The 246418-nt window shown below is 41.6% G+C and overlaps 15 protein-coding genes and 3 long non-coding RNA genes across 23 annotated transcripts in view; 4 read left to right on the forward strand and 14 right to left on the reverse strand.

The window, feature by feature from the left end:
* Window positions 1-4130: 4130 nt before the first annotated feature.
* On the reverse strand, window positions 4131-12698 carry LOC115781434 (kielin/chordin-like protein). Its single transcript, XM_030731074.1, has 17 exons — window positions 12264-12698; window positions 11886-11958; window positions 10768-10835; window positions 10059-10139; window positions 9884-9973; window positions 7646-7783; window positions 7414-7506; window positions 7220-7289; window positions 6588-6667; window positions 5676-5761; window positions 5476-5566; window positions 5268-5367; window positions 5095-5180; window positions 4792-4885; window positions 4558-4707; window positions 4312-4418; window positions 4131-4232 (listed from the first exon to the last, which is right to left on the reverse strand). The coding sequence occupies exons 1-17, from the start codon at window positions 12633-12635 to the stop codon at window positions 4131-4133; spliced, it is 1881 nt and encodes a 626-aa protein (XP_030586934.1). The 5' UTR covers window positions 12636-12698.
* Window positions 12699-15611: 2913 nt separating this feature from the next.
* LOC115781194 (uncharacterized) lies at window positions 15612-18954 on the reverse strand. The gene is made up of 5 exons (XM_030730703.1): window positions 18865-18954; window positions 18631-18780; window positions 18389-18495; window positions 18199-18309; window positions 15612-16234 (listed from the first exon to the last, which is right to left on the reverse strand). The coding sequence occupies exons 2-5, from the start codon at window positions 18766-18768 to the stop codon at window positions 15949-15951; spliced, it is 642 nt and encodes a 213-aa protein (XP_030586563.1). The 5' UTR covers window positions 18769-18780; window positions 18865-18954; the 3' UTR covers window positions 15612-15948.
* Window positions 18772-37987, reverse strand: LOC115781435 (kielin/chordin-like protein). The gene is made up of 17 exons (XM_030731076.1): window positions 37961-37987; window positions 36470-36550; window positions 36295-36384; window positions 36089-36163; window positions 35956-35995; window positions 25618-25643; window positions 25457-25489; window positions 25162-25284; window positions 24930-25022; window positions 24736-24805; window positions 24131-24210; window positions 19744-19829; window positions 19544-19634; window positions 19336-19435; window positions 19159-19248; window positions 18865-18953; window positions 18772-18780 (listed from the first exon to the last, which is right to left on the reverse strand). The coding sequence occupies exons 1-17, from the start codon at window positions 37985-37987 to the stop codon at window positions 18772-18774; spliced, it is 1203 nt and encodes a 400-aa protein (XP_030586936.1).
* Window positions 37988-74217: 36230 nt separating this feature from the next.
* LOC115781197 (kielin/chordin-like protein) lies at window positions 74218-105694 on the reverse strand. The gene is made up of 22 exons (XM_030730707.1): window positions 105563-105694; window positions 104186-104700; window positions 103808-103880; window positions 91108-91391; window positions 90933-91022; window positions 90729-90803; window positions 90596-90635; window positions 88438-88463; window positions 88279-88311; window positions 87897-88109; window positions 87665-87757; window positions 87471-87540; window positions 86878-86957; window positions 85968-86053; window positions 85768-85858; window positions 85560-85659; window positions 85387-85472; window positions 85081-85174; window positions 84847-84996; window positions 84605-84711; window positions 84415-84525; window positions 74218-74750 (listed from the first exon to the last, which is right to left on the reverse strand). Exons 1-21 carry the CDS (start codon window positions 105666-105668, stop codon window positions 84424-84426), a joined length of 2514 nt encoding a protein of 837 aa, XP_030586567.1. The 5' UTR covers window positions 105669-105694; the 3' UTR covers window positions 74218-74750; window positions 84415-84423.
* A 1819-nt stretch (window positions 105695-107513) lies between these two features.
* On the reverse strand, window positions 107514-110329 carry LOC115781195 (uncharacterized). Its single transcript, XM_030730704.1, has 5 exons — window positions 110286-110329; window positions 110052-110201; window positions 109810-109916; window positions 109620-109730; window positions 107514-108056 (listed from the first exon to the last, which is right to left on the reverse strand). Exons 2-5 carry the CDS (start codon window positions 110187-110189, stop codon window positions 107771-107773), a joined length of 642 nt encoding a protein of 213 aa, XP_030586564.1. The 5' UTR covers window positions 110190-110201; window positions 110286-110329; the 3' UTR covers window positions 107514-107770.
* LOC115781436 (kielin/chordin-like protein) lies at window positions 110193-120419 on the reverse strand. Its single transcript, XM_030731077.1, has 14 exons — window positions 120219-120419; window positions 115870-116153; window positions 115695-115784; window positions 115515-115601; window positions 113094-113306; window positions 112862-112954; window positions 112669-112738; window positions 112049-112128; window positions 111146-111231; window positions 110973-111063; window positions 110765-110864; window positions 110592-110677; window positions 110286-110402; window positions 110193-110201 (listed from the first exon to the last, which is right to left on the reverse strand). Exons 1-14 carry the CDS (start codon window positions 120286-120288, stop codon window positions 110193-110195), a joined length of 1476 nt encoding a protein of 491 aa, XP_030586937.1. The 5' UTR covers window positions 120289-120419.
* A 2755-nt stretch (window positions 120420-123174) lies between these two features.
* Window positions 123175-134057, forward strand: LOC115781384 (protocadherin-15-like). 2 transcript variants are annotated; one of them, XM_030731019.1, is made up of 17 exons: window positions 123175-123407; window positions 124142-124253; window positions 124361-124575; window positions 126576-126632; window positions 126721-126813; window positions 126918-127004; window positions 127093-127203; window positions 127411-127581; window positions 127943-128033; window positions 128122-128228; window positions 128332-128532; window positions 128627-128758; window positions 129153-129231; window positions 129323-129513; window positions 129604-129624; window positions 132427-133135; window positions 133716-134057. In XM_030731019.1, the coding sequence occupies exons 2-17, from the start codon at window positions 124178-124180 to the stop codon at window positions 133724-133726; spliced, it is 2352 nt and encodes a 783-aa protein (XP_030586879.1). In that variant the 5' UTR covers window positions 123175-123407; window positions 124142-124177; the 3' UTR covers window positions 133727-134057. The 2 variants fall into 2 exon arrangements, with proteins under 2 accessions (XP_030586879.1, XP_030586878.1); XM_030731018.1 differs by having other exon boundaries at window positions 123176-123407; window positions 132427-134057.
* Window positions 134037-136377, reverse strand: LOC115781385 (uncharacterized). Its single transcript, XR_004020080.1, has 3 exons — window positions 136205-136377; window positions 135801-136061; window positions 134037-135643 (listed from the first exon to the last, which is right to left on the reverse strand). It is a non-coding gene; the product is annotated as an uncharacterized LOC115781385 (long non-coding RNA).
* A 2146-nt stretch (window positions 136378-138523) lies between these two features.
* LOC115781582 (calumenin-B) lies at window positions 138524-144404 on the reverse strand. Of its 2 annotated transcripts, none has more exons than XM_030731319.1 (7): window positions 144311-144404; window positions 142927-143169; window positions 142483-142676; window positions 142207-142373; window positions 141743-141803; window positions 140125-140324; window positions 138524-139696 (listed from the first exon to the last, which is right to left on the reverse strand). In XM_030731319.1, the coding sequence occupies exons 2-7, from the start codon at window positions 143145-143147 to the stop codon at window positions 139592-139594; spliced, it is 948 nt and encodes a 315-aa protein (XP_030587179.1). In that variant the 5' UTR covers window positions 143148-143169; window positions 144311-144404; the 3' UTR covers window positions 138524-139591. The 2 variants fall into 2 exon arrangements, with proteins under 2 accessions (XP_030587179.1, XP_030587180.1); XM_030731320.1 differs by having other exon boundaries at window positions 142927-143148; window positions 144311-144367.
* A 245-nt stretch (window positions 144405-144649) lies between these two features.
* Window positions 144650-147216, reverse strand: gtf3c6 (general transcription factor IIIC, polypeptide 6, alpha). Of its 2 annotated transcripts, none has more exons than XM_030730583.1 (6): window positions 147054-147216; window positions 146636-146716; window positions 146475-146538; window positions 146147-146191; window positions 145941-146048; window positions 144650-145738 (listed from the first exon to the last, which is right to left on the reverse strand). In XM_030730583.1, the coding sequence occupies exons 1-6, from the start codon at window positions 147075-147077 to the stop codon at window positions 145611-145613; spliced, it is 450 nt and encodes a 149-aa protein (XP_030586443.1). In that variant the 5' UTR covers window positions 147078-147216; the 3' UTR covers window positions 144650-145610. The 2 variants fall into 2 exon arrangements, with proteins under 2 accessions (XP_030586443.1, XP_030586441.1); XM_030730581.1 differs by having other exon boundaries at window positions 144650-145741; window positions 147054-147215.
* Window positions 147217-149225: 2009 nt separating this feature from the next.
* Window positions 149226-170240, forward strand: LOC115781141 (zinc finger homeobox protein 3-like). The gene is made up of 11 exons (XM_030730579.1): window positions 149226-149307; window positions 155746-157447; window positions 157536-158074; window positions 158243-158456; window positions 159106-159213; window positions 159326-159462; window positions 159648-159758; window positions 161326-161488; window positions 161603-166332; window positions 166419-167090; window positions 167188-170240. The coding sequence occupies exons 2-11, from the start codon at window positions 155782-155784 to the stop codon at window positions 167302-167304; spliced, it is 8457 nt and encodes a 2818-aa protein (XP_030586439.1). The 5' UTR covers window positions 149226-149307; window positions 155746-155781; the 3' UTR covers window positions 167305-170240.
* Window positions 154171-180181, reverse strand: LOC115781144 (uncharacterized). Its single transcript, XR_004020057.1, has 3 exons — window positions 180022-180181; window positions 179539-179751; window positions 154171-154397 (listed from the first exon to the last, which is right to left on the reverse strand). It is a non-coding gene; the product is annotated as an uncharacterized LOC115781144 (long non-coding RNA).
* On the forward strand, window positions 179409-185453 carry LOC115781142 (deoxyribodipyrimidine photo-lyase). Its single transcript, XM_030730580.1, has 9 exons — window positions 179409-179773; window positions 182082-182649; window positions 182799-183110; window positions 183216-183388; window positions 183485-183569; window positions 183653-183885; window positions 184001-184195; window positions 184309-184534; window positions 184652-185453. The coding sequence occupies exons 1-9, from the start codon at window positions 179552-179554 to the stop codon at window positions 185191-185193; spliced, it is 2556 nt and encodes an 851-aa protein (XP_030586440.1). The 5' UTR covers window positions 179409-179551; the 3' UTR covers window positions 185194-185453.
* A 76-nt stretch (window positions 185454-185529) lies between these two features.
* On the reverse strand, window positions 185530-188659 carry LOC115781881 (glycine cleavage system H protein, mitochondrial-like). Its single transcript, XM_030731795.1, has 5 exons — window positions 188444-188659; window positions 188221-188300; window positions 187267-187330; window positions 186896-187027; window positions 185530-186049 (listed from the first exon to the last, which is right to left on the reverse strand). Exons 1-5 carry the CDS (start codon window positions 188592-188594, stop codon window positions 185952-185954), a joined length of 525 nt encoding a protein of 174 aa, XP_030587655.1. The 5' UTR covers window positions 188595-188659; the 3' UTR covers window positions 185530-185951.
* Window positions 188660-190084: 1425 nt separating this feature from the next.
* fam107b (family with sequence similarity 107 member B) lies at window positions 190085-206440 on the reverse strand. Of its 3 annotated transcripts, none has more exons than XM_030731396.1 (4): window positions 206272-206440; window positions 194041-194212; window positions 191269-191425; window positions 190085-191069 (listed from the first exon to the last, which is right to left on the reverse strand). In XM_030731396.1, the coding sequence occupies exons 2-4, from the start codon at window positions 194166-194168 to the stop codon at window positions 190950-190952; spliced, it is 405 nt and encodes a 134-aa protein (XP_030587256.1). In that variant the 5' UTR covers window positions 194169-194212; window positions 206272-206440; the 3' UTR covers window positions 190085-190949. The 3 variants fall into 3 exon arrangements, with proteins under 3 accessions (XP_030587256.1, XP_030587255.1, XP_030587257.1); XM_030731395.1 differs by lacking the exon at window positions 206272-206440 and adding an exon at window positions 195232-195431; XM_030731397.1 differs by lacking the exon at window positions 206272-206440 and adding an exon at window positions 194317-194364.
* A 12545-nt stretch (window positions 206441-218985) lies between these two features.
* LOC115781976 (UPF0577 protein KIAA1324-like) lies at window positions 218986-231396 on the forward strand. The gene is given in 43 exon segments (XM_030731937.1): window positions 218986-219140; window positions 220560-220680; window positions 222054-222138; window positions 222140-222173; window positions 222175-222250; window positions 222331-222430; window positions 222432-222477; window positions 222880-222969; window positions 223742-223828; window positions 223830-223848; window positions 223956-223976; window positions 223979-224074; window positions 224077-224106; window positions 224660-224748; window positions 224854-224883; window positions 224885-225035; window positions 225131-225259; window positions 225554-225619; window positions 225622-225658; window positions 225758-225807; window positions 225810-225868; window positions 225962-225980; window positions 225983-226024; window positions 226027-226085; window positions 228571-228636; window positions 228638-228697; window positions 228699-228836; window positions 228925-229032; window positions 229034-229099; window positions 229199-229300; window positions 229302-229339; window positions 229341-229385; window positions 229629-229663; window positions 229666-229723; window positions 229823-229871; window positions 229873-229925; window positions 230021-230088; window positions 230091-230149; window positions 230514-230652; window positions 230655-230688; window positions 231002-231123; window positions 231126-231169; window positions 231328-231396. Coding segments are annotated over 43 exon segments (2985 nt in total). The 5' UTR covers window positions 218986-219044.
* A 9387-nt stretch (window positions 231397-240783) lies between these two features.
* Window positions 240784-242743, reverse strand: LOC115781978 (uncharacterized). Its single transcript, XR_004020106.1, has 3 exons — window positions 242722-242743; window positions 241738-241809; window positions 240784-240836 (listed from the first exon to the last, which is right to left on the reverse strand). It is a non-coding gene; the product is annotated as an uncharacterized LOC115781978 (long non-coding RNA).
* A 2013-nt stretch (window positions 242744-244756) lies between these two features.
* Window positions 244757-246418, reverse strand: part of LOC115781437 (metabotropic glutamate receptor 3-like) — a 2197-nt gene continuing 535 nt past the window's right edge. The window contains exons 3-7 of the mRNA XM_030731078.1: window positions 246369-246414; window positions 246075-246264; window positions 245385-245694; window positions 245082-245275; window positions 244757-244901 (exon numbers count right to left, since the gene is read on the reverse strand). Coding sequence (XP_030586938.1) covers window positions 244757-244901; window positions 245082-245275; window positions 245385-245694; window positions 246075-246264; window positions 246369-246414 — 885 coding nt within the window. The remainder of the gene's footprint in view (window positions 244902-245081; window positions 245276-245384; window positions 245695-246074; window positions 246265-246368; window positions 246415-246418) is intronic.

Here is a 246418-nt window from a genome sequence, read left to right on the forward strand (position 1 = left end):
CAGAAAATTAACTCAAAACTAATCTAAACAATCCTTGTGCTCCCTGTGGCTCAAACATTTTGTTATCTTACCATTTTCCTGATTTGCACTAGATTGTCCATGCACGAGGAAAACAAAGACCCAGAGCAAATATATCTCCATCAGCACTATTGCTCTCAGTGTTCTCTCCATTCTCATCCAGCACAAGAAAACTCAAAATCCAAATACCCTCTTTTTAGCCGTGAACCATTGCTTCTCTGCAATGTCACTGATTCTCTGCAAGCAGACCTCTCCAAATAGGGAGGTAGGGAGGAAACAAAGGGAGGACCCTAATTGTGGTCACTCGACCACTAACGCAATCATGCTCATACCATGCATATTTTCTGAGTTAGGGATCTCTAATAACTAGCACACCTTGCTTGGGTTCCCCTGACACCTGACAGTCAAGTTTCAGATAGCCAGTGTAGGGAATATACAATCCATTAGCTGCATGTAACTGCACCCTATGAGATTACTTTTGTTTATCTGGACCCCAGGTCTTAAAATGTTGGCAAAAACCTTTATGTGATGGTAGTGACCATGGACTCAGCATGTGATACCTCTCTCATCTTGATGGTAAACCTTGGACAACTGTGTGGGAGGGACAGATTTAAGAGAATCGCAACCATTGGAGCAGTCATGTCTGATATACAAGTGGGTTTTAATTCACATGTGAGCTGACTAGTCTGAGTTTACTGTTATTTTAATATTTCCATATTTCCATGCATCTTAGCCTGCCCTGGATGCTGGATGCTGTAGACTACAGGGATGAAATAACTCCTCATCCGACCTACTCTGCCCTCATGCTCCCACCTAAGGACTTTGTCCCTGATAGCGTTAAGCTCATTGTCAGGATATATATATATATATATATATATATATATTTTTTTTTTTTAAGATTAGGCTTAAAACTTTCCTTTATGATAAAGCTTATAGTTAGGGCTGGATCAGGTGACCCTGAACCATCCCTTAGTTATGCTGCTATAGGCCTAGTCTGCTGGGGGGTTCACATAATGCATTGTTTCTTCTCATTCACCTTATTTACTTTGTTTATACTCCACTCTGCATTTAATCATTAATTGATATTAATCTCTGGCTCTCTTCCACAGCATGTCTTTCTCTCCCCTCAGCCCAACCGGTCGCGGCAGATGACTGCCCCTCCCTGAGCCTGGTTCTGCTGGAGGTTTCTTCCTGTTAAAAGGGAGTTTTTCCTTTCCACTCTCGCCAAGTGCTGCTCATAGGGGGTCGTTTTGACTGTTGGGTTTTCTCTGTATTATTGTAGGGTCTTTACCCACAATACAAAGCGCCTTGAGGCGACAGTTTGTCGTGATTTGGCGCTATATAAATAAAATTGAATTGAATTGAATTGAATTGAAATTGAATTTGACCTCTGTCACAACCTGGCTCATAAAGCCATGAAAAAAAAAGTGAATACACTGTTCACTAATTTAAACAAATTATTTATTAAACAAACTTAAACAGCTGAAATAGAGACCGGTGAGTTTTGATCACACCTCTGATCTCACTTACATTTCACATCTGCCTTTCTTTCAAGTTGACCTCAAATGTCATATATAAGACAGTATTGTAAAGAGAAACAGAATGAGCTGCCTAACTAGTTAAAAATATACTATAATATATTATGTGTAAACTCAAGTTATTCAAGTAACTAAATTTATTAGTAAACATATAAATGAATTTTACTAAACAATGAAATGTATAATGAACGATTATACTCAAATTATAAGCATATAAGCACAGAGGTGTCAGATTAGTTGCTACTTTTGTTTTCAATTGGGCCACTATCTCAAGTGGTAATTGCAATTTACTGTTAAAACTGTTTACCATAGAATCACAAGAAGAAGGTAAAATATCAGCAGGAAAGTCACATAAAAGCTTGATGATGAAGAAGGCATCTGGATGGTCTCTCCGTCGCTCACTGATGATTTTGCAGAGCTCTGACACCGCCTCCTTCATATCAGTGCTTAGTGGTACAGAGACATAACTAACTGCTGTTAGCTCTTGTGGCATGTAGAAGGGTCGGCTGTCATTAGCTCCATGTACAGGGAACAATCAGTGGAAAATTCCAGAGCATTTTGGCACCAGGATTTGTTAATGTACACACCCAAGCATCCTCCCCTTAATTTACTGACCACCAAGGCTACTCTGTCCACTGCAGCATTCGCCCTTCCAGATGGTTTTGTGAGACCATCTAGAAAGTTTATGAAACTCCATGCTGGTGTCCTTCTCTCCATGTTGGTATCCTCCTGTCTTGTGTGCCTGCGTGGCAAACCTATTGATTTGTATTCACACACATGGGACAAATTTTATTGTTGAAATTAAAATTAAACACAGCTTTAAATAAACCCAGGCACAAGCATCCAAAATGACATTCCAAAGCTGAACAACCCTTGCATCGGGCATTAAAGGGAGAAATTATGCTCCATTACCAAAGCGAGTCTGATATTTGGACTTTTTAAAAAAAATTCCCCTTGCTTATACCTCTGTGGCTTTTGCAGCGTAAATATGCTTAAATATCTTTTATATCACCTTGCAGTGTTCCAGGACAGAAATATCTAAACATAACATCTGGAGGAAATGTTTCGATGGACAACACAGTTTCAGTAATCAATATTTGTAAACATTTGCAAAGAGTAGGTTATAATGATAGACATGCTTAAGGACTGTGGGATGTGGTATATTGATTGGCTGCACAGCTCTGATGCCATTCACCCTCAAAAAACAGAGAAAACTTTGAGTTTCTCTACTGGGCAGTTCTCCCACTGGTTCCTTGTGGGAATCCCTTAGTATTTTTAATGCTAGACTAAGAGCTGTAGTCCAGTATTAGAAATCTAAAAAGGGAGGAAGGGAGGGGGGCTGTGTTGACATGACAACACTGAACAAAATCTCACAGAGAACCCACATACCCCCCATATTAGCTTCCCTGCACTGGCTGCCAGTCAGTTTTTGAATTGACTATAAGGTTTCTCTGATCTTTTCACTTTGCACATTCCCACTAGACCATTGAAGGCTGCTGATGGAATGCTCCTAACTGTCCCAAGGTGCAGATTAAAGCACAGAGGAGGCTGGGTCTAAAACTGTGGAGCAAACTGCTGCTTCACATCCTTACAGCTCCAACAGTAGACACTTTTAAAACTCAGTTGAAGACCTATTTTTATTCTCTAGCTTTTAAATCAGACTGAGTTCTGGGTAGCTTATTTGTCCATCCATCCATTCACTTCCCTTTATCCAGTTCAGGGTCACAGGGGGGGCCCAAGCCTATCCCAGCTAACATATGGCAAGAGGCAGGGTACACCCTGTACAGGTCGCCAGCCTGTCACAGGGCCAACACAGAAAGACAGACAGCCATCCACACTCATATTCACACCTATGGGCAATTTAGAGTGGCCAATTAACCTAACCCCAGTAAGTGCATGTCTTTGGACTGTGGGAGGAAACCCACACAGACACAGGGAGAAGATGCAAACTCCTCACAGAAAGAGAGGCCTGGGTTAAGGTGGAATTGAACCCAGGACTGGTGGCAGCAGTGCTAACCACCACGCCATCGTGCTGCCACCCAGCTTATTTGTGTTGTTTTTTTTAAATTATTTTATGTTTCCTGTCTTATCTGTCATGTTATCTTGTTTTGACACCTGTCTTGAGAGGTGCTATATAAATAGTTTTACTTACTTACTTACTTTTGTTATTTGATTATTTTAGATCTACAGCTCTTTGGTCATCTCCTTTTGTTTTTAAATCTGCTAAAGAAATAAAACTGACTTGAAATCAGCATAATTATAATGAGAAACATCAAATAAATTTAAACAGAGCCTCAGCTCCATAGCTCCTCAGCTGAGCAGTGCTGTGACCAAAACTACTTTACCTTCTCTAAACATTTTTTAGATCCACAATTAATTAAACACACACACACACACGCGCACGCGCGCGGGCGCTAGTGGTAGCTTTTAGTATTTCATTATGAGTAAAATAATTGAATTATACCTTCCTGTTACTACTATTAGGCCATTGTGTTTTATTCTTTCACTCACTTTCCTCATACAAACTCACACAGTTGGTAAAACCCACTCCACTCACAGACTCACAGTCCGAGTTTAGATGCCCGGGCATCTGGGGCAGCATTCTCCAGGTGGGGTGTATGAGCCCCTGCAGTTAAGTGGGGGACAAAGTTGTGTCTCACACTGAACAGTGCCATCCTGAGCAGAAGTTGAAAGGAATAAGTTGTGAGCAGGTACAGAGATGAAAATTGCTGTTTATGAATGGAAGTATTCTTACCTGACAAGTGCAGATGTAACAGGGATGGTCAGGGAGTGTAAACCTCTGGCCGTTACTATACACATGCTGGTTGTAAGTGCAGCTGTCACACACTGAACAACAGGAGCCTCAGGAAACAAAAGGGACAGAGTACTAAGTTTAATATTGCATGATTAAAGGTTTGTAATATTTCACTTCATAATGAATACAGAATACATGAAAGGTTACCTTTTTGAATTTGAAAAAATTTTTCTTTTTTTTTTTTACCAGTAATCGTGGTTGGATGGTGACAGTTGGTGGGGGGGCATGGTGTGGGTGTACATAAGGTCTCTCCATCCACACAAGTGCAGCTGGAACACAGACCCTCAGGCTGCCATTTGGAGCCCTCTTCGTATTCGACACCATCAATTATGCAACCTACAATGAGAAAGGAAGTTTTCATACAGGACACTCACTAATGAGCTGCACCTGCACTGTAAATGTGTGTGAGTCAGAAATTACTTTTGCAGACTGGACAGCAATGATGTGGGTCTCTAACAGGGTTGGAGCAGTGGACTGGAGGACACTTTTCTTCACTGCAAAGTACATTTCCACCCTAAACAGAGACACAGCAAAGAACTGTCAAAAGATATTAATGGGCATGAAAAGTGGGACTCAAAGTGTGCTATAATCCAGAAGAGAAGAAAAGCATTAAAAAGATGTAGAATTATGCCTCGTGTTGTGGGAAAAAATATAAATATGCACCTTGCCTGTTTTTTTTTTGTACTAGATAAAATGTTTGGGGTTTTATCTGCACAAACTTGCCTTACACCTGCACTGCAGGCAGGATCCACTCCCAGCAGAGGTGAACGCTGTCCCATCAGTATACACCCTCCGTTCATACTCACACTCTGGGGAACAAACACAAAAGACTGATTGAATGTTTCTGTAAAAGCTGAAACATATGAGGAAACTGGATACATATTTATGACACTGACTACTGCATGTGGGGCAACATTGTCTTCTGTGCTTAGCTGGATGAGTACACTGTGGTGTAGGACATGATGCAGCCATGTGTTCACATGACACTTGACCCGCCTAACAGACAGAAACAAGAAGAAGTTGAATGGAATTAAAACACAGCCTAGTTGTTTTAATTCTCTGAAATGTAAAGAGGTTTTCAGTCACATGAACCAAAAAACTCACAGAGCAGTGGCATTGGAGGCAGGGGTGTCTCTTGGATGTGAACGTCTCTCCATTTACATATACTTTGGACTGAAATTTACACTGCTCACATCTACAGGTTTACATAAACATTGAGTATACATATTTAAACTCCAAAGAAACAAAGTGTGGAATAATACAGGCTTAAAAGTGGCATTGATGGTGTTAGGCAGACTTCTTACTGTGGACAACACTCTCCAGTATGACGCACTGGGTTGTGACAAGACAACGCAGGACAGCGGACAGGTGAACATGCCATATTTCCATCCTTTGAGAGAAAGACCATAGATAAATTGATCTTCAATTGATTAACCCCCCCCCCCCCCCCCAAAAAAAAAACAAAAAACAAAAACAAAAAAAACAAAAAAGCGGTGTTGGACACAACAAAACGTGCCCCTGGCAGATGTTTTAGCTGGTTTGAATGTTGTTCATCTTACAAACATGTGATTCTCCAAACATTCAATCATTGAGAGAACACTATTGTCCATACCTACAATTTTTCAAGGTTGAAACTAAAATAACTGTTTTTATGAAAGTAAACGAAGTTTCCCATTTTAAATTCAAGTATCCTGCAAATCCTCAATCTCAATCAGATCAGTTTCACATTTAAACCAAATTTAAGAATGAAAAGATGCTTTTAATGCCTGAACAAAAATACTGTCAACTGCCAGTGCTGTCCCTCAGCCTCCTGGTAGTAGAAATTTTAGGTGGTGCAAATCCCCTGGAAGTCCTTGAACACATAATTAGCAGGTCTCAGTAGATCCTAATGGGTCATCACATTCTGTGATTGGAATTATTATAGTTAGAACTAAGTAATCTGAGATGCATCTATGGTGTGTATTTGAACGTTCTACCTCACATCATTTGATTTTTCATGTTCACAAGATTTTCATAAAAAACTTGACCTCTGGCTTTGAGCCTATTATAGCAAAATTGAATCAGGTGATCTAGAAGTCACTGGCCCCCTCATGAAAATTTGGTATGTATCAGAATGGTAGTTTTGCAGTAATATTCTTAACAAACAAACATACCAACAACAATACCCTGTCCCCCTCACCAGGGGTGGGGTAACTGATGGTAAGCTATAGACGTACCACACATCTACACTCTTGACAAGGGTCTCCACCAGGGATCACAGCTCCATTAGGGAAGTCATACCCATTCACAACACAGCCTACAAGACACACAAATAGACATACCATCTCTATTGTCTAACACATATGCTGAAATTTTAATTACATGTGATGAGAACAGCATGAACTGTTTCTTAACATAAAGAAATAATAATAATAATAATAATAATAATAATAATAATAATAATAATAATAATAATAATAATAATAATAATAATAATAATGTAAAGAGATCAGAATACTAATAATATTATTTTAAATGACAATTAAAATAAGCTGGATATGTCCCAGTTTAAGCTTACATATTTTGTACCATGGTGATCTAATAAATAGCATGGGTGTGGTGAAGGAGGACATGCAGAGGGTTGGTGTGAAAGAAGAGGATGCCAGGAATAGGATGAGACGGAGGGAGATGATCTGTTGTGGCGACACGAAAGAAGAAGAAAAAGTGATATAATGAATAGCCCAGACAGCGTTACCAGTGTGCATAAAATGAATTTTTATTTAAGTGACCGAATAAGGACTGCTGAATGTTTTTTTTAGTGTCTGTCAAAAGCATTTTTCAGTAGACTTTTTTTTTTCTCTTTCCTTACTTGTGGGTTGCTGTTCACAGACTTCAGGTACATTCTCTTCTGAACAGGCAGAGCACTCTCTGTTACCCCCCTATTCAAATGAAAAGAAACAAAAATGAGAGAAACAGTGAACAGGAAACAGGAACAGAGGACTTCTTTAAGCTCATTAAGTATTACTGATTGTCATTTATTGTGGCTGAAAATCATATACTCACATCGCATGCACGTCTTTGACAATCAGGTACATTCTCCTCTTTGCAGTTCTGAGTAGGGCACACCTGGGGAGGACGCGGCTGTGGAGGACATGGCTGGGGAGGGTCCCGGTTTCAATTGAAGAGAAACAAAAATGAGAAAAACAATGAACAGAAAAATGGGACCAACAGACTTCTTCTAGCATATTAAATATTTTAGATTGTAGCTTATTGTTGCTGAACATCAAATACTGACATTGCATGCTGGTGTTTGACAGTCAGGTACTTTTGCTTCTGTGCATCTTTGTGGAGGACATGGCTGAGGACAACATGGCTGAGGACAACATGGCTGAGGACAACATGGCTGAGGAGGACATGGCTGAGGACAACATGGCTGAGGAGGACATGGCTGAGGAGGACATGGCTGGGGAGGACATGGCTGGGGAGGACATGGCTGGGGACAACATGGCTGAGGACAACATGGCTGAGGAGGACATGGCTGAGGAGGACATGGCTGGGGAGGACCCCCCATTTCAATTGAAGAAAAACAAAAAGGTGTAAAAAAAATGAACAGAAAAATGTGACCTAAAGACTTTCAACTTGTTAAATATTAATTAACAAGTTGTATATTGTAGCTTAACATCCAATACTCATTACATGTTCGTGTTTGACAGTCATGTACCTTCGTTTCTGTGGAGTTTTGAGGAAGGCTCCCCTGTTTAAATGAAGAGAACCAAAAATAATAATAAAAAAAAAAGATTGAGCAGAAAAATAGTGCCACAAGACTTCTTCAGGCTTATTAAATATTTTTGATTGCTGCCTATTGACTGAACATCCAATACTCACATTACATGCAGGTGTTTGACAGCAATCTTCAGTACCATGGGATACATTGTGACCAGGACAATCCCATTAAGATAAAACAAGAGGTTTAACGCATAAAATCTTTTAGTTTCTGCAAGTCTTTTTGCATATAGGGCTGCAATGATTCATTGAGTAACTCAAATAATTTGATTACAAAAACTATTTTTTTTGTTTTGATATTTTGTTTAATGCATGACTCTGTAGAGCTCAAGCATTTCACCCACATTTGTAACTAATAGTATACCTGTAATACAAATGTAAATTAACAGCAATATAATTAAACTGCATTAAGATTTTAAAATATAAGAATATGTTTTTTCTTTGTCAGACCAATAAAAATATATATTCACCACTGTTCTTTCCTTAGACAACGTTTGATAGATGCAGACTGGAAACACCCCACAAAAAATGTAGTTTTGGAGATGCTCTGACCCAGTTGTTGAACACAGTTTGGTCCTTCTCAAACTCAGTCAAATCCTTATACTTTTTCTGCTTGTAACACATCAACTTTTAGGACAAAATATTCACTTGTTCTCTGATATATCCCATCCTGTAACAGGTGCCATGATGAAGAAACAATCAGTGTTATCCAATTCACTAGTCAGTGGTCATAATATTCTGCTTGATTGATGTAGATAGGCCAATAAAACACTGGCCCACTGATATTACTTATTATTAATATAATTATTAACAGCTACACATCATAACATCTGTTTTCTGCAGCAAGAAATGCTGCATCAAAGCACAGAGCAAACCACAGTTGTGAGAATGGTGATGTGCTCATTTTTCCCCATTGCCGCCACCACATGCTCCTTTAATGGCTTATAACAACACACACTCACTCATTCAATAGCACACTATTATTCAAACAAGGTTACAAAATCTATCCATCAACATCTCTTATAACAGTGGCACTAACGACACTAAAAGACCCTGAATACATTTTCACAACACAGAGGTTAGACAGCAATTGTGTGAAGCTACTCTAGTTGACTTCAGTGTGGTTCAAATATACCTGTCTCTGTTTGTGACACCCTGGTCTCCTGGAGAAACAGAAACTATGAAAGCCAACAGGGTTGGAGGTCAGGACAAAACATGTGCCTCCACTTTGACCGAGGTTAGGCAGAGGGACGGCCATCAGTAAAGACCTACTGAGTGTGTTAATGTTGCAGACAGTAGATATATTTTCATGCTTGTTTGCTTTTTTATGAGTGTAACAAGTTTAAAGATTGAAAGAAATAAAAACAAAAAATGATAGGACAGGATAGATGCGATAAACAGAAGATGAGTCACCTTTTTTGCACTCCTTCAGAAATGACTTCAGTTTTTCATTCTGTTATAGAACAAACAAAATATACCAGTATGTCCTGTAATGTTTCAAATTGCCATTATTTATGAAAAGTCATACACCAAGTATAATCTGTACCTCATCTTTGACCATTTTCAGCATACGAGACAGCTCCCTTGTTGTATTCTGGAGATCTTGCAGTCTATCATCTGTCTGTAGTTTGTCATTCGGTGATTACACAAACAATAAATAGATGAGTACTTTTTTAAAAATCCCAGTATGTCCTGTAATGTTACATCATGTCAATTTCATGAAAATGTATACACTAAGTGGAGTCTGTACCTCATCTTTGACTATGTCCAGCACACGAGCCACCTCCTCTGTCCTCTTCTCTAGCTTCTGCAGTCTATCATCTTTCTGCAGTTTGTCAATCTGTGAATAAATAAATCCAGTATGTCCTGTAATGTTTCATCGTGGCATTTTTCATGAGAACTTATACACTGAGTGCAAGCTCTACCTCATTTTGGACCATATCCAGCACACGAGCCAGCTCCCCCATCCTCCTCTCTAGCTTCTTCAGTCTATCATTTTCCTCTACCTGAGAAGCAGATTTTACATCTCGAGCAGATCTTGTAGAATGCAGCACCACAGCTGTCTGCAGCTGATCAGTCTGGATGTACCGAGGATGATGGTAAGTTTGGTCCTGTGATCTATTATTTGCTTTATTAGGTAAAGCATTGTGAAGGTGACAAGATTTGGTCCAGGAACCTGGGCTGTGTGTGTCTGAAGGAGCCAAGTCATCTAAAAGAAGAATCAGGCATTTTGTGGAATTCATGAGTAATGGGTATTAAAATGATTCCTGGATAATTTTTGAATGAATACAAAAAAATTAAAAAATGGATCCTTTATTATAATTGAGTCCTGGGTTTGAATACACCACTGGGACTTTTCTGTGTGAAGTCTCTCTGCATCTGCATGGGTTTTCTCTTCAGTTTCCTCCCACAGTCCAAAGACATGCAGTTAGTGGGGTTAGGTTAACTGGTAATTGTAAATTGGCTGTAGGTGTGAATGTGAGTACAAATGGTTGTCTGTCTCTCTGTGTTAGCCCTGCGACAGGCTGGCAACCTGTCCAGGGTGTACCCTGTCTCTCGCCCTATGACAGCTGGGATAGCTTCCTGCTCCCCCGTGACCCTGAAAAAGATAAGCAGTTTTCTGGGTGAAAATACCTTGTTGATGTCAGAGGAGAAGGGCCAGACTACTTTGATCTGATAGGAAGGCACCAGTGACTCAACCTCTCATTACAAAACAAGTTATGTAGAAGATCATCTCTGAAAGTCCAACACATTTGACTTGAAGTAGATGGGCTACAGTAATAAAAGACCACAACGGGGGCCACACCTGTCAGCTGACAGCAGGTTAATTGGTGATTGTAAATTGGCCGTAGGTGTAAATGTGAGTACGAATGGTTGTGTGTCTCTCTGTGTTAGCCCTGCAACAGGCTGGCAACCTGTCTAGGGTCTACCCTGCTTCCTGCCCAGTGGCAAATGGAATAGGCTAAATATTCTAAATATCACATTACTCTGGACCTTTGACCTCTTCTTAAAGGTCAAATAAGGTCAAACTTTCATAAAATGTGTTTTGGGTCATTCCATCGCAAATCAGCAAATTTTCAGAAGACTTTCTGCTCAACCATCTCCCATTTGCCTAAAAATTTGGGCACACAATTATTGTTGTGATATTTTAACTTCATATATCAAATAATTTTCAAGCTATACAGTACCAGTCAAAGGTTTGGAGACACACACACACACACACACACACACACACACGCACACACACACACACACACACACACACACACACACACACACACACACACACACACACACACACACACTACTGGATAGACTATCAGTAGATAGTCTAATCAAAATAGAACAAACGTTTTCATAGGGTTTGCTAGTTAAAATTGAAAAGAATTCACACAAATTATTCAGTTTTGATGAAGTTAAACCACGACACCCCACCTCAGCAAGAAGGTTCTAGACTCCATTTGTTTGTGTATAGAGTTTGTATGTTCTCGCCATGTCTGCATGGGTTCTCTCCAGGTACTCTAGTTTCCTTCTACAGTCCAAACATATACCTCTTAGGGTAACTGCATAATTGGCCATAATAGGAGTGAATGTAAGGGTGAACAGTTGTCTTTCTGTGTGTTATCACTGCGATGGACTCCACAGTGTACCCCACCTTTTTATAATTAAAGTTCTGATAAGCTCCACCTCCTCAATGAGCCTGAACTGGGTAAGCGGTTGATAAATGATGAGCAGATGGAATCTTCTCTTACCTGTAAGATTGTTGCAGATCCATGGACGCCTTGGATATGCTTTCAGTGAAAGTTTAGCTGTCTTCAGATATCCCTGCATTAAAATAAATAATGTAAAAATTTAGCTGTTATGCAGAATATGGTATGCCTTGTGGGTGGATTGCATTTAACTTTTAAAGACAGTAAAGTTGCTGTACTTTTTTAAATTCTTTCTGATGTTTGATTCAATTCTGATAGTGTTTTCAGAAAGAGTCAGACACCTGTCACACAAGGTTTATAGCATGGTATCTAATGTTGTCCACAAAACTAACTGTACTGTAAATCAAGATATTTAGGTGACGTCATGTTGTTCTGTGTGTGTGAGCATGCACAGATATGCAGTTTGCACAGGAAACTCACACTAAATTTACTGTCTCTCTTTCCTAATGTGCTGCCAAGAGTGATGAGAACATCTTGAGGAAGCTCCAGGTTGATCTTGTTCTCACTTTCTATCAGTAAAACTGCAGCTTCTTGACAGTCCACAAAAAATGTCAGTCTGTCAGGCTCCAGGCTCACAGCCAGCTGTACCCATGTTTCACTGGAGAAAGGGTTTGTCCCCGGAAAGTGAAAGCTGGCAAAACTGTGTGGTTTTCCTTCAGCCTGGTAGTCCAAACGCAGGGTGTTATCGAGGGTGGAGGAGATGATCTGGAGAATGGGTGAAGATGCAGAGGAAAGAGAAAAAACAGTGGCAGTGGATCGAGGTGCCTGGCGTGCCACTACATGAACACCCATGCTGCCCTGAAGGTTGGAGTACAGGAAGCGAGAATATTCAGCAGGGAGCGTCAGGTGGGGTGCTCTGGGACGTAGTTTATATATCATGCTGCTGGTCACATTTTTTCGGTGAAGAATGTTTAGGGCTTTCACAAGGTCAATCACTAGGAAAGAAATAAGAGACATACTGTGACATACACATCCATACAGCATGAGATCTGGAGGATGACTCTGTGGTTTCTGGGTTATGATGACTGTGAGGCTTTGTGAGAGAGATAATCACAATGAAGTCATTCACCTGCTAGTCACACACTGCTGCCAGGTCATCTTGGTTGACGGGTAAACCAAGATGATACAGTCAATCTGATCTGAACTCTGTTTACATTATACGCGTCCCTTAGGCAGTATTATTAGAAGGCTACCAAGATACCTACTCAGGATGGCATTACCTGGGCCTTGAGTAACACTGTGGAGCCTTGGGGTTGTTTTTGACCAGGATGTGTCATGTGTCATTGCACATATTAAGCCACTACATAAGACTGCTTTCCTGCATTTGCGCAATATTAGAAATTAGAAACATCCTGTCTCAGAGTGGTGTTGAAAAACTAGTTCAGTCTATCTAGTTCCTTCTGTATAATGATAATAAAGGCATTCTATTCTATAAAGCAACTTGAGGCATTTGTTGTTGTGATTTGATGCTGTAAAATTGAATTGTATCTGTTTGCCATCTGTTATGATGTCATGATGTTACATATATTAATATATATAAATATAATATTATATATATAAATATTATATATATAATATTTATATATATAATATTTATATTTTTTATATAATATTTTTATATAATATTTTTTATATAATATTTATATTAATATTTATATTTATAATATTTATATATATAATATTTATATATATTTATATATATAATATTTATATATATTTATTTATATATATATATATATATATAATATTTATATATATATATATATATATATATAGGAAGAAAGGAGATAGAAAAAAATAAAAAAATAAAAAAATAAAAGGGGTTGATATACTCACACACACACACACACACACACACACATCCATACACACACCCATATGCACCTACATATACACACACACACAAACACACACACACAAGTTTATTGTTTGTAGTAATGTGTGTGTATGCGCCTTTGTCATGCAATGTATTGGATAATGAGGGCGAGAAACTGCAACCATGCCCCCCGCGATCCAGAGGCAGATAGGGAAGGACCCAGGGGACCCAGGCCATCCACAGCACAGGAGCTCAGAAGACTTGGGGCCACACATCCCGATGGCAACCGCGTACACTCCCCAGAAGAGGAAGGAGGGAGGCTACAGACGGAACCCCCACAATCCAGGGGCTAGAGTCCAGAGAGCCAGAGACGACGGGCAGCCCACCCCCCCCCGGCAGGCCGGCACCCCCAGCACGAGCCAGGCATGCGGCCCCCGAGGCCCCAAGCGCCCGAGAGCAGCCCGACACCCGGCAGAGCCCCCCCACGCGCCAAAGAGGCCCAAGCCACCCCCAGGTCACGGCCGCCAAGGGAGCAGGCCAAAAACCATGCCGAGACATCCGGCCACACATCCCGGGACCCACGGGCACCCACACCCCAGGGGCGGCAGTGCCGCCCCTGAGTTAGGGATCTCTAATAACTAGCACGCCTTGCTTGGGTTCCCCTGACACCTGACAGTCAAGTTTCAGATAGCCAGTGTAGGGAATATACAATCCATTAGCTGCATGTAACTGCACCCTATGAGATTACTTTTGTTTATCTGGACCCCAGGTCTTAAAATGTTTGGCAAAAACCTTTATGTGATGGTAGTGACCATGGACTCAGCATGTGATACCTCTCTCATCTTGATGGTAAACCTTGGACAACTGTGTGGGAGGGACAGATTTAAGAGAATCGCAACCATTGGAGCAGTCATGTCTGATATACAAGTGGGTTTTAATTCACATGTGAGCTGACTAGTCTGAGTTTACTGTTATTTTAATATTTCCATATTTCCATGCACCTTAGCCTGCCCTGGATGCTGTAGACTACAGGGATGAAATAACTCCTCATCCGACCTACTCTGCCCTCATGCTCCCACCTAAGGACTTTGTCCCTGATAGCGTTAAGCTCATTGTCAGGATATATATATATATATATATATATATATATATATATATATATATATATTTTAAGATTAGGCTTAAAACTTTCCTTTATGATAAAGCTTATAGTTAGGGCTGGATCAGGTGACCCTGAACCATCCCTTAGTTATGCTGCTATAGGCCTAGTCTGCTGGGGGGTTCACATAATGCATTGTTTCTTCTCATTCACCTTATTTACTTTGTTTATACTCCACTCTGCATTTAATCATTAATTGATATTAATCTCTGGCTCTCTTCCACAGCATGTCTTTCTCTCCCCTCAGCCCAACCGGTCGCGGCAGATGACTGCCCCTCCCTGAGCCTGGTTCTGCTGGAGGTTTCTTCCTGTTAAAAGGGAGTTTTTCCTTTCCACTCTCGCCAAGTGCTGCTCATAGGGGGTCGTTTTGACTGTTGGGTTTTCTCTGTATTATTGTAGGGTCTTTAACCACAATACAAAGCGCCTTGAGGCGACAGTTTGTCGTGATTTGGCGCTATATAAATAAAATTGAATTGAATTGAATTGAAATTGAATTTGACCTCTGTCACAACCTGGCTCATAAAGCCATGAAAAAAAAAAGTGAATACACTGTTCACTAATTTAAACAAATTATTTATTAAACAAACTTAAACAGCTGAAATAGAGACCGGTGAGTTTTGATCACACCTCTGATCTCACTTACATTTCACATCTGCCTTTCTTTCAAGTTGACCTCAAATGTCATATATAAGACAGTATTGTAAAGAGAAACAGAATGAGCTGCCTAACTAGTTAAAAATATACTATAATATATTATGTGTAAACTCAAGTTATTCAAGTAACTAAATTTATTAGTAAACATATAAATGAATTTTACTAAACAATGAAATGTATAATGAACGATTATACTCAAAATTATAAGCATATAAGCACAGAGGTGTCAGATTAGTTGCTACTTTTTGTTTTCAATTGGGCCACTATCTCAAGTGGTAATTGCAATTTACTGTTAAAACTGTTTACCATAGAATCACAAGAAGAAGGTAAAATATCAGCAGGAAAGTCACATAAAAGCTTGATGATGAAGAAGGCATCTGGATGGTCTCTCCGTCGCTCACTGATGATTTTGCAGAGCTCTGACACCGCCTCCTTCATATCAGTGCTTAGTGGTACAGAGACATAACTAACTGCTGTTAGCTCTTGTGGCATGTAGAAGGGTCGGCTGTCATTAGCTCCATGTACAGGGAACAATCAGTGGAAAATTCCAGAGCATTTTGGCACCAGGATTTGTTAATGTACACACCCAAGCATCCTCCCCTTAATTTACTGACCACCAAGGCTACTCTGTCCACTGCAGCATTCGCCCTTCTAGATGGTTTTGTGAGACCATCTAGAAAGTTTATGAAACTCCATGCTGGTGTCCTTCTCTCCATGTTGGTATCCTCCTGTCTTGTGTGCCTGCGTGGCAAACCTATTGATCTGTATTCACACACATGGGACAAATTTTATTGTTGAAATTAAAATTAAACACAGCTTTAAATAAACCTGTGTGTTGACATGACAACACTGAACAAAATCTCACAGAGAACCCACATACCCCCCATATTAGCTTCCCTGCACTGGCTGCCAGTCAGTTTTTGAATTGACTATAAGTGTTCTGACTTGTGTAAATCATTTTATGTTTAAGAAAAAATATGTTAAGTTTCACAATTTTGTTTACTTATTTTAGATCTACCGTATTTTCATGATGCTATGGTGACGCCTAGTGTTCGTTTTGGGTACTGCACGTTATAAGCTTTTTCTGTCTGAGACGCCTTCAGTTCACTCAACTGTTAACAGAGTATTGTACAGCACGGTGGTTTCTCTCGCGCTGAACCTTGGAATAGATACGTCTGAAAGTGTTGTTAGTTACAGTTTGTCATATAATACGACACATGTGAACCGTTTTCTTTGAATCATTAAGTTTGATGAAGAATCTCTGTGTTAGACTTTTGCTACTAACCTGTGTTATACATTGTTGCCTAGCAACGATGTCCGTGTTTGTTAACGGCTTAATGTGATAGTGCTTATTTTGATAAGAAATGTGTAAATACATGTGAAAGTGTGACGAGACTTTTCTGACATGTTGTGTTTTATGTCTGTTGTAGTTTTACAATTTGAGTATATGTGGATGAAGTGGCAGTTCAATTAAACTTTCATGAAGGAAAGCCCCGCTCCTCATTTACTCTTGTTAGCTATCTGTCAGTGCTTTGTTTGGACACAACTGCCAGGACAGAATAATAAGGTTTCTCTGATCTTTTCAGTTTGCACATTCCCACTAGACCATTGAAGGCTGCTGATGGAATGCTCCTAACTGTCCCAAGGTGCAGATTAAAGCACAGAGGAGGCTGGGTCTAAAACTGTGGAGCAAACTGCTGCTTCACATCCTTACAGCTCCAACAGTAGACACTTTTAAAACTCAGTTGAAGACCTATTTTTATTCTCTAGCTTTTTAAATCAGACTGAGTTCTGGGTAGCTTATTTGTCCATCCATCCATTCACTTCCCTTTATCCAGTTCAGGGTCACAGGGGGGGCCCAAGCCTATCCCAGCTAACATATGGCAAGAGGCAGGGTACACCCTGTACAGGTCGCCAGCCTGTCACAGGGCCAACACAGAAAGACAGACAGCCATCCACACTCATATTCACACCTATGGGCAATTTAGAGTGGCCAATTAACCTAACCCCAGTAAGTGCATGTCTTTGGACTGTGGGAGGAAACCCACACAGACACAGGGAGAAGATGCAAACTCCTCACAGAAAGAGAGGCCTGGGTTAAGGTGGAATTGAACCCAGGACTGGTGGCAGCAGTGCTAACCACCACGCCATCGTGCTGCCACCAAGCTTATTTGTGTTGTTTTTTTTAAATTATTTTATGTTTCCTGTCTTATCTGTCATGTTATCTTGTTTTGACACCTGTCTTGAGAGGTGCTATATAAATAGTTTTACTTACTTACTTACTTTTGTTATTTGATTATTTTAGATCTACAGCTCTTTGGTCATCTCCTTTTGTTTTTAAATCTGCTAAAGAAATAAAACTGACTTGAAATCAGCATAATTATAATGAGAAACATCAAATAAATTTAAACAGAGCCTCAGCTCCATAGCTCCTCAGCTGAGCAGTGCTGTGACCAAAACTACTTTACCTTCTCTAAACATTTTTTAGATCCACAATTAATTAAACACACACACACACACACACACACACACACACACACACACACACACACACACACACACACGCGCACGCGCGCTAGTGGTAGCTTTTAGTATTTCATTATGAGTAAAATAATTGAATTATACCTTCCTGTTACTACTATTAGGCCATTGTGTTTTATTCTTTCACTCACTTTCCTCATACAAACTCACACAGTTGGTAAAACCCACTCCACTCACAGACTCACAGTCCGAGTTTAGATGCCCGGGCATCTGGGGCAGCATTCTCCAGGTGGGGTGTGTGAGCCCCTGCAGTTAAGTGGGGGACAAAGTTGTGTCTCACACTGAACAGTGCCATCCTGAGCAGAAGTTGAAAGGAATAAGTTGTGAGCAGGTACAGAGATGAAAATTGCTGTTTATGAATGGAAGCATTCTTACCTGACAAGTGCAGATGTAACAGGGATGGTCAGGGAGTGTAAACCTCTGGCCGCTACTATACACATGCTGGTTGTAAGTGCAGCTGTCACACACTGAACAACAGGAGCCTCAGGAAACAAAAGGGACAGAGTACTAAGTTTAATATTGCATGATTAAAGGTTTGTAATATTTCACTTCATAATGAATACAGAACACATGAAAGGTTACCTTTTTGAATTTGAAAAATTTATTTATTTTTTTACCAGTAATCCTGGTTGGATGGTGACAGTTGGTGGGGGGGCATGGTGTGGGTGTACATAAGGTCTCTCCATCCACACAAGTGCAGCTGGAACACAGACCCTCAGGCTGCCAGTTGGAGCCCTCTTCGTATTCGACACCATCAATTATGCAACCTACAATGAGAAAGGAAGTTTTCATACAGGACACTCACTAATGAGCTGCACCTGCACTGTAAATGTGTGTGAGTCAGAAATTACTTTTGCAGACTGGACAGCAATGATGTGGGTCTCTAACAGGGTTGGAGCAGTGGACTGGAGGGCACTTTTCTTCACTGCAAAGTACATTTCTAAACAGAGACACAGCGAGGAACTGTCAAAAGATATTAATGGGCATGAAAAGTGGGACTCAAAGTGTGCTATAATCCAGAAGAGAAGAAAAGCATTAAACAGATGTAGAATTATGCCTCGTGTTGTGGGAAAAAATATAAATATGCACCTTGCCTGTTTTTTTTTTGTACTAGATAAAATGTTTGGGGTTTTATCTGCACAAACTTGCCTTACACCTGCACTGCAGGCAGGATCCACTCCCAGCAGAGGTGAACGCTGTCCCATCAGTATACACCCTCCGTTCATACTCACACTCTGGGGAAAAAACACAAAAGACTGATTGAATGTTTCTGTAAAAGCTGAAACATATGAGGAAACTGGATACATATTTATGACACTGACTACTGCATGTGGGGCAACATTGTCTTCTGTGCTTAGCTGGATGAGTACACTGTGGTGTAGGACATGATGCAGCCATGTGTTCACATGACACTTGACCCGCCTAACAGACAGAAACAAGAAGAAGTTGAATGGAATTAAAACACAGCCTAGTTGTTTTAATTCTCTGAAATGTAAAGAGGTTTTCAGTCACATGAACCAAAAAACTCACAGAGCAGTGGCATTGGAGGCAGGGGTGTCTCTTGGATGTGAACGTCTCTTCATTCTCATATACTTTGGACTGAAATTTACACTGCTCACATCTACAGGTTTACATAAACATTGAGTATACATATTTAAACTCCAAAGAAACAAAGTGTGGAATAATACAGGCTTAAAAGTGGCATTGATGGTGTTAGGCAGACTTCTTACTGTGGACAACACTCTCCAGTATGACGCACTGGGTTGTGACAAGACAACGCAGGACAGCGGACAGGTGAACATGCCATATTTCCATCCTTTGAGAGAAAGACCATAGATAAATTGATCTTCAATTGATTAACCCCCCCCCCCCCCCCCCCCCAAAAAAAAACAAAAAAACAAAAACAAAAAAAAAACAAAGAAGCGGTGTTAGACACAACAAAACGTGCCCCTGGCAGATGTTTTATCTGGTTTGAATGTTGTTCATCTTACAAACATGTGATTCTCCAAACATTCAATCATTGAGAGAACACTATTGTCCATACCTACAATTTTTCAAGGTTTAAACTAAAATAACTGTTTTTATGAAAGTAAACGAAGTTTCCCATTTTAAATTCAAGTATCCTGCAAATCCTCAATCTCAATCAGATCAGTTTCACATTTAAACCAAATTTAAGAATGTCTGTGTAGATTCTCAGTTATCCAGGTCATAGTAGTCTCTGGAGCTTGAAAAAGGCGACTGGACTTCTTTTTGTTTCTTGAAGACGTTTCACCTCTCATCCGAAAGGCTTCTTCAGTTCTCAACCAAATGGTGGAGAGACCCAGGTATTTAAACCCCTGTGGGCGTAGTCCCCTGGAGGTGGTTATGACCCTCTATTGATCATGTGCATCTTATCACCGCTTGTTGGCATCACACCCCACCACATTGAAAACTCTACAGATTTTACTAACAAGGTCCAGAATCTTGTACTGGATCCAGATGAAACCATGGTGTCCTTTGATGTGGTTTCACTTTTCACTTGCATACCTACAACTGAGGCAGTGGAGACCGTCAGAAGACGACTACAGGAAGACGATTCCTTACTGAACAGAACCAGCTTCACCCCAGATCAGATTTGTGCACTTTTAGATCTCTGCCTTACCACAACATATTTTAAATACAATGATGGATTCTACAGACAGAAGCATGGATGTGCCATGGGCTCCCCAGTGTCTCCCATTGTAGCCAACCTTTACATGGAGGAAGTGGAAAGTAAAGCTCTTGGTTCTTTCAAAGGGAAGGCACCTAGCCACTGGTACAGATATGTAGATGACACCTGGGTCAAAATCAAAACCCAAGAAGTAGAAGCCTTCACTCGTCACATTAACTCAGTGGATAAATACATACGTTTTACCAGGGAGGACACCAGAGATAACAAGTTACCATTCCTGGACTGTGCGGTGCTTATCGAGGAAGATGGAAGCCTCAACATTGAAGTTTACCGGAAGCCCACACACACAGACCAGTATCTCCTCTTTGACTCCCACCACCCTCTGGAACACAAACTTGGGGTGATCAGGACCCTACAACACCGTGCGGAAAGTGTTCCCTCTAAGGCAGAAGGGAAGCATAAGGAACACACACACATTAAGAAAGCCCTCAAAACATGCGGTTACCCCAACTGGGCCTTCATCAAATCAGCTAAGATGCACAGGAATGAAGGCCAAACACAAACTACAGAGAATGGGAAGGACAAGAGGAACAACGTTGTCATCCCACATGTGTCAGGCTTGTCAGAGAAACTCAGAAGAATTTTCTCCAAGCATGACATCTCAGTATACTTCAAACCAAGTCACACCCTAAGACAAAAACTGGTTCATCCCAAGGACAAACCCGCCAAACACAAGATCAGCGATGTAGTGTATGCTGTTCAGTGCAGTGAAGAGTGCTCGGACCTCTACATTGGTGAAACCAAACAGCCTCTTCACAAACGAATGGCACAACATAGAAGAGCCACCTCGACAGGACAAGATTCAGCAGTACATCTGCATCTGAAGGAAAAAGGGCACTCTTTTGAGGATGCCAATGTCCACATTTTGGACAGGGAAAACAGATGGTTTGAAAGAGGAGTGAAAGAAGCCATCTATGTCCACTGTGAACAACCATCATTGAACAGAGGAGGTGGATTACGTCACCAACTTTCCCCCGCTTACAGTGCTGTCCTGAGCTCCCTTCCCAGACGTCTCAACCCCCATTCACACCTTTGTTCCAGTGACCTCAGTAGGCCACAGGAAACAATGGAGCGGAGTCCTAAATTGGTTTCAACTGAAACCACTGATTAAATATGACCCACGCCCCCTTCACACCTGGGCACATGTGTTCAGCACATGATCAATAGAGGGTCATAACCACCTCCAGGGGACTACGCCCACAGGGGTTTAAATACCTGGGTCTCTCCACCATTTGGTTGAGAACTGAAGAAGCCTTTCGGATGAGAGGTGAAACGTCTTCAAGAAACAAAAAGAAGTCCAGTCGCCTTTTTCAAGCTCCAGAGACCAAATTTAAGAATGAAAAGATGCTTTTAATGCCTGAACAAAAATACTGTCAACTGCCAGTGCTGTCCCTCAGCCTCCTGGTAGTAGAAATTTTAGGTGGTGCAAATCCCCTGGAAGTCCTTGAACACCAGAGGTGGCAAAAGTACTGACATTCTGTACTTAAGTAGAAGTACAAGTACTTATGTTAAAAAATACTTTAGTAAAAGTTGAAGTACTGGTTCAACTTCTCTACTTAAGTAAAAGTAAAAAAGTACAGGCTCTGAAATGTACTCAAAGTAAGAAAGTAAAAGTAGTTCTTTGGAGGATGTTTCTACAAGCTATTTTTGTGTAAAACTAACCGAACCTCATTATATATTATTGTAATAATATAAAATAATATTACATGAGAATACAAATGTTATTCCAATCTAAATTTTAATCCTAATGAATGCACTCAGCTTTAATCTGTTATGTAGGACACAAGCTGTGAAAGGGAATTTAAACACAGCTCTGTTCTCTGTGTCCTCCATAGCAGAGGGTGACTGTGCCTCCACCTAAACACCAACATGAGGATACTCAGGGGTTACAGTGGGATTCAGAAGGTGGAGGAACCCTAAGATCAGCTGTAGTGGCTCTGCATGGGGAGAAGAATCACAGCTTTCTATTGTGAGCTCCAGTAAATGATGTTGGTGTGCAGGCTGTGATCAGCTGACCTGCTGCTGCTGCTCTGAGGTTTACTGCTCTGTGTGGATGAACTGAACTCACAAAGATGTAACCCAGTATTTCAAAGCTCTCTGAGCTGATCTCCATCCCCTACACTGACAGCATACAGGCTGTAGAAATGTTGGATTCAGTGATCTCAGCATCAGCAGCTTTGATTCAAACTCATCTCTGCTGCACTGATGTAACCTGTAACTCTGACCATGAACACAGCCTCTGTGCACCAACACAGAGCTTTACTGTAAATACAGTACAACAAGCTAACCCGTTTATTATGTACTAAACTGCAGTATTTTCATACAATCTTTGAATTACACAAAGTTAGCATACTTCAGTTTATTTTCCAGTCCTTACCTTTAAATCTAACCTCTCTTCTTCCTCTCCTGTCCTCTTTCTCCATCTCTGAGTGAACTTCTCTCTCTTTGCTCTCCCTGAAATGCAGCAGCTCTTCTTTTAGCTAGCAGACACACTGTGTGACAAACTTCACACACTTTGTGTGTTTGCTGATATTTGTTGAGCATTTAGAAACGTTGCATTTACCTGCCACACGTTACTCCCTTTATGCTCGCTCCTCTTCAGTAGCGCTAGCTAAGCTGTTTATGTGCCGCAGCGCAACTTACGGACTCAGTCCGGCCCGCTGTAACCCCTGATTATAGCGCTATAAATGAGACATTAATTATATGGGTTTGCGTATTTAATCCCTTTGTACGAGATAAGCCGGTGATGAAGGATACACCACTACGATTGTCTCTTATCTGTTATTATTCCTCCGTTTAGGCTCAGATCGTTTGATGTTTGAAGGCGCACTGACCGGAAACGCAAACTTCTCTCTGACGTGTTAAAAAGTAATGAGTCTGTTTGAAAATGTAAGAAGTAGAAAGTACAGATACTTGTGTAAAAATGTAGGGAGTAAAAGTAAAAAGTAGTCCGAAAAATAAATACTCAAGTAAAGTACAGATACCTAAAAAATCTACTTAAGTACAGTAACGAAGTATTTGTACTTCGTTACTTCCCACCTCTGTTGAACACATAATTAGCAGGTCTCAGTAGATCCTAATGGGTCATCACATTCTGTGATTGGAATTATTATAGTTAGAACTAAGTAATCTGAGATGCATCTATGGTGTGTATTTGAACGTCCTACCTCACATCATTTGATTTTTCATGTTCACAAGATTTTCATAAAAAACTTGACCTCTGGCTTTGAGCCTATTATAGCAAAATTGAATCAGGTGATCTAGAAGTCACTGGCCCCCTCATGAAAATTTGGTATGTATCAGAATGGTAGTTTTGCAGTAATATTCTTAACAAACAAACATACCAACAACAATACCCTGTCCCCCTCACCAGGGGTGGGGTAACTGATGGTAAGCTATAGACGTACCACACATCTACACTCTTGACAGGGGTCTCCACCAGGGATCACAGCTCCATTAGGGAAGTCATACCCATTCACAACACAGCCTACAAGACACACAAATAGACATACCATCTCTATTGTCTAACACATATGCTGAAATTTTAATTACATGTGATGAGAACAGCATGAACTGTTTCTTAACATAAAGAAATAATAAAAATAATAATAATAATAATAATAATAATAATAATAATAATAATGTAAAGAGATCAGAATAGTAATAATATTATTTTAAATGACAATTAAAATAAGCTGGATATGTCCCAGTTTAAGCTTACATATTTTGTACCATGGTGATCTAATAAATAACATGGATGTGGTGAAGGAGGACATGCAGAGGGTTGGTGCGAAAGAAGAGGATGCCAGGAATAGGATGAGACGGAGGGAGATGATCTGTTGTGGCGACACGAAAGAAGAAGAAAAAGTGATATAATGAATAGCCCAGACAGCGTTACCAGTGTGCATAAAATGAATTTTTATTTAAGTGACCGAATAAGGACTGCTGAATGTTTTTTTTAGTGTCTGTCAAAAGCATTTTTCAGTAGACTTTTTTTTTTCTCTTTCCTTACTTGTGGGTTGCTGTTCACAGACTTCAGGTACATTCTCTTCTGAACAGGCAGAGCACTCTCTGTTACCCCCCTATTCAAATGAAAAGAAACAAAAATGAGAGAAACAGTGAACAGGAAACAGGAACAGAGGACTTCTTTAAGCTCATTAAGTATTACTGATTGTCATTTATTGTGGCTGAAAATCATATACTCACATCGCATGCACGTCTTTGACAATCAGGTACATTCTCCTCTTTGCAGTTCTGAGTAGGGCACACCTGGGGAGGACGCGGCTGTGGAGGACATGGCTGGGGAGGGTCCCGGTTTCAATTGAAGAGAAACAAAAATGAGAAAAACAATGAACAGAAAAATGGGACCAACAGACTTCTTCTAGCATATTAAATATTTTAGATTGTAGCTTATTGTTGCTGAACATCAAATACTGACATTGCATGCTGGTGTTTGACAGTCAGGTACTTTTGCTTCTGTGCAGCTTTGTGGAGGACATGGCTGAGGAGGACATGGCTGAGGAGGACATGGCTGAGGAGGACATGGCTGGGGAGGACATGGCTGGGGAGGAACCCCCATTTCAATTGAAGAAAAACAAAAAGGTGTAAAAAAAAAAAATGAACAGAAAAATGTGACCTAAAGACTTTCAACTTGTTAAATATTAATTAACAAGTTGTATATTGTAGCTGAACATCCAATACTCATTACATGTTCGTGTTTGACAGTCATGTACCTTCGTTTCTGTGGAGTTTTGAGGAAGGCTCCCCTGTTGAAATGAAGAGAACCAAAAATAATTAAAAAAAAAGATTGAGCAGAAAAATAGTGCCACAAGACTTCTTCAGGCTTATTAAATATTTTTGATTGCTGCCTATTGACTGAACATCCAATACTCACATTACATGCAGGTGTTTGACAGCAATCTTCAGTACCATGGGATACATTGTGACCAGGACAATCCCATTAAGATAAAACAAGAGGTTTAACGCATAAAATCTTTTAGTTTCTGCAAGTCTTTTTGCATATAGGGCTGCAATGATTCATTGAGTAACTCAAATAATTTGATTACAAAAACTATTTTTTTTGTTTTGATATTTTGTTTAATGCATGACTCTGTAGAGCTCAAGCATTTCACCCACATTTGTAACTAATAGTATACCTGTAATACAAATGTAAATTAACAGCAATATAATTAAACTGCATTAAGATTTTAAAATATAAGAATATGTTTTTTCTTTGTCAGACCAATAGAAATATATATTCACCACTGTTCTTTCCTTAGACAACTTTTGATAGATGCAGACTGGAAACACCCCACAAAAAATGTAGTTTTGGAGATGCTCTGACCCAGTTGTTGAACACAGTTTGGTCCTTCTCAAACTCAGTCAAATCCTTATACTTTTTCTGCTTGTAACACATCAACTTTTAGGACAAAATATTCACTTGTTCTCTGATATATCCCATCCTGTAACAGGTGCCATGATGAAGAAACAATCAGTGTTATCCAATTCACTAGTCAGTGGTCATAATATTCTGCTTGATTGGTGTAGATAGGCCAATAAAACACTGGCCCACTGATATTAATTATTATTAATATCAATTATTAACAGCTACACATCATAACATCTGTTTTCTGCAGCAAGAAATGCTGCATCAAAGCACAGAGCAAACCACAGTTGTGAGAATGGTGATGTGCTCACTTTTCCCCATTGCCGCCACCACATGCTCCTTTAATGGCTTATAACAACACACACTCACTCATTCAATAGCACACTATTATTCAAACAAGGTTACAAAAAGCAGAGGTAATCCTAAGGTTTTATTTGACACCTATTCCACCTGCTGTCCCAATTTTTGCAAATGAAGATTGTGAAAATTTTTACTTTTTCTGCAAGGAATACTATTTCTCAATCAGCATCATCATTGTCTGTTCCTGTTGTTTTAAAAACATTTTTCACCTGTTAGTAAAATAAGTTGACTCAATGAAAGCATCTTCCTGTTCTCTTGACATTTTACCTGCATCTTTCAGGCTATCATTTCATGTGTGCTTACTATAATTAACCTTACTGGTCTCTGGTCAAGTTCCTGCCTATTTTAAGAGTGCTGCCATCCACTGACTTTTATAAGCATTTATGATCCTCATAGAATATAATTTTGCTGAACTTGGCCATTTCACCCTAATCATTTTAGAGAAGGCACTAATTACAGATTATACAAAGGGCTAGTGAAACTGTAATAAGGTATTTCCTTTAGCAAGTCAAGCATGCATTTGTTGAAAGTGTAAGGGAAAACAAGTCCATGAGTGTTTGCCAACTGAGGGCCATTGCATCCTTTGGGCTATGTGAATTCAGTGGGGTGTAAGAAAGGGTTCAGTGGGGACCCTGCCTTGGTTTGCAGCATGCTCCTAAATCGCAAAGACAGCAAATGAGAGGAAATTATTGTTGTTTCTTGTGCAAAAGAGAAAGTATTCCCAGACAAACATCGCAATATACAGATGTCCCACCAGCTCTGTGCAGCAGTCAGTACTTCAGCAAGCATGTAAAGCTACACTGAGGTACTGGATAAATGTAAACCAATAGGAAAATTTAAGGAATTGCTGAAGTCATTCTCTAGGAATCATGAATTTAATGTCAATCTATCCATCAACATCTCTTATAACAGTGCCACTGTAGCAGCTCTGAATCGGTCGCTAATGAGACGAGGACACTTGCTCTGGTCACCACAGCTTTTATTTGAATCCCCCCTTTAAAATGGGGAACGAGGGGCATTAGTTTGGTGTACACAGCCAGGCTACACTCTCATCACGAGCTGCTTGTCTCCTCCGAGCGAGAAACGCAGCAGCCAACAGTGTACATAGAAAAACAAAACATGGGTAGTCCAATAAAAATATATACACTCAAAGAGAATTGACAACACAAAATTACTGAGTGACCAAATATGTTACAAAAATAAAATGAATAAAACAGATAATCAAAACGCACCTTTAAAATGGGGAACGAGGGGCATTAGTTTGGTGTACACAGCCAGGCTACACTCTCTGTAAGACGTGGATGAAAGAAACACAGATGATTTAAAATCTATTATTTCACAGGCTGGAAATAGATACAACCCTATTAACATCATCTTTATAATGCTTATTGCAGTAATTACATATTTTCAAAGTCTATTAACACAGTCTTTTCAGCTGCTAGCTTAGTTTACCAGCAGTGAGTGGAGGAACACATCTTACCATCACAAGCTGCTTGTCTCCTCTGAGCGAGAGACAGGGCAGCTGTGACACATGTAGCTGGGGTGTGTCACGCCATTTAATGTCCCCAAGCAACAGGTGGCGATAAGGAACCACAATAAGGAACAATAGTAAAAAGCCAAGACAACATTAACGGCTTGATACAAAGAAATATATTTACTTAAAAAAAACATATATATATATATAAACATGAACTGACTTTCACTGTGGAGTTTTGAGAACGTTCATCTAAATTAACTTGCTACATGCTTCCCCCTGAACTTCTCAAAACTGTACCAATGCACATCAAAATTGGACCTAGAGAAACATTATCACCACTAACCACAAACAATGACCTTCAATTGATTGCAACATCACTGTTTTCCTCTACAAAAGGAAAAGCAACACTGTAAAGTTGGCCAGACTCGACAATGTTTGCTTGCAACAAGATAGTGCCGTAAACACAACCTCACACAGGTAAGTCAGTGGCTGTTTCCCTCCAATAACCTCGTGCCGATTGGTAACATACAGAATTTACAGTGAGTCGTCAAAACTCAAACAGTCACAGGGACTAAAATCTCTTATCTACAAAAGTAAACTCCTGGTGAGATCAGTTACCATACAGCGTAGCTGCCTATTCTTTTGTGTCATGTTATGTATCAGTCTGTTGACTGGTCTCACTATCCTCCCTGCCCTAGTCCTGACAACACTTGCTGTGTGAGGTGGCAGCTCATCAGGCCCCGTGGCCGCTGCCACATCATCGATAATGGGCTGGTCACGAAAACGACTGAGACTTGGGGTTGGGCCTTTGACAGCGTCTCTGTCGTTCTTCACGAGACTCCCAACACTGCCTAATTCTACTCTGTGACCCTCTTCACAGCCCTCAACCTCATTAGAAGCTTCAAGGTCAGAATCAGAATGGGATTCAATGGCTGGGTCACAGGTCACCTGACAGGACGGTGGATGGGAAATGGGTTCTCCTGAAGACACTGTACTAGCTACCCACTCAGCTGTACGATCCACCCCATCATGTTCTGGATCTGCAACAGAAAGGTCCTGCTCAACACCAGGTACACTACTCGGATCAGGGCTGGTATCAAAAGAGGACACAGACCCTTGTTCTCGATCCAACTCGAGCGGCAGGAAGTTCGCTGGCAGGAGCAGGTTTCGGTGGACGACTCTCTCCTGTCCATTGGTCGTGTTTCTGATGCGGTAAGTATGACATTTAGGGTCTTTGGATACAACCATGTAGATGGTGGAGCACCATTTATCTGCAAGTTTCCTGCATCCACGTTCGCCCTTATTTGCCAAGAGAACCTGGTCGCCTTCATCAATATCCGTGCCTTTGGTCTTCAAATTGTACAAGCGGGCCTGACGCTGTTGGCTGGCGTTGGCATTGGCCTGAGCAGCAGCAAGGACCTCCTTGAGGTTATCCCTCACCTTTCTGATATAATCATTGTAGTCAGTGATTTCATTATCTCTCTCTACATTGTGAAACAAGACATCTACCGGAAGCCTAGGAATTCTACCGAACATCAGGTAGAAGGGTGCATAGCCGGTTGATTCATGGACCGTGCAGTTGTAAGCAAAGGTCAGTGTCTGTAGCATTTGGGCCCACTTAGTCTTATCACGGGGTGGTAAGGCTCTGATCATGTTTCCTAAGGTTCTGTTAAACCTTTCAGTTTGGCCGTTGCCCATGGGGTGGTAGCGCGTAGTCCTTGACTTTTTTACACCTGACACTTGCAGTAATTGTTGAAGCAACTTACTCTCAAAGTTTGCGCCTTGGTCTGCGTGAATTCTTTGTGGGAAGCCATAGACACAAAAATACCTGTCCCACAACTGGCGGGCTACTTGTTTAGCTGATTGATCTGGGCACTGGAAAGCATGGGCCATTTTGGTGAAATGATCAGTCACTACTAGTACATCTATGCTTCGACCCTTAGAGTCTTCTGCGGACCAGAAGTCAAGACACACTAGCTCCAGGGGACTTGTGGTCTTAATACTCTCAAGGGGAGCCCTACCCTCTGGCTCGGGGGTTTTACTCACAACACAGCGTTTGCAGCATTTGACATATTCACGGACACTGTGCTCCATATTGAGCCAGAAAAATCGCTGTCGTGCGAGATGTAGTGTCCGGCTCTGACCTTGATGCCCAGCATCATCATGTACTCCACGGAGTACTTGACCAACAAGGGACAGGGGTGTTACATACTGGTATCGTTTCTTGCCAGTGGTGAGGTCTCTACACACCCTGTACAGGATGCCATCGAGCATTTTCAGTTTCTCCCACTGCTTCAGGAGTTTCAAGACTCTTGGGGGCAAGTTGGATTTCTCCCTCCTTGATGGTCGCCTACCACGTGTGATAAATGGAATGGCTTGAGATATTGTGGCGTCATTTTGCTGTGCCTCCTGAAGCTCTTGGATGGAAAACGCAGGTAGGGTGACTTGGCCAGCCTGTACCAGCCCCTCCAGGTCATGAGCCAACCATGCCATTACTCTCTGTTCGGAGCTATACTCCCACTCGAGATGTCCTGATAGAACTGCAGACACTTCCTCACCACTGAATGACTGGTGTTCTAAGCCCTGTGCAGCTTGGAGCTGTTCAACTGTCTGATGATTGGCACTGACTCTAAAGACTTCTTGGACTGTATCTTCCCTTAGTTGTTGTGATTCTTTTAGCAAGCTTTCATAGGGCTCTGTTACCAGCCTTTGGGAGACACGGCTCTTGATGAATGGCTGTCGGCTGAGGGCGTCAGCAACTACATTCTTACTGCCAGGTATGTATTTAATGTCAAAATTGTATGGGGACAACTTTGCCACCCACCTTTGCTCACATGCGTCGAGTTTGGGTTTCGTGAGGATGTAGGTCAGGGGATTGTTATCCGTCCATACAGTGAATGCGTGTCCCTTTAGCCAATGGCTGAACTTGTCACAAACTGACCATTTAAGTGCCAAAAACTCTAAACGATGGGCTGGATATTTGCTCTGAGCACGAGTGAGTGCCTTACTGGCAAAGGCGACTGGGCGTGCTTTGGTTTCACCTTCCTGGACCTGGGATAACACAGCACCGAGTCCATCTGTCGAGGCATCTGTTGAGAGGACAAACGGGCGACTGAAGTCTGGGTGCGCCAGGACAACAGACTCCAAAAGGGCAAGTTTCAGCTGTTTGAATGAGTCACGGTGCTCTTGTTTCCAGTCACTTGGATGTAATTTTTTGAATGCGGCAACGCCACGGATATTACCCTTTCTCCCCTTAGGGGCAGCTGTGAGTGCAAAGAGGGGTTTGGCTATTCTGGAGCAATCTTGGATGAACTGCTGATAGTACATGACCATGCCTAAGAATGACTTGATTTTCTTTTGAGAAGGAGTCATGGCATCCTCCATCATAAGATCTGTCTCAGTCATTGATGCAATGGCTTTGATCTTGTCAGGGTCAGTTGAAACTCCGCTACTGTCCACAACATGTCCTAGAAACTTTACGCTCCTCCTGAGTAGCTGACATTTTTTAGGGGATAATTTCAATCCATGGACTCTCAGCCTGCTGAAAACCATTTCTAGTCTTTTCAGAGCTTCAGCCTCATCAGGTGCATAGACCAGAACGTCATCCAAGTAGCAGAGGAGAGTTAAGAAGTTCTGGTCGCCGAATATGCTCATCATGAGTCGCATGAAACTGGCTGGGCTATTACACAGCCCCTGCGGAAGTCGATTGAACTCGTAGAGTCCCATAGGTGTTGTAAAGGCTGTCAACCTCTTGTCCTCTTCTGCCACAGCAACATTGTAAAAGCCAGAAGTGAGATCCATTGCGCTGAATATGGCACTTTTTCCCAGAGCTGCGAGGCAATCTGCTTGGTGTGGCAGCGGATGAGCATCTTTGATTGTGCGAGCATTTAACAAGCGGTAATCCACGCAGCTTCTCAAGTCTCCATTCTTTTTCCACACCAGAACTAGTGGTGACGCCCACTCACTATTTGACTTGCGGATGATCTCAAGTTCTTCCATTTCTGAAAGTACTTGTCTGAGTTTGTGGTACTGGCCTGGTGGAACGCGGCGGTATGGGAGTCTGAAGGGCCGCGTGTCAGACAGATGGATCCGATGAACAAAATCTTTCGCTGACCCGCAGTCGAGCTTCGTCCTTGAAAAGACATCCTCGTACTTTTGGATAAGCTGCAGAAGCTGGCCCTTCCAATAATGCAATACTTCGCAAGCATCAATGTCTAGACTTTCAAGTCCAAGCTTGGTTAAAGTGTCTTTGTGATTGGGCTCGAGAGGGTTTTGAGACTGGTTGGCTGGTTCGCTGCACATCGTCTGGTTGGTTATTTCAACCGAGTCAATTACTCCTAACTCAGGGACCTCGTCCAGGTCCTCAACAGCAATGCAAGCTGACACTTCCGCAATTTTTGTGTTGCGCCGTAAGGTGACAGGTTTGTTGGAAGTGTTTAGCACTCTAACTGGGATCCACCTATCACCATTCATGTTTGCCACAGATCTGCAAACAATTACGTCCTTTTTGTGGGCAAGGACCTTTGCTGGCTCAACTAGGACAGCACTGCCTTCTGAAAGAGCTGAGGCTGCAGGCAACTTGCACCACACCAAGTGCTCCTGTTCTGGCAAGAGGGTCACAGCCTGGGTCAACTTAGCCACCCCAATGACATCAGGGATGCTGTCACCCCTCCACCTGTTAATGCCGGACAACATATTGAGAAATTGCACTATCTCAGGTGCGTCAGTCGACTCAGGTTTACTCAGAACTTGCCAAAACTGTGTGGACTGTTTGAACTGTTTAAGGAGGTGTTTGATGACGTTAGTCCCTAGGATCATCTGGTCTCTTTGTCCAGGAACTACTAAAGCAGGGACCCTGAATGTGTGACCATAGACTTCCATTTTCAAGTCATAGATACACTTGGGCCTAACTTTGACTCCCCCACAGCCAACAAGTACAATGTCAGGACAAGTATCATGGGGCATAGGTACCGAGTGCATGTTGGTTAACATCTGCTCAGCTTCTTCACTGATTGTACATGCCATTGAGCCAGAATCAAGTAAAGCTTGTAACGAGACCTGATCCTCCACTTGTGCATTAGTATAGAATAGGCTGTCAGCTTTATCAAGCCTAGCAATGTTCTGGAACAGTACAACAACATTAGGTGGAGAGGATTTAATGTATTCTGTGTATACAGACTGTGCATCATCATCGGCTTTGAGGGTTTCGTCTCTATCACTCACACGGCCCCCTCCCACGTGTGAGTACATTAGTTTCCCTGACGCAGTGGAGTGCTGTCTGACTGAGTAGTGGGAGGCTTAGGACAGTCCTTTCGTTGGTGCCCAATCTCCAAACAGTCCAAACATCTTTTCTCTCTCATACAGTGTGTTCGTGTTGAGTGTGAACTATGTCCACAGACTCGGCACGGTGACTGACGACTGAATGATGAGGGTTGTGGTCTACTGGTAGCAAATGTAGGCTGGTTTGTACGCTCTAGCACTCTCTCCAACATGCTAAGCACTCTCTCCAGTGCATTAGATTCAGCAGCTGCTGCCTCACCTGGCTTAGCAGGATTAGTTAGCTTGGCTGTGTTAACATTTGTGTACTCTGCGTCACACTGTTGGGGTTCGCTAACTGCTGCAGCAGTGGCAACACGGAGGGGATGTGCTTTGGTCATGTTGGCAGCTGACTTTTTAGCTTGGTGCTCCCTCTGGTGCTCATCAATAACTTCCTGCACGTCAGCTAGTGACCATTTGCTGATGGGTTTACATTTAAAAACACAGCTAAGGTTGGGATCTGAACAGTTCCTAATGAACATCATGGCAATCTCTGAGTCCATATTGTCCATTTTACCACCTTGGCGCTTTAAATGTCTGTCAGCTACTTCAGCAGCTGTGTTTAGTCTGACCCAGTAGTCTACTGATGTTTCCCCAACTACTGGCTGTGTGGCATAGAAATCGGCCAATGGTAAGCAAGAGCTAGGTGTCTCACTAAAGTAGCGTCTCAAGATGCGGTAAATTGTCTCTGGGGTTACAGCAGTGTTGGCTGAAGAGCTACTCTTAAGTCCCACTCTGACAATATTTTTTGCTCTGCCAAGCAGATGACTCAGGATTTCCTCCACTTGATCAGTAATCGACAGCCCTCTTTTGTTCAAATACATGTCCATAATGTCAATCCACTCCTGAATGGAGTACTTGTCTGCTCCATCACCACGGTACATGGGTGGATCTTTGATGTCAGGTCTGACTATCAAACTCACCTTGGACAGGTCAGCAACTGTGTTTAATGTCTCAGCTGCAGTTGGGTTAGCAAGAGAGGGTTGTGCAGTGAGAAATGGTTGGGAGGCCAAAAGGCGGCCAGCTATGGACTCACCAATTTGGCTTCCTAATTCGCCAATAAGTTCCCGTAACTGCCCTGTGCTGTTCTCATGGGTATTTGCAGGTGTAGAGCAGGGTGGGTTGTGCTCAGGATTGTGATTAACATCATCTAACCCAAACAGTTTTTCAGGGATAGGCCCTGGGGTGTCACTCACAAATGTAAATAAGCCCCTCCCTCTACCAGTAGGAGAAAACACATTAAACGTTTTGTCTGCCATGGTTTTAGGAAATTAAATCAATCAAGAAATATATGAACAAAAAAACAGATCACAAATTGAAAGTTATATACACAGTCCTATGCTCATTAATGACAATTTGCAGCCAACTCAGAGGCTAACAGGATCCATTTGTCCACCAACTTGAACTCCGGGTGTCACAAGCACACAGCAGAACCTCGGCGATCGGCGGCGGCTGATCTGGATATCCGGGTCACGGCACCAGTTTTATGTAGCAGCTCTGAATTGGTCGCTAATGAGACGAGGACACTTGCTCTGGTCACCACAGCTTTTATTTGAATCCCCCCTTTAAAATGGGGAACGAGGGGCATTAGTTTGGTGTACACAGCCAGGCTACACTCTCATCACGAGCTGCTTGTCTCCTCCGAGCGAGAAACGCAGCAGCCAACAGTGTACATAGAAAAACAAAACATGGGTAGTCCAATAAAAATATATACACTCAAAGAGAATTGACAACACAAAATTACTGAGTGACCAAATATGTTACAAAAATAAAATGAATAAAACAGATAATCAAAACGCACCTTTAAAATAGGGAACGAGGGGCATTAGTTTGGTGTACACAGCCAGGCTACACTCTCTGTAAGACGTGGATGAAAGAAACACAGATGATTTAAAATCTATTATTTCACAGGCTGGAAATAGATACAACCCTATTAACATCATCTTTATAATGCTTATTGCAGTAATTACATATTTTCAAAGTCTATTAACACAGTCTTTTCAGCTGCTAGCTTAGTTTACCAGCAGTGAGTGGAGGAACACATCTTACCATCACAAGCTGCTTGTCTCCTCTGAGCGAGAGACAGGGCAGCTGTGACACATGTAGCTGGGGTGTGTCACGCCATTTAATGTCCCCAAGCAACAGGTGGCGATAAGGAACCACAATAAGGAACAATAGTAAAAAGCCAAGACAACATTAACGGCTTGATACAAAGAAATATATTTACTTAAAAAAAACATATATATATATAAACATGAACTGACTTTCACTGTGGAGTTTTGAGAACGTTCATCTAAATTAACTTGCTACACCACTAACGACACTAAAAGACCCTGAATACATTTTCACAACACAGAGGTTAGACAGCAATTGTGTGAAGCTACTCTAGTTGACTTCAGTGTGGTTCAAATATACCTGTCTCTGTTTGTGACACCCTGGTCTCCTGGAGAAACAGAAACTATGAAAGCCAACAGGGTCGGAGGTCAGGACAAAACATGTGCCTCCACTTTGACCGAGGTTAGGCAGAGGGACGGCCATCAGTAAAGACCTACTGAGTGTGTTAATGTTGCAGACAGTAGATATATTTTCATGTTTGTTTGCTTTTTTATGAGTGTAACAAGTTTAAAGATTGAAAGAAATAAAAACAAAAAATGATAGGACAGGATAGATGCGATAAACAGAAGATGAGTCACCTTTTTTGCACTCCTTCAGAAATGACTTCAGTTTTTCATTCTGTTATAGAACAAACAAAATATACCAGTATGTCCTGTAATGTTTCAAATTGCCATTATTTATGAAAAGTCATACACCAAGTATAATCTGTACCTCATCTTTGACCATTTTCAGCATACGAGACAGCTCCCTTGTTGTATTCTGGAGATCTTGCAGTCTATCATCTGTCTGTAGTTTGTCATTCGGTGATTACACAAACAATAAATAGATGAGTACTTTTTTTAAAAAATCCCAGTATGTCCTGTAATGTTACATCATGTCAATTTCATGAAAATGTATACACTAAGTGGAGTCTGTACCTCATCTTTGACTATGTCCAGCACACGAGCCACCTCCTCTGTCCTCTTCTCTAGCTTCTGCAGTCTATCATCTCTCTGCAGTTTGTCAGTCTGTGAATAAATAAATCCAGTATGTCCTGTAATGTTTCATCGTGGCATTTTTCATGAGAACTTATACACTGAGTGCAAGCTCTACCTCATTTTGGACCATATCCAGCACACGAGCCAGCTCCCCCATCCTCCTCTCTAGCTTCTTCAGTCTACCATTTTCCTCTACCTGAGAAGCAGATTTTACATCTCGAGCAGATCTTGTAGAATGCAGCACCACAGCTGTCTGCAGCTGATCAGTCTGGATGTACCGAGGATGATGGTAAGTTTAGTCCTGTGATCTACTATTTGCTTTATTAGGTAAAGCATTGTGAAGGTGACAAGATTTGGTCCAGGAACCTGGGCTGTGTGTGTCTGGAGGAGCCAAGTCATCTAAAAGAAGAATCAGGCATTTTGTGGAATTCATGAGTAATGGGTATTAAAATGATTCCTGGATAATTTTTGAATGAATACAAAAAAATAAAAAAATGGATCCTTTATTATAATTGAGTCCTGGGTTTGAATATGTAACTGTTGTGAATGCTTCTGAGATTCTATGGTGGAGATTTCTCCTGGTGTCTATGGTGCAGAAGGATGGCACAGCAATACCGGACTTGCTCTTACTCAGCACTCGCTCTTTAATCTGGTACAAAAATCACAGCACACAGTCACAGACATCAGTGTGGTCATGCAACCGCAACATTCAGCTCTCCAGCTTGGGATCGTTTTCCTTTTGCTTTTGCTTTCAACAAAAGACATTACAACAAACATGTAATCGTATAGTGGCATTCATTTTTCATACAGTACTTGAGAGTAAGAGCCATTATTTTCACTTCTTTAGGCTAACAATAACAAATCAACATCTTACAATTTTGCTCATATAAAACAAACAAAGCCTACCTGGTACAAAAATCACAGCACACAGTCACAGACATCAGTGTGGTCATGCAACCGCAACATTCAGCTCTGTTAACAGAAATCAGAACAATCACAGTCTTGTACTGCTATACAGCTTTAGAGCCAGGGGCAGCCTGAAAGCTGCTGACTGGCTAACTGGTATTAGCTTAGCATGCTAACAAAAATGCAGATCGTGAATAAAGTTACTATTTGTTAACCAAAACACCTGTAACTTCCAGGTTACATGTCAGCAGTGCTTACGATAGAAATACATATTAACATTTACTGCTGAGAGAATGTTTTCACTATTAAACAAACAAAAATAACTATAGCATTGCTCACACGCACCCACCTCCAGCTTGGGATCGTTTTCCTTTGCTGAGGCACGTACACTGCAGCAATGAGGAACCTTGCAGTTGCATTATTTATCCACCAGGTGGCTCCAACTATTCACATGCAATAAGTACATCAATTTTGAAGAAATTCATAATATAGGTTATTTTAACTCTGTTACATCCACCCCCGCTGAATTTCGCTCAAAATTAAAGATGCACAACTCACAGTATTCACCATAACTCAAGAGAAAAAAAAAAAAAAAAAAAAAAAATCCAAAAGGAAAGTGACTTGACATGGTTATATAGACATACCAACTAGAAAAGTATCCCCAAAGGGATGAAGCAAATAGAGAGTGGCGCCAACTCACTACCGGCTTCTGGAAGCAGGATGCCATCTACACCCCACATAAACCATGCCCTACAGTAAAGACATGTCCCTTTTAACAAGACTGTAGCTCAGTTATGGTGATACAACCACAAAACAAAACAGACCAATGAACAAAGTGAACTTAAAACTGAAAAATAAACGCCTTATTGAAAAACTTCAAGGACTGACTTTGAGACTTTGCCAATGATCTGACTAGCATCATTAACAACCCCTTGGTTGGACATAACATGGAGCAACCGGTTAACCGGCTTGACAATGCGTCCAAAACGAGACCTGACTGGGTGTACATCACCAGTACAAGAGCTCAATAAAGGTTTGATATTCGTGCGCACGCTCTGAGTAACAGCTGAAGGCGTTTTTGAGTGGTCTAGCTCAGAGCTCGCCACATGGGATTGAGGGCATGAACCGTTCACGTGCTCAGGTTCATCTGCCATCCCCATAACATCATCAGAAGGACTGGTCTCCTCACAACTGTCTGTGCATGCAGTCGACAGACTGTCAACCCAGTGCTGAGTTCTGTTCACAGTATTATCTTGTCCTGCAACAGACAGCAACCCATCTACATCAGCAACATCATCAGATTCACCCACTGAAGAAGAGTGGTAAGTGTGATCCGGGAGACTGTTCACATCCACAGGCAGAAAGTTAACAGGCATCAACAGGTTACGGTGCACAACTCTCTGCTGTCCAGTCATAGGATTCTTGATCACATAAGTGTGAGTGGTGGGATTCACGCTAACAACAGTGTATACCGTTGACTCCCATCTGTCTGCTGTTTTGCGTTTCCCCCTCTCACGTCTGTTGGAGACCAGGACTCTATCACCTGTAGTGATCAAGTTCCCTTTTACACGCCGGTTATAGAGTTCAGCCTGCCGGCTCTGTTCCTTGTCAACATGTCCATGGGCAATAGCCATTGCCTCCTGAAGGTCCTTTGTCAGGGAAACTATATAATTGTCATAACAGCTGACCTCAGGATCCTTCAGTATGTTTTTGAAGAGGACGTCAACTGGAAGACGTGGAACTCTACCATACATGAGATAGAAAGGGGGGTAACCTGTCGTCTCGTGGACAGTACAGTTATACATGAATGTCAAGGTCTGGAGGCGCCGGGGCCAATCGCGTTTAGCGTCAGGAGGGAGGGCACGAATCATGTTGCCCAGTGTCCTGTTAAAACGTTCCACACTACCATTGCCCATTGGATGGTATGGCGTGGTCCGAGACTTCTTCACACCAGCGACCCTCAGCAATTCAGCAACCAGCTGACTCTCAAATGAGGCCCCCTGGTCTGAATGGACCCTCTCAGGAAAGCCATAAATACAAAAGTACTTGTCCCAAAGTTGCTTTGCAACTTGTTTAGCAGACTGATCTCGGCAAGGGAAGGCCTGAGCCAATCTGGTAAAGTGGTCTGTCACTACCAGCACATCAACAGGTTTTTTATTTGAATCCTCTGCAGTCCAAAAATCAATGCACACAATTTCTAGAGGTGCAGAAGTCTTTATACTCTCCAGAGGTGCCCTTCCCTCAGGATCGGCTGCTTTGCCAACAACACACCGTTGACAGTGCCGCACGTAATCCTTCACATCCCGGTCAATGTGAGGCCAAAAGAATCGCTGGCGGGCCAGGTACAAGCTCCTAAACTGTCCTTGGTGACCAGCATTGTCATGAATTCCTCGGAGAACCTCGGCTTTGAGGGAGTCAGGGACCACAAATTGGTACCTCTTCTTCTTAGAAACCTGATCCCGGGACACTCTGTAGAGGATACCATTACATATCGCCAGTCTGTCCCAGTGTTTAAGGAACCTAACGACCATGACATGCTCCTTAAACTTCTCTCTCCTAGAAGGTCGACGACCCCGTTCCACAAAATACAACACTCTTGAGAGAACAGGATCACTCATCTGCTCCTGACGGAGCTCACCCTCAGAAAACACAGGTTGGGGGTCAGTAGCGGGTGGGACCAACTGCGGCAGCTGTTGAAGAACATCAGCCGAACGAGTCCTGGCACTCGACTCCCAAAGAGTGTGCGTCTCAAAGATGGCAGAGACCTCCTCTTTAGTGAATGATTGATTCTTGGCAACCATGGACACATAAGGCTCTTCCTCTGCCTGGCTGATGCAGAGATGTTGACTGGAGTTTGACTGCCTAAAAGCGCCCTGGACCGAGCCAGCAGAGATGGGAAGAGCTTCTCCAAGGAGGTCACTGTAGGGGCAGCAAAGCAGCCGTTCGCCCACAGTGGATCTTACAAATGGCCGACGGCTCAGCGCATCTGCAACAACATTCTTAGAGCCGGGAACGTACTTAATGTCAAATACATAGGATGCCAATTTCGCCACCCACCGCTGCTCACAAGCGTCCAGGCGAGGTTTAGTCATGATGTGGGTGAGTGGGTTATTATCTGTCCACACAGTAAAGATGTGTCCCTTGAGCCAGTGGCTAAACTTATCGCACACCGACCATTTTAATGCAAGGAATTCAAGGCGATGAGCAGGATACTTCCTTTGGGCACGGGAGAGGGATTTGCTGGCAAAGGCTACTGGTCTAGCCACACAATCACCTTCCTGAACCTGTGAAAGAACTGCTCCCAGTTCATCCATGGACGCATCGGTGGATAAGACAAAGGGTCGATTGAAGTCAGGATGAGCCAAGACCACAGAGGACACCAAAGCTGCCTTCAAATCTTCAAAAGCCTGGTGATGTTCACTTGTCCAGTCACTGGGTGACAACTTCCGAAACTGAGCAGCATGTCCTGCACGTGGTCGTCCCTTGTGCCTCTGTTTCTGGCCGGACAGGAGGTCAAAGAGGGGCCTTGCTATGGCGGAGTAATTCGGCACAAAATGCTGGTAATAGTTTACCATCCCCAGAAAAGACCTCACACGAGACTGTGATGGGGTGGCCCCATCAGGCTCCATTAGGTCTCTAACTGTCATGCTGCTGACAGCCTCAACTTTGGCAGGGTCCGTGGACACACCAGATTCAGAAATGATGTGCCCAAGGAATTTCACGGATCTCCTGAGAAGCCAGCACTTTTTGGGGGCTAATTTCAAGTTGTGCATGCGAAGTCGGCAGAAAACCATTTCCAGCCGCTCCAGAGCAAGCTGTTCAGATGGTGCAAAAACCAGCACATCATCGAGGTAGCACAACAGGCTGAGAAAGTTTTGGTCACCAAAAATACAGGTCATCATTCTCATGAAGCTGGCTGGACTGTTGCACAGCCCCTGTGGAAGGCGGTTGTACTCATACAGACCCATGGGTGTCGTGAATGCAGAGTACTTGCGATCCTCCTCATGTAACGGCATATTATAGAAGCCAGATGTCAAGTCCATCGTGCTGAAAAACGCATTACCACCCAGGGCTGCCAAACAGTCAGCCTGATGTGGCAGGGGGTGAGCGTCTTTCAGTGTCCGCCTGTTGAGCCAGCGAAAATCAGTGCACACCCGCAATTCACCATTTTTCTTCCATACAAGGACAAGAGGCGAGGCAAACTCACTGGCTGACTTCCTGATTATTTCTCTCTCCTCCATCTCATTAAGAACTTGGCGGAGCTTTTGGTATTCAGCAGGTGGAACGCGTCTGTAGGGGAGACGAAATGGTCTCTCATCAGTCAGTCGAATCCGATGCACAAAGTCCTTAGCCTCACCACAGTCCAGGTGATGGCGGGAAAAGACATCTTCATACGTGACTACAAGGTCAGCCAACTTCTCACGCCAGTCTGATGACACATCACAAGACATGAGGTCTAGGTCCCCCAAGCCAACACGTTCCAACCTCTCCTGCACAGTGCCAGCATCCACTGTCGGAACAGATGTCCCAGTGGGCTTAGCATAAGTAGTCTGTTGCCCGAGCTCTGGAAATTCCAGATCCTCCAGTGCAAGGCAGGTGTAGACGTCGGCAAGCTTGGCATTTCGCCGCAGAACAACAGGGTTGTCTGTGATGTTAAGGATCTTGAGTGGAACCCACCTGTCACCCCAGAGAGGAGTCACCACTCTAGCAATCATGATACCTCTGGGTGCGGAGTGAGAAGAGGTTGGCTCAGTGATCACAGTAGAGCCAGGAGATATCCTAACATTTTTAGGTAGTCTGCCCCACACCAGATACTCACTATTAGCTGGCAGGGTGATGGCTCTGTTGCATCTGACTGTGCCTACTTTGTCTGGCACCTCATCACCAGGCCAGCGATCCAGGCCAGCAAGGAGAGACAGGAACTGTTCAAGTTCCTGATGCCCTGAACCAGATGTTGACACAGCCTCCCAGTAACTTGCATCTGCCTTGAACTGACGGACCAAATGTCTAATGACATTCGAGCCAATGATCAAGTCATCTTGCTGATTATCTACAACAAAAGTGGGAACAGAGATACGACATCCATAGACTTCCATCTCAAGTTCTACCACTGATTTAGGCTTAACACGTACACCGCCACAGCCAACAAAAATGACATTGGGTGCCTCCTCATTATTCAAATCAACAGCATTAGCATCAGCAAGCCTCTGTAGTGCTCCTACACTCAATGAACAGGCCATTGAACCGCTATCCAACATAGCGCCAAGGCTTGCCTTGCGTCCAACAGTAACAGGAGTGTAGAACAGACTGTCACTGCTTCTGATTCTTGTCGTGTTCTGAAAAATAACCGTCTCAGACTTGTCCAAGTCTCTTACACTGTTATACAGCTCTGCTGCGTCATGTATATGGGAGTGTCCATCATGACCTGTACAGCCTCCCTCAAAGCACAGGTCGACTAGTTTTCCTGGGCATTGTCAGCTGTAGAGGCTCTATTAGGACATGAGCGCCGCGTGTGACCAGGTTTGAAGCATGTGAAACAAAGTCGGGCAAAGCGGCAGTGAGACTCCGTAGTGTGGCCTCCAGCATTACAGACCTGACAGCTCCCTCCACGAATTAAAGGGTTCCGGTCTTGAACACGCCTACCTCCACGCCGGGAGGTGGAACTTCCATCCCCAACCTTCACTTTATTTAGCAGCTCCCTGAGCATTGACATCATCTCACCAAGCACAGCACTATTGTTTGGCTGCTGACTGGGAGGAACCTGGTCCCCCACTACAGGAAACCCAGATGACTGCTGGTAATGTGGGAGGGGGGTCTGACAAATATTCTGCGGCAAGGTTGTGAGGTTCCTCTCTCCATCCCGAGACAAGGGAGGGGGGCCTGTCAGACGGGGTGGAGGTAGAAAATGCTGCCGGGTCTGAGACAAGAGAGATGAGGGTGAGACAGAGGGCGCCACTCCGTGAGAGAGGGGCAAGTCAGCCACTGGAGACTCCTTGTCATCTCTAACCAAAAGCTCAGCCTGTGTATCATCACAGACCAGTGCTGCTGCTTGAGCCCCGACCAAGCGCACTCTCACAGGAGACACCCTCTCACGACGATGTTCATCTATCCTCTCCTGAATCTCTTTACATGTCCACTCATGTATCTGCTTGTACTTAAACACAGATGCAAGCTCTGGATCAGGGCAGTGCTTCACAAACATTTTAGCAATCTCACCACCAACATCCTCCATGCGTCTGCCCTGGCGCTCCAAACCTTCCTCAGCCATATCAGCAGCCTTGTTGAGGCGTATCCAGTAATCAACAGGATTTTCTCTGTGGGAGGGCAGGGTTGAATAGAAGTCTTGCAGGGGCAGGCATGAGGATGTGTTGCTGAAATACCTTATCAGTATGTTGAAAATCACATCTGGGTTGTGAGCATTGTTAAGTGAGGGGTCACTTCTCAAGCCAATCTTAACCACATCCCTTGCCTTCCCCATCAGTCTCCCCATAACCTCCTCTGTCTGTAATGAGGTATCAAGGCCTTGTTTCCTGATGTATGATTTCATCAGATCGACCCATTCAGTCACAGTGTATTTGTCTGTATTATTGCCCCTGAAAATAACAGGTTCCCTGTCAGATCTCACAGTAACACTGATGTGGGGGTTTTCGCTGAGTGTATTCACATTGCCACTGGGTTCAGAATGCTGGTTATGTGAATGAACACTATTTTGTTTAGTATCACCAACAGCCCCACCAGATATAATTCTGGCTGCAATAGACTCTCCTATCTGTGAACCCAGTCGACAGACAATGTCACTAAACTGGTGTAATGTGTCATTCCCATCACTGGGAGTTGAGTGATGAGCTCCCCCCCACAAGATTTGTCCCTCAGGAGACCCGTCCGGGACCACACCTGACTAGGGTTTAATATTTTTCCCGAAAATGACATGAATCAAATCCCGGGAAATGACGAGCCATTTCCCGGGAATCCCGGGAAAAAGTTTATTTATTTATTTATTTTAATTAGGCCTTCTGTAGCCTGTGTCGGCCTTAACCTATTGTGATATTGTAGAGGTAGCTTTCCAGCTATGTCCTGTTATGCCCAGTAGGGGGTAACGTCGGCTTGATTAACGCAATAAAACCTACATCTCGACATTCGAGTGCTCGAGCTATGCGGTGTTGTATCGTTCCTCAACACTCCCTTAACAAATATAATTTGAATATTCCTCCATTGTACATGGAATTATACCAAGATATTTTACAACTGCTGGTGCAAAACAATACGGTTCATCTCCACAGCATTGATAAAGGCTGAGCCACGCTGTCGTGGCGACATCTGTTGCACTATATCTCCACCAGTGGAACGCTGTAATAGTCATTGAAAAGTTAACTACCGTACTACACTATAATATGACATAACACAGGGCCTTGAGTAATGCTCCACGACTTGGTCATTGCCATTCTGGCAACAGCAAATTTATAACACCGTGTCTGAGGGTTAAAGTAGGTTCGCTGTGAATCGTCTTTTGAAAAACTGGCCAATCCTTATAGCCTAAAAAATATACATTTTACTCAACTCCATTTTAAAAGCGAAATATGTTAAAGCAATCTATTTCATGATAATTTCTTCACACATTAGGCCCGTATCCTAATTCATGATTGTTAGTAAGCGGCTGCAAACGAGGAAAAGAAACACTCGAAGTTAAACAGATATTTCTTTATTGTTTAGGGCAGGCATATTTTATAGGCTATATAATGCAATATAACAATATATAATAATATAAAATTATATAATACAAAATACCTTAGGGTAAACACATTGCCTACGATTTCAACAAAAAGAGGAAAAAAGCACAACTGTGTAATACCTCTATTAAAACGCTTGAGATGAAGGCTGAAGCCAGCCTTAAACGGAGGCTGAACGTGCCTGAAATGAAGAGTAATGCTTTTCGCATTAAACGAACCCTTCTCTCAATATTTCCTTAAATTTAACATTCTGAAGCTTTCTTTTCTTTCTGAAAGTCAAAACGACGCGCGCGACTTTTTTCCCGGTTTCCCGTCTAACGTTTCCCGGGAAACGGGAAATGGTTCTGATCGCATTTCCCGGGAATCCCGGATCCCGGGATTAAACCCTACACCTGACCCCATTTTTCTGTCTCTCCCAGGCAACACAGGTGAAGCACCCACATCCCTCCCAACTGACCTATTCGACAGTAAATGAATACCTGTTACACCTCTACCCCTCCCAACAGAGGAACGAACATTATCACATATATCACTCAGCTGTAATTTGCTAGCCATTGTACCATAAAACAGAGAAAAGAGAGAAGAAGAAAAAAAATATATATATATATATATATATGTGTAAAACAAATCACAACAAATGTTCAGAGTTGCAGGCGGCAATACAACCAGTTCAGAGAGTGATCCACCTAATCAAAAAAAGATAGCTGAGACAGTTCAGTACCTCAGCAGAAAGCAAGAGTCCAGGACCGGCAACATCCCACCATGAATTTTTAGGAATAGCAACCTCGGGAACGCGATCCGCATCAAGTGGATCTTGAATCACGGAGTCACGGCACCAGTGTAACTGTTGTGAATGCTTCTGAGATTCTATGGTGGAGATTTCTCCTGGTGTCTATGGTGCAGAAGGATGGCACAGCAATACCGGACTTGCTCTTACTCAGCACTCGCTCTTTAATCTGGTACAAAAATCACAGCACACAGTCACAGACATCAGTGTGGTCATGCAACCGCAACATTCAGCTCTCCAGCTTGGGATCGTTTTCCTTTTGCTTTTGCTTTCAACAAAAGACATTACAACAAACATGTAATCGTATAGTGGCATTCATTTTTCATACAGTACTTGAGAGTAAGAGCCATTATTTTCACTTCTTTAGGCTAACAATAACAAATCAACATCTTACAATTTTGCTCATATAAAACAAACAAAGCCTACCTGGTACAAAAATCACAGCACACAGTCACAGACATCAGTGTGGTCATGCAACCGCAACATTCAGCTCTGTTAACAGAAATCAGAACAATCACAGTCTTGTACTGCTATACAGCTTTAGAGCCAGGGGCAGCCTGAAAGCTGCTGACTGGCTAACTGGTATTAGCTTAGCATGCTAACAAAAATGCAGATCGTGAATAAAGTTACTATTTGTTAACCAAAACACCTGTAACTTCCAGGTTACATGTCAGCAGTGCTTACGATAGAAATACATATTAACATTTACTGCTGAGAGAATGTTTTCACTATTAAACAAACAAAAATAACTATAGCATTGCTCACACGCACCCACCTCCAGCTTGGGATCGTTTTCCTTTGCTGAGGCACGTACACTGCAGCAATGAGGAACCTTGCAGTTCCATTATTTATCCACCAGGTGGCTCCAACTATTCACATGCAATAAGTACATCAATTTTGAAGAAATTCATAATATAGGTTATTTTAACTCTGTTACAAATACACCACTGGGACTTTTCTGTGTGAAGTCTGCATGTTCTCTCTGCATCTGCATGGGTTTTCTCTTCAGTTTCCTCCCACAGTCCAAAGACATGCAGTTAGTGGGGTTAGGTTAACTGGTAATTGTAAATTGGCTGTAGGTGTGAATGTGAGTACAAATGGTTGTCTGTCTCTCTGTGTTAGCCCTGCGACAGGCTGGCAACCTGTCCAGGGTGTACCCTGTCTCTCGCCCTATGACAGCTGGGATAGCTTCCTGCTCCCCCGTGACCCTGAAAAAGATAAGCAGTTTTCTGGGTGAAAATACCTTGTTGATGTCAGAGGAGAAGGACCAGACTACTTTGATCTGATAGGAAGGCACCAGTGACTCAACCTCTCATTACAAAGAAGCAGGGTTATAATAGTTTTGGATTTTACATTATAGTTTAGTTTTAGTTAGTTTTTACTTTTTTCCCTCTAATTCAGTTAGTTTTAATTAGTTTTCAGAGCCTTTTTCAAGCTCCAGAGACTAGTTTTCAGAGTGGTTTTGCTCGTTTTTATTAGTTTTTATTTTTGGTTTTATGCTTAGTTTTAGTTAGTTTCAGTATTAGTTTTAGTATTTTCATACTTAATCAGGTACACTTTAAAGAAATATATTCAGCAACCAACTGTTCACAGACAGCAGAACTACATGCTAAATGTGTGTAATATTAAGGACACACATGAACATCAACAGGGAGAAACTGCTAACAATATTGTGATGATCAGATGTTATTGTAACTGATGCAATTTCATATCGTGCCACAAGGTGGTAGTATCTATTCCTAGAGACTGAGGTTGATAGATGGAGATAAAGAGAAGAAGAAGGTTAAGCTGGATGTAAGAGAACAACTAGAGACGTGTTGTGTGTTTATCTGCTTGCCTAGAAGTAAAAGTAATAAAGGCACGTTGCAGAAGTATAAATGATTCGTTCTTCCAGATGAGGAAATGAACAAAACATGGTACCAGGAGTATAAAATCTAACCTGAGGGGCATTCTGGACAACGATATGGATTCTATCAAACCGCCAGAGAGTTTGAAGCTAACGGGAAACGTCGATAGCAACTGGCGTGCCTTCAAGCAACGATTCCAGCTGTATATCGCAGCCCTGGGATTTGAAACCAAGCCAGATGCAAGAAAGGTAGCGTTACTGCTTACGATAGCAGGGCCTCAAGCTATTGAAGTGTACAACACGTTCGTATATGACGATCCCAGTGATAAAGAGAAGTTTAACACGGTTATTGAAAAGTTTGATGCCCATTGTTCTCCTAAGAAGAATGAGACATATGAGAGATACATTTTTCGCTCGCGAATTCAGCAGCGAGGCGAGTCTTTTGACAGCTTTCTGACAGACCTGAAGCTCAAAGCACAGACTTGCAACTTTGCTATATTACGTGACTCCATGATCCGTGACCAGATCGTGTTTGGCGTGGTGGACAAAAAAGTCAGAGAACGGCTTCTGAGGGAATCTGAGCTGACGTTGGAAGGAGGCATAAGGATCTGTCAAGCGTGTGAGTTATCACAACAGCATGTCAAGACATTCAGTGAGATGGGCGCGACGGCAGTCAGTGACAGCGTTACTGTGGGAGCAGTTTCCAGCCAGAGCGGGAGGCGCACACAGCCGTGGTCCGACAACAGGAGCTTTGACTGCAAACGGTGTGGCTCAAAGCACATGCCCAAACAATGTCCAGCTTATGGTAAGACCTGCTCTTTATGCAGGAGGAAGAACCATTATACCAGGCAGTGCTTCTCAAAAAGTGAGAAAGAAAAGAAAAGCCGTTCAATAAACACAGTTGAAGACACTGATCTCAGTGAAACTTTTTTTGTTGGTCTTGTTAATCGTGAAGATGAGCCAGACACAGACAGAAATACCATGATAGAAGACAAATGGACAGTACCACTGATAGTAAATGGGACACTTGTCACATTAAAGCTAGACACTGGTGCCAAAGCAAATCTGATCAGTTTATCTGACATCAAAGGCCTGAGAGAAAAGCCCAGAATACAGCGAACAAAATCTGCTCTAAAAGACTACAATGGACAAAGGATTGAAAGTTTTGGCACATGCAGACTAAAAGTGAGAGTGAAAAACAAAGTGCACCACTTATTCTTTTCTGTTGTTGCTGAGGAGTGTGAATCCCTGCTCGGTGACAAAGCCTGTGAAGATCTTGGACTGGTAAGACGAGTGTATCTCATCAACAAAGAAGTGAATACACCAAATGACTCTGTTGACAGCATAGTTCACAGTTTTGCAGATGTGTTTAAAGGACTTGGCACCTTGCCTTAAAGAAAATGCTAAGCCAATAGTGCATGCTGCTAGAAGAGTACCTGTACCTCTGAAAGACAAGTTAAAGAAGGAACTGGACAAAATGACCACACTGGGGGTGATAAGAAAGGTTGAAGAACCTACTGACTGGGTAAACTCCATGGTGTGTGCAAAGAAAAAGAATGGTGAATTGCGAATATGCATGGACCCAAAAGATCTAAACAAGAACATCAAACGTGAACACTACCAAATACCTAAGCGTGAAGAAATAACCAGTGAAATGACAGGTGCCAGATATTTCACAAAACTTAATGCTTCACAAGGTTTTTGGCAGTTAAAGCTAGATGAAAGCAGCACCAAGTACTGCACCTTCAATACGCCATTTGGCAGGTACTGCTTCCTAAGAATGCCTTTTGGAATAATCTCAGCATCTGAGATATTTCACAGAGCAATGGAGCACATAATTGAAGGACTGGAAGGTGTCCGAGTTTATGTGGACAACATAATCATCTGGGGCTCTACAATGCAAGAACACAAGGAGAGACTGACAAGAGTACTTGAGCGAGTACGACAGTATGGACTCAAGCTCAACAAGAGCAAATGTCAGTTTGGAGTACAAGAAATTGTTTTTCTGGGAGACAAGCTTTCTGCACAAGGTATTCAGCCTGACCACGAAAAAATCAATGCAATACAGGACATGCCAAGGCCCACAGACAAGACAGGAGTGCTACGCATAATGGGAATGGTGAATTTCATCAGTAAATTCATTCCCAATCTGTCTGCAAAAACATCCTGCATTCGTGAGCTCCTGCATAAGGAGCACAAGTTCAAATGGACAGCACAGCATGAAGAGGAGTGGGAAAATCTCAAAAGAACGCTGACAACTGCACCTGTGTTGGCATTTTATGACTCAACGAAGGGGATCAAAGTGTCAACGGATGCCTCCAAAGATGGAATTGGTGCGGTACTCCTGCAAGCTGAAGGTGAGCATTGGAAACCTATAGCCTACGCATCCAGGTCCATGACGGAGAGTGAGCGTCGCTATGCTCAAATTGAAAAAGAATGCCTAGGATTAGTTTTCGGCTTAGGTTCCACAGCTACATATATGGCTTACCATCCTTCACTGTAGAAACAGATCATCGCCCACTAGTTTCTATCATCAAGAAGAATCTGAATGAAATGTCACCAAGAATTCAGCGTCTAATGATGAGAATGCTGAGATATGACTTTGAATTGGTGTACACACCAGGAAAACACCTGATAATTGCAGATGCACTCTCACGAGCACCCACAGGGAGAAATGTGAGTACAACAGAAGACGACATTCAAACTCATATAAACATGGTCTCTGCTCTGCTTCCTGTGTCAGACATGAAATCGAAGCAAATTGTAGATGAGACTGCACAAGACACAGAACTGCAACATGTCATCAGAAACATGTCAGATGGCTGGCCCGCTGGTTCATGTCCACTCTTCTACCACATCAGAGGAGAACTGAGTGTGGTTAATGGGCTGCTGCTGAAACAGGACAAAATCGTCATTCCGCAAAAGATGAGACAAGAGATACTTACCAGAGTACATGAAGGTCATCTCGGGATTGAAAAATGCAAAAGAAGGGCAAGAGAGACAGTCTTTTGGCCAGGAATAAACAGAGACATTGAGAGTCTGATAAGCAGATGTGTAACATGTCAAAAGTATTGCAACAGGCAGATCAAAGAGCCTATGGTGATAGCAGAAACACCAACAGCACCATGGCACCAAGTAGGAATGGATCTATTTCATGCCAAAGGCAAAGACTACTTAGTGGTCATTGACTACTATTCAAACTTCCCTGAAATGGCATTGCTCTCAAACTTATCATCATCATGTGTCATAACACGTAAAATCCATCTTTGCCAGACATGGTATCCCATACATGGTGATGAGTGATAATGGACCATGTTTCAGTAGCAGAGAATGGCAGAAGTTTGCAGAGCAGTATGACTTCAAGCATGTGACATCCAGCCCGTTATACCCACAGTCAAACGGTAAGGCAGAAAAAGGTGTCCACATTCTCAAACAGCTTCTGAAGAAAGCTGCAGACAGTGACTCAGATCCATACCTTGCCTTACTCAGCTACAGAACATCACCGCTTGAGTGTGGATTATCACCTGCTGAGCTACTGATGAACAGAAAGCTGCGTACCACACTACCAAGCTATACCAAGCCTGAAAAGTATCCAAAGATACATCAGAAACTGCAGCGACAAAAGGTAAAGCAAAAGCTGTTTTATGACAGAACAGCCAAGCAACTTCCACCTCTGGTGACTGATGACACAGTCAGGATTGAGGATCATGATGGATGGAAAACCAAAGCCATTGTTCTGGAGGAAGTGGCTCCAAAGTCATTTAATGTGATGACTGAAAACGGACAAGTCGTTCGTCGGAATCGACGTAGTCTTCTGAAAACATCAGAGCCTGATCCAAAAGTCACTGACACTCAAAGTGACAGGGAAACCATATCTCCAAATGACACAGACTGTATCAAAATGAACACTGAGAGTGAGCCTGCACTCAGAAGATCTGCAAGAGAGATCAAGAAACCTCAAAGACTGGATTTGTAAAAAAAAAAAAAAAAATGCTGAGGTTATTGTTTAGTATTTGTAGTTATGGCTTAAGGCACAAATGTTTAATGTTATAGAAGTTAAAAAAAAAAAAAAAAAATTAAAAAAGGAGGCTGTGATGATCAGATGTTATTGTGACTGATGCAATTTCATATCGTGCCACAAGGTGGTAGTATCTATTCCTAGAGACTGAGGTGGATAGGTGGAGATAAGGAGAAGAAGAAGGTTAAGCTGGATGTAAGAGAACAACTAGAGACGTGTTGTGTGTTTATCTGCTTGCCTAGAAGTAAAAGTAATAAAGGCACGTTGCAGAAGTATAAATGATTCGTTCTTCCAGATGAGGAAATGAACAAAACAGTTTGTAGGACGGAACCAAATAAACAACACTGTGGTCCGATGAGCCGAGCGGGGCTCTGCTTAAGGATTTATAAGCGTCTTTCACCGTCCCATAACACAAATCCAAGGACTTCGTAAGTCGAGTGGGGCACGTCACATACTGATAAAAGTTGCCGAGTGACTTCCCGAGCCTGCAATGATTAAAATCCCCCATAAGAAAGTTCGGAGCGTCTGGGGAAATACCCTGAAGGCGATGCACGGTCTTCCCAATAGCCTGAGAAGCTAAATCCACATTGGCCTTAGGATGAATGTAAACAAGAGTAATAAAAAGCTGTGGAAATTCCCTGGGCAGATAAAAAGGGCGCAATGACACAGCAAGAAGTTCAATATCGGGAGTACAGTGCGTCTCCCTGATGACAATTGTGCTGCACCATTTTTTATTCACATAAAGGCACAAGCCTCCACCGAGTGATTTACCTGTCACCGTGGAGTCTCTGTCAAACCGAATGGGCTCTCCGAACCCCTCAATCTCTAAGTCCGACTGCAAGTCATGATCCTTTATCCATGTTTCTGTCAGTGCCAAGACACAAGCACTTTTGTATTCTGCCAGATACCTGACATTTGCCTGAAGCTCCTCAATTTTCCCACGGAGTGACTGGACATTTGCCAACATGATAGTGGGACGTGGCATCCGACGGTGGCCCTGCCGCTTCAGCCTCTGACGCACACCACCGCGTCTCCCCCGTTTTCTGACCCCAGACAACCTGTGCTCCCAACGTCGATTCTCCGTGGAGTTTCCAATCTGGAGAATATCCGTGGGAAAAACTGCAGAGGGTTCCACAAAGCCCACACCTGAGTCCCGCAGGAAGAGGAGGAAATCCCGACTATAATGCCGACGTTCTTGGTTTACAGAGTCCGCCCAAAAAGTGACACAAAAGTGTCAAAACGATTAAAAAAAAAAGTGCACTAAGCAAGCATAAGTCATCATGATTGTTGCTTTTCTAACATTTGCCCTATAACAAAAATAAGAAATAGTATAAAATACGAATACACAACGCGCTCAACTACTGCTGCCTGTCGCCATTACCTGCAGCTTTTTCACCAGGGCCTCCATTTCCTCTGAGAAACTCATCATCTTGTTGATATTTTCAGGGATGTTTCTCATAGGTTTAAGGCAATAGAAGACGTTTGGAAATCCAAACTTCGAGCTCTGACTTTCGCTGTGCACTCACAATAGAAAGACAGTGAAATGACTTCTGCTTTGGAAGTGTCAGCTTTATAATGAGAAAAGTCCTGTGATCTTTAGAATGTTCTTTCCTTTCATACATTATCATTCTATGGAACTCTCAGCATGCAGATTGATGAGGTCATAATGAAACACAGTTTGTTTTCTTTTGCTTTTGTTACTTTTGTTACAAAATACTCGTGTATTGTATTAAACTTGTAGCACCAAGACTGAAAGGGACAATTCCAGGGCTTTTTCTATTACAAAAAATGTTGCCACAATACAAAGAAATTCAGCAAAAGAATAAATATAGTCAAGCAGTATTTAGGTATTGTGATTCTAAATTGCCCATAGGTGTGAATGTGAGTGTAAATGGTTCTCTCTCTCTCTCTCTCTCTCTCTCTGTGTGTTAGCCATTCTTTTTGCCAGACATCCAGGATATGTATAAAAACACAACATTAGTTATGCTGCTATAGGCCTAGGCTGCTGGGGGGGGGGGGGGTTCTTGTAATGCACTGTTTCTTTTCATTGACCTTATATACTTTGTTATACTCCACTCTGCATTTAATCATAAATTACTTTTAATCTCTGGCTCTCTTCCACAGCATGTCTTTTTTCTCTCACCTCAGCCCAACCCGTCGCGGCAGATGACTGCCCCTCCCTGAGCCTGGTTCTGCTGGAGGTTTCTTCCTGTTTAAAGGGAGTTATTCCTTTCCACTGTCACCAAGTGCTGCTCATAGGGGGTCGTTTTGACTGTTGGATTTTCTCTGTTTCTCTATTGCAGGGTCTTTACCAACAATTCAAAAGCACCTTGACGCGACTGTGATTTGGCGCTATATAAATAAAACTGAATTGAATTAAATATGAGACAAGCTTAAATATGTCAAAGGCTTTTTTTTTTTTTTACATCTTTTTTTGTAGCCTTGATTATGTGTACAGCCAGGTTGCCTCTCTTTGTGGTCAGTTTGCAACATATTAGGATCATTTCAGGTCTCATATTTGGATTGACATCTCGTTATCAAGCACGTCACAGGGACCACGTGATAGCATTGCTTACTGTAGTCTAACAGATAACTAGAATATTGTCTTGTCTGGTCAGGCACTTAATAAACTGTCTATATTTGGGCACTTCCAGGCTGAGGTTTCCTCTGTTACAGTCACCAAGTACAATAACTAAGGAGTGCCACTTTATCTGCTCCAACCTGGCAAGGGTTTTTGTGCCCTCCAGATGTCTTAAAATCATGTTTAAAAGGGTTCCCGTTGCATCCTCCACTCCCCTGCCTGTCGTGTAAGCAAATTGAAGTGGGTCCAGATGTTCTCTAACTCTAGATAAAAGAATTCCCTTAATAATCTTTTCAAATGTCTTCATTGCTAATGAGGTGAGGGCAACAGGCCTAAAATCATTCAAGGACAGAGTGTCCTTACTTTTGGGAACAGGAACAATGGTTGAGGTTTTCCAAAGCTGAGGGACCCTGTGAGTATTAAGAGACATGTTAAAAAGAAAACTAACGATATCTGCCAGCTGCAGGGCACAGTTTTTAAGAATACGGCCTCCAATGCCATCAGGACCTGAGCTTTTTCTCTCCTTAGTCTTCCGAAAGAGATTACAAACAGTTCCACTATCAATGTGTACTGTGTTTGTGACATCTGAGGGCACACTCCTAAAACCAGAAAGCTCCTCGGTAAAATCATAAATATTAAAACGATTGTAAAAACCATTAAAATCATTAGACAACTTAAAAGCAGGCAAAGAATTAAAACTAATCCAAGTCCTTTTGGTTGGCATCCCCATCAAAGATTTAACCCCATCCCAAGCCAGTCGAGAATTATTGGACCTAAACATATTCTCCACCCTCTCCTTATAATTCACCCTGGCTATTTTCAGTTCCTTCCTCACTTGTTTTTTGAGTAACTGATATCGAGCCATATGCCCATTATTAAAACTTATATTTCGCAAGTTAATTAAACTTTTTACTGATTTGGAAATCCATGGTTTATTATTGGGAAATATAGTGATGGATTTCCTGGGGATGACTGATTCTTCGCAGAAGGAGACATAAGATGAGACGGTGTCTGTGAGCTCATCAAGGTCAGTGCATGCAGTTTTAAACATTTCCCAGTCAGTGCAGCTGAAACAGTCCTGAAGACAGCGGATAGACTCCTCCGACCACACCGGAAACAAACGTCGCTCCGGCTTGTGTTTCTTCAGGGCAGGTTTGTAGGACGGAACCAAATAAACAACACTGTGGTCCGATGAGCCGAGCGGGGCTCTGCTTAAGGATTTATAAGCGTCTTTCACCGTCCCATAACACAAATCCAAGGACTTCGTAAGTCGAGTGGGGCACGTCACATACTGATAAAAGTTGCCGAGTGACTTCCCGAGCCTGCAATGATTAAAATCCCCCATAAGAAAGTTCGGAGCGTCTGGGGAAATACCCTGAAGGCAATGCACGGTCTTCCCAATAGCCTGAGAAGCTAAATCCACATTGGCCTTAGGATGAATGTAAACAAGAGTAATAAAAAACTGTGGAAATTCCCTGGGCAGATAAAAAGGGCGCAACGACACAGCAAGAAGTTCAATATCGGGAGTACAGTGCGTCTCCCTGATGACAATTGTGCTGCACCATTTTTTATTCACATAAAGGCACAAGCCTCCACCGAGTGATTTACCTGTCACCGTGGAGTCTCTGTCCAACCGAATGGGCTCTCCGAACCCCTCAATCTCTAAGTCCGACTGCAAGTCATGATCCTTTAGCCATGTTTCTGTCAGTGCCAAGACACAAGCACTTTTGTATTCTGCCAGATACCTGACATTTGCCTGAAGCTCCTCAATTTTCCCACGGAGTGACTGGACATTTGCCAACATGATAGTGGGACGTGGCATCCGACGGTGGCCCTGCCGCTTCAGCCTCTGACGCACACCACCGCGTCTCCCCCGTTTTCTGACCCGAGACAACCTGTGCTCCCAACGTCGATTCTCCGTGGAGTTTCCAATCTGGAGAATATCCGTGGGAAAAACTGCAGAGGGTTCCACAAAGCCCACACCTGAGTCCCGCAGGAAGAGGAGGAAATCCCGACTATAATGCCGACGTTCTTGGTTCACAGAGTCCGCCCAAAAAGTGACACAAAAGTGTCAAAACGATAAAAAAAAAATAGCACTAAGCAAGCGTAAGTCATCATGATTGTTGCTTTTCTAACATTTGCCCTATAACAAAAATAAGAAATAGTATAAAATACAAATACACAACGCGCTCAACTACTGCTGCCTGTCGCCATTACCTGCAGCTTTATCACCAGGGCCTCCATTTCCTCTGAGAAACTCATCATCTTGTTGATATTTTCAGGGATGTTTCTCATAGGTTTAAGGCAATAGAAGACGTTTGGAAATCCAAACTTCGAGCTCTGACTTTCGCTGTGCACTCACAATAGAAAGACAGTGAAATGACTTCTGCTTTGGAAGTGTCATTGTAAGAAGCTAAAGTAAGAGAAACTCCATGTTTGTGAACACTAGTGTTCTGTGATGGGTTCAAAGAGATATGAGAAATATATGGTTGAGTTGTAGCCGATCAGGGTTTTATTGTAAGGATTGTTAAAGCTTTTTGTGTTAAAACAACGGAGTTGAACTTAAAAAAATGCTTAATTGATTTGTTTATTTCATTATTTATTGTTAAAAACTATGTTTAAAAAGCATTATCAGTTATCTACAAAAGGGGTCTGAATCTGGTCATCTGTGATCGATTGCTTTTGTCTCCACCCACTAGCCTAGCGGAAATCGCGGTGTTTTCCTCATTCGAGTAAACGTTCTCAGTGAGGAAACATCGGATCATCACTTTTGGGATTATTTCTCCCCTTCAGGTATGTTGATGTGATCAATGCTACTAAGATAAGTTGTATAAATAAGTATGCTAATACTGTCCTAAGCATTCGTAAAAGTATGCATATTGGTTCGAAAGTTTTGCATAGTGTGTGTTTGTGTGAGCGAGGTCCCGCTCGAGAGTTATGCTGAGCCTATGGCAGCGCCAAGTCCTGCCGCCATTTTCTGAACATGCCTGTAAATGTATTTTAATCAGTTCTGGATTGTGTATGTCTTTGAAATACTTTATTCGAGTAAACGTTCTCAGTGAGGAAACATCGGATCATCACTTTTGTGATTATTTCTCCGCTTCAGGGGCGTAACATTTTGGAGGCACCGCTGGGATTGTTCCTCAGATGTCCAGCTCCCACAAAACTGGCGGCTGAATTCTGAGGTAACAGAATCCCCCCACACAATTCAACTCAGGCAGGCGAGGAAGGTGTTGCTGTGAGGAGAGCTGGAAGCTGGTGGTTGAGTAGCTGTTACCTGAGGCCAGTCAGAGATCATCAGGGACATTAAAGACCATCCCCTTCAGAACGAAGTCCTGCACAGTAAAGTTTTTCTGCGTCCTGTTAACATGACGACTGTTTTGGAAGAGCTACAGGAAGAGGTAGTAGCAGAGCTACACACCCTGAGTAGAGACAATTTACGCCGAGTTTGTGATTTCCTGAACATAGCAGGTGAGCGGAAAATAAATGTGGAAGGAAAATCCCGCCTATCACTAGTGACTCATATACTGAAACATCTTGAAAGAGATGAAGTGGCAGAGTTAGAAGATGGTGGTGTGTCAGAATTGTTGCTACTGAAAGACAAAATGGCTGATTTAGTTGCAAGTACAGCTAACGGAGCTGCACAAACTGTTGAAGCTGCGGAACGAGCAGGGATTCAGAGGGAAGCAGCGAAAAAAAGGACTGCAATGCAACATGAAGTTTATGAAAGAGAACAATTTACTCCTGCTGATGGTATTCCTTATGAGCCCCAGCACCATCCCCAGTCTTATGCTAGTCAGCAAGTCAGCACACAGCCCTCAGCCACTGCCCCACCCCAGCAGCTGAGTCCATGCTGGCGCAAAGATTTCAAAATCTCAGGTCAAATTGGTGAACCAGGCCAGAAAGATACATTAACATTTTCCAGCCTTGCTCATCAAATCGAGAATGGACTAAAAAGAGGTTATCTTGAAATAGAAATAGTAGAGGCTGTGATTCGAGCTATTTCTCCAGGCTCACAGCTACGCAGCTATTTAGAAGGGAAACCCCACCTCACTCTTCCCACACTTCGGCGCATTCTGCGCTCCCACTTTCAAGAAAAGAGTGCCACAGAGCTTTACAAGCAGCTAGCCTCTGAAGCGCAGAACAGCAAAGAAACCCCTCAGAGTTTTCTCATGCGAGTTTTAGATTTGAGGCAGAAAGTATTGTTCGCTTCCCAAGAGTCAGAATCAGGGCTTAAGTATGATCCCGCTGTAGTCCAGCGCATGTGTTTGCACACATTACTTACTGGTCTTCACAATGACAGTATTCGAATAGACATGCAGCCGCTCCTGTTAGATGCTGAGACCTCAGATGAGCTTCTTCTAGAGAGGTTGAATGTAGCCTGTGCTACTGAGAATGAGAGAAGAAACAAAAAGAAACTTAGCAACACACAGTCATCCACAAGTGTAAGTGTAGTGCAGTCAGAAGAAAGACTACCTGTAAAGAACCCAGTAAAAGAAGCCCAAATAAGGGTTCCACCTGAATTATTGTCAGAAATACAAGAGCTTAAGTCGGGAGTAGCTTCCTTAAAAGGCCTCAGTGCAGAGATAGCCCAAATTCAAGAAACCTTACAGAAGACTAGAGCTCAGCCACAGCCCTGGGGTCCACAGACAGTGAGCTCAGAGAGAGACTCCCAGTCACCTGTTTCACAACAGCAGCCCTACAACAGCTACAGTCAGTCTCAAGTACCCCCAATACAGCATCAGTATGGACCTAATCAGTACACAAATTACCCTGTTCGTGCTTCACGAAAATGCTTTGTTTGCCAGCAGGCAGGATTGAATGAGCGCTGCATACACTGCTTCCGGTGTGGAAGTGGAGAACATTTCCAAGCTGGGTGTAAAATCAGAACAATCAGACCGCCTAGAGAGAATCCTTTAAACCAAAAGTGGTTACCACCGCGGCACAGGTGTTAACCATAGGCAATAGAGAGTCCCAGAAATGCGCAAACTGTGGCAGTGCTGATTTACCTGACAAACTGAAGCAATGCATTTTACTGTTCGAAAGCATGTCAAAGACAAAACTGGACTGATCACAAGGGGAAATGTACTCTCCTGTCAAGTACCAGGGTGGCACCTTCTTACAAGGGAACAAGAGCTAATAGTCAACCCCCCTTAACTCAAGTTAACCACCCCCACAAAGTCACCTCATTAGTGGGCAGGCAGTGCCTTGTTCAATGTCACCTGAATGGTCACCGACTGCAAGCATTATGGGACACAGGTTCCCAAGTTTCAATAATTGATGAATGGTGGAAAGAGGAATACTTACCAGCCACAAAACTGAGGGATGTTTCAGAGCTCCTTGACTCACCTGATAATTTGACACTGACTGCTGCAAACGGGACTGAAATACCATATTTGGGGTGGGCTGAAACCACTTTCCGATTAGCCTCTGAAACAGACCAAGCAGATGAACTGATCATCCCAGTGCTTGTGATGAAAGGCTGGCGCCTTTCTCACCCGATCATAGGCTTCAATGTTATTGAGTACATCTTGACAAAGACTGAGAAAGCTAAGCAGTATAAAGCAATAAAGAAAGCCTTCCCAAGTCTCAGAAGAAACAAGGTAAGGGCTTTTATACAAGCTGTCAGTACAGAAAAAGTAAATGAATATGCAGTGAAAACAAAGAAAAATGGAGTTGTGATTCCAAAGCATAGCAGCACTCAGATTGACTGCCGTATAGCCGCACAACCCTTTAAAGAGAATGTGACCTTGCTGTTTGAACCAGATCTGAACCCACAGTGGCCAGATGGTCTTGAGTTTTATGAGACGCTACTCAGCATTAGAAAGGGTGTATTCCCAGTCATCACAGTTGATGTTTCCAACCCAACTGATCATGACATTCTGTTACCAGGGCGTACTTCCATTGGCACTGTAGAAACCATTGCGACAGTTTTGCCCGCCCAGATTTTTGAGAAAGCTCCGGCCCAAGCCTCAGTAAACCATGTCGGCGTGGGGCTCACAAGTAGCAACAGTTAGCAGTGGGATCCTCCTGTGAACCTAGACCATCTTAGTGAGGATCAGAGACAGAACCCTCCTAAAAACTGACTACCCAGGGTTGAGACCAGGAAGCAGAGTTGCAGTCTTACACGCCTCTCTGCAGCTTCTCTCCTCCTGCCATCCCCCCAAAACCCCATCCCCATAGAGTCGGTGCCTGCTCCCAGACCACCAAAAACCAAAGCTAAAATCAGCAAAAAGCTATTTAAGCATAAAAATTCAAAAACAATAAATAATACAGCTTCATCAACTGCACCAAAAAATAAAACAATTAAATGTGGATTATTAAACATTAGGTCTCTCTCTTCCAAGTCCCTGTTAATAAATGATTTAATAATTGATCAATGTATTGATTTATTCTGCCTTACAGAAACCTGGTTACAGCAGGATGAATATGTTAGTTTAAATGAATCAACACCCCGAGTCACAGTAACTGTCAGAATGCTCGAAGCACAGGTCGAGGAGGAGGATTAGCTGCAATCTTCAATTCCAGCTTATTATATAATCACAGACCCAGACAAAGTTTTCATTCTTTTGAAAGCCTGACTCTTAGTCTTGTCGATCCTAATTGGGAAAATCAAAAACCTGTTTTATTTGTTATTATCTATCGTCCACCTGGTCCCTACTCAGAGTTTCTGTCTGATTTCTCAGACTTTTTATCTGATTTAGTGCTCAGTTCAGATAAAATAATTATAGTGGGTGATTTTAACATCCATGTAGATGCTGAGAATGACAGCCTCAACACTGCATTTAACCTATTGTTAGATTCAATTGGCTTCTCTCAAAATGTAAAGGAGCCCACCCACCACTTTAATCATACTCTGGATCTTGTCCTAACATATGGCATAGAAACTGAAGACTTAACAGTATTCCCTGAAAGCCCCCTCCTGTCTGATCATTTCTTAGTAACATTTACATTTACTTTAATGGATTACACAGCAGTGGGGAATAAGTTTTATTACAGTAGAAGTCTTTCTGAAAGTGCTGTAACTAAGTTTAAGGATCTAATTCCTTCATTGTTATGCTCTTCAGTGCCATGTGCCAACACAGTGCAGAGCAGCTACCTAAACTCTGCTCCCAGTGAGGTCGATTATCTCGTCAATAGTTTTACATCCTCACTGCGTATAACTTTGGATACTGTGGCTCCTCTGAAAAGGAAAGCTTCAAATCAGAAGTGCCTGACTCAGTGGTATAATTCACAAACGCACAGCTTAAAGCAGTTAACCCGAAAGCTGGAGAGGGAATGGCGTCTCACTAAATTAGAAGATGCTCATTTAGCCTGGAAAAAGAGTTTGTTGCTCTATAAAAAAGCCCTCCGTGAAACTAGGACATCTTACTATTCATCATTAATTGAAGAGAATAAGAACAACCCCAGGTTTCTTTTCAGCATTGTAGCCAGGCTGACAAAGAGTCAGAGCTCTGTAGAGCCGAGTATTCCTTTCACGTTAACTAGTAGTGACTTCATGGATTTCTTTACAAATAAAATTTTAGACATTAGAGAAAAAATTATTCATAACCATCTCAAAGATTATTCTTCATGTTCGGCTGCTTTCAGCACTGCTGGTATTTGTTTAGACTCTTTTGCTCCAGTTGATCTTTCAGAGTTAACTTCAATAGTTACTTCCTCCAAACCAGCAACATGTTTGTTAGATCCCATTCCTACTAGACTGTTCAAAGAAGTCTTTCCAATTATTGATGCTTCAATCTTAAAAATGATCAATCTGTCTTTATTGGTTGGCTATGTACCACAGACCTTCAAGGTGGCTGTAATTAAACCTCTGCTTAAAAAGCCATCACTTGACCCAGCTGTCTTAGCTAATTATAGGCCAATCTCCAACCTTCCTTTTCTCTCAAAGATTCTTGAAAGAGTAGTTGTAAAACAGCTAACTGATCATCTGCAGAGGAACGGTTTATTTGAAGAGTTTCAGTCAGGTTTCAGAATTCATCACAGTACAGAAACAGCATTAGTGAAGGTTACCAATGATCTTCTTAGAGCCTCTGACAGTGGACTCATCTCTGTTCTTGTCCTGTTGGACCTCAGTGCAGCTTTTGATACTGTTGACCATAACATTTTATTACAGAGATTAGAGCTTGCTATAGGTATTAAAGGTACTGCACTGCAGTGGTTTGAATCATATTTATCTCATAGACTCCAATTTGTTCATGTAAATGGGGAGTCTTCTTCACACACTAAGGTTAATTATGGAGTTCCACAGGGTTCTGTGCTAGGACCAATTTTATTTACATTATACATGCTTCCCTTAGGCAGTATTATTAGAAAGCACTGCATCAATTTTCATTGTTATGCAGATGATACTCAGCTTTACCTATCAATGAAGCCAGATGACACACATCAATTAATTAAACTGCAGGAATGTCTAAGACATTAAGGCCTGGATGACCTCTAATTTCCTGCTTCTAAATTCAGATAAAACTGAAATTCTTGTTCTCGGCCCCACAAATCTTAGAAACATGGTGTCTAACCAGATACTTACTCTGGATGGCATTACTTTGGCCTCCAGTAACACTGTGAGAAATCTTGGAGTCATTTTTGACCAGGATATGTCCTTCAATGCACATATTAAACGAATATGTAGGACCGCTTTTTTGCATTTGCGCAATATTTCTAAAATTAGAAACATCCTTTCTCAGAGTGATGCTGAAAAGCTCATTCATGCATTTATTACTTCTAGGCTGGACTATTGTAATTCATTATTATCAGGCTGTCCTAAAAGCTTTCTGAAAAGCCTTCAGCTGATCCAAAATGCTGCAGCTAGAGTACTGACAGGGACTAGAAAGAGAGAGCATATTTCCCCCATATTGGCTTCTCTTCATTGGCTCCCTGTTAAATCTAGAATAGAATTTAAAATTCTTCTCCTCACATACAAGGTCTTGAATAATCAGGCACCATCTTATCTCAAAGACCTCATAGTACCATATCACCCCAACAGAGCACTTCGCTCTCAGACTGCTGGCTTACTTGTGGTTCCTAGGATACTTAAGAGTAGAATGGGAGGCAGAGCCTTCAGCTTTCAGGCGCCTCTTCTGTGGAACCAGCTTCCAGCTTGGATTCGGGAGACAGACACCCTCTCTATTTTTAAGATTAGGCTTAAAACTTTCCTTTATGATAAAGCTTATAGTTAGGGCTGGATCAGGTGACCCTGAACCATCCCTAGTTATGCTGCTATAGGCCTAGTCTGCTGGGGGGTTCACATAATGCACTGTTTCTTCTCATTCACCTTATTTACTTTGTTTATACTCCACTCTGCATTTAATCATTAATTGATATTAATCTCTGGCTCTCTTCCACAGCATGTCTTTCTCTCCCCTCAGCCCAACCGGTCGCGGCAGATGACTGCCCCTCCCTGAGCCTGGTTCTGCTGGAGGTTTCTTCCTGTTAAAAGGGAGTTTTTCCTTTCCACTGTCGCCAAGTGCTTGCTCATAGGGGGTCGTTTTGACTGTTGGGTTTTCTCTGTATTATTGTCGGGTCTTTACCCACAATACAAAGCGCCTTGAGGCGACAGTTTGTTGTGATTTGGCGCTATATAAATAAAAATTGAATTGAATTGAATTGAATTGAATTGAATAGATAGTGAAGCAGATGCTTAGAGAAGAGTGTAATTCCATCTCAAGATCAGAGAATGATATTGGCTGCATTGAAAAGTTACAGATGGCCATCTCTCTTAAAGATGCTGAGCCAATTAAACGCACATATGTCTCGGTTCCCAGTCCCCTGTACCAGGAAATGAAGGACTACCTTCATGATCTAATAGCACAGGGCTGGGTCAGGAAGTCAAACTCCTCGTACTCCTCACCTGTTGTGTGTGTACGAAAAAAGGACGGTTCTCTTAGGCTGTGCATTGATTACAGAGGCCTAAATAGAAAAACATATCCTGACCGCCAGCTGACTTTGAAGCTGTTAGGAAACTAGAAGACACCAGACGTCAGACTGTGGGCCAACTCAGAAAAATCCTGGGTCTCCTCACTTATTACAGACAGTACATCAAAGACTTTTCAAAGAAAGCTAGCTGTCTTTATGAGCTCCTAAAAGCAGATGCAAAAGAAGCTCCTAACAGTAGCAGGGAAACAAAGGCAAAAATGGGGAAAGTGAGCTATGTTGTACCCTCAAACAAGCCAATCCTGTGTGCGGACCATCACCAGCAGGTACTTGAACAACTGATTGACTGTTTGCTCCATCCACCAGTATTAGGCTTCCCTGATTTCACTCAGCCATTCATTGTACATACCGATGCATCACATCAAGGTCTAGGAGCGGTACTGTATCAAAAGCAAGATGGCAAGCTCAGAGTTATTGCTTATGGCTCTCGTACGTTGACACCTGCTGAAAAGAACTACCACCTTCATGCAGGCAAGCTAGAATTTTTGGCTTTAAAATGGGCAATTACTGATAAGTTTCGTGACTATCTGTACTATGCCCCAAGTTTCACTGTGTATAGTGATAACAACCCACTTACCTACATCCTTTCGACTGCAAAACTGAATGCAACCACCTCCAGGTGGGTTGCGGAGTTGGCTGCCTTCCACTTCACTATAAAATACAGACCCGGGAGGGAGAACAGTGATGCTGATGCTTTGTCAAGAATGCCATTTGATCCAGAGTCACTAATGAGAGAGTGTTCTGAGGAACTGTCACCTACCACCATTGCTGCTGCTGCCCAAGCTGTTGCGGTACAAGAAGGGTCCCCTGCAACTTGGTCGCTCTTAGCTGCATCTGTGTCGGTCTTGGCTGAAAACGAGTCAGCCACTGCAGCATTAGCACCTATCCCAAAAGATCAGTTAAGAGAGGCACAAAGAGCAGACTCTGTAATCTATCCTGTGTTAGAGAACAAACTTTCAGGCTCCAAGCCACCAGTTAAAGAGCTGAGGACATTTAGCCCAAAGACAAAGTGCCTGTTCAGGGAATTGGACAAATTGTCACTAGACAGTGATGGCCTTCTGTTTAGAACCACCAGTGCTCGTAAGCAATTGGTGCTGCCAGAAAGGTACAAGAGCAGAGTATTAAGAGAGTTGCACGATAACATGGGCCACCAAGGCACCGACCGCACAGTGTCACTGATTCGTGACCGCTTCTTCTGGCCATATATGCAATCCGACATAGAACACTATGTGACTAGAGCCTGCACCTGCCTAAAACAAAAAAAGCCCTGCCACGACATCAGAGTTCCGTTGACAAATATTGTAGCAACACAACCCTTTGAATTAGTGTGTATTGATTTTCTCCATCTTGAGCGATGCAAGGGAGGATACGAATACATCCTCGTTATTGTTGATCATTTCACACGTTTTGCTCAAGCATACGCCACCACATCAAAGTCAGGAAAAACTGCTGCAAACTTGATCTTCAATGACTTTGCTTTAAAGTTTGGCTTCCCCTCTCGCATCCATCATGACCAAGGGGGAGAGTTTGAGAATCAGCTGTTCAGCCAGTTAAAGAAGTTAAGTGGAGTGGCTGGATCTAGGACAACGCCTTATCACCCAATGGGGAATGGTCAAGTGGAACGCATGAACAGGACATTGTTGCAAATGCTTAAGACACTGACTGAGACACAGAAATCAAACTGGAAGGAGTCTCTGAACAAGCTGGTGTATGCCTACAACTGTACCCGTTGTGAAGTGACTGGTTATTCACCATTCTATCTTCTGTATGGGAGATCACCCAGGCTCCCAGTTGACATGCCGTTTGGGCTGCACACACAGTCAAGTTCCAGTGACCAGCGTGAGTATGTGAAAAAATGGAAGCATGGTATGGAGGAAGCCTCTGCCAATTCAAATCAAAATGCTCAAAAAGCTGCTGAAAGGAGTAAAAGGTACTATGACAAGGGCGTAAGAAGCTCGGTGCTACAACCGGGTGAACGTGTCCTGGTTAAGAATCTGACACCCAGAGGGGGTCCAGGCAAACTCCGTAGCTACTGGGAGGACTTAGTTCATGTAGTAGTGAGACAGATGCAGCCTGACTTGCCAATTTATGAAGTGAAACCTGAAAGAGGAGGAGGACGCTCTAGGGTCCTGCACAGAAACCTGTTAATGCCCTGTGATCACTTGCCTTTTCAAACACAACCAGAGCCCTCTGAGAAGGAGCAAAAGAAGCAGAAAAGAGGGGCCCGGCCTGATATACAAACGCAGGAGTCGGATGAAGAGAGTGGGGATGAGTATGAGCTTCACTATGTACCACTCCCAGCGCACACAGTGCCAACAGAGAGAAACCAGGTTCTGGATGAATCAGAGATGGCAGGAGAGCAAGCTAGAGTGCCAGCTTGTGTCTCACCACCAGCACAGCTTCCTCAGGAAGAGCACCTGGAGCAGTTCATTGAGCTTAATGACAATCAGCTTCGGAGGAAATTGACTTACCTGCTGAAAATCTACATGACGGGAACTCACTGCATGCTTCCCCATTTTCAAGTGCAGCCATTGAACCTGAAAAGACACCTTACCAGCTGCCACAGAGAGAGAGACATCCACCGAAACGCACGACTTATGATCAGCTGGGCATCCCTTCCTGTTACAGCATCCAGCCAGCATCTCAGTTACCACCTGTCTGTCACGTACCAGGACTGGTCCCATGGTTGCCACCCCTGCAGCCATACTACTTCCAGCCTCCCATCATGTATGGACTGAGTCCACAGACTGTTGGTGGGCAACATATGGACTGTTAACACAGACTGTTGCCATGAACAACTAACACACTGTTGCCATTGTCATCTGATGGACTGTTTACATTGTTGTCATGGACAATTCAAACATCACACAGACTATTGCCACTGACAATTCATGGACTGTCTAAGCAATGCTGTCTAATGCACTTGTCAAATTGTGACCCTTGAACTTTGTTGATCCATTATGTTGGGGAAGGAGCGGTTCAATGTCAAGTTTGTGTGTGATTGCAGTTGTAGAAAAAAAAAGAGAATATTTGTAAGTAGATTTTTGTAATTGTTTAATGTCGGGACGACATTTATTTTGTAGGGGAGTGTGTAACAAGCTAAAGTAAGAGAAACTCCATGTTTGTGAACACTAGTGTTCTGTGATGGGTTCAAAGAGATATATATGGTTGAGTTGTAGCCGATCAGGGTTTTATTGTAAGGATTGTTAAAGCTTTTACAACAGAGTCAGGATACTATGCTGTAGTCAGGATACTATGCTGTAGTCACGCGAGACTTTGTGAATCTCGGCAGTATCGTCAATGGCGGCGTGACTCTATCTGCAAACATTTGAGTGATTAGCTTTTTTTTTTTCACCAATTTATAACTAGACAGGCTTAAAACTATAAAATATAGGTAGTTTCTTAGCCTAACTTTTATTTTTTATAAATTTTTTTTTATAAATTTTTTTCAACAATCTGGAGGACGGTAAAGAGGACCTGGATAGTTTGCTGCGGTACATCGACGGGTGTTTTGAGCGAGTCGTCATGGGGAAAACCGACAAGACGCCGACTCCCTCCACCAGCAAGGGAACTCCGTCCACAAAAAGAAGCCGCCCCGAAGATTCCCCAGAGGCAACTTCGCCACCCACCACCAATATTTTGGGCATTCTGGAGTCCATTAACAACAAGCTGTCAAGCTTTGACGCCCGCTTGGCCCTGGTTGAAATCCTCCACAAGGAGTTTCAGGCCCTGCGGGAGTCAGTCAAGTTCAGCCAGCAGCAGGTGGAAACACTCGCTGCTGAAAACGCTGTCCTCAGAGAGTCGGTGAATTCCCTCACCGAGGAAACGACCCGGCTCTCAGAAGAAAATAAGAAAATTAAAGAATCGATTATCGAGCTTCAGGCCCGCAGCATGGTATCCCGGAGAAGGCAGAGGAGGACCCGGAGGCTACAGTGATGGAGTTTATCCAAACTCACCTGAAGCTCCCGGAGGACGCCGTGAAGACCATCGCCTTCCATAGAGTCCACTGCTTGGGAGGGAAGCGACCCGGAGCACGCAGACCCAGACCGATCGTAGCCAAATTCGAACACTTCAAAGAAAAAGAGCTGGTGAAGAGCCGCGGCCGGGAGCTGAGAGGGACGGACTTCAGCGTCAACGATCAGTTTCCAAAGGAGATCCTGGAGCGACGCAAGGTCCTGTTCCCCATCTGGAAGAAGTTCATGCAGGGAGGCTCCCGGGCTGTCATCGCCGTGGACAAACTATATGTAAACGGACAGCTTTACCGCGACAAAAACACCACGCCATGGCTCTACTGATCGATCAGGTGATCTATGTCCACATTAACGCTCTTTTCTGAGTTTTTTTTTTTTCTTCTCTTCTGTCCTCTTCTTTCTCTACTTTCTCTGCAGTTTTCGAAATGTATATTCAACTATCTAAATAGTACCATTAAATAGTTTAAATCTGTCTAAATAGTACCATTAACGCCGACAAGTCAGCATAGTGCCGTGATCGTTTGTTTGTTTGTTTGTTCTGTTTTGTTTTCCCCTCATCTAATTTAATTCTGTCACTTAGGTCACTTTTTACACGTCTTTTTTCTTTCTGCACTCAGCAATATGTTTACGTCACTTACAATGCTACAGTTTACTACACTAACATACAGCGCAGACGCACACACACCAACATACAGCGCACATACACACGCACACATCAACATAAAGCGCACACACACGCCAACATACAGAACATATGTACACACACACACACACATCTTTAGTGAGCACACAACAGTCCATCAGTTAGTTTAAACATGAGCACACTCAGATTTGTCTCATGGAATGTGCACGGAGCTGGTTCGAGGGAAAAGAGACTAAAAATTTTTAATCGGTTAAAAGACTTAAAAGCAGATGTTGTTTTTCTGCAGGAGACACATGTGTCCAAAACATCTGTGCACACTCTCTCCTCTCCACAGTTCCCTCACACGTACTCAGCCTGCTATAACTCCAAACAAAGAGGTGTAGCTATACTGATTAACAAGAAGATAAACTTTAACATTAGCAACAGTACAATAGACCCTGAAGGTAGATTTATAATACTTAATTTATCTATACAGAATACAGATTTATGTATTGCTAGTATATATGGGCCAAATGTTGATGACCCCTCCTTCTTTCATGCTTTGTTCACTTCACTCTCAGATCACTCTGACACCACACTTGTAATAGGAGGAGACTTCAACCTGGTACTTAATGCAGATACTGACAGGCTCAGTACAGCAGTGAGTCAGAGGAACTGGCAGTCTGCAGACATTCTTAAACAGTACATGAAGGATTTTGGTCTTTGTGATGCTTGGCGTTCACATCACCCCACTCTGAGAGATTATAGTTTTTTCTCCCCAGTACATCACTCTCACTCCCGCTTAGATTACTTTTTAGTTAGCAGCTCCATGATGATGGATATCACAGACACTCAGATTCACCCTGTCACTATCAGTGATCATGCACCGGTGTCTATGTCTCTGACACAGAAAAGAGTCACACCACCAATCAGGAACTGGAGATTTAATACATCATTACTTAAAGAAGAAGGTTTTATTAATTATTTCAAAAAGGAGTGGTCAGCATACTTAGAATATAATGATATTCCAGGAATATCACCATGTGTTCTTTGGGAAGCAGGAAAGGCAGTAATGCGGGGCAAAATATTATCTTACTGCTCACATAAGAAAAATAAAGAAAAAACACTTGTGTTACAATTAGAACAAAAAATTAAATCTTTAGAAACTGCCTATGCCGCTTCACCACAAGAACATATAATTATCAGCCTGAGGAAACTGAAACTGGAGCTAAATGAAATAATTGATAAAAGGACACAATTTATGTTGCAGAGGCTGCATTTGGAAAACTTTGAGCATGGAAATAAATCTGGAAAATTCCTGGCCAACCAATTAAAACTGAATAAAGAAAAAACAGCTATTTTTTCTATTAAAGACTCGACTGGTATTATTACTCATGACCCACAACAAATAAATAACTCTTTCAAAGACTTCTATGAAGCCTTATATTCACCACAGATTAACCCATCTGATACTGAAATTGAAGAATTTCTTAATAATATAAATCTACCAAAACTAAATGACGGCCAGGCTGCAGCTCTGGATTCACCTCTTTCATTGTCTGAACTTAGTGAAGCCCTACTGCATCTCCCAAATAATAAAGCCCCAGGCCCAGATGGTTTTCCAGCCGAGATTTATAAAGAATTTTGGTCTGAGCTAGCTCCCATTTTTTTCAGAATGGTGACTCAGATTCAGAATGATCACACATTATCTCCAACCATGAACTCTGCTAACATTAGCCTGCTTCTTAACTACTCACCCCAAGAAGATACAAGTAAAATGCTCAAATTTAAATGGAAAACAAAGATCCTGAAATACCTAGGCATTAACATTACATTAAATCTAAACAAAATATATAAAACAAATTATGGTACGATGACTAATAAAATTAAAAATGATCTGGACAGGTGGGCCCCTTTGAATCTTGGCTTATATAACCGCATAGAAATTATAAAGATGATTGTATTACCCCAACTATTATTTCTTTTTCAATCCTTATCAGTGGAAATCCTTACCAAGCAGTTTAGTAAGTGGAACCAATCCATCTCTAGGTTTATATGGCAGAACAAGAAACCGAGGGTACGCTACAAAACTTTACAGTTACCAAAAGATAAAGGAGGAATGTCACTCCCATGTCTGGAAAATTACTACAAAGCAGCACAACTGCAGTATGCTGCTTGTGAAGAGGGGTATGATGCAAAATGGAAAGAACTAGAAGTAAATCAAACAGACATCCCCCTTCAAGCCCTGCTGGGAGATAAGCACCTCAAGAATACATATTCAGAAAAGTTGTGTGTTTTTACAAAAGCCCCTCTCAACACCTGGTTTAGAGAATTCCGCAACCCCCTCACAGAGAGGAGAACATGGCTATTTAGATGGATTTTAGACCCGCACAGCTTGATTCCAGATTCAAGGAATTGACCAGAAAAGGTATTACGTCATACTGTGTGATCTCTTCTGGAACCGACTTGGAAAGCTTCCAACATTTACAAGAAAAATTTGACCTTGACAAGTGTGACTTTTTCAGATACTTACAGCTCAGGCATCACTTTAATAAAAATGTTAAAATACTAGAAAGAAACGATCAGGATTTAGCTAATATTTCTATTGACGCTTATAAGGGTAAATCCAATAAGAAGAGACTATCCAGAATATATGCATGCCTAGAAGCATACAATAAAACATCAACACTACACATTAAAAATAAGTGGGAGAAGGAGGCCAAAATAACATTGACAGACAATGAGTGGCTAAACATATGCCAAATTAATTCCACCACCACCAGCTCAGGGCTATGGAGGGAATATTCATGGAAAAATATCATTAGGTTTTTTATAACCCCCAAAATAACATACTCTCAGACTGGCAGAACTGATTCTGGGCATTGTTGGAGACAATGTAACAATGTGATGGCAGACCATTTTCATGTTTTCTGGGGATGCCCACTGATTCATTCCTACTGGTAAAAGATAGCCAAAGAGATAAGAATAATTCTTGGATTTGGAATTGACTTTAACTTTCAAACTATATATTTATGTAATTTACCAACTGAACTCAACTCTCCAGATAAATACCTTCTGAAAATACTACTGATAGCAGGGAAAAAAGCAATAACAAGGAAATGGCTTAGTGGGAGCCCACCAACACTGAAAGAATGGTCTGCCACTGTAAAAGAAATATGTGATATGGAGATGCTCACCTACTCCCTGAGACTTCAAAGCAACAAGGCCGAAAAATACTGGTCAAAATGGTTAATATATGCAAATGTAAAAATACTGTGAAGTAATTATTTTTATTTTTTTATTTTTTTTTCTCTCACCTCTCTCTCTCTCTCTCTCTCTATTTTCCCTCTGCTATACTTTGTGATAAAGGTGACTTGATATCAGATAATAAGACATTACTGAAATTTTCACAAAGGGGTCTCCACGTTCTTAGCAGGTGCGTCCAACCTACAACCCCATTCATTCCCCTTGGGACCTCAATAAGTTTTACTGTAACCCGGTGCTATTTGGAACATTATTTGCCCTTTTTTTTTTTTCTTCTTTTTTTGTGATACACCACTGCCTCTCTCCCTCAGTGACCCATTTGTTCAATGTTCTATATGTTATTCAATTCCTATGTTGTGTTCACCTTTGTAAGACTATAAAACTGTTTAAAAACAAAGTTTAAAAAAAAAAAATCCACCTTACACAAAAAGCATAGGATTTATGGTCATTGACTGAGTTTAACATTCAATATGTTACCTGACTGCACACAATATCTAAAAGAGTGAGAGAGAGCAAGAGAGGGAAGAGAGGGAGGGTGGGGATTGGGGGGGCATCATTGCCAGTGATGATAGGCGGACGCTCACCCGATCTGGCAACACTGCTGGGTCGATGCTCTGAAGACGCAATCTTACATTTTCCCCTGGGGCAGTAATCCAAAGGTAGATAGTAGTGAAAGCTTGTTTATTCATTTTGTCAAGATATAACATTTTTCAGATGAAAGGGAGAGACCACAGATATTCACACAAGATGAAAAGTACTTTCTATTCCCAAAAGGATATGACTGCCTTTTCTTGCCTTGTCTTTTGTTTGTTTTTTTGCTTGAAAAAATATCTCCACCCTGTGGCGGACCCGTGTTCTGGTATTCAGCTACCCAAAGCAAGAGAATAAAGGTCTATTCTTAACTGAATCCACAGCAACAAATTCAAGTAAGACTGAAAAAAAAGGAAATGTTCACACTGGCAAGCTTACATTAGGAAGACTCAATGCTGAGACACAGGAACACAGAGTTTATGGCAAAACCTCTTTCGGGAGCAGAACATGTAGAATTAGTTTAGCAAAGTGAGCATGTTGAACTTGTTTTATTGCTTTATTGTAAATGGTCATCATTTCTAGAAAAATCTGACCGTTCATTACCTCTGTTTGTGTGTGTATCATTCTGTCTGTAAACACAATAAACATTTTTAATGAATTCTGATAAAACTTTGTACGTGTGTAGAGTGGGGTCATGTTAACAATCCATTAAAATTTGGCTTTACTTCCACCAAGGTCTTCAAGGTCAACTTAATTATGTATTGGTCTAAAATTGACAAAAAGACTTACAACTTAGAAACTATGATTCTTACAAGTGGGTGTGTATTAGATTAGATTAAACTTTATTAATCCCTTATCGGGGAAATTAAAGAGTTCCAGAACACCCATCCAAAGACAATACAAGACATGGGGAGACAGGTGACTATATGTGTCCTTAGTATTACACACATTTAGCACATAACGCTGTTATCTAAAACTATTGAAAACTAAAAGTAAGCATTAAACTGATATAAAAACTAATTAAAAAAAGCAAAATCACCCTAAAAATCTAATTAAAACTAAAGTAGTGAAAACAATTACAACAAAATAAAACTAAACTATAATGTAAAATCCTAAACTATTTTAACCCTGCTTCAAAAAAGGTCAAACTTTCATGAAATGTCATTCATCTTGAAAACTATGCTCAACATTAAACAACCTTTGTATTGGCAACATTTAGGAATTGATATTGCTCTACGGGGATTCTAAATGTCACATTATATTCTGCATCCAAATATGTCATCACATTTGACCTCTGTCACAACCTGGCTCATAAAGCCATGAAAAAAAAAAGTGAACACACTGTTCACTAATTTAAACAAATTATTTATTAAACAAACTTAAACAGCTGAAATGGAGACGAGTGAGTTTTGATCACACCTCTGATCTCACTTACATTTCACATCTGCCTTTCTTTCAAGTTGACCTCAAATGTCTTATATAAAAGACAGTATTGTAAAGAGAAACAGAATGAGCTGCCTAACTATTTAAAAATATACTATAATATATTATGTGTAAACGCAAGTTATTCAAGTAACTAAATTTATTAGTAAACATATAAATGAATTTTACTAAACAATGAAATGTATAATGAACGATTATACTCAAAATTATAAGCATATAAGCACAGAGGTGTCAGATTAGTTGCTACTTTTTGTTTTCAATTGGGCCACTATCTCAAGTGGTAATTGCAATTTACTGTTAAAACTGTTTACCATAGAATCACAAGAAGAAGGTAAAATATCAGCAGGAAAGTCACATAAAAGCTTGATGATGAAGAAGGCATCTGGATGGTCTCTCCGTCGCTCACTGATGATTTTGCAGAGCTCTGACACCGCCTCCTTCATATCAGTGCTTAGTGGTACAGAGACATAACTAACTGCTGTTAGCTCTTGTGGCATGTAGAAGGGTCGGCTGTCATTAGCTCCATGTACAGGGAACAATCAGTGGAAAATTCCAGAGCATTTTGGCACCAGGATTTGTTTATGTACACACCCAAGCATCCTCCCCTTAATTTACTGACCACCAAGGCTACTCTGTCCACTGCAGCATTCGCCCTTCTAGATGGTTTTGTGAGACCATCTAGAAAGTTTATGAAACTCCATGCTGGTGTCCTTCTCTCCATGTTGGTATCCTCCTGTCTTGTGTGCCTGCGTGGCAAACCTATTGATCTGTATTCACACACATGGGACAAATTTTATTGTTGAAATTAAAATTAAACACAGCTTTAAATAAACCCAGGCACAAGCATCCAAAATGACATTCCAAAGCTGAACAACCCTTGCATCGGGCATTAAAGGGAGAAATTATGCTCCATTACCAAAGCGAGTCTGATATTTGGACTTTTTAAAACAAATTCCCCTTGCTTATACCTCTGTGGCTTTTGCAGCGTAAATATGCTTAAATATCTTTTATATCACCTTGCAGTGTTCCAGGACAGAAATATCTAAACATAACATCTGGAGGAAATGTTTCGATGGACAACACAGTTTCAGTAATCAATATCTGTAAACATTTGCAAAGAGTAGGTTATAATGATAGACATGCTTAAGGACTGTGGGATGTGGTATATTGATTGGCTGCACAGCTCTGATGCCATTCACCCTCAAAAAACAGAGAAAACTTTGAGTTTCTCTACTGGGCAGTTCTCCCACTGGTTCCTTGTGGGAATCCCTTAGTATTTTTAATGCTAGACTAAGAGCTGTAGTCCAGTATTAGAAATCTAAAAAGGGAGGAAGGGAGGGGGGGGCTGTGTTGACATGACAACACTGAACAAAATCTCACAGAGAACCCACATACCCTCCATATTAGCTTCCCTGCACTGGCTGCCAGTCAGTTTTTGAATTGACTATAAGTGTTCTCTGATCTTTTCAGTTTGCACATTCCCACTAGACCATTGAAGGCTGCTGATGAAATGCTCCTAACTGTCCCAAGGTGCAGATTAAAGCACAGAGGAGGCTGGGTCTAAAACTGTGGAGCAAACTGCTGCTTCACATCCTTACAGCTCCAACAGTAGACACTTTTAAAACTCAGTTGAAGACCTATTTTTATTCTCTAGCTTTTTAAATCAGACTGAGTTCTGGGTAGCTTATTTGTCCATCCATCCATTCACTTCCCTTTATCCAGTTCAGGGTCACAGGGGGGGCCCAAGCCTATCCCAGCTAACATATGGCAAGAGGCAGGGTACACCCTGTACAGGTCGCCAGCCTGTCACAGGGCCAACACAGAAAGACAGACAGCCATCCACACTCATATTCACACCTATGGGCAATTTAGAGTGGCCAATTAACCTAACCCCAGTAAGTGCATGTCTTTGGACTGTGGGAGGAAACCCACACAGACACAGGGAGAAGATGCAAACTCCTCACAGAAAGAGAGGCCTGGGTTAAGGTGGAATTGAACCCAGGACTGGTGGCAGCAGTGCTGACCACCACGCCATCGTGCTGCCACCAAGCTTATTTGTGTTGTTTTTTTTAATTATTTTATGTTTCCTGTCTTATGAGTGTAGCCCTGTAGGAAATGGACATAAATAAGTTGATTGAATGTGGTTAAATGCATTTATGTGAATGTTAAAATTTCAAATGTTAAGGTGTTAAGATAATTAATTTGCCATAAATATTCCATTTTATTTGTTTATTTCATTTGTTGTGAAGGAAAGCCAATCTAGTGTTTCATTTTAGTCACCTGTTTCTGTACTGGCTGCTGATTGGAGGTGGTGTGAGTGTGCGCGAGGGAGAAGGAAAAAGAGAGACCCGAGAAGAGAGGTGCGCTAGACTTTGACTGAAAAAGTGAAAGTTTTATGGAGAGTTAAACTGGTACTCCGTGTTCGGACATCGGCCAGGTGGACGGAAGGAGGACAGTTTAATTTGGCGCAGCCTACGCCTCTAAGTGTTTGGACTTGAAAGTCGTGGTTTGCTCGCTGGATAATCGAGCGGAAATTAGCCGCGCTGATCGTCTGAAAGCTGCGGTTGGCTAGCCCGGCTAATCGCTACAGGACTCAGCTGACTCTTACCGCACACAGACAAAAGAGGATCCCAGATAGCGCTCTGAGCTACCTATAGTTCAGAGTTCCTCTGGCCACGCGGGAAACGGCGACCAGACGGGTATTCCCTGTGCTTCTTGCCTGTGTGGGACAACGTGGACTGAACGTTTGCACCGCCATATTGGAAAAAGGTACTGTTGGCTTATTATTTTATTTTGGCTCTAATTGAGTGAAAGGACCGCAAAATTTCTGGTCTCACCGTACCCGAGCTCCGAATCAGGCCTGCAACGGGTTTGTTTTGTTTAATAACATTATTTGGGACTGTTGTGTGTGGGGATACATGTATATTTGAACCGTTAATTGACCTGAAAGAACTGAAATATTGATTTAAGTGTGTTTTTGGTGGTTTTCTAATTAAAGTGTGGTATTGTTAATTCCAATTGTAGAGTGTGTGATGTTATAGTGGTTAAGTAATTAATGTCGTTGAATACGAACTCAGGGCCCATTCATACCGATCAGTAGTATGTGGGTTACATAAATGGAGGCACCGCTGGGATTGTGTTATATTTGATGTGTATAAAAACAAAAAAAAAAATGTATTGAGTCTCTAACTGTATTACATGAGGGAATGTTAATAGAGGATCTTTGACATGGATACCAACCTAGTGACCAGATTGAAGAACTGGTGTAGTGGAGAGACATTAGATGAAAATCATGCTTTACTGACTGTAGTTCCAGAGCACACAGAGATTGCGCAGATAGAAGATGCACTACAGACTATCAAGTGTCTTGGGCGCGTAAGAGTCAGAGGACGAATGCTAAGTGACAGAGACAATCAAGTGTTAGTGCTTTGTGAGTGTCGACAAAAAGTGACTGACTCAGCAGTCCCAAAAGAAGTTCGCTCTCCCGATGGATTGACAGCATGGCCAATTTGTGTAGTAGCTGAAACTCCTGGGGTTGAGGAAGATTTTGCTGGTAAACTGAAAGCTCTGTTGGAGGCTGAAGGAAAGTCTGCCGAGGATGTGCAAGCTTTATTGGCTGGATCACAGCCAGTGTCTCCTACTGAGTCCATCTTGCGTGCTGTTGGTGACCTGCTGGACAAAACAGTTAAACCGTCCCCAGAGAATGCAGGACACCGACGCCTGAGAATTTTTTCAGGTAACATCCCCACCCCAGCGGGTGAGGAACAATTTGACCACTGGTTAGAGCAAGCATACCTGCTGGTCGAAGAGTGTCCTGGCTCTCCAAAAGAAAAAAGGAGGAGACTCATAGAGAGTTTAAAGGGGCCAGCGTTAGATGTGATAAAAGCAGTGCGTTTATCTGATCCGGATGTGACCCCTGAAGGATGTTTAGAGGCGTTAGAGAGTGCCTTTGGACTGGCAGAGTCCGGAGATGACTTGTATTTTGCCTTTAGACTGTTGCAGCAACAACCTGGGGAAAAGTTGTCTGATTTTCTCCGCAGGTTAGAGCGTGCTTTGACAAAAGTTGTACAAAGAGGTGGTATCCCAGTTAACAGTATGGACACCGCACGTGTTGAGCAGCTACTTAAAGGTGCAGTAGATGCTGACTTAATGCTAATTAACCTCCGTCTTAGAGAGAGGAGGACCAAACCCCCAACCTTCCTTGAACTACTGCGAGAAATTCGCATAGAGGAAGAATATGAAGCTTCCAGAGTTAAGCTGAACCGCTCAGTGAGCTCGGTTCAAGTTAAGCCACAAGCTGACAACAGGCAATCTGAGATACAGAGCCTGAAAGCAGAACTCAAAGAAGTAAAAGCCATGTTTGCAGCACTTGCTACCCATTCTCCTGCAGAAACAGAGAAGGGTGAAAAGCAGTTGGATAGCAGAGAGCTAGCTTCAGAGAATAATGTGGACCCTGAAGTGGTTGCCCTAAAGAAACAAGTGAAGCAGTTGCAAAAGAAAGTAGGTACACGGCTGTCCTGTCAGGCAGGAGCTTCTCCAACTGTGATGGCGGTGGGGACTCCATCAGCCAGGCAGTCACCTGACTCAGAAGAACGCTTTTGTTACCGCTGTGGGGAAAATGGCCACATAGCGCCAAAGTGTAACAAGCCTGAGAACCAGAGCAAGGTTATTCAGAGACTCCTTGGAGTTCTCAAGAAAACCAGGGGTAAACCCCAACCAGCTACAGGTAAAACCATCCCCGAAGAAGTGGCTGGTACAGTTAGGAAAAGTGCAGTGGACGTGTTGGAGTCCCATGGGCTTCCAGAAGGCCTGATTGGGCCACCATCTTTAGAGCCACTGAAAGTCAATGGGCACCTGTGTAAGGCATTATTAGACAGCGGCTCAAGAGTCAGCATAATCTTTGAGTCTTGGTACCAGAGATACCTATCAGATATCCCTATTCACCCTGTGAGTCGGCTAAACATTTGGGGATTGAGTGATTCAAGCTACCCATATCGTGGCTATGTGGTGGTGGACATAGAGTTTCCAAAGAAAGTAGTGGGAGCACCAACCACTATGTCAGTCCTAGCACTGATATGTCCTGACCCCCCAGGCCCTGACCAGACTCCAGTGATTTTAGGAACCAATGCCAGTGCCAACCTTCCCAAGAGGCTAGCCCAGCTCTGTGAGGGTACCTCAGGTGAGTCTGTTTCACCCTTGATGGTGCACAGTGCTTGCCCTGAGGAAGAAGATGATGATGAAGTAGGGTGTGTCAAGTGGCAGGGTCCTGGTTCTCTTGTGCTACCTGCAGGGAGCAGCTGTAAAGCAACCTGTAAAGTTGAGCTAAAACAGCCCTTGCCTCATGAGATCTTGATGGTAGAAGCTTCTTCTACCAACCCTCTTCCCGCTGGTGTATTGTTACAGTCCATGACAATCCCAAGCAATGCTGTGGATGCTAACCAGTTCACAGTTCTTCTGCAAAACGAGTCACTTAAAGACATAAAGATTCCAGTTGGCACCACCTTAGGCTGTCTGTGCACGACTGATGTTGTTACAACCGTGTCAGAACAACAGCTGGTGTCTGAGGGATTTGACATCAGTCTTATCAACTTTGGCTCATCTCCTGTTCCAGAGGAGTGGAAAGCCAGGCTCCGTCAGAAATTGTCTGAAAGGGCCGATGTATTCTCTTCTCATGAACTCGATGTGGGGTTAGCCAGAGATGTAGAGCATACAATTCGTCTGTCAGACCCGCGACCATTTCGTGAGCGGTCCAGACGCATTGCTCCAGCTGATATTGATGATGTGCGTCGTCACATACAGAGGTTATTGGCAGCAGGCATAATTAAGGAGTCTAGGAGTCCTTATGCCTCTCCAATTGTCATTGTTCGAAAGAAAAACGGAGAAGTCAGAATGTGCATTGATTACCGCACACTCAACAGCCGCACTGTGCCTGATCAATACACAACCCCCCGGATTGATGAAGTTCTGGATTGTCTATCTGGAAGCAAATGGTTTTCAGTCCTGGACTTAAGGAGTGGCTACTACCAGATAGCCATGAAGGAGGAGGACAAAGAGAAAACCGCTTTCATATGTCCGCTAGGTTTCTATCAGTTTGAGCGGATGCCTCAAGGCATCACTGGAGCTCCTGCGACCTTCCAAAGGTTGATGGAGAGGGTCGTCGGTGACATGAACTTGCTCCAGGTACTAGTTTACCTGGACGACTTAATAGTGTTTGGGAAAACACTAGAGGAGCACGAAGAGAGACTCCTGAAAGTGTTGGACAGACTCAACGAGGCAGGACTCAAGGTTTCACTTGACAAATGTCAGTTCTGTCAGACGCAAGTCAAGTATGTGGGTCACATAGTGTCAGCAGAAGGTGTCGCAGCCGACCCCGGCAAAGTGGAGGCTGTCGTGAACTGGCCCAGGCCACACAACCTTAAGACCTTGCGATCATTTCTAGGGTTTTGTGGATACTATCGGAGGTTTATCCACAATTACTCAGCTATTGTCCGCCCTTTGACAGACCTCACTAAAGGGTACGCCCCAACTCAGAGGGGAAGGAGACCCAAGACAGGGCAGAATCATGCCTATTTGGATGAGAGGGATCCCTTTGGAGACAGATGGGATCAAGTGTGCACCGAGGCATTTGAAGCTATTAAAACCTGCCTCACGAATGCACCAGTTCTAGCCTTTGCCGACCCTAGTAAGCCATATGTGCTGCATGTGGATGCTAGCCTGTCAGGTCTTGGTGCAGTTTTGTATCAAGAGCATCCTGAAGGGCTTCGGCCGGTTGCATTTGCCAGCCGTAAACTCAGTTCATCAGAAAAGAATTATCCCATCCATCAGCTGGAATTTCTCTCTCTTAAGTGGGCCGTGGTTGAGAAATTCCACGATTATCTCTATGGAGTCCGCTTTACAGTGTACACTGATAACAACCCGCTAACCTATGTCCTTACGTCAGCAAAACTCAATGCGACAGGACATAGATGGTTGTCAGATTTGTCAGTGTATGACTTTGACATTGTTTACCGACCTGGCAGAAACAACATTGATGCTGATCTGTTGTCCCGGATGGAGCCAGGAGAAAGGAAGACAGAAATGCGAAACATCTCTCAGGAGAGTGTTAAGTCTATTTGCCAGAGAGTTGGTGGCCTTAATTCTCCTGAGGACTCACCAAGATACGCGCAGCAGCTTGGAGCCCATCCAGATTGTGTGCCTGATGCTTACACCTTTTCTACAAACTTGGAGTTGAACAATCTGAGGCAATTGTCCAAGCCTGAGCTAATGGCAGCACAGGAACAAGATCCTGTAATAAGACCAACCATTGAGGCCATAAAGAGTGGCAGATGGCCAGATGAGATCAAGACAAACCCAGACTTACTTGCCATGAAACGAGAAATGGGAAAGTTGATTATGAAAGACAGACTCCTTCACCGACTGAGTATAAGTCGTGCAGGAGAAAAGACTTACCAACTGGTGCTACCTGCTGAATTCAGAGCTGTGGTGCTGAAATCCATGCATGATGACTTAGGTCATATGGGCGTGGAAAGGACAGTTGATATGCTCCGAAGCAGATTCTTCTGGCCCAAGATGTCTGTCGAGGCAGAACACTACATAAAAAACTGTGGAGAGTGCCTCTTGAGGAAAACTCCATGCCAAAGAGTGGCACCACTGCACCAAATAGTCAGCACAGGGCCGATGGAGTTGGTCTGTATTGATTTCCTGTCCATGGAGCCTGACTCCAAAGGAATAAGTAATGTGCTAGTGATCACAGACCATTTCACAAGATATGCCCAAGCATTTCCAACCAAAAACCAGAAGGCTCTCACAGTCGCCAAGGTTTTGGTGGAGAAGTATTTTGTGCACTACGGTTTGCCAGCCCGGATTCATTCGGATCAGGGACGAGACTTTGAGTCGAGACTCATTAAGGAAATGCTGAAAATCCTTGGCATACGGAAGTCGCGGACTACTCCGTACCATCCTCAGGGTGATCCTCAGCCCGAACGATTTAACAGGACCTTGTTGTCAATGCTAGGGACTCTGAAGCAGGAAAAGAAGCGGCAATGGAGTCAGTATGTTACACATCTTGTGCACGCTTATAACAGCACTAAATGTGATGCTACCGGATATTCGCCGTACTTCTTGATGTTTGGAAGAGAAGCTAGACTTCCAGTGGATGTGTGTTTTGGGACACATCTAAATGAAAGGGCAGAACATCAGCACTCTTCCTATGTCACCAAACTGAAGGAGGATTTGCAGAAGGCTTATGAGCTGGCTGCAGAAGCCTCTGGCAAGTCGCACTTGAGAAACAAGAGGACTTATGACAAGAGACTTGTGGCCCAGACTCTAGAGCCAGGTGACAGAGTGTTGGTGAGAAATCTTGGAATAAAAGGGAAACACAAGCTTGAGAATCGCTGGTGTGACGTTCCCTATGTTGTTGTGGCCCGAATGCCAAACTTGCCGGTCTACAAAGTAAAATCCCAGAATGGCAAGGACAGAGTCAGGACATTACATAGGGATAATCTTCTTCCTATAGGAGACTTAGTGCGAATCCCAATGATGGAGTACTCGCAGGATGCATCCAATAAGCGAGCAAAGAGATTAGACAGCCAGAAGCGGCCTGAGAGGGTTAGCACCCATCATTCCATACAAAGTGAAGGGGTGAGTTCAAGTGAGTCATCTGATTTTGAGGGTGGTTTGCCATCTAGACCCTATAGGACTTATTTTGAGAAAATGGTTCAGAGGAGGGATGACACTGTGAGTAGAGGGGAACAGGTGGGAGACTGCATTCCACTGAGTGACAACTACTCTGACCGACCAGATCATTCTCCTGTAGACTCTGACCGTGACACTGACCATGAAGCCAGCACTGAGCCTGACGATGGTTCGAACAGTGATGAAGGTGTAAGACAGTCTAGTAGCCCTGGCTCAAGACTACCTACAAAGAGGACTAGGCCCAAAAGGTCAGTGAAACCAGTAGTAAGGTTGACCTACGATAAACCAGGAAAATCTCGAGATCAACCATTGACTATTGTACACAGAGGTATTGTGATACAGATTGGAAAGGGCTAAAAAGACAGCTAATGTTAAACACTTTATCCATTTCCTGTTACCATGCAGTTCATTAAGTTACTTAAGATGTTAGTCTGCTGAGGACATCAGACGTGTTGATGGGGGAGGGTGTAGCCCTGTAGGAAATGGACATAAATAAGTTGATTGAATGTGGTTAAATGCATTTATGTGAATGTTAAAATTTCAAATGTTAAGGTGTTAAGATAATTAATTTGCCATAAATATTCTATTTTATTTGTTTATTTCATTTGTTGTGAAGGAAAGCCAATCTAGTGTTTCATTTTAGTCACCTGTTTCTGTACTGGCTGCTGATTGGAGGTGGTGTGAGTGTGCGCGAGGGAGAAGGAAAAAGAGAGACCCGAGAAGAGAGGTGCGCTAGACTTTGACTGAAAAAGTGAAAGTTTTATGGAGAGTTAAACTGGTACTCCGTGTTCGGACATCGGCCAGGTGGACGGAAGGAGGACAGTTTAATTTGGCGCAGCCTACGCCTCTAAGTGTTTGGACTTGAAAGTCGTGGTTTGCTCGCTGGATAATCGAGCGGAAATTAGCCGCGCTGATCGTCTGAAAGCTGCGGTTGGCTAGCCCGGCTAATCGCTACAGGACTCAGCTGACTCTTACCGCACACAGACAAAAGAGGATCCCAGATAGCGCTCTGAGCTACCTATAGTTCAGAGTTCCTCTGGCCACGCGGGAAACGGCGACCAGACGGGTATTCCCTGTGCTTCTTGCCTGTGTGGGACAACGTGGACTGAACGTTTGCACCGCCATATTGGAAAAAGGTACTGTTGGCTTATTATTTTATTTTGGCTCTAATTGAGTGAAAGGACCGCAAAATTTCTGGTCTCACCGTACCCGAGCTCCGAATCAGGCCTGCAACGGGTTTGTTTTGTTTAATAACATTATTTGGGACTGTTGTGTGTGGGGATGTATATTTGAACCGTTAATTGACCTGAAAGAACTGAAATATTGATTTAAGTGTGTTTTTGGTGGTTTTCTAATTAAAGTGTGGTATTGTTAATTCCAATTGTAGAGTGTGTGATGTTATAGTGGTTAAGTAATTAATGTCGTTGAATACGAACTCAGGGCCCATTCATACCGATCAGTAGTATGTGGGTTACATGAGAAACATCAAATAAATTTAAACAGAGCCTCAGCTCCATAGCTCCTCAGCTGAGCAGTGCTGTGACCAAAACTACTTTACCTTCTCGAAACATTTTTTAGAGCCACAATTAATTAAACACACACACACACACACACACACACACACACACACACACACCTTCCTTTTACTACTATTAGGCCATTGTGTTTTATTCTTTCACTCACTTTCCTCATACAAACTCACACAGTTGGTAAAACCCACTCCACTCACAGACTCACAGTCCGAGTTTAGATGCCCGGGCATCTGGGGCAGCATTCTCCAGGTGGGGTGTATGAGCCCCTGCAGTTAAGTGGGGGACAAAGTTGTGTCTCACACTGAACGGTGCCATCCTGAGCAGAAGTTGAAAGGAATAAGTTGTGAGCAGGTACAGAGATGAAAATTGCTGTTTATGAATGGAAGCATTCTTACCTGACAAGTGCAGATGTAACAGGGATGGTCAGGGAGTGTAAACCTCTGGCCGTTACTATACACATGCTGGTTGTAAGTGCAGCTGTCACACACTGAACAACAGGAGCCTCAGGAAACAAAAGGGACAGAGTACTAAGTTTAATATTGCATGATTAAAGGTTTGTAATATTTCACTTCATAATGAATACAGAATACATGAAAGGTTACCTTTTTGAACTTGAAAAATTTATTTATTTTTTTACCAGTAATCGTGGTTGGATGGTGACAGTTGGTGGGGGGGCATGGTGTGGGTGTACATAAGGTCTCTCCATCCACACAAGTGCAGCTGGAACACAGACCCTCAGGCTGCCATTTGGAGCCCTCTTCGTATTCGACACCATCAATTATGCAACCTACAATGAGAAAGGAAGTTTTCATACAGGACACTCACTAATGAGCTGCACCTGCACTGTAAATGTGTGTGAGTCAGAAATTACTTTTGCAGACTGGACAGCAATGATGTGGGTCTCTAACAGGGTTGGAGCAGTGGACAGGAGGACACTGCTTTTCTTGGCAAAGTACATTTCCACCCTAAACAGAGACACAGCAAAAGAACTGTCAAAGATATTAATGGGCATGAAAAGTGTGGACTCAAAGTGTGCTATAATCCAGAAGAGAAGAAAAGCATTAAACAGATGTAGAATTATGCCTCGTGTTGTGGGAAAAAATATAAATATGCACCTTGCCTGTTTTTTTTTTTTGTACTAGATAAAATGTTTGGGGTTTTATCTGCACAAACTTGCCTTACACCTGCACTGCAGGCAGGATCCACTCCCAGCAGAGGTGAACGATGTCCCATCAGTATACACCCTCCGTTCATACTCACACTCTGGGGAACAAACACAAAAGACTGATTGAATGTTTCTGTAAAAGCTGAAACATATGAGGAAACTGGATACATATTTATGACACTGACTACTGCATGTGGGGCAACATTGTCTTCTGTGCTTAGCTGGATGAGTACACTGTGGTGTAGGACATGATGCAGCCATGTGTTCACATGACACTTGACCCGCCTAACAGACAGAAACAAGAAGAAGTTGAATGGAATTAAAACACAGCCTAGTTGTTTTAATTCTCTGAAATGTAAAGAGGTTTTCAGTCACATGAACCAAAAAACTCACAGAGCAGTGGCATTGGAGGCAGGGGTGTCTCTTGGATGTGAACGTCTCTCCATTCTCATATACTTTGGACTGAAATTTACACTGCTCACATCTACAGGTTTACATAAACATTGAGTATACATATTTAAACTCCAAAGAAACAAAGTGTGGAATAATACAGGCTTAAAAGTGGCATTGATGGTGTTAGGCAGACGTCTTACTGTGGACAACACTCTCCAGTATGACGCACTGGGTTGTGACAAGACAACGCAGGACAGCGGACAGGTGAACATGCCATATTTCCATCCTTTGAGAGAAAGACCATAGATAAATTGATCTTCAATTGATTAACCCCCCCCCCCCCCCCCCCCCAAAAAAAAAAACAAAAACAAAAAAAACAAAGAAGCGGTGTTGGACACAACAAAACGTGCCCCTGGCAGATGTTTTAGCTGGTTTGAATGTTGTTCATCTTACAAACATGTGATTCTCCAAACATTCAATAATTGAGAGAACACTATTGTCCATACCTACAAATTTTCAAGGTTGAAACTAAAATAACTGTTTTTATGAAAGTAAACAAAGTTTCCCATTTTAAATTCAAGTATCCTGCAAATCCTCAATCTCAATCAGATCAGTTTCACATTTAAACCAAATTTAAGAATGAAAAGATGCTTTTAATGACTGAACAAAAATACTGTCAACTGCCAGTGCTGTCCCTCAGCCTCCTGGTAGTAGAAATTTTAGGTGGTGCAAATCCCCTGGAAGTCCTTGAACACATAATTAGCAGGTCTCAGTAGATCCTAATGGGTCATCACATTCTGTGATTGGAATTATTATAGTTAGAACTAAGTAATCTGAGATGCATCTATGGTGTGTATTTGAACGTCCTACCTCACATCATTTGATTTTTCATGTTCACAAGATTTTCATAAAAAACTTGACCTCTGGCTTTGAGCCTATTATAGCAAAATTGAATCAGGTGATCTAGAAGTCACTGGCCCCCTCATGAAAATTTGGTATGTATCAGAATGGTAGTTTTGCAGTAATATTCTTAACAAACAAACATACCAACAACAATACCCTGTCCCCCTCACCAGGGGTGGGGTAACTGATGGTAAGCTATAGACGTACCACACATCTACACTCTTGACAGGGGTCTCCACCAGGGATCACAGCTCCATTAGGGAAGTCATACCCATTCACAACACAGCCTACAAGACACACAAATAGACATACAATCTCTATTGTCTAACACATATGCACATGCTGAAATTTTAATTACATGTGATGAGAACAGCACGAACTGTTTCTTAACGTAAAGAAATAATAATAATAATAATAATAATAATAATAATGTAAAGAGATCATAATAGTAATAATATTATTTTAAATGACAATTAAAATAAGCTGGATATGTCCCAGTTTAAGCTTACATATTTTGTACCATGGTGATCTAATAAATAGCATGGATGTGGTGAAGGAGGACATGCAGAGGGTTGGTGTGAAAGAAGAGGATGCCAGGAATAGGATGAGACGGAGGGAGATGATCTGTTGTGGCGACACGAAAGAAGAAGAAAAAGTGATATAATGAATAGCCCAGACAGCGTTACCAGTGTGCATAAAATGAATTTTTATTTAAGTGACCGAATAAGGACTGCTGAATGTTTTTTTTAGTGTCTGTCAAAAGCATTTTTCAGTAGACTTTTTTTTTTCTCTTTCCTTACTTGTGGGTTGCTGTTCACAGACTTCAGGTACATTCTCTTCTGAACAGGCAGAGCACTCTCTGTTACCCCCCTATTCAAATGAAAAGAAACAAAAATGAGAGAAACAGTGAACAGGAAACAGGAACAGAGGACTTCTTTAAGCTCATTAAGTATTACTGATTGTCATTTATTGTGGCTGAAAATCATATACTCACATCGCATGCACGTCTTTGACAATCAGGTACATTCTCCTCTTTGCAGTTCTGAGTAGGGCACACCTGGGGAGGACGCGGCTGTGGAGGACATGGCTGGGGAGGGTCCCGGTTTCAATTGAAGAGAAACAAAAATGAGAAAAACAATGAACAGAAAAATGGGACCAACAGACTTCTTCTAGCATATTAAATATTTTAGATTGTAGCTTATTGTTGCTGAACATCAAATACTGACATTGCATGCTGGTGTTTGACAGTCAGGTACTTTTGCTTCTGTGCATCTTTGTGGAGGACATGGCTGAGGAGGACATGGCTGAGGAGGACATGGCTGGGGAGGACATGGCTGAGGAGGACATGGCTGGGGAGGACATGGCTGGGGACAACATGGCTGAGGAGGACATGGCTGAGGAGGACATGGCTGAGGAGGACATGGCTGGGGAGGACATGGCTGGGGAGGACCCCCCATTTCAATTGAAGAAAAACAAAAAGGTGTAAAAAAAAATGAACAGAAAAATGTGACCTAAAGACTTTCAACTTGTTAAATATTAATTAACAAGTTGTATATTGTAGCTGAACATCCAATACTCATTACATGTTCGTGTTTGACAGTCATGTACCTTCGTTTCTGTAGAGTTTTGAGGAAGGCTCCCCTGTTTAAATGAAGAGAACCAAAAAAAAAAAAAAAAAGATTGAGCAGAAAAATAGTGCCACAAGACTTCTTCAGGCTTATTAAATATTTTTGATTGCTGCCTATTGACTGAACATCCAATACTCACATTACATGCAGGTGTTTGACAGCAATCTTCAGTACCATGGGATACATTGTGACCAGGACAATCCCATTAAGATAAAACAAGAGGTTTAACACATAAAATCTTTTAGTTTCTGCAAGTCTTTTTGCATATAGGGCTGCAATGATTCATTGAGTAACTCAAATAATTTGATTACAAAAACTATTTTTTTTGTTTTGATATTTTGTTTAATGCATGACTCTGTAGAGCTCAAGCATTTCACCCACATTTGTAACTAATAATATACCTGTAATACAAATGTAAATTAACAGCAATATAATTAAACTGCATTAAGATTTTAAAATATAAGAATATGTTTTTTCTTTGTCAGACCAATAGAAATATATATTCACCACTGTTTTTTTCTTAGACAACTTTTGATAGATGCAGACTGGAAACACCCCACAAAAAATGTAGTTTTGGAGATGCTCTGACCCAGTTGTTGAACACAGTTTGGTCCTTCTCAAACTCAGTCAAATCCTTATACTTTTTCTGCTTGTAACACATCAACTTTTAGAACAAAATATTCACTTGTTCTCTGATATATCCCATCCTGTAACAGGTGCCATGATGAAGAAACAATCAGTGTTATCCAATTCACTAGTCAGTGGTCGTAATATTCTGCTTGATTGATGTAGATAGGCCAATAAAACACTGGCCCACTGATATTAATTATTATTAATATCAATTATTAACAGCTACACATCATAACATCTGTTTTCTGCAGCAAGAAATGCTGCATCAAAGCACAGAGCAAACCACAGTTGTGAGAATGGTGATGTGCTCACTTTTCCCCATTGCCGCCACCACATGCTCCTTTAATGGCTTATAACAACACACACTCACTCATTCAATAGCACACTATTATTCAAACAAGGTTACAAAAAGCAGAGGTAATCCTAAGGTTTTATTTGACACCTATTCCACCTGCTGTCCCAATTTTTTCAAATGAAGATTGTGAAAATTTTTACTTTTTCTGCAAGGAATACTATTTCTCAATCAGCATCATCATTGTCTGTTCCTGTTGTTTTAAAAACATTTTTCACCTGTTAGTAAAATAAGTTGACTCAATGAAAGCATCTTCCTGTTCTCTTGACATTTTACCTGCATCTTTCAGGCTATCATTTCATGTGTGCTTACTATAATTAACCTTACTGGTCTCTGGTCAAGTTCCTGCCTATTTTAAGAGTGCTGCCATCCACTGACTTTTATAAGCATTTATGATCCTCATAGAATATAATTTTGCTGAACTTGGCCATTTCACCCTAATCATTTTAGAGAAGGCACTAATTACAGATTATACAAAGGGCTAGTAAAACTGTAATAAGGTATTTCCTTTAGCAAGCCAAGCATGCATTTGATGAAAGTGTAAGGGAAAACAAGTCCATGAGTGTTTGCCAACTGAGGGCCATTGCATCCTTTGGACTATGTGAATTCAGTGGGGTGTAAGAAAGGGTTCAGTGGGGACCCTGCCTTGGTTTGCAGCATGCTCCTAAATCGCAAAGACAGCAAATGAGAGGAAATTATTGTTGTTTCTTGTGCAAAAGAGAAAGTATTCCCAGAAGAAGGATGACAAACATCGCAATATACAGATGTCCCACCAGCTCTGTGCAGCAGTCAGTACTTCAGCAAGCATGTAAAGCTACACTGAGGTACTGGATAAATCTAACCCAATAGGAAAAGTTAAGGAATTGCTGAAGTCATTCTCTAGGAATCATGAATTTAATGTCAATCTATCCATCAACATCTCTTATAACAGTGGCACTAACGTCACTAAAAGACCCTGAATACATTTTCACAACACAGAGGTTAGACAGCAATTGTGTGAAGCTACTCTAGTTGACTTCAGTGTGGTTCAAATATACCTGTCTCTGTTTGTGACACCCTGGTCTCCTGGAGAAACAGAAACTATGAAAGCCAACAGGGTCGGAGGTCAGGACAAAACATGTGCCTCCACTTTGACCGAGGTTAGGCAGAGGGACAGCCATCAGTAAAGACCTACTGAGTGTGTTAATGTTGCAGACAGTAGATATATTTTCATGTTTGTTTGCTTTTTTATGAGTGTAACAAGTTTAAAGATTGAAAGAAATAAAAACAAAAAATGATAGGATAGGATAGATGCGATAAACAGAAGATGAGTCACCTTTTTTGCACTCCTTCAGAAATGACTTCAGTTTTTTATTCTGTTATAGAACAAACAAAATATACCAGTATGTCCTGTAATGTTTCAAATTGCCATTATTTATAAAAAGTCATACACCAAGTATAATCTGTACCTCATCTTTGACCATTTTCAGCATACGAGACAGCTCCCTTGTTGTATTCTGGAGATCTTGCAGTCTATCATCTGTCTGTAGTTTGTCATTCGGTGATTACACAAACAATAAATAGATGAGTACTTTTTTAAAAATCCCAGTATGTCCTGTAATGTTACATCATGTCAATTTCATGAAAATGTATACACTAAGTGGAGTCTGTACCTCATCTTTGACTATGTCCAGCACACGAGCCACCTCCTCTGTCCTCTTCTCTAGCTTCTGCAGTCTATCATCTCTCTGCAGTTTGTCAATCTGTGAATAAATAAATCCAGTATGTCCTGTAATGTTTCATCGTGGCATTTTTCATGAGAACTTATACACTGAGTGCAAGCTCTACCTCATTTTGGACCATATCCAGCACACGAGCCAGCTCCCCCATCCTCCTCTCTAGCTTCTTCAGTCTATCATTTTCCTCTACCTGAGAAGCAGATTTTACATCTCGAGCAGATCTTGTAGAATGCAGCACCACAGCTGTCTGCAGCTGATCAGTCTGGATGTACCGAGGATGATGGTAAGTTTGGTCCTGTGATCTATTATTTGCTTTATTAGGTAAAGCATTGTGAAGGTGACAAGATTTGGTCCAGGAACCTGGGCTGTGTGTGTCTGGAGGAGCCAAGTCATCTAAAAGAAGAATCAGGCATTTTGTGGAATTCATGAGTAATGGGTATTAAAATGATTCCTGGATAATTTTTGAATGAATACAAAAAAATAAAAAAATGGATCCTTTATTATAATTGAGTCCTGGGTTTGAATACACCACTGGGACTTTTCTGTGTGAATTCTCTCTGCATCTGCATGGGTTTTCTCTTCAGTTTCCTCCCACAGTCCAAAGACATGCAGTTAGTGGGGTTAGTGTAACCCAGTGTTAAAAACACATGCGAGAATGAATGAATATTGATTTAATAGCTTATTCTACAATGAGGTTAAAAAGTTATAAGTTAATATTTAAAACCAAGTTCTTAAATAAGTTCATAAATATATGTAAAAAGTGTTAAAAATCTTTACAAATTGTGCCATACACCTTTAATAGTAGTTTTAGTGATGGCTTGACCAACCAATAGCTGGCATGATCTGGTATCACATCAGCCAATGAGGTTGGTTGTCCCGCCCTCCCGCTGCGCGGTGCAGGGAGTCTGCTCGGATTGCGTCAGACACAGACACAGCTCCATGCTACTGTTGCTTCTGTGGTTAGCCTGAAGAAAAAACTTGGAAAATAGCGAATAAACTTGGAAACTGGTTAGAAAGAGACATCCTAAATAATCGCTTTGCCAATGAGGAGGTTCCGAATGGTAATGTCATGCTTGCCAAACTTTAGAGACTCCCGGTGCGAGCGGATTGGAGTTTGGAAAACCCCAGTAGCCTCGTGCGGCATCGGTGAGTGATCGCACGCGCTTGGTTAGCACACTAGCCACAAAACTTTCACCGAAAGAGGTTAAAACTTTTAGCCACCGTTACGGTTCAGTGAGAGTAAAGTAGTGTTAAAGAGCTGTGCACTTATCGTTGTGTGTTGCATTTATTTTTCTAAATGTATTACATTTATTTGCTTGTTTGCACGTTAGCCTGTTCATTCGGTGCTAATGCAGCTATGGTGCTAATGGCTATGTGAAGTGCCTTCTTATTAGCACTAGCTGGTATCTTGATACACTTTTCTATCTTTTTAATGGAGCTAGAGCTAATGTGTTTGTCCAATTCACATATTGATGGAAAATCACTGTCTGTATGGAAATGGTTGTTAGCACTTTAAAAAAAAAGGGGATTTAAATGATCTATATTCTCACCTACAAGCTAAATAATTTAGTTTGTGATGTGTTAATGATGTGAGGGAATAATTTGAATTTTATCGTTGTTTAACTGGGAAAAAGGAAGCTAGAAAAATGTTTGGAAACCTTTTTGAATAGTAGTTGAGTTAATGGACAATTACAGAGTGTTAAGCTATTTTCTTCTGACCTTGTCTTAGGTCAGGTTTTTTGTATGTGTGTTTGGTGCCCTCTTGGACCCAGAGTGTTTTGGCGCAGAGTGGATTGTATCTCCCGAGTTTGATGGCGAGCCCAGCCCAAGGATCAACTAAACGGTAGACAGTGACCCGACTGGTCACTGTGACTGGAACATTACATACACCGTTGACAGACATTGTAACAAAGAACTGAACAAAGAGACTTTCCCCTTTGGTCTGTTAATTTTATTTTGTTTTATTTTCCTTGTGTTGTTTTCCATGTTGTGGGTTTCAAAAGAAAAAGAGAACGTGTGCAGTTCATATATTGTATGTATTTTGGTTTCATAATCTTTTGTTATTAAATGTTGTTTCCCACAACCTGTGCCTGCTTCCACAGTTGTTCACACCTAGGCTCCTTCACGAATTCTAGCTCTTCTGATCGGCCCAACTTACCTGCATTGGTGCGGGATCTCGGGGTAACTTACCCTGTGAGTTGTCAAGGTGGTTACACGAGGGTTACATAAACAAAAAGTGGCGAGCCAGCCAGGAGCCTAGAGTTGTGTAACAACAGTGGAATAACAATTTGAAACGAGCTTGTAAACGCATTGCTGCAATGGATTTCATCTCAAAGTTAGGTATTAAGATACCAAATGCAGTCATTGTTAGCGATGTAACAGGATCAGAAAAAGACAATGAGGTTTTTGAGTACTTACGGCAATGTGGCTCGATAAATAGGACACTAACCGTTGAGGATAGCTCATCTGAGTTTTACCAGAATCAGATTGTGGAATTTACCTCTGGTTTAGCTGTTCAACAGTTAGCACCTGCGTTGCCTTACCTCTACCCATCAGCTGATGATCCGGATGTCAAATATTGTATCCGTGCCTTAACAGATGTTTACACAACAACTGTAGGGGGCAGTGTTACCGATACTTACCTCGCTGAACTAAAGGGTTTAGCCAAACTAAGTGGGAAGGATTTTGAAGAGGTGTTACGGGAGGTGATGTCAAAATTTGAAGAGTCCATGGGGTCTGTTGAGGCAGCCGCAAACCCATGTCCAAATAGTGACACAGAACCCACACAAAGTGCTGGTTTCCCTACACACCACATTGACACCCCCCACTCACCTAAGCTCTTTCAGAGCCCTGATCCAAGTGCCTTGAAACCCAACCAGACGCCTCACATGTTAAGTCAAACTGATCTAATCTCACCTGAGGTGCAGAGAATCGTGGTTGAACATGTTGTCAAAACTACAGAGAAGACACCTAATAATCATTCCACCCTTAGGTTGAGAGCTTTCTCTGGAAAGAATCCTAGACCATACACTGAAGTTGACTATGAGACATGGCGTTCCCATGTTGATTTGATGATGGGAGATTCATCGCTTTCCAACTTGGAAAAAACTCGAAAAATTCTTGAGAGCCTTCTTGCTCCAGCTTCAGATGTTGTTCGGCCTCTTGGGCCGGACGCATCACATGCTGACTATCTTAGGCTGCTTGAGTCAGCGTTTGGCACCGTTGAGGATGGTGAGGAACTGCTAGTGCGATTCATGAGCACCCTGCAGGATCCTGGGGAGAAACCATCTGCTTACTTACATCGCCTGCAGGTGGCGCTGAGTCTTGCAGTGCGCAGGGGTGGTGTAGACCCCAAAGAAACAGACCGACAACTCCTAAAGCAGTTCCAGAGAGGCTGTTGGGATGATAACCTGCTGACTGAACTGCAGTTAGACTTAAAAGATAAAAATCTGCCCACATTTGCAGAACTGTTACTCCTTCTCCGTACTGCAGAGAACAGACAAGAAGTTAAAAACGCAAGAATGAGAAAACACTTTAGTGCTGCAAAACAAAAAGCAGTCTCCCATGAACAAACAGCCACTGAAACAAAAATTAACTCTTCTGAAACAGTTTCAAGTACCCTAAATGATCTAAAGAAACAAGTTGCTGATTTAAAAAGCCAATTAGCAGCAGTTGTAAAACAAAAGAAACTGACAGTACCTAAGAAAATGCAAACAACAAAACCTGACCATGCAAAACCTGAACCCAACTCCCCTTCCCACAGCCGCTCTAGTACAAGGCCCAAGCCCTGGTATTGCTTTCGCTGTGGGGAGGATAGACATATTGTTGCCAACTGTGACTCTGAGCCAAACCCTGCCTTGGTGGGAGCTAAAAGAAGAGAGCTAAAAGTGAAAAGACAAATATGGGACAGTCAGCATAGCGGCTCCCCCTCTTTAAACTGAAGTCTGCCTCTGTTGTGGGACAAACAGAGGCTGACACGGAGTCAAACCGTCCCTTTGAAACCAAACCAAATGTGCCAACTAAACAGCGTGCCACTTTAAAGTCGCATACTAAAACTGACAGATTCAAACTGCCTCGAGGCTTAATCGGCAGTAGATGCACAGCCCAAGTGAAGATTAATGGTAATACTGTTAACAGTTTACTAGATTCTGGCTCCCAGGTGACTACGGTCCCTCAGTCATATTATGAACAACATTTGTCCAGTCATGAGATCAAACCACTTTTTGACTTGCTCGAAGTCGAAGGAGCAAATGGCCAGTCAGTACCTTACTTAGGTTACATTGAAATGAACGTCACCTTTCCAAAAGAGTTCCTTGGCATTGAAGCTGATGTGTCAACACTCGCCCTCGTTGTACCAGATATTCGAGCTACTTCCCAGTCCTCAGTGTTAATTGGGACCAACACCTTAGATGTGCTTTATGAGTTGTATAGTGAAGCATGTCCCGGACTGCAGCCCCCCACTTCAAATGGTTATAAGGCAGTGCTAAAAGTCCTGGAGTTAAGACACAAACAGACCCAAGACAGTAGCCTTGGCCTAGCAACCCTGTACAACAGAGGCCCTCAGCTGGTCCCAGCAGGCCAGACAGTTGTCCTAGAAGGCTCAGTAACTATGTCAAACAATACCACTGAGAAATCAGTGCTGCTAGAGCACCCATCCTTTTCAACCTTGCCTAGTGGCGTCTTAGTAAAACCAAGTCTCATCAGCTTACCTGAGTGAGCACCTTACCTGATACCAGTTGTTCTCACCAACGAATCTGAACACGACGTGACAATCCCTCAAAAGTGTGTGATTGGAGAGATCCATGCATTCCAGAGAGTCCTCTCTCACGAACATTCAGTGAAGCCTCCCCAGTCTGAGGTCAGTCACAAAAACAACTTGGCCTTTAACTTTGAGTCTTCCCCTATCAGCGCTGAGTGGAGAGAGCGCATATTGCAAAAACTCAATAACATGCCAGACGTTTTCGCACAAAATGATCTCGATTTCGGTCGGACTGATCAAGTCAAGCACACCATTAAACTGATAGACGAAACTCCATTCAAACGCAAAGCACGACCCATACACCCCAATGACCTGGAAGCTGTTCGTAAACACTTGCAAGAGCTGCAACAAGCAGGTGTGATTCGAGAATCCACTTCACCATTCTCTTCGCCCATTGTCGTGGTGCGGAAGAAGAACGGCGAAGTCCGCCTCTGTATTGATTACAGAAAGCTCAACCTGCAGACTGTAAAGGACGCTTATGCGCTCCCAAACTTGGAGGAAACATTCTCTACTTTGACTGGATCCAAGTGGTTTTCAGTCCTTGATTTAAAATCTGGCTACTACCAGATCGAAGTAGAGGAAGCTGACAAACCAAAAACCGCATTTGTATGTCCTAGTGGTTTTTGGGAGTTCAATCGAATGCCACAGGGCATTACAAATGCTCCAAGCACCTTCCAGCGCCTTATGGAGCGATGCATGGGTGATATGAATTTGAAAGAAGTGCTGGTGTTTCTTGATGACATTATAGTCTTCTCTAAGACACCAGAGGAGCATGAGACTCGCTTGATGAAGGTTCTTAACCGCCTCAAGGAGTACGGGCTTAAACTCTCCCCCGAGAAGTGCAAGTTCTTTCAAACTTCTGTGCGATACCTTGGACACATAGTATCCCAGAAAGGGGTAGAGACCGACCCTGAGAAAGTGAGGGCTCTGAGTACCTGGCCTGTGCCCAAAGACCTTAAGCAACTCCGTTCATTCTTAGGCTTTTCAGGGTACTATAGGTGCTTTATCAAGGACTATTCAAGCCTTGTTAAGCCCCTCACTGACCTAACATCAGGATACCCACCGATGCGTAAGAGCACGAAAACCAAAGCTAAGCCTAGGGAGTACTATGACCCTAAAAAACCCTTTGGTGAACGGTGGACTCCTTCTTGTGACCTAGCTTTCAAAGGCATCATTGAGAAGCTCACTTCTGCTCCTATCTTGGCTTTTGCTGACCCTAAACTGCCGTACTCACTCCACACAGATGCCAGCACTACAGGTCTTGGCGCTGCCCTTTATCAGGAACAGGACGGCCAAACGAGGGTCATTGCTTATGCGAGCAGGGGGTTGTCCAGAAGTGAAGCTCGTTACCCCGCCCACAAATTGGAGTTTTTGGCCCTAAAGTGGGCTGTAACAGAAAAGTTTGCAGATTATCTTTATGGAAACCAGTTCACTGTCATCACTGACAGTAACCCCCTCACTTATGTTCTGACAAAGGCTAAGCTTGATGCAATGAGCTACCGTTGGTTAGCTTCCCTGTCTACTTTTGACTTTAAGCTCCAATATAGAGCAGGCAAACTCAACTCTGATGCAGACGGCCTTTCGAGGCGACCGCATGGTGAGTTGTTAAACGATGCTGTGTCACAAAAAGAGTTTGACAGAATACAGCAGTTCACCCAAACTCATTTGGCACAGCAAGAGACCAGTTTAAGTCCAGAGGTGGTGTCGGCCATCTGTGAGAGACCTTTGTGTTGTAGTTTCTCCGATGAACCTACCCCTCTAGTGCACTCATTAGCTATCTCTGTAACTGCATTACCAGATGACTTTGTCAATGAAGATAACTGTGGTGGTCTTCCAGTTGTACCTTATCTGTCAGCTGGGCAACTTAAAAAAGAGCAAAGAGCTGACCCCTGCTTGCGCGAGGTCATTGTCCAAATGGAGACTGGAGAAAAGGTTCCACCTACAGTCAGAACCGAACTCCCTGATATAAACCTGTTGCTCCGAGAACTTAATCGTCTTGAACTGCACAACCAAGTACTGTACCGAAGACGCCAAGATGGCGGCAATGTCACTTATCAGCTTGTCTTACCTGAAGGGCTCCGTGAGACAGTTTTCCACAGTCTCCATAATGATATGGGCCATTTAGGCATTGAGCGTACTCTTGATCTTGCCCGAACAAGGTTTTATTGGCCTCGTATGGCAGCTGACATTGAGAACAGGATCAAAACATGCAACCGCTGTGTACGGAGAAAGACCCCTCCGGAAAAAGCTGCAGAGCTTGTGAACATAAAGTCCGCCAGACCACTCGAACTGGTTTGTATGGATTTCTTATCCATTGAGCCTGATCAAAGCAACACCAAGGATGTGCTTGTGCTAACAGATCATTTTACCAAGTACGCAATAGCCATTCCTACTCCTAACCAAAAAGCCCAGACCGTGGCAAAATGCCTTTGGGATCACTTCATAGTTCATTATGGCATCCCTGAACGTTTACATAGTGACCAAGGGCCAGATTTTGAGTCACACATAATAAGGGAACTTTGTAAGATCATGGGCATTCACAAGATTCGAACAACCCCTTATCACCCCAGGGGAAATCCTGTAGAACGCTTTAACCGCACATTGTTAAGTATGCTTGGGACTTTGGAACAGAAAGACAAAACGCAGTGGCGCAACTTTGTAAAGCCATTGGTCCATGCGTACAATTGTACGAAGAATGACACAACCGGATTTGCACCTTATGAATTGATGTTTGGTCGCCAACCAAGGTTATCCGTTGACCTCGCGTTCAACCTACCTTTCCGAACCAAAAGTTTTAAGTCCCACTCGCAATATCTGGAGAAGCTGAAAACAACCCTTCAAGAAAGCTACAAACTAGCAACGGAGAATGCTAACAAAATGGCAGACAGGAATAAAGCCAGATTTGACATGCGTGTAAAACCTTCCAAACTAGAACCAGGGGACCGAGTTTTGGTGCGAGCTGTTCGCCTTAGGGGCAAGCATAAACTAGCCGATAGGTGGGAGACAGACATTTATGTTGTGGTCAAACAAGCTGGTGATCTACCAGTCTACACCATCAAGCCTGAAACCAAAAATGGGCCAGTGCGCACAGTCCATCGTGACCTTCTCTTACCTTGCGGGTTCCTTGCTCCCACAGAAGAGAATCCCGCTCCACCAAATCGCGTCTGCAAACCTAAAACACGACAGTCCCCTGAGCAAACTGAAGAATGTGATCTTTCTGAACCTGAAAATGAGGATGTCTACTGGCTTAGAGAACAACCTGTCCCAGAGCCAATCAAATTTATGCAAGTCTATGAGTTCCCACGACAGATATACCCTGACAACTTACCTGAAAGCGACAATGTACCTGGATGTGAAAACTTATCTGAAAATGACAATGTACCTGGATGTGACAACTTACCTGAATGTGACGATGTACCTGGATGTGAAAACTCACCTGGAAGTGACAATACGCCTGGATGTGAAAGTGTATCAGAATGCAAGAATCTACCTGATTGTGATGGCACACCTGGCAGTGACCCAGTAGTCCCTACTGAAGAGGAGCTTGAAACAGTAGCAGATACAGAACCTGTAGTCCAGGACAATGATCGTGAGAGTGAAACTAATGTACCCAGTGAAAAGGGATGTAACAAACAGGTATCAGAGGATACTCCAATGCACCCAAGTCATGACACCACAAATCCTGTGAGACGCTCAGAGAGACCGTCTAATCAACCAAACAGGCTCCAGTATAACCAGTTAGGAAACCCACTCTTAACTATTGCTCAGTCCCTATTTCATGGTTTAAGCCTTGCTTTTACCAGTGCCTTGACAGAGACTGACCTTGGAGCTACTTGGAAGGAATCTAGTTTTCCTGTTATTTCAATGCAACCCACCCCATGCAAAGAGACTTGCATGTTCCAAGGGGGGAATGTGTAACCCAGTGTTAAAAACACATGCGAGAATGAATGAATATTGATTTAATAGCTTATTCTACAATGAGGTTAAAAAGTTATAAGTTAATATTTAAAACCAAGTTCTTAAATAAGTTCATAAATATATGTAAAAAGTGTTAAAAATCTTTACAAATTGTGCCATACACCTTTAATAGTAGTTTTAGTGATGGCTTGACCAACCAATAGCTGGCATGATCTGGTATCACATCAGATGACAGATCCACAGATGACGCCATATCCTTCCTCCTCCACAAGACCCTTTCACACATAGACACTGGTAAGGGGAACTATGTGAGAGTGCTGTTTGTAGATTACAGCTCAGCATTCAACACCATAGTTCCCTCCAGGCTGGTCTCTAAGCTGCTGGACCTGGGCCTGGGCCCATCCCTGTGCAGGTGGGTTCACAGCTTCCTGACCAGCAGACCACAGGTGGTACGAGTGGGTCACCTCACCTCATCCTCCCTCACCCTCAACACTGGATCCCCCCAAGGCTGTGTGCTCAGCCCTCTGCTGTACTCACTGTACACCCATGACTGCGAGGCCACGTCAGAGTCCAACGTCATCATCAAGTTTGCTGACGACACTGCTGTTGTGGGACTAATCTCTCACAATGAGGAGACAGCCTACAGGAGAGAGGTCTCCCGCCTGGAGAACTGGTGCCAGGAGAACCACCTCCTGCTCAACGTCAGCAAAACGAAGGAACTGATCGTGGACTTCAGCAGGAAGCAGCAGAGGGACTACCATCCACTTGTCATCAGTGGTGCTGAGGTGGAAAGAGTGGACACTTTCAAATACCTGGGAGTGACCATCTCACAGGACCTGTCCTGGACTCATCACATAAACATCACTGTGAAGAAGGCCAGACAGCGTCTCTACCTCCTTAGGCGGCTGAGAGACTTCAAGCTCCCACTCAAGGTGCTCAGGAACTTTTACACCTGCACCATCGAGAGCATCATGCGTGGGAGCATCACCACCTGGATGGGAAACTGCACCAAGCAGGACTTCATGGCCCTAAAAAGGGTGGTTCGTTCAGCTGAACGGACCATCAGAACCACCCTCCCCAACCTGCAGGACATTTACACCAAGCAGTGCAGGCTGAGGGCCATGAAGATCCTAAAACAGCCCAGCCACCCCGGACACTCTCTCTTCTCCCTGCTCCCATCAGGCCGGCGTTACCGCTGCCTGAGGGCTAAGACTGAAAGGTTGAAGAAGAGTTTTTACCCACAAGCCATCCGTCTGCTCAACTCTGAGCCCTAACTGGACCATTATTGCACAATGTAAATATTATAATTTATAAAAGTGTGTATAGTGTATAGTATATAGAGTATAGTGTATAGTGTGAATTACTTTTTTTTTTTTTTTTTTTTTATTCTTCTTATTTATATGTGTGTGTATATATGGTTGCAGGTACAAAATACATTTCACTGTGCATTGTACTGTGTATAACTGTGCATGTGACAAATAAACACTATCTTAATCTTAATCTTAATCTCATCAGCCAATGAGGTTGGTTGTCCCGCCCTCCCGCTGCGCGGTGCAGGGAGTCTGCTCGGATTGCGTCAGACACAGACACAGCTCCATGCTACTGTTGCTTCTGTGGTTAGCCTGAAGAAAAAACTTGGAAAATAGCGAATAAACTTGGAAACTGGTTAGAAAGAGACATCCTAAATAATCGCTTTGCCAATGAGGAGGTTCCGAATGGTAATGTCATGCTTGCCAAACTTTAGAGACTCCCGGTGCGAGCGGATTGGAGTTTGGAAAACCCCAGTAGCCTCGTGCGGCATCGGTGAGTGATCGCACGCGCTTGGTTAGCACACTAGCCACAAAACTTTCACCGAAAGAGGTTAAAACTTTTAGCCACCGTTACGGTTCAGTGAGAGTAAAGTAGTGTTAAAGAGCTGTGCACTTATCGTTGTGTGTTGCATTTATTTTTCTAAATGTATTACATTTATTTGCTTGTTTGCACGTTAGCCTGTTCATTCGGTGCTAATGCAGCTATGGTGCTAATGGCTATGTGAAGTGCCTTCTTATTAGCACTAGCTGGTATCTTGATACACTTTTCTATCTTTTTAATGGAGCTAGAGCTAATGTGTTTGTCCAATTCACATATTGATGGGAAATCACTGTCTGTATGGAAATGGTTGTTAGCACTTTAAAAAAAAGGGGATTTAAATGATCTATATTCTCACCTACAAGCTAAATAATTTAGTTTGTGATGTGTTAATGATGTGAGGGAATAATTTGAATTTTATCGTTGTTTAACTGGGAAAAAGGAAGCTAGAAAAATGTTTGGAAACCTTTTTGAATAGTAGTTGAGTTAATGGACAATTAGAGAGTGTTAAGCTATTTTCTTCTGACCTTGTCTTAGGTCAGGTTTTTTGTATGTGTGTTTGGTGCCCTCTTGGACCCAGAGTGTTTCGGCGCAGAGTGGATTGTATCTCCCGAGTTTGATGGCGAGCCCAGCCCAAGGATCAACTAAACGGTAGACAGTGACCCGACTGGTCACTGTGACTGGAACATTACATACACCGTTGACAGACATTGTAACAAAGAACTGAACAAAGAGACTTTCCCCTTTGGTCTGTTAATTTTATTTTGTTTTATTTTCCTTGTGTTGTTTTCCATGTTGTGGGTTTCAAAAGAAAAAGAGAACGTGTGCAGTTCATATATTGTATGTATTTTGGTTTCATAATCTTTTGTTATTAAATGTTGTTTCCCACAACCTGTGCCTGCTTCCACAGTTGTTCACACCTAGGCTCCTTCACGAATTCTAGCTCTTCTGATCGGCCCAACTTACCTGCATTGGTGCGGGATCTCGGGGTAACTTACCCTGTGAGTTGTCAAGGTGGTTACACGAGGGTTACATTAGGTTAACTGGTAATTTTAAATTGGCTGTAGGTGTGAATGTGAGTACAAATGGTTGTCTGTCTCTCTGTGTTAGCCCTGCGACAGGCTGGCAACCTGTCCAGGGTGTACCCTGTCTCTCGCCCTATGACAGCTGGGATAGCTTCCTGCTCCCCCGTGACCCTGAAAAAGATAAGCAGTTTTCTGGGTGAAAATACCTTGTTGATGTCAGAGGAGAAGGACCAGACTACTTTGATCTGATAGGAAGGCACCAGTGACTCAACCTCTCATTACAAACAAGTTATGTAGAAGATCATCTCTGAAAGTCCAACACATTTGACTTGAAGTAGATGGGCTACAGTAATAAAAGACCACAACGGGGGCCACACCTGTCAGCTGACAGCAGGTTAATTGGTGATTGTAAATTGGCCGTAGGTGTAAATGTGAGTACGAATGGTTGTGTGTCTCTCTGTGTTAGCCCTGCAACAGGCTGGCAACCTGTCTAGGGTCTACCCTGCTTCCTGCCCAGTGGCAAATGGAATAGGCTAAATATTCTAAATATCACATTACTCTGGACCTTTGACCTCTTCTTAAAGGTCAAATAAGGTCAAACTTTCATAAAATGTGTTTTGGGTCATTCCATCGCAAATCAGCAAATTTTCAGAAGACTTTCTGCTCAACCATCTCCCATTTGCCTAAAAATTTGGGCACACAATTATTGTTGTGATATTTTAACTTCATATATCAAATAATTTTCAAGCTATACAGTACCAGTCAAAAGTTTGGAGACACACACACACACACACACACACACACACACACACTACTGGATAGACTATCAGTAGATAGTCTAATCAAAATAGAACAAACGTTTTCATAGGGTTTGCTAGTTAAAATTGAAAAGAATTCACACAAATTATTCAGTTTTGATGAAGTTAAACCACGACACCCCACCTCAGCAAGAAGGTTCTAGACTCCATTTGTTTGTGTATAGAGTTTGTATGTTCTCGCCATGTCTGCGTGGGTTCTCTCCAGGTACTCTAGTTTCCTTCTACAGTCCAAACATATACCTCTTAGGTTAACTGGATAATTGGCCATAATAGGAGTGAATGTAAGGGTGAACAGTTGTCTTTCTGTGTGTTATCACTGCGATGGACTCCACAGTGTACCCCACCTTTTTATAATTAAAGTTCTGATAAGCTCCACCTCCTCAATGAGCCTGAACTGGGTAAGCGGTTGATAAATGATGAGCAGATGGAATCTTCTCTTACCTGTAAGATTGTTGCAGATCCATGGACGCCTTGGATATGCTTTCAGTGAAAGTTCAGCTGTCTTCAGATATCCCTGCATTAAAATAAATAATGTAAAAATTTAGCTGTTATGCAGAATATGGTATGCCTTGTGGGTGGATTGCATTTAACTTCTAAAGACAGTAAAGTTGCTGTACTTTTTAAAAATCTTTCTGATGTTTGATTCAATTCTGATAGTGTTTTCAGAAAGAGTCAGACACCTGTCACACAAGGTTTATAGCATGGTATCTAATGTTGTCCACAAAACTAACTTTACTGTAAATCAAGATATTTAGGTGACGTCATGTTGTTCTGTGTGTGTGAGCATGCACAGATATGCAGTTTGTACAGGAAACTCACACTAAATTTACTGTTTCTCTTTCCTAATGTGCTGCCAAGAGTGATGAGAACATCTTGAGGAAGCTCCAGGTTGATCTTGTTCTCACTTTCTATCAGTAAAACTGCAGCTTCTTGACAGTCCACAAAAAATGTCAGTCTGTCAGGCTCCAGGCTCACAGCCAGCTCTACCCATGTTTCACTGGAGAAAGGGTTTGTCCCCGGAAAGTGAAAGCTGGCAAAACTGTGTGGTTTTCCTTCAGCCTGGTAGTCCAAACGCAGGGTGTTATCGAGGGTGGAGGAGATGATCTGGAGAATGGGTGAAGATGCAGAGGAAAGAGAAAAAACAGTGGCAGTGGATCGAAGTGCCTGGCGTGCCACTACATGAACACCCATGCTGCCCTGAAGGTTGGAGTACAGGAAGCGAGAATATTCAGCAGGGAGCGTCAGGTGGGGTGCTCTGGGACGTAGTTTATATATCATGCAGCTGGTCACATTTTTTCGGTGAAGAATGTTTAGGGCTTTCACAAGGTCAATCACTAGGAAAGAGATAAGAGACATACTGTGACATACACATCCATACAGCATGAGATCTGGAGGATGACTCTGTGGTTTCTGGGTTATGATGATTGTGAGGCTTTGTGAGAGAGATAATCACAATGAAGTCATTCACCTGCTAGTCACACACTGCTGCCAGGTCATCTTGGTTGACGGGCAAACCAAGATGATACAGTCAATCTGATCTGAACTCTGTTTACACTATACGCGTCCCTTAGGCAGTATTATTAGAAAGCTACCAAGATACCTACTCAGGATGGCATTACCTGGGCCTTGAGTAACACTGTGGAGCCTTGGGGTTGTTTTTGACCAGGATGTGTCATGTGTCATTGCACATATTAAGCCACTACATAAGACTGCTTTCCTGCATTTGCGCAATATTAGAAATTAGAAACATCCTGTCTCAGAGTGGTGTTGAAAAACTAGTTCAGTCTATCTAGTTCCTTCTGTATAATGATAATAAAGGCATTCTATTCTATAAAGCAACTTGAGGCATTTGTTGTTGTGATTTGATGCTGTAAAATTGAATTGAATCTGTTTGCCATCTCTTATGATGTCATGATGTTACATATATAAATATATATAAATATTATATTATATATATGAATATTATATGTATAATATTTATATATATTATATATTTATTTATATATATATATATATATATATATATATATATATATATATATATATATATATATATATATATATATATATATATATATACACACACACACACATACATACAGAAAATTTGAAATGATAATTTAAGAAAATTAACTCAAAACTAATCTAAACAATCCTTGTGCTCCCTGTGGCTCAAACATTGTTTTGTTATCTTACCATTTTCCTGATTTGCACTAGATTGTCCATGCACGAGGAAAACAAAGACCCAGAGCAAATGTATCTCCATCAGCACTATTGCTCTCAGTTTTCTCTCCATTCTCATCCAGCAAAAGAAAACTCAAAATCCAAATACCCTCTTTTTAGCCATGAACCATTGCTTCTCTGCAATGTCACTGATTCTCTGCAAGCAGACCTCTCCAAATAGGGAGGTAGGGAGGAAACAAAGGGAGGACCCTAATTGTGGTCACTCGACCACTAACACAATCACGCTCATACCATGCATATTTTCTGAGTTAGGGATCTCTAATAACTAGCACACCTTGCTTGGGTTCCCCTGACACCTGACAGTCAAGTTTCAGATAGCCAGTGTAGGGAATATACAATCCATTAGCTGCATGTAACTGCACCCTATGAGATTACTTTTGTTTATCTGGACCCCAGGTCTTAAAATGTTTGACAAAAACCTTTATGTGATGGTAGTGACCATGGACTCAGCATGTGATACCTCTCTCATCTTGATGGTAAACCTTGGACAACTGTGTGGGCGGGACAGATTTAAGAGAATCGCAACCATTGGAGCAATCATGTCTACATCTGAACATGGCTCAGCATTACACAGGGAGTTAGTTTCCCAACTGTGAAGGTAAGGTGTCCTGACTAGATGAACTCAGGCTAGGAACCACACACCCAAAAACTACTACCCTCTAAGTATCGCAGTTTTTAAGCTGTCCTCCCCACTGTGTAAACCTGGGTTTAAATGATATACAAGTGGGTTTTAATTCACATGTGAGCTGACTAGTCTGAGTTTGCTGTTATTTTAATATTTCCATATTTCCATGCACCTTAGCCTGCCCTGGATGCTGGATGCTGTAGACTACAGGGATGAAATAACTCCTCATCCGACCTACTCTGCCCTCATGCTCCCACCTAAGGACTTTGTCCCTGATAGCGTTAAGCTCATTGTCAGGATATATATATATATATATATATATATATATATATATATATATATATATATATATATATATATATATATATATATATATATATATATATATATATATATTTATTTTTTTTTTTTTTTTAATATTAGGCGTAAAACTTTCCTTTATGATAAAGCTTATAGTTAGGGCTGGATCAGGTGACCCTGAACCATCCCTTAGTTATGCTGCTATAGGCCTAGTCTGCTGGGGGGTTCACATAATGCATTGTTTCTTCTCATTCACCTTATTTACTTTGTTTATACTCCACTCTGCATTTAATCATTAATTGATATTAATCTCTGGCTCTCTTCCACAGCATGTCTTTCTCTCCCCTCAGCCCAACCGGTCGCAGCAGATGACTGCCCCTCCCTGAGCCTGGTTCTGCTGGAGGTTTCTTCCTGTTAAAAGGGAGTTTTTCCTTTCCACTGTCGCCAAGTGCTGCTCATAGGGGGTCGTTTTGACTGTTGGGTTTTCTCTGTATTATTGTAGGGTCTTTACCCACAATACAAAGCGCCTTGAGGCGACAGTTTGTCGTGATTTGGCGCTATATAAATAAAATTGAATTGAATTGAATTGAAATTGAATTTGACCTCTGTCACAACCTGGCTCATAAAGCCATGAAAAAAAAAAGTGAATACACTGTTCACTAATTTAAACAAATTATTTATTAAACAAACTTAAACAGCTGAAATAGAGACCGGTGAGTTTTGATCACACCTCTGATCTCACTTACATTTCACATCTGCCTTTCTTTCAAGTTGACCTCAAATGTCATATATATAAGACAGTATTGTAAAGAGAAACAGAATGAGCTGCCTAACTAGTTAAAAATACACTATAATATATTATGTGTAAACTCAAGTTATTCAAGTAACTAAATTTATTAGTAAACATATAAATGAATTTTACTAAACAATGAAATGTATAATGAACGATTATACTCAAAATTATAAGCATATAAGCACAGAGGTGTCAGATTAGTTGCTACTTTTTGTTTTCAATTGGGCCACTATCTCAAGTGGTAATTGCAATTTACTGTTAAAACTGTTTACCATAGAATCACAAGAAGAAGGTAAAATATCAGCAGGAAAGTCACATAAAAGCTTGATGATGAAGAAGGCATCTGGATGGTCTCTCCGTCGCTCACTGATGATTTTGCAGAGCTCTGACACCGCCTCCTTCATATCAGTGCTTAGTGGTACAGAGACATAACTAACTGCTGTTAGCTCTTGTGGCATGTAGAAGGGTCGGCTGTCATTAGCTCCATGTACAGGGAACAATCAGTGGAAAATTCCAGAGCATTTTGGCACCAGGATTTGTTTATGTACACACCCAAGCATCCTCCCCTTAATTTACTGACCACCAAGGCTACTCTGTCCACTGCAGCATTCGCCCTTCTAGATGGTTTTGTGAGACCATCTAGAAAGTTTATGAAACTCCATGCTGGTGTCCTTCTCTCCATGTTGGTATCCTCCTGTCTTGTGTGCCTGCGTGGCAAACCTATTGATCTGTATTCACACACATGGGACAAATTTTATTGTTGAAATTAAAATTAAACACAGCTTTAAATAAACCCAGGCACAAGCATCCAAAATGACATTCCAAAGCTGAACAACCCTTGCATCGGGCATTAAAGGGAGAAATTATGCTCCATTACCAAAGCGAGTCTGATATTTGGACTTTTTAAAAAAAATTCCCCTTGCTTATACCTCTGTGGCTTTTGCAGCGTAAATATGCTTAAATATCTTTTATATCACCTTGCAGTGTTCCAGGACAGAAATATCTAAACATAACATCTGGAGGAAATGTTTCGATGGACAACACAGTTTCAGTAATCAATATTTGTAAACATTTGCAAAGAGTAGGTTATAATGATAGACATGCTTAAGGACTGTGGGATGTGGTATATTGATTGGCTGCACAGCTCTGATGCCATTCACCCTCAAAAAACAGAGAAAATTTTGAGTTTCTCTACTGGGCAGTTCTCCCACTGGTTCCTTGTGGGAATCCCTTAGTATTTTTAATGCTAGACTAAGAGCTGTAGTCCAGTATTAGAAATCTAAAAAGGGAGGAAGGGAGGGGGGGCTGTGTTGACATGACAACACTGAACAAAATCTCACAGAGAACCCACATACCCCCCATATTAGCTTCCCTGCACTGGCTGCCAGTCAGTTTTTGAATTGACTATAAGGTTTCTCTGATCTTTTCAGTTTGCACATTCCCACTAGACCATTGAAGGCTGCTGATGGAATGCTCCTAACTGTCCCAAGGTGCAGATTAAAGCACAGAGGAGGCTGGGTCTAAAACTGTGGAGCAAACTGCTGCTTCACATCCTTACAGCTCCAACAGTAGACACTTTTAAAACTCAGTTGAAGACCTATTTTTATTCTCTAGCTTTTTAAATCAGACTGAGTTCTGGGTAGCTTATTTGTCCATCCATCCATTCACTTCCCTTTATCCAGTTCAGGGTCACAGGGGGGGCCCAAGCCTATCCCAGCTAACATATGGCAAGAGGCAGGGTACACCCTGTACAGGTCGCCAGCCTGTCACAGGGCCAACACAGAAAGACAGACAGCCATCCACACTCATATTCACACCTATGGGCAATTTAGAGTGGCCAATTAACCTAACCCCAGTAAGTGCATGTCTTTGGACTGTGGGAGGAAACCCACACAGACACAGGGAGAAGATGCAAACTCCTCACAGAAAGAGAGGCCTGGGTTAAGGTGGAATTGAACCCAGGACTGGTGGCAGCAGTGCTAACCACCACGCCATTGTGCTGCCACCAAGCTTATTTGTGTTGTTTTTTTAAAATTATTTTATGTTTCCTGTCTTATCTGTCATGTTATCTTGTTTTGACACCTGTCTTGAGAGGTGCTATATAAATAGTTTTACTTACTTACTTACTTACTTACTTTTGCTAGTGGTAGCTTTCAGTATTTCATTATGACTAAAATAATTGAATTATACCTTCCTGTTACTACTATTAGGCCATTGTGTTTTATTCTTTCACTCACTTTCCTCATACAAACTCACACAGTTGGTAAAACCCACTCCACTCACAGACTCACAGTCCGAGTTTAGATGCCCGGGCATCTGGGGCAGCATTCTCCAGGTGGGGTGTATGAGCCCCTGCAGTTAAGTGGGGGACAAAGTTGTGTCTCACACTGAACGGTGCCATCCTGAGCAGAAGTTGAAAGGAATAAGTTGTGAGCAGGTACAGAGATGAAAATTGCTGTTTATGAATGGAAGCATTCTTACCTGACAAGTGCAGATGTAACAGGGATGGTCAGGGAGTGTAAACCTCTGGCCGTTACTATACACATGCTGGTTGTAAGTGCAGCTGTCACACACTGAACAACAGGAGCCTCAGGAAACAAAAGGGACAGAGTACTAAGTTTAATATTGCATGATTAAAGGTTTGTAATATTTCACTTCATAATGAATACAGAATACATGAAAGGTTACCTTTTTGAACTTGAAAAATTTATTTATTTTTTTACCAGTAATCGTGGTTGGATGGTGACAGTTGGTGGGGGGGCATGGTGTGGGTGTACATAAGGTCTCTCCATCCACACAAGTGCAGCTGGAACACAGACCCTCAGGCTGCCAGTTGGAGCCCTCTTCGTATTCGACACCATCAATTATGCAACCTACAATGAGAAAGGAAGTTTTCATACAGGACACTCACTAATGAGTTGCACCTGCACTGTAAATGTGTGTGAGTCAGAAATTACCTTTGCAGACTGGACAGCAATGATGTGGGTCTCTAACAGGGTTGGAGCAGTGGACAGGAGGACACTGCTTTTCTTGGCAAAGTACATTTCCACCCTAAACAGAGACACAGCAAAGAACTGTCAAAAGATATTAATGGGCATGAAAAGTGGGACTCAAAGTGTGCTATAATCCAGAAGAGAAGAAAAGCATTAAACAGATGTAGAATTATGCCTCGTTTTGTGGGAAAAAATATAAATATGCACCTTGCCTGTTTTTTTTTTTTTGTACTAGATAAAATGTTTGGGGTTTTATCTGCACAAACTTGCCTTACACCTGCACTGCAGGCAGGGTCCACTCCCAGCAGAGGTGAATGCTGTCCCATCAGTATACACCCTCCGTTCATACTCACACTCTGGGGAACAAACACAAAAGACTGATTGAATGTTTCTGTAAAAGCTGAAACATATGAGGAAACTGGATACATATTTATGACACTGACTACTGCATGTGGGGCAACATTGTCTTCTGTGCTTAGCTGGATGAGTACACTGTGGTGTAGGACATGATGCAGCCATGTGTTCACATGACACTTGACCCGCCTAACAGACAGAAACAAGAAGAAGTTGAATGGAATTAAAACACAGCCTAGTTGTTTTAATTCTCTGAAATGTAAAGAGGTTTTCAGTCACATGAACCAAAAAACTCACAGAGCAGTGGCATTGGAGGCAGGGGTGTCTCTTGGATGTGAACGTCTCTCCATTCTCATATACTTTGGACTGAAATTTACACTGCTCACATCTACAGGTTTACATAAACATTGAGTATACATATTTAAACTCCAAAGAAACGTGGCATTGATGGTGTTAGGCAGACTTCTTACTGTGGACAACACTCTCCAGTATGACGCACTGGGTTGTGACAAGACAACGCAGGACAGCGGACAGGTGAACATGCCATATTTCCATCCTTTGAGAGAAAGACCATAGATAAATTGATCTTCAATTGATTAACCCCCCCCCAAAAAAAAAAACAAAACAAAAACAAAAAAAACAAAGAAGCGGTGTTGGACACAACAAAACGTGCCCCTGGCAGATGTTTTAGCTGGTTTGAATGTTGTTCATCTTACAAACATGTGATTCTCCAAACATTCAATCATTGAGAGAACACTATTGTCCATACCTACAATTTTTCAAGGTTTAAACTAAAATAACTGTTTTTATGAAAGTAAACAAAGTTTCCCATTTTAAATTCAAGTATCCTGCAAATCCTCAATCTCAATCAGATCAGTTTCACATTTAAACCAAATTTAAGAATGAAAAGATGCTTTTAATGACTGAACAAAAATACTGTCAACTGCCAGTGCTGTCCCTCAGCCTCCTGGTAGTAGAAATTTTAGGTGGTGCAAATCCCCTGGAAGTCCTTGAACACATAATTAGCAGGTCTCAGTAGATCCTAATGGGTCATCACATTCTGTGATTGGAATTATTATAGTTAGAACTAAGTAATCTGAGATGCATCTATGGTGTGTATTTGAACGTCCTACCTCACATCATTTGATTTTTCATGTTCACAAGATTTTCATAAAAAACTTGACCTCTGGCTTTGAGCCTATTATAGCAAAATTGAATCAGGTGATCTAGAAGTCACTGGCCCTCTCATGAAAATTTGGTATGTATCAGAATGGTAGTTTTGCTGTAATATTCTTAACAAACAAACATACCAACAACAATACCCTGTCCCCCTCACCAGGGGTGGGGTAACTGATGGTAAGCTATAGACGTACCACACATCTACACTCTTGACAAGGGTCTCCACCAGGGATCACAGCTCCATTAGGGAAGTCATACCCATTCACAACACAGCCTACAAGACACACAAATAGACATACCGTCTCTATTGTCTAACACATATGCACATGCTGAAATTTTAATTACATGTGATGAGAACAGCATGAACTGTTTCTTAACATAAAGAAATAATAATAATAATAATAATAATAATAATAATAATAATAATAATAATAATAATAATGTAAAGAGATCAGAATAGTAATAATATTATTTTAAATGACAATTAAAATAAGCTGGATATGTCCCAGTTTAAGCTTACATATTTTGTACCATGGTGATCTAATAAATAGCATGGATGTGGTGAAGGAGGACATGCAGAGGGTTGGTGTGAAAGAAGAGGATGCCAGGAATAGGATGAGACGGAGGGAGATGATCTGTTGTGGCGACACGAAAGAAGAAGAAAAAGTGATATAATGAATAGCCCAGACAGCGTTACCAGTGTGCATAAAATGAATTTTTATTTAAGTGACCGAATAAGGACTGCTGAATGTTTTTTTTAGTGTCTGTCAAAAGCATTTTTCAGTAGACTTTTTTTTTTTTTCTCTTTCCTTACTTGTGGGTTGCTGTTCACAGACTTCAGGTACATTCTCTTCTGAACAGGCAGGGCACTCTCTGTTACCCCCCTATTCAAATGAAAAGAAACAAAAATGAGAGAAACAGTGAACAGGAAACAGGAACAGAGGACTTCTTTAAGCTCATTAAGTATTACTGATTGTCATTATTGTGGCTGAAAATCATATACTCACATCGCATGCACGTCTTTGACAATCAGGTACATTCTCCTCTTTGCAGTTCTGAGTAGGGCACACCTGGGGAGGACGCGGCTGTGGAGGACATGGCTGGGGAGGGTCCCGGTTTCAATTGAAGAGAAACAAAAATGAGAAAAACAATGATCAGAAAAATGGGACCAACAGACTTCTTCTAGCATATTAAATATTTTAGATTGTAGCTTATTGTTGCTGAACATCAAATACTGACATTGCATGCTGGTGTTTGACAGTCAGGTACTTTTGCTTCTGTGCAGCTTTGTGGAGGACATGGCTGAGGACAACATGGCTGAGGAGGACATGGCTGAGGAGGACATGGCTGGGGAGGACATAGCTGAGGAGGACATGGCTGAGGACAACATGGCTGAGGACAACATGGCTGAGGAGGACATGGCTGAGGACAACATGGCTGAGGAGGACATGGCTGAGGAGGACATGGCTGAGGAGGACATGGCTGAGGACAACATGGCTGAGGAGGACATGGCTGGGGAGGACATGGCTGAGGAGGACATGGCTGAGGACGACATGGCTGAGGAGGACATGGCTGAGGAGGATATGGCTGAGGAGGACATGGCTGAGGAGGACATGGCTGGGGAGGAACCCCCATTTCAATTGAAGAAAAACAAAAAGGTGTAAAAAAAAAAAATGAACAGAAAAATGTGACCTAAAGACTTTCAACTTGTTAAATATTAATTAACAAGTTGTATATTGTAGCTGAACATCCAATACTCATTACATGTTCGTGTTTGACAGTCATGTACCTTCGTTTCTGTGGAGTTTTGAGGAAGGCTCCCCTGTTTAAATGAAGAGAACCAAAAATAATAATAAAAAAAAAAAGATTGAGCAGAAAAATAGTGCCACAAGACTTCTTCAGGCTTATTAAATATTTTTGATTGCTGCCTATTGACTGAACATCCAATACTCACATTACATGCAGGTGTTTGACAGCAATCTTCAGTACCATGGGATACATTGTGACCAGGACAATCCCATTAAGATAAAACAAGAGGTTTAATGGATAAAATCTTTTAGTTTCTGCAAGTCTTTTTGCATATAGGGCTGCAATGATTCATTGAGTAACTCAAATAATTTGATTACAAAAACTATTTTTTTTGCTTTGATATTTTGTTTAATGCATGACTCTGTAGAGCTCAAGCATTTCACCCACATTTGTAACTAATAGTATACCTGTAATACAAATGTAAATTAACAGCAATATAATTAAACTGCATTAAGATTTTAAAATATAAGAATATGTTTTTTCTTTGTCAGACCAATAAAAATATATATTCACTCACAGTTGTGAGAATGGTGATGTGCTCACTTTTCCCCATTGCCGCCACCACATGCTCCTTTAATGGCTTATAACAACACACACTCACTCATTCAATAGCACACTATTATTCAAACAAGGTTACAAAAAGCAGAGGTAATCCTAAGGTTTTATTTGACACCTATTCCACCTGCTGTCCCAATTTTTTCAAATGAAGATTGTGAAAATTTTTACTTTTTCTGCAAGGAATACTATTTCTCAATCAGCATCATCATTGTCTGTTCCTGTTGTTTTAAAAACATTTTTCACCTGTTAGTAAAATAAGTTGACTTAATGAAAGCATCTTCCTGTTCTCTTGACATTTTACCTGCATCTTTCAGGCTATCATTTCATGTGTGCTTACTATAATTAACCTTACTGGTCTCTGGTCAGGTTCCTGCCTATTTTAAGAGTGCTGCCATCCACTGACTTTTATAAGCATTTATGATCCTCATAGAATATAATTTTGCTGAACTTGGCCATTTCACCCTAATCATTTTAGAGAAGGCACTAATTACAGATTATACAAAGGGCTAGTGAAACTGTAATAAGGTATTTCCTTTAGCAAGCCAAGCATGCATTTGTTGAAAGTGTAAGGGAAAACAAGTCCATGAGTGTTTGCCAACTGAGGGCCATTGCATCCTTTGGACTATGTGAATTCAGTGGGGTGTAAGAAAGGGTTCAGTGGGGACCCTGCCTTGGTTTGCAGCATGCTCCTAAATCGCAAAGACAGCAAATGAGAGGAAATTATTGTTGTTTCTTGTGCAAAAGAGAAAGTATTCCCAGAAGAAGGATGACAAACATCGCAATATACAGATGTCCCACCAGCTCTGTGCAGCAGTCAGTACTTCAGCAAGCATGTAAAGCTACACTGAGGTACTGGATAAATGTAAACCAATAGGAAAAGTTAAGGAATTGCTGAAGTCATTCTCTAGGAATCATGAATTTAATGTCAATCTATCCATCAACATCTCTTATAACAGTGGCACTAACGTCACTAAAAGACCCTGAATACATTTTCACAACACAGAGGTTAGACAGCAATTGTGTGAAGCTACTCTAGTTGACTTCAGTGTGGTTCAAATATAACTGTCTCTGTTTGTGACACCCTGGTCTGCTGGAGAAACAGAAACTATGAAAGCCAACAGGGTCGGAGGTCAGGACAAAACATGTGCCTCCACTTTGACCGAGGTTAGGCAGAGGGACGGCCATCAGTAAAGACCTACTGAGTGTGTTAATGTTGCAGACAGTAGATATATTTTCATGTTTGTTTGCTTTTTTATGAGTGTAACAAGTTTAAAGATTGAAAGAAATAAAAACAAAAAATGATAGGATAGGATAGATGCGATAAACAGAAGATGAGTCACCTTTTTTGCACTCCTTCAGAAATGACTTCAGTTTTTCATTCTGTTATAGAACAAACAAAATATACCAGTATGTCCTGTAATGTTTCAAATTGCCATTATTTATGAAAAGTCATACACCAAGTATAATCTGTACCTCATCTTTGACCATATCCAGCACACGAGCCACCTCCTCTGTCCTCTTCTCTAGCTTCTGCAGTCTTTCACCTCTCTGCAGTTTGTCAATCTGTGAATAAATAAATCCAGTATGTCCTGTAATGTTTCATCGTGGCATTTTTCATGAGAACTTATACACTGAGTGCAAGCTCTACCTCATTTTTGACCATATCCAGCACACGAGCCAGCTCCCCCATCCTCCTCTCTAGCTTCTTCAGTCTACCATTTTCCTCTACCTGAGAAGCAGATTTTACATCTCGAGCAGATCTTGTAGAATGCAGCACCACAGCTGTCTGCAGCTGATCAGTCTGGATGTACCGAGGATGATGGTAAGTTTGGTCCTGTGATCTATTATTTGCTTTATTAGGTAAAGCATTGTGAAGGTGACAAGATTTGGTCCAGGAACCTGGGCTGTGTGTGTCTGGAGGAGCCAAGTCATCTAAAAGAAGAATCAGGCATTTTGTGGAATTCATGAGTAATGGGTATTAAAATGATTCCTGGATAATTTTTGAATGAATACAAAAAAATTAAAAAATGGATCCTTTATTATAATTGAGTCCTGGGTTTGAATACACTACTGGGACTTTTCTGTGTGAAGTCTCTCTGCATCTGCATGGGTTTTCTCTTCAGTTTCCTCCCACAGTCCAAAGACATGCAGTTAGTGGGGTTAGGTTAACTGGTAATTGTAAATTGGCTGTAGGTGTGAATGTGAGTACAAATGGTTGTCTGTCTCTCTGTGTTAGCCCTGCGACAGGCTGGCAACCTGTCCAGGGTGTACCCTGTCTCTCGCCCTATGACAGCTGGGATAGCTTCCTGCTCCCCCGTGACCCTGAAAAAGATAAGCAGTTTTCTGGGTGAAAATACCTTGTTGGTGTCAGAGGAGAAGGACCAGACTACCTTGATCTGATAGGAAGGCACCAGTGACTCAGCCTCTCATTACAAACAAGTTATGTAGAAGATCATCTCTGAATTATTAGAAGGCTAACAAGATACCTACTCAGGATGGCATTACCTGGGCCTTGAGTAACACTGTGGAGCCTTGGGGTTGTTTTTGACCAGGATGTGTCATGTGTCATTGCACATATTAAGCCACTACATAAGACTGCTTTCCTGCATTTGCGCAATATTAGAAATTAGAAACATCCTGTCTCAGAGTGATGTTGAAAAACTAGTTCAGTCTATCTAGTTCCTTCTGTATAATGATAATAAAGGCATTCTATTCTATAAAGCAACTTGAGGCATTTGTTGTTGTGATTTGATGCTGTAAAATTGAATTGTATCTGTTTGCCATCTCTTATGATGTCATGATGTTACATATATAAATATATATAAATAAATATTATATTATATATATAAATATTATATATATATATACACACACACACACACACACACACACAACACACACACACACACACACACACACACACACACACACATACATACAGAAAATTTGCAATGATAACTTAGGAAAATTAAATCAAAACTGTAATCTAAACAATCCTTGTGCTCCCTGTGGCTCAAACATTGTTTTGTTATCTTACCATTTTCCTGATTTGCACTAGATTGTCCATGCACGAGGAAAACAAAGACCCAGAGCAAATATATCTCCATCAGCACTATTGCTCTCAGTGTTCTCTCCATTCTCATCCAGCAAAAGAAAACTCAAAATCCAAATACCCTCTTTTTAGCCGTGAACCATTGCTTCTCTGCAATGTCACTGATTCTCTGCAAGCAGACCTCATCAAATAGGGAGGTAGGGAAGAAACAAAGGGAGGACCCTAATTGTGGTCACTAGACCACTAACACAATCACGCTCATATCATGCATATTTTCTGAGTTAGGGATCTCTAATAACTAGCACACCTTGCTTGGGTTCCCCTGACACCTGACAGTCAAGTTTCAGATAGCCAGTGTAGGGAATATACAATCCATTAGCTGCATGTAACTGCACCCTATGAGATTACTTTTGTTTATCTGGACCCCAGGTCTTAAAATGTTTGGCAAAAACCTTTATGTGATGGTAGTGATCATGGACTCAGCATGTGATACCTCTCTCATCTTGATGGTAAACCTTGGACAACTGTGTGGGCGGGACAGATTTAAGAGAATCGCAACCATTGGAGCAATCATGTCTACATCTGAACATGGCTCAGCATTACACAGGAAGTTAGTTTCCCAACTGTGAAGGTAAGGTGTCCTGACTAGATGAACTCAGGCTAGGAACCACACACCCAAAAACTACTACCCTCTAAGTATCGCAGTTTTTTAAGCTGTCCTCCCCACTGTGTAAACCTGGGTTTAAATGATATACAAGTGGGTTTTAATTCACATGTGAGCTGACTAGTCTGAGTTTACTGTTATTTTAATATTTCCATATTTCCATGCATCTTAGCCTGCCCTGGATGCTGGATGCTGTAGACTACAGGGATGAAATAACTCCTCATCCGACCTACTCTGCCCTCATGCTCCCACCTAAGGACTTTGTCCCTGATAGCGTTAAGCTCATTGTCAGGATTGTCATCAAAGTTTGATGTTAATGTAGAACAAAAACTGACACAAAGTAGCACCAAATAAAACAATTACAAAAAAATTAAATGCTATGATAAAAACAAAACTACAGCAAAAACAGGAAAAAGCACCACACACACACATACGTATATATATATATATATATATATATATATATATATATATATATATATATATATATATATATATATATATATATATTTTAATTTTTTTTTTTTTTTTTTTTTTTTCCTCCCTTCACCCACCCAACATTCCTGACCTTAAAACAGTCTGGCAACACTGGTGAGTTGCAGTTTCTAGTCCCTTAAGCATTTGCATTTTTTTGCCACGTTTTTTGTTGTTTGTCTCCAGCCTTAGCAAAATTGTAGTTCAAATAAGACATACTTGTATTGATGAAGAGATGATAAAATACCTAACTAATCCCTAACAGATGGAGTTGGTGGGGCTCCTTATCATGCCACATATTTAGTTAATGGTTGTATAGTTAATGGATTTTTCCCATCCATTAACTATACAATTACAGCAGATTTGAGAACCCTCCCTCTGACCACATACCAGACAAAACTTTATCACATTAAGTTTTAATCACACTTAAAATTCCTCCACCCACCACACCCCAAAGGATTTCCTCAGTTTGCTTCTAGAGGGTTGATTGATAACTGAAACAGGAACTCTTTCAGGAAACTGGTTTTACACTGTGAACTGGCATTTTGTCCTGTAGCAGTCACAGGCACAGATAAAATGTTGCTCTCAACATTAATTTGTACCCAGTGGATCTTTTCTTGTGGAGATGAAAACAGCTAATCTAGCAGCTTATAAGAGAATAAGGGCATATTTTTAACTGCATCCACAGTGACAAAATTCATTCCATTTTTTAATGACTGCTAATTCAAGACTTGACCATTTCTGAAAAAAAAAAAAAACCAGATATTCAAATTTTCAAGGTTACACTAGAAAGACTCACCGGTGAGACACAGCTGGAGTAAGTTAACAGTTAACAGAGTAATGAAGGGATTTTCAACAAAATCACTGCAACAAAGAATTTATGGATAATCTTCTTTGGGGAGCAGAACATGAACTCCGGGTTAAGCATGCTATTTCAAGAATCAGTCCTTAATACTTTTCTGTTTCTTTTTCCCTCCACACGACCACTTTCCCAATTCCAGTTCACCCCATTTATATCTGGGGGGCTGCAAGACAAAAAACGAGAGAGAGGGTCAGGCAGGGATGGAGGTAAGTTGCCCAAATGAGCACACTAACACCCATGTACCATGGAGTTTAATGTTCAATATTTCACTGCTTCTCAGCAAGCAGACCTCTCCAAAGGGCTTACAGGTGACCCATGAAACATCTGGAATCAGGCAGGGCGTTACCATTGTGCAGTCACAATCTTACTTCCCCTTCTGATCAAAAGTCAGATATTAATGAACTCAAAAACATTCAAAGCCTTTGTTATAATTTTCTGATGAAAGTGATGGGTGCCAAAAAGAGATTGTTTGACCAAAAAAAACAATTGCCATTCACAGGAGCATGCACAGCTACTTAAAGCTATATCCTCTCTTCTGCCCTCAGTTAACTGTTAGGTAATTAACTTAGACAGCGAGCTAAACATTAATGGATTCAGCAATGATGAGACTCTGTGACGTTGTCTTCTGTTCTTTACTGAGACCCATTTTTACTTGTAAAACTGTAACAAAGGGAGAATCGAGGATGTACATAAGTGGTTTGTCATAAAACAAATTCCCATCCCTAAACATACTGTCACAAGTCATTACACAAATAAACTACAAAGTAAACATTCATATGCCCTTTAGCCAAAACTAGGGTAGACAGAACTGAAAGACAGTAGCATTAGCTTATTCTTACTTAAACTGGGAAACTGATCCATAAGCAGAATGATAAAAGAAACTACAATCAAACAGGCAAAATGCTACCTAACATACGATAAACTATTGTGCAGTTCTACACTTACAGATTATGAATTGCCAAGGCTCACAGATGATATGAAGACCCTTTTGTCCTTGAAAGCACGAGCATGACATGGCTGCTTCCCTGACCTGGCTTGCTGCCTATGGCCATTAGCCATTAGATGGCACTATTATTCAGAATCAAAAGTCAAAAAACACAACAAATGTAGCAAGGCTGACCTCTTGTGACATAAAAGAGAATTCAAATGTTGACCAACTGGGATTAAAACAAATAAACAACTCTTACTGCAAGTGTGAAGGACAGAACATCCCCCATGTTTATATATTATTATATATGTTTATATAGCTGTAGCTGAAAATAGCTACAGCGTTATCTCTGTTGTTGTAGGCAGATCTTTGTGTTTGTGGAACTTTAGCATTTCTTGTAACTGAATGACCACAGTTGTTCTCAAAAATGTGTTTGCAGTTTATAGCACAGCCACGCATGACTATAGGCAGCACTATATGACAATTTCTGTTGTTTTTATGTTTGTTATGCCTGATATCCTTGTTTATATTGGTAAATAAATTGTAGCAGTTTTAAATAAAATAAAGAAATAAAGCCCTATTTTACACATTTCCTTATGAGTCTTTAGTCTTTACCTACCTGTGTCCTGCATTATAATTACTCCAGTCCATTTTGTTACATATTTTTATAGAACTGTAGAACTCTAGAAGTAACTTGCTTGACCAAAAAGTGATTGGAGCTTCTACCTGGTAACTCAGATGTTGTTTCTTCCTAAAAAAAAAAAAAAAAAAAATGGCCAAATTGCTTTGACTGCAATCTAAAAATATTTTTCATGTTCTATAACACTCTTCTCTGGCTTGGAAACTGGGCTGATGCAGCAATCTGGCATTGACTGCGAGTTTGTGACTGAGATCAGCCACAGGTGAGCCTGAGACCTGTGGGAGGAGTCCCCAAGACCCACCTACCTCTGCATCAGGCAAGACTCCACATGATACACCCACAACCAAGCAACATCAAACATAAATGACATAAGTACAGATTCTTCAAAGGCAAATAAAGATCATAAGAAATAAATAAAATCTAAGCCCTCATTCAGTCCAGGATATTTAGTTGCCTGTAATTTATGAATCCAGAAATATTCCCTTTGGTTAGGAATCCTTTGTCACCTTTTCATGTTGAAAGAGGATTGTGGTCAATTCCAAAGACTTGTAGTGTAGATGGGTTACTATTATGAAAGTCCAGATATTGTACCTGTACATATAGCTTTGGTACATATACTTTCATTCCACTAATCTATTCTGCAATTCTGTCTTTTTGTTCTCTAGCCTACATGTAGATGACATAGTAGGATTTACAGGTAATAAAATAATTTATAGTAAACTTCTTTTGAGAAATGGATTCAACAAATGTCTTAATCTGTACTACATTTGAAAAAATGATAGGATCCAGCCATGTTTCTAGGAATCTGGCTGAAGATGGCTCTGTTCCAGTTTATCTTGCAGAGTGGGAGATCTGCTAAAACGAATTATTGGTGGCTCAGGGAAAATCTGGCTCATTGCATCTTGATGCTCAACAAAACTCCAATTCCTGTTAATTATTTGTTTAATTTTTTACACCTCTTTTCTGTTTATTGAGGCATTGGCCTGCATAAGAAGGACTATAGAAAGTTAAAGTCCATTCCAGTCAGTCAAGAGAAAATCATTAAGTGGCATTTCAGATTCTGGCAGAGTACTTTAAAAAATGCCCAAGTGCTGCTAGTCCTGGTTGTATGAAATGACACAACATCCATGGTTACTAAAATTGTCTCTGTATCCACATTTTCCAGTTGTGTGACCGTGCTGAACGCACCGGAAGTGTCTTGAACAAAAGCAGCCGAAGTTCTGAAGGCTTGTCCTGCTGATGGAGCTTCACTGATGGAAACTTGCTTGGTTTACTATTCTTAACAAAATCTACACCAACAAAAAAATTAGTTTTTTATGTCTGCTAATTTAAGACTTTTACAAGAAAAAAAAAAAGAAACAATCATTCTGGAAAACAAGCAGATGTTCAGATGATTTAGCTGTAAAAGTCAAATCTGAGCCTCACAATCACCTTCAATTTTTTTTTTAAGCACACCTCTGCTGACATCCAGTGGCCTTCTTCAGTCACAGCCGTAGAGATAAACACTACATCTCTTTTCATCCAGTCTGTTGCTGATATCAATTAAATATTCTAACCCACTAAAACACAGTGATAGCACTAATGCTGTTAGATGTTAATAGGAAGATTAATGTACATGATTAGAAAAATCTTTGTTATATGCACATAAGATAAAGACTACACAGGTTTAAGCCTTTTTTTCCTTTGAGGCTGTCACCAAAAACATTTGTCACCACAGGAATCCAAAATATATCTGTACACACTCCTCTTATCTCTTTCTTTGTGTGTGTGTGTGGTGTGTGTGTGTGTGTTTGTGTGTGTGTGTGTGTGTGTGTGTGTGTGTGTGTGTGTGTGTGTGTGTGTGTGTGTGTGTGTGTACTGAGACAAGTATGTAAACGGATGTGGGTTAATCTTCAAAAGCTAATCCCTTGTCAGGCCCGATTAGCTGTCACACATAGCTGATTGAACAAATCCAGCAGGGACAAGTTGTATTGCCAAAGAAAATGTTCAGATTCTTTTAATAAGTTATAACCTATCTAACGGGTTGAAATGGACATGCACTTATATGCCCATCCTTGACCTAATGTACTAAGCAAAATGATATTCTTGTGATCCTCTGTCATATAGTAACAAACTGACAGTTTGCCTGACACAATGCCTGACACAATGTCTGTAAAGTCAAGAATCTCAGTCTCGGAGTATCATACAAATCTCTTGAATTAACTTGCGACCCCAGTCTGACCTCATTGTCAAGTTCCTGTCATCTCTAATCTAAGTGGAGTTTTCCTCTTTGGCCAGGTAAGCCCCACCCTCAGCCTTTAGCCTCTGAGCTGGTGTTTATCCCAGGACACACATAAGCTGCTGTCTGCTTTTTAATGTATGGGGGGGACGGGGGTGTTGATGTGTGTGTATGTCTGTGGTTTTGCCTGCTGCTGTCACTTTGCTTATTTCTGAAAACATCAGTCTGTCTTTCTGAGCCATGTTTGGTGGATTTTCAGGCTTTTGAGAATCAGACATGCTGCGTCCATCAGACGTCAGGAGGATCTGCAGACTGACACACTACCTGCAGAGGATTTGACAACAACAGGTAAGTTTACGCACTGAATTTTAGCAAACAGTGTGGATGGCTGGTCAGTCTTGATCTATAAGGCAAAACTCAGTTCTGTTCAGTAACAGCAGGCTTCCATGTGTTTATTTTACTTTGTATCAGCAGTAGACTTGTTAATTTAGTGGGATGTGCTCACAGATCCAGAACAGTCACTCACAAACAAAAGGCAGAGATGCTGCTAAAATAAATCCTTCTATTCCTTGATTCCTTAATCCTCTAATAAATATTGGGAGTTGTTAGGATTTCCAATACAACAAAATGTAATAAGAACACTCATGAACAGTAAAATGCCCAGATATAGGAGACGTGAGTATTATCAGCACTGACAGATTGGACATGGGAGTATAGAGTCAGGTTAACGCATGTCTGCAGAGATGAACTGGAAATAAAAGTGAGGAAAACAATCATGTTAGAGAGACACAGAGCTAAGAGGAACAGTAGGCTATTATTCTCGCTGTCCCTGTTTCTGACTGGCGAAAGCCCAACTGAAACCTAATTTAATAAACTTAAAAGGGATTTAAGGGATTTATAAGGCAGAGTAGAGTGTCTATGGATGTATTTGTGTTTGGGTATCAGGTCAGACTCTTGACCTAAAGATGACAAACCAGGAAATCAAACCACAGAGTGAAGCTGAATGTGGCCCACTGATTCTTAATGAAAACAATGACTATGTTTACTTGATTTTTTTTTTTTTGCTCTTTCTCTCGACTCAGGCAGAACTGGCTCCTGAGACCTAACTGTGCCCAGGAATGGCCCTCCCTGGACCAAATCCCAGGGCTCCAGCCTGCTTGCTGCTGGTCCTCTTATATCTTCAAGCAGTCACAGGTGCAGCCACTTCACAGTCAAGCCAAAAGGTTAAGATATAGGTCAGAATTAATATAACTTTAACCTCCCTGTGTATGTGTTTGCGTGTGCTTTTGAATTTGGCACAGGGATGTCAGGATGGGGTGCATGTTTGGATGGTCAGGATGTAGTTGCAGCAATCAAAGAAAACACAGTTTGGGGAGAGATCGTTGCTGAGCTCATGGCTAACACCACAATGGAAGGAGTGCAGTGGAACCTGAAAGGAAAGGATGCTCATTGGTTCTTCCTGGATGAAATAAACATCCGGCTAAACACATCAGCTGACAAGGTTCTTGACAGAGAGGTAATGGCACTGTTAACTGACTTGAAACTGTTATAGTCAGAAATATAATGCAAGGATTATGTCTTTCATATGTGTAATTTACACATTTCATTTAGTGTGTTTCTAGTAGTCTTGACCCACATTGAGGAGACTGTATTTGGAACAAACACACATTGAAGCTCACTACCTCATCCTTGGACCAAAGCCAATCTCTCTAACTGTCATCCTCTTCCCAACCAGCTGTCTTACATCATAGCAGCTTTTAAAGGGCCAACCAGATTATCTCTCTCTCTCTCTCTCTCTCTCTCTCTCTCTCTCTCTCTCTCTTTCTCTTAGAAAGTCTTTCAGTCTGCTTTGTTCTCTCATTAAAAAGAAAAGTAAGACTTTTGTATTCAAAGACAAGGAATTATAATATTTATAATACATATGTGAGCACCCACGGCCCTGAATTCAATAGACAAAGAAAATGGATCGATGGATATGTGAAAAACTAAACTCACAAGCCACTTTATTAGGTACACCTTCCTAGTACTGGGCTGGACTTTCTTTTAACCACAGAACTGCCTTAATTTTTCATGGCAGATCACAAGGAGCTGAAATTGTCAGAACTAGTTACGATGGGGTAATTTAAGTCCATTTTAAGGGAACATGAAAATAGGTTTTGTGGTCAATGTGACTGCTTTTAACATTGTTCTTGAAATGATCATTTGATTTTTATATATGTGTTAAATTGTTGATTGATAGTCACTTGTTAGATTGTTATGTGTTATTTTTGTTGCAACCTTTGCTGCCCTCTTGGCCAGGTCTCCCTTGGAAAAGAGATTTTAATCTCAGTGAGACTTAAATAAAGGATAAATAATTTAAAAAAATAAATAGTGGATTGAGATCTGGTAACTGTGGGGGCCATTTAAGCACAGTGAACTCATTGTCACGTTCAAGAAACCAGTTTGAGATGATTTGAGCTTTGGGACAAGGTGGGTTATCCTGCTGGGAGCAGCCATTAAACTATGGATATAATGTGGTCATGAAGGGATGGACATTGTCAGCACTATTCAACAGTGTTCAGGTACTAAGGGGCCCAAAGTGTGCCATTACACAACACCAGCTTGAACTGTTGATACAAGGCAGGATGGATCCATGCTTTCATGTTGTTTACATCAATCTGAATGTCACAGCAGAAATGAAGACTCATCAAAGTGGGCAATGTTTCTACAATCTTCTGTTGTACAATTTTGTAAGGCCGTGCAAATTGTTCCCTCAGTTACCTGTTCTTAGCTGTCAGATGCATCAGCCAGTGTTGTCTTCTGCTGCTGTAACCATATGCATCAAAATTCAGTGTGATGTGCTCGTCTGTATACCTTGGTTATAATGAGTGTTTACTTCAGTTACTGTCATCAACAAGGCATATTTGCCCAGAGAACTACTGCTCTCTGGATAGTTTGTCTTTTTTCGACCATTCTTTGTAAACCCCAGAGATGGTTGTGTGGGAAATACTCACCAGCCCGTCTGGCAACAACTTCAAAATCACTTAAATCACCTTTCTTTCTCATTCTGGTGCTCGGTTTAAACTTCAGCAGGTTGTCTTGACTGCTAAGTGTACCTAACAAAGTGGTCAATGAGTAGTGCACATATCTTCATCAATGTGTTGTTTTATATTTTTGTATTCTATTGTAAACATTGATGCAGTGAGAGAAATGTTATAATATGTAATGTTATAATATTAGACTTTTTTTTTTGCAACATTAGAGAGAGCGAGAGACAGAGAGAGGGAGAGAGAGAGTGTGTGTTCAGGCTTTTGAGAATCAGACATGCTGCAGTTTCTGCCCACAGAACTTGCAGAAACTGCAGAAACACCAAGGCATTTACAGCAAGCTGAAGGTCATGAAGTCTGATTTAATTTTTTTCTGTATCAGTGTCTTTAATGGAAACAATGTTTCTGATTTCAAAAAGGATTCAGTTTAAAATATGTGCTTAGAATCACTGAATGAAAAGCTCTGCCTATTGTTGTCTCTTGTTTTTAGGCATTAGGTCCTGTCCTAATGGCTGAATTAACATGTTACGAAGAAAGCATCCTTCAGGTACACTTTGTCCCATCATTTTACCCATAATTCCTCTTTTTATGTTTCCAGATTCAAACGTATGCATGTGTTTTTGTTGCTGTTGCAGAGTGTTTACAGGGTCGTGGTGGAGATTCTTAATGAGAATGATAATTCACCTGTGTTTGCAGAAAACACAGTCCAGTCTGTTATGATCAGTGAGGTATGCAGCTTTCAAAACTAAATCTGTGCATGCATACATTAAAAAAAAAAAAAATCCACTCCTATTGACTCAAGAATTTCTCTGCCTGTCTGTGTGTTTTCAAGCTGACTCCAGTGAATACTGTGGTATTTACTGTCCAGGCCACAGATGGAGATAATGACAAAATCATTTACTCAATTGACCAGGCATCTGTAAGTTCTATTTTTCTATTTTTTTCAGTAAAGAAATGAAACATAAACAAGCAATTTATCATTGTTTGTGTTTGTGTGTATGCTACAGCCTGATGCTGAGTGTTTCAAAATTGATCTACCGAACAGTGGAGAGGTGATCCTGTCCAAGCCTCTAGACTATGAGACCAAAACTGTGCTTACTGTCACCATCTATGCTTCAGTATGTACATTAATTTTTATATATATAAGTATGTGATGTATGTAAGTAAATATATATATGCTTCTATATTTTGTCTTATCAAAATATAAAATTGGGATTTGATTCACTGATTCTCTTGGTAAATACTATAAGAAAAACTTAACTGTACTCCATGTATTAATCCACTTGCTTGACCAATGAAATATGTTTGACTTGTCATTATTTCAGGAAATGAACACTGCTGAGCACTACAATACCAGCACAAACATCACCATCAATGTCCAAGATGGAGATGACCAATACCCACAGTTCCTGCCCTGCACGTGGCTTTTCCAGGAGGAGACCAATCAGATCTGCACCAGCCCCGTGTACACAGTGAACATCACAGAGGGGGAAGAGGTCTGGTGCTAAACCCTCCTTCACACATGCTACACGCATATCACCAGAGTTCCATTGTGTATGGCTGTCAGTCACTCAGGTTTTGGTAAACAATGCAGACGACGTCCAAAAAGTTAGCTTTTGCAGATTTGTTCCGAACGAACGAACGAACGAACGAACGAACGAACGAACGAACGAACGAACGAACGAAACCACTTGTACGGGATGTCTAATTTCCCTTAATTTTAATTCAGATTTTATGAACATCCTTGATGTTATCTGGCCTTGCAATCTCCTATTTCATTTCAAACAACATTCAGATCCAGTCCCTGGGTTACTGTTTTAGTGCAGCTTATTTGAACAAATGTGTACCACGTTGCAGGACATTTTGCTGGACTTTTCTCCTGGTCCCATTCATGCAGTGGATGGAGACAGAGGACTCAGTTCACCACTGAACTATGCCATTCTGTCAGGTAACATAATCAGCAACACTATTCAATATTTAAAACTGTTCTGTGCTTTCTCCTGTTTGCATCTATAAATGAGTTTTGTTGGTTGCAGGAGATGATGATGAACATTTCAGGATGGACAGACTGACAGGGGAGATGAGGCTCACTCAGGGGGTGAGAGATAGACTCATAACTCCACTGCTGCGTCTTCAGGTCATGGTAAGTCTCAAACACCCTGCAAGTGGCAAGTTTGAAATATATGGTCTCTGCTGTAGTACCAATCTCATTACTGTGCCTTTTTGTCTCTGTGTCATTCACCCAGGCATATCAGGACAATGACCCCAGGAAGTATTCTGTTGCAACAGTGTTGGTCCGGGTTCTAGCAGTGAACCAGTTTTATCCAGAGTTCGACAAAGTTGAATATCAAGGCTTTGTAGCAGCAGGAAAAAGTCCAGCCTCTCTGGTCAATACATATGGCAGCAAAGCACTAGTGCTACATGTACACGACCAGGACTTTAACCAAGTATGCTCGGTAACATGCACACATACAACCATGCTGCTAAGATGATCAGTGCAATCTGTAACCCATCACCTTGTTTTTCTTCAAAAACTCACAGGGTTTCAATCCCATGATCTACTTCACCTTCAGTTCTACCTCCAATCACACAGACATCTATCAAGTCACACGGGAGGGCCTCCTGATTGCCAAGACCAGTGAACTCAAGCCAAAACAGAAACACGTTTTGGAGGTGAGCCACACTGAAAACCAAAACTTTAAACTTAACAAGCTACAAACCTTACATTGTGTTGCTTACATTTGGCTCAGTTTTTCTTTTACATACCGCAGGGTTTGAATGGATTCAAATATTACAGAAAAGCTGAATGAAGTAGTATAAAATTGTCCATATGTTTTTGACAGCATAGCTCTTAAATATTACCTTTGTGTACTAAAATTGCAGAAATGCAATAAATGGATTGAAAAAAGGAAATCTGTGTAGTAATGCTATCAGTTGGCTGAAATATTACAATCAACCAGTGTGTCCTTATACTTACCAAAAATTTGCCCTTTTTCTTTCATAAAAATCTCATTGTATAAAATGAGAAGATGATAAGGATGTGAGTAAAAGTCAAAATACTTTGCAGGTTATGGCTGTAGATCAGGAATCGGGTGATGCCACATTTGCCACTGTAGTGGTGGAGGTGTTACCTGAAGGGCAAGCGAGTAAGGTCACACACCTGCACACTCATATACACTGCTGATTGCTTATAAATCTGCAAACGGGCACGTTTTTATCTGTCTGTGTTCACTTCAGTCCCTTATGGTCCACTGCGAGATGATCACCTGACAAGCTGTACCATAGGCAAAGCGCTGTTTCTAAGCATGGTGTTCATGACTGTACTTGGATGTGTCCTGTTTATGCTGATGTGGCTGAAGAAGAAACAGAAAGGAAAGAGGGGCCCGCTGGAGAGAGGCTGTGTAGCCCAGGGCAAACACCCCAATGTTGTAAGATAATTTATGACTAAAAAAGTTTAGAATTAAAATTTTGAATTTACCTGAATATATTCCAAAATATTTTTGCATTTACTCCTACAGAGCTTACGGTGGTTCCAACTGGTGAGTTACCCGTTTTGTTTTTTGTTTTTAGGCTTATCATCATCATCCTTACCTTGTATTTCTTATCCCTTAATAAAAACTTCTAGTTCTTAGAATATTTATCTTATATTATTTATCCCAAACTAAGGCATTTCATTAGTTTCACACCTGAACTGTTCCAATTCTGCTAAATGTCAATGATCAGATTTGACAAAACTAAATAAATAATAAAATTAACATAAATACAAAATATAAGGTGTGCCCAATCATAATATAAGGTGGCACACCTAAACGTATTGTGAGGGTGCGCTGGGAACGCCTGGCAGAAGCCCCAGTCCGGGAGATCTTCAACTCCCACCTCCGGCAGAACTTCGACAGCATTCCGAGGGAGGCTGAGGACATTGAGTCCGAATGGACCATGTTCCGCACCTCCATTGTTGAGGCTGCTGCTCAGAGCTGTGGCTGCAAGGTGGTTGGTGCCTGTCGTGGTGGTAACCCCCGAACCAGATGGTGGTCACCGGAGGTGAAGGGAGCCATCAAGCTGAAGAAAGAGTCCTATCGGGCTTGGTTAGCCTGTGGGACTCCGGAGGCAGCTGACAGGTATCGACAGGCCAAGCGGAATGCAGCTCGGGTAGTGGCCAAAGCAAAAACTCGGGTGTGGGAGGAGTTTGGTGAGGCTATGGAAAAAGACTTTCGGACGGCATCGAAGCGATTCTGGCAAACCGTCAGGCGACTCAGGAGGGGAAAGCAGTGCTTCACTCACACTGTTTATAGTGCGGGGGGGGTGCTGCTGACTTCAACTGAGGCTATAGTCGGACGGTGGAAGGAATACTTCGAGGACCTTCTGAATCCCACTGACACGCCTTCTGTAGTGGAAGCAGAGTCTGGGGATGAGGGGGATGACTTGACCATCACTGGGGGTGAGGTCACTGAGGTAGTTAAACAACTCCTTGGTGGCAGAGCCCCTGGGGTGGACGAGATTCGCCCTGAGTTCCTGAAGGCTCTGGATGTTGTAGGGCTGTCTTGGTTGACACGCCTCTGCAACATCGCGTGGAGATCTGGGGCAGTGCCATTGGATTGGCAGACCGGGGTGGTGGTCCCCATCTTTAAGAGGGGAGACCGGAGGGTGTGCTCCAACTTTCGGGGGATCACACTCCTCAGCCTCCCCGGTAAGGTCTATGCCAGGGTGCTGGAAAGGAGGGTGCGTCCGTTAGTCGAACCTCGGATTCAGGAGGAACAATGCGGTTTTCGTCCTGGTCGTGGAACGCTGGACCAGCTCTTTATCCTCTCAAGGATATTCGAGTGTGCGTGGGAGTTTGCCCAACCAGTCTACATGTGCTTTGTGGACTTGGAGAAGGCATTCGACCGTGTTCCTCGGGGTGTTCTTTGGGAGGTTCTGCGGGAGTATGGGGTGTCTGGCTCATTGTTGCGGGCCATTCAGTCCTTGTACAACCACAGTGAGAGCTCGGTCCGTATAGCCGGTAATAAGTCGGATTTGTTTCCTGTGGGTGTTGGACTCCGTCAGGGCTGCCCTTTGTCACCGATTCTGTTCATAATTTTTATGGACAGAATTTCTAGGCGTAGCCAGGTGGCGGAAGGCTTCTTCCTTGGTGGCCTCAGAGTCTCATCTCTGCTTTTTGCAGATGATGCGGTTCTGTTGGCTTCATCAGGGGGGGGCCTCCAGCTCGCAGTGGAACGGTTCGCAGCCGAGTGTGAAGCGGCTGGCATGAGAATCAGCACCTCTAAGTCTGAGGCCATGGTCCTCAGCCGGAAAAGGGTGGAGTGCCATCTCCGGCTCAGGAACGAGTTCTTGCCTCAAGTGGAGGAGTTTAAGTATCTCGGAGTCTTGTTCACGAGTGATGGGCGAAGGGAACGGGAGATCGACAGGCGGATCGGGGCTGCTTCTGCAGTGATGCGGACGCTGCACCGGTCCGTCGTGGTGAAGAGGGAGCTTAGCGTAAAAGCGAAGCTCTCGATTTACCGGTCGATCTACGTTCCTACCCTCACCTATGGTCACGAGCTTTGGGTAGTGACCGAAAGAATAAGATCGCGAATACAAGCGGCAGAAAGGAGTTTCCTTCGAAGGGTGGCTGGCCTCTCCCTTAGAGATAAGGTGAGGAGTGCGGCCATCCGGGAGGGGCTCAGAGTAGAGCCGCTGCTCCTCCACATCGAAAGGAGCCAGTTGAGGTGGCTCGGGCATCTGATTAGGATGCCTCCTGGCTGCCTCCTGGGTGAGGTGTTCCGGGCATGTCCCACCGGGAAGAGGCCCCGTGGTAGACCCAGGACACGCTGGAGAGATTATGTATCTCGGCTGGCCTGGGAACGCCTTGGGGTCCCTCCGGATGAGCTGGAGGAGGTGGCTGGGGAGAGGGAAGCTTGGGCTTCTCTGCTTAGGCTTCTGCCCCCGCGACCCAGCCCCGGATAAGCGGAAGAAAATGGATGGATGGATGGATGGATGGATGGACAAAATATAAGATCCAGCTTACTTACTGTTTCCAAAGTTTCCAACCCAACCTTATGGCCTTCATATACAGATTTAACTCAAACTTCCTGTTATACAGTAACAACAAATATATGAAGGCTGTGGTCAAAAAAAGTTCAAAAGCAACAAGTAAGATGGGCCCTCTTTGGAGTTTTTTTTTTGCTGAACCTACTATTGTCTAATGTTAGGGTCTATACAATATTTGAATATGAAGAGCACCTTTTAAGTCTCAAGGGTGCTCTGCATATTCAAATCTTGCCCAGGATCATTTACTTGTGCTGTCTCTCTGTTTATGAATAGTTTTATTCTTCTGTATGCTGATGACTGTGGTTGATCCTCAGATGAGTCACCATAATGCTATGCCACAAATGGAGGAAGTACCCTACAAAAATGAAGAATATGGAACTTGCAATCCTTCCTTCAGCTTGACAGAAAATCCAGGAATGTACACCCAACAAGGATGCACCCCCTGCCAAGAACCCATCCCACCCCCAAGCGCTGCTGTACCTGACACAAGCTCCATCCCCACTGAAAATGTGACCTTCAATAATAATGCTTCCACACCAACCAACATATCTTGCATTTCCCCCACCTTTACAGCCACTGTAAATGTAAGCCCCACAGATAAAACTCAGCATGCTCCACCCAAAGAAACCCTTGATAATCCACCACATGCAACCCTAGAGTCTATTGAGGCACAATCTAACATCAGCCCAAGCCCCGAAACGCATGATGCTGCTCCACTTGTAGCATTTCCAGATATGCAAACAGGCTCCAGTGATGATCCTGTTGACCCAACCACTAGCCCCTCCTCTCAATCCAGTATTCCATGCAGTCGTACCCGGATTGCTTCAGCAGAAATTGACAAACCTATTCGCAAATCTCGTGTGAAGACGCCCTCATATTCACCTTTATTGTCCACATCCCTCCCCAAGCAGACAAGCACACCCCCACCAACCCCAGAGGATGTCCCTTTAAAAGCCACATTGATACATATAGATATATCTCCTGCTGAGACGCCACCAGAAACACTACAGCAAACAACAGTAAGTCCAGTAACTCTGAGTACAGAGGTATACCAACCCTCCACATCACTGGATGAAACAGACGAATCAGAGCATGGTGATGGGACAGCAGATGCCAATTGTCACTCTGAAGAAAGAAGGCCATCTACAAACTCAGGAAACACCCAAGATGGCTGTGGGGTGGGGGAGGAGGATGATGGTTTTCTGGGCGATGAAGATGCAGGCAAGAACAGTGAGTGTGAGGGTGAGTTAGAGTCAGACGAAGAAGAGCTGCTGAGAGTGATGGCTCGTTGTAATCCCATTTTTATCACATTTAGTAAGTGATGTCACTATGATATCGCAGGCACTGAGAGTGACGAGGTGGATGACAGAGGATGGAGCAGGTAAGGTGAAGATGGATGCCTCAGACAGCAGGCAGCAGACACCATGGAGCAAGAAAGAAACACTACAGGCTGGCTGTGCTGAAGGCATGAAAGAAGACTGGGTGCATGTACAGCACACATGAAAGGCTTCATCAAACAAGACCTGCATGTATTTGTACACTTTATACACTGATAAGCTACAACATTAAAACCACAGTGCAATGTTCTGCTAAGAAATCTTAAGTCCAAGTTAATGACCTGGCCTCCACATATACCAATCTGAGTGAGCATCAGCAGGAAGCACAAGAACAAGACCCCATCCTCATCCTAGAACCATCAAAGATCCAGAGCCCATTCCTCAGAAGAGTCAGAAGTGTTTTGGTAGCACAAAGGAAACTTGAATGACATTTAGGCATGTGGTTTTAAAGTTGTGGCCCATTGGTGTGTATGTAACATTCAACATGTAACATATAGGTTGAAATACACAATGCTGCACCATTCTTACCAGATACAGTAGATTGTCTATATAATAGAATAAAGTTACCATAAAAATGGAATATAAATAAAGAATACTTTTTAAACAAATATATACATAAATGGATTTTTTTTAAGGATTTATACACAATAACAGCAGAACCAATGATATCAGCCTATCATAAATAAAACATGTTCCCTTTGACTCTTTGCAAAAATATTTTAAAAGGCTAAATGGACACAAATCTCCATGAAAACTGCTGCTAAGCTGTTGGTGGAATTAAAATTCCTTCCAGACTGACTATCTGATAATCAGTGACTTTGCTGTGGGTGTTCTCTCCAACAGCAAACCACAGAGAACTGTGAACACTAACATTTAAATTCACAAGCACAAGTGACACATTATGCACATCTTATGGCATAAAACCACAACACATGCTTTTTGATTGTTTGTCAGTAATCCAAAATCTTTTAGGGGATAATCACAAGTCTCTGATTTTTCTGACCATATTCCAAACAGTGACGTCTTTTCCAGCTGTTAAAACCCGAAAAGCTGCTGTCACATGAAAGATGTACAAAAAAAAACTAGATTTAATTGAATTTTAAATCCAAGATCTTGAAAGAACATGTTATTTAGCGGTTCAACTCAATTCATTTTTTATCATGTATTTTTTGTTACATAAAAGCAAAAACCCAATCACCAGTGAACAGTATTGCACTTTTTAATTTTTTTACCTCAAACCAACTGTCATACTGGCAATGTATTTCTTTCCAAAGTTATGGCAAACAAACGGCAGTGCCGATCGAAAGAGCCAAGCACACAATACAGCACAAGTGTTTCTGGTTGCTGGTGCTGGAGGACACACACGCACGCGCTCACAGGTAACTCTGCTCTTCTTGCTGAACTCTTGCTGCTCCCATGAAGCACACAGTTCCACTTAAGTGGGTTCCGCTGACGATCAGATGGCTCTCATGCACCTGCCACAGTGCAACTCAATCCAGCTACTGCGAGAGCATGTCTGCCCTCTAGTGGTCACCACACAGAAACACTTGCCTGTGACTTGAGCTTTGTGTGATTGGCTGCTTGTGTCCACAAAGATTTCTCCATTTCTAAGGTGCACGTAAACAGCCGCTCGTGCCAAATATCCTTGTTTTCTGTGATTCAGCACTCTTACGTTACAGAAAATTAGGACAGACTTATGACAGAGATACACGGGAATACAGGACAGAGTCATCTTGATGTTTGCCACTTGCCAGGCTTGTAGCGGCAGAGAGCGGAGGCCAAGTAGCGAGCTTCGGCTTCGGGGTGAGAGAGCCAGCATCTCCAAGCAACAGCAAGTGTACGTAAAGGTTCCATAGGAGCACGGCCTCGACAGCTCGCACTCCTGTGTCTTTTGCAATTTGCCTTCCATTATGGCTCCAAAAGTTTGTAAAAGTGTGTCATGTCATTGAGAGGCGCAAAAGAGAGCAAAGGCAAATGAGGCAAAAGGCCACCCCCCTCTCACTTGCCTCTCCCGGCGTCTGGGAGGGCAGACCGCTCGCTGTTTGCCCCTCTCTGGCAGGCATTGCCAGAGAGTGATGAGTCTGTCTCCCCTCTTATCACAAAGCCCCTGAAGGCTCCTGGCGTCCACCGGGGCACAGGCCAGCTTCCAGACACGCTCACACCCCGGCTGAGCGGCAGGGCTCTGGACCTCATCCTGAGAGGAATATAAAGACACAAATGGAAGACGGGTGAGAGGAGAGCAGCAGCAAATCAAACACTTTCCACTCATCAGTGCTGGCTGTGGCTCGGATGCTAGAGCAGGTCACCTACTAATCGGACGCTTGCTGCTCCGGGCTGCATGTCAAAGTTACCTGTGTACGCTGCGGGCTTAGCCAAATCCTGAACCATCTGAAGGCCAAGCGCCCTTTGGCTCTGCTGGTTAAGGACGTGCTTCACGTGGCCGCTGTAGGAGTGCAGAGACCCACTGTGACCCTCAGCTGCATCTCAGAGTGCTGCTGCTGCTGCGCGGCCCTTGTTCCACCGCAGCAGTCCATCGACCGCAAACGCCCCGAACTACTTTGCACTCGCCGTCGTCGTCGTCGTCCCACAAGAAACAGGCCAAGAAGAAACAACTGACAGAAAATCAGGACAATCTTTACATTCATTAGAATACATTTCATCCCGGGCTGACAGGCACCTGCATTTACCTGGGATGAACCGCTTGAGCTCAACACAAACCTGCAGAGATTACACAAGCTTCAAACTTACAACTGACCTTATTCACAACCCCAGTTGCTGAGACTTTGGTCACACAACCCTCCTCCTCCTTCACCTCCTCTACACACACAGGCTCCTCACGTCCACCGGGGTACCGGGGACACTGTTGCCAACTCCTCAGCAAGGAAAGTAGCTATTGGCTGTCCTAAAACTCGCCAGAAGTCGCTATATGACGTCATCACCTAATTTTCATAATTGGTTATTTGCATATAGTTGCAATTGAAGCTGTAGGAGAGAGGAATAATATCTTTGAAGAGACAAAAAGTGAAGAAAAACACCCTAAATATGTTTAGAAGTACTAGGGCTGGGCGATATAGACAAAATAATATCTCAATATTTTTTACCTGAATGGTGATATAAGAAATATATCTTGATATTTTTTTCTTCCCAAAGGTATAAACAAAAAGGCACTTCAGAGTCAAAGCTACATGTCCCAAATGTCACACAGACACTTTTGTTAACATTCAGCTGTAGATGTACTGGAGAAATTGCTCAAAAATAAACCACTGGCATATTTAATTAATAATACTCCTCAAATAAATTCATGCTTTTTTTTCCCTCCATAACAAAAGACTCACAGCCGTGCTATTAAAATGTAAACAGAAAAGATACAGGAATATATAAAACAGCAAACGGCTGACTGATTCTTTAAAAAGCCAGTCTGCAGTGAAGTAGACTTCACCAAAGTGCTTCCTCCTGTGTAAGATAACAAACATATAAACAGACTGAATGAACAAACTTCCATCCTTCAGTCAGCAGGATCTCAGCCAGCTCAGTAAATCCATACGCTGACGTATCACAGCAAAGGGCCCACCCGCTCAATGCGGCGTTGTATCTACCAGCTGCATCACAGGACACGAACCCAATTCAGGTATTAAAGTCACGTGACTCGCCGTACATACCAACAGCCAGGTACTCTTGGGGGTCCGGGCGATGCCAAAGCGTCTGAACGGACGCAGTACGAAGGCTGTATGTACACGAAACACGGCGATAGCGGAGGATATAAGGTTAACAAAAAACTCCAAAAGTCGCCGACGTCACCACGAAAACTCGCTAAATTTGTCGCTAGTCGCTTTTTGGAAAACTCGCCAGGGGGGGTCTGAAAATCCGCTAAATCTAGCGACAAAGTCGCCAAGTTGGCAACACTGACCAGGGAACGAAATAAAGCAGCTTAAAGTCACAGTGACAAGTGCGGCCACAGCTTTAGAACGGCGGATACCTGTGTATATAATATTCCACAGTGTTATAGTACAAAATATAGGTACATTTATCATGGAACATCAACTTGACATCAAGAAGAAACAGGTGAGCACACGTTACAGCCAAATCTGAAGTTCCAGTCTCAAAGTTTCATCCACGTAGAGCCACAATGCGCAAGGCCATCAGTACTCACCGCAGTCTTAGAGGCTCCTGTGAGACAAACCTTTTTGTCAGATCTATACCAACATGTGCTGCATGTCAGGAAAACAAAAATAAGTAACTCCTGTAGACCTTTACCAGGACACGAACACCACAAACCATTTCACAGGAGCGAAATTGCTAAATCAGCTGATATTGGGGGAAAAAAAAAAAAAAGTCTACAGCCATAAGGACTCTTCCTATAGTTAGCCATCTTTCACCTTTCAGCAATGTCAAAAATATCTAACGTGTTTTCTTTTTGTCATTATGGGCTACTGATGGACAAATGGCAGTTGCAGGCATAAGAAATTAAACCTCAAGGTGCAAAGGGTGAAATCCCTCATCGTTTTCAATAGTTTATCAGTAAATACTGTGTGTATTCAGCTCAGTTCTGATACAATCACCAAAATTAGTATTATGGGGAGCTCAGAAGGAAAATCATGTCTGAAAAAGATGGTTGGGATGAAAGAAGTCAGACAATCCAGAGATAAGTAGGTCAGCAGTCTAAACAGTGTTTTCTTCAGAACGTCAATACCAGTGCTGACATTTTTTAGCTTCCACTTAATAAAATGAAATGTTTTATAGGATCATTTATTAGGAATGTGAAGTTTATAGAAGGCAGCAACAGAGCAAATGTTTTACTTTCCAGAGATTAAAATTAAAAGAATACAGCAGCCAAAATGCTTTTTTTTTTTTTTTTTACATTTTTATTGAGACTTAGCTCTCAATCACAAAAACTGGACCTGATTGTTAGTGCTCAGTTTGCAGAACAACAACTTATTTACAGTAAAGTCACTAGTGAAAGGCTGTCGCTGCAGTGAGCCTGTAAAAAAACAAACAGTTTTATATATATATATATATATATATATATATATATATATATATATATATATATATATATATATATATATATATACCATAAAAATTATTAACAGTGGTTATAAATGGTAGTAGTGATAATGCAGGCATAATAAACATATTTTGCAAAGACAAATGTTGAAAGAGGGGACTGTTTTTTCCCCCAAATTGCTTACAAAACAGGGCAAAGAGTTTGGTTAGTCAGCTAGTTTGTTCAGCTGAATTAAACAAAACTTGTAACACTAAAAGAAAAAAAAAGTTATCAAGAATACAAGTAAATATGTACACATGGATTCACATGCACGCACACGCACTCACACTGATGAGGTGATGAGAAAGGAGATAGGAGGCAGCATTGAGGACAAAGCATCCATCAGTCACTAAATTCAACTACATTCCTTCAGCTAACACAAAGCACCTCAGGTGGGACGCACAGCTTTTGTTAACATGGAAGGTTTAAGGCCCGGCTTAGCAAAGACAGCCCAGTCCCACTGATGATACTGTATTGCACTCGACCAAATGGTCTTCATTGCCACTGGAATTGGATCTATACCTCCTTGTTACAAACGACTATTAATCCAGCATCACAATATCGTGAACAATAAATGAAAAACAAAGTACAAGTGAAGTTTGTTTTGAGCCCAATCACAGAGAAATGGTACAAATTTTGCTTTATGTTTCAGTCTAATGCACTACAGAATGACCTGCTGTGACAAGCTCTTCTGTAGACTACAAGCCAAAGCCTTATTCCATAAAAGGTTTTATAACACATCAAGGCCGTGAAAGTTTAAAAAAAAAAAAAGGAAAAAAAGACTGAAAATGTTTATCCTTTACCTGATATGGGGCAAAACAAACAAAACAAAAAAAAAAAAAAAAGGGTAGTGTACAGAAGCTGAGCAAAGGCTGGCAATATATCCCAGTCTGAGGCATGATCTATCGTGCGCTCACACTGGCCGATTGTGTGCAATTTACTAAGAATGTTAGTGTGTGTGTGTGCAATGGGACACATTCAAGAAATCAAATAAATTACTGTCTGTGATGTTCGATTAGGCAAGCTCATCTTGTTTAAAAAACACTCCACTGCTAGAGGTGGCACACAAGAAGAGCACACAGTCTTTGGAGGCGGATTTTAGAACTCATCGTGTCGAGTCAGTGCCTCCCCGAAGTCAGTCGCCTGGCTGCCCACAAACAAGTCATACTTATCCACAATTTCGGCTTTGGTGAGACGGCCGTCCTAACAGAGGAAGCACAAAAAAAAAAATATGAGCTTCAGATATTGGATTCATCCTGTATGTTTGAACTGGTATCACAATAATCTTTATTCTATCTATCTCTGCGTTTTAATTACAGATATACCTCTTTGTTAGACAAACATTGGTATCAGCAGATCATGACCTTGCTGACTGGCCAATATCAGTCGATGCCTGTGTTACATTACATTTAATGATGCCAGTTATCAATGTTTATTTATTTGGTCAAATTAATTTTGCACTTAGCCAGTATTCTTGGAATGCCTGGGTATAAGAACACATAAGTCCATTCACAAATTCTGTTTCACTCCTTGCACCAATACTCAGTGAAGTAGATAAAAAGGCACAAGGAACAAAATGGAAAGAAAAAAAAAAAAAAGCAGAAGTCATTTTTAACTTTTACTGTACTCACTTTGTCTGCATCAGACTCATAGACCAGATGTTTGGCCTCAGCCTCAGCATGGTCGTAGTCACTGGGCAGGATCCAGTCTCTGGTCTCGTCCTTATCCATCTTCCCGTCCTTGTTTTTGTCTCTGAATTCAGTAAACTGTTCCCTCTCAGTCTTTACCCACTCAGGTTCTGAGGTGTCTCCCTCCTGGTTGTACATGTCACCTAGACCACAACAAGACAGGAACACACTGAGTGATAGAATGACTCCTGATAATTCAACGTACCCTATAAAATATAATATTATGATCATCAGTATAATATTATTATCATTGACTTCAGGAAGAAAGCCCCTCAACTGCACCCCCTTCACCATCAGGGGCACTAAAGTGGTGAGAGTGGACAGCCACAAGTTCCTCAGCCTTCATGTGTCATCTGATATGACCTCTCACCAAACACTGAGGCCACTGTGAAAAGGGCTCAGAAGCAGTTGCACTTCAGACTGCTCAGGAAGGCTGGGCTGAGCTGCCGCCCCCTCACACAAGCCTTCAAGGGCCTGGTGGAGAGCATCCTCTCCACTGGTATCACAAGTTTGGTATGGCAACACCACTCAGGCAGAGAGGAAGGCTCTCCAGAGTCGAAAAAACAGCTAAAAAAAAATAATCAGGACTAAACATCCAACAATGGACACGACTTACACGCAACGATGCAAAAAAAGGGCACAGCACATTGTCAGGGACCCACACTACTCTGCCCAATTTCTCCTCAGGCCCAAACACGTGGCTTACAGCGTGAAGAAAAGGAGAGCAGACAGCATCATCACACAGAGGACTAGATTCCATAAAAGTTTCTTTCCTCCCACAGTCAGATTGATGGCATCCCTTAACTCAGAGTAAAGGACTGTTCATAACCAAAGTCCACTGTGCACTAATTCTCATACAACTAAAATTTATCTTTTGAAATAACATTCAATATCTGTTTGATCTACATGTGCAATTTACACTTCATTATCTGTGCAATATCCACTGTGTTTGGAATACTAAGTGTGCAAGTCTCCATTAACCTGGTCCATTGTAATATATATTTATTAGGAGCACGGAATAAAAAATTTCTTATCCTTTTACTTAAGTAACCTTTTATTTTATATTTATATTTTTTTATCTTGCACTGCTATTTCCTATTTATATATTTTTTATTTGTTTTGGGTTTTTTTGCACTGTTACTCGAGAGCTCTGCAGAAGAATTCCTACATACCCGAACCTTGTGTGCGAGTACAAATGGCAAATAAAGTCTCTTGAATCCTGAATCTATTATTCATTCTTCTTTCAGCTGGTTCTTTTAGGGTCGCCACAGTGGATCTCCTGTCTCAATCTCACGCTATCCCTAGCATCCTCCTCTGTCACACAAACTCTCTGGATATCCTCCTTCACTACATCCATTAATCTTCTCTGTAGTTTTCCTTTTTTCCTCTTGCCTGGCAGCTCCAATACATACTTACATTTCTGCAACAGCAGATTAGCAGACTAACAAAAGCATTCCTTAAACAACTCTGCATCCTCTATATATGCTGGCTTGCCCCCACCCATCACCAAAAGTCTTGTGGTATAAACTAAGAATGATGCTGGCAGGCTGTCAGAACTCACCTATGTATTCATCCAGATCAATTAAGCCATCTCCATTCTTGTCAATGTCTTCCATAGTTTCCTAAAAAAAAAAAAAAAAAAAATGTACAGAGCAATGAGAAAGGATTGGAAGGTTAGTGTTAGTGTAAATGGTTAATGGACTAGTTCTTGTATAGTGCTTTTCTACTCTACTTGAGCACTAAAAGCACTTTATACAACACGTTTGCATTCACCTATTCACACACACATTCATACAAGCACTTTTTTCTGCATCTAAGTGCTTTCTAGCTAACATTCTCACACAAATTCACACTCCGATGAATACATCGGTGAGCAACTCGATGTTCAATACTTTGCTCAAGGATACTTTGGCATCCAGGCTAGAGCAGTCAGGAATTGAACCACCGACCTTCCAATTAGTAGAGGACCTGCTCTACCTCCTGAGCCCCTAAAATGTAGCACTTTCCTTTGAATGTGTCTCTCACCAGCACTACAATGTCTTTCATGTGGTCATACTCCTCAGGGTGAAGGAAGGCTGTAAACTCCTCCTTGTTAGCTTTCATGTCATTGTCCTGGTCAGCCATTTTAAATCTCCTCTCATCACGAGCCATCATCTGCCTGTAGCTGAAGCCATCATCGGGGTCAGGATCGTCTGCGAGTCAGAAGTCATAGCATTTTTTCAGTGTCTCAAAGAGTGGCAAGCTATATTTGCATGTGGAAATAAAGCTAACGTATGAAATAAATATTGTCTGCCTGTGTACCCAGAATGTATCCATAAGTGGCGTTCTTGTATTCTTCCCAGGACACCACGTTATCCCCGTTGAGGTCATGACTCTTCCACTGTCGATCCACATCATCATAGATCCACCTCTTCTGTGCGTGCTTGATCCACTTCTTCATTTCTTCAACAGTCACATAGCCATCTTTATCCTCATCTATACGTTCAACCAACATGCTGAAGAGAAAAAGCAGAAAGATTTTTAAAAAAGTACATTTTTTTCCCTAGGCTTTTGTCACCTCCGATAAGCATGGCCATTGCTATAGCCATAAATATGAACAGATGAAAAAACAGAATTCACCTGAAGAATTACCTGTTTTTGACCCTTTTAGCGCTTATTTGCATTCTAGCTCCATGATTGCTCAAAGTGTTTGCGATAACTAAAAATAACCTCAATGAATAAAAAAGCAGAAAACAGCGCTGTTACCCAAGCCTCTCCTTGCTCTCTTCTGGTGTGAGCTGGTCAAAGGTCTTGGCCTCTTCCTGTCCTAGGAAGGCTTCATGGTCATAGTCAAAGTTCTCCGCATCATCGTGCTCTCGGTTGCTGAGAGGTTCATCGTGGTGAACGCGGTCCTTCTTCTCTGTGGGTTTGCTGGTGGCGTAAACCACACAGAGAGCAAAACACATGATGAGTGGCCGCAGCTCCATCCTGCGCAAGCACAAGCACCGTCTAAATCAGGGATTAAAAAAAAAAAAAAAAGTAATCAAAAAAGCTGTTGTCATCCTCCTAAACCCATTTCTTTATCATGGCATGAAAGCATGCAGTCAGTACTAATCCCGTCTTTTGACTTGGGTTCATTCACTGCTGTATTTGCCAGCTTCCAAGTGTATGATTCACGGGGCAGCCAAATACCCCAGCTATTGCTAATCTTTTGCAGCTTATGCAGTCCCTTATTTGTTCTACTGCTGCTTTTTAGAGGCTGATACCACAAACATTATTACCATCATCTGCTCAACAGTTCTCAGTATACAAACACAGTTATTCACACATAACAGAGCAAAAAGTACTAAACTGATTACTTTGGCACTAAATTTATCAAAAGCTAATGCAGCATATGGAAAAAAATATGCTTATAAAAAAGTTAAAATGGCTTTTCCCCCCAACCTAACTGCATTTTAGTGGCGATATGAATATGTTGGCGAGAGCATTTAAACCAATAAAAACACTTTAAATCGACTCATCTGAGTAAATCACCAGTAATGTTGTCACAAAATTAAACAGTACAAACTAAACATTATGGTGTACTTAATAAACTGGCAGCTGAGTATAGATTTCCCTTGAATCTACGCTCATGTGGAATGGGATAGTGCTTCAATAACTACTACTTTCAACTCTTAAGCAAACTTAAGTGTGAAACTCTTTAAACGCTGCCTGTTCAAAACATCTCCAGGAAAGTTTACACGGCAACAACAAAGCTAGCCAGTTTTACAGAGTTGATGGATTGCGATTTTTTATTTTTTGGCTATTTTATTACCCTGTTGTCGAAAGAAGCTTTAGTGTGACATGTAATATGGTAAATTTTACAACTCGACCTTTTAAATATTGCCTTTTTTAAGTTCAGGTCAGAAGCAACAGTTTGTGACCGTTATTTCCAATTAAGAGACCGTTACCATCCTCACCAAGGAGAGGCACTAACAGCAGAGTGGCTAACCCCGCATACCGCTACTTTCACCCGTCTTGTAATTTAAAGCGTTCAGTTCAGATAAGTGAGCATCATTATAATCGAGCATATTATGTCACTATAGAAGAAACACATGTTTGAATTTTTTTTCCTTTTTTGGATATTGCACAATTTATCAGGACTACTCACCGGTATCTTCTGCAAAGTTCGTCGTTGCAGCTTTGCGTCCACCCCCCGGAAACACACCCATGCGCTTCCTGTGCTAGACCTACAATCGACCAATGAGCTTGCGAGAAGCCAAATGTGATGTCGCTAGCTCATTGGTCCACTTCAAGAGAGCACCGTTGATTGGATTGGCGGAGAACCGCCACGTCCTCAAAGGCGACAAAACACTTCATTCATAAACTGTCGCTTTGTCCAAAAAAGGTTATAAAATATAACATTTTCACTTATTATTCAATTTAAAAAATCAAAATACCACAAGTAAATACTTTGAAAATTAGTTTTCATTTGTTTTAAAAAAATAAACGGAATTCTTCACCAATTATAAACTTGAAAATTGTGGCAAAACGTTTACAAAGAAAAAAAAAAAGCGTTCAACTATTTCATTAAAAAACTGAAACCATACATTTTTAACACTATAAATTGTAGTCAAAGTTTCCAACCATCTGTTTTCCTCTGCTTATCGAAAATGGGGTTGTGTGGTGCTGGGGTATATCCCAGCTGTTGTTGAGGCAGGGTGCACCCTGGACAGGTCACCAGTCTGCCACAGGGACAATACAGAGAGCCAGCCAGTCAGACTCAGATTCAAACCTACAGTCAATTTAGAATCATGCACATTTGGATGGTGGGAGGAAACCAGGGTACCCCGTCAGAACCCACACAGGTAGGAATATTTGAACCCAGGATCTACTTGCTGCGAGGCAACAATGCTAACCACTGCACTACCACACCCCACTACCCCATACTCAAGGGGTGGCAGGTTTGGAAAGAAATATGGAAGTCTTCTCACTTCTTTATATATTTATGTAGCTCACTGGAGAAAGCACCATATATACCACAAGCTTGCTGTGTCTCCCTTTACATGGGAATATTTGTTAATGAGCAGGACTCTATGACACTAAGCTGAGGATCCCACCACTTATCTGTACATATCTGCCCTCCTATGGATTTTGATGAGAATTAATATACATGACGATTTATAAAATTCTGTTTCCTGTTGAGTGCAATTTAACCATATTTATGTTGTGTATCAAATATTTAATAACTTGTACATATTTGCTAAGATAGAGCCTCAGTTTGAAAAAAAAAGGAGGAGGCAACATACACACTGTGCAAAAATAACAGAAATATAAACATGTCTTGTTAGTTCTGATGTGTAATCCAACTGGCATGAATTTATGTTTTTCCAACACGGAGTCCCTCAGAGCCCAACAAAAGTGTCTCATTGTCACAAAGGGAGGTTATAATACAGCAAAGTCTCCATAGTTCAGCCAACTGCTGAGTCATCCAAATCTGCGTCATCCCCATCTTCTTCTGTCTTGTCGCGTTGATCATCATTTTTTTCTCGACTGACCTCACAAGTTGTGTACACCTGCTCGTCACCATCACAGCTTCCTGCTGGGAAACACAAAAAGCCATACTTTGGTTTTTAGCAATATTATGCAAAGTTGATTCTTCATCAAGCTGCAGATAAAAGGACAGGCCGTGCAGATTAACTCCTAAGAGCAGTATATGAGTATACAGAGCTGTGAGATGTATGAACAATGTTAGAAGGAAGTGACCACATAATGTTGCACTGCAGTGAATCTGGGCTGACCTGTGCTCGTTTCGCCCTCTTTCTTCTCTGTGAGAAAGATTCGCTGCATTTTCAGTTTCTTCACAGTGTGGCACAAGTACTTGAGACCTGGACCACTGGCTCCTTTTCCTGCAGAAATACCCCCCAACCACCCAAAAGATAAACAAGTACTGCACAGACACTGATATGCAGCTATAAACACTGAAAAAGCTGTAGATAAACCTTACCTTTTCCTGGTGTCTCCTCAAACAGCACACAAGTTCCCAAAGCATCTTTGAAGAGGCAAGGATAGCAAGAAGAAAAAAAACAAAACATTTTTTTTTTCAGTTCACTGAAGCTCAGCCAGCACCACTTGCTTGCTCTTCTATTAGGAAATAATGGCTTCTACTTCTAGATCAAACAGTTTCTAATAGTTAATCACTGACAGATTAAAAGAAATGACTCTTTGGAACTAAGAAAAGACCTCAGCACGAATAACTGTCCTCACAGGAGCCAAACAGCAGGTATAAGCTGTGTAAATTATTTTTCTTTGTATTTTGCGAGATTTATTCTTACCTTCATATTCCCCTGCAAACACATACTGTCCAACTTGCATCATGGGCCTGTCGCTGTCAATGTCCTTGAACACACGAGAGGAACGCTGATGTGTAAAGCTACACATTAAACCAATAACATACTCTTTGCTCGATATATCACAGAATATGCTTCAGACTCACGAGTATCTTGCACGTGCCCCGACTCTTGGTCAGAGAGTCATTGTTGATTATACCGGAGAGCTCCACCACCACAATCTGCTCCTAAACAGGACAAATGATTGATGTTTCACTTACATAAAAGTACACTATGAAGGCACACTCTCTCCACACTCCCCACAAACAGCTGGTTTTCTTTTTCTTTTTTTTTCTTTTTTTTACGTGCTCGTGTTAAGGGGCAAATATAAACACACACGAAAGTCAGATCATTATTAGGTGTTAAGTCTGTCCCTTCAATTCCCTCTTAAAATTTTATGTTAACTCAGCAGTGGTGATATTAACTCAAACGTCAAACGGTCCGTGGAAGCCGCTCTGTATCCTCATGTGTAGGCGAGCTAACACAGTGAACGCTAACTTCTAGACCGCTGTTGGTATTTCATACCTCCTCTTCCCATTCATCTTCCATACTCGAACTCCTGTAATGAATGAAGATTATCGTTGATAAACTATGTTTCTAATAGGAAAAAAAAAAAATCACGCTAAAATGCTACGACCACTAATTGTTTTGACAATTTCCGCGAATGTACGGTAGCCGAGTAGAGACCTTACAGTGTTTTTGCCGGATAGCGTTCAGTTACAAGTCTGTCCATCGAGGGGCAGTGTTGCTCAGTTTTGCAGGCCTGTTTTAAAGCGGAGCTGTTTAATGAGAACTGGAAATGTAATGATCAAGACTTAAATCCGTCTGTTTATTCTACTGTCGGCTGAGTATACTGAATCGAAGTATTGGCTACCTGTAGGCACACTCATGACCTCCATCTGACATTAATGTTATTAATGTCCTCCTGCTTTTAGGCGTCGGCCAGAGATGGTGATGAGATCAAATGAGAAGAGATGAGATGAAATAGGATAATACATTTTATTGATCCCCTAGGGGAAATTCATCTGTCAAAGACAGAGGCTACAAAGATGAAGAGAAGCTCACATGTCAAACATATTCAAAAGCATAAAAGAAACAGTCACACAAACACTACTAAATTAAGAATAAAAGTGGCGAGATATTAGGAATGAACTGAAAGCGTGTAGCTTTGTGAAATGAACAAATGCTGGAACACCTGAAGAAGAACATGAGCTTCTCAGGTTTTTCAGATTATTGTGCAGAGGTGAATAGAGACAGACTAATACACATGGTTCAGCAGCAAACACCTACCTGAAAGTTTGTCCAAAATCATTTCTATCATTACAAATGTAAACATGATAACAAATGTAAAAATGGTTAAAAATTGCACCTAATGGACATATTAATTTGTAAACTGTGGTCATTTGGAAAAGGATAAATGCTCACCAGTAGAACCACAAAGCCTGAATGCTGAAATGAATGCTAACACACCTATCATTCAGTTGACTCTGACTTATTTTATTTATTATATTTGTCCTTAAAATGCTTGATTGGATTTAATTTGTTGTAATATAATCATAATGACTATTACATGTATTTGATACATAGAATAGATTCAATATATCTGAAATTTAACAATATTTAATAGTCAAAACTGGGAGAAAAAAATGATACTCATTGATCGCTATGGGAAAATCTCTTTTTGAAAACTACCCTTTGCCCAGGGGTCAGAGATCAGGGGCAGCTGAGGGGCAGCATCATCGATGCTGGTTCCCATCATCATTCCACTTAGGGTGTCTGAAGAGGACGCATTTTTCTTACAGAATCCTCCATTTCAATTTGTACTGATAAATTATCAAAACAGCTGTAGAAAATAGAAAAACGTAAAATGAATTTGTGCAAATCTACTCAGTTAAATATAAGCCACTTATACGTGAGCAATATTAAGTAAATATTTGGGCAAATACATTTTTGAGTTTTGTTTTTCACAAATCCTATTCCACAAAAAGCAAAAAACAGGATTAAGTGATAACTCTGTACTTGTGTTGGTGTTCGGGCAATAATAGTCAATTTACAAAATCTTAGGAAGTCTGGTGATTAGATATCCTACTGAATTTTGTAGCAAAAGAAAGAAAGAAAGAAAGAAAGAAAGAAACACTCTAGCAAACTCCTAATTATTTTTTTTTTATTTTATTTGCACGTATCTACAATGATTTGCTCTTGAGGAAAAGGACTACAGTTTTTCAGGTCTGTTGTAGGAATAGAAAAATAATTATTTATTGGAAGGCATTTTCACTATAACATTTTATAGCAATAATCAAAAAATATATAAAAAAGGTTTAAAATATTATTGTTTCTCTCAGCAATATTCATCCAGGTTTCATGGAGCTATGCAGGTAACTGCTTAGTGAAGTTGTTCACGTACCAAGAGTGTTTTTCCCGTCTATAAATACCTGTGCAAATGGAAAAGAGGCTGCAACTCACCCTTAGAGAGAGAGGGAAAAAAACATTTTGAATCAAAATCAGGCAAAGCAAATTAAAGGTGTGTGTGTGTGTGTGTGTGTGTGTGTGCGTGCGTGCGTGCGCAAATCTCCCATGTGCCTTCTCCCTCCCCATTTCTGGCCTATCATCTATCTCTGGACCATGGTAGGGGTTGTCATGTCGACCGGCCTACTAGTTACTATGACAACGGCTCAAGGGGAAGCTCTTGCTAGGGAGGTTATTGCCTCCTTGGGGATGTAAGAAGGACAGGGGGAATGTGAGTGCAGACAAAGAGACACCAAAAAGGCAGAAGTGAAAGGTGAGGTCAAGTTGGAGTGTGTTGGCTGGAAGTGTGTCTGTCTATGAAGCAGTTTACATTTATAATCCTGCAGAATGGGACAGAGTGTGTGAAGGTGTAAATCAGTGTTGCCCCATGGAGGCAAAGTTTCCTTTCTCTTGGAAGAGGCCCGAGCCTGTCCATACATGATGCATTACACTTCCTCCTCAGTGCCATACCCTGGGGCAGAAAAAGGCGGAGGTAAGTGAGGGAGTGACATTAAGGACCCTCCAAGGTGTCAGATGGGTCCCCAGCTTCCCCCATATTTTGTCATATAAATGTCATAAAGACAAGTTTGGAGTTGAGGAGTTTTTGCTGTTCCTTCTGCCTGGGGGGTATCACAGTGGTTAATTGCTCCATTAGTGCTGACAGGGTAAATTGGTGGAAGGGCTAACTATATATTACAGTGAAAACAACAAACCCCTGGCATACACCTGAGGGCATAAAAAGCTTGGCACATTTAACAGTACAGCCTATGCATACTTGAGTGTTTAGGCAATAGAGGGAATGAGTGTGAATTTTTAAATCACACGAGCTTTAATATTAGTAAAATATTACAACTCTGCACTTATATCTATGTAAATGAACTCAGTGGCAGTCACAGAGAGTGGCTCTGCTATCATCTGTGCTGAATCGACGTACACTCAAACAGATGAGGAAAAATATTCTATTCTAGTCTGTTCTATTAAGAAAGCACTTTATGCGAAGATTGTTGTTGAGGTAGATTGTGCCCAAAAGCATACAGGACACATTCTCCTCACACCAAGAGAGACATCAAATGTGTCCACCTGCCTTTCTCTGTTTAACTGAAAAACACTTGCAAATTCAATGCAAATGAAAATGTATATCAATTACAATGATCATTTGAAAGCCTTGGAACCATTACACAAGTGTAAACTCTAAGGTAATTTGATTACATACAAATGTACAGTCTTTTCCTTTTAGGCTTTGTTCTTACAGGTTACTCTGTTACATTATATAAGAAACACACATCAACAAAAAACATGCATGAGTATGAGCAAACAAACATTTTCAAACAGCATATTGCAAAAGCTTCAGTGAAGATTTTATATTTTGCTATTATTTAAACAGCACAGTGGTGCGGTGTTGCCTCACAGCAAAGAAGGTCCTGGGTTTAAATCCACCATCTGGCCGGGATCTGTTTGTGTGGAGTCTGTCTGGAGTCTGTATGTTCTCCCTGTGTCTGCATGGGTTTTCTCTGGGTACTCCAGCTTCCTCCCACAAGTCCAAAGACATGCAGTTAGTGGAGTTAGGTTAACTGGTGATTCTAAATTGCTGATAGGTGTGAATGTGAGTATGAATGGTTGTTTGTCTCTCTGCAACAGACTGGCGACCTGTCCAGGGCGTACCCTGCAGCTGAGATAGGCTCCAGTCCCCCCACGACCCTGAACTGGGTAAGCTGAAGAAAATGGATGGATGGATATTATTTAAACCTCTGGCTCACACCTTGCACATCCTTTTTGTTTCTCTCTCTCTCACTCTCTCACACACACACACACACACACACACACACACACACACACACACACACACACACACACACACACACACACACACACACAGCTCAGACAATGTCTAGACTAATGCTATGAAATTTTAAAATGAAATACTGTCGTGAATAAACTGTAGAAAATCCTTGTTAGCACTAAGACAACAGATCATCCATCCATTTTCTTCCGCTTATCCGCTGGGCTGGAGCCTAGCCCAGCTGTCAGAGGGTGATGAGAGGTAGAGTGCACACTGGACAGGTCGCCACTCTATGACAAGGCCAACAGATAAAGAGACAACCTTTCACACCCACGACCAATTTAGAATCAACAGTTAACCTAACACTCCTGTCTTTGGACTGTCTCTCACCCAGGCACCGGGAAAACATGTAAACTCCACACTTAAAGGCCTCAGACCGCGGGTGGGTTCGAACCCAGGACCTTCTGGCTGTGAGGCCACGGTGCTCACCAGAGACACGGACAGTCACTGATTATTTTGCTATTTCTATTTTAATTTCTATGTATTTTACTTTATTTTATCTTGATAACTTTCAGTTTTTGATAGTGGCCTGTGCCACAACGTCTTTAAAGGTGTTCGAATCATAAACAATTACCGGACTTACCAAACGTAGGGCAAATCTTTTAGCACTTTTTTGACCGGTATTGCATATTTATAGCTGCAAAAATACAATAAAATAATCGAGGTAAACCAAGAGAATCGAGAGTAAAACGTCGGTGCACAAAAATCTAAAACAGCTTAAAAATAAAAATGAAATATAAATAATATTCATGGCTTTCCTGTTCCGACATGGCCTGGTAGTGCGGTTGTTTCACGCAACAGTGAGCTGATAGTAACCTATACACATTTAAGCTTCTGTGGAAATACAATAAAATATCAGAATCTAAATACAATTTTACATTGGGACGTTTTTTTTTTGTTTTTTGTTTTTTTTTGCAGCAACACCAACATTTCTAAAATGTATTTGCAATTGTAAAATAAGGACGAGGTCACCTCTCACAAACAAAGCTCAAAAAAGAGAGAAAAAAGAGAAAAGAATAGAAAAGAAAAGAAATGCTATGGATCTTAAATTTAAATGCAGTGTTCACCTTTTAAAATATGGACGATCGACAGATTGCACATCCAGGGTGAAATTCACAATAGTATTATCATAACAATAGATTTCGGTGGTGAGGATGGACGGCCGGAGAGGAAACAAAACCCCGCTTGGCTAAAGGTCTTCTCTGATTCTGTGACAAGAATGGACACAATAATTTAGCTTTAGCCTTTTTTTTTCCCCCTCGGAGAGAGAATTGTTCTCTAGTAATATCAAGTCAGTGTGCCAAACTCGGACCTATTGTCTTCACTAACCTGATCAGTTCAAAAAGAAAAAAGGATGAAATGCCTTATTTCTCTGCCTGTATGCAACCATATACAAGGCTTTTCTTTTTGATCGAAGTATTAGTTTTTAGATCTTTTTAAGGCCTTCGGTTTTTCACAGTCTTCAACTTTTCCGAGCCAAGTGATCGCAACAAATTTATAAAAAATAATGCGTTTTAGGCGTACAGCATTGTGCATATGTTTGATCGTCTAACCCGTGCTTTATCTGACACAAAATGTCAACATGATATCCCTAAAACAATCCTCCGGGGCCTTGTGGTGTGTTTGTACCAGTCTTCATAGTGAGGCACGGTGACAGCGTCGCGGTTTGAGGCATTCTTTTTCTTTTTTTTTTGTGTGTGAAGCCATTGGATTAATTTTTTTTTTTTTTTTGTCAACGTAGACTTGGGTTCAACATTATTATACTTTACATTATTTTAATGTGTTTGGGTATAACTGTAGTTTTTTCCTGCAACAGTTTCCTCTCTAGATGATAATTTAAATAGGCGGATTTGTGTCTTAATAGTCATCTAAATGGATTAGCCTTTTGGAATTTCCAGCAACAATCTAGTATTCGAGAATCAAATTCAATGTTTCGCCTATAATTTCTCATACTTTTTAAAAATATTCTTCCTCTCCTCGTCTTCTCCCTGCGTCCCCGGCAGCCTCTCCCCCCTCCCTCCATCCTTCCTCCCTCTCTCTTCTCTCTCGCGGAATCCTATTGATCCAAACGGGCTAATTAGCGGTGTCTGCGCAATTACGCACATGCGCACTGGACGTAATCTCAGCCATTTTTTGAAGGAAACTAATTAGCAGGAATAAAGAGCCAAGTGTTTTTCCTCCCACAGTGATCAGAACTCTTTCTACCTCTGGAGCTCGCACAAACCCCTCCGTCCCCCATCTTCTGTTTACTACAGCCTATATGTAGCTTTAATTACACTGTTGTTTGGTAACAACTTGGACCCCGCTGCTCTCTCTCCCTCTCCCCATTTTTTTCCCTCCTGGCTCCGTAAAAACGCAGAGGATCATTCATAAGGAATGAGTGGACTCTCTGCGCGATTGTTTTCTGGACTACTACACATTCAGCGTGCGGAGCTTTGTACCAGAGTCGCTGCAGAAATGTAAGTGTGTCATTTGTTTACGATGTTAAAGGAAGCTGGAGGGACACGACTCGGCGGTGGGGAGGAGGGCATGTTTGGTCAGTGTAGCCTCTAATTGTCACAAATCGAGCTTTTGTGTGTTGAGTCACCTGTTAGCTGTTGCCTACTGGTTACTCTCGGTTTAGATGTTTCGGGCTAGGATACACTGTAAACAAAGGCTGAAGTAGTGTGGGAGCTGATGGTTGGTCAGTGGCTTGACAACACAGAGACGGGGAGTGAACTATTCAAGCCACTACCCCTCCGGTATTCTTCAACAGCCCCGCTACTATGGTCCCAGAATAATGCTAAAATACTAGGGCTATTACCTTGCGACTGCGCGGAGGTCGTTGTCTTATGGTCCACTGGGTCTTCACGCATTAAAAACAGTATTTGTCCATATCCAACTGTGTGTGTCCAGGTCATACAATGGCAAACAAAAGGGATTTTCCTAAAGTATTGCTCCACAACTCTTCTCTCTTGTCTGTTTCTCTCTCCCTCTCACACCCCTGTTCGCCTTTCTCGCTTGTAACACACACACACACACACACACACACGCACACCCACACCCACACCCCAGTCTAGGGAATCCGGGAATTCACTTTTTGTTTTTATTTGCACAAGATTTTATGTTATGCTGCTGTATCTAACAGTTAATGACAAATATGCCATGTACACTAGTATCTTAGTCTGGAAAAAAAAAAAAAACCCTGCAGTAATAGGCCTATGCATGTTGAATTTCAGGTGTTACATGTATGCTTAATTGACATCACCACAATTAGTTGCACAAAAAGATGTACATGCATATTAACACACACACGCACACACACACACACATTGTTAAATGATGGCTTCCCGCACTTGATCGATGGAGAGCCAGGAATGCTTGTATAAATAGTTACATTGCCGATAGACCCAGGTTATTGATTGCAGTGTAAATGAAAATCTTTATCAGATTAGAGACTGTTCTCAGCTGCTGGCAGGACTGCTTGGCCCATCAGCACTCTCTGGCAGGACAGTGGACAGCGGCAGTGGGCAAGGGTCTGTGGCCTGTGACATAAACACAGTACATTAAAGCACTATCAGAGTGCCGATATGAGCCATATATCTTAAAGCTGCAAAGAGGGGGAGGGGGTGGATATGAGAGAGAGAGGGAGAGAAAAGGGGTGTTTAAGGAGGAGGAAGAGGGGGTTGGTTGGTTGAAGGAGAAGGTGAAAGGGTAGATTAAGGTCTCTCCTTGATTAAAAAAGGTCAGTAATGAGATTGTGGGACACACGCAGGCTAACAGAGATGTATCTGCCTTAGATGGCATTCATCTGTCACTCAGAAACTGATGAGGGGAAAGAAACAATTCATTTTGAAGAAGTATCTAGAGTGATAATATTGTATATAAAGTTATTCAGAATCTTTGTGAAATCTTATTGCTTTCTTTTTTTAATTTCAGGGATTTAACTTTAAAGTTATAGGCTTGTGCTAGTCTCATTTCAAAGTAAAGATTACAAAAGTTAAGTCTTAATATGCAGATTTATTACATTGTAATAAACAGTTTGAAATATTAGTTTTTAGACATGCCTCTAGTATAGATTACAAATGCATTATAAAGCCTCCGTTTAGTAAAAATAGGGATTTATTATTTATTGTGCATTATATTATGTGCCTGAGTATTTCTGTAGCAACAGAGCTTGCAGGGGGTGGAAGCAATATAACAGACCTGGAACGTGGAGAATTCAAAATAAAAACGACGGGAATGCAACGCCACAAACAAAACTGCTTCAGAAGTGACCACAGATTGTAATTAACACATATCTAAATTCTGAAAAAAAAAAAAAATCAAATAAAGTAAAAGACTCACACACAGTCAGTCGTGTCCACTTCTTGTTTTGTGCTTAATGTGCATAGTGTGTTCTGGGTGTAAAAATGGGTTGTGCTAAGCGGTGATCCTGTATCCTCGTATTGTTTCTGTACTAATGTGCAGCCAAAGATGCAGAGACTGATACACAGGCTTTTAAAAGCGTTCTTTTATCTGCTTTTATGTAAGTGTGGCAATTTAGAAGAAGCCCTTTAGCTCAGAAGCATTCAGTTCTTTATTTAATCCTATCCCCTGAGGAATATTATAGACCTCCTGCGTAGCCTTTACCCGCATTCCTCTACCTAGTTTAGTGCTTGTGCTATTGATTTTCCCATTAAGGGCTAACGCTAACCCCTGGGTAACCAGCCTCTGGATTGCGCACTGTGAAGGCTGTATTGAACAGATGCTATCCAGGGACTCTAATCAATGCATCCACTGTTATGCAATAATATTTACGTGACTCATGTAGTTCATTTTCTCCTCTTTTTATAAATTCACTCTTTTGTCTCTGCCTGTCCCACTCTCTTCATCTGTAACTGAAACTCACAGGTGGGGTAGTGATGTGTGGCAGCTGTAGCCTCTGGTATGGACAGCGGTGAGGGAGGAGGAGGGGATGGAGGGGGAGGAGAGGAGAGAGATGCTGACCTCAGTCCCCAGGCTTTATCTCTTCCTCTCCTGACCCTGGCAGTCATTCCTGAGCAGGGGTCATCCTCTCATACCTCAGCCATGGCCCCTACCAAAGAGCCCCTGACCCTGCCTCAGCAGGAGGAGGAGGGCACAGAGCGGTCCCAGGCTAGAGAAGAGACCCAGGGAAGAGAGCAGAAAGAAGGAGGCCGACATTCACAGAAGAATGAAGTGCGTCAAAGGCAGGGGATGAAGGAAGACTTCGGGGAGGGATATTTGTCAGGGCAAAGGAAGGAAGAAGGGGAGGTGCGTGTAGGTATGGGAGAGGCATCAGTTACAGGGGGCCTCCCAGCAGCCCTCAACAGAAGAGGCAGAAAGGAGGAGAAGGAAGAGGAGGAGGCCATCTCAAACCAAAGCCAAACCAAATCCAAATGTTCTTTATTACCTCAACAGAGCCAGCACAGCTCTTCTTCCAGCACTGCAAAGGCCAGTGGCACACTCGACAGCAAAATAGCCGCCTCTCCAAAGCCCTCCCCCACTCCTTCCCCTTCTCCAAAATCCTCCCCTTTTTTTCCCATTTCTCCAAAGCACTTCAGTTGTCCGTCCTCCTCTTCTGCCGTGCTGAGCGAGACAGAGGTAAAAGACATTAAGGGAGATCAGGGCTGGATTTCTGGGTTTCCGCAGAGCTTTAGATCCCAGCAGTCTTCTCTGGCTTTTCCACTGGCAGGTACAGAGCCTGCCAGTACACCTGCTGAGGATGATGGTCTGGCAGGGGTTCCTCATTCTTCCATTTCCAATGGAGATGGTGCCAAAGCTCCAGAACCAAATGACAGCCAGCTAGACGCAGAGGTAGATGATGAGAGAGACAAAGAAAGAGAACAGAAAGAAGCTGTCCTTAAAAACCAAGACCTCTCTCCTACGTCACTGACTGGTCACATGACTATAATGCACTCACGTAATTCCTGCAAAACCCTGAAATGCCCCAAATGTAACTGGCACTATAAGTCTCAGCATACACTACAAGTCCACATGAAGGAAAAACATCCAGAGACAGGAGGCCAGTGTGTGTGTGGCGTCTCTGAGGGAAAGTGTGTGTGTGGTGGTGCAACGCGAGGTGTGTGTGTGTACTGTAGGTCGGGGAAACCCCATCCACGTTTAGCCCGGGGTGAAACCTACGCCTGCGGCTACAAACCCTACCGCTGTGAGGTGTGTGATTATGCTACCTCATCGAAAGGCAACCTCAGCATACACATGCAGTCAGACAAACACCTTAATAATGTTCAAAATGGGGGACACTTGAATGGCCACATGCACACTTCTCATATTACCAACAGCAGCAGCTCCTCCAATGGTCATGAGGCAGATGAGCAGCCGTACAGCAAGCTGGCACTCTCTATTCCCACACCTACTACCCAGCCCGCTAAGCTCACACCACCTGCACACTCCCACTCTCATGGTAAGCGGTGGCGATGCGATGTGTGCGACTATGAGACCAGCATTGCCCGCAACCTGCGCATACACACCACCAGCGAGAAACACACACATAACATGCTACGGCTCCAGAGAGGTTACTATCTGTCTCACTGCAGGAGCCTTGCCCCACAGCTTAAACACCTACAAAACACAGGTAACTGATGCATCACAACTCTTACTGTTATTCAACATTAAAGTCTGAAAATATGTAAATTGTAATTCACGGTTTCTCTCTGTTGTAGGTGCCGAGCTTTCACTGAACATGCGGCTGACCAGTCAACAAGTCGCAGAACAGCCAGTTACCCTTGGGTCTACGCTGACTCCTTCTCCCTCTCCTTCCCCCTCTCCCCCTCCAGCTCCATCTCTGTCCCCCACTGGACCCCTTTCCCAGGGCATCTTCCAATGCCTTGTCTGCTCCTGCTTTTCGTCTGACAGCTTAGAGTCTGTGGAACAACACCTGAACGCTCCTCGTTCCTTGCCCCAGTCTGAGTGGTGCTCCCTAGTTGCTGGTGGTTGCTACTGCAGACTGTGTGGCTACACCACCCCGCTGAGGGCTAACTTCTCTTTGCACTGTCAGACCGACAGGCACCGCACCCGGTACCAACTGGCCGCTCACCTCCAGGAGGGCGGAGACAGAGGTCAGGAGGGGGCTGCCCTCATTGCTAAGGGCAACCCTGTCCAGCTGAGGTGCAGCCTGTGTGACTACGTGACCAGCAGTCTGGAGAAGTTGCGAGGACATTCCCTCAGCTCACACCACGAGGCGAGCGTCCGGGTTTACAGAGTAAGTACACAAAACCACATCTTGTCACACTCTACACCAAAACCGTTGCATCTTAGAATTGGGAAGCTGCACTTGAAGCATAAAGTGTGTTGTTTTAATTATAAAAAGATGTAGAAACCTTTGTCTGACCATAATATTGACCTTTTCACTTTTTCACCTTATTGTTAGTTCCTGCAGCAGTATGATGGTGAGGTTGATGGAGGTTCGTGGCTGTTTCACTGTCTTCTATGCAACCACTCCTCCTCTTCTAAACTCCAAGTATTGAAACACAGTCAAACCCCAACCCATCAGCAGAGGGAAGGGCTACTACAGCTGCAGCCAATGGGTGGAGAGGAGCTGGCAGCCATTTTTACCATCAGGAAAAGCCCTGATGGCGTCACAGGTGAGAATATGAACTGTGTGGGTGTATTCTATTTCATGTTTCCTGCGGTTGCTGACAACAGAGAGCAGACACGGGATTAAGATGAAAAGAGTGAGAAAATGAATAATGGCCTTTGCTGAGATATTGATCAAGCAAAGTGATTAGTCGATACACATCCTTGTTATATCCCCAATCACCCCTGACAACAGCTAACTAGCACCTGCTAATCAATGGACCAATACAAATCCCCAGGACGAGGACTGTGGGAGGCAAAGGCTAGTTCCTACTCTGCAGTCCATGCAGGATAAAACAATAATATAATGTCTGGACTGTGCACCTAAAATGACTAGTTCAACACTTTACTTGTAAATTAAACCTATCCAATGATTTGGCTTTCTGTAGATTAAGACTTATTGAGATGAACCAATGTGTTCTCAGTCCATATTACCCTTACTCCACCTCTGAGGAGAATCTAATGTAGAATCAATACTTGATCAATAGCGTATGGAGGCAAGCAAGAAGAATGAAGTGTGGCTCTCTGAAATTGCTCTTTTTGAATGATGTTACCTAGCAAATAATATAAACTACAATTAGCTTGATAGTTTGCAAGAACATAAAGTATGAAGCACAGTGTTTGTAGTACATAATTACTTGTCTTGTCACCTCCCAGAAGAGCTCAGCGAAGATGTGGAAACTTCCAGTGAGACCTGCTCTGGTCCTTTGGACACAACCAAAGACACACGTAACTTGGGGGCAAAGAAGATTTCTACAGAGACGGGTATAACTGCTTGTACCAATTCTGTAACATATTAATAGTTGACACTAATGGAAGTATGACAATGTAGTAATTATAAATCAGTGTATATTTTCATATTAACTTTTACTTTTAGAAAAAATTAGAGGGGAGGAAGGGGAAAAGAAGGAGTCAGTGCCCTCAGTTAAGCGTCCATCCTCTGGATGCGGGGAAATGGAAAACTCCATCTTAACCAAACGCCCTAGAACACACCAGCAAAATGAGAACCAGCAGGTAAACAGTTGACGCACCTTTTAATTATTTAAATATGCCTAAGTGAATGTAGAATGTACCACTGGACATAACAAATGCAGGTCTAGATTAGAATCCCTCGTGTTTCTTTATATAACCTGTGCCGCCCTCAAATTCTCACACTTCTCTCCTTTCTTCTTTTTCCTCTTCCCTTCCCTCTCTTTTAGACTGTCCAGTGCCCTTTGTGTCAGGTTCAACTCCCATACACACAGCTTCGACAGCATCTCACACATGTGCACAGTGTGGCACAGGACTGTGTAGACAAGCTCATCAGCACAGTAAGTGCATGCAACTGTGTATTTGCTGTATTTGCGTTCATTGGGAAGCAAAAGAAAATGTGAAGGCAAGCGATGGGGGGATGGGGCAGAGTGAAATGTAGGGAGACAATTCCATTAAGAAGGCACCAGAGAGAAAGGCAACGCTTTTTTTAATGCATGTTTAAGTAGCTCCCCGCTATCATCTTTGATGCAGCCGTGCATTCTGTGTGTATGTGTATGCGCGTCTCTGAGAGTGGAAGAGAGCGGGTTTGACTGAGTGAGTGAGGGAAAAGCCAGTCTTTCTATAATGCATGTTTAAGTAGCCCTCTATTACCAGAAGTGCAGTCAAGCTAAAAAGGGGCCCCCATGCTTTTTACTGTGTCTCTCCAACTAACAATGACCGGTCATCTATCCACATCACCATCCTCCATCTCCCTGGCCTGTATGCTAAGTGGCCTTTGTCTCTTGCTCTCTTCCCTCCACTTCACTGACTGCTTTTCACCCTTTTTCCCCTCTGCTGCCCTCCCTCCCCCCTCTAGCTACTCCTATCATTCCTATTCTGCAATTTCTGCTACTGCCCCTCCCTTTCTGTCTCTCCCAAGCTCTCTCTCAATTTCTTATGCGTTGCCCCTCCCTTACTCACTGTCTTTCTCCAAACCAGTTTTTTTTTGTTCATTGCCCCATACTTCCTCCCTCCCTCTCTCTGCTCGCTCTTTTTCATATCCTACACCCCTTAGCCCCCCTAGTCCTCCCTCCTTCCCCTCCTACCCCTCCCTCACTCTCTCTGATAGTAATTGAGGTTCATTAATTCAGACTGAGGTGATGATGGCCATTATGTACCTTGCTTTCCAATTACGCTCTCTAGATTAAGCCTGACCTTCAGTTTTCTCTGCAGTGTGTGTGTGTGTGTGTGTGTGCGTGCGTGCGCACGGTTGTTCTTTCCTTTTGCTCTTATGAAGCTGTTATGCATAGAAAACTCTTGTCATGTAAATCTCATCTTTAGCTGTCTGTCCTTTCCTTTGGGTGGCTAGCTGTTCGAGTAGATATAGTATTTGCTCTTATTGCTTGGAGCTGTGGGGATGGAGGTTTTCTATATGAAGAATGATTTTAAATAAATTCATTATTCAGCTCAGTAAAGTTTTATTAAACCCTTGGGGCATGTTGGAGGGCGTCGCATGAACTGAAGGGCAGACCCACATATCTCAACCATGTATACTTATTAAGAAATTGATGTGCCTTGCTGCTTAGACTGCTGTGCAGGCAGGTGCAAGATGTAACGATACACTTTAATGTTTTATGATATCAGTACAGGGAGTGCAGGCACTCTGTGTTTATACATCTTGAGATTTGCTTGGTATTATGCTCTACAATTAAGCATGATTTATTCATAAAGTAAGATTAGGAAAACATGGGAATATCCCAGCTTTCTTTTACAACCCTTACTGCCACCCTGCCCCCAAAAAACAAACAAAAACAAACAAAAAAAACAAAAAACAAAAAACAAAAAAAAAAAAAACAAAAACAAAACAAAACAAAACAAAACAAACAAGACCAAACCTGACAGCCCATTGCATTTTCTTTCTTACAGGTCGCACCATCCATGGAACAACCGCAGCCTCAGCTGGAGGCAGAACTAAAGACAGACTCTTGCACGGATGATATTCAGAAAAATAAAACCACCAAGAACAGCAATGCAAATTGCTCCCATGCTGCAGATTCCATTGCTTCAGCTGATCCCCAGAAAAACAAAGGTTGGTCTAAATTACAAAACTGACACCAATTTACTAATTAAAGATGCAATAATAGCAAACCATGCTACTTTTATTTGCCCTATTCACAGCCAAATATATTTTTACATTTTATAGGCATTTCAGTGGAGAACACTGAGGGAGATATAGCCGCACCCAAAGATGTCACAGCTCTTCTCACCCCACCCCTAGAAGACAACACTACTCACCCTTCCAATGGCAGACTGGCCCCTCAATCGCCGACTCAGATCCCCCCCTCCTCACCACCCACCTCACCACCCAGTGACCCCCCTACCCTCTCGGATCGCCATGGTTACCGGTTCCGTTGCAGCAGGTGCAGTTTGGCATTCCCCACTCAGGAGAAACTCCAGCTGCACTGGCAGTACCATGCCATGAGGGCGGCGACAGAATGCCCCCTCTGTTCTAGACAATGCCGCAGTCAGGAGGCCCTGCAGAGACACATGCAGAACACCCACTCACAGCTGGACAACACACAGGGCCAGAATATGCTCTTGCCACCTCATACTGTGCAATACATGGAGAATAACAAGAATTCAGCTCAACAAGATTTTAGTTTATCTCCCCAAGTGGGTCAAGAAGCAGGAGAGGGAGAGGATGAAGAGGTAGACGAAGAAGCAATAGGCATGGAGGGAAAAGAGGAACAAAAAGAAGAGGTTACAAATAAAGAGAAAAGCATGGTTTCTGAAGTTGATGGAGGTGAGGAGGATTTAAGTGAGCCAGAGAAAGGGCCACATGAGGAGATCTTATCGGAACTTGGTTCCAGCTCTCTTGTCAAAAAGAGCTCTAACCCCACAATGGACCGTTATTTGGATCCATCCAGGCCATATAAATGCACCATATGTTCTGAATCTTTTACTCAGAAAACAATTCTTCTGGTTCACTATAACTCTGTGTCCCACCTCCACCGGGCCAGACGAGCCCTGCAGGAATCTGGCACTAGTGTTGCTACTCCAGAGGCTCCCCGTGGCCCAGATCCTAGACCCTACCGCTGCCGATTGTGTGGTGTGGGCTATAGCCAGAGTTCTACACTGGATATACACCTTCGATCAGTCCTTCATCAGACTAGAGCTCGTGCTGCCCAGAACCCCACTCCACAGACCTCTGCATCTTCTGTAGCCGTTCCACAGTCAGTCCCCACTACTGCTACTCAGGCCACTATCACTAGAGAAGAAACACTGAAGAGTTTGCCTTTCACCAAGAGGCCAGATGGTGTAAGCTCTTCAAATTCTTCGCTAGCTGAGACCCAGCCAACTCTGTCCAACCCAACAGATAGCCCACAGGCTAAAAAGAGAGTATCAGAGCTTCTAGCATCAAGAAATCAGCTAATGCTAATACAACAGCAGCAGATAGTCCAGGCACAGGTCCAAGCTCAGTTACAGCAGCACACAGCTTTGCTCCAGTCCCAAGTTATACAGCACCTTCCCTTAGGGCCAGAGAATCTCCTTAAACAACACTTTGCTCTGACCCCAGACAATTTGCTTTCTCTACAGCAGCAACTTCTTCTGCCCTTTTACATGTCTGGAGACATGAAGCTCAACCCAGAGTTAACTGTTAATAGCCCAGAACTTAGCCATTTCGTATCTGCCAACTATATCCCAAAAGAACAGGTTAAGACAGAGGCTAAAAGGGAGACTCAAAAAGATGAGAAACAAATGCAGAAACAAAGTTCAAGTTCAGTTAATACCCAACCAAAGGATCTTTCACAGTGTGAAGCCAAGGTTGATGCATTCTGCAGTGACCCCCCTACCAACCAGATGGAAAAAGAACACAGCGATTCTAGCTTTGAGGAAGAAAAAAGAGAAATGCATGTTCATTTTGTTAAAAATGAGAGTCAGGAGGAGGAAACTGTTTCTTCCTCATTTCATCTTCTTGGATTACAGTGTCCTCCTCCCAGAGTGCCCTATGCTGCTGTGAATGGGGAGCCTCTCAGAGCCCTGCTGCAGAGTTATGGCTATGAGTTAGCACTGCAGTATATACAGAGTAGACACAAGCACCAGCAGCAGATAGCCACTCAAAAGATACTAGATAAGCAAGAGTGTTCTGATATAAACAAGATGGAAGTGTGCTCAGAAGTGGAAAGAGATGTGTTTTGTAAACTACAGATTGGAAATATTGAGGGCTGTGACAAAGGAGTAGAAGTCAATGGAGGCAATGAAAGCTTGACACAAGAGAAATGTGACAAGAAAGACGAAAAATCAGCTAATAAAGAGAAGAAATGCTGTGAAAGAGGAGAAAAGTGTAGAGACTGTGGCAAGTTTTTCTCAGATGCATTGATTTTAAAAAGCCACGAGGAGTATATTCATCGAATGCTGTTCCCCACTGCTGTCCTGGAGAGGTTTTCCAGAGAATACAGACTGCAGTATGACCAGATGTACCCACTTACACAACCTAAATCTGAAGAGGATTCAGGTGTTTGTGCCCAGGCTGGAACTCCAGCTCCATCCAGATTCTCAGAATCAGAACCAGCACAAGAACCCGTTAAGCCTCAAGTTAAAACCCTTGAACCTTCACCAGTTTCAGATCCCATGACCAAAGCAGAAGCTACAGCTTCAGACCCAACACTAACTGCACCTCCAGCTTCTTCTCCTGCTTCTCCTTGTCAACCTCAAGACTTTACACAGCAGGAGGCCACCATGCACATCCCAAGCACACCTACTACCGCTGCTTCCCAAAACACTCCCCCCATGCCTCTTTCCTTACCTAAAATACCTATGCTCCCTCTATCCTTGCCTCAACTTCCTATACCTCCACTACCCTTACCAAAGCTTCCATTGCCACCAATTCCTTTTTCCATGGAGCTACCTCTCCTCCCTCCTGTTGTGATGCAGTCTGTGGCTCTTCAGCCTCAACCTTGGTTAGACTCAAGCGTAAACCCTGAGCTGGCAAAACTCTACCAGTCTCAACTTAACCCTGCACTGCTAGGGCAACAGTCACAGCTTAGCCCAGCTTTGTTAGCTCAGCAGCCACAGCTCAGCCCAGCTTTGTTAGGTCAGCCTCCACAGCTCAATCCTGCATTGCTTGGCCAACCGTCCCAACCCAGTCCTATCCAAACAGGACAGCAAAGTCAAGTCAGCCCAACAATACCTGAACAACAGCAGGGTAAGAGAACCCGAACTCGCATCTCTGAAGAACAGCTGGCTGTCCTAAAGAAACACTTCAATATTAATAGTCTCCCTAATGATGAAGAGATCAACAAGATGTCTGCAAAGTCTGGTTTGCCTCAAAAAGTCATCAAACACTGGTTCCGCAACACCTTATTTAAAGAGCGCCAGCGAGACAAGGATTCTCCTTATAATTTTAATAACCCCCCAACCACAGCCTTGGAGGAGTCCAGAGAGGACATAGCACAAAACCAGTCTCTGGCACTTTCTCCATGTTCACTGTCCCCTGGACACCCACCCCACACCTCCCCACAGCCTCAGACAACAGACCTGCATAGAGAACACCATAGGGGCCGACGCTCTTCCCGAACCCGCTTTACAGAGCAGCAGCTGGAAACCCTGCAGGGGGTCTTTGAGGCCACTCCCTACCCCAGAGAAGAAGAATATGACAGGTTGTCTGCTCTGTTATCTCTCTCTAATAGGGTCATCGTTGTGTGGTTCCAAAATGCCAGGCAGAGAGCCCGCAAAAATCAAGACCGGGGCACAGATGATGGATTGGAAGCAAAGAACCAGCTTGACAACATACATAAACAGAGAAATGGCTGTTACCAGAATGATGATAATAATCAGGATAATAGCTGTGAGGATGAAGGACAAGGTGACTCTCAGAATGAAAACTCCATGGATCTGACTTATGAGTATTACACCAACCCTGACTCTCCTGCCCTTGATTCTTCTACTCACTGCACAGAAAGTGAGCATCTTATAGCCAAAGGTGAACCAACACCTGCTCAAAAGAAACAAGAAGATAAAATAAGTTCTCCTCAAGCTAACATAAACACAGCTCCTGATAATACTGAAAACATAATTTCAGATGCAGAAATCCAGCATAAGGAAACTGTTCCAGCCATGAAAAAAAGATCTTGTCCACAACCTGAGACCAAGCTGCCACAAGAAAGTACTCCAGAAAGACCCCAGCCTCTTGCTACTTCCTCTTTACAGAAAACAGTACCCACCATGTCTCATTCAGACCAGGGGAATACACACAGCCCTCCTTCAGATCAAGTTCTTGAAAAGTCTTCTGAGACATCACCCAGCCACCCTTCTGCTCTAGAGTCTGAAACAAGCCACACTGATGCCACAGCTTGCCTATCCACTGAAACCCAACAGCAAACCCAACTCCAAACCCAGGCTCAGTTCCAGTGCAATCTCTGCCCACTGTCCTTGCCATCATTCCAGTTGTGGCAGGAACATCAGACCAGGCACCTCCTAGCAGCTCAATCCCAGGTGCAACTCCTCCACTCTGGTTTCACAGACCGAACCATGCCTTATATGATGCTTCACCCCAACCATCCCTTAATGGCCAGCCCAATGCTTTCAGGCACTATGTCTCAAATACACTCAAATCCCACACTTCCAATGATTTCACACTTGAACAGCATACAAATGAAGAACGCCCTCTCTGATCACTCAAGTAACACCCTTACCAATCCCTTGACACCCATAAAGCAGGGTACAACGCATATATCAGAGACTGGTTTTGAGGGTCAAAGGGGCAGCAGAGAGGTTGAGGAGGAGCACAGAAGGGATAAACGTCAGAGAACCACCATCACCCCAGAACAACTTGAAGTGTTGTATCAGCGCTACAGCTTGGATTCTAACCCCACCAGAGGAGTCCTCGAAAGCATTGCACGAGATGTTGGTCTCACAAGACGAGTGGTTCAGGTACTGTGTAGATAAGAAGACAGATGATAATTTTATGATGTTAATTAAGCTGAATTTTAAAACACATATTTTCCTTCCTTTCGCAGGTTTGGTTTCAGAATACTCGAGCAAGAGAGAGAAAAGGACAGTTCCGGTCAATGGGGCCAGGATCCAGTTTTAGCATAGGTTTGAACCATTTGCGGTGCCCATTCTGCAGGGCTCTTTTCAAGGTGAAAAGTGCTCTAGATGCCCATATGAGGTCACGCCACTGGGCTGAGGCTGAAAGAGCAGGCTACAACTTATCAGTGAGCAATGGATCCAGTGGGCAGCCTGGGATGGCTATGTCATCCATCGTGGACAGACCAGGTCCATCTATATCCTCCAGTCTGATCCCAAACCACGGCCATGTCATCAGCAACAGAGAGTCAAGTATGAAGCCATCAGTGGCTTCTTTGCCTTCAACTACTCATCTAAACAACCCAGAGGAGGATGATGACTATGAGGAAGATGATGAGGAATACCCGTGTGAGGAAGGTTCCAGTATGGCTGACCAAGAGTCACCTAGTCCTGAAGGATCTGTAGGTCCAAGCTCAGACTGGGGTGAGACACAAACTCTGCAGCAGCACCACCACCATCAACAACAGCAGCGCCAAAGGACACAGATGAGCCACTTCCAGTTACTCCAGCTCAAAGACTTCTACAGAAGCCATCGCACACCCAACCGACAAGAGTGTGAGACACTGGGCCAGGAGTTGGGACTGCCTCACCGTGTGGTGCAGGTATACAAGATGAAAAAGGAAAAATTTTTTAAAAAGAAAAACTTTCAGAACACAATGATTGTTTGATGATATTTGTTTGTGTAAATATTTTTTGTAGGTTTGGTTCCAAAATGCCAGAGCTAAGGAGAAGAGGGCCAGGAGCCTGAGCTCTGACTCTGCTGAGAGGGAGCATGCTGAGCTCTCAGGGGGAACAGGGGAGAGAGACAGAGCTTAGAGTGGCAGACTGCTTCCTTCAACTATGTTCTCACCAAAACCCCTCCTGCAACTGCCATCTTCCTCTTAACAAACATCATGTCCTCTTGCCACCAACCCTCTAACACGAACGCCCCAAAGAAGCAGAGCCGCAGTGGCCCAAAGAGAAACTCTCTCAGCTAAAAGTAGGAGAGAGCACAAACTATGTCCTGTCTACCACAGCTTTCCACTTTTCATATTGTTCTTCAACTCTTGCCCAAGTCTGTCCTTTCTTGTTGAAAAGAGCTTCTCTCCCTATTCAGTCAGACACCTTACTATAACCAAACACCACCTTGATAAAAACCAACCAGATGCCACAGAGGCCAAAGAGCATTCTCCAAGTATGTGACCTCACTGCCCAGCTAGACCTGCAGTCTACCTCTCAGTCTGCATGACAGACTCACAGTGGGCCCTCCACCAGACCAGTGCTAGATGACTAGCTGTGTAGCATGTAGTGCCAGTCTGTATGAGGCTGGAAAAAAAAAATGTCAAAGAGATTTTAGTGTAAATAGAGAGCTCCAAAAAATAAACTTGAAGAAAAAAAAGTTAGCAGTGGAAGAAGAAAAAGAAGAGGAAAAAAACTGAATTATATCCTACACAGGGATATTAGCATAGAGCTTTTGTAAAGACTGACTCAGATTCCAAAGCTCATAACCAAAATTTTACATGTCTGTGGATTTCGTTTGAACATGTTTGTTTTCAATAACAAACTGCAGAGCTGACGTCTGTATGGTGAAGGGGTGAGATCTGCAGCTGGCATAGGTAAGCCGAGTACCAATAGACTGACGCGGTGCTAGAATGCAGCTTCACCCTCCAAAAGCCAATGATGAGTCTTCTGTTGTACATGTAGTCCTTGTATGTTCCTTTAGTGGATAACAGCCCAAATAGCACAGAAAGTAAAAGGCCAGTTTGTCCCGAAAGGGGCAAACTATTTTTTTATAGCACTCAACCATTAAACTGTATATGAAAACTTTAACCAAACTCGAATTTACGTTGTGTGTGTTTAGTCATAGTTTCTTAATATAAATCTTATGGATTGAGATAAACTGTCTTGCTTCGATATAATAGTGTCATGATTATGAAAAGATTATGACAGCTTTGATATGTTCAGGCGAGGTGTCTTACTGCCTTTCCATTCTATTTGAATATACCAATGGCTTACCAATGTTATGTGATTAATGTAAAGCTTTCTATGCTCAGGTCAACAGCTCAACATGGCTCTGCTTCAAATGTGATCTTAATACTGTACTTTTCTGTTTTTAAAACAGAAGAGGCACGGTTTAACATGGACTAAGTATTAAAAGATATAAAAAAAAAACATCTCTGTATTTCAAAGATCTGAGCTTTTCACCTCTGAGTAATAGATTGTTACAAAAAAAAAAAAACCTTATTGAAACTAAAGTGTTTAATAGTGTGAGGGGTAAATGTACAGTATTTAGCTTTTGTATGGTTGACTCGAGACTTCATTGGATGTTTGAGACATGGCTCTCTTTTCCACTTACAGAAAGAGAGCTACTGCGCAAAGCTGAGAAAAACTTTGGATGTTATTGATGTTATTTTTGTACACTTAATTTATTTTCCCTCCTTTTCTCCCTCCCTCCCTCCCCACCTACCTACTTTCTGCTCTTTCTCACTACCTTTCTTCCTGTGTTCATTTGCAACCAGTCCTTATTCTATCTGTAATAATGATAATATAACAATAATAGCTAAACAATAATTAATGCTTTAAGACAAAAATCCAAAGACGTGATAATACTTTAACCGTATGACCTACAAAAATAAGCGCTACTGTTTACTTGACGATGTATTGCTGTTTTTAAAGAAGGAAGGAGTCCCTGTATCTAAGCTACTGTTTTCTGCCTCTCATAAGCACACTGGAGACTGTAACCAAAACCCCAAACTAGAGCCATGGCAGTCTGTAATATAGCGGTTGAAGAGTTTTACTTCTCTTGAGAAATGTTGCAGTTTATTTTTCTTTTATACCATAGTGTTGAACTTCAGCCCTTAAGGATGTCCAGTTTGCTGCTAATGTACTGTAGTTTCTAACGATACTGTAGAAAGATGCATGCTCTGATCGCTTTACCACTAGGCTTTAATGACTACAAACTGTAATGATACCTGTGATGCTGTTGATAAACTGCTCCTCTTTTATTCTGTTCGGAAACAAATGGATATGTGGGGCTCAATTCCATCAAGGTTTTTTTCAGTATCATAATAATTACCCTTACTCAGAAAACAGAAATGGCTTTCGTAATATCAGAAATATTTTTTTTTTAAAAGCTTCCAGTTTCAGAGAAACCCTCCGGGAGGGGGGCATTTACTTCTCAATGCTTATGGAGATACTGCGTAGTTATTTGAAGGAGTTCAGCCCCAAACCTTCTGGTTGATGTCATTCTGTGTTGCAATGTCTCATGTCCGTTTGTCCAGCTGAAGCAGCTTTGCTGAACTCAGACTGACATCACAGCCGACTTTCCAAAGGATGTGGACCGACTAACTTCATGTCATGTTTCGTTCTTAACTAACCAATGTTTACGACAATACCAATGAGCTTTCTTCTGTACAGAAATGTGCATTCCAAATACCACAAAGGCAGTTTTTTTTAATATATATACTGATTATTTCAAATTTAATTTCTCTCGTATTCTCTTGATCTTAGTGACTGTAAGATGTACATATTGGAGTACTCTATGGTGGAGAGACTCTGTTATCCTTACTGTAGGTAAAACAATTCTTTTCATTTTTTTTCTGGATATGTTGTTGCCATAGTGATGACCAAAAAGATACCTGTGATGTGCACCTGTCCTTATGTCCTGCTCCAGTGGTTTAGTGTGTCTCTATACTCTCCCTACCCCAGTTGTGCTGGTGTGTGTTTCTCTTCCTTTCCCTCCCCATACTCCACTGAGCTAAATAAAGTCTGCTTTGGTGCACGCTCTGGTCTCATCCCTTTGGTTTAGCCGAGAGAAGCCATTTTGTGAATGTTGTGGTATGCGAGGGTGTCTGCTTGTTACATGCGTGTTTCATATTCCAGGTTGTATGTTCGGTGGCGGTGTGTGTCTGGCTGGAAGGCTTTTGAAGTGCAACCGTGTGTGTGTAACACGGCCGAGTGTGGAAGGCGTTTGGTGAATGGAACCATGACCTCTGGGGTCACTTCATTAATTACATCTGTGACATTCAGCCAGATGAGTTTCCTTTGTGACTAAATGATATGATGAATATTAACGACCTCGGATGAATTACATTGCTGCTCCTGCTGCTGCTGCTGATGATAATGTGTTTTACGACTCTGGGAGAGAGGGGAGGAAAATTGCACACTACAGCACATTTAGGACACACAGATTTTCATATGCAACATTTCAAAGGACCACAGCTTAGGTTGGTAGAGAAGATTTTATTATTTACTCATTTTTTATGCAAAACTTCCCAGTGGTTGATGAGACAACTTCCCAGAGAGGAAAAACTTATATGATCACGGGAACATACGGTTCATTCAGATTGGCGCACAAGTCGAGCACAAACTCGTATCTGCTTCTTGTTCTCTCGCAGCAAGCCCTTCATTTAACTGTTACACAGAAATGCGACAACGGAAGATGCAACCGTGAAACTTGGGGTTGTTCTTACTGGGTTTGCAGGGAGGAGACACCAGATACACGCGGAGAACAAAAGCAAGGTAAACACATAAGAGGGCTTCAGATAGCTTCGTAGCTGATGATAGCCATCTTAGAAAGTCATCCTGATAAAGTGATCCCCCACCATTTCTCCTTCTCCCTGTCCTCCCCCTCTTAATCAAATGAGTACTGTGCAGCTGGTGGGGTTGCGGCAAAAAGGGGTACGAGCGAGTGTGTGTGTGGAGAGGGAGGGGGGGGCTTTGAGGGATGGCGTGAAATTATTGCCTGCTGGTGTATATGTGTCACTGGGGGTAGTAGGGTAGAGTAGGGGGTTGGGCTGGGGCTGGGGAGTAATGTCATTGCCTGCTGGTGTATCTGTAGTGGGGGCTCATTTAGATTTAGATTGGTTATGTGAGGAGAGAGCTGAAAGGCCAGCTCATGTTTATGCATGAATCCCAAAGCATGCTGCTGTGGAGGAGCCCCGAGTTAAAGAGACAGAGCTGAAATATATTCGCACATTCAGACACACCTCTGTTTCTTAGGATAAGGCTTGAGCTGAAGCGACGCTGTGCTATCAGATTTCAGTCAGTGTGCATGTGTGTGTGCGTCTGTGTACACAGATTACACCTCTGTCCAAATGAATATGCTGCTTTAAAATCAAAATATTAAGATGTCTAAGTTTTAAAAATGCAGTCTTGACCACCCACTTCCTGACTGTGTCGAGTGCTTTGGAGTCTTCTACAGCTGATGCAGGGCTACACTCAGTTCATGGGAGCTCCCCACATTACACTCACTCATACCCAGAGAGTAATCAGTAAATGTCTCTAAAGGAGAGTTTGTTCAGCACTTCATCAGGTATAAAGTGGTTTTTATTTGGAAATGTGGTCCCTATCCATCTTTTAAATGACTTTTTAATGGTCGTCACACCATCCTAATCAATCATGTGGCAGAGCTAGCCTGCAAGCGCAAATACACTCTATTTATAATTCGTATATTCTGCTGCAAAACCCGATTCTGTGTGCCTTTCAGTACTGTAAACAAACAGATACAAAATCAGTGGGTTTGTCTTTCCGATTTTGTGGAGACATTGGAAAAGCTTCCTTTAGCAATCTCCAGCATCCTGGTTATGAGGTACCACGTGTAATTTGTCTTTATATTACATCAATAACTTTCTCAAAGGGAGGATGGAGTAACTTTTTTTTTTTAAGTACTGCAGTTTATTTTTGTTCTTCTGTGTCTCTTTATTCAGGCCCACACTTTATGAAGGCTCCCAACACCACCACTCCCCCTCCCAACTCACTGGCGGCCACAGTGCTTTACATCTATAATGAGATACAAATACGCATCAGCAGGACAGTGTCTATGCCACGCGTCACTCTGTGAATATTACTCACACTTATTAGCTGGATTATGTTAATCTTTACACTTTTTGCTCACAGACAACAGACTCCCCATGATATGGGGGTGGTCACGGTAGTAAGCGTGTGTTGTCCTGTGTGTTGTCCTGTGTGTGTGTGTGTTTCTGAGTGTATGGCTGTATGTCTGTTAGAGTGATTGCCATGTTGTCAAACTGATCTGCATGAGAAAGGGTGGTCTAATTACATCACTTATGCAAATGAGAACTGCACACAGGCATGCACATACATACACACCGCAGACAGCTTATTACTAAGGTCAAAAAGACAGTGTGAGCTACCCCCTTATTGACTAACATAGGGTGGCATCACCACCTGTCAGAAACAGTCCTGTCTTCACACGATACACAGAAGTTACAGGCTGTTTTGATACACACCCTCAGATGAATCAGAAACAGAAGTCAATTGGTCAAGCTCACATTAGACTAAAGCACTCAAAATGTTATTGGAAAATGTCCGACCGCATATCAAGTGATTAGTCTTTTTTTCAGACTGAAACGCTGATAGTATCCCTGTTGGAATGATTGATTGAGTCTGACACATTTTAATTAAGCCCAAATTAAATGAATCGGCTGGCAGACTATAAAACATTGCTGTTTAATAACGAGCCCCTCCATTTTCCTTTTTTTTTTTTCCTGTTCCTTCATCCAATCCCATTTTGGGTAGCCGCACCAAATAACCTCTCTCCATTTAATGATATGCAAATGAATTTTCATGAACCCCATGATCCCATGCGATGATTAAACTGAGATGACATTAGCTGCCATGCTGCTGCCGCTGTCAGTGTTTCTGTCTGCCTCTTTTCTCTCTCCCTATCTCTACCATCTTTCTTTGTATCCACGACAACAGCCAACTGGTGATATTAACAGGGTTCATTGTCAGTATTCCCTGTTCTTCACCATTCCTCGAAATTTCCTTTGTGAGAAATGACATTTTGCATATCCACTGTTATTTCAGAGAAGTTTTCCCAATGCCAGCAGAGATGGAGAATCAGAGCGAAACACTGGTTCTCACACCTCATGTGGTGGTGTGCACACTGCAGACATGCATGTTACAACAACTGTACAATTACTGTAGTAACATTATATAGACGATTTTGGTAACCTTAAACATCTCTTCATTTTCCACTTTCAGTGCTCCCCTCCCACCGTTCCGTTTTAGTCTGAATCCAGCTCCACCTCTGCTGTCGTTTATTGTACTCCATTTGCATAATGAAGCCCAGGCTTAATTAAGATCCCACTGGAGTCTGGAGCCAAGGATGAAGGAAAGAAGGACGAGGAAGAGGGGAGGGGAGGGGGGGAAATCCGGCGTTCCTTAGCTTATCCGCACGTGTCCAAATAGGAGGCACAATTTAGGGGGGAGAAGAGCGTTGACGAGCGATTAAATCGCTAATTATGATCGGCTGTTAGAATTAGTGTGTGGCTGTTAATTAGCTGCAGATGAGATGCCCAGACAGTTGCCCGCCTCTGATGACTGCAGAACCCTCCCTGACTGGCAATAGAGAAACACAGCTTGACACCCTGGAGATGATGCCAACACATCCCTCCCTTTAAACACACACAGCAGTCTGAGGGGATATCCCTTTAAGAAGATCCCAGGTGTACAAGTGTAGGAAAGAGGCTCTTCATCATCCTTGTCCACCCACTCCCACTGTTCTTCGTTAAGCACAAATTCCCCATTTTTCCTCCTTCTGCATCCGTTATTCATTTTGCTCATTATTCCTCTCCTTCCACATACTCTTTCTGCCCATACTGGAATGGTATGTTCCCTCCTCTGAGTTATTTGTATTGGGCAGCAGCTTCCTTTCAGTGCAGCAGCTGGCACTGAGCAGAGTTGGCATCGCGGAAATAGTTTTTCTCCCAAACTCCCACCACAGCTGCATTTGTAGTTCTAGTTGTAGTTCTTTCGCTACTAGTTTGTCGCTGCATTTACTACGTTTTAGCCTATCTTTTGATGGCGCTCGCGAATGCCTTGTAGTTTGCGTTTGGCACGGTGCCATCTCTGTTTCTAGTCTTTCCCTTGAGAGGATGCCATTGCCGAAAACATTCAAGGCATCTGAAATGTTCTGCTCACCGTAAGGAGGTTTCTGTTTACTAATGTGTGCATTATGTTGCTTTGGCAGCATGCCATCTTTCTCCCTGTGCCCTTGCTGCCCCTGAAAAGATGCCACCACAGAATCGCTGGCAACCGTTGCCCGGGCACCTCTTCTTGGCTTTGTCCAAGCAAACAAATGGTGATTAGTAGCAAATCCTCAAAGGTGAGTCCCCTTGTCTTTGACTATGACAGTTCTCCGCCATTCGCTTTGAATGCTTCGGGCATGCCACATGTACAAACTGGCACGCTGCCCGTTGGCTGGCACACTGCGGCTGGCATAGAAAGAAAGAAAAATCGAATAATGGTTACAATCGTTCCAACGCTATTTCTCTTCTCGTGACCTATGCTCATCGTGCAGTTACAAATTTAAAGTATTGTCCATCTTTCTCTTTAACATCCTACGATTCCTTCGTTTATCGATATCTGAGTCACCCTCTGTCTACTGGCATCTTACTTACTTCTATGCACCGCTATCCTCTGATATTTTTCATATCTTCCTTTCTTTCTGCCCAGTCTCCTGTTCGTTGCGCCCCACTATGCCTGTGCCAAGGTGGCACCATGGTAGCAGTATGGAGGTCTGTTTCTCTTCCTCTTTCATTCTTATTCTCCTCCTCGCCCCTTTTCCCATGCCCATGCCCGCCCCCGCTCAAGTCCTGACTGGATGGCACCGTGCCAACCTGCCACCACCATCGCTCTCATTTGTAGCTCATCCCTCTGTTGCCCTTCCCCCTGTCTCTACATTTCCATCCCTTTCTTTTCCCCTTATTTCATTCATTCATTTTCTAAATAATTTACCGCTGCACTTTGTATGGAATGTTGCACTTGTCTATATGCGCAAGATAACTTCACAGACACACAAACTTTTCATTTGTTAAAGTCACCCTGCAAATCTTCTATCTTTGCTGTCATTTGAAAGACTTTTTGGCACCTGAAGGAATGCGCTCAGTGACTGCCCTGCAGGTAATTACAGCAGCACTCACTTATTCCACTGAGACAAGTGGAGAAGGACGAAGAGAGCCCCGAGTTTGGAGAGAGCTTGTGCTGTTTTAATTAACTTTAACCAACCCCCATCATGTGTGTTTCACTTCACATCTCCCAGAGCCTTGAGTAGGTTGTGATTGTTCACACACGAACAATGCAGCGATATGATTGATACGATCATCAGCGAAACTGATTGTGTACCATTGACCTCACCCACTTTACCAAGATGACCCTTGCTCCCTTGTTTTTCTTTTTTTTCTCCTACTCTTTTAATTCTCTTGAGTCAAACAAAAGCTGCCAGTGGTGGCGGTGATGCCATTAAGCAAATACTCTCATTAGAACACAAAACATAATGAATATGTAAATGGTGTGTGTAATTTATGCATGGGCTGAGAGACTTGTTGTCTATTCAGCCCTTTATTATACTCTCTCTATTTTTATCCCCCTTTCCTTAAAAGTTCACAGTCTTACGCCAATTTACCTCTTTTCTTAGACCACATCCTGTGAATGAATCCGTGGGGGACTTACTATTGTCTCTTTTATTTTGCTGGGGTTTTTTGTACAGTTTTCTCCTTGCCTTTAACCATGGTTTGTACTCTCTAACAGTCTCTCTTTTTCTCTGTTTGCTTCTTTCGGCTCACATCCTGTCCTCTCCAAAAACAAACCCTGCAGTGGCGCATTAAACCAACAACTGAGTGTTTGAACAAGGTCTTTCTTCCAGGAATATGAATACTGAATAATCTATCCACTAAATCACATCCGGACTGGATTGTTTTGTATTCTCTGTTTCCCTTTGTCCCTCTGTGACTGTGTTGATCTTAATGTGTGGTCCAAACTGTGTGGTAAATTGAAGCATGTCTTGATAGACGGAGAGTAGCCTCGCTCCTGTCTAGGATAAACACCTATAATACTCTGGCTCCCTTGGCAATCACCATAGCAACAAACCATGGTACCCACGTGAGTTGCATAATAAGATGTTCCCCAAGACCATGGACCGTAAAGCGTTGACAAACTAGACACCTGCAGCAATGGATGTAAGACAGAAAATAACTATTCAAATGTCAAACTTCACCTCTGTTTTGTTCAAAATGAATATTTCTATTTGTCAATAAGCTCACATCCTTAGAAGCACATACACCTTTTCTGTGTCTCCAGACCTTAACAGGTGCTGATGAGCCGCAGTCAATGATTGTAATGAGCTATCGATCACCGTGGGAAAACACAGGGACAGGGAAGGGTGAGGGAGGCAGGGGGAACCAGAGGACACACACACACACACACACAAACTGAAGGACTGCCAGAAAGAAAAAAAAATAAGAAAAACTTCAGATGAACTAAATGGAGACAAGCTACCCGAGACAGAGTATCAATACTTGCTTTAATCAAGTCTTCATCTCCCATTGTTCTGCCTAAAACAGAATTTATGGGATAGTGCTTTCTGTGATCACAAGTTAAATGGAAGTGTTCGACTCAGGGTAGTGTCTGGATGCGTTGATTTGCTAAGGATGACCATGCAGACATGCTTGCCATGACCGAGTACAGATGCCAATGAATGGCACTGACGCAGTATCTCTATTTTCCTCTCTTTTTGTGCTGTATGCATGGAGTGAAGGCAGACGGCTTTAGGGAAGGGGGAGGTGCGTTGCGTGTGTGTGCGTGTGTGTGCGTGTGTGTGTGTGTCGTGTGTGTTGGCTGGCGTTTCAGATAATGAAATGCAGCAGGGAACAAAGAGCTGGGGGCCCCTATTCTCTGTGCTGCAGCTTCATTTTCACTCCCGTCAGTCTATGATTCTTCTAAACCCTCTTTCTTGTGTACATGCATGTGTGTGTGTGCGCATGTTTATGTTTGTATGAACTGGTTGTTGTTGTTGTGTGCACGAGCATCCCCTCCTACGCCTGTTAGCATTCTGCATGGCAGATCCCCCTAATGTAATAACTGTGTCTGCATGTCTAATTTACAGCAGGAGAGAGTAAATAGCCTGTGGTTAATTACAGTACGTGTGTGTGTGTGTGTGTTTCTATGCAAGTGTCTACATGCGCGTGGGTGTGTCAGAATGATTTATGACTTGCAAATAGCTACACTAGTGGCCCGTTTCTCCTCACTTAGTTTTTAATCTGTCTTTCCATTAATTTTACTGGAGACGTTATTATGGTTTTATAACAATGTGCACGAGGATGCACATGTGAGTACACGCGTGTGTTAATGAGACAGAGGTGTGGACATTTCATGAGTATCAGTGCTACAAGGGCACCCGGGCTGCACTTTGCTTTTCCACCTTTCTACTTCTCCATTTCCCTTCCTTCCTTTCTTTTGGTGCTTCATTCACTCTCTTCATTGAGAGCCACAATGAACACAGATCTTTATTGACAGTACACGGTAGAACATGGAAACAGCAGGTCAATCCGTTTAGCCCAAGGGCCGATACACCAATTCACCAATTTGTCAGTGTTAGTTTGAAAGAGAAAAGCAGCTAATCTCTCCTCTCTGCTCTCTATTGATCACACACTTAGACTCCACTTCTCTGTCTAAACACTATTGATTCTCTCTCTCTCTCAATCTCTTTCTCCAACTCCCTCTCTTTTGGTTTTGCTCTATTCATGTCATGGTCCCTCAGTCCTCCTGTGCTGGCTCACCACTTTCTATTGCTCTCTCGCTCTCCTCTCTTCTGTTTGTATTTATGTAGGAGTTGAACTTGCCCTTGTGTTTCAGGGGTGGGTATCATCTTGGGCTCCCACCCTTTGGCTCCACACACCTGGAAGTAATAAGCTCACCTGTTCCTGATCATCTCGTCTGCTGACTACTTAAGGTGGTGTTTAGCCTTTAGTTGTTGCTGGATTGTTGAACTCTCAACAGTTTGTAAAGCTGGCTCCACACAGCTCATGTGTAACTGGAGAGCTCGAACTTTTATGTGTGGTAAGAGAGAGCTGGAGGAGAGAGAAACTGTGGATTTGCCTGTTTGCTGGAACCGAGGACTTCTCTAACTGAGACCTTTTACCTGAACTACTGCTATCCTTGTGTGCTTGTGAATAAACTTGTTAAACTTTTAGTACGGAGTCCTGTGTTTGAGTCCAACCCACCCGAGTGGTTATAACAATTCACATACCTCAGCACTCGACACATTCTCTTCTTACACTCTGACTACTTTTCACATAATAGTTTGAATAACTGAGATTGCACGTCCTTGTATTTAAAGCCATGAGTCACAGGTTAGATGAATATTTCAGAATAATTTTTGTATAAACAAAATAAGACTTCTGGGTAATTTCTGTAATGGTATCACAAGTGGCGCTTATCAAGTATACAAAGCATTTGAAAGTTTGCTCCACAAGTATCAAAAATCATTGTCCCCTGCTGTGTACTTTCTAAAACTTATTCATGGTCTCATAAAAAAAAAATCAATTACTTAGCAACCTTTCAACAGTCTCAATACAGGCCGTGATTAAAAAAATAGAAATAAAAAATCACTGCTGGGTACGCTGTCTCCTGCCTTTGTTTTCCAGTCACATCACAGGGTGCGCTTGAAAAAGACCACATTCCTGTCAAGGTGAAGGCTATGCAAAAATTAAAACGTGATTATCCAAAGGAAGATGCCCCACCTTCCTCCCCCCAGCATTTTAACATCAGTTCAGATTTTACCAAGGATCTCTATTTGATTGAATTTTGCTTGTGGCGACCCTGGCCAAGAAACATTTTAGTTGACAGGTATAGATTTGGCAGAGAAATTATTAAAATGTGGACAGGAAGATGAAACACAGAGATCAACTCAAATCCATGTCAAAAACAGGCATTCATATAGCTCTATATTGCTCGACTATAATGCCAAGTTAATGAAATGTAAACAAGGGATCCCATCTGTTACTCACTGCTGTGAAGAAAAAAAAATCACCCATGGGTTTACTAGCCTCCCGCATAGCTCATTTGTATTAGATTTGTACACCCCCTACTGGCGCTTTTTACTCGTTACAAATCTTTCCAGGTTACAAAACACCGACACATGGCTTGTGTAACTACACATCAGCTGTTGTTTGGTAACCGGTAGTTTAGGTGTGTTCAGGGCGTTTAGATGACAGGGAGCCTAGTGTCTAAGCTTCAGACTTTTTAAACAAGCTACGATTTAGTCACCTTTCACTTGAAGATGCCTCCTTTAGGAGCTGATGCCCAAGCCACGGTGAGAAGGTGGTTGAGGGAAGTTCTGGTGGGTCGAGAGGATCCAGAGGGTTTCTTTGCCGTGTGTGTGTCCATCCTGGGGCACCAAGAGACCCGCTCACAGTTTCTGTCCCTCATCCAGCCTCTGTCCACGGCAAACAGACTCCTGCACTCGAGCCTCACCTCCATCTACCAGGAATATTTCATCAAGGTCAGGAAGTGTTTCAGGATAATATAGTTACACTCTGGTTGTAGGACGTGTAAGCCTTGGTGTTAAAAGTTAATTTAATAAAATAGATTTCAACAGAGACTGTTATGATAGATAAATAGTAACTGTTTAAAATGACACGTACAAGACGCAGCAGTATTTTCTTTTATTTATAAAATTGGTTTGTTTATCGCAGAAAGCTCAATTTAACGATTGGTGACTGTTTTTTTTTTTTTTGAGACAAACTTTACCTTGTAAGTGAAGTCCGTATTGCCAGCATTGCAGCGTAAAAGTAACTTTAGCTAGCTAGTTATGATAAGCTTAGCAGAATCAACTTAGACATCGATTTTCTTAGTGTCTGACCCCTTTTTCGTTCTACAAAATAAATAAATAAATGTTAATGGCTTTCTCATGGAACAGCAGCAGCCCTACCACGAGACTGTATACCTCTGAACGGTGAAACTTACCTCTGCTGGGTCCCCTCCCACTTTTTCCTGTTTCAGTTTGCTGCTGCGTATTTGTTAGGATATGACATCAAATATCCATTTTTTCCCCTAGTTCCCAAGGTAAAGACTCCCTCCAGAAATTCCTTGATCCAAATCTGGATCCAGTGTTTTGCCCCACCTCTGGTAAAATTATCAAATCATGTAAACAAAACAAATCTTGAGTCATATACAGTACTGGGCAAAGGTCTTGTGCCATCCCTTGGTTGTTTATATGTTTTTTTTTGTTTTTTTTTAACCAATAGTTCTCCAGGCTTTCTGAAGGTGTTTCAAAGTTTTCTTTTGGGCTTTGGCTGCAAAGACCCGACACAGAACCTGAGAGACGCATCTGGACTTTTAGTTGATTCATCTACTGTTTGTTGAAGCCTCACTGGAAATGATCTTAGTGGAAGGGTGGCTGTCAAGAAGCCATTTCAAAGAAACAGCTAGAAAAGGCTGAGGTATGCCAAATTACAAAAGAACTGGAGTGAAAATCAGTGGCAACAGGTTGTATTTGAATTTTTGAATTTATTTATTTAGTAGGGACATTGCACATTAATAAACAATCCTGTAAATTGCCAGAATTAGCCAAAAGGCTATTTTTCATCTGTTGTCCCTATATAGAGTCATTATCTCAATTTGAAAATTTTGGTCCAAATCATCATCGGCGATTAGCAGAGGCGTACAATGGTGAGTGTCTACAGGTGTCTATAAAACATTGTGGAGGTTCTGTCATGGTTTGGGGCTGCATTCAGCCAGTGGTGTTGGGGATCTTATCAAAATTGATGTAATTATGTATGCTGAAAAGTACCACTGGATTTTGATCCACCATGCAGCACCATCTCGAAAGCATCTGATTGACAACAGCTTCATTTTTCAGCATGACAATGATCCCAAACACACTGTTAATGCAGTAAATGCATACAACGGAACACTATCAGTCATGGAGCCAGACCTCAACATTATTGAAGCAGCATGGGATCATCTTGACAGAGAACAGAACAAAAAGCAGCCAGGATCCAAAGAAGAGCTTTGAATGCCCTTCAAGAAGCCCGGAGAACTTTTCGTTAAGACTACTTAAAGAAATGACAAGAAAGCTGCTTATGAAAGTTCAGGCTGTGTTGAAGAAATATTGACTTTCAAGCTTGTTAGAATTGTACAAACTCTGTTTTTGTCTTATATCCCGAATTCCCATATATTTGCAAATGTTTCAAGAAATCACTACACATTCCCTTGCAAAATATGAAGAAATGAGGGGTGGCTCAAGACTTTTGCCCAGTACTGTAAAAGCTCGACTTTGGGATGTGGTAGGAGGGGAGATTTCCAGCAACTCTGTAGAAATGTTGTGATACAGTCAACATGGATTTGAATATTAAATGATATCAGCATTTATGATGAATCAGTGCCACAAAGTGCTAATGCTCTTTTTAAAGCAAAGGGAGCCTACACCTAGTGTTAGTATGTGTCCCTAATAAAGTACTTGTGAGTGTAAATCAAGCCTTGCCTCTACACACCCATCTAATTAAAAGAGATAATAAATTTAAATAAATGAAAGACCTGTGGGCATTTAGTGCCTTAATAAACTGACTGTTAACAAAGAACTTAGTTAGCTCATCATTTTCTCTAATAGCAGCCTTGACTATCCATACTGCAGAGCTATCACAAACCATTTACACAGTTTTTGCTACAATAGTCTTTGCTAAAACCTTTTATTTTGTCATTTTGGGCACAGTGTACACATTCTGGCATTTTTAACTTACAATAACCTAAGAAATGACTAAGCATCATTTTAGCAGTAATAACAGTGGGTTGTACTGATTAAATTGTAGACTGAAGAGGACGAGCTGGAACTTGCTTTGGCTCTCTCTCTACTGGATATGAAAGATCAACCTCTACAGTCCCCCAACCAAGAATCCCAACCTCTGCAGTCTGGAGATGCTCAAGATCAGAGCGGCTCTGTTCAACTGAATCCAGCATCCAAGTCTGAGGGAAGTAACTGCACCAATCAAACTGGAACCTGGAAGAGGGAAAGGCAACTACAGACAACCGGAAATACCGAGGTCCAGATAAATACATATCCTAATAAGGAGATACCTGGGACAGGTCAGACTGTGCGTGTCTCAGAAGAGGCGCAAGATCTGGATCAATCCCAGAAACCAAAACGCTCTAAGAACAGGCGTCAGCGACGAAAATGTACTGGCCAGACCCTGGTAGGTTTGCCCTGCTCTCCATCAGCACTGCCACCAGTATTACTGTGGTTCAGGAGGGATTTGCGGCTGTGTGACAATCCTGCTCTCATGGCATCTCTGGAAGTGGGTGCACCTGTCATACCGGTCTTCATCTGGAGCCCTGAAGAAGAGGAGGGACGAGGACTTACGGTGGCTATGGGGGGAGCTTGTAAGTTTGAGCAAGGACTCAGTTATAGCAATTTTCTATCACAGAATAGTTATAATTGTGCTTGTGAAAACGTTTAATGCAGCTAAAGGCTATTACTTTGTAAGTCTCCCAACTCTAATTGCCTAATTGTGTCTTACCTTTTTTAACAGGTAAATACTGGTTGCATCAGGCATTATTGTGCTTTTGTTCATCTTTGGAGCACATTGGCAGTCATCTTGTCTTCCTCAAGGCAAATACAGAGGGGGATGGTGTCAGATCTTCTCTGGAGGCACTTAAGGAGCTGATCAAAGAAAGTGGGGCACGAACAGTGCTGGCTAATGCCTTGTATGAGCCCTGGCTGAAGGAGAGGGACGATGCGGTGGTATCAACTCTGCAGAAACAAGGTGTTGAGTGTAGGATGTTCCACTCTTACTGTCTCAGAGACCCTTATTCTGTCACCACAGAGGGTGTTGGCCTTCGAGGTCAGTCAAAACAAATTTCATTTTGTGTTCTGGATTTCTGAAAAATTTATGTCTAGATTACAACATGGCCATTTTGATGAACTTTCATTTTCTTCTGTGATGCAGGAATCGGTTCAGTGTCCCACTTTATGAACTGCTGTAGACAGAACCCAGGGTCCACTGTAGGAGTTCCCCTGGAACCTCCAGTATCTCTCCCCACACCTGCCCACTGGCCAAAGGGTGTCTCTTTGGATGAACTGGACCTGGCACGCATGCCCCGCAGGAAGGATGGCACAATGGTTAGTGACTATAGCTCTACAGCAAAACAGCACAACCTATAATAATTTAGATCACCCAGTTGTCAGTATTTTCTTTCTTTTCACTGTATCATTCAGATTGACTGGGCAGTGAACATTCGAAAGTCCTGGGATTTTAGTGAGGAAGGAGCACACGCCCGGCTAAAGGCCTTTCTTCATGATGGTGAGACACTTTGCAAACTGCATTTGGAGAATTATCAACAAGATTAGCAATGAACAGCACCATATATTTATTCACATTCCTAGGTGTTTATCGGTATGAAAGAGAGTCAGGCAGGGCAGATGCTCCAAACACCAGCTGCCTGTCGCCCTACCTTCACTTTGGTCAGCTCAGCCCACGCTGGTTATTGTGGGATGCCAAAGGAGCATGCTGTCGACCACCAAAGTTCCAACGCAAACTGGCGTGGCGAGATTTGGCTTACTGGCAGCTCACATTGTTTCCTGACCTCCCATGGGAATCCATCAGACCCCCATACAAGGTAGAAATTGGTTATAAAATTGCGCATTAACACTGTTGGCCACACAACTTTATTAATCTGTAATAAAAGCCTGTGTCTTATCATCATTAACAAATCATTATTCATCCATTGGCAGGCTCTGCGGTGGAGCAGTGATCGAGGTCACCTCAAAGCATGGCAGCGAGGACGAACGGGGTACCCTCTGGTCGATGCAGCCATGAGGCAGCTGTGGCAGACAGGCTGGATGAACAACTACATGAGACATGTGGTGGCATCTTTCCTCATAGCATATCTTCATCAGCCTTGGCAAGAGGGCTATCGCTGGTTCCAGGTGAGATGTGTATGCGGACTGGCACTAATGAACTCACAAAGATATGAATATCTCTCAAGTATTCAGTGTAATAACTACTACTCTACTTAATGACTGCATCTTTACACATTTAGGACACCTTGGTAGATGCAGATGTTGCTATAGATGCTATGATGTGGCAGAATGGGGGCATGTGTGGCCTGGATCACTGGAACTTTGTCATGCACCCTGTTGATGCAGCACTGACCTGCGACCCCTACGGCACCTATGTTAGGAAATGGTGTCCTGAACTTGCAGATCTGCCTGATGAGCTTATTCACAAACCCTGGAAATGCCCAGCATCCATGCTGCGGCGTGCAGGTGAGCAGTTCTATTTTTTAAAAATCAGAATAGAATGTTTGGAATCATGCTATGGACAGTGTAAAGTTTCACCCCTTGGCATAGATATCTTATGCCCATGCTGTCCCCACTCTTTAGGTGTGGTGTTTGGTCAGACGTATCCTGAGCGAGTAATTACAGACCTCGAGGAGCGGAGGAATCGGTCTCTGCAGGATGTAGCTTTGGTGCGTAGGGAGTTTGAGCAGTATGTGGACAAGCACTCAGGTTGCGATTTGGTGCCTTTGCCCCCACGCCTGGTCTCTGAGGCTTTGAGCTTGTCACATAGGGATGGGGCTTTGGTGACACAAGGAAAGCAGTTCCTGTTGCCCGTTATCACTCGCATGGAATTCAAACACCAGCAAGACGATCCAGATGCTGATGCCGCATCAAACCCCTACAACGCAGTTTTAAAAGGATATGTGAGCCGAAAGAGGGATGAGACCATTGCTTTCCTTAATGAGAGAGACTTTACTGCCAGTGTAATGCATGAGGTAGTCCAGAGAAAGGAGAGGCTCAACAGTGATTATCGAAAAATGGAGGGACTCCCATCTCCTTCACCTCGAGGTAGGGCCAGACGAACTCCAACAGCCAAGGACAGGTTCTCTATAGTACCAGGTGGGGTAGCCACTTCTCTGAAGTGACTGACACTATAGACTCTAAGTTACTAGCCACAGAGTGTAAACATAACAAAGTCAGAGTGTAAAAGTGATGCAAAAACATATAATCTGCAGATATGAACGGAGAAAATAGTTGTGTAAACAAAATGGATTGGATTTTTAAATACTGTTAAAAGTTTGTTTCCAGTAAGATCTCAGGTATTGTATTAAATAATGGCAGTCTAGATGTAAAAAGATTTGTTCAAGTTTGCTAATATACTTTATATCAGTGCAATATCCTTTCATACAGGCTGGATTTAAAATTATTTTGTGAAATAAATGAGAAAGAAAACAGACCTCTTGAAGATTTTTTTTTTTATTACACAGGTCCTCTGTCCATGATAACCGTCATACATGCACTGAAGATCAAAATAATTAATATCATAAAGACAAAAGTGCTTTTTAAGTCAAACAGTATCCAAGGACAGAATTTCAAGTCCCTGACTGAAATGACTGGTAACTATTTTATTCTAGTCTCAGTCTCTTCCACCCTTTGGCGGTTTGATGCTGCAAGAATTCAACACTGGATATTAAGTCAATGCAGACTGAAAGGTCCCCTAAAGTAAGTCAGTAAAGAATTTCTAAAGTTCACAGCTCTACAGCACTGACAGATCAGTAGTCTGGCGCTACAGAGCTCCCCTGGCGAATGCTATGTATTGCGGACAGGCACATCTTGTGCACCTCTCTCTGCCAGTGTTGTGAGAAAAGGGGAAGGTGCAAAGCACATACTGAGAGACGTTATGTTAGTCCTCAATAGAGCGGATGTATCTCTCATATGCTGCTTCATCCATTAGACTGTCAAGCTCAGCAGGTTTGGAAACGGTCATCTTCATGAGCCAACCTATAATGAATAAAATCAGGTTAAGCTCTGATTCAAAGCGATGCACAAGTTTCAGTTCTTGGAGGTTTTAAATGATTCCCATAAAGAAAAAAATTAGCCACACAAAATAAGATTTTTTTTTCTCCTGTACTGTTTAAACATGCATCCATCCATCCTTTTTGCAAAGCATTCCCACTTATTGATGCATTGATGGCTAAAACTGTAACAGAGTACTGCATGTTTAATGTCACTGCCACATTTTCCTTTTTTCTTCCTTTTTTGCTTGAGTAATATAGCCCATCAGCGATCAGCATGCTTGTTTTTGGCTTTCAGACTTCAATATACAGCATGTTGTGACTGAAAGATTACTTTTAAATTTGCAGTGCATTACTACATAACCAAAGGAGACAATATTAACTGTAATGAGTTAGTTAATAAAATTAAATAAAATAAAATGAATGCTGTCGGATACTGACAGTGGTGGAGAGAAAACAGGTGAAAACATACAAAGTCTTTGGTATGAATCAAATATTAAGGTAGTCAGAAGATGTACAAATGAAGGGTAATTTTAATGAAATATAATGCAATGTATCAATACAAAAGTTTCAGCTTTATGATCTTGGAGTCCCTGCCTACACTTGATGTCGTATTACTGCCATCTACTGTCCAAAAATTACCTCATAGCCCTTTATCATGTTACAGTGGGTGACAAAACAATGAAAAATTAACTATAATGGCAATAATTTTTAGAAAATTTGAATTTGTAGCAAATGTGAATTTTTAGCTCTTGCATTAACCTAAAATGTTTCTTCCATATGACAGAGTGACCTGCGCTGACTGGACTTTGATGTTTATGTGTGTACTTACCATCTTTGTAGCAAGATTTATTGACCAGACCAGGGTTATCAGCCAGTAGTGTATTGACCTCTACAACTTCTCCAGTTAAAGGGGAATAAAGCTCGCTGGCTGCCTTTACACTTTCCAGAGCTCCAAACTCATCTGTGGGAGTAAATTTTAGACACAAACACATCTTCGTCAAAGTTTGGTCATGTCACAAAGCACAGAAGGTAAAAAGAGGGCATGAGTGACAAGACGACATCCACTTTAAGCATCACACAATCAGTTTCCTGCACTGTGGTGATTGGTGCCGTATCCTCCCTTCGATCCAGCGATGATGCACAAGATCAAGCTTTATAACTCTCATAATTATATTCACTATCATTCAGCAAACATCATACCTTGTTGAGCCAGCTGTGTCCCCACCTCTGGCAGTCCACAGTAAACTACATCTCCCAGTGCCTCCTGCAAGTGGGTAGAGAAAATATTTAGCCAGGACAACCAGAGTGAAAAAAAAACAGTTATATGCACAAAAACATGTGCTGTAGAATTTTATTTAAATGTTGTGGAAAAACGTGTACAACAGTGGCCACTTGGTGGTGTCTATGTCCTATAATGTGTTTACATTTGTATAATTACTGCTATTTGGCATTTGTTGAGCATTTTACTTACACACACACACACACACACACACACACACACACACACACACACACACACACACACACACAATGTCTTCATCCCATTGTCTTTCACACATGCAGTAAACACCATGCAGACAGTGGACAATCCCAACATTGTGTTGGACTAGGCTATGCATGTGCATGTATTCAGTGATCACCAGCCAAAAAAGTGACTGTAGATGTTAATATATTAGATTACATTGACGAATAGGGTCTAGTCAACAGGATTTACAAAGGGGTTATTATATAAAATAGAGAAATGACTCATTTTGCAACCATCTTTATGAGTCTGCATTATTTTACCTACACTTTGTTTCTACATTATCCATCCAGGACTCTTTGGCCACTTCAAATATCTTTATATAACTGTTATGTTATATTTGTTGCAATTTCTGCTGCCCTCTTGGCTATAACTTGCTTGAAGTTGACATTTTTTTAAAATGTCAATGACCCTTTTCACCTAGACAAATAAAGGATATATAAAAGCCACTTTGCCAGAAACTGACTGCAGCTTCTACTGTGTGACAGGAATGTCCCCTCTGTCTCAAAATGACTCGATATCATTCACGAGAGATATGTCTGACAGATTATAGGCCAACAAGTCATTTAAAACAATTTTAACACCGGAAATCACTTTCTGGCACGACACCGGCGCAAAGGTGGAAAACTCACCTGTGCAAAGTTGCTGATGCCAACCGTCCCAATTCCGTCTTCCACACGAATCCATTCGTGTTTGTCTGTAAATTTAAGCGCTGCAAGATAACACAACACAGTCAGAACTCAGGGGGGGATTTGAAGTCCTCGATGAGAATGACAGAAACACTCAGACACGCTGAGCTATCGTGTCCTTTCTCTTGCTAATGTTACCCAATAGAAGACATGCATAGTCGAATACCTGCAGATAACCGGCTAGAAGAGGCTAGCGTTCTTCCAAAATAAGGCTTAGATGCCAGCTGCAATGAAGAAAGCGGCGCTGAGCGAGCGAGTAAAGGCAAAACTGTGGAAAAGTTAGAAGAGAGAGAACGGAGTAGCCCACAAGCAGCCATGTTTGTCGCTTACTGATGAGAGTTTATTTCTTCTTCATTGATATGAGAGGCATTAGTGGCGCTTTACTGCCCTCCACCGAACATCGTTATTGATCATCCTGAGCGATTGTAATAAACGTCATTTAATGGGTCATATTTTAATTATCAATAAAATAATAAATTAAAAAAAATAATAAAATGCTAAAGTCAAAATATACCTTTACCCCTGCTGTTTTTTTAAAAATTTGTTTTGAGTTGTGCAGCTTGCTTGAAGATGCCACAAATCCTAAATCTGTTCAAAGGCTGAGAATCGATGATACGTTAAAATAACCTCCTTTATTTGCATCTAAGAGCCTGAAAATTGTATACCATTTTGGACATGTTTTAATCTTCGAAACTTCAAATTTGATGTAATATTAAAAAAAAAAAAGGATTTTTTTTTTTGTTTGTGAGTATTTTAATACAAAGCCATATTATCAGTGTGACAACATAATCCAATAAAATAAAGTTTAACATTATCTTGGCGAAAAAGTGAAAGCTTCTCCTGCGTTGCTTCCTTTATTTCTAATTATTTAAGCTGATCTATCAGAGGTTTGTTCCTGTTAAAAGGGAGTTTTACATTCCCAGTGTTACTAAGTGCTTGCTCATAAGGGGTTGTTTTGATTGTTGGGTTTTCTCTGTAATTTTTATATGGTCTTTACTTTACAATATAAACCGCCTTGACGTGACTGTTGTGATTTGGTGCTATATAAATTAAATCCTTCCACTAAAAAAGGTCAAATTGCTGTCAAAAAAGCCAAAGAAATTTACATACAAATCTAAGTGTTAAAAATACCATGAGATATGCACAATTACTCTACAGTGACTCAAGCAGCTCTGCTGGATTCTAGGTTGTGTCACATACTGGCTAGATACTTTCCAGATCTTAAATCCACCCAACAAAACGTAAACATTCATTGCAGTATACGTGAAATGAACATAAATTATTGACTTAAAGATATGGGCCTATTACAGTGAAGACTTGTCTTGCTATTTCTGTACCACATTCTACTTAGAATAGTATGAAAAAAAAAATCCACAGTCTCCAACAACACATTAAAATATAAAATAATATGAACGGAAGCTGTTAAGATTAAAATTATATTTACCGAAAAGAAGATTCTGGAGAGAAACACTGGGCTATGCTACTATAAATCTACCTCTTCCTGTGAGAGTATGAGTCGCAAACAAGGATTTCAGACCCATATTATTGCTCTGTGTAAATTTCGACTTCAACAACCAAACATAGGTTTCTTTTTTAACACACTGTTTGTGTAGTTTCGCAGGAAACAAACACCTAATTCAGATTATGTGATTTATAATATCTAAATCTATGGTTTTGCTGAGGATAAAGGATAAACTTCTAGGAAGTTTGTCCTTTAGCAAAAAGAAAAAAAAAAAAAAGAAAAAGAAAAAAGTACACAAGAACTGATCACACAGCTCAGGGCTTATTCTCATTGACCAGCCTCACAAAACTTAAATTATTTATTAAGTAACACTTTTATTCATACAAAAACAACAGAATATATAAAGAAAAGTCACTCTCACACCTGGGAGTTCTACTATTGCTCAAAATTGCATTAGCTGAGGAAATTGCATGTTTACAATTTAAAAAAATAAAGCAAACTTGAGTGTTTCAAAGAACCACACACTCCCTTTGTCCTGTTCTGGCTTCATATACTATGCAGTAAAACAAACTAAAACACAGAATGACTAAAAGTGTCTTCCCCTATACCAGAGCTAAAAGCTACAAACATAAATAATAAAAGCACATTTGTTTGGCTTTTACATTACACAGCTTCAAAAGTCCATCCAGTGTCCAAGTTTCCTTTTTTTTTTTTTTTTTTTTTTGATTCTGAACGTGAGAACAAAAAACAACATCATCAACAACAACAATGACAACACTGATAACAGTAAAGAGAAATGAGAGCTTGCTGCGGAGAAAGGAGTGAAAACAAAGGGGACGAATACTCCTGTGTGTGTGTGTGTGTGGGTGCATGTCTGGTTGCATCTCTCTCAGAGCTCCTTGAAAGCTTGCTCGCCCCTTGTGGAAAAAAAGCATCAAACTGTTAGGTCCTCCTGCAGGGGTGCTGTGTGCTGCTGGGTGGGTGTGAGTACTGGCGGTCCATTGCAGGCAGACAGAGGGGGTCTTTTTCTTTAAAGTCTCTCTCCTCACTGCAGGAAGGAACAGCTAAGTTGGGAAAGCCAGGACCAAGATTAGGTCACCACTGTGTACCACAGACATAACACACTCTCTCTTTTGTACACACACTCCTGTTGCCTCTGTGCTCACAAACATGCGCACAGTCAGCCAGACCCAAGCACCCCTGCTGGTTTTTAGGTGGTTCGCTCCTCCCCATCGGTCTCCTGCTTGGTCCTGCGCAGGTTGCTCTTCATCTTCACAAACTCAGGGGTGTTCTCCTGTTCCTCCTCGATTTTCTGTTGCTCCAGTTCCAGCTGCAGGGATAAAGACACAAAATTCACATTAATCTTAAATCAGAAGTAATAGTTTTTTTGTTTTTTTTTTAAAACACAAAATACAAAGAACTTAGTAACTCAGATACAGTAAAAAAAAAGAAAAAAATGCATTGTATCCACTGGATGTTGACATTTATGAGTGTGGAAATGACATTACAACTTCTATTAAATCATTTACCTGCTCTAGTTTCTGTTGTCTTTTCATGAGCTCTATCTCCAAGTCGCTCCTCTTCTTGTGGGCCTCTTGTTCCTCCTTCTGTTGCTTGAGAACTTGATCCCTCTTTCTCTTCTCCAGAACCTTCTGGAGTTCAGGTTTGTTCTGAGGAGCCAGACCCCTGTGCAGAACCCATTAATGAAAGAGCGTGTTAACTTCAGTCAATAAATCCTGATGTCACTGCAGAGCCTCATTCAGGAGACTGACATGCAAATTCATGCGTAACAGATGATGACCATATTCTGTTTGACATGCAAAATGGTATTACACATTCTGGATTAAACATGCCAATCATGTTTCATGAAAATTTTGATTTTCAGCCAATCGCAGATTGATCCACATTAACCAGATTACATAGGATGATTTTTGCCAGCACAGGAAATGACTCTGAAAGAGTGAGTTGAAACCATGGGTGAGAACTTGGGCACATTTTTCTTTCCTAGTTGCCTTTTCTGTATTTTTTAGTATCAAAAACAACTGCAGGGAAACAAACTCCACACATGGAAAATGTCTTAAGTCACTGCAAAGCCAGTGGGATTGTTACACAACTGACTCAAAATAGGATATCACAGCAAAGTGAGAGCCTGAGGAGCAAAGACGCAAAATGTTATGTAATGCTCTAAACGCTTCCAAAATCATGAGAGAAAAGGGTGGGGGTGGGGGGTGGGGACAAAAAATAAAAAAATAAAGGGCAAAAACCAATAAAAAGGAAAAGGATTAGGGGCACAAAAAATTGGCACAGAAAAAGGGGAAAAAAAGTGCCTCATCAAAAACCCAGTCTTTATGCCCTTCATTAATTTAAATTTTAAACCCTTTAATGCAGATTACCCAACTCTCCAAATGATTTTTCTTGTGCTATGACAGCCTGAATCTGGACAGGGCACAGATGGCCTTCAAAGAAAGCACAGCGTGCCTACCTGGATACATTTTAGCAACAGAAATGCCTTAATTAAATGCATTATTAAATCCCGGAGATTACATAACTGAGCTCACAATGTTCCAAGAAGCAGTGAGAGTTAATTTAGAACAGGGGTCTACTTTATCAAGAGACACTGTTTCAGTTAAATGCCCTGTTTTTGTGTCAGCAAAGGTCGTAGTAAGATGTGACTGGATGGACTGATTTTAAGTAACCTCATGTAGAACGGGAGGATGTCAAGGTCACCGCAGCAGTAAGAGACTACGGTATAAAGATGCTGACCACACAGTGGGCAGCATTTACATAATAGTCCCCTCCACCCACCCCACCCCACCCCACCCCAACACACACACACACGCCCTCAGGCAGACTGGGAAGAATGTGTTTTCAAAATCCCACACATCACTACCTCCATCTAATCGAATGCTTGGTGGCCGAATTTCTGAAATTCCTTTGTTTGTGTAGGAAGGGTCATTACAGCTAAGGTAGCAAAGGCAGAGAAAGGCCCTCAGCTACAGACAGTTTTGTAATCACGATTGCATAACATATTATTTTTCCCCTTCTCATACAAGCATCCATCCATGCATCATCCATCCAACCAACTACACACCCCACCCCACTTTCATCACTGTGACTAATCCACTTTGCAGGCCAGCCTTCTATACCTCACTACATGATAAAAGCACAGTCATAAAAGTTTATTCCCCTTAAAGCCAGTTGATACTTGTCGAAATCCTCTGTCTAGACAATTAGAAGCAATATCCAGCTGCAAAATTTGGCTTTTTATTTCTATTTTTTAAATTAAATTTCTTCCTGGCCTGTTTCCTCCTCATTCTTAGATGCACTGCTTTAATCATTTGACTCTGGTTTAAGACAGCCTGGAGAACTGCTGCTGTGATGTAACAGCTGTCACCAGCATGTGTGTTTACAGAGCTATTTATAGTTCAGGCACAAAGCTGCTGGCATTGTATGGTGTGATACAATACAAACATTTAGTGTGAAAGGGTGATCACGGACACCAGCATGTATGTGCATTTACACACGCAAAGATGTAAACATACACATACATTGATTGATGCTCACAGAGACTTAAGGCTGCATAAAATCCTTCTTTGTTTGGTGTAATATCAGCAGCCAAGGAGGGATTTTTCCTCCACAGTATGCATGTCTGACCTTTACATAACCAATATTTGCCAAAGGTTTTTATAGAGCGGCTTCTATGAAATTTTTATATCCAAAGCTTCACATAATACTGCTGCTGGGGACTAAAACTACCAGTGAAGGCAACCACAGCGACAGCAGTAGCATGCTGTAGCATCAGTGTAGTTGACATGGAAACAAAAGCAATTAGCAGAAAGTGGCAGGGTTACTGGACTCACTCATCCTCCATTAGTGGAGATGAAACTTAATTAGCCTGAATCTGGGAACTGAACTGTTTCCCTCATAAGATAACTTTATGATACTCCCACAAACAAACAAGGAGAATTTAATGATGATCTAGAAACTGCTGGACAGCAAGGGAGTTTCACCCTCAATAAATGCATAAACTTTTATCTATCCAGACACATGCTGCACATGAGGAAATATCATATACTGCTTTATTGTTGTCACAATTATAGGCGTTGAAAGCAGCCATCTTCGTTTACCCCTTATCTTGATTGTCTCTGCGCCAAAACCCATGATAAAATATCAGGTTGCTAACTGTAAAATAGCAAAGGAGAGGTTAAATAATCTCCTCTTTGAAAATAACTTGGGATCCACATGTGGTTACCAAGGGGCAGCTAAGAGTGAGCTACAAGGTATTTTTCCTGTCTCCTGACCTCTTCTGGTTCATGAGCAACTCTCTGTGCAAGTCCTGGTGATTACGGGAGCTTATCACTGGGTTGATCAGTTTCTTGGGCTTGATGAGCTCATCACAGTCTCCATCCATATAGTCTGGTTCCGCCATGACACTCCTCCCTGCTGACAGCGACAGACCTGGATCACACGGATCTAAATCAACAGAAACAAAACAAAACAATACTTTGATTCAACCACTTCTGCAACATGTCAGAAATCTTTGTGTCACAAAGACAAACATTGCACTTCTTGCAAACCAGGACATGAGCATCTCCCTGATCCTCTGGCATGAGCTCACAGTTTTTCACTGGTCTCTATAGTGATGAAGGGACTCAGCACTGGAATTACATAAGTGTTCCACACTGAGTGAAGAGGAACATTTCATCCTCTTGACAGATGATATAAGAAACATATGCATATTAATGAAGGGACAGGAATCAGGACAGCATAGACCCAGTCTTTAACATCTTAATATATTTTTGACACATAGTAATGCAAATATTCCAGAAACTACTAAACACACAATTAACCCAGAGATTCATTCTATAGCTAACTGTGTACTCAAAATAAAAGAAAGTCGCACCCATGAACTCCAGATGTGAACAGATGTTATCTTTTGTCCATTTTACATGAAGAGCAAAAACCTGCCTTTCTAGAAAACTAGAAATTTCTATATTGCAATCCAGTATTTTACCTATTTACATACACATAACCGGCATGTGGAAAACCCTCATCTTTCAAACTACTCACCCACTGTGACACCAGTTCACAATACACTGCTGTAATTCTAGCTGTGATTTACTGCAAGTTTGATCAATACCTCTTATCGACCTGCAAAGTATGCATGTAACATCATACCTTTTATGGCAGTTACTGTTTTCTCCTATCTGAACTGAAGGCTCACATGCAGCACTTCAAAGAATGACTAATCGGGAACTTTGGAATGATGCACATGAAAAAAAAAAAAATTCAAAACAAACAAACAAACAAACAAAAAAACCCCAAACAAACAAACACAGAATCCAACCATATCACAAACATACAACAAATCCATTCAGTAATGCTGATTTTTCTGTCAAACATGATTGTACAAGCTACAAAATGGTTCAGTACTTCATTTTTGATTTACTCTTTGAAACTAAAAGCACAAAATTAAATCTTGATAAACTCACCCTGCAGATGAGGAAAGACGGGGTATCTGAACATGGTAGTCATCTCTGCTATTTTGATTTGGAATGTATTTTTCCAAGAAAAGCTATTAAAGCACGCTGTCCTTTCTTCTTCGTCTTTTTTTAACCAGTATCTAGTAAAGCCTTATGCAGGAGAGATGCTTTGTTCTGCACAGCTGTCTGCTACTGAGCTGATTCGAGTTCAAAGTCTGCTTTACAGCTACGCTCACATAAGCACTCCCTCCCTCCCTCTCTCTCTCTCTCTGCTCCCTCGCTTACCTTCACTGTTCCATTGACTTTTAACGCACATCTCTAGCAGTTTATGACTATTTGTTTTCCCTTTGAACAAAGAAACAGATCATTTGCACAAGTTTTCACTTACAGAATTTCATGGTATCTTTATCTTGTTAGTACAAAATATTAATTTGAAACACCTATTAGCTCTAAAACAGTAAGGTTATCAAACAGTCCACTACTAAATATCTGATTGTCTCAATATTATCCAGCAAAGTCACGTACATGTCTTCTCCCACAGTCTGCAGGATGGCTCAAATTCATACACAGTCATATTACCCACACACGTTTTCAAGGTGTTGCCCAGTTACAGGTCTCTTATCTCTGACTAATAAGAATGAGCTGATAAGGACTTTAGACAAAGAACGCTGTTGCAAAGACGCATCACACTGCATGTGCCAGACACAATGGCAGGGAAGTGTGTCCTCAGAATCAAAACACGCAAAGGATTGATGCAGTGAGTTACAGTCACCACTAGAGGTCGATATTTTTCCATTCCAGGCAAATGAATAAATGAATAAATAAATGTCAGTTATGTAACAAAGAAGCCTTAGATAAACACAGTGTGTGCAGAACAAAGAGAGCAATGATACAGAGATATCTTTGATGTATATAATATAATATGTTGGTAAAAATACAGTTTTCCACCTGGTTGTGATGCAGCCATGGTTATAATCAATCCCTTCTAATCTCAGATGAGTAACCTTGTGTTTACCAACCTCTGTGGCCATCGCAAACCTATGTACACAGCAAATTTATAAAAACATAAATAACACTAGAAAATAGTTAGTTATTAATAAACATTTTACAAGTTTAGTTTACCAGTATTTCAACATACATCACTGGCCCTGATGTTGTGAGGAACCTGGCAGTCACAGTACATTTCTTGGACACGGGACACGGTGACAGTGTTTGTACATGTGAGAAGGGGAAGAATTGCTTGAGGCTGTAATCAGGAGCTTTACAAGCCCACACATGCTGGGCACATCAAAGGATGGCTTCTGTTAATGCTGAGTTTGACTGGTACAGGAACTTACAGACTGGCAGTCTTGTCACAGTGTCCATTTAACACATCTGCTCCTACTTCATCTCTGCCCCAGGGAGAAGGGAAGTAACATAGGGTGTTCAGAAGGGACCTATAACCTCAAATTTAAGCACTGCCTAAAGGCAGCTTGATCACTGGTAGTTTTAAATGTTTATTTGTCCCTTCTGGCTTCTCTCAAAAAGCTACATGTTGCAGTTGCACACTTAAAATGTAAGATATGTACAGATCAGCCAGTTAATATGTTACAGACAGCAAATGAGTATATTATCCCTTAAGATCCTTCTGACTGGAGGTTCCTCTCCGTCAGTGGGGTTAAGAACTAAATAATACTCTCACGCATAGCCATTACAACGCATGTAATAGATTGCATGTGTTAATATTTGCACCTCCAATTTCACCATATCTCAGAATGTGAAGAATAGCAGTTACTGCTTTTCCAGGAATTGCTTTTCCCATTAAAAGAGTCTGTTTATTGGTTTTGGAGACACACCCTCACTGCTGGGACAACACACACACACACACACACACACACACACACACACACACACACACACACACACACACACACACACACACACACACACACACACACAGATAATGAGTCTCCATTCTCCAGGAGAAAGCGAGCAGTATTAATATGATTCAAAATATCCAAGCATTCAGGGAGAAAATGAGAAGAAAATTGGTGAAAACAATGGAAACTAAAGAAGAAAAAACTGGGTCAGAACACAGTCTTGGAAAGGACAAAAGCAAAAGCTGAAAAGGAAACTTCCTTCTCCCAGTTATCCTGTTCCTAATCTGTTCTTGTAAACTGTGATTATACGTAGTGGTAATCGCACTTCTGGTTTAAGTAACAGTTGAATATCAAATCATTTAGGTGAGCAAAAATCCCAATAAAAAGATCACTTATAGTTCACAAAATTTAAACCATAAAGAGGCTTAAACACACACTTCTTGCTGACAGGCACATTTGTTCTTCTCACTATATAAAAGTGACACTTGCACACTGCAATTTTTTAAATTATTTTAAAAAGATGAAAGAAGTTGATGAATGTGTTTGCACTGTGCGTAAAAGTGTTCCACAGTGGCAGGCTGCATTAGAGCTGATAGAACGACTATGTACAGTGCCAGCACTGTGCCAAGGGATTGCATCATCATGGCCAGCTCTGCTATATGAGCTAACATGCACACAGACTTTCATTCATTATATGGACTATTTTCTCAATATCCTCTAAGTCATCATGGAGATCTGCCTCTTATCAGGTCTTTTAGTGACAAAGCACTCTGAAGCAGGACTTGTGAAGACAGTGTAACATGAAAATAACTTTTCCACTGAAATAAGGCCTTATAAATCAATAGTTTTATAACAAGAATGGGTTTCTTTTAATTTAGAGCCTGCATATTTACCCTTAGTGCTTAGCCTATGCACATATGTACTACCTGCATTAAAACAAACAAAAAAGCACAGATCAGTGAACTCATCGGGGATGGGACAAGAAGGTAAAGTGGGCAGGAAAACAATACTGTGGATATGAAGGGGATTTTTAGGGATGTGTAAAGAAAAAGCAGATCACTGTTAGCGTCACTGACAAGACGCCATAAAAAAAAAAAAAAAAAAAAAAAAAAACACGCAATGACACAGAGAACCAAACACTAAATGATGACATGGTTTAGCTTTTCATTAGTCACGAGCTTCCCTCTTTCTGCTGCATTAAGATTAAGATTAAGTAGAAGACCCGATTTTATTTTTTAGAAATCAAGCTTGACATGGCCTCCTGACAATCTACTCTCCGACAATAAATAAACTCAAATAGTATTAAATAAGTATTTACACACTTCTTTCAAAATTTATTTAGGGATTTTTTATTTTTTATTATTTTTATTTATTTATTTTATTATTATTATTTTTATTTTTATTATTTTCTTCTTTCTTTCATAAATTATTTTCTCTTTCTTTCCTCATTCCATTAACATTGGGCTTCTTCCCCAGGAAATAGAGTTATAACAGTTCTATGTTAATATGTTGCACAGAAATCTCTATGTTACTTTTTTAAGTACTGAACGTAACACTTTGACACTGTGAATATATGCTCTGTAAAACCTTTTTCCCAGAAAACTAATAAAAAGTATAATTACAAAAAAAAAAAGATTAAGATTAAGATTAAGATAGTGTTTATTTGTCACATGCACAGTTATACACAGTACCATGCACAGTGAAATGTATTTTGTACCTGCAACCGTATATACACACACATATAAATAAGAAGAATAAAAATAAAAATAAGTAATTCAGAAGAATAAAAATAAAAATAAGTAATTCCTTAGAAACTGAAAATGAAGGCAAGGAGAGCAGCTGGTGGCCTGTTTCACCATCTGACCCCAACGTTCTCCTTCTAGGATACAGGCACAGACCATCAAGAGAGCTGCACAGCACAGGGTGGGGTTGGGCAATCAACTGTCATTGGTGGTGAACACACAGCTGACCACACCCACTCCAGCATATGTGAGCCAAGATTTTTTTTCCTGCAGTATCCAGTACAAAAGGTACACAGGGGTCAGTCTTAAGAAAAATGCTGATCCAAGAGTTAGCATCCAGTTTTGATGTGAGCTTTAGGAGCTTACTTAAAAAAAAAAATGTTAAAAAATAAAAAAGGATCTCAATTTTGGAAGAGCTAAGTCTGTACATTGTTAGGTGGTTGGTGGTTCTTGATTTAATAGCTGCTTAAATTGACTTTTAATGTGGAACAGAAGAGTAACTCACAACATTATTAATCTTAATTGCCATTTGGGCTATATATTCATAAAGACAAGATTAACTTAATAATAATCTGACTTATTTTGATTGGATATTTTTACAGTATGAGTTAAAGAAAAAAACATTAGTTTTTAATAAGACGCACACGATTGTGGCCATACATTTTTTTTTTTTTTTGTAAACATTCGTTGTCCCATATAGTCCCCTTTTCTTTGGACTGATCCTCTATATTCCACTCACAGATGGGAGGTCCACCCTCAGGGGAAATTGCGTCATCAATACCCCCTGAAGCAACCCACACACCCCCTTCTCTCCCTCTCTCTCTCACACAGACTCTAGCCTTGCTGTGTGTCACAAGCTGTACAGATCCGGATGCGAATCTCCTAGCCTTTCTGTTAATGAAGCGGCCATTCAGCCATAAATAGGGGAGGCCCTAATTAAAACGCAGAGATAGATGGGCTTTTAACGGACAGCTGAGGGAGGATGAGGGTGGGAGAGCATGGCCCTGTGTGTGCGGGTGTGTGAAAGGGAGAGAAAGTGACAGAAAAAGTGAAGACAGTTGAGGGTCTACCAGCATCAATTGGGTCATTTCCCAGCTAGGCCCTGTGCACATACACATAATAATTCACAACCCTACCACGACAACACATAAATCATTGTGGCAAGCACATTCGCTCTCCTGCAGCACAAGCACACTATATCTGTCATCTACGAAACACATATCATATACACACATTTGTTTTCAGTCTTGTTGTGTATTTGCATCTGTAGGCAAAATAATGTGAATACAAGTGACTGTCTAGGTAGTGTCCACCACAGTAAAATGCAGCCAGTAAGATAAGACAAAACATGTATAATAGACAGCTGGGCCAGAGGGATGATTTTGTCTGAGCTCAATGCAAATTCCACTCTTTCCATTGGCACCAATAGTTTCAGTTTAGACTGACTACTCCGAGTATCTCAAAATGATAGTTAATGGCCACAGAGAGTGGTGAATGGCAAAGATGTGAGGCAACTTTATTGAACCACGTATTTAACTAAGCATGAAAGTATGAAAAAGAAACAAAGAAACATAGTGACAGGAAACTAATTCCACAAATGTATTCCAAGTTTGGGGATTGATGTCTGTTTTGTGTTTCCTGTTTGGGGTGGGGGTCCACAGCAGGGGAATTCAGGGGCCTCGTCATGTACTGACCTCCAAAAGCACCCGGACTGCTCCCACAGTACAATGATGTCACTAGGGAGACGCAGAAGTATGGGAATTTACAATCAGGGTTTTTAGGGTTCATAAAGCACAGATGTACAAACATGCAGAAAACACAAGGAAGGAATAATGTGCATCATGTGACAAAGGCATGAGCTGTGCTATGCAGCATGTGTCTCTGCACGTCTGTGGATGCTTAAAAACAATTGCATCATTAAGTCAGTACCAGGCTGTTATAACAACACTCAAACTCACTAACATGCCTCCCAGTCAAAGGGTTCAATCAGAGAAGCTGAGTTACTGTTACTCTCATCTCTTTGGCAACCTGATACTTAAACATTATTTTTGTTTGGCTTCTCTTTCAGTTTAAATAATATCAATAGCCTCTTTGTATTTGTCTGACCTTCCACTTGATACAACAGCTTATGTTGGCTTACTACACATAAACTAGTGTTAGAAAGCATATTTATGCACCATATACATAATTACAGTAATTTAGAAATCCATTTGTAGTTTGTCTACAAGTAACCCACAAATATTTTTTGTTTTCTCCCAATAGAAAACCAAGCCCCTTAGTACATACCGTATCCTAGTTAAAATGATTTAAAGTGAACCTATTATACCCAGTTTGCAGCTCCATCTTTTTTTTTTGATTCTCACATTGTACTAGAGTAGCCTTGCACATTTAAAATAATCCTTATTTAATCTTATATAGTTGCATGGGTTTACAACTGGGCCTTGGTGCTGCCCCTCCATTAATCCATTGTCAGAAAAAAAAAAACAGCTTTAGCATCTCCCTCTTTCCATTGTCCCTTTCTAATTAGGTGTTCTGTACAAACAGAAGGTCTGAACAGCAGGTGGATAGAACTTCTGGGCTCCCTGAGATGACCACAATAGTATTTAGAGCAGCCCTGAGTTTTTGGCTTGTATGGATCACTTGCAAACACAATGATGTCATTACTGAGAGTCTGGCCACACTGAAAACACACATCCACCATTCTAACAGTACAGAAATGATGAAAAATAAGGAAAGTGTATATATATATGTGTGTGTGTGTGTGTGTGTGTGTGTGTGTGTGTGTGTGTGCGCGCCCGTGTCATAATACATTTTTCATCATAACTGTCTGCTAGCTTGCCCTCTGATTATAACTATTAAAATTTGAAAGAACAAAGCTCTTGAGAGAAAAAAAAAAAACAATTCCACATGAAAAAATGATAACAGGAAGCTGATCACTTCCCACAAATGCCTTTGTTATATATTGTTCTGTTGGTTGAAATTGTTCAAAATAGAGGAACACATATGACTTTACTTCTAATGTCTAAGTTCTTGTTCTCCATTAAAAAAAACAAAGTGAAATATTAAATACACACTTTGGCAATGACTGTATGTGTAACTGTTGATGTAGTTTGGGGGCTGGGTTGTGATCGCCTTTTGAAAATGGCCATCCCTTGTGGTTGTAATTCTTTTATCTCTGTCTGTGTTACCGTCCACCCCTTTCTGTATATCAGAACCACAATATCTGCAAATGGTTTTGCCTGATTACAACACAAGCTTCACTGCCTCCATCTCTTAAGAGTTTCCAGATCTTTCAAATGTTGTGTCATGACATGATCAGATGAAGCAGATACTGCTGAAATGATACGAGTTAGTTGTTAAGATGTTACTCCACGCAATGCAAATATGCTTAGCTGTGACTTCTCTCTTTCAACTGAAACATGCCGAGTTAGACAGTTTCTGTCAAGCACAGAACTAAAATTGTTCCATGCTGTGGCTCCTGTTGCTGCACGGTTTGAGCCCATGGGGTGAGGCAGATTACAGAATGAATGGGATGGATTGAAAAGGCACAGACACCACTTTGAGTCACGCTGTGGGAATGTGATGAAACTGCACAGTGATTATTGCTTTTGGGCACACAACAGCAAATACATGTATGGACACAGAGAACTAGATATTATTCAAACACTGACATATCTGAGTGAGAAACATTTGGGTGGATTCTTCTTTCAAATGTTAAAATGAATGAAAGTGCTGACAACCAAATTCAGAGCACATTTCCTAAGACGGGATACAATTTGAGGTCACACCTGTTAGTCAAATACAAAAGCCTGGTCTATATGGTCACAACTGGCACTGACACATGGCCTTGTATGTATAGACCTGATGGGAACAGGTGGACAGATGAAGAGGACAACACATGCACAAGAGCCAGACTTCTATACCACAGACACACCCTGGACATATGCACATGTCATGTACTGAGATGTAAGGAAGACCCACATACACACCACCTTAAATACAATTCTACTATCGGTCTCAGTACTGGTGTGAAAGGCATGCAGAAAAGAAAACATAACCATTTTGTCTGGCTAAGGAGTGAGAAGTGCCATGTAGTCATAAAGGAAGAGTCTTTGTTATGGCTCTGTTGTCTGTTCCAGTTCCAGATTCAAAGCTTTGTGCTTTACTGCTGTTTTCATCATGTGGAGCAGAGTCACGCCCATCCTCATCGACTACTGGCAGAGCCCATCTGGGATCTCACATCTCATTGGCTGGAGGGCACACCAGGGAGCATTTGGGAGGTTCTCCTTTGTTTACATGCCAGTAAAGAAAACCCCAAAAACAACTGTTACCTTGAGCAACCAGACAATCTTTAGTTAGCCAGACAGACAAATAGGGGTGCAAGCAAACTGTGCAGGAACACACATACAGAGATAGTGAGGATCCCAGGTATCAAAAAATAGGCCACATGAGGAGCTTTGTTCTCTCTGGTCCTATGTGTTACGCTAGACATGACAGAAAATGCATAATTTATACGTGCACATTTTACTAAGGACAGAAGACAATCTTGTGCTTTCACTGTCTGATGAAACTTCCAAAAACAAGCACATACATCCTGAAAGCCCAGCCACTTTCAAGCAGTAACAGAAAGAACTGGATCTCTTCTACTGTGAGAGTGTAGGTATGTTCCTGTTTGTGTTTAAGAAAGGACCATATATCTTGATGGGGGTTTACAATGAGCTTAATCCAATACACGGAGCTCAGACTCCCAATCGCGATATAGCCGCAAGGAGGAAAGCATTTAGAGTCAGCGTGCATGCCATCCATTCTCCAAGGCTATGCAAAGTGGTCAGCACAGTAATGGTGCTTTATTGTGATTGAAGCTCTGGCGTAACAGCAGGAAAATCAATGGGATTCTTTGAGAAGTGGAGTCGTTGAAGGTGTTTGCATGTCTCTGCTTTAGTCTTTGGTATGCATGCACCTTATCTCTCTTTCATGAGTAAATCAGTCTTGAGCCTGCTTAAACAAGCCTCTGCACGTCTGATTTTCCAGCGGTCCCCACACAGATGTGCACATGCAAACATGCACATACCCACATACGCCACACTAGTGCTATTTCAGGATACTCGGCACCTGGATTGCGACACAATCTACTGTAAAACCACTGAAACACAAGATCCTTCATCCTGCTGTAGAATTGCATCACCTGGGTTTACATTGCATCATAATATTTCATTCAGCCTACATGGGCACAAAGTGTCAATGAAAAATTGGCAAAACAGGCTAAAAGGCTAAAGCAGCTCTCTAAAACAGTTATAGAAAACATATTTTACAAAGTGTGCTTGATCCTGTGATATATAGCAAAGAATTTGGTAATATACATAACTACATTGAATTAAATTTTATTATTAAATCTGAAGAATAAACTCAAATGAGTACAACTATTTCAGATTCCACTGCTTTTAATCCTGGAAACTATTTAGCAGGTTTAATTTATTCAATGTAGTTATAAGATGATGGGATACACTATGCTTACACTTGCTGATTGAAATATTCTCTAATCCTTGCTCCAAGAAAAAAAACATTTAATTACTCAAGGGAAATATCTTGAAAAAATATTTCTTTATCAAAATATTTGAAAAGCTTAAAATAATACTCAGCCCTACAATTAAAAGTGGAACTGGACAGAGTGGAGAGATGTTTGGTAAAAACACTTGAAGACTTCACTAGAGAAATCTCTAAAAATCTTTGTTTACAGGCTACTTATGGGGGGGAAAGGCTTAAAAACCTTTGGCACAAGGTAGTTTTTCACTGCTGGTGGACAAAATGTGCAGAACTAACACAGCCTAAATCTTTCCTGACTCAAATACCTTGATTTTCTTGAGGTCAGTTTGACTTCTTGACATGGTCTCTAACTCTGTAATGATATATATGAGAAATGCACCAAACCACTAATGGACACTCGCCATTATAGAATGGAAACTCAGACATTTCATTCACATATTTAAATTCCTTTGAGTGCAATGATAATGAAGCAGGCAGCTTTTCAGTTATAACACCCATATACACACATACACACAGTGACGGCAACAGCTCTTACGGGAAGACAATAAAGACAGACCCAGTAAGAGAAACAGGAGAGAGAAGAAGGAAGGAGGGGGTTCAAAGATCAGAAAACAGATGTAAATCGTTTCGCAAACTCCCTCCAAATGACTAACACATGTGCAAGAACTTTCCCCTCCCTTTAGTGAAACACCCTCAACCACACTCTTAAAGACTGTGCACCTAGACAGTAACATACTCATTCAAACCACCTGCTTTTGTCGCATCTTCCCTCACTAAAACATCAGATGACCAGAGTTAAACTACCTCACCTTAAGTTTACTCTACAGTATTTACAAGGCTCCTAGTCTGCCTCCACCCAGCAATCACACACACACACACACACACACACAACACACCCCTCTACCTCTGGTTGGGGTTTGCCCTGTTTGCTTAATGTCTTGTTTAAAATTTAACAGAAACATAACTCACTATCTAAAAGAAATCCCTTAAGTTTTACACTTGCAGACCTGTTGCCACTTTAAAAAGACACTCACACACTCACATAAACTCACAAAAACTTACACCACCTCACATGACAGTTGCCTGATGACAACTAAGGGCTGTTTGTCAGTTCTGAATGAAGCCATGTGCTTAGACAGTCACTCCCGTGTCATTACTCTAAGAGTCTGACTCACTAATTCAGTCACCTATAAAATATGGTCTTCATTTGTTATTTGTCTCTCGGATAGAGCTCCTTTCAACAGCACAGATTCAGCTGCTACGTGCAGGCTATGGTAGCAGATAAGAAGAACAGAACAAACAGAAAAGGTCGTCTGGTACAGACTGTAAACACCTTCGAGACAAATACATGATTTTTGGGCCAAGGATTATGAATTGGCTTAAAAGCAGGAGTATCATGTGTAGTCATTGCATTGGCTACATTTAAATCCTCACAACATCTGTTGTGATTCTCACAGATACAGAAAGACAGAATAATAAAGGCTTTCTTCCTCTGTTCTTTCCTCAAAGTATCAAGCGCCACACACTCTGTCTGCTTTAAGAACACCCAACTGTTGTTTGTGGGTGTTGAACAACAATCTCAACGCGTTTGTATCCTCACTGTCCCGTCGGCTACAGTCATGCGCCGCAACAAAAGGAGACAATGAAACAAGAGTTTGTATTTTGCAATCTCATTCCCTCTCTCTCTTCTTCTCCGGTTGTTCGTTCACCCGATACTTTCCAGTTTTCAAACGCCAAACCCGCCGCTTGCTTCGGCCGAGGGGTTCACACAATTAAAACGAGCCTCTTTTTTGTTAGTGCACTTGTGAAACAACCTCATCAAAAAAGAAAGAAAGAAATAAAAAAAAGAAACCCAGCACGAGCTCCAGCCACGCACGCGCACACATATACACACACACACCTACCTCAAAGTCGAACCCGACGCGACTTCTCCAACTCGAGTTGTTTAATATTTAAAATGGCAAAGTGGTTCAGGCCACATCAGTGCCTTTGCAGGTCACTTCTTGGGGTTGAGGGTGTGTCTCCCTGTGTAACTGTTAGCTCCGGCTACACATGCACTCAGTCAGGACCCATAGAAAATGTAAATTTAAACAGGGTGGGAGGGCTGGCGTGACGTCACGCAGGGGCTCCTCCTCCTCCTCCTCCTCCCCGTCTTTCTTCATCTGCTCCGGAGAGAAGATGAGAGGGGACTCCTCCAGCTCAGGGCGGGCGTACACATTTCACACCAGGTTTCTTACTTGAAACGAGGCTATAGGTAACATGGGACAAGCGGCCGTTTGTTTTTTTCAGGAAGTTTTTGATAAGCAGTCATTTTTGTGTACTTGGACATCCGCTTAATCTTTTGCAGAAACTGCTAACTGTTATTTGCGTCTGCTGATATGTATGGTGAGCACCTATTTGTTTCAATAGGGAAGCATTCCTAATAAGCACATCTCTTTTTTTTTTCTTTTTTTTAAGAACAATTTCTCACAAGTATTGACTTTCATAAACCAGAGCCAATCAAGATGCGTGACGGTGTCTCAGTATGTGGGATGCTGTGTGGTCTATTCTATACAGACTGTGTGTCTGTTAGGCTGGGCCAGTTCCCACCTTTAACTATAAAAATCGAAGCTGCAGTCATTTCACATAGAGTGAAAAAGGTCTTATACCTTTTTTGTTAAAAAAGTCTTCATAATCTCCGCCGGACTTCCTATTGTGGAGCTCTTCACGTTGATTACAACACCATCGCCTGCTGCCTTTTTTTTTTTCTTTCTGCAGACTGAGTATCCTGAGCATTATTTGTGATAAAGATAATCTTCTTACTAAAATGAAGGGCCAGTGGATCTTCTTATCCCCCAGTCCTTCCTGTTAAATCGGCTCACTGAAACCCCTAGTTTCTTGCTTGCAGCTTTACATTGCCTTGCTTATTTCAGGGGGAAACTCTGCATCTCTCTTGCCTGTCTCTCATCAGATCTCGAATTTTTTTTTTCTATTTTAGATCTAAGTTGCTGTACAACTATCAGAGTAGGTTTACTGAATCACAAAAAAGAGCACAAATGGCCCAAGGGTCTGGTTTGAAATCTAAACATGTGGGAGGAGGGGGCTCCAGAGAAGTAAAACATTCCTACAAAACTTGTCATAACTTACGACAGGGGTGACTAAGAATTTTGTGCTGAACAATAGGATGACTCACGAGAAGGGTCGTCAAGAAAGGACACCTCCTCCAGAGACCACTGCACTTAGAGCCAAAAGCATGCAGGAAACAGATGTGCCTGAGTTTTATGCATGCATGTGTTTGTGTGGAAAGTTGTATGAAAAATCAAAACCCAGAATGACTATCAGAAGTCTAACAGCCAGCCTGACTATGTTGCTTCAGATGTGTTCCTACTGCTTAAAGTGGCAGTTTGACATTCTGGAAAATATTAACTGTCTTGCAGATAGAAGAGAGGAAACTCTACACAAGACTGTGAATGGTGGGTGCTTTGGAAACCATCACAGTATGATAGGCCTAGTAGAGTTAAAACAGCCTTTGATCTTTCAACTCTCCTTCAACCCTCTCTTAAAAAAAAAAAAAAAGTACAAACTTCTCACACTGTTCACCTGTACTTACTTAAAACTTAAATTAGCCTTAATCTAAAAAAAATATATGGCAGATGACACCTAATCTATATCTATCATAGCTTGTATAAATAAAACACAAGCAAAATTTTAACTTAGAGGTACAACCTTTACCCAAAAGTCGGAAGAAGACATTTCACCACAGTGGTGGCTAATTAGAATAAATATTGCATCTAGTTTTCAGTAAAGTTTTGGGGAAGTTATTTTTTTCTTCTAAACCACAACCATGACAGACATTGAGTGTGCCAGTTATACTTGGAACACACCAAACTAGTGGTTTGAATAAGTGAAAACTTCCCTTTTCTGTTTTATAAAGGGCAAAAATTTCCCATCAGAACCACCTTCAGTGTTAACCAAGATAAATAAGAAGCTTTCTGTGATGCCAGTGCTGTCATCATTACATGAAAGATGTGTGTGAGCATATTGACGCAGTCCATAATGTTGCATGTGACTAGCTAATGTGGACAGTTTGGACAACCGAAGGTCAAGCTGTAGCTTTTTTCCTGGAAAAGATCATCTTTACTCTTCCTTTCCCACAATTACAGCTTGCTGCTATCTGAAGTCTAACTTCCAGGAGAGAAATGTTTCTGTTTTTGTTCCAGGTTTTTCACATAGTTCTCGTGTTTATTATTTCTCATGTCTGTGTGATTGACATGTGAGGCCCCTTGTTTTTTTAATTTGTCAGGCCTCTAAGGGCCTCCCCACTTTAAAACAGGATGTGCAGTTATCTGAAAAACCATGGTGACAGAGAGAGACCCTTCCTGAAAGTGTGGGCATCTTAAAAAAAAAACCTGATCTCTTTTATGTTTTATTTGTGTGCATGTTTGTTGCTCTGTGGACCAGTAAACAGCATTAAAGTGATGAAAGTGCAAGAAGCAAAGCGTGTAGGGAGTGTGAATCTTACACAAAAACCGGTATAGGAAAAGGAGTTGTAAATAACTGCATCTAATTGCAGTGTACATAAACTCCACCCCCCCCCCCCCCCCCCCTGGCGTGTTTGACCTACTTTTGGGGGTTTCATACCAACAGCACACCCGCCATATGCTAAAGTATATCTGTTTCAAGAGTATTTGGTCAAATCTGACATACTTAGTAAAACAAAAAAACACAGTTTTCTTCTCTGCTGTACTCACACCAACAGACTAAATGCATTCTTTCCCAGTTTTAATATTTAATCCCTCATGTCTGACACAACTACAATTTAGGGCACATAAACCTCAGTGCACTGCTGGAGAAAACCAAATAAGACTCTGTTCTTAAGTGATATTCCACTTTCATGATTTGTGTTTTGGAAGAAATTTCCAATTAGTTCACTATTTCTGTGTTTTTTTTTATTACTATTTGTGTACATTGCAAAGAAGATGGTTTGTGCCTTTTTTTGTGTAACTTTTATAAAGTGGGTGCCTTGTTTTTTTTTTAATAAAATCTGGGGACACTCCCACTGTCAGCGTCTGTCTCTGAGATGTTTTCTCCAGTTGTTCGGGTAACGTAATGCATTTAGCTTTGCTGCCTTTCCCCTTTTCCCTGTGAGTGTTCAGCCAAAGTTCAGCTAATTCATCACTGATGGATGACTCACACCAGTGTCCCTTTGTGCACATATACACAGACACACAAGGAACAAGCACACATGTACACATTCACCATGGTGCTTGCCTGGGTGAGGTGTGTGTGAGGTCAGTGCTGCGTCAGCCTCTCGGTGCACTTGTGAAATGATCGCTTCTCGCACAGTTTCATGCGCCACATGTTCTGTCTCCCTCTTTTTTAATCAGCTGTTGTGTCGTGACGCTATAATCTACATTCCCTGTTTCTCACGGTCTGTCTGGAAACAACCCAGATGTCTACTGCCTTGAATATGTAGAAGAGAAATTACAATGCAGCAATTCCAATGACAAATCTAATTTCTACTTAATATTCAAGTAGAATATTTTTCATAGGAACCTTTTTGTGGTCCAGTGCTTAGAGCTGATCATCAGATCATCATTGAATTATTTATTACAATTAATTTGGGTCTTATGCATTATCACACATGCATTTGAATGAATATGATGATACAGTCTTTACATTCAAAGGAAAAACAAATATAACTCAGGAGAGAGAAATGAGCAAATTATAGACTACATGTCATTTCCCGCACTCTTGCCCTGTGTGTCAGTGTTTTGCATGAATTTGAATGTCATGCAAGTGAGGCACACGCAAAGATCCAGATACAGTTATTTCACTGCGGCTCTTGGATGTTGTCACAGAGGCCATTATTAATGGTCATGCCAGCCAGATTTATTGGGCTTTACTGTACAGAGTTTCCTCTTCAGCCTAATGACTGCCAGCAGGAATAAGAGCAGCTGGCTCTCTTATAGTAATGGTTATATAGCCACAGAGTTGGACAGAAGTACCCACTAAATTATAATGTCTATTTTATCACATAGACCACTGACACATTACATTTATATGTGCTTGGGATATAAATCTTACCCATGTATATGTTCTGATAGGGAATTAATTTAATTTTTTTGCATGCTTTTTACAGATGCCATTTCAACCTACCCTGCAAACAAGCTCAAACGTTCTTTTGCGGCACAGATATAATCTAACAGTTTGTGTAGGTCATTGAAAGGCATCAGTAACTTGCAAATCTTACAGGTGCAGAAACAAAACTTTCACAAATTTAGGTCCAACGTGGGAGCTGAGCAAGCCTCGGTGATAGACATGCATTTGTGCTTCCCTGTGTCGGTACACTCGCCTGTCTGTGTTTGTGTGAATAAGCTGAATAGGCAGGATTTCCAACACAGAGAGCAAGCCCCTTCTAACAATACACACACACTGCGACTGCAGGAAATCAAGGTCAGTGTGACAATTGTGTGCATGTGCGTGTATCAGAAGGAGACAGAGGAGGTTCTGTACTTACATTACCCCCTGGTGCATCATAATCTCTCCCATTTTGTCCTTAGAGGGGTGGGGGTGACAAACGTGTGCTTGTATTGTTTCAGTTTTTCCCAGTGGAATAAAGAGACCTCAGTTGTTAGTCTTACATGGCACATTGTGTTAACATAACACTCTTAGAAAGCCATGTGTAACAGATGGCTTTCTTTGTGTGTGTGTGTGTTCGTGCTCGTGCACAGAAGCAAGTTAAGATGTTAATCCTTTAAAAGCATCTAAAACACTGTTCTGGGTTAGTAAAGCACTAATACCAGTAGTGTAGTTAGTTTAATATCAGTGTTTCTTACCCTCTGTGCAGGATAGCTGATATTTACACATAAATCTAGTGAAATCATGAGGAACAACCTATAGTATTATGCAATTAATAATCTAAATGCATTGTTTACTTTCAAAGTTATTTTTTGTATCGTTTCTGGACCTTTTACGCTGGATTACATTATTTTGTGACCTAGTTACATCTTCCAGTCTCTATCCTAAAACTTCATTACTTCCATCCATTTTCTTCTGCTTATCTAATCAGGGTTGCAGGGGGCCGGAGCTTTCATAGGGCAAGAGCCAGGGTACATCCTGACAGGTTGGCAATCTATCACAGGGTAACACATGAGACAGATGACCATTCACACCTATATTCAATTTAGAATCACCAATTAACCTAACCCCATGCATGTCTTTGTGGGAGGAAGCTGGAGAGAACCCACACAGACAGGACATGGAAACACAGAAAGGCCCATGTGGGATTTGAACCCAGGACCTTCTTGCTGTGAGGCGACAGTGCTAATTACTACACCACCATGCAGCCCTGAACTCCGTTCCTTGAAAAAATAAATGGGTTTAGACAACAAAAGACAAAGAGATTGACTACAGATGGGGCGGCCCTGGGTTGCACATGCCAAGGCTTTGATACACACTATAGGTCCTCTGGCACACACTCAGTTGTATGTAGGCACACAACATACACACACACAATCACATTATTCCTCAGCCACTTAACTCCATGCTTTACCTATTTGTAGCCCTCCACCCCTCCCAGAGCTTTCCCCAGGACCCATCGTCAAGGTAACCGCCAGCACTCAACTCTTCCCAGACATCCTGGCAAGGTGAGCGGGCACACACACACACAAACACACATGCACACGGAATATCTTCTCTTTATCAGTATTTACTACAGACAGGCAAAGAAAAGTCCCTCTGGTCATTCCGAGCAGATATCTTATGGAACAAAAATTCTTCCCATAATAACACGTTGACGCATTGGGGCCACAACTGTGTGAACCAGCTCATTTCCTCACACGCAGTAGTAATTTCTTTCACGAGTATGCCGTTTCTCCACATAAAAATCAAAGTTGTTTTTTTTTCCACCAGCAGATGACAGCTCAAACTTGATTTTTTTTCCCCCTACATTTCAAATCTGTGCCCAACAAATCCCGCAGGGATGATCTGAAGGTGGAGAAAGGAGTCAGTAGTAAAAAAAGGAGGAAGCTTGTGTTTTTTTTCCGTACCTGATAACCCTCCATCCTCTGTCTCTCTGTAGTCTGACCTGTCAGACGCTGTTTCCTGGAATTCTGATTCCTGAGGGGAGTGTTTGGAAAGGGAACACAAAAGGATACTATCAGTCATTGCACAGTCTTCACTGAATAACAAACATATTATCTAACGTACATGACCAGTCAGATCATTTAGTAAAGCTACATTCAGCTGCTCCCTTATTCACAAGGGTTCCCCATGGAGCGTAGCTCCACCTGTTTGATTTGGCAAGCTTTTACATCGAATGCAACCCCAAAGGGATTTGTGTGTCCTCTCGGGATCAAACTGGTGATCTTTTACTTGTTAGGTGAACATGTAAACCACTACACTATGGAGCCACGAGTCATAGGCCTTTAAGGGGCTGAATAACGTAAACTATAGTTGTGCCACAATAAATAAAAATTAAGATTTTAGTATAGCTTGCACAAAAGAAACACAAAATGGACACACTAGTTATGCTTAATTACATATTTTTTTTAAAAATAGAAATAACAGTAGGCAAAACATTTTTACCAACGAATAATTGTGGTCAAAGGAGACTATTAAGATACTTGAAGCTAGATCTTATGAGCCTTTATTATGTTACAAATGTCTGTACCAACAAAACAAGAAATAACTGTCTGATATTGTATATGTAAGTATAGTTAAGGTGGCAGTTTGCATACAATCTATGGTGGGATGTTCCATGTTCTTTGCCCTCTGTTATCCTCTTCAAACTAACTCCTCTATTTGCCTATTGACACCATTCAGTAATCCTTTACTACTAAGTGTGGTTTTGGATGTGTGTGTGTGTGTGTGTGTGTGTGTGTGTGTGTGTGTGTGTGTGTGTGTGTGTGTGTGGTGTGTGTTGTGTGTGTGTGTGTGTGTGTGTGATAGAGAATGGTACAGAAGAATTTGTGTGATTGTTTACAGTGGAAACAAATATTTTATGAACCATCTAATCATCCTTCCTATGTGTGCGTGTGTGTGTGTTTCTGTGTGTGTGTGTATTGTGCAGGACGCACAGATAAGTCAGCAGTCGGCTGTGGATAAAGGAAGTGTTCCATAAACACATGGGAGGGGTCAGAGATAAATGCTATGACGGATTTATCTTTCACTGATACGGACACACACAGACACACAGATGAAGCCTTTGGGCCAAAGAGATCAAAGCTGCATCTGTTACACTGGAAGTCTTAACAAAAAACAATAATGATTAAGTCCAAAGAATTACACACTGTGGAATGACTCCATAGCTGGCCACAGTAACTCAAAAGTCACCTTCTGTTAGTCACACACACACCTACTCATTTCTCTTACTTGACGTACTGTACAGTATTCTCATGGCTGTAATAAAACGCTGTATTGTCACATTCCACTCCTTGAACTCTACAACAATGGGGACATTAATTCTTTCCTTGAGGGTAGGAGTCAGAAAGGCTTCTGGCTGTAAGTAGTTATCTGATAACCTGATAGAGTGCTACAGAATAATAGATGGTGCACATGATCAGATCATGCTTGTGGTCCAGTAAACATGAACCTGATGTCAAGATGAGGAAGAAACTGTTGGTCACAACAGTGCAGACTTGTGAAAAGTAAAGATTGTGCAACCTCTTTCCTTTTGCCACAAAGAATCAGGATCACATGCCTACAGAAAGAAACTTTCTCATTCTCATTATGATGCAGCATAATTAATGTGTCTATTTAGTACAGGGATTCCTATGAGTATTCACAGGCTGATAATCCAAACATGCATTGTACTGTTGGCCAGTGTGCTGTTCTGCTACACTTTAATTTCAAGGCTATACAAGATCAAAGGTGCTTTTTTATGAACTGTGTTTTAGTCTATCAAGGACTAAAGAATCCTCATACAGCCTCTAGTATTACAATAAATTGCCACAGTAAATCAAAATTTGTTTAACGTAACTTCATAGAAATAACAACAAAAATCATCTTAAAAGACCCAAAGATAGGCCTCAAAGTAACGGGTAGTTTACATTTCAGGATTCACATTAAATCACCACCCCTCCTCCTTCTGGAGTTTCCGCATTATTGATCAGAGCCTGAGGACACAGCTTACTTAAATTGCCATCGTGCTCTGGCACAGGGAGAAAATCTCATGCAGAAAGTCTAAACACTGCATATATAGCAGTTTTAAAAACACAAAAAGATATATGCACAAACATGCACACACAGAGAACGACACTGATGTATGTGTTTAGAGAGGTCAGGATTCAGAGATCATGTTGAACAGGAGCTCAGCACACGTTTCAGTGACATAGTATCTACAGGCGGTAAACGCTTTGGCTGCAAAATAAGTGTGTGTGCGTGCGTGTGTGTGTGTGTGTGTAGGCCCTCTGTGTGTCTGTGTGCACGGTGTGTTTAAATTTAGAGTTTTTTAACCTCACTGATAAAAACAGAAACTTTTGTGCTGATAAGTAAGGAATGAGTTTCAGTCAATTACTCTGAAAATCCCATACAGGCTGGATTACACTTTTATTTGGGTTCTATGCCCCCTTGTGGTATATAATACATTGCATCAATGCAGTGTCCCAGCATAAAGGACAATGAAGCAAACAGCACATATCTTTAAAATATCAAAGTATTAATAATCAGCTGTGACGGTGTGGCTGGTATTATTTTTCTGTGTGTGTGTGTGTCATTATGGAAAAATCTGGGTGACACCTTCTGCAACAGAAGATACCACAAAGTAAGTACTTTTTCAAGTATTTAGGTGTGTGTGTGTGTGTATATATTTTCAACATGATAGTGTTCCAAGCCTGGATGCATGGTCTGACCCATGAGTAATGAGCTGTAGTGAAGGTGGGTATCTTATTGGCCACAAAATTCTTACCTCATTATGTCTGATAACAATGGAGGGTCTGGGAATTTGAGTATATTTGAGCTCCAGCTCTGGACTGCATTCAGATTCCAGCTCATTAATGTCTGAGCTCTCAGAGAGGCTATGGCAGTACGGAGGTGACTCAAAGTGTGGGTCATCATCTTTATCCTGCATGTGGCAGACAGAGTTTGAGTTGGTACCATTTATTTTTCTGGTCCTGGAGGAGCGGGTGGAGGTACAGCTGACAGCCCTCTGAAGCTGTTTATGTTGAAGTTCCTGCGGGCTGTCTGGTAGGGCTTCTGGCTGGGATATAACTGGATCTGCTGCTGGAAGTCCATGATTATTCTACTTCCCCTGGAGTCATTTGGCTCCATAGACGATGCTGGGTCAGTGCTGACATCAGACTGGTTACCAAAACAATGACCTAGAGATGAACAAGGCAGTCCATGCATACTGGCAGACTCAGAAATGACCAAGAGAATAAATAAAATAATATCCTGAAGGATCTAACATCAGGCAGATATGTGATTTCCTAGCACAGCAATGAATTTGTAGTAGTTTCTTTTGGATCATCCAGCACTGGAGTCTGAGCTATTGCCAGTTAGTTATTCAAATCATTCAAGGGCAAAAGAGCAAGAGAACAAGAACAAGTCAAACCCTTTTACAAAAGTTGTGATGTGATGTGTGAAAAAAAAAACAAAAACAAAAACAAAAACATGTTTTGATATCCAGAAAAGAGATTTGATTTCATCCATACCAATTATGCCAAAAATGCATTAGGTGTCCACTTGTCCAGAAGCAGCAAGATCAACAGCTCACTGGTGTATCCCAGACTAGTCTTTAAAAATAAAATAAAATATCAGACATCTTGGTCAGCTGGTCAATCTGTTATCACACTATTCCTCACTGGAAAAAAAGGTTGCTTTTTAAGTTACTGCAAATACTCATCGCTATTTCCTTAGCTATTCTCTGCCGCCCTGACAACCCCCATCAGTGTGAGTGTCTCAGGGTTTTATGTGTATGTGTGAGTCGCTTGGTGTCTCATTACTTGATCAGGTAGTCCCTGGCCTGTTGTGAATATGGAGGCTTGGATAGGGGCACGCTGTTCCAACTGGACTCTGGTTACCATCTGACTCAGGGTCAGTTACTAATACACGTGCTGTGTACTTCACCACTGTTAATTAATGAACTCATCTGATCACAGAGCAGCAGTCCAGGGTGTAAAGGTTATTGCAGTGTTACAGATGGTTGAATATAAGAGTTCAAGTTACAGGCAAACACCGTAAGTGATAGGCCTCAGATGAGAAAGAGAAAGGGGGGCAAAGAGAGCGCTTGAGAGAGATGGATGGATAGATAGACAAAGGCAGAGGGAGAGAGGATGGGGGGCTGGCATCAGGCCTCACAGAAAAAGGGAGACAAGAGGAAACTTTAGGGAAAACTTTAGAGACTTTAGGTGACAGCTACTTAAATAGTCATACAATCACATAAAGCATACCTGCTGCATTAATAGTTCTGTTGGTTCATCATTTTTCATAAAAATGTCAATTTTAGCGCCATGACCCAACACATGCTAATCTTACTTTGGTTATGGATGCAGGTTTGAAGTGTTTCTTTGAATATGAATGGAATTTAACCAGTCCTGCAGACACATTTTGTTGCAACCTGCGTAGGCTCAGAAACTATATTTTATACTGTATATGTCAATAAAATATTTCTGATGGTCTAGCTGGGATAAAATGATGTGCAGTTCTTAATAAAGATGAATTAGAGTCTTCATTTGGTGCCAGCTGCATGGTTTTATGAGTTGAAACCAAAATACTGTATACTATTTATTGCCAGGTTTCTTACAACAGAATTAATGTCAGAAAGGACAGAAGCCAAGATTCACCCCACGCAAATTTAACAGCAAGAATCCTGCCTGTCAGTGTGTGAACAAAGGAAAGTCCTAGCACCGCGGACAAGACTTGTGACTCACTTTAATGCAGCACGTCATAAATTATCCACATGAGCTCCACAGGAAAGCAATTTGATTATGCAAGCCTGCAAGGCATCTTGTTTTCCTCTTGAAACTATTTCATTTTATATATTTTCTCACATGTTTCTTGGTGACATTTGGTTTTAGAATCTAGTTTGTATTGCTAACAGTAGGAGGAAATGCCATACACAAAAATTAAACTAGATAATGTCACCTATATGTTTGCAATTGCCAAAGAAATAGTAATGTCTGCATGACTAAAAAAATGCAGCTAATGATATGATCATATGGGATTTGTATTAACATTTATATATTAAACACAATTGCTTTGCTCATTAAATATCTTATCCATTAAATTGAAAATTAGTGAGAACACTGTTGCATAATCAGATATAACTATAGGCACAGAGCGTCCTTTCAGGCTGTCTCTCCCATGTTTTTTAAAGCAGTTTGGTGCTATGGGTGTAATGCACACCCCGACAAATTGAACCAGGGTGTTATTATGAAACATGCATGAGCTTTTTTGTCTAGGGATTGTAAACAGAGATATAGAGGCTTAGAGGGACTTCATAGCCAAGAATAAAAAATGTAACAGCTTTTTTGTAATGTTTATGTAACATATTTTCCATGACACGAAACAGGCTGTCAGGTTGTCAGGCTTTGAAACTGTGAAATGTTCTCAGGGTACACTTTTAACTGTGCAAAAAAAAAAAAAAAAAAAATCACACCCATTACATCATGCTTACCTGAAATAAGTGCAATGTAACAACAAAACAGACTTATACCATTTCTATTTCATGTTTACATTATATGTCAGCTTCAGAAATCTTCTGTTTGTTAGGCCCAGTAGTAAACCCTCTCCGGCAAACTCAAACTTCTATTCAAACCAAAGAAAATTAGCACAAAACTATTTTTCAAAACAGACATATCAGCTGCAAGTATCTACACTTACTATGCTAGACTTGGAGAGTTGCAATTTGGAACATTTATATCCATAGATTATTCACTTCAGACACGAAATACAAAATACAAATTTGATGTTTGTTGCCACAGGAAGTGGGGTAACATAACACAGCTGGGCAGAAATCCCACAGTAATGTTGCAGAGCTTTGTTTCCCTCTAGTGGTCAATGATGTGCGCAACAGTCACCTAGTGTTTTGGAACAATATCTCAAAAATCATGGAAAATAATCCTTTCCAAAACGTCCCCATATCATACCCCAAAAATAAGCCGATCGTTTGCCTTTAGCCCCAAGAGGAAGAAAATGGATGGTTGTTAATAAAAATATTTTACACAAAATGATATTTTATATATATTTTGAGCAACAACGCGTAGAACCGGAGGTTAAAAGCAGACATCAAGACACGCAAAAGAAAGAAATTAACGACAGAAAGCAGCATTATTTCGCCTTCAAATTAATGTTGTCTTTAGGGAAACTGGGGGCGTAATTTCTGCAATGAACATTAGCACAGTCTTCATAAACCAATCTTTAGCATTATAATAATGTCACAGAAAAAATGCTTTAGAGTAACTACAACCGACAATCACAAACCCATCAACGATGAAGCATTCCCACATCACGTACTAATCTTTATTTTGCAAACCTTAACCGGAAGCACTTTTTTTTTTATCCTACACTGCTTGAATCCGATGAGGCATCACTGGGGCGCGCAGGGTAATTACAGGTGGAGAGAGGCTGGGGAGCAATCTGCCAGCAAGAGGCGACAGAAGCAAGTGTCAGCCCGGGCTCAGGTTCACATTTTTTTTCTGGATTGAGGTTGTTTTTGTGTGAGTCTGTTTGTGTTTTCCCCGCTCGATGATCTACAATGCAGACCTCGGCTTGGCTCGTCGGTCGTTGCGCTCTCATCCTCTGCACGCTCCAGCTGATTGACGGGGCCAAAGGACAGCGGCAGTGTAGTGAGGTGAGGCTACAGTCGATCAGGCTCAGCTGTCTTAGCGTTTATTGGTACAGGAAATAATTGTCATTAAAAATGAAAAAAGAAAGAAAAGAAAACGGAGCTGCTACGGCTGCGCACTCTTAATCGAATTTTTAATCTAGTCCCCATAAATACGATTAAAAATTGATGACACATTTCCGGGTCGATTTATGGTGTAGTATTTACCCATGTTATAAGTTGCAGCAGGTGGGAAGACACACACATTACCACCGCTTTCAGTTTAAAGAATGTGAACGACATAGAGGAGTGTGAATCACTGCTGTTTTGTTAAACTTCAGTGCTGTTAAGTTATCAGTTTCCTGCATGAACTGGCTTTTCCTTCCCTCTCTGGTCTGGCTCAGCTCAACAACTGCTCATGCTAGGCTGGCAGCACAGTTAACACACATACAGAGATGTCCCAAGATAGAGGAGCAAAATTCCTCTAAGTTATTGGCTCAGTCTGTTTTCACACAGACAAAGAAATTATTGCAGCCCTCCAGTTAGGTCCTGTGTAGTAGTAGTAAATCACTGTGCAGCTTTAGGAGGGGGGATGGGGGAGTGGGGTTTTGTAGAGGTGATCTTTAGGTTGAAATAAATTTATTCAGAAGAAGACTGCTGATTCATGGTGTGAGATGAATATTGAACAGCTGCCACATTGGTGACTGACCACAGCGCTTATGGAAGTCGTAACAGATGAACAAGGGTTCAATCTTAATGATTTTCTGAATCGCTACAGCAGAAAACACAATTTGCCTATTATGATTTAGCCTTATTTCCTCAAAAGTGTTTCTGAGCTCCTGCCTCTAGACCCACTTAAACCAGGGAAAATCATCCGCACACAACAGCCTGCATGTGCCGGGGTGTCAAAATCTGGTTTGGCTCAAGGAGTAGCATTATGTAACTGTCAGAAATTAGGCCACCCGCCTCTGTAGACACAAAGATGAGGAGAAGAACAGTGGGCTAATGCTTTTCACTCACGGGCCACAGATTAAAACGATTACATGCAATCATCAAATGTCAAAGTGATCCTACTTGAAATGTTAAAAGCTGCTGGTAACAGACTCAGCCCTCTTTCCACCAGCAACCCACTGCTTGCCATTGCATGGAGATGGTATGTTGTGACTAGGGGCAGGAGAGTGGTTTTAGCTTGAGAGATAACACTGACCAGCACTCATGTTTTGCAACCATTAGCAGCTGGAAATGATAATAGAACATTGCGAGTTGCTAATGTAGTAGCAACTAGTCTGCTCTGATATGCTGATGATTCTTATCTGGAAGACAGGATTTGGTGCTTTCAGTTGGGTGGAGATGTTTGCTGACCTGCCTCTGGCCTATGTTTACGCATGTTTTAGGTCCAGCCTGCTGTGGAGACTGACTTTGTAGGTTTTGTGTGTCTCCTGGCAGACGGATTACTACTATGAGTACACAGAGTGTGACAGCACAGGATCTCGGTGGAGAGTGGCCATCCCACAGAACCCTGGGGCCTGTACTGGACTACCAGAGCCAGTGCGAGGCACAGAATGCAGTGAGTTAAGTGTGTGTGTGGTGTGTGTGTGTGTGTGTGTGTGTGTATGGAAAAAGAGTGACGTTGATGTGTGTATGTCACCTTCTTATCAGTAGCTGGAATTTCCACCACTACAACCTGACTGAGTGTTTTTGGACATCAACCAACCACAGAGTGAAGCTACAGGCCAATAATCTTGAAGCAAAAAACAATGTTACATAATCTCTTTTTGTGCTTGCTTACAAAACAAGGTGAATAATTACTGCTACACATTGTAGCCTACAGTTAATGTTTGTGTTTAATATGAGGTCCGGGTACTGGGCAGATGTTACCGTAGCTCAGAGATTGCACAGGCTTTCATTGACAAGCACTAATATGCATCCAGGAGAAATTAGTTCTTAGGTGTAAACTGTTAGACAGCAAGTTTGATGCTTTTGATTGGTCCAAAAAATATCAGTTCTAGGAGTGCTGCACTTTCATTTGGTTGTTTTTGTCTTACCACAATGAAGCCAAAAAAACCAAGTTTGCCCAGTGCTTTTACAACACTGCCTCAATAATGGCTCAAATTTGTTTGCTAACTGTATGTTTAGAAAGGTCACGTGAAGACTAGGGTGCTTTGGTGCTTTCTTTCGTTTTCAAACCTAAATTTGTTACATATAAAAAAACTATTCTTTTTATAATAATGGGTCATTCTGAGGTGAGTTGATTGTACTGAAGATGGAACAACAAAAACGGCAATTGTTTGCAGTCCCTTTGCATGTTAAATGTTGCATACCTGTCTAAAGGTGAACGCAAGGGATAGCCATCATGACAAATGTAATAAATCTTTTATTTAAATGGCTTTTGTTTCCTTCTTTGTCTTCAGACATCTATCCACATAGACACACTTGTTTCCTCATAGATTTAGACAAAAACTCACGTGTGATATTAAGATGCCATGCACTGCACTGAAATGCAGCACAGCACCCAGTTAATTGCCTTGGCTGTCACCATTTATCATTATAACCATCAAATAAACCAGTTTATAGAAAACAACTTTTAAATCTTGTTTTCAAGGCAGTTGCACATTTTTTTTTGGCATTGGTTTATTTCAAACACAGACAGACATCACGAAGCCATTGGACCAGATCAGGTATGAGGAAGAACTGGACACTAGTTCCATCGTGCCCCTGCATTGGCTCAGTGGGGAAAGACAGACACTGTGTAACAGGATGTAAGGATTTAGGTTTCTCGATCGCTGGGGTTATATGTACATGTAACATGTGATGTTGCGCTGATTCACGTGACCATTTTTTAAAGCGCTTTTTGCAGTAGAATGGGGGGAAAAGGTTGGGAAATTAACTTAAATGTTGTCTTTCCATCCTTCTCTTTTGCTTTCCCTTGTTGTCCACTAGCCTTCTCATGTGAGGCTGGGGAGTTCCTGGAGATGTCAGCTCAGGAGTGTACCCAGTGTGCAGCAGGAAGCTACTCCCTTGGCACGTATCCGCTTTGACCAATGGGATTCCATGCCTGTTTGGATTTAGTAGCCTAGCAACCTCCCTGGAGAACAGCCCACAGGGTGATAACAGACTCACCTGCAACAGGTAATTGAGTTAGGCATAAAAAAAAAGTGTAAGTCTAATCTTGGGATGTGATAAAACACTATGTTGAACCCTTTTTTTCCCCTTGCAGCTCTACCCGGGTTTCCTCAGGGAAACTATCTGGAGTCCAACAGGGATGAATGCACAGTCTCTCTCATCTATGCTGTGCATCTGAAGAAACAGGCTCTGTTAGTTTGAGTACCAGTATCCTGATAGCAACCTGCTATTTGAGTTCTTTGTGAGTATCCATTGTCTTTCATTGGAAACATCTGCTATCAGTTGTTGTGTATACATATATCTATAGTATTTTATTTATTAGAAACCTGCTATAATCTAATTAAAACAACAATCTAAATTATGCTCACTATTATAATAATATTTTGTACAGTTGATTCTATATAACTTTAAGAGCACCCAGACATACTTCATTTTTTGTGTTTCCCCCGGAAACAGCAAAAAAATAACCTGGGCAAAATTAATGTGCACTCATGCATGCATGCTTATAAAATATTAAAGCAGTGATGTGGTATATGTGTTGCGCATGAATGTATAAATCATACACAATATAGAAATTAGCATTGCCTTGAAAAAGTGGGGAAGAGTTTGTTCTGATGAGCACTTCCTGTTTGTGTGTCTTCAGATCCAGAATGATCAGTGTCAAGAGATGGCTCAGTCTGATGACAAGAAGTGGCTCAAGCTCACCAAGCATGGCGAATGGGCAACTCATACGGTAAATGTCTCACAGTGCAAGATGCTGAGTAGACAGAGTAGACCGATCTCTGGCAGCTGGCCTTGTCCTCCAAGACAAATGTATTGTCTAGCATCCAGCGAGCGATAGAAGCAGGAAGCATGTACACAGAAAGAGGCTGGCATCATGTCTTACTGTCCTCCAGTAATTTTCCACTCACACTATGAGCTTCTACATGTGCATAGCTTGGTTTCTACCTTGTGAATAGAAAAAAAAAAATACAATTATGCAGTGCTGGGAGATGTTTAAATGGAGTATCGGATCATATTGAGAGAGTTGTCTAGACTAATATGGTCCCACTCTTTGCTCTTTTAGCAGGTTTAGATTAGATTTGTTTGATTCAAGAAAATGGTTCTACAATATGAAATAATCAAAGGAAGTTCAGCAGTATGCATGCATAGGGCAACATAATTGACATAATTGGCTTTATACAACAGTCCAATTAAGCTTGAGCTTAGTATTGGCTATTCGTTACCACAGTTCATTACCTTGTTCCACTCTTCATGGAGATTTACTTCCTTTATAAGGAAGTAAAATATTAATGTACTTGCATAGCATTATATCTTAAGCAACAGACCATCTTGTATTAAGTTACTGTTGTACTGCATACTTTGTAGTTAAATTTCTGAACTTGCACAGTTGAGCTTTATGCTTTATAGGTAAAAGCCTATAGACTTAAAGTGGCCTTTCTTTAAATTTCAGATGCATTAATTTTTAATGCCAAGCTGATTATGCATGGATTTGTGTATTCTAGGTGAGCCTGAAATCTGGCACCAACATCCTTACTGGAGGACAGGAGGTGGTTACGATGGGGAAGAAAGTGGTGAATCCTGCATTGCTGAAAAAACGTTCAGATTGAAGGTCGGTGCAAAACTACTTCTGTTTGCTCATTTTCTCTTCTATAACAATGACTAAAAAAATAGATCGATCAACCACTCCTCCTTTCTGTCTTTTATGTTTTCGACCAGGTGTTGCCTACACATCAGAGTGTTTCCATGTAAGACAGGATCGTTCAGTCGCATTCCAGGCTCCACCTCATGTGAATCCTGTCCTCGGGACACCTACTCTGGCCATGGTGCCAGCTCCTGCACCCATGTAGCACCGGCACTCAGTATGCAGGTATGGATAGAAAAATATATTTGCCATTTCATATCTATTTTGAATCCTGACAACGGCAGTATGAAACTGCACTATAGTATGGCCTAATTGCTATCACTGCTATCACAGAAACACATCTAAAGGATATACAGAGAGCTTGTCCTATTTTAAGTTGCCGTTGTCAAACTTTAGAAAAAGAAACGGGCTTGTTAGCTCAGCACAGCGAGCTTGTGTAATCGCGGTGGAATTAGCAGGTTTTTGGCAGCTGAGGTAGCAAGACTGATGCTTGATCTTTATGGTAGTATATTTCTTAACAAGGATTTACTTGAAAATATTTCCATATTTAAAGCAGTCAATGCATTAGCCAGTGCCTCGATAGAGCGCCATATGATGCATTTAATTCATTTTCTGTTTTAGTAAAGTCATTGCAAACAGCTAGCGTATTCAGCACATGACATTTAATTAGTACACCTTAGCCTGGTGAATGAATATTCTGGAATTGCTATTTTAAATTATTTATTTTACTTAATATTTCCTATGCTAATATTAGTATCACTTATCACCACTTTTCTAGCTGAGGGATCTGCTACATGTAAGGACAGACCTCCCTGTTCCAAGAAAGACTATTTCCAGATCCACACAGCATGTGACCATGAAGGCAAGGTGAGAGAAAAGAGGCTACCTCCTTATTAAACACCCTGTGGAGACTTATTTCTATAATCACAGTCTGCCCTCTGTTCCAACTCCCACCTTTTCTGTCTGATTCAGACACAGGTCATATATAAGTGGATTGAACCTAAAGATCTGTCTTGAGAATGTGACTGGAGCTGTGACATTGCCTCCAAGTGGAAAACGAGAGCCCTGCCCCCCCTGTAATCCCGGTTTCTATAACAATGACACGGCCACCTGTTCACCATGCCCACCCGGGACCTATTCTGATGGCATGAAACGTACTGAAAACTCAGATACATTCCTCATTTTCTTTCACTTACCTTGTTTTGCTTCATGTTGTTTCCCAATTGTGTTTTCACTGTTCATCCTCTAGCATGCCAGCATTGCCCTGCAGGCTCTGAGCCCACCTTGGATTATGAGTACAAATGGTGGAATGTTCTTCCTTCTAACATGAAGACCTCCTGTTTTAATGTCGGCAACTCCAAGTGTGATAGTATGAATGGTAGGTGTTTTTGGCAAGGTATGTCCACTTTACCTCTTCTCTGTATTCTGGTCTTTTTGACCAAAATACATTTTGCAATCTGCGCTATGCAGAGAGTCGGATGACTTATTAAAACATGGTAAATATTGGCTACCATTAGAACTAGTTAGCTTAGCAAATCACCAATAACGGTCTCCCAACATCACCACAACCAACACAAAACTACCAATGACAACGACAAACACCATGGACAACACCAGCACCACCATGAACACCAACAACGCCAACAACAATAGATGGTTTTTCCACTTATAGGTTGGAGGTTGCAGGTGATCACATCAGACGGAGCAGGGAGCTCAGATAATGATTACCTCATCCTTAATCCCATGTCCCTGGATTCAGTAAGGATGGTTGCTTTGGGTTTTTCAACCTTATCACTTTTGCCACTGAGCTGATTCTTTCAGCTGTGACTAATTCCTTTTCTTCTCTGTTCATATCTTCCTGTTTATTTGCCATCAGACTTCCTACTTCAGTGTCAAGCCATTCAGAGACAGAATTTGGTCGTATCACATTGAATTTGAAACTTCGTGTACAGCCGACTGTGAGCTCTACTTCATGATGGTGAGAAGAGCTCCGACATATGGTTTGCTGCTGGTGAAGTGTCATTATATAGATATTTTACAATAAGAAAAATTGTTGAATCACTGTTTTAGGATGTAACAGAAGAGTACTAAAATAGTGGAGTCTGGGAGAAAAATGAAATGATACAAACCTACACACACATCATGACAAGAATGCTTCAGTTTCCTACACGTGGGCTTTCCAGAGGACTAACCAAGCTTCAGATGTGAGTATGGAGTACACAATTGCACACAGATACTTTTAATTGTATTCACTTTAAAGCTGTCAGTGAATTATATTTATAATACTTTTGCGTGTAACTAAATACAACCCCTGAAATTAGGCAAAGATAATTTGATCAAAAATGCAGTTTTTAAATGATGATTTTATTTATTAAGTGGAAAAAGCTATCCAAACTTATCTACCTTACTTAAAGTAAATACCCCCTAAACCTAATAACTGTTGGTGCCACCCTTGGCAGCAAGAACTGCAATCAAGCGTTTGCGATGGCTGGCACATTGCGGTGGAGGAATTGCAGAATTGTTTATTTCAGACACACTGGAGTGTTTTTGAGCATAAACAGACTGTTTAAGGTCATGCTGAGGCATCTCAATCAAATTAAGTCCAGACTTTGAGTAGGCCACTCCAAAACCTTCAGTTTTTTTTTGTTTTTTTGGAGCCCTTCAGAGGTGTCCTGCTGCATAACCCAAGTGCACTTGAGCTTCATGGCATGACCTTCAGGATATTCTGGTAGAGAGCAGAATTCGTGGTTCCATCAATTACAGCAAGTTGTCCACCACCACCATGTTTGACTGTTGTATGATGTTATTTTTATGAATGCTGTTAGTTTTACACCGGATGTAACGGACTAAAACCTTCCAGAAGCTTCAGCTTTTGTCTCATCAAACCACAGAATGTTTTCCCAAAGTCTTGGGGGATCATTAAGATGCTTTTTGGCAATGTGAGACACGCCTTTGTGTTCTTTTTGGTCAGCAGTGGTTTTCTCCTTGCAACTCTTCTATGGATGACTTTTTTTCCCCCCGCAGTCTCTTCTTATTCTTGAATCATGAACTCTGATCTTAACTGAGGGAAGGGAAGGGCCTGCAATTCTTTAGATGTTGTTCTGGGATCGTTTGTCCCCCTCCTGGATGAGTCATCTATTTACTCTTGGAGTAATTTTGGTAGGCTGGCACTCCTGGGAAAGTTCACCACTGTTTCCAAGTTTGTCCATTTGTGGATAATGGCTCTCACGTGGTTCATGTGGGTCAAGTCTTAGAAATATCTTGCCACTTTGATAGATGTCAGTGACTTTGTTTCTTAGCTGTTTCTTTACATTGTGCCACGATCTATTGCTTTTTGAGATCTTTAAGCCTGCTTCACTTTGTCAGACAGTTTCTATTTAAGTGAGTTCGTGATTCACACAGTCTGGCAGTAATCAGGCTGGTTGTGACTAGTGAAACTGAACTCAAAAATTGTGGTTTAATTACAGTTAATTCATGATTAACAAAGGGGGCAATTGTCAACAGGGACAAGCAGATTTTGATAGCTTTTTTCCCCTTTAGAAATGAAATCATCACTTCACAAAAACTTCTTCAAAACTCTCTTTGTACAATATTAAAATTTGTTATTGATTATCTGAACAAATATAAGTGACAAATATACAAGAAAATAAAAAAATGAGGGCAAATACTTTTCCGGCACTGTTTGTTCTTCTAAGTAAAATAAAATGGATGGGATAACAGGTTAGATCAGCTTCATCAAATCAGTGATGTCAGTTCTTGATGTGTATGTGCTTGCAGTGGATGACCTAATCATAATTTGATGGTACAACTAGTAAAATTATATAATTTGTGTAACAAAAAAATACTTGTGATTGTAGACCAGACTTTGAAGAGATATGCTTTGAACTGGTACTGGATAGGAACTGGTATGCTTATTTAGACAAGGTGATAGCTTTAGCAGGCGATAGATGTTGCACCTTCTTATTAAACTTTCACTCTGCGTAGCAACTGACACAAAAGTGGTAACCGACCATGTGGTATTCTGTCTTTACTGGTGGCGTATGTGGTGTGATTGAGGGTTGATCCAGTCTTGCAAAGTGAAGTTATGTGTTTCCTTGTGTGTGGTGTGTGTGTTGTGTGTGTGTGGGTTGTGTGTGTGCGATGTGTGTGTTTTTCTTGCAACCCTATGACTTTATATACTCAATATATATATATAATATCTCAGAATATTACCCATCTTGATCCTGACACTCCCTGAGTGCTGTACTTTTCTAATCATGCTCTAAGATTCTAATCATGCTGTATTATATTACTTATTATTGTATGGAATTTTTGCTGTCGCTGGGCCTCTGACCCAGTATCTGACATAAAAATCTGCTCCACTTTCGGTACCCCAAACACTCCCTTCCATTTGCTTCTAAAGATAATTTCTGATGTCTAACAAACTACTGCTTCACTAATCATTCTTATCTTGCACAATGTATGAGAACGAAAGATTTTTATTTCATGGGTATGGCAAATATCTCCCTGTAATTTGTACTACTACTTTGCAGTATCTTTGCTTGCGTTAGTGAAGCTTGACTGATTATTGGCCTTTTAAGTCACTTTTGCTTTTGCTTGAGTGTGTTAAATTCAAGTGCAAGCAGAACAATATCTTGCATAAAGCATAAATACAATTGTTCAATCTGTGCATTTGGCTCTCCACCTCAGGTACGTCAGTATATCAGCGACGTGGCGCGAATCTACTCCATCTCTGTGAGTAACGCGGTGGATGGAGGTGTCCTCTGGGTGTCGCGTTTGTGCCCTCAGTGTGCAACCGTCCAGCTCTGCATGTGTGGCCGTGCCCACCTGGACATTACATAGACACAAGTACCAGCCAGTGCACAGAGTGTCCACCTAACACATACCTGATGCCTCACGCTGCACCAGGCCCTGATGCCTGCAAACCCTGTGGACCTGCCAGCAAAAGTGACAAGGTTTGTTGCTGAGATTCAGAAAGAAATTAAGCTAATTCTTGTCATTCATAAGACGATACACCCTGATACCTGTCTTTTTGTTTTCCAGGAGCACAGTTTATGCTATAGTGACTGTCACTTCACCTACAACAGAGGGCAATGCACTCTGACTTTTGACTTCAGCCCAATTGGGACTGTGGGGTCACTGATGAACGGTCCCAAGCTTTACCTCTAAAGGAACCAAGTACTTTCATCACTTCAACATCAGTCTCTGTGGGGGAAAGGTGTGCAAAAGATGAAAACGCATGCAGAAAATCCTGCCATTTTAAAGGCGTTTTGCACAATGTGAATGCCATTGCCATTTTGCTCTTATTCTTTTTAAGGGTCAGTTGGCAGTATGCACAGACAACGTAACAGACCTATCCATCACCGACTCCCAGAAAGAAAAAGAAGTGCCCACTACTGTCAAGACCTTCATCTGTCAATTCGACAATAATCCCAGCTAGTGGGCGAGGATTCCACACAGCTCTCCTCGCAAGTCCATTACCTGGCTGACACATTCGTTGGTTAGTGAGCGTCAGATGCAGGACAGTAGCAGTGAGCAGAACTGAATTTAGGATTTTTTTTGTCAGTACTTCTGGTTTTGCCTTAAAAGAATACAATAAAAGACACATAATGATGATTTAAAGTTCATTTTGTGGGGTCATGTTGGTCTTTAAATTTTACACTCATGTCATAAAAGAGAAAAGATTAAAGACACATTCAAAGTTGACATATGAATAAAAAATGCATATCTATGAATATTATTAACAGGGCAACTGTGGATGATAACCTTGATGGAATAAGGGCAAGACAGACCTGTATCCCCAGACCTCCAAGAAGGTCCCTGATTCAACTTTTTACTACAGGTGTTGCAATCATTTCAGACATTATTATAAATTAAAAAAAAAAAAATCTGTGCTTTAAGGTTCTTGCTTTGTGTGGTTTTTTTTTGTTTTTTTTGTAAGGTCCTTGGAGCCAACTTCAATCTTGCGACTCAGTCGGAGCGCGGTGGTGGACACTCCGCTGTAACCCAGACAAGAGCACTAAAGGGGAGCTCTCAATTCCCAGGTGCTCCTTATCATCGTCTCTCTGATTTTCACGTGCTGCACTTTTCTGTGGTGTGGTCTAACTCCTTGAACAAATTGTGCTTTTGGCTGTTTCAGCCAGTGCCCTGCAGGAACGTGCAATGGCTGCACGTTTCATTTCTTATGGGAGAGCTCAGGGGCTTGTCCTACTGCACAGAGAGGGACTACCATAAGATAGAGGGAGTCTGCAAGGGGAGGAGAGAGCAGGTGTGTGTGGCCATACGTTTATGAGTACTGGAAAATACCTTTAATTTGAAGTAGTTTACACTCACCTCGGATAGACTTTAAAAATTCTCATCCTATTTAGACCTAGCCAAGCAGCCAAACTGGTTATAATCCAAAGTCGTTCACCTATTATGGGTGCTAACAAGCCTAAAGGTGTTAGCATCCATAAAATGCATGCATGTTATATAGAAAAGCCTCCAAGCCTAAAGTCAGCACTATAACAGTTTTTGTTTCACTTAAAATGCAGGTTGCTGGAATAAAGACAAACCTGTTAAACACTTCAATTTCGTTTACCTTACCAGTGTATGCTCTGTCCCATTCATATATGTATATTCATTTTTAGGAGCTGCTGTATGTGTGGACTGAACCAAAGCTGTGCATGGGAGGTGTTCCCTTGCCTGCAAAGAAAACATTGGCATGTGAGGGCATGGAGTTCTGGGTCCAGCTTGGTGCAGGACTGGGAGCTTTCACTGCAGTGCTGCTCGTTCCCTTACCTGCTACTTCTGGAAGAAGAACAAACGGTATCTTTAGCTTCTTGTTCTCTAACTTCTCCAATCATTATTTAATTTCATTTATTTCTTTGTTTGCAAATTCCTTTGCATAGTCGCCCCCTTGTTTCCCCCTCCCCACATTCCTCAGCATTGCTGTAAATGTATCTGCCCTTGTTTTGTATGTTTCTCCTATTTCTTCCTTACCTTATCTCTCTCCTCCATTATTATTATTGGATCCCGTCTCTCCTGCCACCCCGTCTCCGTCACATCACAGTATTCTGTGGACATTATGTTCTTCTTGTAAATTCTGCAGTATTGATTCTGTCACTTGTCTCTGTGCAAGGTTGGAGTATAAGTACTCCCGGCTGGTGATGTCTGCTAATAAGGAATGTGAAATGCCAGTGGCTGACAGCTGTGCTGTGATGGAGGGAGAGAACGAGGCAGACATGGAGGATGAAGTTGTGTACACAAACCTTCTCTACTTGGAAAACTCAAAGCCATAGCATCCAAGGTGAGAGACGTGTTATATATTATATATATATATATATATATATATATATATATATATATATAATATATATCTATATATAAAATATTAAATATATATATATATATATATAAAAATGTGGCCTTATATACCTTTTGCAAATAATTTCTTTTCTGTTTTAGGGAAATGGAGAGAACTATGAAAATGTGCAGCTAAACTCGGCTCATTCAAAAGCATTAGTGTGGAGCTAGACTGATAGTACCTGTATGGAGTGACGGAAGAAATCAGACCCTCAAGAGACCTTGTACCATTTGTGACCCTTAACTAACCACCCCCTTTATGAGCTTTGATACCTGGAATACCAGTTATATATGTGCGTGTATATACACACACACACATATAAGACACATCAGAACCATGTTCAGATGAGTCACACTACATGGTGGCCTTAAAGCTTGGTACGACGGAGCCGTCCGATTCAAAGACTGTCAGGTGTGTGACGAACACTTCCTGATGATTTCTGATTCAAATGTATTTCAGGAAAAAGTTGATAGAAGAGCTCAGGGGTAAAATAAGACCTATTTAAGATGTCCCTGTTTTGCTTTTATTTTTCTTCAGTTTGGTATCGGCTAATGACAGCTATGGTATAGTTTATCATAAGGAAAACAATGGTTTGCTTTTTCCATCTCCCATAGATGTTTACACTTATTGTTTTTTTTCTTGCCATATACTAGTTTATAGCTTGTCCACTTTTTTAATTTTTTTTTTTTTAAATTTTACTTTGAAATTTATTTGTAATGACATGAATTACAGAAATTGGAAATTGAATTTACCATATTATGCTTTTGAGGTTGTGGTGTTGACTGTCCATGTACATCAAATAAATAATGAGGTATTTATGTATAAGGTGACTCAGTTTGATTATCTTGTCAACGTACTATTGAGAATCGAGCAAGATCTTGAGGTCAGGTCAAATATATTTGTAGAGGACAATTTAGATACAAGGCAATTCAGAGTGCTAAAAAGAGGAATACAAAGACATATAAAACATAAAACATATGTATACATGTCATGATATAAAGCAATGCACAAACAATCATTATAGAAATATAACAGCAATTAGAAGTGGAAACATGACTAGAGTCATTTCTCAGGTTCACAGGTATCCAGTTACAGTGGCTTGCAAAAGTATCACACCCCTTGAACTTTTCCATATTTGGTCACATTACAACCACAAATATTTCACTGGAATTTAATGTGAAAGACCAACACAAAGTGGTATACAATGTGAAGTGCAAAGATAAATTATACATGATCCAAAACATTTTTACAAATAAACTGAAAAGTGCGGTGTGCAAAAGTATTCAGCCCCCTGAGTCAATACTTGTGGAACCACCTTTTGCTGCAATTACAGCTGCAAGTCTTTTAGGGTGTGTCTCCACCAGCTTCGCACATCTAGTGACTGAAATTTTTGCCCATTCTTCTTTGCAAAACAGCTCAACTCAGATTAGATGGAGAGTGTTTGTGAACAGCAGTTTTCAGATCTTGCCACAAATTCTCGATTGGGTTTAGGTCTGGACTTTGGGCCGTTCTAAACACTGAATATGTTTTGTTTTAAACCATTCCATTGTAGCCCTGGCTTATGTTTACGGTCGTTGTCCTGCTGGAAGGTGAACCTCCGCCCCAGTCTCAAGTCTTTTTCAGACTCCAACAGGTTTTTCTTCCAGGTTGCCCTGTATTTGGCTCCATCCATCTTCCCATCAACTCTGACCAACTTCCCTGTCCCTGCTGAAGAGAAGCAGCCCCCGAGCATGATGCTGCCACCACCATATTTGACAGTGGGGATGGTGTGTTCAGAGTGATGTGCAGTGTTAATTCTCCACCACACATAGCGTTTTGCATTTTGGCCAAAAGTTCAATTTGGGCTCATCTGACCAAAGCACTTGTTCCACATGTTTGCTGTGTCCCCAACAGCTTCTGGCAAACTGCAAATGGGACTTTTATGGTTTTCTTTAACTATGGCTTTCTTCTTGCCACCCTTCCATAAAGACCACATCTGTGCAGTGCACGACTAATAGTTGTCCTGTGGACAGATTCCCCCACCTGAGCTGTGGATCTCTGCATTTGGTCCAGAGTCACCATGGGCCTCTTGCTGCATCTCTGATCAGTGCTCTCCTTGTTCGGCCTGTAAGTTTAGGTGGACGGCCTTGTCTTGGTAGGTTTACAGTTGTACCATACTCTTTCCATTTCCGGATAATGGATTGAACAGGCTCCGTGAGATGTCAAAGCTTGGGAAATCTTTTTATAGCCTAAGCCTGCTTTAAACTTCTCCACAACCTTATTCCTGACCTGTCTGTGTGTTCTTTGGACTTCATGATGCTGTTTACTCCCCAATATTCTCTTAACCAACCTCTGAGGCTGTCACAGAGCAGCTGTATTTGTACTGAGATTAGATTACACACAGGTGGACTCTTTTTAGTCATTAGCAGTCATCAGGCAACTTCTGAATGCAATTGGTTGCACTCAGAGAAAGGGGGCTGAATAATTTTGCACACCGCACTTTCAGTTTTTTATTTGTAAGAAATGTTTTGAATCATGTATAATTTTCTTTCCACTTCACAATTGTATACCACTTTGTGTTGGGTCTTTCACATTAAATTCCAGTGAAATATATTTACGTTTGTGGTTGTAATGTGACAAAATATGGAAAAGTTCAAGGGGTATGAATACTTTTGCAAGCCACTGTATATTGATCTGGTACACTTAAGTCTATTGTAGATGCACTGTCACTGCAAATTTAGGTTGTTTCTCCTACAACCTTGTAAAAGCTATGTTTAATTGACTGAGCATCAGAAAGAGGAAGCAAGGATGATCCAAGTGACTTTGAATGTGGCATGGTTGTTGGTACTTGACAGTGGTCTGGTTCTTGCACAAACATCTCTTTGGATTTACAGAGAATGGTCCCAAAAAAGAGAAAATATCCAGCAATCTGCCTGGAAATGCATTGTTGATGTCAGAGGAAAATGGCTGCTAGGAAGGCGAGAGTAAATCAAATAACCACTCGTCATGGTAGGCAGAAGAACATCTCTGAATGCACAACATGTCACACTTTGGAGCAGATGAGCTACAGTAGCACAAGAACACATGGGGTGTCGCTGGTTTCTTCAACATGACAGTGAATTCACTGTTCTCATATGGCTCCCTTCACCTCAGCTTAATCTTAATTATTGCAAAATGTTCCTCTAGCTGTTTCTTTTTAGTACCACTTACTTTTCTAGCCCTTTATTGCCCTTGTACCAACTTTTTTTGAGATGTGTTTGCTGCCATTAAATTCAAACTGAGCTAATATTTTTCATGAAATAATAAAATGTTTAGTGTTTTTGTGTTGTTTTGTGAATAAAATATGGTTTTAAGAGATTTGCAAAATAAATATTTTATTTTTATTTACATTTTACACAGCGCCTACCTTTTTTGAAATTTGTATTGTAATTTAAAGCTCATAAGTTGTCACCAGAGGTGGAAAAGTAACAAAGTACAAATACTTTTTACTGTACTTAAGTAGATTTTTTTTCACGTATCTGTACTTTACTTGAGTATTTATTTTCTGGCAACTTCTTACTTTTACTCCCTACATTTTTGCACAAATATCTGCACTTTCTGCTCACATTTTCAAACAGACCCGAGTGGCAGATGTCCGTAAGCTGTCAACATCTAGCTAGCACAACAGAAGAGGAGCAAAAATAAAGGGAGTAACGTGTTGCAGGTAAATGCAACGTTTCTAAATGCTCAACAAATATCAGCAAACACCAAAGTGCCTGAAGTTTGTCACACAGTGTGTCTGCTAGCTAAAAGGTCCAGCTGTATTTCCAGGGGAGAAAAGAGTGAGAGATAACTGGGTTGCATCTTTTTGAATTCAGAATTGAATTGGAATTCATTTGAATTTGTAAATCCACAAAGAGCAGTAAGCCTCAGAGCAGCAGCAGCAGCTGATCACAGCCTGCACACAAAGAAAATCTCCAGGAGCTCACAATAGAAATTATTGTGAATTGTGATCTTTTCCCCATGCTGAGCCACTGCAACCGATGTTAGGGTTTTCCACCTGCTGAATCCCAGCATTTAGGTGATGAGGCAGAGCCATCCTCTACAATGTGTAACAGCAAATAGAGCTTTTTTTTTTTTTTTTTAAATTCTTTTTAACTTGCAGTTCTGGCTTTAAGTTGTTAGAGTGGAATTAATACTATTCATCAGTCAAAAGATTTGTTCTGTGGCCTGAAAACATTCAGTGTTTCAAAACCCCTCTGCCACTTGGCTTCATCCGTAATATGATATGCCACCAACTGAGGGCACAGATTAATGGGATATATCTTTTTAAAGTTATCATCCACAAGTCATCATGATGGTCAGAAGTGGCTATCTTTGAGTTACCAATACAGGATGTGAATATCAGCAGCTTTTGATCACATAATTTGTGATTTGTGATGCCTTTCACAGTCAGGAAAAATAGATTAGAATGATATAATTTGATGGGACACTGTAAACATCTGTGTCAAGATCCGATGTGTTTTGTATTCACAGATGTTCTTCTGCATACCTTATTTGTAAAAAGTGGTTGGTTGCTTTCCTATCAGCTCAAAATAGTCTGGCCATTCTCCTCTGACCTCGATATCAAGACATTTTCATTCCAGAGAACTGCTGCTCACTGGATATCTTCTCTTTTTCCGGACCATTCTCTGTAAACCCTAGAGATGGTGTGTGGGAAAATCCCAGTAGATCAGCAGTTGTGAAATACTCAGACCAGACATTCAGTTACCTTTTTTCCCCATTCTGATGCTTGCTTGAACTTCAGCAGGCTGTATTGACCATGTCTATACACCTAAATGCTTTGAGTTGCTGACATTTGATTGGCTGATTGATATTTGCATTAATGAGCAGTTGAACAGGTACCTAATAAAGTGAATATGTAGCATGACTGTACTAGACCATACAGTAGTTAGTGATATATTTTCTTTGTCTGTTTTCTGAAACAAATAGTTTCATGAGTATCATTTTGCTTGTCTCAGTTTCAGCAGTTTTGTAAAGTATCAAATAAATCCTTCATTTTCCATTTTTGTCTTAAACACTTTTTTATTGCACATTAGGGCCAAATCTTTGCAGTACTCTTTCCAAGTAAAGTTTTAATACAAGTTAAAAAAAAAAAAAAAATTGGCGTCCAAGTCTTAAACAGAGGTGAAAAGGTTATTTATTGATCACAGAGGCAAAGTGATTGACTGACTGTATGTTTTGACTATATGAAAAAGGTTTTGATTGTTTTTGTGTCTTTTGCACAGTGAGTCTGTGTTATGAAAAATGCCTTAACTATTTTGAGAACTGCATTAAGAGTGGTGAGAACTGCACCAAAGCCATTGAGAAAACTGCAAGACTATGTGGCTCTAAGACCTCACATTGCTACAGTGGCATTCACTATATCGTCCTGCAGAGGTCAGTCAAACATTAAGATTTAAAAGGCAAACGCTCAGTGTTTAATTGAATGTCCCTTTGATTCTTGCCTGGGTTCTCGCTTTTTACAAGCATAAATTTTAGGTACAGGTTTCTTGAAAGTTACCAGCCACTAGTCTGTAAAACTGTGGTGGGTCATAGCGTTTATTGAGATTGGAAACGCGTTGTAAACCACAGCACTGGGGTATAAAGGTTATTAGTGTAATCACTGAAGCTAACCACCGGAGGGCGATCCCCGCTAGTATACAAGAGAGTCCAAGAGCCCAAATTGTTCTCTACAGAAACCATTTAAATAAATTAAACACATGATAAGATTTCAGCAACACTCTGACATGTGGCTAACTTTTCTAAAAGAAAAGCAAAATTAAAATACTTCTTTAACACACATTGTGTCGAACTATGTTACTGACTGCAGTGAAAGATAGAAAATTACCAAAAGACTGCCCGTTTATCTTTTTGGGGTATTTTTATAAACACAATCTTACTTTAAGTGACTGAACCTTCACACTACATTTTCCAAAAGCGTGGGACTCTCTGGTAGATGGTTTAACTGGAGTGCCATCACTTGGGGAACAGATGAGGCAGAGTTTTAGAACCAACTTTCAACATTTTCCAAAACACACTTTGAATAGAGCCCATGTGGGTTGTTAATGTTGCTGGAGAGACAAATGTATCTACACTTCAGCATGGATTTTGTCTGCATTTATTGATATATTTTGAGAACAGACAGAAGGATGTGCAGTCAAAACCAGCTTTTTGCTCATTTATTATTATGATGTCATCACAGCCTCATTATTGCACATACCATAAACACGGAACTATTGCTTTTGTGGTTGACCAGTTCCAGAGTTCATTAAACCTCATCTTCATTTTGCCTGCAGAGATCTTGCCTTGCTCAAAGAGGCCAAGGACACATTCTGTTATATAGCAGGGGCTATAGCACAGAGATCTTTGCAGAGCGCACAGCAGTTGGCAGAGGCTGAATAGGGAACAATGTTCATAATGGATGGCTGCTTGTAAAGGATATTCATGAGGAAAGCCAATTAAAGAAGCTTCCAGAGAGAGTTACTTGGTCCATGACATGATAAACTCAGATAGGTGATGTATTTCAAAGTAAAGCATTTTTTACTTCTGAATTCCAACAGATTTTCCCATAAACTCTCCAAATCTTTTGTCTAACATCCGTTAAACCCTTTTCAAACCTCCTTATGCCTCGATAGCATGTGCTGCTGTGGGCTCCCAGATCTAAGTGCTTCAGTTCAAGTATGGCCTACCAGTCTGTTGGTCTTGCTTAGGTGGTCTTGGCTGAGACCAACTGTGTGGCAAGTTTCACACATCGAGTGGAGATGAGGTGGACAAATGTGGCGAGGGAAAGGTTGAAGGGGTCAGGCAGAATGTGAGAGATGAGGTTAAAAGAAGAGTGTGAGACTGTTGTCAGAGACTGGTCCCTGGACTAAATGAGTGGAGAACAGGGTTAAGTACTCTATTTGTGCAACTATTAAAAGCTGGGAGTAGGGTACAAGGACTTGCTGAGCCAAATCTCATCAGTCACTGCCAATTTGAATCACAACCAGCAACTCGTTTTCCCTCTTTCTTTTCCTCTTTTTTCGGCAACTCCTCACCCCTCCTCTCGCCCTCCTCTTCATGCGGACAAACAGACATTCCAGCAGCGGATGTGTTGGTGGTTGTCCATAGCAACGCCATGCTGGTGTATCTTGTGGGAGCAGGACCACTGAGTGAATGGCTAAGCCTTCTTCTAACAAAGACTGCGATATCTCTGAGCTGCTTGAGCTTCCATAGAAGCACTGTGACTTCTGGGCTGTGGGAGTGCTTACATAATCCAGCAGCAGCTTCCCTCTGCTCTGCACAGCGCTCTCTCCTGCTGCTCTCTGCACCTAAACACACACGAACAATGTAGGTCGGCTCATCTTGGCGCATCCTCTGAAATTCTTTCAATCTATTCATTCAGTGTGAGAATCACAGGGTGCTCTTGGAGACAGGCTGCGCAAAGGTGTAGACCAGTCATGAGATGAATGTTCAACAGTTCTACCCATATCTGCTGTATGAAATTTGAACAGTTTAAAATTCTCGACTGGGGAAGAAAATAATTGATTCCGATCACATATTTTGCTGAAAACATCAAATATAACGTCACACTTTATTCTAGACAGCATATCATATGTAAACATTTAAGATCAATTTATTAATAATTTACTACCACCTTAAATGCAATAAATTATTGCATGTGTCCCTTGTATAAAAGGAAATATGCTAAATTAGTCTGCTAAGATTTAAATTCTCTCGCAACAATCATTATTCCACCACCTCAGAACTGTCATCCAGCAGCGAGTCTGCCACATTTCCAAGCCTGAAACAGACAGTTTGATGTGTGTGGATGTTTTTGATAATTTTATGTACTTTATGGATATGAGTTCTTCTCTAACATCCGTTTGTTAGCTGGGACAGCCAGCAGCTGACATTGTGTGCCGTGCTTCCTTTCGTGAGCCTCTCTTCTGGACTGCCAAAGCAGCTGCTCCTCTGTGCCTCTCAACATCAACACATTTAACACAGATATTAAACCGCACACTTCGATAACTCAATGAGTCAAAAGACTCGATCTAATGGTATACGAGCTTCTCTTCCCTCCCTCGTTTTACTGGAGATGCTAAGCTGTAAAATATATGGGTATATATCAGAAATACCCTGTCATTTTTTAAATAACAGACTGGGAAAGATATGGTAGTAGAGACAGTCACTTTCACCCGGGATTCCTCAGAGTCGCGCGTTTCAGTAATTCAGGTAAACAATCAATGGCAGAAGGCTTGTTAGGGAATAAAACTAACTGCATGTTCTCTATAGTGAGACCACTTTTCCATTCACCAAACAGGGCTTTGCAGCTGGTAATGTAAAATCGATCTTTTACAACTTCTACCTGAGCATTATCAAACAATACTTAAGGCACATAGCCATATTCAAAACATCACCACATACTGTATCTATGGGGCACAGAAATATAAGCTACCATTCCCCTCCAGCTGGAGAATTCAGCATGTATTCATGAAGCAGACCATTTTCCTCCATTAGCGTTTGAGTCATTTGAGTACATAAAGTTCATAATTACAGGGTAAGACACCAGTTTGCTTTTGTCGAAACAACTATTGCTGCACTGTCTGTGTTGACAGTTTTGAGGCAGAAAAAAGTGTTTGTTGTACTGTATCTTTTCAGCCCTGCTATTAGTTATTATTAGCAATCCATTACAGAAATCCTCCATAGAACAGCAGTTTAAGAGTGGGAGTAAAATACTGTTTGCTTTGGTGAACACATGTCTGGAACTATGGCCATTAAGATAAAGGGATCCCATGATTAGAAATAGAAAAAAATGCACATTTGTATCAAAAGCAAAACATACTTTCCTGCAAAAACAGCCCATTAAGTTCTTAAATAGATCTAGGATGCAAAGCGCATCTGTCAAGATGTCAGCAGATGAATTCTCAAACTGAAAGTTAATGAATTTGAGGGATTTTTGTACACGTCCATTCCAGCTGTTTCTAACCAGTCCAGTTATGCTTCAGTCCACATTCACTCTAGGGTTGTAAGACCATCAACATTGTGCTGTTTGAACCATCAGTAGCATAATATACAAATGTACAGATACCACAATAGAAATACATACATCATTTGTTATTACAATGAGACCTACAAAAAAAGCATGAGAATAAAAAGTCTGTGGGATATTGCAGGTGAGGCAAGCAGAGCCACAAATGTGCATCCAGACTGAGGGACACAGCCCCTCCTACCATGAGTAAGCGCATGTATTTACACTGCATCATAACAAAGCTATCAAAACAAAGGCTCCAAAAATTCCTCCTAAAAACTTTTTTTGTTCTTTTGTTCTCTACATACAACAATTTTGATTCCATGTATATACATCCCTAGAAAATAATTTCCATATAGTTACACACTTTCTACATATGTGAAACGATACAGTTCTAGTCCACGAGGAAGATGTCCTGTTTGTGCGTGTATGTGTACATATGTATGTGTGTGGGGAAAGAAGAGGATCATGTTCATCAACTGGCTAACAGTCGCAGGGGCAGATTTAGCAGAGTGGATGTGGTCACAGGAGAGGAAGTAGTGGAGTCTACAATTTCTCTCCCGTTGCACACAGTAGGAACGTAGTGGGCGCTGACAGAAGCTAGAAAAAGAAATGGAAGATGGGGGTTACAATAATTACTCAGACAGAAACTAAATACAAGAGACCCATTGGCCTATAGAGAAGCAGCTGTCAAATGTTTTACTTGTACAATATGTGATATATCAGATGGAAACTAATTTGGCTGTAGGTTAACATCACTGAGCTGATACTTTCTCATGCTTTACAAATTTGAAAATTTTTAAAAAAATAAAAAAGTAAAAAAAATTAAAAATCTGTCTGCAAAATTCTGTAATCTTTGCCAAATGAAGTTTCAGAAGAATTTGCCAATAAATAACAAAGGAGTAGCAATTGACGTTAAACATCAATGTGTAATAGTTCTTAAAAATTTAGAAAATTGTGAAAAATCACAAATCTGTCTGCAATATTTTGTTGATCACTGCCCAATAAAATACTCATGACAAGTTTCAGAAAAATAAGAAAGTAAATAAGGAAAGAGTAGCAACTGAAGTTAAACATCAATGTCCAGTATTTCTTGAAAATTTGTAAAAAAAAAAAATGTTTTTTCTAGTTTTATGAAAAAGTTTAGGTTTTACAGTTTTCAGTAAGCACCCTAGGGTCATGCTTTAGTAAGGTTATGTTCTGTTTTAGACTTCTGTGTTCGATCCTTGATTCCCTGCCTTCAGTCTAATAAAAGACTCATTTTCTGTTTGACCATCTGCCTCCACGCATCCTGCATTTGGGCCCTGTTCATAATTAATGGCCTGCTTATCCTGCAGATCATGACACATACAGTATTTCTCGAAAATTTGGAGAAAAAAACCCCCAAAAAATCAAAATTTAAAAAAATTCTCTCCGTATTTTGTAGAACCTTACCCAAAGAATATTTGTGTCAAGTTTCAGAAGATTTCAAATATAAATGATTGAGAAGTAGCGAATTTACCAAAAAGCTGAATGATGCCGGACGGACGGACGCCGGGCTGCTCTGTATCGGATCAGCTCTGCTGACTGTTGTCTTTGACAACAGGGGATATAAACATAGTTAAATATTTGATTTTTTTCGGTGATAAAGTAATATAAAAAATTTTTCTTAAAAGAACAAAAAGAAAAAAAAAATCTTTATCACACAGAATTGCAAAATACACACATATATATAGAAGTAAAATTGAGCCTGCAGCAATAAAAAAAACAAACAATTTTTTACTAAATCTTAAATTGCTCACTGGGACTTGTACTGATATTAGGAGTTGTCAGGTGATAACAATCCACAGTTGAAAAAAACTGTGAAATCACACACCAATTGGGCTGCTTTAAGCAAATGAACGATCTAAAAATAAAATAATTGTTAGCTTATTTGCAATGCAGACACTAAATATATCCTAAGTTCTTTTGGTTTGCAATTTCCACTGTCCAAAAAGTCATTAAGCAACGGGAGTTTAGAGAAACTGTGGAAATCAAGACAACATCTGAGAGAAAACGTTAGATAAAACTGCAGGTCTGCTGGGCAGGAAATCAAATCAAAACCAACCACTGCAAAAACAGTTGCTGGAAGCTTAGCTAAAATAGGCGTGGTGGTGCACTGTTCCACTGTGCAGCACTAAAGCACAAACTAGGTCTACATCAAAGAGTCATCAGGAATAAAACATTATCTGCGACCTCATCACTAAAGTCAGTGTCTGATGTATGCACAGCAACATCTGGATAGGTCAGAGATAAAATAAAATTGAGCTCTTTGGCCACATCACAGGGGAATTTTGTGGAAACAGAAGCACTATTTCATGAAAACATGCCAATGGTTGCCAACTGTTAAGTGTGGAGAGTGGGAATATTAATAATAATATACAGGAAAATACAGCACTATTTGTTGTGCTGAATCCAAAATGTTGCACACACACGTGACAGAGGAATAGAAATTAAAAAAACTTACCATGAGATGCATATGAAGTGGCAGCCCCACTGACACTGAGAGCGATTAAGGTTAAGCCTGTGGCTGGTTACATTCTTTTGGGGCTGAAACATGATGATATGGACCTTGGGGCAAACATACAACCCAGGACAACAAAGCCACTCAGCTGACTGAGATACACATGGATAGTAGTCGGACCTGTCAGAGGAAAAAACAAGACAGTAATTATGACCCAGGTTGCACAAGTTGCCCGCCACCCATTCCATCCATCCATCTATCCATCCATCCATCCGTCTGTCCATCCATCCGTCTGTCCATCCATCTGTCCATCCATCCATCCGTCAATCCAAGCTGTCACAGGGTCAGTCTGTCACTGACAAATGGAGGCAAACAACCATTCATGCACACATTTATATCTATGGCTAGTTTAGAATCACCAGTTAACTCAATATGCATACCTTTGCACTGTTTCAGTTGCTATTACAAGCTAATGATAATAATCTATAATAATGAACATTTTTAAAACCACAGCTGAATGCTTTAAATAAAATTAGATATTAGAGCCAATTCACTTTAAATGCAAAACATAAACATTAGTAAAGACATTAAAGGAATGGAGCTCTATGTCTGCACATATTGTAGCTAATGATGCATGTAAAGTGAGTGCACAACTCTTTGTTAGCATACTTGCTTAGCTTGTAACAGTGTAGAGGGTAACAATTACAGAATCTATCAATAAAAGACTTTTAATCAACAGAGACCACAGTAGCCAAGCTTAAGTCTCTCACTGGAGAGAAGCTTTAATTTCATTCTCTGAAATCAATGCCAAGTAAATACAATCTTACTCTCTCTCGATTCCCGATCTCCAGTGTGTGCTATATGTTGCTGTATACTGCCATAATCATTATCATAAGTGTTATAGATGGTTGAATAACAGCATTTCCCATTGAAGGCAAAGTACATTTGAACACATTAGCAATCAACCCTTCAACATCTCCTCTGACTATATATGATGTTTTCCCATACCTTTCTAATTTTACAGTAACATTACAAAGTCAAAAAAAAAAGCAAGGTGAAGAGGAGAGAGAGAAAGTAAGAGAAAGTGGATCATTTATTTGATATTTTATGGGGATCAAATAAGCAGCCCTTGCATCAGCACTCGATCAGCACTCCTCTCTTGCGCCCTTTGATACAACGTGTGCATTTGTGGATTGTGTGTTTAAGGGTGTGTGTGTGTGTATGCCTAAGATTTGTATGGCTCAGGTGAACATTCACTCCCCTTTGCTGTTAAATCTGGACCTGTGTCAGCAGTTTGACAGAGCCTGTCTGTGTGTCACTCCCAGTTCTGCACAGCTGGGACATTTGCCAACAGGATTAGGAATTGTTTAAGTTGTGACTACACCTATGTGGTCCCTGCTTTGTCAGCTATGCATCTTTTTAAAATCACATTGAGGAGACAAATCTGCTCACATACTTACATTGCATACCTAAAAGTGCATCAATCTCCACAGACTTCTTTGGTAAAATGCTCAACTTTACTGCAGAAATAAAAATTTACAGTTGGGAACATAGTTTGGTGTCTATAGCTAATTTCCCCCTTCATCACAACTACATTATGTTTATGTAACTCGTCCACAGAATTTTTTTTCGGACTCTTAAGCAGTAGGTGATGTCAGGTTTTCTCCATCCAACTTTTCTTTGTGGTCTATGAGACAATGAAACTAAATATGATTAATTCAGTACAAACAGCCCAATGTATTTAACTCTGGAAATTTGTCTTTTGTACACATTAGTTTTAGTATTGATTAAACAAAATCCAGTGAATTTTTGAGGGAGCAGGGTAAAAAATTTTTCCTTATCTCTAGACTTCGTGCTAGGATACATTACCTGACTTTAGAATGTAGCTTTGTATTTAGCATGCCATCATGAGTGCAATATCAGTTGTGCTGATGCTAGATATTATTTAAGGTTAGGATTGTTTGATCTTGTTGGGGTAGAGTCAGATGAGTGTCCTCCTTAATTACAGTAACAAATACTTGTGCATGCATCTGTATGTTCAGTACCATACCCTGTAGTCACTAGATGTAACATAGAAGATGGGAAGAAAGGCCAGCCAAATTATACAGGTGGTGTACATGGTGAATCCAATAAATTTGGCCTCATTGAAGTTCTCAGGGCACTTCCTGGTCTTGAAGGCATACCTAGTGAAAGAGAACCACATTTTTGATTTGATAAAATATTTATTCTGCTGAAAACTGAATTTCCATCTAAGAACTCAGTGCAGCTGTTGTTGATTTAATTTGCCCAGGCTGCAGAACAAACTACTTTCTATAGTACCTTTTATATACTCATCAGTGCCAGTTTAGCTGTGACAAACTTACACAGTACACAAGATGACCAGGAGCACATCATATCCCAGTGACAGCAGCATGCTGGAATCACGTACGTTACACTTCAGGATGACAGTCTGTCGTCGCTCTGGCAATGTAAAGCGACGTGTGCCAGGGACTTCCAGCAGCAGCCATACTGACACCATTACTAACTGGACAGAGATTAGACTCAGACAGATGAACACCTGAAAAAAAGGAAAGAGAGGAAGTAAGGTTATCAAGATCCACTGTTTATCTGTCCATCCATCCATCTGGCTGATGCAGATGGATAGACACGATGCTGCAATCACTCACCTGAGAGGATGGGCTAATGAAGCGTGGCCTCACTGCTCCCGCTCCGTCTTTCACACCATTGAAAATCCTGGCGATTCTGTTGGTTTTGGTGAGGAGGGCAGAGTAGCAGACAGCAAATGATGTACCCAGGCCAAGGCGGCGCAGGGCACAGATGGCCGGAGAAGGTTTGGCCAAAAAGAGGAAAGTCATGGCGTAGGACATGAAGACTCCTAAGAGGAGGATATAACACAGTTCTCTACCTGATGCTTTCACCAGTGGTGTGTTGTTGTGTCTGATGAACACCCAAATCACCAGGCCGGTGCACATGAACCTGGGGACAGGGACGAAGTTGCAGCCAGACAGACAATCAATGTCATAAAGTTGCTGCTTATATTCTGTTACACAACTACAGTATGGCTGTAAGTAACAAAATGTATCAAAACAATCAAGAAAATCTTCTGATATCAGTACAGGCCCATGTGTATAGCTATGGAAAATCTCTATATCTGTGTAATATTGAGCCTCAGCTGACAATATATACACGTTCTTTCCCACCTACTAAATGTTATGAGCTACTGTACTGAGCTACTGTCCAACTTTCCATGTTTGCCTAACACACATGCAGCCTATCAGTAGCAAATTTACCACTCATATTTCTAAGCATATTTTATAACAGTAATTTGTATATTTTCAAAATCCTCTGTCACTTACCCTACACAGGCAATGGTAATTGGGCCAATGGCCCAGGCATCTTCCCACATTATATAGTCCTCTGGAAGGTCATAACAGGACGTCAGGTCATCAGTGGGCCACTGGCCAGGAGCGCAAGGCGAGCAGGTAAACTCATCCGCCAGGTATTCATGAGGCTCACAGGCTGTACAGATCCAACAGCAGTACTCACCTGGGAAACAGGAATACGAACAGATTGTTGCAAATTTTCCAAAGGTGCTGCTGCCTTGAATGTCACTATGACAAAGAGGAAGTTGATGGAATTCACTTTCCTACCTGCCTGCATTTTCTTCATCTCATTGCGCTCGCAGGGGTCGCTGCACTGC

This window comes from Archocentrus centrarchus, chromosome 6 (genome assembly GCF_007364275.1).
Source record: "Archocentrus centrarchus isolate MPI-CPG fArcCen1 chromosome 6, fArcCen1, whole genome shotgun sequence".
Classification (NCBI taxonomy): domain Eukaryota; kingdom Metazoa; phylum Chordata; class Actinopteri; order Cichliformes; family Cichlidae; genus Archocentrus; species Archocentrus centrarchus.

Excerpts from the sequence above, each read along its gene's own strand:
- LOC115781197 (XM_030730707.1), bottom strand. The coding sequence starts at position 105,668 with ATGAGAATGGAGAGAAAACTGAGAGCAATAGTGCTGATGGAGATACAT. Across the intron at positions 90,804-90,932 it reads TGGACATAGTCAAAGATGAG|ACAGATGATAGACTGCAAGA; the intron begins GTACAGACTCCA and ends GACAAACTACAG. Across the intron at positions 85,660-85,767 it reads GCCTCCAATGCCACTGCTCT|GCGGGTCAAGTGTCATGTGA; the intron begins GTGAGTTTTTTG and ends TCTGTCTGTTAG.
- LOC115781881 (XM_030731795.1), bottom strand. The coding sequence starts at position 188,594 with ATGGCTGCTTGTGGGCTACTCCGTTCTCTCTCTTCTAACTTTTCCACA. Across the intron at positions 188,301-188,443 it reads TTCTAGCCGGTTATCTGCAG|CGCTTAAATTTACAGACAAA; the intron begins GTATTCGACTAT and ends GTTATCTTGCAG. Across the intron at positions 187,331-188,220 it reads GCATCAGCAACTTTGCACAG|GAGGCACTGGGAGATGTAGT; the intron begins GTGAGTTTTCCA and ends ACCCACTTGCAG.
- gtf3c6 (XM_030730581.1), bottom strand. The coding sequence starts at position 147,077 with ATGGAAGATGAATGGGAAGAGGAG. Across the intron at positions 146,717-147,053 it reads AAGATGAATGGGAAGAGGAG|GAGCAGATTGTGGTGGTGGA; the intron begins GTATGAAATACC and ends TGTCCTGTTTAG. Across the intron at positions 145,742-145,940 it reads AGAGGGCGAAACGAGCACAG|CAGGAAGCTGTGATGGTGAC; the intron begins GTCAGCCCAGAT and ends TGTGTTTCCCAG.
- fam107b (XM_030731395.1), bottom strand. The coding sequence starts at position 195,274 with ATGACTACCATGTTCAGATACCCCGTCTTTCCTCATCTGCAGG. Across the intron at positions 194,213-195,231 it reads CGTCTTTCCTCATCTGCAGG|ATCCGTGTGATCCAGGTCTG; the intron begins GTGAGTTTATCA and ends CTGTTGATTTAG. Across the intron at positions 191,426-194,040 it reads TTGCTCATGAACCAGAAGAG|GGGTCTGGCTCCTCAGAACA; the intron begins GTCAGGAGACAG and ends GGTTCTGCACAG.
- LOC115781582 (XM_030731319.1), bottom strand. The coding sequence starts at position 143,147 with ATGGAGCTGCGGCCACTCATCATGTGTTTTGCTCTCTGTGTGGTTTAC. Across the intron at positions 142,374-142,482 it reads CACTTATGGATACATTCTGG|ACGATCCTGACCCCGATGAT; the intron begins GTACACAGGCAG and ends TCTGACTCGCAG. Across the intron at positions 139,697-140,124 it reads ATGAGTCTGATGCAGACAAA|GACGGCCGTCTCACCAAAGC; the intron begins GTGAGTACAGTA and ends TTCCTCTGTTAG.
- LOC115781142 (XM_030730580.1), top strand. The coding sequence starts at position 179,552 with ATGCCTCCTTTAGGAGCTGATGCCCAAGCCACGGTGAGAAGGTGGTTG. Across the intron at positions 183,886-184,000 it reads CCATCAGACCCCCATACAAG|GCTCTGCGGTGGAGCAGTGA; the intron begins GTAGAAATTGGT and ends ATCCATTGGCAG. Across the intron at positions 184,535-184,651 it reads ATCCATGCTGCGGCGTGCAG|GTGTGGTGTTTGGTCAGACG; the intron begins GTGAGCAGTTCT and ends CCCACTCTTTAG.
- LOC115781194 (XM_030730703.1), bottom strand. The coding sequence starts at position 18,768 with ATGGTGTCGAATACGAAGAGGGCTCCAACTGGCAGCCTGAGGGTCTGT. Across the intron at positions 18,496-18,630 it reads CCATCCAACCAGGATTACTG|GCTCCTGTTGTTCAGTGTGT; the intron begins GTAAAAAAATAA and ends TTGTTTCCTGAG. Across the intron at positions 16,235-18,198 it reads CGGGCATCTAAACTCGGACT|ATCAATAGGTTTGCCACGCA; the intron begins GTGAGTCTGTGA and ends GTGTGAATACAG.
- LOC115781141 (XM_030730579.1), top strand. The coding sequence starts at position 155,782 with ATGGACAGCGGTGAGGGAGGAGGAGGGGATGGAGGGGGAGGAGAGGAG. Across the intron at positions 157,448-157,535 it reads TAAACACCTACAAAACACAG|GTGCCGAGCTTTCACTGAAC; the intron begins GTAACTGATGCA and ends TCTCTGTTGTAG. Across the intron at positions 159,463-159,647 it reads AGCAAAATGAGAACCAGCAG|ACTGTCCAGTGCCCTTTGTG; the intron begins GTAAACAGTTGA and ends CCTCTCTTTTAG.
- LOC115781435 (XM_030731076.1), bottom strand. The coding sequence starts at position 37,987 with ATGGCATCCTGCTTCCAGAAGCCGGTA. Across the intron at positions 25,023-25,161 it reads GTCAAACACCAGCATGCAAT|CCATGTCCTCCACAGCCGCG; the intron begins GTCAGTATTTGA and ends GACCCTCCCCAG. Across the intron at positions 18,954-19,158 it reads GCAGTGCAGGTGTAAGGCAA|AAATGTACTTTGCAGTGAAG; the intron begins GTTTGTGCAGAT and ends GTCTCTGTTTAG.
- LOC115781195 (XM_030730704.1), bottom strand. The coding sequence starts at position 110,189 with ATGGTGTCGAATACGAAGAGGGCTCCAACTGGCAGCCTGAGGGTCTGT. Across the intron at positions 109,917-110,051 it reads CCATCCAACCACGATTACTG|GCTCCTGTTGTTCAGTGTGT; the intron begins GTAAAAAAATAA and ends TTGTTTCCTGAG. Across the intron at positions 108,057-109,619 it reads CGGGCATCTAAACTCGGACT|ATCAATAGGTTTGCCACGCA; the intron begins GTGAGTCTGTGA and ends GTGTGAATACAG.
- LOC115781384 (XM_030731018.1), top strand. The coding sequence starts at position 124,178 with ATGGCCCTCCCTGGACCAAATCCCAGGGCTCCAGCCTGCTTGCTGCTG. Across the intron at positions 128,759-129,152 it reads AACAGAAACACGTTTTGGAG|GTTATGGCTGTAGATCAGGA; the intron begins GTGAGCCACACT and ends AATACTTTGCAG. Across the intron at positions 129,232-129,322 it reads GTTACCTGAAGGGCAAGCGA|TCCCTTATGGTCCACTGCGA; the intron begins GTAAGGTCACAC and ends TGTTCACTTCAG.
- LOC115781436 (XM_030731077.1), bottom strand. The coding sequence starts at position 120,288 with ATGTCATGCTCGTGCTTTCAAGGACAAAAGGGTCTTCATATCATCTGT. Across the intron at positions 112,955-113,093 it reads GTCAAACACCAGCATGCAAT|CCATGTCCTCCACAGCCGCG; the intron begins GTCAGTATTTGA and ends GACCCTCCCCAG. Across the intron at positions 111,064-111,145 it reads ACTGGAGAGTGTTGTCCACA|ATGTGAGCAGTGTAAATTTC; the intron begins GTAAGAAGTCTG and ends GTAAACCTGTAG.
- LOC115781434 (XM_030731074.1), bottom strand. The coding sequence starts at position 12,635 with ATGGGTGTTCATGTAGTGGCACGCCAGGCACCTCGATCCACTGCCACT. Across the intron at positions 10,140-10,767 it reads TCTCCTCTGACATCAACAAG|GTAGAGGAAAATGATAGACT; the intron begins GTATTTTCACCC and ends TCTGCTTCTCAG. Across the intron at positions 5,368-5,475 it reads GCCTCCAATGCCACTGCTCT|GCGGGTCAAGTGTCATGTGA; the intron begins GTGAGTTTTTTG and ends TCTGTCTGTTAG.